General features: G+C 42.8%; 1 pseudogene; it reads left to right on the top strand.

The window, feature by feature from the left end:
• Positions 1-243,711: 243,711 nt before the first annotated feature.
• LOC136137067 (G protein pathway suppressor 2 pseudogene) lies at positions 243,712-244,660 on the top strand (annotated as a pseudogene).
• The last annotated feature ends 43,698 nt before the right edge of the window (positions 244,661-288,358 follow it).

Raw genomic sequence — 288,358 nt, 5'->3', positions numbered from 1 at the left:
TCAGATCTGACTCCTTGAATTTGGCCTCGTTATGCCCTTCAAAGCAACAAACAAAGCTAGGCAATTGGCTTGGCTCAGTAAGTAGCTATGTGCAAAGACATACAGTGTCAATAGTATACAATAATTTGCCATGAGACCTAGGTTTGAGTGTAGGGACTAAGACTGCCTTCTCTTCTCCTAACTGTGTGACTTAGAGTCATTTACATCATCTATTTCTCACCTGAAACATGAGAAGAATATTCTTTGTCCTCTTTGCCTGAAGATGTTGCTATGGTATTCAAGCAAGATCCATTAAATAAAAATGAGTTATAAACTTTAAAGCTTTATACACATATGCAGAGATATTAATCATGATAATAATTTGTGCTGATGATTGTGGTTATTATAATAGCAAAGTCATTTCCTTTTCCTCTAAGCCCGATTTACCACATCCATAAAATGCTTGGGTTTCACCAAATAGTTTCTAGATCCCGCAAAGCACTATTAGCAAAGAATCATGAGAATTTTAAGTACAGAAAGTAAGGGACTGGGGTGTAAGAAGCACGAGGGAGACCCCCTTTGGCTGAGATAATTGCAACGTAAATTGAAAACTGAGAAGGGGTTGTCAACTCAAAGGCTAATTGTCAACTTAAGAACATTGATTAAGACTCAAAGAATAAAACAAACAAACAAAACTTGCATTCTTGAAAATCAATTAGCAAATGCTTTGGAGCCACCTAAATACGGTCATATTTGTGCATGGTCAACCATGAGCATAAAGCTATGTTGACTTGCATGGGGTTCAAGGAGGCGGTGGGTGGAAGACTTTATTGCCTGAAGACACCTCCCTTGACCTGCATCCATGAACACTTCATATTAGGATCATTCTGGAGATGTGTGCATTTTAAAGGATTTAAGGCATTCTCCTTTCACGAAAAACCCATCTTGATATATTTATCCCTCATGTTCCTACATCCCTGGTCCTCTTTCTAAGCACTTTCACATTGATTTTCATGTTTGAACATAACATGATCCTGTGAAGGGTCCTGGCCGGGGAGCATGGAGGGTGTGTTGGGGCCCAGGCCCTGACATCTGCTTGCCATGTTGGACCTTGGACAAGTCTGATTTCAGCCCAGGATTCCTTTCTGTGGGACTTTTCTATGACTTTGGGGACTTTCTCAACCTTAAGAACTATCTGCTCCTTCTGGAATCTTCCCAGCCCTCAGTGAAGAGGGGATAAATCTGAAACCATTCCTTAGTCCATATTAGCTCATCAGGGCACAGAGGAATTCACAGACCATCTCTTCACAGGAATCCCCTCCATTTCCCTAAGCACCAGGCACTCTATTGGTGCTGTGAGTGCTGTAGACTCGAAATTCATATGTTAAATCTTAAACCCAATGTGATAGTATTCGAAGGTGAGGGTCTTTAGGAGGTGCTTATGTCATAATAGTGAAGCCTTCATGAATGCAATTCTTACCATTATAAAAGAGATCCCAGAGAGCTCCCTCACCCTTTCTGCCATGTGAGAACACAGTGAAAAGATGGCCATTTATGAGTCAGAAAGCAGGCACTCACCAAATACCAGATCTGCTGCCGTCTTGAACTTGGACTTCCCAGCCTTCTGACCATGAGAAATAAATTTCTATATTTTATAAGCCACCCAGTCTATGGTATTCTGTTTTAATAGCCTGGACTAATAAAGACAACATGCTGGATTCAAATTCCTAGCATTACCACTTCCTAGGGTCATCTTGGAAGAAGTTACCTAACCAATCTGTGCTTCAGATTCCTCATGTCTTAAAGGGACAATAATTCTATTTACCTTGTTGGACTTTAATGAGGATTAAAAGACATACTTCATTTAAGTGACTTACATTAGGATCTCCCAACTTCCACACTATTAACATCTTGAACCAGATAACTCTTTGTTATGGGGGCTGTCCTGTGTATCGTAGGATGTTTAGCAGCATCCCTGGTCTCTACCTACTAGATGCCATAGCATCCCAAATATGTCTCCAGACATTATCAAATGTTCCCCAGGGGTCAAAATTGCTCCCTGTGAGAACCGCTGCTTTACACAATGCCTAGCAATAGCTTGATGAATGTTATAACTATTCTTATGGTATTTATTATTGTGTTTTGATTATCAGTGTCTTCCTCTGAAGATGAAGTATGGATTTATCTCTGCTCTGGTATCATAGAGGGGAAAGAACTCCATTTTTAAAACTTAGAGAAATGAAAACATTCTGGTATCACAGGTTTTCTGGCTCCAGTTTCCCTGTGTGTTAACTAGAACAATGTCACTGTTTCTTGGGCTGGTGAAGATTCAGTGAGCAAACACAGATCACACATTCTGGTGCTGAGTGAGGGTTCTGTGACTGTCACCTGAATCACACTCTATGGAGAGGGGGTGCTCTGAGCTGAACCCCTGTCATCATCTGGAGGAGGGGACATGGCTGGGTGGTAGGTCACATGCAGTGTTTGTCTCAGCAGAGCAGAGTCACGTTTGGTGGGCGCAGCTGGGGGCAGCTCCTCCTGGGGTTTCCTAGGGGTGAAGCCCTGCTCTGTGAATGAGTCCTTTTGGCACCAGGATGAACACAGCTAAGCCCAGGTGGGTGTCTGCCAGGCACAGAGCAGCCTGGGGCTTGCCCACCCACCTGCAAGCTTCTTCTGCTATAGTCTGATTAAGAAGGAAGTAAATTCACCTCCAGCCCCTCTGCCTGGGAGAAAACTACACTTTCCCTGGCATTCCAAATAACTTGCAGGGAAGCCCAAGTGTGTGTTCGTGTCAGACTGACACATAGCAGGGTTTCAACTTACATTTTCAAAAACCTTCGACTGTGCTAATTTTATGTATACTGCTTCACTTAATCTTCACAATAACCTTTTGGAGTCAATATTATTATTGGATTTTGTAGATGAAGACATGAAGCCTCAGAGAGGTAAAGTGAATTTTCTAAGAAAATATAGTAAACAAGTTGTGGACCTTGGATTTGAACCCATGGCTGTCTCAGGCTGTGCCCTCTTCTCTTTCTAACATTTTGTACCTGTAAAGGACTTAAGGAGAAACATAAATCAGGAGGTGGTTTTCTGGGATATCTAGCAGTCCAAGCCTTGGGAGAAACATATGTTGACTCTCAAACAGATGAAGAGTTTACCCAGTCACACAGGCCAAGAAACAATTAAGTCTCTGCACCTGTATTAGGGGCAATTTCATATCTCAGAGAAGTCAGGGTCTCATTTATTTCTTCTTTTGCCAGGCAGACCCAGTGTTAGGGCTGAGAATTCTGATCTGAAAAGCTTAATTCAAAGACTTGCCTGCATTTGAAATGTCCATAGAGAAAAGAGAGGAGATGGCCCTCTTGATGCTGCCTTGCAAGGTCCTGATTGTGACAACTGTGTATTCCAAGTGATGTGGAAGGAGCTACCCGCTCTGTCTCAGGGAGTTAGATCCTCCCACTGAAGACAGCAGCTAACTGGATCTTAAAGAATGAGTAGGAATAAGTACAAAATGACTTGTCCCTCAGCCTGGGCCTGTATGTGGTTGGATTTTAGGACATGTCTTAGAATGCAGCCCTGGCTAATGGAGCAGACACTTGCTGGTAATTCATGGCCCTCTAGGATATTATATCAAGACATTAATGAGGAAAACTGAAGCCCAGAGAAGGAACCTGGCTTGTTCAGTGTCACTGGAGTAAGAACCCCTCTTGTAATTCCCAGAACAACATTCTCTTCGTCACTGGGCTGCTTCTTGCTTAATCAACCTCAGTTGGAGCCACCGCCTGTTTGTCTCCTGCCTGGCACGGATTCCCAGGTCTGAAACCACAGGAGACCTGGGAGGATGCATTAGTCATTTGTATTACTATCCTACCAGCACAGTTTCCTGGGCACTAGGCCTCCTGGCTTTGGAGATGTGTAACATGTGCTCATTTCCCTGCAGGGTTCAGCTTCATTTAAACTCAAAAAATGAGAAATGCTACAAAAAAAATGCAAAATGTTACAAAAATATGTATGGTCCTTGACCTTTGAGTTTTTCCACTTAGCTGATGGCTTTGGGTGAATTCTTCCCCCATGAATCAAAGTCAGGAGACAAGTTGCATTATTTTAAGGACTTCAGGCTCAATGCCTTTTCCCTGTCTAGAATGTTTATCCATTCCCCCAAAGCCCTACTAAATCTTTGAGGGCCAGTTCAGGTGCCATCTCCTTTAGAAGCTTCTCTGATCCCCACTTCTCCATCACATCCAGCCCATAGTTCTTGTTCCCCTCTCTGAACTCCTAACATACTATCCTTAACACCCAATCCATATTCAGCATATTTTAATTTAAATATGAAAAAGGAAAATACCAATCATGTCTTGTAACCTCCCCAAAGTTATATACCTAAAGTTTTCCTCCCATCCCTTTTGGTATCGTCTGTTTTAAACCAGTGGTGTATTGGCTTCCTTCAACCTTGGTATGTCATTTCTATCTCCCTTCACATTGTTCTCACAGTGTTTGCCTTCTCTCCATTCCTATAGCACTTTTATGGCTTGTCATGGCCTTAGTAGAGGCTGAATACTTAGCCATGGGCCACTAAGTTATCCTGCAAACTAAGCTGCCCCTCGTGAACTGGATGTCATCTGACCCGCCAAGCCATAAAGTTGGGCATGCACGGCTGCACTCCATCATCAAATGGAAATGGTATAGACAAGACTGGGCTCACACAGGCCCTGAAGGCACAGGTAAATCACATGAAGAAGTGACCCAAATGCTCATGTTCCCCATTCCTGCTGTATTAACTTCTCTCCCCAGCCTGCTACTGGCTTCGTGAAGAGATCCCTACAATAAGTTGACACCTTTCCCTGCCTCCTGGATAACTATAGAAACCTCTGAACTGGTCCCCCACCTCCAGTCTCTTCCACTTTCTATTCACTTCTATATGCTTCCACCACGATCTTCAAAAATCAATTCCGCTCTGATCACATTGTTCTTCTCAGAAACCTGTGCCCACAACTGTTGCCTGCATAACTCCTGCTCACTCTTCAAGGCCCTTATCACACCCTACTATCTTCTCTAATCCCTTCCCAGATGTGCAGCTAGACAGCACTTCTCAAATGTCATTCCCAAAGACTCTTAAGGACAGAAGAAAATGATCAGGTGCCCCTAAGAGTCCTAGAAGTACAGCCCAAAGCCACTGCCTCAAGAGTCTTTGAGTACTAATGGCTTATCTAAGAACTTGACCTTCTAGCCCTTATTTCTAGATGTTTTCATGTTACTTAAAAGTTAAGTTACTTATAAGACTTATAAGCTGAGAACAATAAAACATTGATAAAAAAAATCAAGGTTGATTCAAGGAAATGGAAATATGCTCTTGGACTGGTGGAATTAACATAGTTAAAGTGGCCATACTACCCAAAGCAATCTACAGATTTAAAACAATCTCTATCAAATTAGCCATGACATTTTTCACGGGACTAGAACAAATAATCCTAAAATTTATATGGAACCACAAAAGACCCAGAATGGCCAAAGCAATCCTGAGGAAAAAGAACAAAGCTGGAGTCATAACCCTTCCAGACTCTAGACAATACTACAAATCTACAATAATCAAAACAGCATGGCACAAAAAGCAGACCTATGGATCAATGGAACAGAATAGAGAGCCCAGAAATAAACCCTCACACCTACGGGTAATTAATCTTTGACAAGGGAGGCAAGAATATACAATGGAGAAAGGATAGTCTCTTCAGCAAGTGGTGTTGGGAAAGCTGGACAGCTACATGTAAATCAATGAAGTTAGAACACTCCCTCACACCATACACAAAAATAAACTCAAAATGGCTTAAAGACTTAAATATAAGACATGACACTGTAAAACTCCTAGAAGAGAACATACACAAAACATTCTCTGACGTAAATCATAGCAATGTTTTCTTGTGTCAGTCTCCCAAGGCAATAGAAATAAAAGCAAAAATAAACAAATGGGACCTAATCAAACTTATAAGCTTTTCGCACAGCAAAAGAAACCATAAACAAAACAAAAAGACAACATATCAAATGGGAGAAAATATTTGCAGATGATGTGACTAACAAGGGATTAATTTCCAAAATATACAAACAGCTCATACAACTCAATAACAAAAAACTACACAATCCAATCCAAAAATGGGCAGATGACCTAAATAGACATTTCTCCAAACATGGACCCTCTAGCACTGTTTTTGGACTTCTGTCACTTAGGTATGGTTCTGTGCCTGAGAAACTCTGTCTAGAGAAGAAAATTCCACACCAGCCTATGATAAAATGCACATCATAAATAGTACATAGTACATAGTACTGGGCATTTGGAAGGTTTGTGTATTCTCAGTATCAACTGAAGGCTAAATTCCTTAGCCTGAAATTGAAGCTCCTGACTGCACACCAGAATCTTAATACTAACAGTACTATTAACATAAGACCAGTAGCTACAACTTATACAGTACTTAGTCTGACCAAATACTTCTGTAAGTTTTTATTTGTATTAACACATTTAATTTCCAGATCCACATCATGAAATGGGTATTGTTAATATTTTCATTCCAATTTATGATGAGAAAACTGAGCTTGGCTTTGAAGCAGGTAGCCCAGCTTCAATGACTATGACTTTATCCACTCTGTTATGACACATCCTAACTATATTTAGTATTAAATAATAGTAATAGCAGCAGTTATTGTGATAAAAGTAATAGTAGCAGCTGCAATCACAGTAACTACACACATACACAGAGTCCCTTAGACATTAAATGAGATGGCATATAAATCACTATGAAATTCTCCTAGCACAGACTAGTCCATTATGAGGCCTCCCTAAACAACCCCTCTTTTTACCTCCCTTTTCTACCCATGGAAGTTCAGGAAGAGGTTGCTCAAGATCTCTGTGGTTAAGTTTCAGGGAGAACATGTTGAAATCGGATGGCTATGCAAACATATTAAGACAGATCTGTGACTATAAGAGTCAAAGGCAATAAGAAGGTGGAGTTTCAAAGAGGTGAACCCCTCTGATGGACATTCAGGGATATACTTTGTTTCTTTCCCAGAATAAAATTTGTGTTTTAGATCCAGGAAGAGGCTCTATTATCGAAAGAATGCAAAGGAGCCAATGGTGGGAAGCGCTTAACAATGTAGCCTCAGGGCATGATTTCATATATAACTGACCCCATGTACTCCCCACAATGTCCCTGTGATGGAGGTCAGATCATCATTTTACAGATGAGGAAACTGGTGGTCAGAGAGTTTCAGTATCTTACCCAAAGTAATATAGAAATAAACACGCAGTTCTGGTATTTGGAGTCTTATACATGTGACCACAAAGCTTACTTATAAATAACATACATGCTATGAAGGAGCTATGTTTCTGACCAAGGATAAAATGTTATAAAACTCTAAAATGAGATGGCTCCAGAAACACTAGGAACTTTAAATTTGAAGTCTCTGGCCCTTAGTATGATTGCTCTTATAGGACATGGCTTCCTAAAACCTGAAGAAGTCAGAATTCCCTTAATTATTGCATGTCATTAGGTGAGATGGTTACTGGCTTCAGCCAGGTGGTGACAGTGGCCAGATGCATGCTTTCTAGGATGCAGCCATTTCCAGAGCTGAAAGGAAAGAGCAGGGGACAGAGGGTAGACACAGTAAGTGGCAACAGGAGACAGTTTGAGCAGGAGGGATAAACCTCTGAAGGTCCAGTAGTAAGAGAAGGGAACCAAGTAGACCAATAGTTAGCCTTAGCTAAGTCTCTCAATTATTTGGAGGAAGGTCAGTTAAATGGATGAGGGTGGGGAGTGGTTAAGGTTACTACTGGGGGAAGGAACAAACAAGGACATCCAGGTTTGGATTTCACTGGAGTCCCATAAAGTTTGCCAAAACATGGCATCAGGAACAAGGCCTATGTCTAATTATAGGAATGTGAGCAGAGTCCAAATATCCAAACAAGAAATTAATGCAGGAACAGGGTGATCAAAAACGGTAACTTGATGCAGAATCCTAGGAAATATGAAATAAGGACTCCTATGGTTCTGTATCTGGGGACAGCCTGGGTAGGATTTTGCCAAATGCTGACATCATAAAGGATACTAGAGGCAAAGAATAGCACGTGCAAAAACATAAAAGCTGGATGGGCACGGCATTTTGGGGGAATAACAAGTGGTCTATTGGGTCTGAGATTGAGAGACGTGATACTTAGAAAATGTTCATTGTGGACAGATTACAGAGGAACTTGAATGTCAACTTAGAGCCTGGAGCTTATTGTAGGGAATCAACAAGTCTGGATGATGCTAATTTGTGGATGACAAAGAAGAAGACACAAGGCCCATGGTAGGTGCTTAAAAAAAATGGATTGTACATTGACTACTGCTGGGGCATGACACACATAGCAAAGAAATGATTGAAAATATTCAAACTAGAAAGAGATTTTGGAGAATCCCTGTGTAATTTCCTTATTTTACAGCTGGGAAGACAAGCCTGTGAGTGGGACCTCAAAGTGATTCGTGAAGAACTAGAAACCAGTGTTCTTTCCAGTCCATTACTTCACAATTGCAAGGTTAAAAATTCTATTTAAAAATTCTTGGAGGACCTTCAAGATGGCAGAGGAGGAAGACATGGAGATCACCTTCCTCCCCACAAATATCTCAAAAATACATCTACATGTGGAACAACTCCTACAGAGCACCTACTGAACGCTGGCAGAAGACCTCATACTTCCCAAAAGGCAAGAAACGCCCCATGTACCTGGGTAGGACAAAAGAAAAAAGACAAAACAGAGAGCAAAGAATAGGGACGGGACCTGCACCTCTGGGAGGGAGCTGTGAAGGAGGAAAAGGTTCCACACAGTAGGAAGTCCCTTCACTGGCGGAGAGGGGGAGTAGGAGGGCAGAAGCTTCAGAGCCATGGAGGAGAGTGCAGCAACAGGGGTGCAGAGGGAAAAGCGGGAAGATTCCCACACAGAGGATTGGTTCTGACCAGCACTCACCAGCCTTAGAGACTTGTCTGCTCACCTGCCAGGATGGGGGGAAGCTGGGAGCTGAGGCTTGGGCTTCAGAGGTCAGATCCCAGGGAGAGGACGGGTTGGCTGCATGAACACAGCCTGAAGGTGGCTAGTGTGACACAGCTAGCCGGGAGGGAGTCTGGGGAAAAGTCTGGAACTGCCTAAGAGTCAAGAGACCATTGTTTTGGGGTGCGCAAGGAGAGGAGATTCAGAGCACCACCTAAATGGGCTCCAGAGACAGGCGCGAGCCACGGCTATCTGTGCGGATACCAAAGATGGGCATTAAACACTAAGGTTGCAGCTGCAGCCAACAAGAAGCCAGCATGCAAGCACAGGTCACTATCCAGGCTCCTCCAAGTAGTCTGTGCAGCACGCCACTGCCAAGGTCCCGTGATCTAGGGTCAACTTCCCAGGGAGAACACACGGTATGCCTCAGACTGTTGCAATGTCATGCCGGCCTCTGCCGCCACAGGCTCACCCTGCATTCTCTACCCCTCCCTCCCCTGAGCCTGAGTGAGCCACAGCCCCCAAATCAGCTGCTACTTTAACCCCATCCTGTCTGGGTAGGGAACAGACACCCTCAGGCGACCTACATGCAGAGGGGGGTCCAAATCCAAAGCTGAGCCCCGGGAGCTGTGAGAGCAAAGAAGAGAAAGGGAAATCTCTTGCAGCAGCCTCAGGAGCAGAGGATTAAATCTCCACAATCAACTTGATGTACCCGGCATCTGTGAAATATCTGAATATACAACGAATCATTCGAAAATTGAGGAGGTGGACTTTGGGAGCATATGTAGACTTGGGGTTTGCAGTATGTAACTGACTAATTTCTGATTTTCACATTTATCTTAGTATAGTTTTTAATTCTTGTTATCATTGGTGGATTTGTTTATTGGTTTGGTTGCTCTTTTCTTTATTACTTTAAATTTTTTTTTATTTTAATAATATATTTTTTATTTTAATAACTTTAATTTCTATCTTTCTTTTTTTCTCCCTTTTCTTCTGAGCCGTGTGGCTGACAGTGTCTTGGTGCTCTAGCCAGGTGTCAGGCCTGAGCCTCTGAGGTGGGAGAGCTGAGTTTAAGACATTGGTCCACCAGAGAACTCCCACCCCATGTAATCAATCAGAGAGATTGATATCAATCTCTGATATCTAATCTCTAATATCAATCAGCTCTCCCAGAGATCACTGTCTCAATGCCAAGACCCAGCTCCACTCAATGACAGCAAGCTCCAGTGCTGGATATCCCATGCCAAACAACTAGCAAAACAGGAACACAACCCCACCCATTAGCAGAGAGCCTGTCTAAAATCATAATAAGTTCACAGACACCCCCAAAACACACCACCAGATGTGGTATTGCTCACTAGAGAGACAAGATCCAGCCTCATCCACCAGAACACAGGCACCAGTCCCCTCAATCAGGAAGCTTACACAGCCCACTGAACAAACCTTAGCCACTGAGGGCAGACACCAAAACAACGGGAACTACAAACCTGCAGCCTGAGAAAAGGAGACCCCAAACACAGTAAGTTAAGCAAAATTATAAGACAGAGAAACACACAGCAGATGAAGGAGCAACGTAAAAGCCCACCAGACCAAACGAATGAAGAGGAATTAGGCAGTCTACCAGAAAAAGAATTCAGAGTAATGATAGTAAAGATAATCCAAAATCTTGGAAAGAGAATGGAGAAAACACAGGAAATGTTTAACAAGGACCTAGAAGAACTAAAGAGCAAACAAACAATGAGGAACAACACAATAAATGAAATTAAAAATTCTCTAGAAGGAATCAATAGCAGAATAACTGAGGCAGAAGACGGATAAGTGACCTGGAAGATAAAATAGTGGAAGTAACTACCACAGAGCAGAATAAGAAAAAAGAACAAAAAGAATTGAGGGCAGTCTCAGAGACCTCTGGGACAACATTAAACACACCAACATTTGAATCATAGGGATCCTAACAGAAGAAGAGAAAAAGAAAGGGACCAAGAAAATATTTGAAGAGATTATAGTTGAAAACTTCCCTAATATGGGAAAGGAAATAGTCAATCAAATCCAGGAAGCACAGAGAGTCCCATACAGGATAAATCCAAGGAGAAACACACCACAACATAGTAATCAAACTATCAAAAATTAAATACAAAGAAAAAATATTAAAAGCAGTGAGGGAATAGCAACAATAACATACAAGGGAATCTCCATAAGGTTAACAGCTGATTTTTCAGCAGAAACTCTGCAAGCCAGAAGGGAGTTGCAGGACATATTTAAAGTGATGAAACGGAAAAACCTACAGCCAAGATTACTCTACCCAGCAGGGATCTCATTCAGATACAATGGAGAAATCAAAACCTTTACAGACAAGCAAAAGCTAAGAGAATTCATCACCACCACACCAGCTTTACAACAAATGCTAAAGGAACTTCTCTAGGCAGGAAACACAAGAGAAGGAAAAGACCTACAATAACAAATGCAAAACAATTAAGAAAATGGCAGTAGGCACATACATATCGATAATTACCTTAAATGTAAATGGGTGAAATACTCCAACCATAAGACATAGACTGGCTGAATGGATACAAAAAAAACACCCGTATATACGCTGTCTACAACAGACCCACTTCAGATGTAGGGACACATACAGAATGAAGGTGAGGGGATGGAAAAAGCTATTCCATGGAAATCAAAAGAAAGCTGGAGTAGCAATTCTCATATCAGATAAAATACACTTTAAAATAAAGACTATTGAGCTTCCCTGGTGGCACAGTGGTTGAGAGTCTGCCTGCAAATGCAGGGGACACAGGTTCATGCTGCAGTCTGGGAAGATCCCACATGCCATGGAGCAGCTAGGCCCGTGAGCCATGGCGGCTGAGCCTGCGTGTCCAGAGCCTGTGCTCCACAAAGGGAGAGGTCACAACAGTGAGAGGCCCGCGTACCACAAAAAAATAAATAAATAAAATTTAAAAAAATAAAGACTATTACAAGAGACAAAGAAGGACACTACATAAAGATCAAGGGATCACTCCAAGAAGAAGATATAACAATGGTAACTATTTATGCACCGAACATAGGAGCACCTCAATACATGAGGCAAATGATAACAGCCATAAAAGGGGAAATCGACAGTAACACAATCATAGTAGGGGAATTTAACACCCCACTTTCACCAATGGACAGATCATCTGAAATGAAAATAAATAAGGAAACACAAGCTTTAAATGACACATTAAACAAGATGGACTTAATTGATATCTATAGGACATTCCATCCAAAAACAACAAAATACAATTTCTTCTCAGTGCTCATGGAACATTCTCCAGGATAGATCATATCTTGGGTCACAAATCAAGCCTTAGTAAATTTAAGAAATGTGAAATCATATCAAGTATCTTTTCTGAACACAACACTATGAGACTAGATAGCAATTATAGGAAACAATCTGTAAAGAATACAAACACATAGAGGCTAAACAATACACTACTAAATAACCAAGAGATCACTGAAGAAATCAAAGAAGAAATCAGAAAGTACCTGGAAACAAATGACAATGAAAACACGACAACCCAAAACCTATGGGATGTAGCAAAAGCAGTTCTAAGTGGGAAGTTTATAGCAATACAATCCTACCTCAAGAAACAAGAAACATCTCAAATAATCAACCTAACCTTACACCTAAAGCAATTAGAGAAAGAAGAACAAAAAAACCCCAAAGTTAGCAGAAGGAAAGAAATCATTAAAATCCCATCACAAATAAATGAAAAAGAAAGGAAGGAAACAGTAGCAAAGATCAATAAAACTAAAACCTGGTTCTTTGAGAAGATAAACAAAATTGATAAAACATTAGCCAGACTCATCAAGCAAAAAAGGGAGAAGACTCAAATCAACAGAATTAGAAATGAAAAGGGAGAAGTAAACACTGACTCTGCAGAAATACAAAGGATCATGAGAGATTACTACAGGCAACTATGCCAATAAAATGGACAACCTGGAAGAAATGGACAAATTCTTAGAAAAGCACAACCTTCTGAGACTGAACAAGGAATAAATAGAAAATATAAAAAGACCAATCACAAGCACTGAAATTGAAACTGTGATTAAAAATCTTCCAACAAACAAAAGCCCAGGACCAGATGGCTTCACAGGTGTATTCTATCAAACATTCAGAGAAGAGCTAACACCTATCCTTCTCAAACTCTTCAAACATTGAGCAGAGGGAGGAAAAATCTCAAACTCATTCTATGAGACCACCATCACCCTGATACCAAAATCAAACAAAGATAACACAAAAAAGAAAACTACAGGCCAATATCACTGATGAACATATGTGCAAAAATCCTCAACAAAATACTAGCAAACAGAATCCAACAGCACATAAAAAGGATCATACACCATGATCAAGTAGGGTTTATCCCAGGAATGCAAGGATTCTTCAATATACAAACATCAATCAATGTGATACAGCATATTAAAAAATTGAAGGATAGGGGCTTCCCTGGTGGCGCAGTGGTTGACAGTCCGCCTGCCAATGCAGGGGACAAGGGTTCGTGCCCCAGTCTGGGAAGATCCCACATGCCGCGGAGCGGCTGGGCCCGTGAGCCATGGCCGCTGAGCCTGCGTGTCCGGAGCCTGTGCTCCGCAACGGGAGAGGCTACAACAGTGAGAGGCCCGCGTACCGCAAAAAAAAAAAAAAAAAAAAAAAAAAAAATTGAAGGATAAAAACCATATGATAATCTCAGTAGATGCAGAAAAAGCCTTCAAAAAAATTCAACACCCATTTATGATAAAAAAAACTCTCTAGAAAGTAGGCATAGAGGGAAGTTACCTCAACATACTAAAAGCCATATATGACAAACCCAAAGACAAAAATTCTCAACCATGAAAAACTGAACCCATTTCCACTAATACCAGGAAGAAAACAAGATTGCTTACTCTCACCACTATTACTCAACATAGTTTTGGAAGTATTAGGCACAGCAATCAGAGAGAAAAAGAAATAAAGGGAACCCAAATAGGAAAAGAATAAGTAAAACTGTTACTGTTTGCAGATGACATGAATCCTAAAGATGAGAATCCTAAAGATGCTACCAGAAAACTACTAGATCTAATCAATGAACTTGGTAAAGTTGCAGGATACAAAATTAATGCACAGAAATCTCTTGCATTCTTATACACTAATGATGAAAAATCTGAAAGAGAAATTAAGGAAACACTCCCATTTACCACTGCAACCAAAAGAATAAAATACCTGGGAATAAACCTACCTAAGGAGACAAAAGACCTCTATGCAGAAAACTATAAGACACTGATGAAAAATATTAAAGATGATACAAACAGATGGAGAGATATACCATGTTCTTGGATTGGAAGAATCAACATTGTGAAAATGACTCTACTACCCAAAGCAATCTACAGATTCAATGCAATCTCTATCAAACTACCAATAGGATTTTTCACAGAACTAGAACAAAAAATTTCACAATTTGTATGGAAACACAAAAGACCCCTAATAGCCAAAGCAATCTTGAGAAAGAAAAACGGAGCTGGAGGAATCAGGCTACCAGAATTCAGACTATACTGTAATCAAGGCAGTATGGTACTGGCACAAAAACAGAAATACAGATCAATGGAACAGGATAGAAAGCCCAGAGATTAATCCACGCATATGCAGTCACCTTATCTTTGAAAAAGGAGGCAAGAATATACAATGGAGAAAAGACAGCCTCTTCAATAAATGGTGCTGGGAAAACTGAACAGCTACATGTAAAAGAATGAAATTAGAACACTCCCTAACACCATACACAAAAATAAACTCAAGATGAATTAAAGACCTAAATGTAAGGCCAGACACTATAAAACTCTTAGAGGAAACACAGGCAGAACACTCTGTGACATAAATCACAGCAAGATCCTTTTTGACCCACCTCCTAGAGAAATGGAAATAAAAACAAAAATAAACAAATGGGACCTAGTGAAACTTAAAAGCTTTTGCACAGCCAAGGAAACCATAAACATGATGAAAAGACAACCCTCAGAATGGGAGAAAATATTTGCAAATGAAGCAACTGACAAAGGATTAATCTACAAAATATACAAGCACCTCATGCAGCTCAATATCAAAAAAACAAACAACCCAATCCAAAAATAGCAGAAGACCTAAATAGACATTTCTCCAAAGAAGATATACAGATGGCCAACAAACCTATGAAAGATGCTCAACATCACTAATAATTAGAGAAATGTAAATCAAAACTACAATGAGATATCACCTCACACTGGTCAGAATGGCCATTATCAAAAAATCTACAAAAAATAAATGCTGGAGAGGGTGTGGAGAAAAGGGAACCCTTTTGCACCTCGGTGGGAATGTAAATTGATACAGCCACTGTGAAGAACAGTATGGAGGTTCCTTAAAAATCTAAAAATAGAACTACCATATGACCCAGCAATCCCACTGCTGAGCATATACCCTGAGAAAACCATAATTCAAAAAGAGACATGTACCACAATGTTCATTGCAGCACTACTTACAAAGCCAGGACATGGAAACACCCTAAGTGTCCATCGACAGATGAATGGATAAAGAAGATGTGGCACATATATGCAATGGAATATTACTCAGCCATAAAAAGAAAGGAAATTGAGTTATTTTTAGTGAAGTGGATGGACCTAGAGTCTGTCATACAGAGTGAAGTAAGTCAGGAAGAGAAAAACAAATAGCACATGCTAACACATATGTATGGAATCTAAAGAAAAATTACGGTTCTGATGAATATCAGTATTAGGAGCAGGACAGGAATAAAGATGCAGACATAGAGAATGGACTTGAGGACACGGGGAGGGGGAAAGGGTAAGCTGGGATGAAGTGAGAGAGTGGCATGGACTTATATATACTACCAAATGTAAAACAGATAGCTAGTGGGAAGCAGCCGCATAGCACAGGGAGATCGGCTCTGTGCTTTGTGACCACCTAGAGGGGTGGGAGGGAGACACAAGAGGGAGGCGATATGGGGATATATGTATGTGTATAGATGATTCACTTTGTTATACAGCAGAAACTAACACAACATTGTAAAGCTATTATAATGCAATAAAGATGTTAAAAAAATCAGTTTCATAACTTTATAAACAGACATATTTATAAAAAAAAATTCTCCACATTTTGACATTTTTGGTTATAAATGGGAAAAAATAAAAGAAAATCAGAAAATTGTGTCCTGGCAGTGAGACCAATAGTAAAACTCAAAGCCAATTTTCTGTCCTAAAAATCACAACGTCAGAGGACTTGACCATGATTTGTCCTTGGCTCTTCTCCTCACCTGCTGCAGGTCAGCCTCATGTGTATTTAATCCCTTGGTCTGCAAGCCTTTTAACCCATAAATTGCATAAAACATTGTAACGTCAGGCAAATAATTGCAAGAGATTTCCTGTTTTACTGACTTAGCCTGGAAATGAAATCTGATTCCAAGAAAGAGCTAGACATCAAATCTAGGGAAATGCAAGCTCAATATGAAGATAAATCCAGTTAAGTTACTAGCTACTGGCTGATATGTTCCCTTTCCCTTAACATGGGCCTAAAAAGAGAAGTAAAAAAACCAATTTCTAGGGGGGGACCTTGAAGATGGCGGAAGAGTAAGACGCGGAGATCGCCTTCCTCCCCACGGATACACCAGAAATACATCCACACGTGGAACAACTCCTACAGAACTCCTACTGAAGGCTGGCAGAAGACCTCAGACCTCCCAAAAGGCAAGAAACTCCCCACGTAACTGGGTAGGGCAAAAGAAAAAACAGAGACAAAAGAATAAGGACGGCACCTGCACCAGTGGGAGGGAGCTGTGAAGGAGGAAAAGTTTCCACACACTAGGAAGCCCCTCCGCGGGCGGAGACTGCGGGAGGCAGAGGGGGGAGTTTCGGGACCGCGGAGTAGTGCACAGCGACGGGTGCGGAGGGCAAAGCGGGGAGATTCCTGCACAGACGATCGGTGCTGACCGGCACTCACCAGCCCGAGTGGCTTGTCTGCTCACCCGCCGGGGCGGGCGGGGCTGCGAGCTGAGGCTCGGGTTTCGGTTTTGGACGGAGCTCAGGGAGAGGACTGGGGTTGGCGGCTTGAACATAGCCTGAAGGGGTTAGTGCACCACGACTAGCCGGGAGGGAGTTCGGGGAAAAGCCTGCACCGGCCGAAGAGGCAAGAGACTTTTTCTTCCCTCTTTGTTTCCTGGTGCGCGAGGAGAGGGGTTTAAGAGCGCTACTTAAAGGAACTCCAGAGACGGGTGCGAGCCGCGGCTGAAAGCGCAAACCCCAGAGACGGGCGCGAGCCGCGGCTAAAACCGCGGACCCCAGAGACGGGCGGGAGACGCTAAGGCTGCTGCTGCCGCCACCAAGGGGCCTGTGTGCGAGCACAGGTCACTCTCCACACCCCTCTTCCGCGGAGCCTGTGCAGCCCGCCACTGCCAGGTTCCCGGGATCCAGGGACAACTTCCCCGGGACAACGCACGGCGGGCCTCAGGCTGGTGCAACGTCACGCCGGCCTCTGCCGCAACGTCACGCTGCCTCTGCCGCCGCAGGCCCGCCCCGCACGCAGTGCCCCTCCTTCCCCCATCCCCCAACCCCCCGCCTGAGTGAGCCGGAGGCCCCGAATCAGCGGCTCCTTTAACCCCGTCCTGTCTGAGCGAAAAAACAGACGCCCTCCAGCGACCTACACGCAGAGGCAGGGCCAAATCCAAAGCTGAGCTCCTGTGAGCTGTGAGAACAGAGAAGAGAAAGGGAAATCTCTCCCAGCAGCCACAGAAGCAGCGGATTAAAGCTCCACAATCAACTTGATATACCCTGCATCTGTGGAATACCTGAATAGACAAGGAATGATCCCAAATTGAAGAGGTGGAATTTAGGAGCGAGATCTATGACTTTTTTCCCTTTTCCTCTTTTTGTGAATGTGTACGTGTATGCTTCTGTGTGAGATCTGGTCTGTATACTCTTGCTTCCACCATTTGTCCTAGGGCTCTATCCGTCCATGACTTTTTTTTAAAAATTCTTTTTCTTAATAATTAAGTTTAATTGTAATAACTTTATTATACTTTACCTTCGTTCTTTCTTTCTTTCCTTCCTTCCTTCCCTCCTTTAGACAACGAATCACCCCAAATTGAGGAGGTGGTCTCAGGGAGCAGGATTTATGATTTTTCCCCCTTTACCTCTTTTTGTGAAGGTGTATGTGTATGCTTCTGTGTAAGATTTTCTCTGTATAGCTTTGCTTCCAACATTTGTCCTAAGGTTCTATCCATCCCTTTTTTTTTTTTTCTAAATATTTTTTAATTCAATAACTATATTATACTTTATTTTATTTTAACTGTATCATCTTTCTTTCTGTCTATTTTCCTTCTTTCCCTCCTTCCTTCCTTCCTCCCTCCCTCCCTCCCTCCCTCCTTTCTTTCCTTCTTTGCTTCTTCCTTCCTTCCTTTCCTCCTTTCCTTCTTTCTTTACTCATACTTCTACTAATTCTCCCTACTTTTTCTCCCTTTTATTCTGAGCTGTGTGGATGAAAGGCTCTTGGTGCTCCAGCCAGGAGTCAGGGCTCTGCCTCTGAGGTAGGAGAGCCAACTTCAGGACACTGGTCAACAAGAGACCTCCCAGCTCCACATAATATTAAACGGTGGAAATATCCCAGAGACCTCCATCTTAACACCAGCACCCAGCTTCACTCAACGACCAGCAAGCCACAGTGCTGGACAACCTATGCCAAACAACTAGCAAAACAGGAACACAACCCCACCCATTAGCAGAGAGGCTGCCTAAAATCATAATAAGGCCACAGACACCCCAAAACACACCACCAGACGTGAACCTGCCCACTAGAGAGACAAGACCCAGCCTCATCCAGCACAACACAGGCACTAGTCCCCTCCACCAGGAAGCCTACACAACCCACTGAAACAACCTTAGCCACTGGGGACAGACATCAAAAACAACGGGAACTACGAAAGTGCAGCCTGCAAAAAGGAGACCCCAAACACAGTAAGATAAGCAAAATGAGAAGACAGAAAAACACACAGCAGATGAAGGAGCAAGATAAAAACCCACCAGACCTAACAAATGAAGAGGAAATAGGCAATCTACCTGAAAAAGAATTCAGAATAATGATAGTAAGGATGATCCGAAATCTTGGAAGTAGAATGGACAAAATGCAAGAAACAGTTAACGAGGACCTACAAGAACTAAAGATGAAACAAGCAACGATGAACAATGCAATAAATGAAATTAAAATCACTCTAGATAGGATCAATAGCAGAATAACTGAGGCAGAAGAACGGATAAGTGACCTGGAAGATAAAGTAGTGGAAATAACTACTGCAGAGCAGAATAAAGAAAAAAGAATGAAAAGAACTGAGGACAGTCTCAGAGACCTCTGGGACAACATGAAACGCACCAACATTCGAATTATAGGGGTTCCAGAAGAAGAAGAAAGAAAGAAAGGGACTGAGAAAATATTTGAAGAGATTATAGTTGAAAAATTCCCTAATATGGGAAAGGAAATAGTTAATCAAGTCCAGGAAGCACAGAGGGTCCCATACAGGATAAATACAAGGAGAAACACGCCAAGACACATATTAATCAAACTGTCAAAAATTAAATACAAAGAAAGCATATTAAAAGCAGCAAGGGAAAAACAACAAATAACACACAAGGGAATCCCCATAAGGTTAACAGCTGATCTCTCAGCAGAAACCCTACAAGCCAGAAGGGAGTGGCAGGACATGCTGAAAGTGATGAAGGAGAATAGCCTGCAACCAAGACTACTCTACCCAGCAAGGATCTCATTCACATGTGATGGAGAAATTAAAACCTTTACAGACAAGCAAAGGCTGAGAGAGTTCAGCACCACCAAACCAGCTTTACAACAAATGCTAAAGGAACTTCTCTAGACACGAAACACAAGAGAAGGAAATGACCTATAGTAGCGAACCCAAAACAATATATAAAATGGAAATAGGAACATACATATCGATAATTACCTTAAATGTAAATGGACTAAATGCTCCCACCAAGAGACACAGATTGGCTGAATGGATACAAAAACAAGACCCTTATATATGCTGTCTACAAGAGACCCACTTCAGAACTAGAGACACATACAGACTGAAAGTAAGGGGATGGAAAAAGATATTCCATGCAAATGGAAACCAAAAGAAAGCTGGAGTAGCAATTCTCATATCAGACAAAATAGACTTTAAAATAAGGACTATTAAAAGGGACAAAGAAGGACACTACATAATGATCAAGGGATCGATCCAAGAAGAAGATATAACAATTGTAAATATTTATGCACCCAACATAGGAGCACCTCAATACATAAGGCAAATACTAACAGCCATAAAAGGGGAGATCAACAGTAACACATTCATAGTAGGGGACTTTAACACCCCACTTTCACCCATGGACAGATCATCCAAAATGAAAATAAATAAGGAAACACAAGCTTTAAATGATACATTAAACAAGATGGACTTAATTGATATTTATAGGACACTCCATCCAAAAACAACAGAATACACATTTTTCTCAAGTGCTCATGGAACATTCTCCAGGATAGATCATATCTTGGGTCACAAATCAAGCCTTGGTAAATTTAAGAAAACTGAAATTGTATCAAGTATCTTTTCCGACCACAACGCCATGAGACTAGATATCAATTACAGGAAAAGATCTGTAAAAAATACAAACACATGGAGGCTAAACAATACACTACTTAATAATGAAGTGATCACTGAAGAAATCAAAGAGGAAATAAAAAAATATCTAGAAACAAATGACAATGGAGACACAACGACCCAAAACCTATGGGATGCAGCAAAAGCAGTTCTAAGGGGGAAGTTTATAGCAATACAAGCCCACCTTAAGAAGCAGGAAACATCTCGAATAAACAACCTAACCTTGCACCTCAAGCAATTAGAGAAAGAAGAACAAAAAAACCCCAAAGCTAGCAGAAGGAAAGAAATCATAAAAATCAGATCAGAAATAAATGAAAAAGAAATGAAGGAAACAATAGCAAAGATCAATAAAACTAAAAGCTGGTTCTTTGAGAAGATAAACAAAATAGATAAACCACTAGCCAGACTCATCAAGAAAAAAAGGGAGAAGACTCAAATCAATAGAATTAGAAATGAAAAAGGAGAAGTAACAACTGACACTGCAGAAATAAAAAAAATCATGAGAGATTACTACAAGCAACTCTATGCCAATAAAATGGACAATCTGGAAGAAATGGACAAATTCTTAGAAGTGCACAACCTGCCAAGACTGAATCAGGAAGAAATAGAAAATATGAACAGACCAATCACAAGCACTGAAATTGAAACTGTGATTAAAAACCTTCCAACAAACAAAAGCCCAGGACCAGATGGCTTCACAGGTGAATTCTATCAAACGTTTAGAGAAGAGCTAACACCTATCCTTCTCAAACTCTTCCAAAATATAGCAGAGGGAGGAACACTCCCAAATTCCTTCTACGAAGCCACCATCACCTTGATACCAAAACCAGACAAGGATGTCACAAAGAAAGAAAACTACAGGCCAATATCACTGATGAACATAGATGCAAAAATCCTCAACAAAATACTAGCAAACAGAATCCAACAGCACATTAAAAGGATCATACACCATGATCAAGTGGGGTTTATTCCAGGAATGCAAGGATTCTTCAATATACGCAAATCTATCAATGTGATAAACCATATTAACAAATTGAAGGAGAAAAACCATATGATCATCTCAATAGATGCAGAGAAAGCTTTCGACAAAATTCAACACCCATTTATGATAAAAACCCTCCAGAAAGTAGGCATAGAGGGAACTTTCCTAAACATAATAAAAGCCATATATGACAACCCACAGCAAACATCATCCTCAATGGTGAAAAACTGAAAGCATTTCCACTAAGATCAGGAACAAGACAAGGTTGCCCACTCTCACCACTCTTATTCAACATAGTTTTGGAAGTTTTAGCCACAGCAATCAGAGAAGAAAAGGAAATAAAAGGAATCCAAATCGGAAAAGAAGAAGTAAAGCTGTCACTGTTTGCAGATGACATGATACTATACATAGAGAATCCTAAAGATGCTACCAGAAAACTACTAGAGCTAATCAATGAATTTGGTAAAGTAGCAGGATACAAAATTAATGCACAGAAATCTCTGGCATTCCTATATACTAATGATGAAAAATCTGAAAGTGAAATCAAGAAAACACTCCCATTTACCATTGCAACAAAAAGAATAAAATATCTAGGAATAAACCTACCTAAGGATACGAAAGACCTGTATGCAGAAAATTATAAGACACTGATGAAAGAAATTAAAGATGATACAAATAGATGGAGAGATATACCATGTTCTTGGATGGGAAGAATCAACATTGTGAAAATGACTCTACTACCCAAAGCAATCTACAGATTCAATGCAATCCCTATCAAACTACCACTGGCATTTTTCACAGAACTAGAACAAAAAATTTCGCAATTTGTATGGAAACACAAAAGACCCCGAATAGCCAAAGCAATCTTGAGAACGAAAAAAGGAGCTGGAGGAATAAGGCTCCCTGACTTCAGACTATATTACAAAGCAACAGTAATCAAGACAGTATGGTACTGGCACAAAAACAGAAAGATAGATCAGTGGAACAGGATAGAAAGCCCAGAGATAAACCCACGCACATATGGACACCTTATCTTTGATAAAGGAGGCAGGAATGTACAGTGGAGAAAGGACAGCCTCTTCAATAAATGGTGCTGGGAAAACTGGACAGGTACATGTAAAAGTATGAGATTAGATCACTCCCTAACACCATACACAAAAATAAGCTCAAAATGGATTAAAGACCTAAATGTAAGGCCAGAAACTATCAAACTCTTAGAAGAAAACATAGGAAGAACACTCTATGACATAAATCACAGCAAGATCCTTTCTGACCCACCTCCTAGAGTAATGGAAATAAAAACAAAAATAAACAAATGGGACCTAATGAAACTTCAAAGCTTTTGCACAGCAAAGGAAACCATAACCAAGACCAAAAGACAACCCTCAGAATGGGAGAAAACATTTGCCAATGAAGCAACTGACAAAGGATTAATCTCCAAAATTTACAAGCAGCTCATGCAGCTCAATAACAAAAAAACAAACAACCCCATCCAAAAATGGGCAGAAGACCTAAATAGACATTTCTCCAAAGAAGATATACAGAATGCCAACAAACACATGAAAGAATGCTCAACATCATTAATCATTAGAGAAATGCAAATCAAAACTACAATGAGATATCATCTCACACCAGTCAGAATGGCCATCATCAAAAAATCTAGAAACAATAAATGCTGGAGAGGGTGTGGAGAAAAGGGGACACTCTTGCACTGCTGGTGGGAATGTGAATTGGTTCAGCCACTGTGGAGAACAGTATGGAGGTTCCTTAAAAAACTACAAATAGAATTACCATATGACCCAGCAATCCCACTACTTGGCATATACCCTGAGAAAACCAAAATTCAAAAAGAGTCATGTACCAAAATGTTCATTGCAGCTCTATTTACAATAGCCAGGACATGGAAACAACCTAAGCGCCCATCATCGGATGAATGGATAAAGAAGATGTGGCACATATACACAATGGAATATTACTCAGCCTTAAAAAGAAATGAAATTGAGCTATTTGTAATGAGATGGATAGACCTAGAGTCTGTCATACAGAGTGAAGTAAGTCAGAAAGAAAAAGACAAATACCGTATGCTAACACATATATATGGAATTTAAGGGAAAAAAATGTCATGAAGAACCTAGGGGTAAGATAGGAATAAAGACGCAGACCTACTGGAGAACGGACTTGAGGGTATGGGGAGGGGGAGGGGTGAGTTTTGACAGGGCGAGAGAGAGTCATGGACATATACACACTAACAAACGTAGTAAGGTAGATAGCTGGGGGGAAGCAGCCGCAAGGCACAGGGATATTAGCTCGGTGCTTTGTGACAGCCTGGAAGGGTGGGATGGGGAGAGTGGGAGGGAGGGAGACGCAAGAGGGAAGACATATGGGAACATATGTATATGTATAGCTGATTCACTTTGTTATAAAGCAGAAACTAACACACCATTGTAAAGCAATTATACCCCAATAAAGATGTTTAAAAAACAAAACAAAAAAAAAAAAAAACCAATTTCTAATACCTGAGTCTCCCCAGGTGGCAAAGATACATTGCTTACTTGTGTCTGTCTTATTACACATGGGTGCTATAAGTGAGACAAAGACACTCAAAGCATAAATGGAGCCCAGAGGTGGAAGCCATCATCATTGGGGGAACCAGAAGGCTCACCTGGAGGCAGAATCTTAATTCGTTTTTGAAAGATTAGAAGGTACTTTTTCAGACAGACAAAAGACAGGAGGATGGTTATTCCTGGTTATTTATGCATAGACATGAAAGGTACTATTGGGTGGACAGAAAACAGTTCAGTCTGGTGAGAAAATGAGGAGATTGAGGGTGTGGAGAAAAGAAAAACATTTCAGGCTTGTGGGAGGGCATTCAGGTGTGAAAGAACCTGGAGTGTCAGGTCAGTGTCAAATAGTTCCAGGTGGGCTGAGTCCAAGGCCACACAAGCAGGCATGTAGAGGGAGACACGGTTGGAAAGGAGGATGGCTCCGGCCAGGGAGGGCTGTGAGTATCTCTCTAAGAAAGTTGGTTTTATTTTGCAGGTAGTAATGGGACACTAACAGCATCTGAGCAGAGGGGTGACACCATTAGAGCATACATTTGGGAAACTGGATTGGAAAATGAGACTAAATAGAGTGGTTAGAACATGTGCCAGGTAAGAAACTCAAAAGATGCAAACAGGGGCCTGATTAGTGATCTAGACCCAATTCTACCAAGAACATTTCCCCAAGTTTTCCCACCTACACCAGCATTGCCCTGCCCTAACCACCTTACCACTAATGTGAGTCCTGATCACTGGACCTTTAACAGCACTACTAACTAGATTTGCCTCCCTGTGCTGTGACCAACTCAAAGACAAGAATAGGGTCTGAATAACTTCCATCTCCTGGCATCCAGCAGAGTCAGCCCCATTTGTTGAATGAATGCAGGCTGACATGCCCAAATAAATCAGCCAGTGGATGGAAATAGAATACAGCTGTGTGCCCCACTTACCTCGTTCTCTTCCCTACCCCTTCCTATCCCTGCCCAGGTCCTAACACTGGCTGAGTACATAGGGCAAAATTGTTTCTTCATTCATTCATTCATTGACAGTACAATATTAATTACCTTTAAGGGCCACTTGGCTACCACTGGAACAAGGAATGTGGGAACAAATGTAACCAGTTCACTGGGTGACTGGCAGGATGTCCTATTTCCTCTGACCTGGAAGTCATGAATGCATTCCACACTATTCCTCAGGTCTACCTTGGTTCTACCCATACCCTGCAGAGCCAGGACACAGTCCTGATATTGAAGGGGGCTGATTAAAGAATGGGCACAGCTGGGTCCTTAAGCCCTTCATGTACCTGGCTCAAGACCACAGGCAAAGGATCCCTCCAGACAAGTAAGTGCACCAGATGGTCCTAATTGCCCTTTCCCATCTATTATCTACCTCTACTGGATGGCACAACGACACCACAAAGTAGGCCTAACCGTCCCCATTTGGCAGATGAGGGACCCAGAGTCTAAAATGGTTAAATCAGTGGTTCTCAACCCTGGCTGCAGTGGAGAATCAACTGGGCAACTGTTAAGTGATTCTGCCACCAGGCCCCAGCCCACACAGCTCCATCAGATCTTCTGGGGTGAGACTCAGGCAACAGGGTTCAAGGTGACATGGCTGGTGAATAGAAAACTCAGGACTGGAACTCAGTACTCCCGGCCTCAGCACCCTTTGCAAAGCTCCATTTGCAGTAAGTAAAATTCTACGGTGGAACCATCCCTAGAAGCTCTGAGTCAGGTGAGGAGCTGGGTGGGATGCAGGGAGGGCGACAGATGGGAAAAAAATACATCAATTTTTCAGTTTCCTGTGCTGCTTGCTTGTGACCTCAAACCACAGGATTTATTTGTGGCTTCTACTGTGCCTTAACTGTTTAGGTTCCTCAGGCTCGTCCTGCTCAGAACACAGAACAGCCTCTTTCCTGCCAAGTGGGAACTTCTGGGCACAAAGGCTTGCCTCTGCCTGCTCTTTGATTGGGGCAAAACAAAGGGCAGCTTTGGCAGCTTTATGGGCTGCCTCTCAGGCTGCTGACACAGCCGCCTGACTGATGGCCTGCCATGCTGCACGGCTAGGGCCGCGTCCCCAATTCCACCAAAGGAGCTCACTCAGGCATGTGTTTTGGCTTCTTTTTATGAGAAGATCTGTGTTAGCCCATGAATCACAGAGTAGCCATGCTGGAAAAAATATTTAAAGATCACTTAGTTCCCCACCTCTACTATCATCACTCCCTGGACAGTTTTCTGATGGGAAAATGGAGGCTTATTGGATAATGACGTATGAATAATCACAAAATTCAACGTAGCAAAATATTTCCATATCAAGAAGTTATTATAAAATGGATGTTTATTTTGCATCAACTATATGCCAGAGACTTCACACACATTATCTCAATTAATTCTAAGGGCTACTGCATTGCACAAATCCAAGGGTCATCATTAGTTTCAGAGTACACATTATACATGCCAGAATGTTCATGGGTCCCGTAGAACACTGCTATTCATAACTTGTGTGGCCATACCCGGTGGCCTCTTAGGACTAATGTCAACCTTATAAGGAGGCTATCATTCCTGTAGTGGTTCAGGGTTAGAAAGAGCCCTCTTCCTTCTGGCGTGCAAAGATTACCAGCCAAATGGGAAACAAGCATCACTTTTTAAAATTTGTATAATCATCATGTGTTATCTCGTAGCTTTTGCTACACAACAGATCACCCCAAAAGTTAGGGGCTTAAAACAGTAACCATTTGTTATTGCTCACAAATCTACAGGCCAGTTGTGCAGTCTGGGTTGGGCTTGGCTGATCTTGGTTAAGCTCACTAATCTATATGCATCAACTAATGGGCCAACTAGAGGATGGCCAGTCTCTGATGGCTCTGGCTAGGCCGGCTCAGATGACTGAGACCTCTCTCCATTGGTTTCCTTTCATTCAAAAAGTTAGCCTGGGGGTTCCCTGGTGGCACAGTGGTTGAGTCTGCCTGCCGATGCAGGGGACATGGGTTTGTGCCCCGGTCCAGGAAGATCCCACATGCCGTGGAGCGGCTAGGCCCGTGAGCCATGGCCGCTGAGCCTGCGTGTCTGGAGCCTGTGCTCTGCAATGGGAGAGGCCACAGCAGTGAGAGGCCCGAGTACCACAAAAAAAAAAAAAAAAAGTTAGCCTGGCTATGCATGGAGGTAGCAGGGTGTCAAGAAAACAAAGGAGAGCAGGTATCACCTCTTAAGGCCCAGGCTCAGGCCTCATACAATTACTTCTGTTGCTTTGCTTTGGCCAAAGCAAGTCAAAAAGCCAATTATAGGGGTAGAGAAATTGACTCCATGTCTCAAAGGGAGAAGGAACAAAGACCTGTGGCCTGTAACTCAAAATTACAGTTATGGGTTAACTGTTAGCATGGCTTAGGTTTCCATCTGAAAGCCATACAACCTACACGTGCTCTGTGATATGCCCAGTCACAGAGGGATAAGCTAGAACACACAACAGAAAATGGGGATTGTTAGCAAGGGGTTAGAGTTTGCCCTCCACTGGTACTGAGCATATTAGATACTCCCTTTCAGAGAGAAGTATGTAAGGAAGTGGAAAGAGAGTGTATTCCACTCAGCACTAAATGAGAGCAGAGTAGAAGGGACAGTCTCTCTTCTATGGGTCAAGGTGGGAATGTGGGAAGAATGGAGGAGAAGATCCCTTCTTGATCAAAAATCTCCAAATCTAGACAAGGAAATGGAGGCTCAGAGAATTGAAGTTACATGGCCAAAAACACATAGTAAAAAAATTAGGCATACTGCCCAAATTGTGATACCAAGGCCAGCTAGGACCAGCTGTGTTTGGGTGCCCATCCTTAATGGCTTCTAGCCCTTTGCTGAGAGAGCCAAACAAGGCTCTCAATTATATTGAGCAGCAATTTTGGCCCAAGCACCCTTCTAAGCTCCTTCACAGAAAATAGGACCTAAAATCTTTACCCCTCTGAATGACAGCATTATTATTTTCACACTGAATGAAAAACACTAAACTCAGACAGGTGATGAGATGTCTTCAAGATTACAGCTAGTCAATGAGGTAACATGGACCAAATTTGAAATAAGGCTCCACCAAGTCCAAATGCTTTCTCTGTTAAAACATCTACTCATATTTCCTTGTCATGCATTATATGCAGCAGGGAAACTGGGTTATTTTTCTTCCCAAAAGATTCTTCTTTCTTCTTTATTCTTTAGTTCCTGCTTTCTCTTGCACTGGAATGTACTAGCAACCTCTTTTTGAATCATGTGAACTTCCCTACCTGCATCTGCTACCCTAGCTCAATCTATATGACCCCTAGCATCTTTGAAGGACCAGTTCAAATACCACTCTCTTCAGGATCCAAAATTAAGGTCTGCTCTTTCCTCATCCCTCCAGCAAGAAGTCATCTCCCCTTACTTCCTCTGTACTCCTACAACATTTCATTTCACATCACTCTTTGCCATATGCCATTACTTATATTTACTTGTTTACATCTTCTATGCTTTGAAAGCTTGTTGGGTCATAGGGTTCATCATCATAACCCCAATGCCCAAATAGACCCTTGTCATTAACTGAGGGGACAAAAGCAAACAAACAAAAAATAGAGCTACGTGATTCCCATGCTCAGGCAGCAGGCATTGAGTAAATCCTCATTTGCTGCTAGCAAACCTGGGAAGACTGCCTGGAGTAAGCTGTAAGTCTGGAATCATGAGAAACTTCTGAGTTTCCTCATTGTTTTCAGTCCTTCTCAGCCTTTTGGTCTCTGATGCCTAAAAGATGTTGAAAGCACCTTGGTAGAAATCAATAGTTTGTCAAGCTTGGTTGTGGCCATTCTTAGAAGACAGAAGGGGGAAAAGTGTGCACAGAATGGTATGGTAATAATTCTTTTTATCCAAGTAAGATGTGGAAGACTGCTTGAAGTGATGCATTTCTGGCAATTGATTGTCCCCAGGAAAGATAAAAGGAAGGATGCGCAGAGGGCACATTTTGTCGAAGCTCTCACCATTTTGGAACCAAACCACTTTTGTTTCTAATTCTCAGAGAAAGAAGAGAATGGGAGTGGCAATCTTCTAAAGGTAAAAGAGTAGAAGTCTTCACTGGCTCTGAGTGTGGATCAGGTATCCGATAATTCCTAGCATGTGTACAGTGCTTGACAATCTATAAAGTGCTTTCCATCTGGTCCCTCAGACACATAACAAGCCTAGGGAGTAGATGAAACCACTGAAGAGCGAGAAGTGCTTGAAGCTTAAGCTCACAGTATAATTTAAAATTTTCATTGTCTCTTTTAAGACACTTTTAGCATGACACATGTTTTCTTCTCGATGACCTTTGATTCGTCTTCCAAGACATAAAGACTGACTCTTTGAACACAACTCTGCCCCACCAGGCAATCTAATCAAGAGGAAGTGATCTAAGATAGAAGAATAAAAGGACCAAGACAAAGGCTTTAAAGCAAAAGAAACATTTCTGGCCCCAGTTTCTAGACTGGGCTTGCTTGTGACCCACCTCATGACCTTGGGCAAGTTGCTTTAACTGTCTTAAGTTTCTCAGGCAGAGAGTTCATCATTTCCTCCCCTCTGCTCCCAGAATATTTTCAGCACCATATTATCATTTCAATGGTGTAATATATGTACTGTTTGTCTACAAGTTACCTCCTCAGACAGATTCTCCCTGACCCTCCTATGTAGTGTGGCTTCTCCCATAATTATTCTGTCCCTGCCCCTTGCTGGCTACCTTCATAGCACTTATCACAATTTATCAGCATTTTCTTTATTTCTCAGCTAACGGTAGCATTTCTGACTACCAAGCATTTCTGGCTTCCATCTGGCCACCTCCCCAGATGGAATAGAAGCCTAGTGAAGGCAGGGGCCAGGTCTGGTTTGTTCACCAGCTTTGTGCCTCAGGGAAGTCAGGTCTCAAATATTGATGGAGTGGGTGATGCCTCCTTCAGCAGATGGGGGACTCCTCTTTCAGTCCAGGATCTGTCACAGAGTTGGTGCTCAATTAAGGCTGTATTGACAAAAAGGACATGGCTCCACACCTGACCTTACACTTCAGTCTGGCCCACGAAGGAAAAAATGTCTGTCCCCAGCCTTGTAATAGACACCGGTAAAACTAATCAGAGCTCATTAGTTGGAGAGGGAAAGCATTCCATAGCAAAAGTGTTCTCAAACCAAAATCAGAGAGCGCCTGATACCAGATACCAGATACCAGAGGGTGATTTTCTAGTTTAATGCCCTTCTTACAAGTGGAAAAACAGGCCCAGAAAGGGAAAGTGACTAGTCCCAGGTCAGCCATGGAGCCAAAATACAGTTGATCATAGCAAGTCATGCAGGGCCTGGGAATGTTCTAGAAATCCATGCAGAGACCTTCAAAAAAAAATGGGCTCCCTGGTGTGTGTGGGTCCCTCGCTGGGAGAGAAGATGCTGCTCCTTTGCACACAAGGCCTGGATGCTAGTTCTTTCCCTCAGGACCTCACAGAAGCTCCCTTTATTATTGGGGGATGGGGAAGTTTAATAAATTCTTTGTCCAGGAGATCAGTTCCTAGGAAGCCATAAGCCAGGCCTATCAAGTTAGTCCTCACAATTCTCCATTGAGATCATCATCATCATCTCACACTGTGGAGAAGGAAGCTGGTGGCGCAGTGGTTAAGAATCTGCCTGACAATGGGGGGAGACCCGGGTTCGAGCCCTGGTCCAGGAAGATCCCACGTGCTGCAGAGCAACTAAGCCCGTGCGCCACAGCTACTGAGCCGGCACTCTAGAGCCCGTGAGCCACAACTACTGAGCCCACGTGCCACAACTTCTGAAGGCCACGTGCCTAGAGCCCCTGCTGCACAACAAAAGAAGCCCCCACTCACAACTAGAGAAAGCCCAGAGAAAGCCTGCGTGCAGCAATGAAGACCCAACACAGTCAAAAAAAAAAAAAGACATTCCGAATATATATTTAATAGTGGGTGAATGATTATGTGTTATGTGAATTATATCTCAGTAAAGCTGCAAGAGACAGGAGCTGATAATTTTCTAGAACTGAAAAAAATCTTCAGTTCTCAGAGAGAAAGCCCTAGATACACTCTATAGTGAATCTGTAAAATTATAAGGAGTAAGAAAAACTTCAGACTACTACACAGAAATATAAAGTGTATGCACTTGAAGTCCTCCTTCATCCATCCCCTCAATATCACTTCCCTCTCCACCAATCAGCCCTATTAACTCTTTGGTGTATGGGTGTACATCTATATCCATAGCTGTATCAATATCAATACATCTATATCTATAGCTATCTATTCATATTTATACAAGTATATTATATAGTTCAGTGTGTGTTTGTTATCAATTAATAAAGGGGATCTTATAATACATTTGCTGTACAACTTTCTCTTTTCATGTAACAATAAACCATAGGGATCAGATTCAGCTTTTTTACTATAAAGCTTTTCTTCTTTTAAATATTATTTTAAAATAATGTTTGTTATTTTTCTTTCAAATTCAGGGAAAAATAAAGAGGAGCCCATAATCTCACACACACACATACACAAAGGTACCAAGCAGCCCTGACACTCCAAATCCCACAGCTCGAAGCTGCCCCCTCTGATGGGTGTGGAGGTAAGGGGGTGGAAAGCTGTCTAGTTTCTGAAGACCTTCTCTTCCCAAGGTACCCTGCTGCACCTGCTTCTGCTTTCCCTCGGTCTTTCGTTAATCAAAATCATCATGCCTATTTGTTTGTTTGCTGTATTTGTTTCTTAAACAGAAAATATGCTTCATGGAGGGAGGGGATCTTGTCTGCTGTGTTCTTTAGTATTTCTTTATGCTTTGGGCAATGCCAAACACTCAGGAAAGGAGGGAGGAAGGGAAGCAGGGAGGGAAGAGGAAAGGGAAGGGAGGGAGGAAAAAATTCTGTTTCTGCTCTTCTGTCTCTATTTTCTGTTCTAAATCAGATCATCATAATGACAAACCCTCAAATGTGTATAGCCTTTACCTTCTGTAAAATGTTTTTGCTTTCTTTGCATCCTTCCACTAGCCCTGTGAATAAAAAGAAATGGAACTTTATCCCTATTGTATAGATACATTCATAAATCAATCACCTGCTGAGAACCACTGATAACCATGAGAGCCATGGGGTGCCACGATGGGCACAACGTGGTTCTCGCGGGTTCTGTTTTCGCCTATCTCCCCAGATGAGTATTGCAGGCAACGGGGCGGGGGGATGCAGAGGGGTGGGCAGTGGGCTGTAACGGGACTGTGCACAGAGGGAAGGGGTTTGTTCCAAGAGACTTTCCCAAGCTCTGTCCTCCAGGCAGATCAGATGCTTGAGATGAGTTTTGGAAGAGCACGTGTGGAAGGAACAGTACATACAAATGTATGCATGTCTGAGAAAGCGTGCAGCCTTCTGAGACTAATGTGGCTGGAACCTTAAGGCGCATGCAGAAGAGCAAACACAGGTGCTGACACTGGAACCATGAGTGGAGGCCAGACCTTGGGGAGAACTTGAATGCTTGGCATTGGCCTGAGACAAAGGGGCTGTTGACAGTTGTGTGCCAGACAGTGGCCCCATCTGATTTTCATGCTGGGAGAGGCTGGAGTGGAGCGGGGCAAGGCTGAAGGGCAGCAAGAACAGTTAGGAGGCTGGAAGGAGCATCCTGGACAGAGAGGAATACAGACTGCATGGAGACCAGCCTGAGGCACTGCGGTGGAGGGTGGAGAGGGAAGGGAGTCTCAGCACCAGAACCGGCTGGGCTTCAGGGAGGGCAGATCTGCCCAAGGTCTCCACTGCAAGGAGATGGCAAGACTAGGTCTTCCACATCCTAGCCCAGCATTCTTTCCCCACGGGGCGAACTTCGCCTCGTACACTCATGCACCCTAGCCAGCTCCCAGTAGCCCCCAAGCCCCCAGCCATCTACTCTCTGCTCACCCACCAGCTCCTAGGGCTGCCTGCCTCTGTTTGCCACCACAAAATTAAAATTTCTTTACCACTCCTGGAGATTTAGAAATTACAAAGCTTCAAGTAATAGGAGAATGTCCAATTTCATCTACCCTTTCAAGTAAAAGTGGGCCATCACCCCCTGTTGTACCTCCTGTTCACTCGTTCACTCAACCAATATTTATTTTTTGCAGAGCACTGGGACCCACCTGGCCTCTCAGGATCTCTCCTCACTTATACTTTAGAGGGCTTGTTTAGTATTGAGGCTTTTTTACTGTTAATTCAAGCAGCCATTTGAATTCACCTAGGTTCAAGGAAACCATGGGACTCATCCAAGGCCACAGCAAGCAAGTGGGCAGGTTGCGTCCCTGGACGACTCTCAACCCCATAGCATTTCCATGAGCTCTTAGTGGCCTAGAAAAGCAGGACTTGAACTTGGGTCTGATCAAATCAGAATATTTTCCATTAAAGGAAAAGGAGTGTGTTGATGCACCAAGGAACCCACAGGTGAGTGACTGTCACTGGTCCCAGGCGAGGCAAGCAAGGAGCTGGCTCCCTAGCCCCAGGCAGCACCAGCCAGCACTCTGATACATGTGGTGTTTATCCTTCCCTCATTCTGCAGTGATGTGCTCATTGATGAGCTGCGGAGCGCATCCAGAATGTTTTCGGAGCTGTTAGCTATTATGTCCTAAAAAACAATAGATTGCACGCTGTGGCTCTGTTTCTTTCCCCCTTTCTTTCTTTCAAAGCAACTGGAGAGCTAAAAATACCAATCTCCTTCCAGGGCCCACATCACATCAGAGTCACCATCAACAGGAGGCTCCCACTGGCCCCGTAGCCCTTGTTTACTTTGAAAAGCTCACTCAGCACCAGCTGAGAGCCCTCTTGGCCCGGTGCCTCCTGGAGGATGCCCTCCCGGGCTCCTTTGTGCAGACGCAGACAGCGGGCTGCCCATTGTGGTGGGGTTCGGGGCTGTACCCCCGGGCCACAGCCTGCCTGCTCCCTGGGCCACCAGGTCTGAGTTTATTATTCCAGATGATAAAGCATACTGTCCTGAGGAGTTCAAAGCCCCAAATAACTGGCTGCTCAAGAGCAGGAAAGTTGCCATTGTTTATTTCCTAAAGCAGCCGGCCAGCCTCTTGCCCTCCCCCTCCTTTCTCCTCCCATTCTCTCTCCCCACCACCACACCCCTGCTCTCTCTCTTCTCCCTAACCCCTTTTCCTCTTTTTTCATCTTTTCTTTCCCTCTTAGACCCTATTCCCTTTCCTCTTAACCACCATTCTTCTCTTTCTCTTTCCCTGTTCTTTTCTCTTGAGTCCCCAAGACAGCTCTGTAGAAAACAGTATGAAATCCCAGAGTTAGACGCTAAGGGCTTCCTTGGCACTGGTACCTGTGAGCCATTCCTTTCCATTTTGCCCTAGGCCACACATTTGGAGTGAGAGTTTAAATGCAGGCGCTAACTGATAAATGCCCTGCTTTCAGACCCAGGGATAGAAATCCCAGGTCCAGCCTAGCCTGCCTGGAATATAGTATATTAAAAAGCATGAGCAGAAATGGGAAGATCAATGTGCAGTGGAACTGATTAGAAAGACAACTGTGCAACATTCCTAGATTTGTGAGCTGGGGAAAATTATTTCTCTGCGGGCCTCAGTTTCTAATATGTCTAACCCATTGGTGCCCATGCAATGGTATAGTAATGTTTCTATGGGCTACCTACTACCTGTGGTTATTGTAAGAATGAAATGAGAATATGTGTATGTTCTCATGCTGCTGGGCACAAAAAACCTTAGCTGCAATTATCATTTGCTGCTGGATAGTTCTCTAGCAGCAAGCTGGAATGGAGATGTGCACGCATGAACTACATCAGGGAGTGCTCTCAGGATCCCCAAATCCTAAAAGGGAACGAAAGGAAAGGTGGCAGGGTCAGGCGGAGGAAGATGAGCCGCAGCCCAGGTTCACCAGAGGTCTCAACCGACATGACAGGGAGCTCTGAAGTGGGGAGGGCCTTTCAGGGTTACACCAAATTAGGGGAAGGGGGCTAGGCATTTATACCCCACCCTAGAGTTCAGTCATTGGATTGGGGCTGCCCCAGGAAGGCATGTGTGATCTTGGAAAAGATAGCTCTCTTCAGCTGATGTGATCCTCAAAGAGGACTAAGAATTGAGGGCTGTCTGTTGGCAGCCCCCCCAGCAGCTAGAGGAATAATTTCTTAAGTAGAGAGGTGAGATCTGGGCCATGCATCTCAGTGTCCCTACATCATCATTATTATTACATAAATAAAGTGATTTATTTTGTTTTATTTATTTTGTCTCCTCATGTGGCCTGGCTAAAAGAAATTCTGATTTTGGCCAGAGAGTTTGTAATTATAAGAGAAACGTGGAAAACATTATTTCTACCTAGCTAACTAATAAGTGACAACTGATCAGCAGTTCCTCAATGGAACGCATCAGACTGACCCATCCAATGGGTCCACAACAGAGAATCATTATTTGTGAGACCAACTACAATGGCCTCCTAATGATCTCCCAAGTCTGGACTCTCTGTCACCCTCTACTGGACAATTCTGTGTACTGCCTCTGTGGCTCTTTCACCTCTGATTACGTCACCTTATTGCTTAAATGTAACTGATCGCTTCCATCCCCTAAGGAAGCAGTCAAGACTCCTCTTCACAACTGGCCCAACTCCCCCTTAGCAGGCTCATTCCCTGTCCCTCCTTCCATCCCTCCACCTCATGACCCCAGCAGCCATCCAACATCCAGATGCAGCACTGTGTCCATGCCTAGAATCCCTCCCCATATTTTCCTCATGATGCATTTCTACATATTGTTTCAAGCCCAGCCCAAATGCTCTCTCCTTTGTGTCCTGGATGAACCTCTGTTATAAGACTTAGATAAATAAACAACCAGTCAGATTCAAGGTGATGCTTCTGATACTAGAAGCAGGGCACTGCCGTGAGGAATTGGCTTAGCTTTACAGTCAGTTGGCCTTAGTTTGGTTTTATTCTACAGTTTCCTGGCTTGAAGCTGGAAAGTCTCCTAGGTACTCTGAGACTGTTTCCTTACCTATATGATTAGACTAACACCTACTTCAAAGGATTGATGTGGGGATGGATATAAAACACCCAGCTGAGTGCTGAGGGTGGAATCGTTGCTCAGCAAGCTGTAATACCTGCTGGGGACATGGGGAGCAGTGTCCACTTCTGCCTTCCCTTCTCTGAGCACAGATTCAGCACAGCACAGGTAAGTTCCTTGAGCGCAGGGTTTATATCCCCTTGCTCATAACTGCATTCCTAATCATTTGAGGCTCAGTGCCTCAAAAGATTTTTTTAAACAAGTGAAACTTGTTTTTTTTAAACAAGTTAAACTTGTTTCTATTCTGGAAATGTTAAAATAAATGGACTTGGGTTGAATTCCTTAAGGTTTCCCAATGCAGAGGACATCTATGTCATTTTTAGAGAAGAGTGAAATGAAAGCTCCTAAGATGGTGACCAGCCCTGCAGCCTTGGCAGATGGGCTGAGGGGCAAGAACGGGCCTGCCATGATGATTAACACCCCCATCTTTCTTCTCTTTCCGAGGCAGCTGCACTCCACAGTGACGCAGCCATGCTGGACAAGTTCAGACTAAACACATATACATCATCGTCTTCATGTGTGCTTCTAATGTGTCCGCATCAAACTCTGGAGAGGACTCCTGAGGACAGTAAATGGGACTGAGACCACCTTGAAGTAATTTTGAACATGCGTACCTGTCATCCTCCTGTCACTCTTCCTGGAGCAGCGTCAGGGCAAGTCCACGGGGGCAATGATTCCATGTTTCCATCCAACCACTAAATGCATCCTTCATGACCTGGGCCCAGGCCAGCTCACCAGATCCCACTTCTAAGAAGAGGGTATATTGTGTGGCTGACACGAATTCCACTGAGAAGAGCTGGTCACCTCTTGGCTTCTTTAATTGTTCCTTATAAGGAACATTTATGATATAATGATGGGTATTTGGATGAACTCACATTCAGACAGTAATTTACTTGGCGGAAAAAAACCAACCTCATAAACACTGAAAGGAAGGCAAAGAATATCAAAGGTTGTATTTTTCTCTCTCACTCGATATTGAACAAATATTTATTAAATATCCACCATGTGTCAGACATTACTCTGTGCACTAGTGGGCCAAGGACATGAGACTCAACCCTGCCTACATAAAACTCATAGCTAACCAGGCAGGCAGTGTGATAAGTCCTCTGGTCAGCTAAGTACACATGCAGATCAGAGCCCCACTGAGGACGTGGGAAGATTCCCAAGAAAACTGTAATTCAGCTGAGACCTAAGGGACAACTCAGAGTTACTCATGTGAGAACAAGAATATGTGTTCCTGTCAGAGAAAATAGAGGTAAAAAAGAGCAGTGGTCACTGAAAATGACAAATCAGTTGATGGCAGCTAGAACACTGAGTGCGCAGATAAGTGGTCATAAGGAGGCTGCAGAAGGAGGCAGAGACCCCACAATAAAGGGATTTAGAAGCAATGTTGGGACATTCAGACCTTTTCCTAAAAGCACAAAAGAGACAGTAAAGCCCTTTAAGCAAGATCCTAACCACAAATCCCAAATAAGAGTGGTTGGTGGGGCTTCCCTGGTGGTGCAGTGGTTGAGAATCTGCCTGCCAATGCAGGGGACACAGGTTCGAGCCCTCGTCTGGGAGGATCCCACATGCCGCGGAGCAACTGGGCCCGTGAGCCACAACTACTGAGCCTGCATGTATGGAGCCTGCGCTCCGCAACAAGAGAAGCCGCGACAGTGAGAGGCCCGTGCACCGCGATGAAGAGTGGCCCCTGCTTGCTGCAACTAGAGAGAGCCCACGCACAGAAACGAAGACCCAACACAGCCATAAATAAATTAATTAATTAATTTTTTAAAAAAAAGAGTGCTTGGTGAAAGCGTCCTATCTGCCACATTCATTCAATGAGAGTCTCCCAAGTTCCAGATCCTATGCTGGCCCTTGTACGCACACTAAATCATCCACGGAATCGAAGAGAACTCAAGAAAGCTCTCTTTCAGAGCTCGTCAAAGTCTGAGGAAGTATGAGAAACAGAAAGAAGAGTGGCTTAGTACGATGGTTAATTTTATTGGCTAGGCAATGGTGCCCAGCTCTTTGGGCAAAACATTTATAATCAGTGACTTTAAGCAGATTATCCTCCTTAATGTAAGTGGGCTTCATCCAATCAGTTAAAAGCCTTAAGTGCAAAAATCAAGGTTTCCCAGAGAAAAGGGAATTCTGCCCCAAGACCATAATGGAAACTCTGCCTGAAATTCCAATCTGCTGAGCTGCCCTGAGGATTTGAGACTCAAGACTGCAATATCAACTCTTACCTGAATTGCCAGCCTGCCAGCCTGCCCTGCGATTTCTGACTTACCAGCCCCTGTAACCGCTTCCTTAAAATTAATCTCTTGATAGGTGATAGATAAATAGGATGAAAAATTGATAGATAGTTGGATAGACAGATAGATCGATAGGAGGAAATGTACACACACACACACACTAGGGCTCTGTATCTCTGGAGAACCCTGACTAGGAGTCTGAAAACCCACTCCAATCTCCTCTCTCTATCATTTAACTTCCCTGAGCCCTTTGTCTCATCAGCATAATGGAGACTAATTGCCCTCCTTTAGTGCCATGGCTGGCACATAGTAGGTGCTTCAGATCATTTCTTTTCCCCTCTCCTTGACTGATTGATAAGACAGATACATACCCAACAGGGGCACTTTTCTGCTGATACAGGCTGCACTTGTTGAAATCTGATCTAGAAAGGGAAATACTAAACAAATCAAAGAGAATTTACTCTTCAGGTATTATTGCCACCGTGATGGATGGCTGCACCAAAAGCTATTTCTCAAGAGTTCACAGTAGAGAAAAATGTTCAGGCTTGATTTTATATGTGTGCAGAAAATAAATTGTATGACAAGAGTGGCGGCATTTGGACGGGTAGAAAGCTTAGCCAAGGAATTAAACATGTCAGAAGCCTCAGAAGGAAAATAATGTTGAAATGGAAGGTGAAAGGGGCATATTTGGAAATCTTGACAAGTGGCACAATGGGAGGAAAGGTGGCATTCTGGAATGGGATGTCAGCCATTCTCTGCCACTAAAGCCATGATCTGCCCTTAATAACTCAGCAAGGTAGAAAGGAAAACAATATGAGCCCAGGTTCTAATGCTCTATTATCACAACTGGCTTAAATTATTTTTCCTTGCTTCATTGACCACACAGCAAACACAGAGAGAGTAAAACCAGGCAGGACTCTTTTGTATGGAATCTTTGCCTAGGTCACCTTTCAAGTTCCTGTCAACAAAACTCCCAACATTAGAAATGAACGAGATGCAAGGAGAGAAAATATCTGGGACAACAGAACACTAGCAGAAAACCCAAGTCTAAAAGCCAGGCCTGTGAGCCCCCAGCCTCAGAGCTGTGTAAGGAACAAAGAGCATTATCTAGGCAGGGATGGCAAACAGGTTGCACTCAGCTCACCAACTTTAATTGATTGATAGTGCTGGGTGAGGTGTGTGAGAGCAAATGCAGGTTCAGCATGAAAGTGGGGCTTAATTGATTAGTGATGTCTGTCATGGGAGCCAGAGGTTCTGCAGGCAGGCCAAATATTTGTCATTTTTTATCTGGTCCAACATTTTCTTTTTCTTTTTTTTTGTATTATAGCTCAGCAAAATATAGCCTGTGGGCCAAATTAGGGCCACTGCCTGTTTTTATAAATAAAGTTTTATTGGAATGCAGCCAGGTTCATTCATTTGTATATTTTCTGTGGCTACTTTAGCTCTACAATCACAGAACTGAGCAATTACAACAGAGACCATACAGTCCACAAAGCCTAAGATATATACATGCTGTCCCTTTATAGAAAAGTTTGCCAGCCCCTGTTCTAGAGTACACTGGGACCCAGGCTGACTTGATTCCAATCAGATAATGAGGTCATTCATTCATTCATATTCATCACATATTTTATTACATGTCTGATATGTTCCACACACACTATACATATATATAACATATATGTAATATAATAAGATATACCATGTAATATAACATAGTAATCTATACTATGAAGGGAAACAGCCTTAGGATGCCATGTTGTATAGATATAGATTTAGATATATTAGATATATATTTATATCTGGATATATATATTTCCAATCCATGTCATCCTGTTTCCCTTCATAGCCACAGGATGACTGTCAGTGGCAACCTGGTCTCTGTGCTTTCTTGTTTGTATCCAGCAGGGAAGAGGGAGATTCCACCACCCCTCAGCAAGAATTATAAATCTTACCCTTCCTTCCCTTCAATTTAATTAGGCCGCTAAGGTCACAAGCCCAATCCCAGACAAACAACATTTACCAGGGGTGTATCATGCCCAGACGGCTCTGTTAGGATCCATCTCTCAACTGGGGATGGTGGCAGCATCCCCTGAGCCATGTGGGAGAGAGATGAATTCTGGCACAAAGTTTCAAGTAAGGACAAAGAGAGGGACACAGGTGGTGATGACTGGCAACCACCAGGATCCACCAGAGTGACTATTTCAATAGTATAGGAGGAAGATAACGGTGACTTCTTAGTTAGAGGAAAGCAGGAAAGAACAGGGAAGACTGGAGCAGATATTGGAGGTAAAAGGACTTGTTAGATTGGATGTGACAGTAAAGAGAACAAAGTCGACCTTCAAGTTTCTGGCCTGTGCAGTGAGTCAATGATTTTTAGCAATAAGATGCAAGAGTGGAAGGGTCAGGGACCTCTAGACTAGGAAGACTCAAGCCTGCCTGCCCATTAGAATCACTGGCAAGCTTTAAGAAAATATTTATTTCTTGGTCCCTCTCCAGACCAATTAAACCAAAGACTCTAGAAAGGAGCCTGGGCATTGGTGTTTTTGAAAAGTTCTCCCAGGAGATTTGAATGTCTAGCCTGTGTTGAGAACCACTTCTCTAAACCATTCAAATAGGAGTGAAGCCAAGAGATTATCTGACCAAACTCCTCACTTTGAGTGAGAAAACCTGAGTTCTGCCCAACGTCGCACCCTTCACCACATATTCCTTTCATTTCTGTAAGTTGTGTTTGGGTGGCCACGCGGTGGGTGACCATGTGATGAGACACCAAGGTTTGTAGAGGGTCTGACGCACAGGACTGCAGAGACAGTGGGAGGAAGGACCACAACTCCGACCTGTGTGCTGTAGGAGGAAAAGCGTAGTTTCTGGAAACACAAACCAGGCTTCAGTTCTTGACTCTGCCACCATGAGGTCTTGGATGAATTATTTAAACAAGAGTCTTTTACACTCTGAGAGGTGAGGACAATAATGTGTGTCTCATGCAGGAGTGGGTGGGGTTAACTGAGAAAACATACGGGATGCCCACAGAGGACCCAAGAGGCACTTGGAAATTATTAGCACCTTTTTAAGCAGGTTGGGGATGATTAAATCCTTGTTTGTGGACAGGAAAGAGCCCGGGCTGGGAAAAAAAATCTGCAACTGGACTTGAGGCTTCTTCCAGATGATCTCTGTGGGCCGGGACCATATGAATGCACAGCAGGATGAGCTATTATGATTCCAATGTAGGTCTTCATAACGAAATAACATCTCTCCCCGAGACGACTGATCCCAGAAGAGAGCCCCATCTAAATTTAGAGGGTCTCATAGCTCTCTCAAAAGTCCAGAAATGTGGTTTTTCTTCAGGCTCCAGAGCTTCCAAGATCATCGCGGGAGCCAAGCTAACCGTGGTGCTCTTTGGTTCTCTCTCGCTGCTTTCTGAGCAGTGAGTCACTACGACCACAGGGTCACTCTGGGAACTGAGAGATGCACCTGACTGCCACCCTGCTCCCTGGAGCCATCCAGCTTTCCACGGTCATCAGCTTTCATTAGAAGAGGATGTGAATCACTGCAAACTTGCACGTGTACGTGTCAGCGTGTGTGTTTGTCAGCACAAGGGACTCATTCCTTCTATATACTTCACCGAAGGCAACCACAAAGCCACGAGCGGCCTGGAGTGATGAGGTCAAGTGATCGTGGGCCCTGGGATCCTAGGCCTGACACAAGACCATTGACAAACTTGGCACACAAGCACGCATCTCACTTCCCTTGCAACTTTCCTGAGGGGACATCTGGTCTGAAGTGCTCCAGTTAGGAAAAATAATCTTTGGACTCAGGGAGAGGATTCAAGCTCCTTGGGAGAGAAAAATCAGACTAAAGTTGAGAAAAAAGAAAATGCTCTTCAAAAATGATGCCAGGATTGAAAGTGACATTTGCCTGGAGGGGAATAGAACAAATGTACCCGGAACACTTCCTAGTGTCAGGCACTGAGATGGCAAATGTAAAGCAACACAATAAACTAACTCTCTGAGCACTAATTTTTCCATCTCATAGCTCCATTTTTATTATATATCTCCTAAGTTTGTTTTGAGATATAAAAATAGTTAATAATAAAAGGAATGTTTATTAATCACCTTCTCTAAGCCAGGCACTGTACTAAATAGGTTACCAACACCACCTTGTGGATTCCACAACACAGCTGTGACAGGTATAGCCTAGAGCCATTGCCCTGAAGAAACTGAGACCCCCAACTGAGGCTCATCATCAGATTTCACATTAAGAGCAGAGTCAGTACGGTAAGCCCTGGGGGCCTGATTCCAAATCTCATTCCCCTCAACAAAGGAGGACCTTACAACTGTGGGGCACTTTAATTTTTCTGAACTGTAAGGTAGCAAAGCACAGTCTTGAGCCTATTGTTTCCTGGATCCTGTACCACTATTCTTTCAAACTTCTGCCTTAACATGTCCCATAAAATATAAAGCAGGTCAAATGGCCAAAGAGGCTAGGCAAATTCCCTGCAGTTTCAAGGTATTTAGGAGTTTCCTCTGCTAAGTAGCCCATGGAAGAGTGAAGGCCAATAGGCCGGATTACAGCTCATGGTGTAACAGGAGATACTCAACAAATGGTAGACAAGCCAGACATTTTATCACACATCACCTCATGTGGCCATCAATCCAATGCTATGAACAAAGTAGACATCTCTATTTAACAGGAGACTGAGACCCACAGAAGCAAAATGACTTGTCCTAGGTCATTTAGCTGGGATGTGACAGAGTTTGCACTGGAACAATAATTTGTTTTCCCTATTCTACCAAAAGTCCTTGAGGTTAGAACATGTTTTGATAGGTTTCCTTTCCTAGCACTTATCATAGTGCCTGGAAAATATCAAGGCTCAATTAATGAAAGTTACTATGAACAAATACATGCCAGTAAAATGGAAAACCTAGAAGAAATGGGCAAGTTCTTATAAAGGTATAGCATCCCAAGACTGAACCAGGAAGAAAAAAAAAAATACGAACAGACCAATTACCAGTCATGAAATTGAATCAGTAACATAAAAAATCCCAACAAACAAAAGTCCAGGACAAGATGGTTTCACAGGTGAATTCTATCAAACATTTAGTAAAGAGTTAACTATCCTTCTCAAACTATTCTAAAAAATTGCCGAGGAACACTTCCGAACCCTTTCTGTGAGGCTACCATCACCCTGACACCAAAACCAGACAAAGATATCACAAAAAAAGAAAACTACAGTCCAATATCACTGATGAACATAGATGTAAAAATCCTCAACAAAATATTAACAAACTGAATCCAATAATACATTAAAAGGATCTTACACCATGATCAAGTGGGATTTATCCCAGGGATGCAAGGATTTTTCAATAACTGCAAATCCATCATTGTGATACACCACATTAACAAACTGAAGAATAAAAAGTATATGGTTATCTCAGTGGATGTAGAAAATGCTTTTGACAAAATTAAACATCCATTTATGATAAAAACTCTTCATAAAGTGGGCAAAGAGGGAACATACCTCAACATAATAAAGGCCTTATATGATAAACCCACAGCTAACATCATACTCAACAGTGAAAAGCTGAAATCATTTCCTCTAAGATCAGGAACAAGACAAGGATGCCCACACTCACCACTTTTATTCAATGTAGTACTGGAATTCCTAGACACAGTAAACAGACAATTAAAAGAAATAAAATAAATCCAAATTGGAAAGGAAGAAGTAAAACTGTCACTGTTTGCAGATGACATGACTATACATAGAAAATCCTAAAGATGCCACCAGAAAACTACTAGAGCTCATCAATGAATTTGGTAAAGTTGCAAGATACAAAATTAAAATGCAGAAATCTCTTGCATTTCTATACATTAACAATAAATAATCAAAAAGAGAAATTAAGGAAACAATTTCATTCACCATTGCATTAAAAAGAATAAAATATCCAGGAATAAACCTACCTAAGGAAGCAAAAACACTGTACTCAGAAAACTGTAGGATGCTGATGAAAGAAATTGAACATAACACCAACAGATGGAAATACACCATGTTCTGTGATTGGAAGAGTCAATATTGTTAAAATGACCATACTACCCAAGGTAATCTACAGATTTGATGCAATCCTTATCAAAATACAAATGGCATTTTTTACAGAACTAGAACAAATAATTTTAAAATTTGTATGGACCCCAAGTGGCCAAAACAATCTTGAGAAAGCAGAACAGAGCTGGAGGAATCAGACTCCCTGACTTCAGACTATATTACAAAGCTACAGTAATCAAAACAGTGTAGTACTGGGACAAAAACAGACACATAGATCAATGGAACAGGATAGAGATCCAAGAAATAAACCCACGCACTTATGGTCAATTAATCCATGATAAAGGAGGCAAGAATATACAATGAAAAAAAGAGAGTTTCTTCAATAGTGCTGCTGGGAAAACTGGACAGTTACATGTAAAAGAATGAAATTAGAACAATCCCTAACACCATACACAAAAACAAACTCAAAATGGATTAAAAACCCAAATGTAAGGTAGGATACTATAAAACTCCTAAAGTAAAACATAGGCAGAACACTCTGACATAAATTGCAGCAATATTATTTTGGATCTCTCTCCTAAGGCAAAGGAAATAAAAACAAAATAAGCAAATGGGACCTAATTAAACTAAAAAGCTTTTGCACAGCAAAGGAACTGGTCAACAAATGAAAAGACAACATACAGAATGGAAGAATATATTTGCAAATGGTATGACCAATAAGGGATTAATATCCAACATATATAAACACCTCATACAACTCAACATCAAAAATAAAAAACCCAATTAAAAAATGAGCAAAAGAACTAAGTGAACATTTTTCCAAAGAGGAAATGCAGATGGCCAACAGACACATGAAAAGTTGCTCAACATCGCTAATCAACAGAGAAATGCAAATCAAAGCCACAATGAGATATCATATCACACCTGTCAGGATGGCTATCATCAAAAAGAACACAAATAACAAATGTTGGCAAGGATGTGGAGAAAAGAAAAACCTTGTACACTATTGGTGGGGATGTAATTGGTGCAACCACTGTGGAAAACAGTATAGAGACTTCTCATAAAACTAAAAATAGAAATACCATATGACCCAGCAATTCCACTCCTGAGTATATATCTGAAAAACCCAAAAACACAAATTCAAAAAGATACATGCACCTCAATGTTCATAGCAGCATTATTTATAATTGCCAAGATATGGAAGGTATGGAAGCAACCTAAGTGTCCATCAACAGATGAATGGATAAAGAAGATGTGGTATATATATATACAATGGAATACTACTCAACCATAAAAAAGAGGGAAATTTTGCCATTTTCAGTAACATGAATAAACTTGGAGGGCATTATGCTAAGTAAAATAAATCAGACAGAGAAAGACAAATACTGTATTATATCACTTATATGTGGAATCTAAAAAATACAACAAACTAGTGACTATAACAAAAAAGAAGCAGAATCAAAGACATAGAGAACAAACTAGTGGTTACCAGTGGGGAGAGAGAAGTGGGGAGGAGCAATACAGGGGTAGGGGAATAAGAGGTACAAACTATTAGGTATAAAATAAGCTACAAGGATACATAGTACAACACAGAGAATATCGCCAATATCTTATAATAACTATAAATGGAGTAACCTTTAAACATTGTGAATCACTATATTGTACACCTGTAACTGTAAAAAGAAAAAAAAAAGAAATTTTATTATTCCTCTTGGACACTAAAGCTATCCACTCAAGAATGTGCCTGGCATTGTGCTAAATGCTTTATAACACATTATTTTTCCAGTGTTCAAAATAAGCCTATGAAATAGATTTTAGATATACTTTTATAAGGTAAGGAAACATACTCAGAGAGACTAAGTTTCTATAGTTTAAATCTAGGTTTGTGCAACTCAAATATTGTATGTTGTCCAAGTCTATACTTCTGTGCTTGTTTTGAAGGACTTTTGGGCCAAGAGTCTGATTTCTGGAATTGCCCAGCACCCATGTCCTTAGTGCCCTCAACAATCTGCTTCCATTAGCACTGCTGTACTCGCCAAGTGAGAAACTGGAGGCTCAGAGAGGAACTGAGTTAACCAAGATTTTCCAGGCCATCTTGGTATTCCTAGAGTCTTGAAATAAGTTCATAAGGAGCACCAAGATCCAATAATTCTATTTTTATACCTGGAATGTGCTGGGAGCCAGCTGGCTGCTGCCACAGCTCAGATATCACCTGGCGCTTTCTTCTGAGTGGGGTGAATAAATCACATGAACAGCTAAGCCAGACAGTGTCTGTCTGGGTCTGTATCTGATAAGAGGTTCTCAACAACAAGTGAGCTGTGTTCCACTTACTGCAGGGCTGGCTGTGTAAAAGGCGGCAGCCCAGTGGATAAGAATCACAGGACTTCAAAATGGTAAGGCCTATTCAACCCCACTGCTTTGCAGGTAGAGAAACTGAGACCCAGAGCCTTAGGCTGGTATATTGGGTTGCAAGACACAGAAACCCATTCAATTTAATGGACAGTGGTATATTTAAATACAAAAGGGTATTTTATGAATCCCACTTGTAGGAGAGATATCCAGAACACATGAGAACTGGAAAGTCCTCCGCCTTGTGGTAGACCCAGAGATGCATCATACAGATTGCACTTTGAGGAAAAACTTACTGCCCAGCTCAAGGGAGTGCTGTCAGTAGACAGCTTCCAGCTATCAGCTCCTTCAGGGTCTGCCTTAGCTACAGAGGCCAGTCTCACCAAGGTCATGCCCTTGCTAGAGTAGCCCACATTCCATGATTAAGCAAGGCAGCGTATAAAGGTCCAGTCATTTTGACCTGACAAGGGACAAATCTGATAGGCAAAATTTGCTCCAGAACACCCAACTGTAGTACTGGAACTCTATCACAGTTCAGTTTCTCCCTCTGCTTGGTATTGCCTCCTCTTACTTTCTTTCACAGGTATCAGTCCCTAAAAAGCACCGTGCACCCAAATTCTAAATATATCCTTTGAAGAATCCAATCTATAACACCCTGACTCTCTCTGGCCAAATAGGATTGCCTTTCTGCAGTCCTGGGTTTGCTCCATTCAACAGCCCTTTCCCTAAAATCCACCTGTGACTCCTCTTTTTCTTTTTTTCCTACATCTTAAAAACTTTTAATAACAGATCGCAGGGTAAAAGGGACTGACATTTAGAAGCAAACTTAACTGCCGGAAAACTGCACTTCACAATCGTACAAAATATATCCTGGTTTAGATCCTATGTCAAACAGAAGATGTCTACCATACCTGAGAAAGTAAACTAGGGTTTATGACTCTCAGAAATAAAACTTCATGTGAGGAATGAGAAGAAAATCCCATGGGTTTGGAAAATTATTTATAGACACAATTTAAGGGTTTTTTTAACATCTTTATTGGAGTATAATTGCTTTATAGTGTTGTGTTAGTTTCTGCTGTATAACAAAGTGAATCAGCTATATGCATACGTATATCCCCATATCCCCTCCCTCATGTATCTCCCTCCCACCCTCCTTATCCTACCCCTCTAGGTAGTCTCAAAGCACCAAGCTGATGTCCCTGTGCCATGCAGCTGCTTCCCACTAGCTATCTGTTTTACTTTGGGTAGTGTGTATATGTCAATGTTACTCTGTCATTTCGTCCCAGCTTACCCTTACCCCTTCCCATGTCCTCAAGTCCATTCTCTATGTCTCTGTCTTTATTCCTGTCCTGCCCCTAGGTTCATCAGAACCTTTTTCTTTTTTTTTTTTTTAGATTCCATATATATGTGTTAGCATATGGTATTTGTTTTCCTCTTTCTGACTTACTTCACTCTACATGACAGACTCCATATCCATACACCTCACTACAAATAACTCAGTTTTGTTCCTTTTTATGGCTTAGTAATATCCATTGAATATATGGACCACATCTTCTTTATCCATTCATCTGCTGATGGACACTTAGGTTGCTTCCATGTCCTGGCTATTGTAAATAGTGCTGCAATGAACACTGTGGTACAAGATTTTTTGAATTATGGTTTTCTCAGAGTATATGCCCAGTAGTGGGATTGCTGGGTTGTATGGTAGTTCTACTTTTAGTTTTTTAAGGAACCTCCAGACTGTTCTTCATAGTGGCTCTATCACTTTACATTCCCACCAAGGTGCAAGAGGGTTCCCTTTCCTCCACACCCTCTCCAGCATTTATTGTTTGTAGATTTTTTGATGATGGCTATTCTGACCAGTGTGAGGTGATACCTCATTGTAGTTTTGATTTGTATTTCTCCAATGATTAGTGATGTTGAGAATCTTTTCATGGATTTGTTGGCATTCTGTATATCTTCTTTGGACAAATGTCTATTTAGGTCTTCTGCCCATTTTTGTATTGGGTTGTTTGTTTTTTTGATATTGAGCTGCATGAGCTGCTTGTACATTTTGTAGATTAATCCTTCATAAGTTGCTTTGTTTGCAAATATTTTCTCCCATTCTGAGGGTTTTCTTTTTGTCATGTTCATAGTTTCCTTTGCTGTGCAAAAGCTTTTAAGTTTCATTAGGTCCTATTTGTTTATTTTTGTTTTTATTGCCATTTCTCTAGGAGCTGGGTCAAAAAGGATCTTGCTTTGATTTATGTCATAGTGTTCTGCCTATGTTTTCCTCTGAGAGATTTATAGTGTCTGGCCTTACATTTAGGTCTTTAATCCATTTTGAGTTTATTTTTGTGTATGGTGCTAGGAAGTGTTCTAATTTCATTCTTTTACACATAGCTGACCAGTTTTCCCAGCACCTCTTATTGAAGAGGTGGTCTTTTCTCCATCATCCACTCTTGACTCCTTTATCAAAGATAAGGTGACCATATGTGCCTGGGTTTATCTCTGAGCTTTCTATACTGTTCCATTGATCTCTAATTCTGTTTTTGTGCCAGTACTATATTGTCTTGATTACTGTAGCTTTGCGGTATAATTTGAAATCAGGTAGCCTGATTCTTCCAGCTCCATTTTTCTTTCTCAAGATTCTTTTGTCCATTTGGGGTCTTTTGTGTTTCCATACAAATTGTGAAATTTTTTGTTTAGTTCTGTGAAAATGTCATTGGTAGTTTGATAGGGATTGCATTGAATCTGTAGATTGCTTTGGGTAGTACAGTCATTTTCACAATGCTGATTCTTCCAATGCAAGAACATAGTATATATCTACATCTGTTTGTATCATCTTTAATTCCTTTCATGAGTGTCTTATAGATTTCTGCATACAGGTCTTTTGTCTCCTTAGGTAGGTTTATTCCTAGATATTTTATTCTTTTGATTACAGTGGTAAATGGGAGTGTTTCCTTAATTTCTCTTTCAGATTTTACATTGTTAGTGTATAAGAATGGAAGAGATTTCTGTGCATTAATTTTGTATCCTGCTACTTTACCAAATTCATTGATTAGCTCTAGTAGTTTTCTGGTAGCATCTTTAGGATTCTCTATGTATATTATCATGTCATCTGCAAACAGTGATAGTTTTACTTCTTCTTTTCTGATTTGGATTCCTTCTATTTATTTTTCTTCTCTGATTGCTGTGGTTAAAACTTCCAAAACTGTGGAATTATAGTAGTGAGAGTGGGCAACCTTGTCTTGTTCCTGATCTTAGAGGAAATGCTTTCAGTTTTTCACCATTGAGAATGATGTTTGCTGTGGGTTTGTCATATATGGCCTTTATTATGTTGAGATACGTTCCCTCTATGCCTACTTTCTGGAGAGTTTTTATCATAAATGGGTGTTGAATTTTGCCAAAAACTTTTTCTGCATCTATTGAGATTATCATATGGTTTTTATCCTTCAAGTTTTTAATATGCTGTATCACATTGATTGATTTGTGTATATTGAAGAATCCTTGCATTCCTGGGAAAAACCCCACTTGATCATGGTATATTATCTTTTTTATGTGCTGTTGGATTCTATTTGCTAGTATTTTGCTGATGATTTTTGCATGTATGTTCATCAGAGATATTGGCCTGTAGTTTTCTTTTTTTGTGACATCTTTGTGTGGTTTTGGTATCAGGGTGATGTTGGCCTCATAGAATGAGTTTAGGAGTTTTCCTCCCTCTGCTATATTTTGGAAGTGTTTCAGAAGTATAGGTGTTAGCTCTTCTCTAAATGTTTGAAAGAATTCACCTGTGAAGCCATCTGGTCCTGGGCTTTTGTTTGTTGGAAGATTTTTAATCACAGTTTCAATTTCAGTGCTTGTGATTGGTCTGTTTATATTTTCTATTTCTTCCTGGTTCAGTCTCGGAAGTTTGTGCTTTTCTAAGAATTTCTCCATTTCTTCCAGGTTGTCCAACTTATTGGCATATAGTGGCCTGTAGTAATCTCTCATGATCCTTTGTACGTCTGCAGTGTCAGTTGTTACTTCTCCTTTTTCATTTCTAATTCTGTTGATTTGAGTCTTTTCCCTTTTTTTCTTGATGAGTCTGGCTAATGTTTTATTAATTTTGTTTATCTTCTCAAAGAACTAGCTTTTAGTTTTATTGATCTTTGCTACTGTTTCCTTCATTTCTTTTCATTTGTGATGGGATTTTAATGATTTCTTTCCTTCTGCTAACTTTGGGGGTTTTCTGTTCTTCTTTCTCTAATTGCTTTAGGTGTAAGGTTAGGTTGATTATTTGAGATGTTTTTTGTTTCTTGAATTTGTTTCCAGGTACTTTTTGATTTCCTCTTTGATTTCTTCAATGATCTCTTGGTTATTTAGTAATGTATTTCTTAGCCTCCATGTGTTTGTATTTTTTACAGTTTTTTTCCTGTAATTGATATCTAGCCTCATAGTATTGTGGTCAGAAAAGATATTTGATATGATTTCAAGTTTCTTAAATTTACCAAGACTTGATTTGTGACCCAAGATATGATTTATCCTGGAGAATGTTCCTTGAGCACTTGAGAAGAAAGTGTATTCTGTTGTTTTTGGATGGAATGTCCTATAAATATCAATTAAGTCCATCCTGTTTAATGTGTCATTTAAAGCTTGTATTTCCTTATTTATTTTCATTTTGGATGATCTGTCCATTAGTGAAAGTGGGGTGTTAAAGTCCCCTGCTATTTTTGTGTTACTGTCGTTTTCCCCTTTTACGGCTGTTAGTATTTGCCTTATGTATTGAGGTGCTCCTATTTTGGGTGCATAAATATTTACAATTTTTATATCTTCTTCTTAGATTGATCCCTTGATCATTATGTAGTGTCCTTCCTTTTCCCTTGTAATAGTCTTTATTTTAAAGTGCATTTTGTCTCATATGAGAATTGCCACTCCAGCTTTCTTTTGATTCCCATTTACACGGAATATATTTACCATCCCCTCACCTTCATTCTGTATGTGTCCCTACGTCTGAAGTGGGTCTCTTGTAGACAGCATATATATGGGTCTTGTTTTTGTATCCATTCAGCCAGTCTATGTCTTTTGGTTGGACTCTTTAATCTTTTTACATTTAAGGTAATTATTGGTATGTATGTTCCGATTACCATTTTCTCAATTGTTTTGGGTTTGTTATTGTAGGTCTTTTCCTTCTCTTGTGTTTCCTGCCTAGATAAGTTTCTTTAGCATTTGTTGTAAAGCTGGTTTAGTGGTGCTGAATTCTCTTAGCTTTTGCTTGTCTGTAAAGGTTTTAATTTCTCCACTGAATCTGCATGAGATCCTTGCTGGGAAGAGTCATCTTGGTTGTAGGTTTTTCTCCTTCATCACTTTAAATATGTCTTGTCACTCCCTTCTGGCTTACAGAGTTTCTGCTGAAAGATCAGCTGTTAACCTTATGGGGATTCCCTTGTATGTTATTGGTTGCTTTTCTCTTGCTGCTTTTTAATATTTTTTCATTGTATTTAGTTTTTGATAGTTTTACTGATGTGTCTCGGCATGTTTCTCTTTGGGTTTATCCTGTATGGTTCTCTCTGTGTTTCCTGGACTTGATTGACTATTTCCTTTCCCATGTTAGAGAAGTTTTGACTATAATGTCTTCAAATATTTTCTCAGGCTTCCCTGGTTAGGCAGTGGTTGAGACTCCATCTGCCAATGCCAGGGACACGGGTTCGTGCCCTGGTCTGGGAAGATCACACATGCCGTGGAGTGGCTGGGCCCGTGAGCCGTGGCTGCTGAGCCTGCGTGTCTGGATCCTGTGCTCTGCAACGGGAGAGGCCACAACAGTGAGAGGCCCACGTACCGCAAAAAAAAAAAAAAAAAAATATATATATATATATATAAATATATATATATATATTTATATATATATTTTTTTTTCTCAGACTGTTTCTTTTTCTCTTCTTCTTCTGGGACCCCTACAATTTGAATGTTGGTGCATTTAATGTTATCCCAGAGGTCTCTGAGACTGTCCTCAATTTTTTTCATTCTTGTTTCTTTATTCTGTCTGTGGTCCCCCACCGGTGCCTGGTAGGTGCCCTAGTTGTGAGGAGACACAAATTCCTGACTTATCTTCTTGAACATAACCCATCAGGGCTGCCTCCAGACCTGTGGCAGACCGTGTTTTCCAAATTGACAAATGCAACATTTTCAATCCTGCATGTTCTTCCAGAAACTGGACAATCCCTACTAAGAGTAAGAATCTATTTCTCCTCATGTTGAAGTTGGGCTGAACTTTGTGAGTGCCTTGATGAATAGAATGAATGACATTGCATTCATTCTTGGGGCTAAGTCATAAAAGGCAATATGGCTTCCACTTGGCTCTGTCTCTGGGGACATCCACTCTTGGAACCTAATCACCAGGCTGTGAGGGAGCCCAAACTAGCCCATGTAATGAGACGGTATGGAAAAGAACTGAAGCCTGACAGCCAGCATCAACCACCAGACATGTGAATGAATGCAGTTTGAGATAATTCCAGTCCCCCACTTTTGAATCTTCCAAGTGCCAGACATGGTGAAACAGACACAAGTTGTTCTCCCTGTGCCATATCTGAATTCCAGGCTCCTATAATCTATATGCATAATACATGGTTGTCACATACCACTAAGGTAATTTGTCTCACAGTCATAGTAACTGAAACAGCCTCAAAGTTCACAGAACTCTGTAATTTGTCTCTCACAGCCAACTGACTCCATCTCTAAGTCCCAATTCCAAATTCCTTGGAGAAATAATTTGATTGGACCGGATGTGGACACCTGACTCAGATTAGGCCAATTAGCTGTGGCCATTTGGCCAGGAAGGCAGGTCTTCAATGTAAAGGGATTTTTCCATTTGGGATCCTTTCATTCATTAAGCAATTATCAATGTCATGTTCAAGTTATAGGCTGCATGAGCTACTGTGTTTACAGTGGTGAGTAAGATATAACCCAGCTAGCATGAAGTTTATATGTAGAGGAATCAGATAATGAACAAGGTAAAATACACTCTTTTTCTAAGGTAGCATGGTGTAGCAATAGAGACTATCAGGGGAACCTAATGGTTTGGAGAATCAAAGTGTGGCCAGGGAGAAAAGGATTATCATATTTGCTCTATCCAGCCTCAGATTCAACAAGCATTTATTGAACATCTCCGAATCTCAGGGGCTATGCCAGAGGATATTTATGTACGGGTGATCTTGTATGACAGATATTTGAATCTCCCAGTATGCCTTGAACATCATAAGCCCAGAGAGATGACATAACCACTTGAGTTTGAGCTCAGACCTGGAGCATGGTCTACCATTGCTATGACATCCCCCCATACCAGCCTGCCTCATACAGCATCTTTCAACACAGCTCAGAAACAGAAGGAGCTCTGTCTGACTCAGGATAGAGTAGCATTTAAGTACATGGGCTCTGGAGACAGCCTGCTCAGGTTCTAATCCCAGCTCTACCACTTATTAGAAACACCTAATAAGGGACGATAAGGGACAAGTCTAGCCTTTCTGAGCCTCAGTTTGTCAGTCTCCTTGTCTGTAAAGTTGAACAATAATAGTACTGATCTCATTGGCTTGTTGTCAGGACAAGAAGGGCTAAACCATATAAGGAGCTTAGAACGCTCTGTGACACAATCTAAGTGCTCAATACATGTTAGCTTTTACGATCCAGTTTGAGGGCTCAGAGGAAGCTTTCTGGTGGACATGGGCCCTACAAGTGCGTGGACTTTGAAGACAAAGTTAGAAAGAGATATTTCCTGATGGAGGGAGAAGCAGGAGCCAACTTAAAGAAATTATAGGGTGTTTCCAGAAAAATTAAGCAATCCCATTTGAGGAAGCTTTAAGTAGATTCATCTACTAAGTTATTTTGTGTGTCTCCCATTAGTGCATAAGCTTTCCATGCGGTAAAGGGTTTCACTCCACCTAGAGCAGTCCCTGGTACATGGCAGGGCAGGTGTGCAATAAAAGTTTACTGACTAAATTAATGAGGTATGTACTGTGTGGTCTTAGGCAAGCTACCACTCCTCTCTGAGACTTAGCGTCCTGCCTTCCAAGAAAGGGATAATGACATCCTCTTCATGGGTTATTGAGAGGCTTAAATGAGATAAGAATGCAAATCCTGCCCCAGAGCGGGTGTTCAAGACATGCTAATTCCCTTTCCTTGGAGTTATGTACCCAGTAGAAGGTCAAAGCGGGATGGGACAGATAATAAAAAAAGTAAAGAGGGAAATGAAAAGAATTAGTGCTGGAAGAGTTAGGGACATCTTCCCAGAAGAAACAGAACTAAAACTGGGCTTTGAAGAGGGGAGCTGAGCTGTGTTTGCTTCAGAGCCTCCAGGATGGACTCTACGTTCATAATGAGGTAGGGACAATAGTTCTCTGTATCTGCCACCCGCTGGCTCCCCATCAGAACAGAACCATCAAAGCAGAATGGCCTCACCACTGACCTCATTCTCTGGCACATCCTCTACTATGACAAAAGCCTTGGTGCATCCAAAAGGCCTGCCCTGGGTCAGGGGTGTAACTGGAACACATCCCAGCCAGCTTCAACAGAGTTGCCTAAACCTCAGGACTTATTTCCCTAGGAGACCTGCTGGTGCCAGTAATAAGGGTGGATGGATAATAATGACTCACAAAATCTGCCAAGGGCAGCAAAGGGGTTGCAAGGAGCCTTGATTTCAGAGTCAGTAAACCTAGAGATGCACCCCAGGCTCTGTCCCAACCAGCTGTCTGTCCATAGGCAGGGGCTTACCCTTTCCGAGCACCCCTTCCCACATCTCAGGAAGGGGATGGGATCCTGCACACTTCAAGTGGGCTTGTGAAGATCAAATGAGATCATAGATGCAAGTCCTTGGAATATTGTCAACTCACAAGGTTAAGATAATGTTGTTTTTGATGGCTTGCATCTACAGAGTACTTGACAATTTACGAAGTCCGTTACTTGTTAACGCACGTTCACATCAGTTATCTCCCACACACACCCAACAGCCCTATAAGGAGACAGGGTGAACCTTCTTATCCCCTCACCTCTTATCTGCCCCTCTCTTAGGGCACTTAGAACATTAAACCTTCAACTTTGTATTTTAGTTATTTATGCACATGTCTAATCTCCCCACCTTGAACAGAAGCCAGAGCAGGCACGGGGGCCAATCATCCTTGTTCCACCACCACCCCACCCCTTGCCTCAATCCGCTCACTGCCTTCTGCATGGTTGGTGCTCAGCCAGTGACAAAAGTAAGGAAAAGGAGAGGGATAGGAAAGAGACAAAGAAAGTAGTATAAATTGAGTCTCTGTCTTAATTTACACAGTGTAAGTTAAGGTGTCTACTACGGTAGCTACTAGCCATATGAGATTACTTCAACTTAAGCTGATTAAAATTATATAAAGTTAAAAATTGTTCCTGTGTTGAACTGGCCACATTGAAAGTGCTCAATAGCTCAACATTTCCATCACTGGGGAACACTCTGTTGGACAACACTGGCATAGAAAATGGAGCCTGGGCTCTGGAGTCAGACAGAACCGGGTTACAACCCTGCACATGTGATTCATGCAAGCCACTTCACCTCTCTAAGCCTCACTATCCATATTTGTAAAACGAGGATGCTCATGGAGATAATTATAGCAATGTCCCTTGAAGAGCATTGTTGAGAGAATTAAGCGAATAACATTTTACACACTAATGTTAGCAGTCCCTCTGCTCTGATGCCTCCACATGATGGTAAAAAGAAATAGAGCAGAGACTGGTCTTCGCAAGTGATGGGGTAGAGTGGGAAGAACACAGGCAGTTGGGCAGACAGAGTGAAGTTTGAATCTTGGTTCCACTTGCCAAGTGCATGATCTTAGGAAGATCATTCAGCCTCTCCAGCTCTCGTTACCTTCCTTTTCCAGGTGTAAAAAGAAATCATTATCTTATTTAATTCTCATAACATCCCTAGAAGTTAAATAATAAAAACCTCCCTCAGTGCCAGGCATGTAGGGCATGTTCAATAGCTAGAAAATTACTACATTATAGTAATATAAAAATAAAACCCATAGTTGAAATTGCTAGTATCTAATTGCTTTAGGTATGTATGGCCACTGTTTTTGTCATTCTGTTTACTACTACTAACTAGTTGATCAAGGGTAGGTACCCTAAGCATAGTGGGAGGTCTAGAGATCCTGAGAGTTGAAATAATGTACTTTTCACAAAGCAGCCAGAAAGGTATCTTTTGTTAAGAAAATCAGATCATGTCTTTTTCCTGATCAAAAATGTCAGTGCCTTCCCCTCATAGTCACAATACATTGAAATCTCCTCCCCACCTCCAATGCCTTCCCGCATATGACTGCTCCAATCTGTCCCTCTCGGCACCCATGCCCCAGCCACACTACAGTTCCTGCTCTCACCCAAACATGCCAAGCTTGTCCCTCCTGCTCAAGACTCTGCCTGAGCTGCACTTCCCCACAGGAGTCCCTCTCCTGCCTCCTGTGAGCCTCTGCTCAAACGTCACCTCCATGAGGGCTGCCCTTCATCCACTATGCAGCTTTATTGTTCATTATAGAATATCATCTCAGATAGTGATTGGCATTCCTTCCTCCTTCCATCCCTTTATTCACTTACAAATCCAATATTCATTAATGTAGTATTTAGTAACTTGAACGTAATCTCTGTGTGAGAGAGACATCTGTCATCTTCATTGCTCTTACCCTGTGCCTAAAACAAGACATCGCACATGATAGGTTCTCGGTACATTTCAGTGAATTTCAACATTCAAACAAAATCTCTGAGGTCCTTGGAACTGACCTCCCCTTTTCTGATATACACAAATGCAGGCTTGAGCTAAATGGCCCTACTTCCAAATATATTCATTTACCCACTCATTCCCCAATTACTGAGCACGCAGTGTGTCCAGCCCCTGACACAGCACCTGCCCTAACAGGAAGCCGATGTCCTTCCTTTAAGGATCCTTCTCACAGCTCATGGGGGTACCATCTACATGCGTGGACACTGCCAACTGAAGTATATTGGATTGAGTTGAGGAACAAAATTTTGTAGAAACCCAGAGGAGGGCATGCCTTCTTCAGCTGTAGGGCATCAGGAGAAATGTCTCAGTGGAGGTGACCTGAGAGCTGGGACTCATGGTCCCATTGACAATAGTACACCCTCTGGAGCCTGGCTGCCTGTATCCAAAACCTGCCTCCACCACTTCCCAGCTGAGTGACTATGGCAAGTTCCCTCACAGATTGGTTCCCCCAATTCCCCACCTGTAAAATGGAGACTATAATATTATATGCCATATACAGTGGCTGTGAGAATTAAATAGAATTATGCATTAAAAAAACTCTTAGCCTGGTGACTGGTGTATAGTTAATGTCCAGTAAATATTACGTGTACAGCCACTTTCTTGCAACAGTGGAAGCATGCTGGACAGGCACAGAAGGAGGCCAGTGTTCCCTCACGGCTAGAGCTTAGAGCCCATGAAAGGAAGTAGCACATGGAAGGCGAGGCTGTCTGAGGCCATGCTATGGAGGGCTTTGTAAGCAGTCAGAGAGTCTGGCTTTGCTCCGAAGAGAAGAAAAGAGCCATAAAAAGATTATAAGTTGGAAAGTAGAGTACTGGAATGTGCAACTTAAGAAACTGTCTGACTGTAGCATAAAGATGGGAGGGAGCTGGCCAGACTGGAGGCAGGAAGGAAGGAGGCTGTCACACAAATCCAACCCAGAAATGAAGAGAATCACTCATGGAGGAAAGAAGAGAAAGATCCTGGGGAAATACAAATGAAGAGGCTTGGCCACTTTGTCATCCTGGGTCTGGCAGGACACCGGAGGCCCACTCAGATGGATTTAACCCAACAGAGCTTAATAAAAGGCCTTCTTGAGAGAGGTGGGCAGGGTTCAGGGAACCAGGCACAACCAAGACAGGAAGGCACTGCCACCCCTGAGCCTTAGGGACATGGGGAGGGGATGGTATTGCAGGAGCTCAGAGAATCAGGACTCAAGGAAGATGGCTGACCCAGCAGGGGCTACAGACTTAGTGGGGAACATGGCTTCCACAGACATGCCAGACATGGGGAAGAGGGGTCAGGAATAAAGTATCCAGCCTCTCTTCCCTTCCACCCTGATCCCAGGCTAGTGCCTCTCATTGGCCAAAACCAACTGGAAGCCAGAGGTCAGGAGAGCCTGAGTCATGTGACCTGTAAATGTCAACCTTCATGGGTCAACAGAAGGTCAGAGGAAGGTAAAATGGGTGTGGGGGTGGGGTACATAAATGAAGAACTAATATCCTAGTCACTCATTGCAGCGGGGCGTTGATCGGGGGTGGGGAGGGAAAGGAATTTTTCCTAACCCCTGAGGTTCCCTGCTAAGGAGATTTACCCAATTAAATACCTGTCAACTGGAGGACTGAAATGCCTATCCACGTAAATCACATTTGAGTCCTCACATGCCTCTCAGTGTGTGTCCCAAACGTCTGGACCTTCTTCCCCTTCCCTTTCCATCCACAGGTATGGTCTCTCACTGAAGGCTTGGAAAAGTTAGCCAGAAGAGGATTTGCATCAGATTAGTGTAATTTCATTGGTACTTTAGCTAAAAAACAAACTGGCCTGTAACACATGTTCAAAGTCATGAAGATAAATACAAGAATAACCTGGTGGGGGTGGAAGTAGGGGTGCAGGGAGTTCCTTCCTCACTCTGCAAAAAAATTTCCTTTTCCACAAACACTGCTGGGATCCAAAAAACTACATGGAAACTGTCCCAGCCCTCCAGGCCCTGACACTCTCTGCCTGACACATCTAATTCCCTGTATCTCTGATGGGTTGCAGGCCTCGATGGATCTGCCACACCAGAGCACTAGGTTACAGTGATGTGGTTCTCTGAGTGATGCTGAGGCAGGCACACCCCAGAGACGGAGACAGGGAAACTGCCCAAGACCAGGATCCTATTACTACGGGAGCACAGGAACTGCTGACAGCAACAGCCAGGACTTGTTTCTGCAAAGTTCTCCCGGGAAGCCTTTACAGGCCTGAAGAGCAGAATGGTTTTCATCATTAATTAACACATTTTCCACACTGGGGCCAGAAGCAGGACTAGCTCACACACACTTGGAGGCATAGAGGAGATGGACTGGCAGGTATGGGCAAGCCTCAGCTTAGAACTCCACTCTGTGGATTACAGGGAAAAGTCTGAGTTGCTTGGGAGGTCTGCTGAGGCCCTTTAAGATTTGATGCCCACTTGTCCAGGTCATTGCTGAGAGAAAGCAAAGACCTGCCTAAATTAAAAGATATACTATGTTCAAGGATTCAAGAACTCAGTATTGTAATTTTGTCTGTTCTCCCCAGTTGGACCTATACATTCAGTGAAATCCCAATAAAAATCCCAGTGATTTTTTTCTGGTATGTCTTAGTTTGAATCACCCAGAAGTAGACCCCGAGATGAGGATTTGTAGGCAAGTGTCTTATTAAAGAAATGTTATCAGAAGAAACTGATCAGAAAATGAATAAGTAGATCATGGAAGAAGAGGAAAACAAGCAAAGGTCTGATTTCAATCTGATTCTACGAGGAAGTACAGGAGTGCAGCTGACACCCCAAAGATTTTTACTTCAAGGCAAATAAGCTAAGCTTTCACGCTCATGCACCAGTTAGTCACTGTTAAGTTCAGCCCCGGGAGGACATAAGCTTCTAAGCATTTCGAGCTCTCTATGCATTTGGGCAAAATGGCTCCAGTAACTTTCAGAGAGTCCTTCAAAGAGAAGCACAGGTGCAGGCTGTAGGAAGTAAAATATAGAGAGGTTAGAAGAGGAGGGAAGACATAAAGAGTAAAAGGAATCTGAGGGGTTTGGGGTAGAGCACAGATAACACCCACTACATGGAAAATCAACAAGCTGATTCTAAAATGTGTATGGAAGTGCAAAGAGCCAAGCCCAACAAAGATAACCTGGAAAAGGGGAATAAAGTCGGAGTGCTTATGTTACCAGATTTCAAGACTTATTATAAATCTTCATTAATTAAAACAAGTATGGTATTGGCACAGTAATATACAAACAACCAATGGAAAAAAATAAAATTCTAGAAACAGATACACACATATTTAGTCACCTGATTTATATCAAAGATGCCTGCAGTGCAGTGGAGAAAGTATAATGTTTTTAATAATTGGTGCTGAGTTAATTAGATATTAATACAGGGAAAAACAAACCTTGAACTCTAACATACACTGAATTCAATTCCAGATGGATCATAGGCCTAAATGTGACAGGCAAAAAAAAAAATTATAATAAAGCCTCTAAAAACATACCTTCATGACCCTGGGGTAGGCAACTATTTCTTGAGTAGAACACAAAATATACTAACCATAAAGGAAAAGATTCATATATTTGACTTTGTTAATATTAAAGCTTCTGTTCATTAAAAGATACCACTGGGACAGTGAAAAGGCAACAGAGTAGGGAAAGATATTTTCACTACATATACCCAACAAAGGATTCATAATCAAAACATTTAAAGAACTCCCATAAACCAGTAAGAATTGAACAGATAATTTTTTTAACAGTCAAAAGGCTTGTAGAGGTGTTTCATGAAAGAGGATATCCAAACAGCCAATAAGCACACGCTCAACATTAATAGCCATCAAGGAAACTTCAATTAAAACCACAGTGAGATGCCACAGCATATCCACAAGAATTTCTAAAATGAAGAACAAAAACAAAAACAAAAAATCTCGACAATACCAAACATTTCCAAGAATGTGGAACAACTGGAACTTTTATGCATTATTTGTAATGGCGTAAACTGGCTCAACAACTATGAAAACTGGACAGATCTACGAAGACTAAAAAATGCACAGCCTGCAACCAAGTAATTCAACACCTAGACATAAAGCTAACAAAACTTTTGTTAAGTTATGCAGCAAAAGCCATGTCCAAGGATGCTCAGAGCAACTTTATTAAAAACAGCCAAAAGCTAGAAATGGCCCAAATACCAATATATACACAATGGAATGCTCTAAAACAAAGTAAAATAACCAACTACTGCTACACTCAACATGCATAAATCTCACTGGCATAAAAACAAGTGAAGGAAGATCAATGTAAATGAATAAAACCTGTATTATTCCATTTTTATGAATTATGAAAGGCAAAATCAATCAATGGTGATAGAAGCCAGACTAGTTATGACACGTATAGGTATATTGACTTGGAAGGGAAATGAGAAACTCCTAAGGTGTGACAGGGGTTTATATGTTGATCAAGGTGGTGGTTACTTGGATATATATGTTTGTAAAAATTCACTAAACTATAAATTTAATATTTGCATTCTTTATTATATGTAAGTTATACCTTGGTAATAAAAAAGAGAGATTTTAAAACCCTAAAGTCCCTCAAGTTTATTGCAGACATTTTAGAAAGTATAGGAATGCACAATGGGACATCTTAGTGTTAATATTTTTTTAATTACAAAACTGACAGCATACTGTAAATGCTGTTTTGTAGTCTACAATTTTCCTATAAATAATATGTGATGATCATTTTCCCATTTAGTACATTTTGTACTACAACATAAAAAGTATTTGTTGTGTAAAATGTATGCTCCAGGACAGCTGAAGAGAACTTCACTGCACTTCCAAGCACACAGGGTTGAATTGTAGAACAGAGGAGAAAACAGTTCTGAAAGAGTGGCTAGCCTGAAGGGTGACCACAGAAAGATGCAATAACTGTTCATACAATTGTTTGTACAATTTATGAAGCCTTCTCAATATTTCTGTGTTTGCCACACTCTTTTAAGTACTGAATTTTTTACAAGCAATATTAAAGTATTAACATAATGATAAATTCATTCTCTCTTCCTTTTAATTTTTCTTTTACTAATTAATGGTGATAAAATACAGAATTCTTTTTAAAACTTGACACTATGAAGAAAAATCAGATAAACCTTTGGTGAGGAAAAGTTTGAGAATCATTGAACTATATCATCACTAGTAATGCTTCTCCCCAGTGGTACCACTACACACCAGTGTTTGTGATCAGCTATAGGTCTTAGTATATGTCAGCCACTACAAATATTAATGAAAAAACAGCAACTGTAAGTGGTGTGTACATTTTTGTGAATTAAAGCAGATTCAAATATATTTCTATAATATTTTTACTCATTTAAATACTAAGATGTTAACTTGTGTGGGAACAAAGAAAAGGTGTTTCATGACGTTTACAGGGAATTGAACACAGTTCTAAATATGCCCATGGGTGTGTATTTATATTAGCAACAACTGTCACATGTATCTTATTTCAAAGCCTTTGTTTCTTTTTTACATCTTTTCTTCTGGATCTTCTTGAGCCTAATTTTTGTCATCCATAAGAAAGGTATAATAATTCTCACCTGGCTTGTAGGTTGATGTGAGGTTTAAATAATAATACCTATTCAATATATATTATGTACTGGATGCTGTACCAGGAACTTCACATGCACAATGTTTGTTTTTGGTATCTGAAATTCTGAGTGTAATATGTGAGTCCATCTAATGAGCTGAGCCCATGTCAAATTCAGTCCATGGTTGTATGAAAACTTGATTTTGCACATGGAAGGGAGCATGTATCATTAGGCTTTGACTGAGATTAAATTTGTTGGGATTAGCATAGCACTCAAATAGAAACCAACACCCTTTCCAGTAGCAAGAAAGGGAACCACAAGACTTCACCCTCTGGAGAGTTGTGATTTAGTGACCCAAATACTATTAAGAAGTATTTGTTCTGGGGGTTAATTTTTTACACAAAAGTAGGGCCATTCAGCCCTTCTCTCTATTCTCCTCTACTTTATAGCTTATATCCCCTCCTAGGATAATAAATTAGTTAGATAGGTAGATAGATAGATAGATAGATAGATAAATAAATAGATAGATAGATAGATAGGAAGAATTACTGTTTTCTCTAGCTAGAATGTAAACTCCGATCACCCAGCTATTTTGTCAGTTTTATTCATGATCTAATTTCAGAGTTTGAAAGACTGCCTGACACATAGTGGCCATGCAAGAAATATTCACCAAATAGTTGAATAAACATATAAATGAATCAATGAATGAGTGAATAATGGAGTAAGGGCTTTAGAGCTATAGTGCCTAAATAAAGCTACAGAGACCATTAGCCTCTGCTCACATACTTTCCATCACTTAATCAGATGGGTCTGTGTTTTAGGAGAGAGGCTCTGCTTGATCAGCCCGTGTTAATACATAATCTGCAATTATACAGTCCAATGTTCCCTGTATCAGTCAGTGTCCTGGCAAGGAACGGAACACTCAACGTGTTTAACTGAAGAAAACTTAATGGGGAGATTATTTTTAAAGGTGTGGGCAGCATTAAAGGAACCAATGAGGGAGACAGATCAGCCAAGATGGAAGAGTATAAAGACCCTGAGCACACCTCCTCTCATGAGCACACCAAAACCATAACTATCTGCAGAACAGCCATCAATGAAGAAGAGTGTAACCTACCAGAAAAGATCTTCTACAACTAAAGGCATAAAAAAGGAACTACAACAAGATGGGTAGGAGGGGCAGACTCATAATATAATCGTGTCATACCCTTGGGTGGGTGACCCACAAATTGGAGAATAATTACATTGTAGAGGTTCTCCCACGGGACTGAGAATTCTGAGCCCCACATAGGGCTCTGCAACCCAGGGGTCCTGCACCAGGAGGACAAGCCCCCAGAGCATTTGGCTTTGCAGGCCAGCAGGACCTAATTTTGGAAGCCCCAAAGGACTCGGGTAAATAGAGACTTCACTCTTAAAGGGCACACCCAAAACCTCACATGCACTGGGATCCAGGGCAAAAACAGTAATTTCATAGGACCCTGGGCCAGACCTATCTGCTGGTCTTGGACAGTCTCCCAGAGAGGTGGGGGGCAGGTGGGGCTCACCCTGGGGATACAAATACTGGTGGGAGACATATTTTGGAACATTCTACCATGTGAACACTGCTGCTGGTGACTATCATCTTGGGATCCTCCCTCTAGATCATTAGCACAAAGACCTGGTACCACCCAGCAGCCTGTAAGTCCACTGCTGAGATGCCTCAGGCCAAACAACTAACTGGGTGAGGACAGAGCCCCACCCATTGGCAGATAGGCTGCCTAAAGAATTCCTAAGCCTATACAGCCTCTAGACAGGTCCCTAGCCATGGTCCTGCCCACCAGACCCACCAGTGGGCAGGCACAAACCGTTCCCTTGGGGAAGCCTACACTAGCCTCTAGACCAGCCTCACTCACCGAGAGCAGACATCGGATACAAGAAGACCACAATCCTTCAGCCTGCAGACCCAGCTTGCATACAGCAGGTCAAACCCTACCCTGGGACAAGATAGGCCTTGGCCCTGTCCACTAGCAGGCCAACACAAGCTTTGGGACACCCCAGACCACATATCCAATTCTTTCAGGAACTGCCTCCCTCTCCCAATGATCTTAAATGAGCTCTGAGATCTGTGGGCACTGCAGCCAGACTCCAGGAAACAGCTCTGCCTGCCAGTAGTTCAGCACTAACCCAAGGACCTGAATTCAACTGACAGTGGGCAGACAAAAGCTGGGGAGTCTTTGGGACCCTTACTCCACCCACCAGTGAGTCAGCACTAGTCCTAGGACCTCCTAGGGTTCTGAGCCAGCCATCTCATGACTAGGCCCTGCTAAACAGCAGCCAACAGAATACACACAAGGTAGGGTCTTGCTAATAATCAGGCTAGGAGGCAACCAAGCCTATTAGACCACCCACATAGTCAGCCCACCACAATAGAAAGACCAATACAGACTTCCTAGGGGGAAGCCCTAGAGCACATAGCTTGGGTGATGAGAGGGGAGTGCACTGTTGGGACACATAGGAATCTCATGCAGAAGGCCACTTCTCCAAGGTTTAGAAACATAACTAACCTACCACATACTTAAAAATACAAATAGCAACTTAGACAAAATGAGTCTGCAGAGAAATAGGTTCCAGATGAAGGAACAAGATAAAACTCCAGAAGAAGAACTAAGTGAAGGGGTGATAAGCAATCCACCCAAGAAAGAGTTCAGAGTAATGATCGTAAAGATGATCAAAGAACTCAAGGGAAGAAAGGATGCACAGTGAGAAGTTAAAAGTTCTTAACAAAGAGTTAGGAAAAATAAAGAGCAACCAAACAGAGATGAAAAATACAATAACTGAAATTAAAAATATACTAGGAGGAGTCAATAGTAGGCTAAATGATACAGAAGAATGGATCAGTGAGCTGGAAGACAGAGTAGTGGAAATCACTGCCCCTGAACTGAATAAAGAAAAAAAGAAAGAAAAGAAATGTGGGTGGTTTAAGAGACCTCTGGGACCACATCAAGTGCATTAATATTGACATTGTAGGGGTCCCAGAAGGAGAAGAAAGAGAGAAAGTGCCTGAGAAAATATCTGAAGAGATAATAGCTGAAATCTTCCCTAACCTGGGAAAGGAAAGAGTCACCGAAGTCCCAGAAACACAGTCCCATACAGGGTTAACCCAAAGTGGAACACATCAAGACACATTATAATTAAAATGACAAAATTTAAAGATAAAGAGAGAATATTAAAAGCAGCAAGGGAAAAGCAACAAATAACATAAAGGGAACTCCCATAAGGCTATCAGCTGATTTTTCAGGAGAAACTCTGCAGGCCAGAAAGGAATGGCACAATGTATTTAAAGTCATGAAAGAGAAAAACCTACAACCAAGAATACTCTACCCAGCAAGGCACTCATTCAGATTTGACGAAGACATCAAAAACCGTATAGACAAGCAAAACTTAAAGAGTTCAGCACCACAAAACCAGCTTTACAAATGTTAAAGGAACTTCTCTGGGTGAAAAAAAAAGAAAGAAAATGCACAACTAGAAACAAGAATATTATGAAATGAAAAAGCTCACAGATAAAGGCAAACATACAGTAAAGGTCGAAAATCATCCACACACAGAGCTAAAAGGGAAGTTAAAAGGCAAACGTAATAAAATCATCTATATGCTCAATAAGCAATTAAAGGATACACAAAACAATTATATGTAAAATGTGATATCAAAAACAGTAATCAAGAGAGGACAAGAGTACAAGTGCAGTCTTTTTAAAAGGCATTTGAAATTAAGACATTAGCAACTAAAAACAATCACATATAAATATAGACTGTTAATCAAAAATCTCATAGTAGCTGCAAATCAAAAATCTATAATAGATATTCACACAAAAAAGGAAAAGGTATCCAAACATAACACTAAAGATAGTCATTAAATCACAAGAAAAGAGAACAAAAGGAGAAGAAATGGGAAAAAAAAACATACAAAAACAAATCCAAAACAATTAACAAAGTGACAATAAGAACATACATAATGATAATAACCTTAAATGTAAATAGACTAAATTTTCCAACCAGAAGATATAGAGTGGCTGAAAGGATACAAAAGCAAGACCTGTATATATGCTACTTACTAGAGACTAATTTCAGATCTAGAGACATAATACAGCTTGAAAGTGAGGGGATGTAAAAAGGTATTCTGTGCAAATGGAAATCAAAAGAAAGCCTGGGTAGCAATACATATATCAGACAAAATATATGTCTTTAAAATAAAGACTATTACAAGAGACAAAGAAGGACACTACATAATGATCAAGGGATCAATCCAAGAAGATATAACAATTGTAAATATATAAGCTACCAACATAGGAGCACCTAAGTATATAAGGCAAGTATTAATGGACATAAAAGGAGAAATTGACAATAACACAATAATAGTGGGGGACTTTAACATGCCACTTTCATCAATGGACAGATCATTCAGACAGATAATCAATAAGGAAACACTGGCCTTAAATAACACATTAGGTCAGACTGACTTAATTGATATATAAAGAGCATTCCATCTGAAAGCAGCAGAATAAACATTCTTTTCAAGTGCACGTAGAACATTCTCTGGGATAGATCACATGCTAGGCCACAAAACAAGCCTAGGTAATTTTTTTTTAAATTGAAATTATATCAAGCATCTTTTCCAACCACAAAGCTATGAGACTAGAAATCAGCTACAAGGAAAAACCTTCAAAAAACACAAACACGTGGAGGCTAAACAATATGCTACTAAACAACCAACAGATCACTGAAGAAATCAAAGAGAAAATTTAAAAATCCCTAGAGACAAATGACAAAACATGATGATCCAAAACCTATGGGACACAACAAAAGCAGTTCTAAGAGGGAGGTTTATAGCAATACAAGCTTACCTCAGGAAACAAGAAAAATCTCAAATAACAACCTAACTTTACACCTAAAGGAACTAGAGAAAGAAGAACAAACCCAAAGTTACTAGAAGGAAAGAAATCATAAAGATCAGAGCAGAAATAGAGACTAAAAAGACAATAGAAAAGATCAGTGAAACTAAAAGCTAGTTCTTTCAAAAAGATAAAATTGTAAACTTATAGCCAGACTCATCAAGAAAAAGTAGAAAGCCCAAATCAATAAAATCCGAAGTGAAAAAAGAGAAGTTACAACCAACACCACAGAAATACAAAGGGTCATAATAGACTACTATGAAAAACTATATGCCAATAAACTGGAAAACCTAGAAGAAATGGACAAATTCTTAGAAAAGCACAATCTCGCAAGACTAAGCCAGGAAGAAATAAAAAATATGAATAGACCAATTACCAGTAATAAAATTGAATCAGTAACTGAAAAGAAAAAATCCTGATAAACAAAATTCCGGGACCAGATGGCTTCATAGATGAATTCCAACAAACATTTAGAGAAGAGTTAATGCCTATCCTTCTCAAACTGTTCTAAAAATTTGCTCAGGAAGGAAAATTCCAAACTCATTCAATGAGGCCAGCATCACCTTATACCAAAACCAGAGAAAGATATTACAAAAAAAGAAAATTACAGGCCAATATCACTGATGAATATAGATTCAAAAGTGCTCAACAGGGCTTCCCTGGTGGCGCAGTGGTTGAGAGTCTGCCTGCCGATGCAGGGGACACGGGTTTGTGTCCCAGTCTGGGAAGATCCCACATGCCACGGAGTGGCTAGGCCTGTTAGCCATGGCCGCTGAGCCTGCACATCCGGAGCCTGTGCTCCGCAATGGGAGAGGCCACAACAGTAAGAGGCCCACGTACCGCAAAAAAAAAAAAAAAAAAAAAAGTGCTCAACAAAATACTAGCAAACCAAATCCAACAGTACATTAAAAGGATCATACAGCATGATCAAGTGGGATTTATCCCAGTGATGCAAGGATTTTTCAATATCCACAAATCAATCAATGTGATACACCACATTAACAGATTGAAGAATAAAATCCATACGATCATCTCAATAGATGCAGAAAAATCTTTCAATAAAATTCAACATTCATTCATGCTGAAAAGAAATATTTGCAGAAAGTGGACATAGAGGGAACATACCTCAGCATAATAAAGGCCATATATGAGAAACCCACATCTAACATCATACTCAAGGGTGAAATGCTGAATGCATTTCCTCTAAAATCAGGAAGAAGACAGGGATGCCCACTCTGGCCACTTTTACTCAACATAGTTTTGAAAGTCCTAGCCACAGCAATCAGATAAGAAAAAGAAATAAAATGAATGAAAATTGGAAAGGAAGAAGTAAAACGGTCACTGTTTGCAAATAACATGATACTCTACATAGAAAATCCTAAAGATGTAACCAGAAAGTTACTAGAGCTCCTCAATGAATTTTATAAAGTTGCAGGATACAAAATCAATATACAGAAATCTGTTGTACTTCTATACACTAACAACAAAGTATCAGAAAGAGAAATTAGGGAAACAATTCCATTTACCATCACATCAAAAAGAGTAAAATACCTAGGAATAAACCTACCTAAGGAGTTAAAAGGCCTGTACTCAGAAAACTGTAAGATGCTGATGAAAGAAATTGAAGATGACAAAAACAGATGAAAATATACACCATGTTCTGGGATTGGAAGAATGAATATTGTTAAAATGACCATACTACCCAAGACAATCTACAGAGTTGATGTGATCCCTATCAAAACACCAATGACATTTTTCACAGGACTAAAACAAATATTTTTCAAAATTTGTATGGAAATGCAAAAGACCCTGAATAGTCAAAACAATCTTGATAAAGAAGAATGGAGCTGGAGAAATCACACTCCCTGACTTCAGACTATACTACAGAGCTGCAGTAATCAAAACAGTATAGTACTACCACAAAAGCAGACACAAATATCGGTGGAACAGGATAGACATCTCAGAAATAAACTCACGCACTAATGGTCGATTTATCTGCACCAAAGAAGGCAAGAATATACAATGGAGAAAAGACTCTTCAATAAGTGGTGCTTGAAAATCTGAACAGTGGTGTGTAAAAGAATGAAATAGAACATTTTCTAACACCATATACAAAAATAAACTCAAAATGGATTAAAGACCTAATGTAAGACCAGATACTATAAAACTCCTAGAGGAAACCCTAGGCAGAACACTCTTTGACATAAATCATAGCAATTTTTTTTGGATACATCTCCTAAAGTCAAAAGAAATAAAAGCAAAAGTAAATAAATGGGACCTAATTAAACTTAAAAGGTGTTTCACAGCAAAGGAAACCATCAACAAAACAAAAAGACAACCTACTGAATGGGAGAAAATACTTGCAAGTCATATGACCAATAAGGGATTAGTATCCAACATATATAAACAGCTCATAGAACTCAACATGAGAAAAACCCAAACAAAACCATTAAAAATGGGCAGAAGAACTGAATAGACATTTTTCCAAAAAGGAAATACAGGTAGCCAATAGACCCATGAAAAGATGCTCAACATCACTAATCATCAGAGAAATGCAAGTCAAAGCCACAGTGAGATATCACCTCACACCTGTCAGAATGGCTACCATCAAAAAGTACACAAATAACAAATGTTGGCAAGAATGTGGAGAAAAGGGAACCCTCATGCACTGTTGGTGGGAATGTAATTTGGTACATCCACTGTGGAAAACAGTATGGAGGTTTTTCAGAAAACTAAAAATAGACTCCCATATGACCCACAAATTCCACTCCTGGATACATATCCACAAAAACTAAACACACTAATGCAAAAAGATACATGCACACCAATATTCATAGCAGCATTATTTACAATTGTCAAGATATGGAAGCCACCTAAGTATCCATCAACAGATGAATGGATAAAGAAGATGTGGTATGTATATACAATGGAACACTACTCAGCCATAAAAAAGAATGAAATTTTGCCATTTGCAGCAACATGGATGGACTTTGAGGGTATTATGCTAAGTGAAATAAGTCAGACAGAGAAAGACAAATACTGTATGATATCACTTCTACGTGAAATCTAAAAAATACAACAAACTACTGAACCTAACGAAAAAGATGCACTGATACGGAGCACAAACTAGTGGTTACCAGTAGGGAGTGAGGGGAGAGGCAATACAGGGGTGGGGGAGTGGGAGGTACAAACCACTGAGCATCAGATTAGCTACAAGGATGTATTGTACAACACGGGGAATATAGCCAATATTTTATAATAACTGTTAATGGAGTATAGCCTTTAAAAATTGTATAAAAATTTTAAAAAAATAAATATTAATTAAAAATTTTAAAAAGAGAGCAAAGGATAAGTAACATACCCAGAGACTAATAATCACAAAAAGCTGCTGCCACACCAGGGGCTAAAAGAGCAAGGAAAGGGACCAGAATTACCAGAGCCCATGAAACAGAGAGACGAGAGAGGGTCTACTCTTACCAACATGTGCTGCTGTTGCAGAGAGATACAGCCACTGCCCAAACCATGGCAATGCAGGGAGGGAGTAGAAAGACTCCTCCTCTTCCATTTCTGCCCTCCACAATCTTGCCAGCACTTACTGGCCAAACTCAACTGGAAAACAGAGGACAGGGAGCTTGGGTGATACATTCCATAGGGGTCAGACTTCAGGGCACAGAGAGAATCAGGGAAGAGTAGAGAGTAGATCTGGAGGACAAACAGGGAATAACTGGTACAGTCCCTTTCATCCATTTTCTGTCACAATGAAGAAGGTTCTGAAGCCATGACAGATGAGCCCAATATCCACTGGTCCCCTGGCCCTCAGTGTCTTCTCTCATTAACTGTTTGTTCCTGGTTTTAATCTTCTCTTCCCAATTATATTCAATGGTCTGGCGTCTTATGGTCTTGTATGATTATACATGGAAAGCACTAGTTAAATATCAGTTAAGAGTAGTCACGTAGTAGGAAGTACTTAGTATGTAAACATCCACCAGTTGTCTCAGTACTGGATAGAAAATACCAAACGAAGCAGAGATGCTCTCTTTCCTTGAGGAGCTTACAGTCTAGAGTGGGAGACTCAAAAAGTAACATTTTTTTAAAAAACTGAATTTGTGACAGTTTGTTGGGAATAAGTGAATGAAACCATGAAATGCTTTCTCAATGGAAAATGGAAATTTACATTATTGTTTCCTTTATTCAGAGTTTTATCCCCTTTAAATTTTTGTATTCCACAAGAAAAGAAAGACATTAGTGTCAATTTCAGGCAACCAAAACAATAGTTACATAGAAGGAATTTCTGGGCACAGGAGTGGAAAGAGAAATTTTGGAACCAGATACACCAGGAATTAAATCTTGGTTCTGCCACTTCGAAGTCCAAAACTACTGCAATCTCATCTATAAATCACACTAGTGATACTTAGGTTGCAGAGTAGCTGAGAAAATAAACTCATTTAACATTTTTTAGCATAAAACCTGTTCTGAGCACTGTTAAGAATTTGGGGTGTTGTGGTTTCTAGTCAAAATCTTCAACCTGTATGTATTAAGGAGAAGAAGGGAAGGAAGGAGGCCTGATATAGGTGAAATCTCTGTATTTCCCTATAATTATGTCCCCATAATTGTAATTAAGGCCACCTTGGGAATAAAATGCTATGGTAACACTCTCCACATGATTCTAAATTGTGCTCTTAATTTTCTACTCCAAAGAAAAAAAGTACATGATTGCACATCAAAAAAATGTTGGCTCACTGGCTGAAGTTTCAGATTGGAGTCAATTTCAAGGTTGCTTGGAACGTCAGAGTTAATGATTTTGTCCCCCAAAACTTGGAATTTGTAATTATCCTAAAAACTATAAACAGTGTTGGAAAGTGCCTATTTGTCTTCAACTTGTTTTTCCCAGAATTAACCCCCACCCATAATCTCTTTCTGCAAAACTTCAACTGCCTGCAATAGTAGTTAAAATCATGGTGCCTGACACTTTCTCCTGAATTTATAAATTACTGTCTGTTATCAGTGTTATTAAGTCACCAAGACCGTTTAATCAAAAAGTGACCTGATTTTCCTCCCTGCAGTATCTGGAGAGGTGGCTAAATAATAGATGTGAAAATATATACATAAGTTAGATAAGTTGGTTTGGAAATTAGATAATAAATCACATGCATCAAAAAGAGAAGTGAAAGAAGCAAAGTTCTTGAAAAATGAGAAAGTAGTTGTCAGTAGCAAACCAGGACTAAGGGAGGAGAAGGGAGGGGAAAGGAGCCTGGAGAGAAAGAGGAGATGGAGGAGGAGAAGAAAAAGGAGGAGGAAGAGGAGGAGAGAAAGGAAGAAAAATACAAGAAAAAGAAAAGAAAGCAAGCCAGAATTCAATCCTGCAAAAGTTCACAATCGACATTAGAGTTTCTAAGAAGAGTGAGTTTTCTCCTCTATTTTGGCATCCAGTGTCATTGCAGATTTAAAAGATTCCACTATCCAGGGATTATTTATGGACTCCAAGACTGTAAATCTTTTCTGTATGACCTTGGAGCATGGCTTGTGTCCTCTGGGACATATTATATGATACAACTGAGCCTCCTATCCAGCCCATTCCCCACCCTTGATGCCTTTCTCTCCACAATCTCTCGGTCTTCCCACATTAACCTGGAATTCCACACTGGCAGAGCTGGAGGTCATTAGGTCCAACCCAGCCATTCTAAAGAGAAACTGAAGCCCCCAGAAGAAGAGCAGCTATTTGTCCAAAGAACCAAGCCTGGAAAAAAAAAAAACAACCCTTCTTCCACACCAGAGTGCCTTGAAAAGATGAGTTTTATATAGGGCTGCAATCGGGGTGAAGGGATCAGGAAATGCCTACCTGCCTCTCCCCCAATCCCTTATCTGCTGTTCCCTCAGTGATTCCTTTAGCAAGAAACAAAGCTCCTTACTCTTCAGGGAGAGTGAGGAATGTTGGGACTCACATTTATGGAGCACTTTCTATGTGCCAGGCACTGTGTTCACGTCCATGACCTCATTTAATCTTCACAACAATCCAGTAACACAGGTTCTATTAGTCCCCCTATCCTTCTCTGAGCTTCAGTCTCCTCAGCTGTCAGATGACCTTCCCAAGGTCACACAGGGGAAGTTCCAGAAACAGGATCCAACCAGAGGTTTGTTTGCCTCTCAAATAGCAGTAGTGTTACAATGGGGGAAAGAAAGGATTTTGGAATCAACTTACATTGGATAAAAAAGCACAAAGATGAAATTTCTCAATAAGTTCTGAGTAATCGCTTCAGAATCTCTCCTGAGAACAGACAAGTAGGGACTGGAGGCTGGGGGAAGAAGAAAGCAGTGTTCATTCATTTACTTTGCCCATAGTCTGCTGAGTCATATTAACAATTGTATTAGTCAGGATAGGCTATCAGGTGTTTCTAGAACAGACACAGCTTTATTGTTAAGCCACTAAATTTAAAAGTTATTTCTTGCCCACTCCATAGTGTAATCAAATGCTCAGGGGCAGACTTCAGGGTGATTTGGGGCCCAGACTCCTCCCATCTTGGGGCACTGCCATCTCCAACATGTGACCTCCAAGGCTGCACAGAGGGAAAAAGAGAGGGCGGAGTACCTTCAAAGGAGAATATAGCAGTTTTACCCACCTTCCATCGGCTCCATCATAAGTGCAAGGGGGCTGGAATGAGGTGTAGCTATGTATCCAGGAAGAAGAATGGAAACTGGATCCTTCTCAAACACTAGTGTTCTCTGCCACCATGGCTGCCTCAAAAAGGCAAAGAACACTCTCATTATCATCCAGTGAGATTCCCTCCAATAGCCATGTGATTGCAGTGCTCTCAGGATGAGGCTCTGAGAGGAGAGGAGAATTGCATTTGATCAAGATCACACGGACTTAAGCTGCAGAGGCAGAAACCCTCTAGATCCAGAAGTCTTTCCTCCAAGCTGTGTGTAGGTCCTGGCCAATCTCCAGGCTGACAAAGGGAACCAGGTCAGATCTGGCCCCTCCTTACCTAGAAGAGCTCTACAAGGAGTTTCTCATCACTGTACGTACTATGATAGTCATCACACACATTGAGAGCCCCCTCCACTCCTCTGTTTGCTTCCATCAGAATCACCAGATAAATGCAGCCAAAGAAGGAAGAGTCTGGGTTTTTCTGTCTGAATTCTTGGAAGGACTGAGTCAAACTGTCTGGCCTGGGAAATCTCAGGAAACCATGTTGGCGCAGTCTCGGTGGAGGAAGTCAGGCATTCTGACTTCTCACTCAGAACTCTCTAAGCTTCCAAGAGCACTGAGGCCCTCTGGTTTCTGCCCATGAGATAATTGGTCATTTTCCCCCAATGTCTCCCCGTACAAGATAATGGTTTACAGATTGGAAAATTAAAGCTCAATCTTCAAATGCAAAGGGTGGGTTGGCTTCAATATATGGTTGAAATTGTAAAATCAACAGAACTTAAAAAAAAAAAAAAAAACACTGGGAAATAGAACATTAATAGAAACCAAAGCAGAGTCAAGAAATATGAGTTTTGAGGCCTGACCTTGATGCTTCCAATCTGTGAGACCCTGGACAGCCAGGTCCTCTCTGAATCTCGACACCCTTTCCCTTTGAAATCAAATGGGTTTGGTTCAGTGGTCCTAGATGGAGTTAGCTCCGTGCTTTAAGGGGCATTTGTAAAAGGGTGAAGGCATTTTTTTAAAAGAGATTTCAAAGAAATTTTATTTGTGTGATAGGCAGTTTCTGATTGTTCCCCAACCCTCTCTACCTGAATGTTTCATTCTTTGCTATCATTAAGTTTATTTAGATACGAGAATTTGAGAACTACTGCATTTAGAAATTTATCTTTGGTAACTTTTTATTTTATATTGGAATATAGCTGATGAACAATGTTGACAGAAGCATTTTTTTTTTATTGTCATGCTGACTAGAGGTTACAGCTGACATTTATCAGGCAGAGGCCAGGGAAGCTCCATGTCCTGCACTACGTGGGACAGTCTCACCCGGTCAAGAATCTTCCCTCCCATAAATGCCAATGGTGCCCTTGTTACAAATCCCTGGATAATCTCTACTGCTAGGATCAAAGCTTTGTAATGTAAAACTGGCCTAATTTTCTGCTTTGGTAGTTAGGAAACTCAGAGCAAATTAGAGAATTCTCATTCACATCTCCTTGTAGCCTAACTCCTTGTTATAAAGATACTTTCTACCTATACTTCCCCATGTCTCCACTCCACACGTACCAGTTTCATACTTCTAGACTTTTCATCTTTAGTTTAATGGTCAAATTTCAAATTAGTCTTTCTTTGCTATTGTTATAACAGTTTTTAACATTTTTCTACTTTAAAATCAACATTGTTTCATTGTGAGCTCTTTATACATATTCCCCCACTAGACTAAACTCCTTAATGTCAGGGAATGTGTCTTATTCATATTTATTAATTCATTCAATCATTCAAAATGACATTTATAATAACTTACATACATTGAGCACTTACTATGTACCAGAAACAGATGAGGAAACTGAAGCTACAAGAAGTTAAGTAATTTGCACAGAGTCACACAAGTAGGTACTGTGTTAGGAGCTGGAGATTCAGAGATGGAAGCAGGTTCCTGAACTCAAGAAGCTTGCATTCTGACAGGTAAATAAACTGATATATACAACACAGCACAACAGTTTCCAAGTGTTATTGTAGAGATGCCAAATGAGCCCCAAGGAAGGGCACAAAGTCCCATGTCTGGAGAAGAGCCCCAGAGCAGATGATGCCTCACCTGAAACTAGAGGCCCAGGGAGGGTGGTCAGAGAGTCAAACAGAACAAGGACACACCAGTGGGGACCCCAAAAATGAGAGAGTGCCTGTTACAAGAACTGCAAGGGCTCAGCATCATTAATTCGTTGCTCAGAATATAATTGCCCAATAGGAAAACTGAAATCCAGGAAGAAAAGATGCCTTGCTCAAGTCCCAAAATTTGATTCTACTGGAAGTTCGGGTGAATAGATGCTTGTGGCATAGCCTGTGGCCTCGGTGTCAGTTCTCCTCACATCATAAGTGTCCTGGCTTACTTCCCCAGATATTCCCCAGGCCAGGAGGAATGGCAGAACTAAGCTCTTCCTAAAAGGCATACTTGCTGTTAAGCCCTGCTATCTCACTTCACCCTTCCCTTGGCCCAACTGGGAAAGCATTATTATCCCATTTCACTAGTGGGAATGCTGAGACTCAGAGAAGACAAAAATGGTAGTAAGTAGCAAAGTCAGGAATTAAACTCAGATCTGTCTGACTGCAAATTCCAGAATCTTAGGAGGGTACCACGTCATTCCTGGGGGCTCACTGGACATTTGCTCAGCCCAGCCACACTTATCAACTCTGCTTCTCAGGGACTCCAAGAGGCCTGTGAATCTCTCTGTCAGGTCTTCCACTTCTCCTAGACATCAATGTTTACTGGAAAGGTTTTCTCCCCTCTTCTGTGTGGTCTGAAGCAGCAAATCCAATGTCAGTTTTGTGCATGCACCATCTCTTAGATAAACCAGTTAGCAGAATATGTATGATAAAACTCTCTGCCAAGGTATAAACTAAGTAGTCAAACAAACAAACACAAAATCAAATGAAGATCTAATTAGTTTGGTCCAATTACTCTGTCCCGTTGGTCCAATTACTCTGTTCCCTAGTCTAGGATAATCTATAACAAACACCAAGGAAGAAAAATAAACTACCTGGTTTCAAGTCTTTTTATCCCCCCTTCTTTTTAGTATTTCTCATCTTTCCTTACTCTCTCTCTCTCTCTCTCTCTCTCTCTCTAGTTTTACTTCCCCTTCATTTTTTCATTTCTTCTTTTCTCCCTTCCTTTCTCTTTTCCCTCCTTCCTTGCCTACTTTCCTTCCTTCCTTTTTTTCTCCTTGTCTCCAGGGCTCAAGCAGGGAACTTTAGTCCGGGAGAGATGTAAGCACTCATAAAAGCTGAATTCTGCAAGTGATCTGTCAGTTTTTCCCTCTGACACAAACAGCCTTGAACTAAAAATCATCTTAACACCTTTTAGCCATGAAACTAATTGTGGGATGCTGGAACCAGAGTGGGTCTCCTGCCCTGTCAAAGTGTCTCCAATCCAGCTGATGTTGAGGACCGCTCCTTGTTGAAACGCCAACCAGAAGGAGGCAGAGTGGCATGGAATCGCCTGGCGGGCACAGTGGGCACCAGATCCAAAGCCTTCTTTTCATTTCTCAGTCCCTGCCCCAGTTAAAAAAAAAACCCATTCTAAGCAGAGAGAAGATGACAAGTGAGCCAAGCTTTAGCTTTTTAATAAAGTGAAAATTGAAGCAATTGAGGAACAGTTATTAATAAACACAGTTCACACTATGAAAGCATGGAAATTTTTCCTCTGTAACATAGCACAACCATGAGAGTGGAAATATTGACTCATTTGAAATGAAGCTCTGGCCCTAACCTCCAGCAATCGAGAGGAAATGTGCCTAGAGGGAAGAGCATGAACTTGGAGTCAAACTGTCCCCCACATGCGAGTTATATGACCTTGGGCAGGTCACGTACCTTCTTACACCTACCCTCCCACCCGTCTCTTCCCCTGTAAAATAGGGCAAATAAATAAGTGAGCAAACCAATAAATAGACCTTCCCTCACAGAGTTTCTCTTGAGAATTACATAAAATGAATGGTGTTAAATCTCCGGTTAATAAAAGGGGAGCAGGAATGGGAGTTATAGGAGTCTTTCCCACATTTCCTTGTTTGCTTTGTGATCAAAAGGAAATCACTTCCCCTCTCTGGGCCTCACATGTCCTCCATTCAAAACTAAATCACACTTGGGCTTCCCTAGTGGCGCAGTGGTTGAGAGTCCGCCTGCCGATGCAGGGGACGCGGGTTCGTGCTCCAGTCCGGGAGGATCCCACATGCCGCGGAGCGGCTGGGCCCGTGAGCCGTAGCCGCTGAGCCTGTGCGTCCAGAGCCTGTGCTCCGCAACTGGAGAGGCCACGGCAGTGAGAGATCCGTGTACTGAAAAAAAACAAAACAAAACTAAATCACAGTCCTGGGAATGCAAAATGGTATAGCCACTCTGGAAAACAGTTTGGCATGTTTGATAAAATCAATCATATACTTAACCTGCAACTCACCAACCCCACTACCGGGTATTTTCTCTGGGGAAAAAACAAAATAGGTTCACACAAACACCCGAACACCAATAGGTATAGTTGGTCTCTTCATAATCACCAACAAGTGGAAACAGCCCACATATCCTCCAGCAGGTGACCACATAAACAAGCTGTGATACATCCATGCCATGAAATCCTGCTCAGCAATAGGAAGGAATGACCTGTTGACCCATCCAACAACTGCACACATGTCAAGGGCGTAATGCTGAGTGAAAGGAGTCAGTCTCAGAAGGTTATACACTGTACGAGTCCATTTATCTGTCATTTGCCATTTACAAAAAGATAAGCTACAGTGACAGAGAACAGACCAGTTGTTGCCAGGGATGAGGGGTGCAGGGATGATGGGATTATGAGGGAGTTTTAGGCGGGCTGATAGACCTACTCTATATCCTGATCATTGGGGTGCTTACATAAATCTATACATGTGTTAAAATTCCTAGAACTGTACACCAAAAAAAGAGGGCATTTTCCTCTGCTATTAAAAAAATAATACATTGATGGGAAGAATAATAATAAATTACTCTTATGTGCCCATCATTTTTGACCCACAAAGTATTTTCATTTGATTCTCACAGCTCAGAAACCACAACTGACAGACACAAAATGACTTGCCTGGTAAATTTTGATGTGATCCTTGAAACCCATCCTTCCAAGTTTAAATTCTGGGTCCTTTTCAACACACCTCACTAGGTGATACTTGAAGTCCTTTCTTGTCTAAAAGGCTGTGTGAGTGTTTGTAGGAGAACCAATTATATATTGTCTATTATTTTGTCCTGTTTTATTTTTTTTTTCCAAGTTCCTATGTCAACCCGCTCATGCTCCTGGCAATGTTTATATTTTCTTAGAGAAAAACAAAATAGGCCAATGCACAATTCAGTTAAATGACACCTTAGTGGGAAGGCAATTTTTTGACTGGCTCTTGGAACAAATGATTAGGAAAATCAGTTGTTGTAAATGCAAAAGCATTTCTTCACGTATTAATTCCTTTGATACATCTTTACTCAGCTACGTCACAGGGGGTGCTGTGAATTAGCACAAGTCATTTCTACTGCTGTGAACACTCTCCCAATGTCCCCTTCTGGCTAACTCCTACACATCCTTCAGATCTTCCCTGCAACATCACTTTCCTGGTGGCTTTCCCTGTCCTTCTCCAACAAGAAGGAGGGCTTATGTGTTTTCTTGGGACCCCATAGCATCCTGCACACTAGTCTACATTGATGCTAATAATTTCAATACAACAGGGTAGCTGTCTCTCCCACCGGATTGTGAGCACTAAAACGGGAGGGACCAGGTCTGAATCATCTGACACAGGCCTTAATTACCACAAAAAAGGGGCATTCATTCATTTATTCATTGGACAGTCATCTAAGTCCTTTCTTTGCATCAGGCAATGCTCTGTTGCAGATAAAAATGTGCAGCCCATGTCCATATGGAGGTTATCATCTAAAAGAAAAAGGGACAATAAGGAAACAGAGGGCATGCACCAATTCTTGATATTATATTATATATCAATGAAGGAAAATAAAGGAGAGCAAGGGGACAGAATGTAATGGGTTCTTGGGGAAGAAACATTCAAGCAGAGATGTGAATGAGGCAAACCCTTCACTCAGTCCTCACCCAGCAAGCATTTCCTGAAATCCTAGTACTTCATTTTCTTTCTCCCAATCTTCCAGGGCTGGGGTCCTTCTCTGGCCCCTATGGCTCAGTAAACATGGGCCCATTGGCTAACATTGGCCCGTTGGGTGCTGGCCCCGTGGTGACTGGAGCAACTGGGATTCCATCTGCCTGGCCCCAGGGCTCACCTCCCACTCCACTGCTTCTGACAGCCTCAGCAAACTCTCCTGGACAAGGAGTGCTGGGATTAATTTTGTTCTGCAATCCGAGTTGGTGTTTAGATTTCAAACAAGTAACCTGCAGTCTCCAGCCATTTGAGAACCTGGTTTCCTTTGACTCATAAAGTGCCCTTTATGCCTCAGAGGTGACATAAAATATCATTCCAACTTTGCCCTGAAATACTCCTGACTGGTTCATGAAATGGGCCTTTATGGTCTCTTTTCCTGGACCTTTGATATTTTAATATTTGACCCATGGAAGTATTATCTCTTCAATCCACAGAGCACTTATTTATTTTGTTGGTTATATCTTTGTTATTACTTCAGTGGTGAGAGGACTAGGCCAGGAGAATGTCCCAGCCTCCTGGCAGCTCCGGGTCTGAACGTGCTCTGATTTTCATCTCAAAAAGCAAAGGCACTCCGCGTTTGAACTCCTTTGGCCCAGGTCTCGTAAGGGAAATGTCAGACAACATCCCCCTTAATGATTGCCTCTAATTTATGCTTCTTCAGAAGCCACACAAATTCCTTCACTGGCCTCCCATGGGCTCTAGATCTTGAGGAACTGCTACTCAGGTTAAAATAGGAGCCCAAACTTCTTATTAGAAATGTGCCGCTCACATTCAGCTGAGGAGTATTGAATACCTACTACGTGTCTCCTTTTAAATTAGAAACCTGAGAACCATCTGAAATCTCTTACCCATTTATTTTTATATTCAAGAAGTATTTATTCAGGTTCTAGTTGCATCAGGCTCTGGGCGAACACCAGGGATACTAGTTATGAGACAGTCTGACCTCAAAAACCCTTCAGATGAGTTCACTCTCGCATATCTTCATCATAATTTATGACCAAGTCCCGTGGATCCTGCCTCCCAAATAATTCTCAGTTTCATCCTCCCCTCTCCATACCCTCTGCCTCAGATCAGGATCTCGTCATCTCTCAACTGAATTACTGCCACTGTCTCAACAGGGTTCTTGGCCTCCAGAGTTACCCCTTATTTCCCCCCAGGGATTCAGCCATAGGCATCAATCTTAAACTCAGATCTGATTTCATCAGCACTCCGCTCTAAACCTCTCAAGCTCAAAGGCCTACAAGGCCCAGGCAATGAATAAAAATAAGTGAAGGAGCAAAGTAAGGTCAGGGCTAGGAAGACGATAGAACATAGAATTGGAGAGTACACATCCCACCTAAATTAAGGTCCCACATCAGTCAAGCAAAACACATCTTTGGGCTAATCCGCAGGCCACCAACTTGTGTGCTCTGGCTCATGTTGAATTATTCCTCTTGCAGCGTCTCACTGCAGTGGCCTCATGAGGGGTCCCAGACCAAACCCTCTTGCCTCATTTCTCACCCTGACCACCCCTTACCCCCACTTTTCTTCTGTGCTCTAGCTATATTAAATTATTTACTATAGTTTTCCCCAAACCCTACACGTTCACACCTTCATGCATTAACTCATGGTATTACGTTTCCCTAAAATTACCCGGATTCCTCACCTAGAGAGTTCTGTTTCATCTTTCAAAACTTATTCTCCTGTATCACCTCCTCTGGAGGGCCTCCTGTAACTATCTAGAAAGAACTGATCCCTCCATCCCTGTCTTACTTCTTTGTCCTCTATACCCTTCTATCACTGACTTTCTGTCACTGTGCATTTATTGATTAGTGGGTGGAGAAGACAGATGCGTTATCAGGGAGCTCTCTCTTGGTGGTGCTTGCAGGGTGACACTGAGCCATCTTTGCTGCCCTGGTGTCTTGCTCAGAGCAAGCACTTCAGTAGAAGTGTGACAAACTGAATTATCAAATTCAGCAATTGCTGTAAAAATTGTAATTTTTACAAGCAGCAGCTTGACAAGCATGCATTATTTTCACGCCCGTTTCCTAAGTGAGGAAACCAAGGCTCCGAGAGACAGAGCAACAGCCTGAGGTCACACAGGGAGTGAGGAGTTGTGTCAGGGTTTGGCCTTAGGTCTTAAAACACAGAGCCCAGCCCATGTCCAATAACGGGGCCCACCTGCCTCCAAGTCAAATGAAAATATGCCAGTGGAGAGTTCTAGAAGCATCTATTGTGTCTGGAAATGGATGAAAAAGAAAATGCAAAAACAGTCATACACAAAGCATAGGTCTCTCCTTAAGCATGCTTGAGTACCTATCACAGACTGTTAAGTACAGAGACTGCTCTGTGATGCGGGCGTCCTAGGTTCGGGCCCCAGTCTTGCTTCTCATTTGCTGGGTGACCTTGGGCAAGTCACTTCCCTGCTCTGAGCCTTCAAGTCTTCACCTTTAAACGTGGGGGCTGGACTCCCTGGTAATTGAGGTTCCTTCCTGCTGTGTGTCTCTCTCATTTCGTGTCACCAGCATCTGGAGAACTGGCCAGAATTAATTCTTCCCAGTCCACCATTCCTGGGACTCTGCCTACCACCGATCTTTCCTTGTCTATCTTTCCCTTTAGAGCCCCTAGAAACTGGAAGGTCAGGAATGGGTGTAGAAAGAAGCAGCAGTGAACAAGGATGACCCAAATTTTTCACATCAAGTGGGCGGGTTCGCAGGTGAACAGGCCAGTCAAATGCATGGCCTCATGCAATAAGAAGTCCTGCTGTTTTGAAAGACTTGCATTTCTCATCATTTTTGTGTATATCTTTAAAATGCAGGACTAAAGTATTTGCTGATATTTAACAGGAAAGATCTTAACTCTTTTAAAATATACTTGATTCCTATCCCTTCCTCCTTGTGGAAAAAAAAAAAAAAAGCAAAAGAGAAAGAAATGCTTTCAGTGACACATTTACCAACCATTTATTCAGGAAAAATTTACTGGTCTTATGATAATTTCTGGCTTTCACTACGTCTTTTGCCCTCAAATCCATACCTCACACTGGGTGCCAGAGCCTAGAGGTGGGGAGATTCATTAGGAATTGTAGTAGATCGACTTTCATCAACCCTGGCTTGGATTATGACAGTGATTGAGGAAATACAAGAAGAGGTAATGCAGAAGCAGAATCCACAGGACTCAGTTGACAATTGGACCTAGGAGGTGAGACCAAGGAGGAATACTGTAGGACAACTCCTCAGTTCTGGTTTGAATGGTGGGGTGATAGATAGATGGTGGTGCCATTTCTGTATTGAAGACATATAGAAAGAGGGGTCCGTTTGGGAAGCTAAGGTGATAAGTTCGGTTTCAGACACTTTGAGTTTGAGATGGGACACCTAAGCGGAGATGTTCAAGAAATAGTTGGATACACTAAGTTTAACCCCATCTTGGTAGACTGCATTATTGTCAAACATGTTCCTTTAGGACTCTTCTCTACTGGGCCTGTCCTTGAGGAGAATCATAATTTCCGTCTCATTGACATTGGACTTGTCCGTTTGACTTGCTTCAGCCAAATGTAAAAGAAATGATAAGGGTTATTTCCAAGCAATATCTTTAATACACAAACAGTGGTTCTGCTTTGCTTCTTCTCTCTCTGCCATGAGACTGGCATGTGCCAGTGAAGGGCTTCTCCTTCCACTTTGATCCAGGAAAAAAGAAGACCCACAGCAGAGTCACAGCTGGTCCAAGAAAGCAAGAAATAATTCTTTGTTGTCACGAGCTGTTAACATTGGAGGGTTCTTTGTTATGGCAGCCAAACTTAGGCTAAGCTAAGTGATATGCCCGCCCTCTCATTTTATGGAAGAATAAATGGAGACCCAGGAAAAGAATCTGGAAGAGGAATAGGAAAAGAAATTATCTCAAGTCTTGTGAATCTTAGTAAAGCGTATTTTTTCTTATATTCATGCAGAAGTTCTAATGTCAATAATCCTTTGTGTTCCTTGAAATTAATATGTTAGAGTTGAATACCTTGGTAGCATGGCCCAGTTTCCTTTCTTTTGAATAAGTAAAACATTATTTTCCTCTGCAGATTTCATCTGTGGCTTGTTTTTGTTTTTTTTTTTTTTTCCCTCAGTGTAAAGGTTCCTGTCTAGCATCAAAATCCATTAACGTGAGATTTCTTTCCCACCCATTTCTCTCCCAGCTTCATAATACTGACTTTATACACAAAAATATTACTTGGAGTGAAGGCCAGGTGTGGGAAATTCTAAGACCAAAAGCCATTTAAAAATATTTGTAGAGAAAAAGAAAGAGCACAGGACCAAGAGTTTAAAAATCTGAGTTTTACTCCCAGAGGGGCTGTCAAATGGTTGTGTGACCTTGGAAAGTTCACTTCACCTCTCCGGGCCACAGTTCCCTATCTATCATAGAGGAGTAATATATGCCATGCTTATTTCTAAGGTTAATTGGAAGAGTTTGTTGATAAAAGAGTCTATTTGGAAATGTCCTTTGAGAGATGGAACATTGAAAGAGGAGATGTGTGGGAGGTGGGAGACTCCAAGTATTGCCAAACAACCTTGGACAAGCAGACTCTTGGCACTGATTAAAATCCTAGCTGCCTGTGAAAGCATCTGCCCCATGCCAGGCCAGGAGGCAGAAGTTTGGATGGAGGAAAAACATTTTTTAAAGTGTTTCCAGCATTTGCGTTTCCCATAGAGTGGGATTTCTGGCCCAAGTTTCAAGAGGGCAGGATTCTAGGGGCCTATTCTGCGGTGGTGGAGGTGGTGGTGGTAATGATGGTAACCTCTTGTCTTTAGAACCATATAGTACAGATCTCAAAAGACCTTCACAATAATCCAACTGCAGTCTGTTGTCATGAATCCTCTTTCTATGAGAAACTGGGTCTCGGAGATGTTAAAACGTGCAAAATGAAGACCCAAGGATAACTTTTGAGGAAGGGAGAGACACCATTGAAGGCAACCTTTAGAAGCTGGAGGTGGGCTAGAGGGGTGAAGGGAAGGCAGAGAAGCCAGGAGAAGGGAGACTATCCCAACTGTCCAAGGAAGACGATTAAAGCCTGGACCACACAAATGATCTGGGAATTAATTGGAACTATTGTCAAGAGAGGCCATTTGCCCAAGGTCATGTGTTAAATTAGTGAAAAATTAGACCTGGAACTCATGTCTTGGACTCCCAGCCCAGTGCTCTTCCCCTTATTTCTACTTTCTGCCTAGCAAAAAAAAATGGCCCTCATAGGATAAGTGAAAATTTATATTGAACAAATCCTTGAATCTTAAAGAAAAAAAAATTTTTAAGAAGGAGCACATTGATAAATGGACTCAGAAAACAACAATGTCAAATTGTTTCCACACCGCCTAACAAAACTGCTGGGGCTGGACGTATGCCCTGCTGTCTTTCCTTATTCCCTTTCCCACACTGCCCCCTTTGAAAGAAACACTGTGAATGTATCGAGAGAGTTCTAGGAATTAAACTAGTGGGGAAGGGATATATGCATAGATGTACATATATATATTTTTAATAATCTATGCAAAAACAAAGCAAAACCTTTTTACTCATCTAAGATCATTCATTTAGGACAGGAATTGGCAAATGTTTTCTAGGAAAGGCCAGATAATAGAAATACCAGGCTCTGTTGCAATTATTCAACTCTGCCATTACAGGGCAAGAGCAGCCATAGGCAATATTTCAATGGAGTGTTTATGTTTCAATAAACCTGTCTTTACAAAAACAAGGGGTGGACTGGATTTAGCCCAAGTAACGTAGTTTGCAGTCCCCTGCTTTAGAATAAAGTTGTTTGTCTAAACTGGTGAAACATCAGAACGGAAGCTAGGGAAATAATCAGCATTCAGTAATCACGTCAACACACTGGATAAACATTCTAATAGCTATAAGACAGCCACCTTATGGCATATTGTAGAATCATTAAAACAAAGGTTATGGAGTCTGGAGAGGTGCATTGACATTTACCAATTGTCAGGCTCTGTTCTAAGCATTTTACATGAAATAACTCATTTAACCCTCCCAACTATACCTACGAGGTAGGTGCTGTTCCACTTCCCCACTTTTCAAAATGCTTTTACTGTGCTTGCATAGCTTATGTAAAGAATAGGTGGATAGAGAGGGGGCAAAAAGAGAAACTTGCAGGCCTCAGAGAGCTCAGGGACAAAGGTCCCTGACTAAATCCAGGCCTTTGCCACCTGGGTGGCTCATTCCTGGACTCCTGTCCCCTTAGAACAGACTCCTTAGTGAAAAATGCTGCCATCAAATTCTAATAATTGGGGCTTCCCTGGTAGCACAGCGGTTGAGAGTCCGCCTGCCAATGCAGGGGAAACGGGTTCAAGCCCTGGTCCGGGAGGATCCCACATGCCACGGAGCAACTAAGTCCCTGCGCCACAACTACTGAGCCTGCACTCTAGAGCCCACAAGCCACAACTACTGAGCCCGCATGCTGCAGCTACTGAGGCCCACACGCCTAGAGTCCCTGCTCCGCAACAAGAGAAGCCACCACAGTGAGAAGCCCATGCACTGCAGCAGGGAGTGGTCCCCACTCGCCGCAGCTAAAGTCTGTGTACAGCAACGAAGACCCAACGCAGCCAAAAATAAATAAATAAAATAAATAAATTTATTTTTTTAAAAAAGGCTTAGAGAAAAGGCTTAGAGAAATTCTTTTAAAAAAATTCTAATAATTTCCAAAAGCTGAACAATTTGGAATTTTCCAAAGCCAAACTGCCATTTGAATTTACTTTCTAGTTCACTAGGAAAAATTTGAAACCTGAAGGGCTCCCTTATCGCACAGACTTCCAGAGAAAGACCGAATGTGCACACAAGGGTCTATTCTCCATTTTTCATTGTAAATAGCCTGTCTGCCTGGCCCAGGAGGAGACCAGAGTCAGGAAGATTGTGTTCTATCCTGGCCATCATGCCATCTCACTTTGAGCCTCTCACTCAAGCTCTCTGGATAATGTGTTCCTTTTGTGTTAAATGGGAGTATGACAATAGATCACATCCAAGCTAGTTTTTCCCTCTAAAATTTTACGTCTATGTTCAGAGGGAGAGGGGCAGAAACTGTAATTTGAGAGAATGGGATTCTAGTCCAGACTCTGTCACCACATAATTCTATAACCTTAAATAAGTTCTAGGCCTCAGTTTTCCCAAAAGGTAAAAGAATAATCATTGCTAATTCTTACATTTACTGTGTACGAGGCACTAACCTAAGTCTTTTACGTGTATTTCTGCATTTAAGTTCTTACAACCGTACAGGCAGATATATTATCATCAAACCTATACACAGGTAACAGAGGTACAGAGAGTTTAAGAAACACGCCCAAAAGTCACATGGATGCATTTGAACCCAGGTCATCTGGCCCCAGAGGTCATACCTTTAAGCTCGACTTTAGAATTTCCTTGAAATAGCTGAATTGGATGATCTCTAAAGACTCTCCTCGTTTGAACATACTGTGGGGTCTGTGATTTTGAGTCATCTGTACCTTTTTACTTTTCTCTCCCCTGTGCCTGTCTGCCCTCTGCTCCCCTCACCTCCCGTGCACCTCCACCCCATCCAACATTCTGTATGTGGTCGTGAGGACTTTCTCTGTGGCTAGAGAAGAAAAGACAGCCAACTTTGTTGCCCTCAGCTCCTCAGAAGCCCAAGGCTCTGGCGAGAGGCAGCTAATTCACATCCCTGGTGGACAGACATGGGCTCAGGCCTTCCCTATGCCAAGTGGGCCTTAATAACAGAAGGTAACAGTTATAACTTTCTGAGATCTGTACCTGGTCAGGCCTGGGGTAAAGGCTGCTTCTTCATCCTCAATTCAAACCCAGATTTTTAACAAGGACATTATATTTTTATTAAGCAAAACAGTATTACCCACCTACTGTGTGTTGGGCCCCTTGCTAGGAGTTGGGAGAAATAGAAGTGAATCAACAGATCTAGTCTCTGCCCTCCTGGAGCTTCCAGCTACCAGGGAAATAAACAAGCCACGGCATCTGAAGTGTGGGTACACATCAGGTAAGGCTGATGATGAACAGTCACTAGTCAAGGGGGTGGGGGACAAAAAATCAGGAGGAAAAAGAAAAATCCAGGCTGAGGGGACAGTGTGTTGCCCTCAGAGAGTAGGAGCAAAATGTCAGACCTGCCCTTGTCTCTGTGGAGCAGAAAAAGGGCATTTGGGGAGCAAGCAAGCACTGTATGCTCCCATATTTTACCTTGTTTAATCCTCAAAGCCATCCTGAAAGGTTGGCGTTATTTCCCCACTTCAAACTGATGAACCTGAGCACCTAAGACTGAGGGCATCTACGATCAGGCTGCATTGGGGTTTGATCGCAGGCCGGAATACTCCCAAAGGCCAAGCTCTCTTCTCCAAGCCAGGCTGCCTCTCAGGGGTGTTTGGGGGGATGAGGCAAGGCAGAGTAAGAACCAAAGACCCGTGTCACTCACAGTACGGTCCAGGGGCAGGGGTCCAGGCCCTGAATTGAGAACAAGCGCTTAGAAACTTTAGAGCAGTTTAGCAGGATACTTTTCATAAGTCTGTTGGACTTAATAATAAAAAACTCAGATTTGTAGTTGGTGTGTCTGGCTTTTTACTATATTTCTCCATGAATTTATTTTTCTTGCATTTTTTTAAAGTATTGGTCCACAACAGTTTGAAGTTTTTAAATACTAGTTTTGAAATGCTGAGAAATGCTGCTCTCCAGGAAATGCCCTGGATTTGAAATCTGGAGACCTGGACCCTGGTCTCTGTCAGCTCAGCCGGTGACACCCCGCCACCACTACCAAGGGAACTTAGCAGGACATCAAGCCTCCTTTGGATGAGCTACAACTTGCTTTCAATGGTTAGATTGTCAGAGGAGGCCTCATATTAAAAATCAAATCACCATTTGTTGGTATGGGAGAGGGATGGTGCTGGAGGAAGAAGGGAGAGGAAATAAAATCTAGATTATACACTTGGCTCCCTTTTTATTATTTTCATTATTTGATGAAGGACACTGGAAAAGACAGATGAAGCCGATTATTTTCTCTAATTTTAAAGAAAGTCACACACTACAAATAAAGAAGAGGAAGACGAGGCTGCCTTTTGGAGAGCACTCGTAATCAAGGGGTATGATCCAACTTCTCCTAGTGCCAGGAGGGTCCACAGCTGCTATGACCTCATGTCTTGTGCTCTGGGGTCCTCCCCAGCCCAGCCTTCTGCCCTGGCAATGTGAAATAGGTGCTCCCTTTGTCCCCTCAAAAAGGCTATCCCTCAAGGTCGTGTTTCCTCGCCTAGAACTAGAAAGCCCTTCCTACCCCTGCCAGGGTTGGGAATCATCCAATTTCCTGTTGGAGAAACTGGGAAAATTTCAGTTCCTGACTTAATACTCGTGTTTTAACTACGGAGGAACTGAGTGCCCATGGTGGGGAGTGACATACTCAGGATGGGTATGTCAGATCTCTTATCTCTCAAATGCATGTTCCCTTTCCCCTGCTCCAGTGTAGCTCCCTGCCCTGAATTGCCTCTCTTTTCCCCATTAATGTTTGTGTCAGAAGTAACCCTAGCATCGTAGCTGTGAGTTCATTTTTCACTCTGCAATTCCTCAGGCGGGTAATTTTATTGCCATTGCCCTGAGCAAAGGAATTCATGAAGCATGTGGCATGCAGTTCAAAGAGAGGGGCAGAATGAAAGTACAGCCGCCCACCTTTAGGATTCCCTCCCCCGCCCTGCCCAACCATTTCTCATCTTGTCTTACAGCTCAAACCAAATATGAGTCTAAATGAAAGAAGGAACCTTTGCTCGTGTTTTTTAAGTTAAGTGCAGCCAAGGGCAATGGTTGCGCCAGACTCAGAGGTCATCTTTCGGGAACACTCTGAGTGCCAGAAGGTTAGTCTGCCTTGCAGGTCTGTTCTGTAAAACCAGACAGGTGGGTTATGTTTTGTCCCCTGCCTGACAACTGCCAAGAGCTCTTTGTCCCCCTCCTTTTTTGCTTTAAGGCAGAAGGCAACAATCCTGATCCAACCCCAAACATAGGGGTTTTCCTCCCTTCAAACAAGTATTTCCGGGTTTCCTTTGCCCGAACCTGGATATTCCAAGTTCCTCCTTTACCTTCCCCACCAACAATTTTGCACCTGAAGTTTCCTGCTGCTCCCTCCTTAAACAGCTCACCCAGTATCTGAGGGATAAACTCAAATAGTACGAAGCTTTGATGCCTTGCCGATAGAGAGTGCCAGAAGTATTCTCTGGATTTTCCAAACAACTGGCCAAATTCAGCAATCATTATTTTATTTGCTAATTTTAAAATTGATTTTACACACACACACACACACACACACACACACACACACATCTATGCTTCAAAGCCCTTCTCTGTAAAAGGAGGAAATAGAAGAAGTTCAAGCAAAAAATCTTGTTTTAGAAGAAGCAGGGGTTAAAAGCATGGATCAGCCAGACTTAGGGGCTAGCCCTATTTCTGCCACTTAGTAGCTATGTGACCTCAGTCAGTTAACTGGACCTCTTTGGGTCTCAGATTTTGATAGTAACAGCACCAGTATCGTAAGGTGCTTGGAATAACTAGTTATCCATGTAAAACACTTAGCACAGCCCTAGCATAGCTAACATTCACTGCATAGTTATTATAATTATTATTAATATGATAATTAATATGATCTGATATGAAGCCCCATGAGGGCAAGAACCTCAAATGTTTGTTTGCTTCCCTATCTCCATTGCCTGGAACAATGTCTGTCTCAGAGAACATTCTCAATAAATATTTGTTAAATAAATAAGTAAATAATAAATGTTAAAAAAAAAAACCTTAAAGATGACCTGCTCTTAATCAGATGCTTAGAGTTCTACCAAGATATTAGCCATCTTCATTCATTTATTTTTGCATATTTATTTTTCTGATTTATAAGTTTTCCAAATGGACAAGCATTCATTCTTTTCTATTTTTTATTTATACTTTGTGTTTACAAATTACCCTTAATTCCATCACTTAGAGACTTCTAATATTACCATATCCACATACGTTCTTTTTCTCTCAGAGCAAATTTTGATACACAATACAAAGACATTCATTTCCCAGGGAACCCTCCTACACTGTTGGTGGGAAGGTAAATTGGTGCAGCCACTATGGAAAACAGTATGGAGGTTCCTCAGAAAACTAAAAATAGAACTACCATATGATCCAGCAATCCCATAATCCCAATACCCAGACAAAACTATAATTCAAAAAGACACATGCATCCGTATGTTCATAGCAGCACTATTTACAATAGCCAGGACATGGAAACAACCTAAATGTCCATTGACAGATGAATGGATAAAGATGATGTGGTACACACACAAACACACACACACACACACACACACACACACACACACACACACACACACTGGAATACTACTCAGCCATAAAGAAGAATGAAATAATGCCATTTGTGGCAACATGGATAGACATAGAGATTATCATACTAAGTGAAGTAAGTCAGACAGAGAAAGACAAATACTATATGATATCACTTATATGTGGAATCTAAAATATGACACAAATGAACTTATTTAGAAAAACAGAAACAGACTCACAGACATAGAGAACAGACTTGCAGTTGCCAAGGCAGGGGGAGGGGCGGGAGGGGGAGGTGATGGGGGAGGAATGGATTGGGAGTTTGGGATTAGCAGATGTAAACTATTATATATAGAATGGATAAATAACAAGGTCCTAACTTGCACAGGGAACTATATTCAATATCCTGTGATAAACCATAATGGAAAATAATATATATATATATATACCTAATATAAAACAGAATCACTTTGCTATACAGCAGAAATTAACACAACATTGTAAATCAACTATACATCAAAAAAATTAAAAAAAAAAAAAAAAAAAGCATTCCTTTCCCAGAGGTGAAGCCACATAGATGAGTCTTCTTCAGTTGTGGTTGGAAACCTGTCTATTTGGTGGGATCATATTGCTGGATATGAGTTAATCTGTTCTGTGTACCTTTTCTAAGCTATATATAATGTGTTGAGTTTTCCCCCATTTTAAATTTATCAGTTTAAGAAGCAAAATGTTTCAAAACGTAAGCTCCTGTCTGGAATTATAATAGATGAGGTCATTATTGATGAAAAATTAGGGAACCCTTGAATATGTCTAGTACCTTAATTTAACCAGTTGGTTAAGGGAAGGTAATTAATGTTCATAAACATTTATTATATACCTTAATCCAGTTAATCTTCAGAAGAGTCTACAGAGCTAGCTAGGTACCTCAGTTGGGTACTGTGATAGGACAAAAAATATGTATTTGGTCTTTGCCCCAGTTCCTGGGACAGAGTTTTTAAATCCCTGGGACTTTCTTGAGTGACAGAGGTGTCTTTTGATGGTCATAGTGAGTCCCTTTACACTGCACCTGAGTTTATGCAAATGGGGTGATTCAAGTTGGGCCCTTAGATGGTTTCAAGGAAAAGGTAGGCCACACACTTGATCAGAAGGTTGGAACTTTCAGCCCAACCTCCCAACCTCCAGGGAGGAGAATGGAGTTAGAGATCAAGTTCAATCACCAATGACCAATGATTTAATCAACCATACCTACATAGTAAAGCCTACACAGAAACTCTTGAACAGTGAAGTTCGGGGAGCTTCTGGGTTGATGAACACGTCAATGTGTTGGGAGGGTGGTACAGCCTGAGAGGGTTTAGAAGCTCTACGCCACCTCCCACCAGTGCTCTTGTCCTAGGCATCTCTTCCATTTGGCTGTTCCTGAGTTGTATCCTTTATAACAAAATGGTAATTGTAAGTATGGCACTTTCTTGAGTTCTTTAAGTTGTTCCAGTGAATTATTGGATGGAGTGAGGGGGTTGCAGTTATGGGAAACCCTGAATTTGTAGCCAATTTGGACAAAAGTACCAGTAGCCTGAGGACCTGGGACTTGCTACTGGCTTCTGAAATAAGGAAAGACTTGTGAGACTGAACCCTAAAATCTGTGGCATCTAACACTAACTCTGGGTAGTTCATGTGAGAATAGGATTGAATTGTGGGACATCCAGTTGGTGTTTGAGAATTGGTATTGGAAAGATCCAAGTACCTCATCTGTTAAATGGGAAAAATAAGACTCAAAAGGGAAAAAAAGTAACCAATGTCACATTCCCTTTTTTCTCTCCACGTATTTCATAGGGAGACTGGCTGCTTCAGAGTCAACTTCTAGCCCATCTTCTCCACATCATGCTCAGTTGGAGAAGAAATGATTCCTCTCATAGCTGAGCAGTGAGAGCCTGACTCTCACTGGCTCATGTGTCTAAAGCAGGTGGGGTTAAGAGCCTTTATCTCTATTCCTTGCTACTGGAACTAGCTGGCTGAGGGGCAGCAATTCTTCTTGCACCAGGCTGTGGAAGCATTTGTCCATTCTGTGGACTCACACTTTCTTAAATGTGTCATCTAAAATCCTGTTCTTGGGGGAAAAGGATAGGAAGTCTATTTGGCCTCAGATCCAAGCCCTGCCATCCAATGCAATGCTACCAACAGTGAAGCCGGAACTTTTACTTTCATCCTTCTGTCTCTTGTGTTTATTTCTCAATTGGTTCAGAGCTCAGAGAGTGCGAATTATTATCACTCAAACCCCTATTCATGAGGCACTGCTTTCAGCTCTGATTCCAAAGCCTCATTCTCTTCTATTTTTCCACATAGTCTCATACCATTGAGGCAAAAGACTTAGGGAGAAAAGAATGAATATACAAATAAGCATGTTTTTCAATTTGTAGACCAGGACATTAATAATACTGTGTTAAAGAAAGCAGATAGTCTCCATATCCTATCCAAACTGCCTCACGTGGCCTGAAAATTTTGTAATAGTTCCTGGAAATACTTTTTGTCGAAAGAGAACTCACCATGGGTAGTGCCAGCATATGTTTCCATTTGTCATTTTATATATTTTATATTTGCTTCAATTATGGAACCAACCCTTTTAAAGCCAGGAAGTGTGCATTAAATATATATATATATGTGTGTGTGTGTGTGTGTGTGTGTGTAGAACAATAATTTTTCTAAAGGTTTATTTCATTTAAAAATAAAATAAAATAAAACCCACCATGGGTCAAATGAAATGACCCAATTAAAGACAACCCTTCTCTTCCTGCAGGTCTTTTCCTAACTGTGGGACTAAAATTTCCAAGGTATCATTCTGTTTTCCTAAATTGTTAACATATTGAAAACAGCTGTTAGGTAGGTACAATGAGCTAAAGGGAAAATGCCAAAGGTATCCTTTTCTCTCCCACATGAGTCTACCTGATGACCAGTGGGTCATCTCTGTTCCTTTGTGATTTGGGAAAGATGAACATTAGTTGAAATCCATTGTTTCCTAAAGGGCCATGCTTCCTGTCTCAATGGATTTTCTGAAAGTTGCATTTTCTGCCCAGGTGTGTTTAAACAGCTCATTAAGCCTCTCCCACTAAGACTGCCCGTAAAGTAAGGACCAGAAGCAATCATTTACTACCTGTATGTATGCAGCTGCCTTGCCTAATCCTCAGGTCAACCACACAAGACAGGTATTTTTAGTCACACTTTACAAATAAGGAACTAATATTCAGAGATGCCAAAAGATGTAGGGACTTTCCAAGGTCACAGATGCTAGTGGGTGGCTGAGAAGGGACCGAAATGTAGGTGGGGATGGCTCCAGAGCTAGTGGTATTAAATGAAACAGCATGCCTGGGGAGGAAACTCCAGACCAGGAAGCCAAAGGGAGCATGCACAGATGTTGCCGAACTAGTGAGCTGGCAGCTACAGCCTCAGTAAATGTTTAGCAAATGCACAGGGCATAGAATCCTATGTTTTGTTTTAAAGTGAAACCATCTGAAGTGGCCTCATTTCCTCCTGTAAAGCAAGTTTTAAGGAGAAAAAAAAAAAAAAGATCTGAGAGGCTGCAAGGCGTTGATATTGTTGGTGGCTTCTCATGTTATCAGCCGCCTATGAAGAGAAGGAAAAGGAAGCATGCTCCCTTGGAGCTGTGGTCCTGGCTCCGGAAAGCATCTCACTGCCCCTCGGAGTAAGGGAGATGATGAGATTGGAACCCTACCTGCCTCTCCTTCTGTGGCAAGGTGGACTTGCTGTGGAAAAGCGCCAGGAAGTTCAGTGTTCTAGAAGACTCCGGGGTGGGGGGAAAGGGAGGACTGTGACCCCACCCTCCGCTTCCTCCTCAGACACTTTCCAGCAGTGGAGTAATTAGACCAAGGAGAATATGCCTCAGGAAGCTCTGTCCCCAGAGGCCCGTCCAGACTTGTTTAAAGACAGCTGCTCTGATCGTTAAAATGAAATAGGACATGTAACCAGATTATGGGGAAATTATTGCTATTAACAGCAATAATTACCCTCTGTTCAAGTAGCTTCCTGAAATAAAAAAACATCAAAGCAGAAGCTTTCAATTACTTTACTTAGCACCCTGTGTGAACCCTTTGGGTATGTGTGTACTGCCATGCATCAGGGAGAAAGAAAGAGAATTGGGGTGGGAAAGAAGGGGAAGGAGAGTGCAAGTGTGTGCGTGTGTGTGCGTGTGTGTGCGCGTGTTTGCGTTGTGTGTGCTCATAGGCACACTGGAGAATGGAGGAATAGTTTGTGCTTTACTTGATATGTATTGTAAATTGTGTAAATACCTATTTTCTCTAAAACAAATTAGTGAGTACCTGTAGTGTGCCAGGCTCTGTCAGAGGTGCTGTGGATACCAACCCAAATAAGACTGAGTCTTTGCCGCCTCCTCACCCCAAGCTCAAGTCTGGAGCAGGAGGCAGACAAAGAGAGGATAATAGCAGAGTGTGGTAAGTGCTGTGCTAAGGGAACCATGGGTGGCCTCATTTCACCTGGCTGGGGATAAGGGCAGGTAGACTTCCTGGAGGAAGGGATGCCTAAGCCACAGCCTGAAGGGATGTAGAACAGGAGTGAGATAGAAAGGGGAGATTAGGCAGGGCTTCTGAGCAGAGGGTCCAGTACAACTAAAGGTCCATTGTTCAAAACAAACACCTGTAATTATCTCAGTCATGGGGGGATGAGGCTGTGGATAAACGGGTAATAGAATACGGAAATCCACAGAGGATTTAAATAGGGTTAGGAGTGTTTTAGAAAAACAACTCTGTTCACAGTGTGAGGAGACCATGCTGGAGAAGAGATAGCCCCAAACCTAGCAGGGCAAAGATAATAGAAATCTTTAACGATCAAAAACTTCTAAGATGTGGTTTGTTAGTGGTGGATGCAGGGATACAGGGAGGGGATATCCAAAAGGCTCAACAACCAGAACAGCACAGGCACTGAACCATCACAATGAACACCAGCCCAACACAAAGCCAGACTATGCATCCTGGCGGATGGCAGCCCTGGGCAGGGGGTATAAGTACTCTTCCATCCAGGTCACCCTGTGGTGAGGGGGCCAGTATGAAGCATCAATAGTATCTTGTTTTCACCAGGGTTTCCTCTCTCCCCTGCTGTGCTAGATTGATCGCATTGAGGCCCCCTCTATTTTACTCCTCCCTAAGCTTCTGGACTGCAGAGTTTCTCTCTAAAAGGTAGAGTACATCTTCCCACACCCTCACGTGACTCACTTTAGCCACTATCACCAGGTGGATGTGACAGTGTGCCAGTTCCGAGCCTAGGCCACAGAGGCACCACACGTGTCCCTTTGCTCACTTGCACCTCTGCCATTTGTCAGAAGGCCATGCCTGGGCTAGTCTGCTGAAGAATGAGGGACACACAGAGCAGGGCAGGGTGACCCCAGCAAACCCAGTGGAGGCCATGCTGGATCAACCATCAGCCAGCCAATCCCCAACATGGTGAGCAAGCCCAGACGAGACCAGCAGAGCTGCCTTGCTGATCCCCAGTGAGCTCCCGACAGAGAAAGGCTTATTTATTATCATAGGCATTGAAGTTTTATGGTTGTTTGTTAGACACCCTTATGGCAAGAGATAATAGATAACACCTTCCCTTCCGCCCCCTGCCTTTCACAGAGCTCACAGTTTTACAAAACTGTCGGTGCGTCATCCAACTTTCTCATCAGCATTCTTTATACAAAAATATCAAAAATATTTAACAGGGAAAATACTTGAAAAATCAATCTGCAGGTGGCTTACAAGCTGAAAGTCTCCCCAAATCCCCACTCTCTCCAGAAAAAAAACCCTGGCACATGTATACAGGTGACAGGAAATGCACAGGTGGGGAATTAGCCGAGCATCTCCGCCCTCCATTGTCTGAGCGACCCTCACCCACATTAAGCACCTCTTTGTTATTAATCCAGTGCATTCCGACTTTAGGATATAAGCAAATAATGTACCTTTTTTCTTGTAATTCAGACCAACTAAGATAAACCTGGGAGACAGGCAGATATACAGAAAACTGTTAGCTTTTACACTGATAAATGGGGCATATGGTGTGAGATATGGTCAAAGGGCCAGTCAACAACACTGCAGCCCGAAATTAAACTCACCCACCTGGCACAGGGTGGGCGGGGGGAGGAGGGGCGCGCTGGAAGCTTCTGGTTCCCAGCAGGACAGGCTGCCTAGGTATGGCTTAGAACAGACCAGGACACACTCTCCCTGGAGGCAGGCAGCCTCCCACACCCACCATCGCAGAGGCGTTCCTCTCCCCACTAGGAGAAGGAAGGAATGAGGAGAGATGCCATGTGCTTGAGGCTTCCACGTAGAAAGGAAAAAGGTGACCGCTGATGTCCTGGCAATACTCTCTTGTCCCAGATTACAATGGACTTTCCAGTGAAGTTGCTGCTGACTTTGCCTGGGGACGGGGCATCTTCCCTCTTCCCTGACAGCACACATGGCAGGAAGATTTACTTCCAATCCTGCTGTCCACAGAAGCCTCTTCTCATGTAATCCGGCCACAGGGATACACGTGCATGCACACGCGCGCGCAAACACACACACACACACACACACACACACACACACACACCCCTGCAGCAAGTAGAAGGCCTTCACTCTTGACAACTTTCTCACCTAAACTCTGAGGACCCAAGTCTCCCAGTGAGAGGCACCCTGGCCAGAGCCATGTAGATCCCAGAGAGGTATAAACTGCAGTGCTGACAGCCGTACACTAAACTGAGTCTGAGCCCTGCTCTGTTACCTCCTAGTCATTTGTCTTGAGGGAAATTAATTAATCTCTTTGAGCCTCTGTTTCTTCATCTGTAAAATGGGATAATAATAGAACCCCATAAGTTTGTTGTGAAGCTTGAATGAAATAATTCGTATACCCGACCTTTGGTAGTTAGGGTCACAGTCCTCACTGAATTGTATGTTATGTAAAAGCACACGCATAAAATGTGTAACTGCGGGCTTCCCTGGTGGCGCAGTGGTTGAGAGTCCGCCTGCCGATGCAGGGGACACGGGTTCGTGCCCCGGTCCGGGGAGATCCTACATGCCATGGAGTGCTGGGTCCGTGAGCCATGGCTGCTGAGCCTGCGTGTCCGGAGCCTGTGCTCCTCAATGGGAGAGGCCACAGCAGTGAGAGGCCCGCGTACCGCAAAAAAAAAAAAAAAAAAAAAAAAAATGTGTAACTGCATCTTATCTGGGGGCAGTAGGGCCCCCTGGAGGGATTCTCACCCTTAGCCTGGCTTACATGGCCCAGCTTGACCAGTCCCTGACTACCCCTCCGCTTTCATCTCCTCCACCCTCTATGTTCTCTATGCTGTAGTTGTACCGAACACATTTTGTTCCCCATGCTTTCCACATACTGCCCCCTGTGCCTGGAGTAGTCTGCCCATGCCTCTTTCTCCCTTACACATACCCTTAGCCTGGCTAACTGCTACCCATGGATCAGGGCTCAGCTAAGTCTCATTTTCATTCATTCATTCATTCAATAAATATTTGTTGAGAGTATACTTAGTACCTATATTAGTCTGCTCAGGCTGCCATAACAAAGTACCACCAGCTGGGGGGCTTAAAAAATAGAAATTTATTTTCTCCCAGTTCCAGAGGCTAGAAGTTCAAGATCATGGTGTTGACAGGGCTGTGTTTCCCTAGCCCTCTCTCCTTGGCTTGCAGGCAGCCATCTCTCCTCTGACTCCACTTGGTCTTTCCTCTGTGCTTGTGCCTATCTGTGTCCTAATCTCCTCCTCTTAGAAGGACACCAGTCATATTGGACTAGTGCCCACCCACGTGACCTAATTTTACCTTCAGTGCCTTTAAAAAAAACTCTATCTCCAAATACAGTCACATTCTGAGGTACTGGGGTTTAAGTCTTCAACATATGAATGTTGGAGGGACACAGTTCAGCTCCTAACAGCACCAGAGTACAAAGCATTTTCTCCCCGCCAAGTCTGAATGAGAAGACACTTCCAAGCACTCCTCTACATCTCGAGTCATGTCAGGATCTTTCATTATTACCTGCTTCTTCACATAATGAATTGTGTCTCCAGCCGGACTCCAGCCCAGTGAGGAAAGGCTCTGTATCGGTCTTAGTCACCGTGTTAAGCTCTTCGGATATGATAATGAGCAGTATATAGTAGATGACAATGGTTATGTCTTGAATGGATGAATGTCCTTTGCTGCTGTTTCTGCAAGCCAAAACCACATCCTTAATAGAAAACACGGTCAGGAAGAATGTGTGATAATCATCCTCTACACTTAAAGAGCCATTACATTGTCAAGAGCCTTTACATCCCTTATCTTATTTCCCCTCCCAAGTGGCCCTGTGGTGTGGGTACAATTGTCTTCACTTGGCAGAAGGAGCAACTGAAGCCCCACAAAAATAAGGATCTTGGCCAAATTCCCTCTGCAAGCAAGTAGCTCCAATGGACCCATGCTACCTCAGGGGATAACCACAGCTTTTGAAATTACAGTGAAATAAATTAAATTTGTAGTAAAATTTCCTGCCTCCCTTGAGAAGCTTGAAGCTACCCTGGCGATTGGAATAACCGAGAAAAAGCGTCTCGGCTTCCCTTGTGCTACTCTGTGTATCATTCTTTCTTCCCAGGGTGACAAGACTCTATGCACCCCACATATTTAAAGGCTAGTCTCATCCTTTAAAGTTTGAAAGGCTAAAAAATAGCCTGAACTTCAAAAAGCAGTTTAAGAGCTTTGCTCTTTCAAGTTTAACATTGCTTCAAGAACAAAAAATAGGCCGGCGCTTGTTGCTTTTGGAATCCAGCTCTTATTACTCATGTATTTTTGCTCCAAAAGAAAATCATTTCACATTTGGGTAATGCCTCTTGGCAGCATTTGTTGAGAGCAGTCTGCAAGCACCTCCTGGATCCAGCATGACCCGGCTATAGAAAGGGAAGCAGGGCATGGGAAACTATGTGCCCTTTTAGAGCAGCCGTTTGAAAGCAGGAGAGTCATCAGAGAGGCTTACACCAAAGTATGCTGTGACCCATGGGTGAAGAAGACACTAAGTCCGGCTAAAAAGCATGGGCTTTGGCACATCTGCTTTCAGATCCAGTTTCCCCCACTTTCGCTGTGTGGTTTAGAGTAGGCAGCTTAGCCTTCCTGACCTTCAGTTTCCTCATCTGTAAAATGGAAATATAATAAGACATACTTCAAAATATTGTGAGAATTAACAAATTACTACTGCATGTTAAACTCTTGCACCAGTACCTGGCACATTAAATACCAACATTTGTGCAGAGCTTACCCACACCATCCAGCATTGGGGGATAGTCAAGAAGAGGGGTCCCAGAAATGATTCAAGATCCAGCATGGAAGTCCCATCCCAGTCCTTCCTCTCTAATCAGGGTGTGCCTGATGGTGGCTCTCTTGGTCCCAAAAGACCACAACAGTCTTCCTCTCCACTTGTCCTTGGCATCCACCCTCTGCCAAACCATTCCTCCTCAAATTCCCCCTGTTCATCTCAAATGTCCATCCAACTTCAGTTCTGATGCTCCAGCCCCCCTGACTACTAGCCTTCCACCTCACCCCGCATCCCCATCCCCAGGCAGGGCTCTTTGGTTGCAAAGACAATAGGTCATACTTGAACAAGCAAAAACAAAATAAAACAAAAACCAGAATGGCAGGAAAGGAACTACATAGACATTGCCTGGAAACAAAACACAGCTGGACCTCACAGAACATCAACAGGCACCAATAGTATCATGGGGTCTCAGCTTCTATGTGAACCTGTTAGAATCTCCCAACCCTCTCTGCCCTCCAGATTTCTCTGCTTGGCTACCATATGTAACTAACCTCAAATTCAACCACTCACCACTGTTTGACTATGCGCTTTGAGTCTCTCTCAAGGGACAATCTGGTTGTCCCTGCTCTCTCCTATAAACAACTGCCCTTGAATCAGCTCCCCACTTGTACCCCAACTGGTGGTGGGCAGGTAGGGTGTGTGGCATCAACATGGCCAGCTATGTCCCCTCCTTCAGCAGGAACCTCAGAAGAGGTTTAATGCTCAGAGAACAGGTTAGGGACTCTTGTGACATCATCTGTGTTGCCATGAAGTCATTTCTCTGTCTCTGGTTTTCAATTACAGGACTGCAAAGTCTGTTGGGAAGAGGGGAAGAAGAAAGCACAAAGAAAGGGTGGGCTGGAATTGGGGTGCACTGGCAGGGATGTTTGCTAGAGACAACAAGAGGCAGGGTCATCGGCTGGGTTACCAGAATTATTGTCTAGAGGCCCTGGGATCAGCACCAAGGAAGTGGGGTCCAGGATCAAATCAGCCAAGTGAGGCAGGTTGAGCAAGTAGAAGAATCTCATCAAGTCAGAGACAGGCAGGATCAGAAGCAGCTTGGAACTAGGTAGAAGTACAGGTCAAAGAACTTGCTCAGAACTAAGATAGGGAATGGCATCCATGGCTGAATCTCAGGAGGAATTTGGATTGTCTTGCCAGGCTGTGTTGTCCATTTTAAGGTGACCATTACGAGAATGTTATCCATTCACCCCAACAGTCACTACATACAAGGATCCTCCTCTCATCCTGGTGTGGGGAAGTACCCTCCTCCCATGTACATTAAATTTCCAATTTTTCTGGTACCCAGTAGCATCTCCAGTGGCTCCACTCTTTAACCCAATTTCATTTTTCAGTTCTCCACAGTCCCCGTCTCCCTTGGGACAGTACTCAATTCCCTGGGTTCATACTAGAAGAGAATTTGAAAGATCCTGCCCTGAATTTTGCTCAGTCTCTCACTCCTCGCTGACCACCGACCTGTGTCGAAGGCCAACTTGATGCACCAGCTTGGTCCTTTGAAATGAGTTCCTTTTCCATCCAGTATTTACACTTAACTGTGGGATATGAGGTTGCCATTATTCCATTATTTCTCACTAAAAGTGATCCTGGCCCTGGGATCAGCCATTAGACCCAATGGCTCCAGTCATTTTCTCTCCTAAAAGGCACACTAGGAGCTCTTGTAAATAGCACCCCCGTGGACCCTGGACAGTGTGCCTCCCCATTTGTCCAATGCTTCATGGTCAGCTTGGCCTCTCCCCAGCCCTGCTCCTGCATCTTATACAACATCTGAGCTTCCTTCCCCTCACTCCCCTTTGATTAATTAACTCATTTCCTAAGAATATTAACCTAAGACCTACTCTGTACAAGACACTCTGTTACATGCACTGACAGCATTTTTACTTTAGTTTCCAAGAGTTTATAATCTGGTGGGAAGATAAGACCTGTATAAGTCAACAATCACAATAAAATGTGATACAAGTGCTTAAGTAATGGGGCAAGAGGATGTATTGAGAATAAGAAAGAATAGAACTTATCCCAGGCTGGTGGTGGTGGTGGGGGCATCATGGAAGGCTTCCAGGAGGAGGAGAAAAAGACAGAATTTTGAAGAGTCATACGGAGCTGACTACCTGAAGAAGAATGGGGAGGGAGAGGATGCAGGGAAGGAGCATTCCAGGCAGAAGAAAACTATGTTCATAGCTGGGAATGGGAAATGGAATGCTGTGTTTGAAGAACTACACAATTTTCCAGTTGCCTGGCATTTTCCCCTTGAATCCGTCATCTGAGAGGTGAGGTTAGGGAACAAAGCAGAAGCAGGGCCCTGAGGGGTGTCTGCGTAAGTTGAAGAGTTTTGTGGAGCTAGCTGTGGATTTTAAGTAGGAGAGTGATGCCATCAGACCCATGTTGAGGGAGCACGACAGAGGATGGAGGTATAACCCTGTCTCTCCCTGAATGCTTCAGTGGGAGACCACCCTTCTACGCACCCGCATCTACTGCAGGGCCTCCAGAGAGAAGTGTCCAAGGAGGCAGGGGGTGGGAGGACATGAATAGTTGACCTCTCAAATGACTTTGTAGTCTCTCCTTTCTTGAGCACAACAAAGAAAAATAAATCATCCCTCAAATGGCAGAGGCCAGGGCTTGCTGCTTGAGTGTCTAATTAGGTGTAAGATTACACCACAGGTCTGGTTACTGGAGGCCCAAGGGAATCAAATAAAATAGCATCAGACCAGACAAGAATAAGTGAGACCTCTCTCAAAGTGAAAACAGGAAAGATATAAAAGACTGCCACGACCCCCTCCTCAACCTCCAGCTACCAAATTGAATAGCCAGATAATGAGGGATTTAGAAGGAGGAAGATAAATGATCTGCTAAGATTTTCCACACAGTTTCATTTCTGACGTGGATCTCTGATTCCGTACAGATAAGGTATGAAAGAAGCAAGGAAGTGGGAGATGACCATAAGTACAGCTTGCTCTTCTAATAAATATTCCTGAAAAGCAGTTGCCTGCTACGTGTCAGACGCTGCACTGTCCATAGTGTACACGGAAGTGATTAGGATGTGGCCCCTTCCCAAGGTGCTCACAGCCTAATGGTGAAGAATGACTCAATAAATCAGAACAGAAACTTCTGTTTTACTCCTAATTTTGATAGAGACATGGAGAACATTCAGAAAGTTGTCACACAAGACATTGGTTTAAACTGTGTCTTAAAAAGTTCACCAGGCAACAGAGAGGAAACTGCTTACTCAAAAGCATAGATATGAGAAAAATTAAGACTTTGTCACAAATAACAGGGATGATATTTCCTTGGTTCCAAGAGTACATTGTTTTTCATGCATGCCACTCATTATACTTTCCTATGGGGGGATAAAAAAGAAAGATGTGTTACTAAATAAACACATATAAAAATTATACCCATAATAGCATATATGTGTCCCCACCTTTATAGAACACTTTACATCACCATCAATTTCCCTGTGTCTTTTATATATTCAGCATCCAAAAATACTTCTGAATCATTTTTAGACGTTAGAGGTTATGCATAGCGTAAGAGTGACTCACAACTTACGCACGCCTTGACCTCATTTATACCTTTATGACAGTATAACTTTTAGACGTATTTTAGAATAGCAGGATTGCATTTGCTATTTGATAATATTCATAAATTTCCTCCCCTTAATTGAATTATGCAATGCTAAATATTAACCTCTTAGTTTTATTATGTTATATTTTTTAGGGATTCATCTACTTTGTCTGACACAAAAAGAAATGAAAAGCTTAAATACTACCATAACCATTAAAGAAACTGAAGACTTGTTTTAAATCTTCCCATAAAGAAAATTCCAGGCTCAGATGGATGGTTTTACAAGTGAATTCTACCAAACTCTCAAGGAACAGATAATTCCAATACTGTACAAAGTCTTTTAAAGAACAGAAATATTTCCCAACTAGTTTTATGAGGTTAGTATAATCTCAATGCCAAATCTAGTCAAAGATAGAATAAAAAATAAAAATGACAGGCTATTGTCCCTCATAAATCGAGATTCAAAAGTTGAGAGCCAAGATACCTTCCTGAATATGTGGAAACTTAGTTCATAGCAGAAGCAGCTCTGCAGATAGGGGGGAAAGACCAGCAATTTAATAAACAGCAATAGGAATATTCGGTATAAATTATGGGGAAAAATATAAAATTTTAGACTATCTCCCATCATACATAACAATTAATTCCAGTGGATTAAGTACCTCACTGTAAAAAGTAGAACTTTAAAAATTTAATGGAAAGTATAAAAGGTCTTTATAATCTTGGTAAAGGGAAAGATTCTGTAACAAGACAGGAGACACTAACCATAATAAATACATAAATAAAATTGATAAATGTGACTACATTAAAATTAAAAGCTTCTGTTTGTCAAAAGAGCTTGTAAAAAAAAATGAAAATTGGGGCTTCCCTGGTGGCGCAGTGGTTGGGAGTCCGCCTGCCGATGCAGGGGACACGGGTTCGTGCCCTGGTCCGGGAAGATCTCACATGCCGCGGAGCAGCTGGGCCCGTGAGCCATGGCCACTGAGCCTGCGCGTCCGGAGCCTGTGCTCCGCAACGGGAGAGGCCACAGCAGTGAGAGGCCCACATACTGCAAAAAAAAAAAAAAAAAAAAGAAAAGAAAAAGAAAAGAAAATACAAGCCATAAATTAATAGAGAAATGTTCCATATAAATAACAAAGCATTATTTTCCAAATATATGAAAGAATTCCCTCTTAACCATTAAAGATGTTGGAGAGGAGCACACTGGGGGACTTCAAAAGCATCAATAAGCTTTTATTTCTTAAAGAGAGGGGTGGGTACAGGAGTGCTTGTTTTATTATGCTTTATACCTGATATGTGCATAGTATATTCTGTTCAAATGAAATGTATGATAACAAAAAGTACTATCTGAGAACTATACAAAATTTGACTATAGGAGTGTATAAAGAAAACATAACCACCTATAATTCTACTATCCATAAATGACTGTTGCTAACATTTTTTATATTCTTTTACTATTTATTTTATATCCCTGCATTAGAAAGTTCTTTAAAACACACACACACACAAATTGGCTGGAAGCCGTTGACAGGAATTGGTCCTTGCATGATAGCATTTTCAAAGACAGGAGAGGTAAATATAGTAATAGATTTGGAGCCTATGTTCACACACACACACACACACGCACACACACACACACACATACACCCACCCACCCACACACACACACAGAGGCAGGGACCACTCTATCACAACTTACTTCCCTAACTGGCTAATGGAAATTTTATTTTAACAATAAGTACAAAGTGCATCTCAGAAATATTAGAATGTGAAAAAAATACATCTTCAAATCTAGAAAATATGCTTGCTTAGTAAGCAGGATCAGAGAGTACGAATGAAGAGAGAAAAGGCTGGGAGACAACCAGACATGACTCTGGAAAGTGAAACTGGCACCAGAGAGCTTTGCACGGAAAGCAAAGGAACGTTCAGACCTCTGGTCCATACTACAGTGGCCAAACGTTTGGATTGTATCCCCTTCTTTGTGAAGAAAAGAGAAATGAGTCTATGCCTTTAACATGTGTGTATTTATATCTTTATAAATTATATATGTTTATTTCTCTACCAATAGACTAAATATGAGAAGCAATATTTTCCTCTTCACCCCAATCATTGCCTCGAGCACTTCCCAAGAAATATGTACCCCTCTGCAGAGACTCTGCTCTAAACGAGGAGGTCTATGGAAAGGTTTTAAACAAGGGTGGTGGGAGGTAATACGGTCAGATGTGCTGTCTGCTCAATTCATATTAAATAAGATCACAAAGGAGATTATTCTTCAATAATAAGCGCAGAATCCAAGGGATGCACTCTGGCAGCAAAGCAAAAGAGAGAGGGAGAGGGAAAGACAAAAGAGGGTCTGCAGGTATCTAGCTGCCCAGGATATGGGTTTGGAGTAAACTGCATCCCTGCCTCCAAAGTCAACAGCAGGGGAGGAGGGGATGAAAAGGAGAATTTCAAGATTTAGTTCCTAAGTAAATTTGATATAACTAAAAAGCAGATTAGATGTGATAGTTAAGAAAGTGGCAGTTACTGAGGATGGTCGTGATGGGCTGAATCATGACACCCCTAACCCCTAAAGAACACCGAAAGAGGAGCAGGGCTGCAAAGGAAAGTGGGAAGGGCAGTTTTGAACCTGAGAACTTGAGAAGTCTACAGGATATTTAGTGTCTGGACCAGAGCATGAGAGAAGGATGATAGAGAACTCTTGACTGCAACCTATGATAAAATACTTCTACAAGGCAGTCAGGTCACATTCTCAGGCACAACTAAATACATCTATGTATATAGACCTGAAACAGAAGTGTCACAAAACAAGACTTGTCCTTATTGTATGGAACACCTTGTAATATTTTTGCTCTATTCTATTACTTTAAATGTCAACAACAATCCACAAAGTCCATTTCATGACTCCAGACTTCAGAAAACAGTAGTCTAGAGAAATTTGTCTAAACAGAACAATTCATTCTAATCACTCAAGCACCCTGTGGTGAAAAGATATTGGACTATGGAAACTGATGGGCTTCAGTTTAATTCCAGAATTACCACCTAGGAACTGGGTGACCTTGGACAAATCTAAGTCTCGGACTCCTCATCTGTAAAAACTGAAATAATAGTGTTTGCCTCATAGGCTTGATCGGTGATGATTAAATAAAAGAACATAAGCATGGTATCTGACACGTGGCTGACACTGAATCACTGTTAGCCTCTCCTTATCACTCCTCCAATGCTGATAGATGACACAAACTATGAAAGCATTTTTTTCTAAGAAAACCACCAATTTCCTGATGATAAATGTCAAAGCTTAACTACTTACCCCAAAATTTAGAGAAAAAATTAAGACTGAGCTGACCTTGTTTCATCCAGAGATTTAAGGGTGATTTATGCTGATATATGGATGCCTTGAAATCCTGCATAATCTGGGTGTCCTGTGACCCAGTAAGGTAATGCTTGGCCAAAATAAAAATTAAAAAAAAATTGCCCTGTATTGCAAAACACTTGACACACACTCATATTGAAACTATGGCTTGTCGAAAGGTCAGCATGGCCCCCGAGGACAGAATTGAAAAAGAATACTTGTTGTTGGTGGAGGTTTTGAAAACATGATGATTAAACACATAATCCCCAAAAATAATAGTCTGATATCTCCAAAACCTGGACAGGGTTTAAAAGTACATAGCCTGAAAATAAAAAGTAGATGTTCAAGAGAAGCAAAGAAGGAATGTTGTTGTTAATAAAATCAGCTTTGGAGTCAAATGGACCTCCTCAAATTCCTGCCGTGGAATTTAGTAATCCTATGAAATTGAACAAGTACTCGGGCTCTGGTGCCTCAAATTCCTCATCTGTCAAACGAGGACACATAATACCTGGCTTACCAGTATGTCAGACTCTTATCATAGTGCTGTCACATAGTGCTGTCACATAGTTCAGTAGTAGAGCACGGAAAGTGGTAGCTTCAAGCACAAAAGGAAATGGCATACTGAGTTACACACATTAGATACACATTCTCTAGTATCTACTAACATAATCTATATTGTCTGATAACTAGAAAGGGGTCATATTCCTTTGTGCCTATGCTGAAACTGTAATCCTTTTAACCATTTTAATTGTATCTTTGCAACAACTAGAAAAGGGTCATATGCCTTTGTGCCTATGCTGAAACTGTAATCCTTTTAACCATTTTAATTGTACCTTTGCAACTATAGGCATCTGTTTTTAGAAACCATCTCCGCTGTGATTGAATTCAGGTTTCTGAGAAGCGGGCTCACACTTTAACCTGCTATCTAGAGCCTTGTAAGTAAGAACACTCAGACACTTTGAAAAGAGTCAAACATGTTTTACAACCTTGTGAATGTCATCTTTGAAATTTTTGGAAATGTTAACAACAGCTACGTTTAGCTTTGAAACATACAATTTTTTTTTTTTTACTACATCATACTTCCCACATTCAATAATATGAAGTCAAATTGAGATCATTGGAACAAAGGCTTAGGACTATGCCATGTTCTGTCACTTCTTCATGACTACAGGAGTTAAAACACACATACATACACAGCTAACACAAAATAGGCACTTTCATGCCTATGGGCTTTTATTCCAGCTGTGACTTCAATATAGAGTGCACTTTCCCCTTTTCCTCCCCAGAGTGAATTCTTGTTCATTCTTCTAAACTCAGCTCAAATATCATCTCCTTTGTCATACCTCCCCCAGCTTGATCCTAACCCACCCAAGCTGAAAGAATTAAGCATTCCTTTTCTCTGCCACCATAGCTTTTTCTTTTTACATGTGACTAAAATACAGCAATCAACCATGCTATTTAGTTTTAAAGATACATTACATGAGTGTTCCATATATTAGTTAGGGTTAAACAGTTGTAGCAACTAGACCCCCAAAATAGAATGGCACTAACAAGACAGATGTTTATTTCTTTCTCACTAACAGCCAAGAGGGGGTATTCCAGGTCAGTGGGCAGCTCTCCTCCATGTGGTCATTCAAGGACTCAGGCCGACCTTGGATCTGGCATCTGCAACACCTGCCTTCCAAGGCGCCTCTGGTATTTGTCATCCCAGCCCAGGGGAAGGCAGGGAGGAAGGACACATGCAGGAGGTACTCCCTGTGGTGTGACCGGTGCCACTTCTACTCACACTGCACTGGAGAGAACTTAGCTCCATGGCCACACCTTACTCTAAAATGGGGCTGGAAAATACAGAGCCTGGCTTGGCTGCCACATCTGTCCTACCTATAAGCTTATTACCATAGAAGAAGAAAAGAATACATTTTGGTGGGCAGCCCACACCTCCTGCCACACTTCCCTGAGGGCAGTGACAATGTCCAATAGAGCATTTGGTAAATTTCAGTTCTCTCACCACCACCAAGGCCATCCCCAATGCCCACAACAACAGCACCAACAATTTATAACCCCCTCCAGCTTGATTTCTTTCTTTAAAAGTTACTACTATCTAACACACTATATATTTTACTTATTTTGTTTCATTTCTGATTCCCCTTTAGGATGTAAGCTCCATGAGGACAAGAATTTTTGTCTGTTTGTTTCCTATTTTTCTTTAGCACCTAGATGAATGCCTGGCATGTAATAGTTGCTCAATAAGTACTTATCAAACAAAAGACTAAACCAGCAAACTTTTTCCTTTGAAAGCTGACCTGTCTCATTCTCTGAGCACTTGTTCTTGTACTAACCTCTCTGGTTGCCTGTGCTCTCAGTGCTTCAACTGATTTCAATCAACTCCCCAATCTAAATCTTGTGAGTTAATTTGCAAAATCCCTTTTTGGAGGTCCAGATACTTTAACACAGAATTGTGTGTTCCCACTGGGTATTTGTTTAGCAACTATAGATAAGTAGATGTGCTTACACAGATGATAAATGGTGGGAAGGAACTTTTTAAAATATAAAGCCATGCACAAAAGTTAAGAGAGGTGCTTAAAGCTAGTCCTTGCTTTTGTATAGAAAATGGACTTTATTCTTCAAGTGGGCGGCTGTTCAGACCTTCGGCAAAGACTGCAACAGAGTGGGTTCTGTCTCAACAGTCCTGAGACGGGCCAGGGAAACGGGCAGGGGAAGCATATCCAGCTGAGATCACATAGGTTTGCATCCATGAGAAACTGTAGGTGCACGTCACTGAGAAGAGGAGGCAGTTCTGTTGGCAAGGCAGTGCGAACCTTGAAGGGGCTGTTGACAGTGCCTCAGGGAAGTCCTCCCGGGCACCAGAGAACCAAGGAGAGAAGAAAACTCACGCTTCGCTGGACCATGAACCAGAGATGGGGTTGATAAGCCTTGCCTGACATTGGCAACATCCCAGACTCCCTGAGGAAGGTCAAGCAGCCCAATGGGAGGGGAGGACGAATGCAAACTGTTATTTATTAAGAACCTACTACATACCAGACACCAAATACAAATCATCCTAGGCAATTTACATTCCTCATCTCTTTTACTCCTTACCGAAGCCCTATAAAATAATATTAACAACAGTAATAATAATATATATGCTAATATCCACTATTTATTGAAGGTCTAGTGAGAGCTCCACATTATACCAGGATCTGTACAGCACTGACTCATTAATTCTTCAAAAGAACTAAGGTGTAACATATTTTCCCTATTTTATAGACGATAACCTTCATAAATCTCAGAGAGGTAAAGAACTTGCCAAAGGCCACCAAAGGCAGGATACAAATGAGAATCTAGAAGTCTAAACCTGAGTTCCTTCAACCATGCCAAGCTACTAAATAATGTAAACAGCAGGCTTCCTTCTACTTTCCAGTTCCTAAAGCATGAAATACCGTTGTCTGACATCAGTATCCTTGCGGAGTGAGACCAGGTAGGCAACACCAAGGAATTCTTCTCATCTCTCTGTTGACCCTTAGGAGAACTTGGTCATCAGTTGACTGTACCTGTGACAGTGGGATTTGCACCTGGACAGCCACAAAAGCCCCTGCTTTCAGTTTGGGGGCCTCTGAATACATCCAAAAGAGGCTGGCAAGTTAATTGTCCTAAAACCAAGCTCCTATCGCATCAGTGCACTGCTCAACACGTGAGGGGCTCCCAACTGCTTCCAGAGTTAAGCTCAGGTCCTAAACCCAGACTTTGAGAAGGCCAGCAGTGGCGTCTAACACTCCCTGAGCATTTCCCCGGCACCAGGCATCATTCAAAGCACTTTTCACGTGTTAAACCAGGTAAACCCGATGATGAAGTGGCTGTTACTCTCATCCCATTTTCCAGACAGAGAAACGGCACAGAGAGGTTAAATAACTTGCCCAAGGTCACACAGATGACAGTGCCAGGATTCTAACTCAGGGACTGTGAGAGCAGAATCAGTCTTCCGCCTCCTCAACAGGAGCTTCACTGCTGCCTTGTTGTGGGGAGTCCATGGGAAACGCTAAGCACTCTCGTTTGTGCAACACAGAAAGCAGCGGTGGGGGATGAAGCCTATAGGGTCGTTCTTGATCCAGTGTTTAAATGCTTCTGCCTTTCTCCCCCCAGGCAGTTTGGAGATGCAATTCCGAAGTCTCATGGGGTCCAGCGCTAGCCGTCCAAAGTAGCGCTGAGCTCAGTGGTGTCCCTCTGTATTGGTTTTCTCCTTCCCCATCTCCCTCTGCAGTCCTTCACTCCTAAGTGTTCCCCAAGACCATTCCCAAATAGACTACCTGCACACAAGTCTTTGTCTTGTGTTCTGCTTTTCAGGGAACCCTGGTTAAGACAGTGAAGGGTCCCACAACACAGGACACTGAGCAAAGAACCCAGAAAATACTGTCAGGAAACCAGCCCTGGTGGCTCCTACCATGTCATCAAGTCACTTCAAGTATCTGAACCTCAGTCTCCTCATTCATGAAATGGGCTAAATGATAGCTCCCCTGTCTACACTCTCCCTCAAAAGTGTTGTTGAGAAGACAAGAGTCTGCAAAAAATTCTCAAATACATGAAGTACTGTAAAAATGCAAGGATTCATTTAGGAAATGCTTGAAAGCTTAGCTCCTGTCTCAGGCTTTGGCCCAAACATTCCTTTCAGCTTCAGCTTGCCCTTGGGTTTTGACTCTTTTGATATCATTTCTAGTATCCCTGAACTCATGTGTGACCAGTGATTGCACGACTGCGTAAGTCAACATCATACCTGATAACATCAGTAATTCCAACAAGGTAAGTCTTTTGAATTAATTAGTAATATCTGGTTAACCATTTTCAAATATAGATAATCATTCTAGATGTAACTTAGAAGTAAAAAAAAAATCTATTGTGCTTTATGTGATAGACTATCAATATGTCAGTATAATTATTATTGCAAGAGTAAATACTGCAGTATTCAATGTTTATTATACAAGCTATTCATATGTTTTTAAGTTTTCAAATACATGTGAAGGGAAATAGATTGATATTTAATATGAATATTAAGAAAGAGTCCTTTTGCTAGATAGCTTTAGGAAAGGCATGTTATAGTTTTTGAACCTAAAATTTTTCTAGAAGTTTAAGTAAAAATAAGAGTTAGAAGTGCTGAGAAATTACTGTTTCTACCTTTTGTTACCAAACTCTTAAAGTTTAACTATTAGAAATTTTAATAATAAATGGTTAATAATTAATTTTTAATAACATTTAAAATTAGACTTTCAAATTTTCCTCTTCCATGATGGTAATATTAAGCTTTAAGCAGATATTGATTTTGACATTTGGCCATTTGACATTTGGTCCAAATATATTTTGTGAACCTCTGGTATATTTTTTCTTAATGTCTATTCTCCAACAACATCTGGGGATACTATGAGCTCCTTTAAGTAAAAGCTATTTATTCACTCACTCATTCACTTATTCATTCATTCATGTTCATATAACAAATGTTTATTGAACACCTACTATGTGTCAGTAGACAATGTTCATCTCTATATTCCCAATTCCTAAAGCAAAATCCAAAAGAGCTATTACAAACTTCTTTAGCAGAAATTTTTTTCAAATAAAACCTTATTTAACATAAGACAAGTAAAAGTAATAAACTCATTCATTCATACAAAATCTGTGTCGAACACCTGCATGTGCCAGGCACTGTGCTAGGCACTGAGGATACAGCGGTGAACATAACAGGCAGAGTCTCTGCCCTCATGGAGCTTACACTCTAGTCAGGGAGAAGGATGAAGCAAAGAAATATACAAGTGAATATGTCATATATCAGATGGTGGCAAGCGCTACAGAGAAAAGTAAGGCACAGTAAAGAGAGTAAAGAGTACTGAAGCCAGAGGGGTCACTAATTTTATACAGTGTGGTCGGAAGATGCCTCACTGATTAGACAACCCTTGAGCAGAGATATAGCCATCTAGGTTCAACAGAACCCTGCTATGATGGGGGTAAGAAAAATATTACAGGAATTAGGCCTTACACAAATATAGGAGGAGCTGGGGAAGGTGAAGATCTGGCTTGGCAGCTGGGGCTGAGTCCCTAATTAGTACTCCTAAAGGACCAACTTAAACGGACAAATTGCAGCTTGCCTGGACTCTGAGAAGCCAATGGCTTACAGCCACTGAAGTGGACCATGAATAAAGCTCATGGAAAGGTCTATGGAGCGCTATTGTGTCCATGTAACTATTGCCTCTACAAGGTCATAGCCAAAGATCTGAGCATGGACGACAGGAGAGTGAGAACACTTCTGTCTGTCCATCAACACTGCTCATAACAACTTTCCTAGACAAAGGTCCACTGCTCCCTTTCAGCCTTCCAAATCTCATGCATGTTCCTTTTTTGCCAATTCTAACGTAGAAAGATTATAGGAACAGGAATTCTGGGAAATGCAGGTCCTATCTCAACCATGTTGACAGAGCTCAATCCAACAGAAAAGTAGGAAGTGAAGACCTAGATATGGGCTCTCCAGAAGAAGAGACTTCCAAGCAGAGCAAACATCAGGTGCAAAGGCCCACAGGTGCGATTGTACTTGGCATGATATGAGTAATGGCTAACTGCTCAGATAACTTTTCACTGTTTGCAAAACTTTTTAAGGTACCTCTAAGTAATAGTAGTTTACCTCTATTGGTAGGTTGAAATCTATAGCCTGCGTAGTGAGGACTCAATACATGATTGTTGAATGAATGAAAAATATCATAGTGGTCTTATTTTGGGTCCTATTTTTGGTTTTATTTGTCTTGGTTTTCCCTGCCCAACATTTAAGCCCTCTTCCTACTTGTGGGAAATTCTCCATAGTATGGAATATTAGTAAGATCCAATGTCCTTCCCTCTGTAGAAGCTGAAGAGCAGAAATCCTTCCTCTCCCCATATCCTGGAAGCTTAGACAAGGGCCAGTGAAATAAACTCAGCCATTCAGATGATCCCACCTAACTCTGAATCTCAAAGAAATAACCCAAAGATGTGGAGGTGGTTTTGGAAATTATTTTCAGTGGAAATGGCAGCTGTAAGAGTCCAGCACAGCACAGGGCTATTGGCCATAGTGGTGAGCAGTGGGAATGGTGGTGCCATTGAAGTGTCTTAACCAATCCGTGCCCAGGGCATGATCTTGGTTGTGTTCCTTACTACCCCACTTCCTTTGTTCTTACCGACATTCTGAACTTAGTTCTCCAGAATTTCCCATTGATTCTGTGTTTTAACTAATACTCTTCCAATATATTACTTTTCTGTTAGAAGTTAACCAGAGCCATTTTGTTATTTGCAACTAAGTGTCCAGGAACGACTCACAGTCCAGAAAGCCTGAGAGAATGAGGGGGGAGGGGGAGGAGGGGGAGTCTAGGAGGGGCAGGGATTTTGAATTGCCTATTTAATCTAGGGAAGCTAAAGGCAGGCAAATTCCTATTAATTTCTAGGGATGAAAACTTAGAAATTCATGGCATGCAATAACAACAAACAATAATAATAATGACTAAATTATTGCCTGAGGACACATTGAGAAAAAAGTTTGGAGGACTATCACACTAGCCATTAAGCATGCATGTGGCATTTAAGGACCAAATGGTGGAGAGCAATCAATAGCTCAAAGAAAGAGACTGACAAGCACAAATCCCTAAATTCTCTACTCAAGGTAAGGACTGAAACCCAGAAAACCTCCATACCCAGGCAAAAAAGAATCATATTTTACAACTACAAGTCTGAGGCAGAAATAAAGCCTGTTCAACCTGACCCTTGGATTGACAAAGTAAAATATAAAATGAATTCCCAGCATCATCACACCGGTTCTCTCTAGTGTCAAAGTTAGGGTACTGATTAAGAAGGAATGGTTCCCTAGAAATTGCAAAGGACCACAGGAAATGGTTTCAAGGGTACCTTGAAATTTCAGCCCATGCTGAGCATTTGGCAACTGAAACAGCAATTCATCCCTTGTTGGTTGAGGCTGGACCTTCATTACTGGAGAATCTATTATTCCCTTGCCTGAGGGAGATGCCCTGCAAGAGGAAGGCAAGGTAACGCCCCTCCTTCCATCATTGTCTTCAGACTTATAATTAGAATCAAATCCATGAGAGCTTTAGAGGATGAAAAGGAGGCAATTTCAAAGTCAAACCTGAGATGAGAAGCCTTAAAATACTGGAGAACAAGTGTAGGAATTGATTTTAAGAGTGCTTCAGCCAAAAATAGAAGAACATAATACATCTGGCTGAAGTTATCAATAGGGTATCCTTCCAGGGATTCTGGATTCAATGTCTAGCTTGAGCACATGGGAGTTGTTGATGGAAACATGGACATAGCAACGATGTAAATAAAGGAAGTTGAAATTCTAGAAATCCTGTGGTATTAGTAGAGGAAGGAAGCCACAGGCTTTGAGGGCTAGGAACGCTAGAGTGCATTTATCATGTGCGACCCACTCACTCCCTACCAATGATTGTCGTGTTGATCTGAACACACTCTCCTACCAAGACCTCAAGATCTACATTGATGAAGACAGTGCCAGCATCACTGAAAAGTACTTTGATGGCATCTCTCTATGGGTCAGGGGTGCTGATGGGAGAAGTTTCAGGTAAAACGGAACCCCTGATTTCACTGAGAAGAGGGAACTTCAGTGGGACCAAGGGCAATCAGAAGCATTTCACCTGTGGTTTTAAACTAGGTACGGTCATCATAACAGGCAGCAATATTGCAGTGTCTGACTTACAGGGATAAGAGTAGAGAGTGCAATTGGCCCTTGGCTACCCTAGGCCCTAAATAAACACATCTCATGAAGGACCTGCTTGATTGGCATATCTTAGGCTTTATGATACCAAGATATTATGTTACTAAGATATTATGTTACTAATATTGTTGCAGTCCCTGAGACAATATCCATATCTGAATAAATGCAAGTTCTCTTGAATGCAGGGATGACCAAGTACCCTTGAAGAGGATACAGTGAACCATATAAAAACTGTGGAGATATGCACTATAACTCTTCCTCCTGGTCTTTTCCCAAGGTACCTGTGCTTTTTTTAAAAAAAAACAGAGTAAATATACTTCTAAGGAATTACTAGTCACTGGCTGTAATTAAACACTAAATCCTAGCACCAGAACCTACTGCAGCCCAGTAGGCAGAGTGAGCTCAAGTGATAAATGGAATTTGACTCAACTTTGTTTCATGGCAAAATCAGTGGAAACTCCAAATCCATCCTGGGATTTCTGAGTATAGTGTTGGAAACATGTTCTCAGGAACTCACAGAATCCACATCCATACACCAGGGCTTCCTAATCCATGAAAAAGGGGCCAAGTGGTTAAGGCCAAGGGAATACCCCTGCAGTTCCTCCTTCCTAGCAAAATAAATAGTAGATCAAAAGCACTCTCATGTCCCTGGAGACAGAAATCACTGAGATTAGTGTCTTTATCAAAGAAGTGGGAGATGTAGAAATAGAGATTCCCACCACATCAGTAACTGCCAGTTTGCACAGCTCTGGGGCACCATTTACATGTGGAATACACTATGACTGACTCTTCCAGAGCTGTCTGATACCGTGACCTTGCAGAGGCTCTTTCAGTATCTATTTTGGCTTAAGTGGAAGATAGATGACTTTTGGAACCATTCTAGACTGCTAAAACTGCCAGTGACATCTAGAGTAAAAGGTAATACATTACATATGATCAGAACCACTTGTTCTCTGGAAGAAAGCAGCCTCCTTCCCGACTGAATGTGGAGAATCCACAATTTGGACTTTCCACCTTCACCTTACATATGGAGAAAATGAAGACTGAGAGCAAAATGACCCGTCCTGGATCATATCACCATCAAGAAGCAGAGCCAGGGGGCTTCCCTGGTGGCGCAGTGGTTGAGAGTCCGCCTGCTGATGCAGGGGACACGGGTTCGTGCCCCGGTCCGGGAAGATCCCACATGCCGCGGAGCGGCTGGGCCCGTGAGCCATGGCTGCTGAGCCTGCGCGTCCAGAGCCTCTGCTCCACAACGGGAGAGGCTACAACAGTGAGAGGCCCACGTACCGCAAAAAAAAAAAAAAAAAAAAAAAAAGAAGAAGCAGAGCCAGGGCCGAACCTTCTCCAGCCTCTTACCCTGTAGTGAAAGGACCTAGAGTCCACCAACTTCATGCTGAGGTGAAAAGTGCAGGTTCTGTGGACTTTGAGCCATGGCTAGAAGACAATATGCTTCCCTGCGAAAGAAAAGAGAAAGACAAAAAATATATATCAAGAATTGACTGCTGGCCATGCTCAGGATGCAATTTCTTCCCAACTCTGACATCATGTGGGAGCTTATTTTCAACTGAATGCTGTGTGTAGAGTCAGTGAGGGCTAGTACCAAGGGAACACAGTTGGCAGATGCTTTCTCTTTAGTTTCCAAGAAAGCAGGTGGCTGCAGCCAACTCCCCAGGTACCCACGTGTGCAGTCTAAAGGTCTCTGAATTGGGGAACAGCCCCAATCCCACAGACTCATCATTTGGATAGAGAGATGATTCAGTCGACTGACATTGGCCATAACCATTTGAGCGTCTTTTATGATGTGGTCCAACTGCATATCAGGGATTTGGCCAAAATGTAAAGGGGTTTTTTTTAAGACTAGTCCCGCTTGCTTTCAAATATGTAGACCATTTGGAACATGCTCTAAACCACCTGGGCCCTGGGATTGAATTTCATGATGTACTTTATAAGAAACAAGTCTTAGAAATAACATACCACATTAGCAACTAAGGATGTGTTCAGATCCTATTGTCAGATGAACTCTCAGGGCAGAAAGTAGGGTTAATGAGAAGGAAGAGTTTGCAAGGGGCTTGTAGAGGTTACACCTGAATGGAAAGAGAATGGAAAGCTAGGGTTTCTGTGAAGCTTTGAGAAGACTGAAAAAGAGTCTGAGAACATGTTCTAAAGCCACTGGGCTCTGGCTGTTACCTGTTTATGGCTGGTAGGCCAGGGGAGGGGAGGGAATAAATATTAGCACCAGTAAAATCACAACACCCCAGAAAGATGATTGCATCTCTACAAGTTGCCTTTTGGGGAGGAGCTTGCATTAGGTTGTGGAGAACGCTTGGGTGACAAAGAGTAGCTCCCACTAGAATGTCTTCATCTCTAGTCTCAACTGCTTTGTTGTAGTTCCTCACTTGCCCAGCTCACATCCCATCTTCCATTACAAAATTTGTGTCCATGTGGAGCCCACACAAAGCCAGAAAGTCCCACAACCCTGTATCTATTAGGTGCCACACCAAAGAAACAACAGTCCCATTCTGAAAGCTTGAATAACAATGGAGAGATGCCCTGTTGATTTTGTCAAAGGCACAATGCCAGACAACTTGCACCTAACCAGAAATCCTTCTGAAAAATCACCTTTAGACACTTTCTCCTCTCTTCAAAGTTTCATCTTCATGGAAAATTCTGGAAGTCCCTTTCTTTCTCCCTCTCTCTTCCCCTCTTGCTGCACCCAAGCCCTTCTCTAGTTTGCTGTTGTCTTAGTCTCCCACCACTGGTGCCTCTTAACCTGCCATCTTGCCACCACAGGGAGCCCAGTGTAAAACATGGTCTGGATCCCTGCTCTGCTTTTCTCTCCTGGAAGCATCCATGTTTTGTTTTTTGTTTTTTTTTTTTTTAATTTTATTTATTTATTTATTTTGGGGTCTTCGTTTCTGTGCGTGGGCTTTCTCTAGTTGCGGCAAGCAGGGGCCACTCTTCATCGCAGTGGGTGGGCCTCTCACTGTCGCGGCCTCTCTTGCCGCTGGAGCACAAGCTCCAGACGCGCAGGCTCAGTTGTTGTGGCTCACAGGCCTAATTGCTCTGCGACATGTGGGATCTTCCCACACCAGGGCTCGAACCCATGTCCCCTGCATTGACAGGCAGATTCTCAACCACTGCGCCACCAGGGAAGCCCCAGCAGCCATGTTTTTATCCACACCTTATCTCTCTGCCCACCTGTAAGCTCCATGAGGTCAGGACTGTGTCTAACTCTCTGTTCCCCATCATGGCCTATACAGCAACAATGTATAGTAAAATCACCGTGCATGTTTGTTTCTGCCGCAGAGTCATGCAGGGATAGAGGACAGGGGCTTTTTCCACTTGCCTGTCTGGAAACTGACCATTAGTACCTGCCCTCACTCACCCAAGGTATACCATTTATCAGATGTATTAATTTCCTGGGTTTGCTGTCACAAATTACCACAAACTTGGTGGCTACAAATATACAGAAATATATTCTTTCACAGTTCTGGAGGCAAGAAGTATGAAATCAGGGTGTTGGCAGGGCCATGCTCCTTCCCAAGGCTCTAGGGGAGGATCCCCCCTCCCTCTCCCAGCTTCTGATGGCCACAGGCATTTCTGGACTTATTTCCACATCCCTCCAATCTCTGCCTCCATCTTCACATGGCCCTCTGTGTCTCTGTTCTCCACACATAGCCTTCTTATAAGAACACCAGATTCAATTTTTTTTTTTTTTCTTTTTTGGCCATAACACATGGTTTGTGGTATCTTAGTTCTCCAACCAGGGACTGATTGAACTGAGGCCCTTAGCAGTAAAAGCACAGAGTCCTAACCACTGGACCACCAGGTCACCTTAATCCACTATGACCTCATCTTATGCTAACCAATTGGATCTGCAAAGACCCTATTTCCAAATGAGGTCACATTCTGAGATTCCAAGTAGACCTGAATTTAGAGGGGACAACTCAGTATAGTAGGAAATGAAGACACAATATTTTGAGATGGACAGATAAAATGACTTTTTTCTTTAATGCGATACACAGATGATGCCATATAGTAAAACTCTTGCCTTGTTGGTCAAGGATTAGCTAAATTGTTTCAACAAATAAAAAACTTTATATTGTACATTACACAAGGAATTCCTATCCCCTTGGTCTCTAGGCCCTGACGGACAAGTTTGCATCCCATGTTCCTCCATAGTGAGGGCCACAGAAGCCACAGCTACAATTTCCTGCCTGCTAGAGGCTGATTCAAGTTTGGTGTGGCCTAAGGTTCATATGGTTTATTCCTATAGGGGCTCTCTTAAAGAAAAAGGATAAAAAATTATGAATCTAAAAGTAGGTTCAAGATTGAATATTTACTTAGAATGACAAAATAAATGACCATAAGCTATAAATTTTTAAAAGCTGACATATTATAAAATCCCAAATTTTTGTTTTTATTAATTAGCTTTTTTCCTACATTTTTGGCTGCAGACTCTTTGATCACCTCCATACAATAACAATTTTGTAATATTTTCTACAGAGGGAACAGAAAGATCATTGAGCCCTTCTTCCTCTAGCTTGGACCCTTGAAATTTGCTTTTTTTATGGATAGTTTAGAAAAAGTTTTAGCAGTCCAACCAGTTACTGAGAATGTCATGTAAATTTCCAAGATTATCATTAAATTTGGGGAATGTCTATAAAGTTTCTTTCATATGCACACTATAAGGTTTCAGGGCATTTCAAGTCTTATTGTGTATGACTAATGTTAAATATTTTTTGAGTTGACGACATTCAATGACCAGTTTGTCACTGACGTCCTTGTATAGCATATAAAGAGGTTTACGTTATTTTTTTTATTGTCTTTCACCAAATCAAGTTGAATAAAATTACTGCTCCTTTTAACAGGACATAATGAAAAGGCACAATGAATTCATCCAAATAAAGCCACTACTGGCCTCTGACCTTCGTGTGTGCTCTATTGAGGTTACAAATTATCTTATTCTCTACTATTATTTTCATCTCTCTTTGGCTTTGGTGCTTTCTGTTTAGGGGTGCCCTGATTCTCATCATCTTCCCTTCAGCTCTGTTGGCAATTTCATTATCTATATTTTCTTGGCTATCATTATTCTTTTCTCATCTTCATGATTTGACTAGCAGAGATTATAGTTACATTTGTGATATAATAAGAGAGCTTTTGCCATTTAAAATTTCAACTGGCATTCATTTTTTTGGTTTATATTTTTGGCTTCCGCTCATAAGATCTGAATTCAGGTATGATAAATGATTCTGAAAAAATTTAGAGAATTAATCTAAAATTAAGGCATACCAAGAGAAATTCAAATACATTCTTAATTGCCTGTGTATTTTATCCAGCTATATAATTATATAAGTAAATTATTTTTAACCTGCATAGAGTGACTTGTTAATGACTAGGAGCAAGTATGTTGTCACTGAAGTACTTGTCCATATAGCCTATTTTGTGGCATCAGTGATAATTTCAAGTACAATTTCTTCCAGAGCCAACACAAGCTTTGTAAGAACCAGATGTGTCAGACACATTAAGACAGGTCAGGCAAACTAAGATGGGATGCAAAAGCTAGGAGACTTCACACTGACACTGTCACTGTTGGTAGTACTGACACAGGTCTGTGCCCTGTGAACGCAGGAATGCTCCTAAGTCCTACTTGGTGTAGCTAATGTAAGGGACATTGGTAATTGTGCATACTGCCTTGTTGAATATTCTCCTAATAGACAAGAACTTCCATTTTGACTAGGTGCCAAGGAGAACCAAATCTACCACTCACGATTTTAAACATCTGATAATTGTATATACTTTCCACAGACTAGATGCACAGACAAGCTTCTGGCCCCAGGCATTTCAAATACTATTTCTTCTCCCCTGTCCATGTAATTCTGCTGCCATAGACTAGCACATGTGTTCATATCAGGATCCCACCTCTGGCCCTGCCAGAGGGCAGTGAGTAGTAGAAATAGTTGTGGAAGACTTTCCCATGCCAGGATGACCATCACAACTTAACTAGACATGGAGGGGACCGTGATCCACATCAATACATCTCACTAAACCAAAACTAAATGCATCCCAGACCCAACATCCCCTCAACCAGATCCCAGCAATGTCTGCATCCCTCCAACACCAGCCAACACAAGGCAAAGTAAGTGTGACATATTGGAAGCTGACACCAAGAGGCAGTGGCCTGGACTGATTTAAGTGTAATACCTTACTTTTGAATGTTGTACAGATTTACACGACCATGTAAGCAAATTGCTCGATCCCTCTCAGAGCCTTGGAAGGCACATGAACAAGTCAAGAGCCCTAAACCCTAAGTGTTATTAACCTCAGGGTAAATTTATGTCTTCTTGGCAGTCATCAATATTCTTCTTAACTTGGATTCCAGGAGAAAATTAGACGCTCTGGTCCACTCTTTTCCTGGCCTAATATTTATCTATAAAGACCCCTTAGATATTAAAACACAGGGACTTATTTCCAAGGGCAGGAAATAATACCATATGCTGGTAGATAAACATTCTAGTCTTTTTATAAATGACTGAACCCTGTGATTACGCCCAGTCTACTCAGTCTACATCGCTCAGTGACCACACACCTCCCAATCATCAACCACTCCGAGAAGGTGTGGGGAATATAGACGATATTTTGTAATAACTGTAAATAGAAAGTAACCTTTAAAATAGGTACCAAACTTTAAAAACTATTTAATAAAATAAAGTAGGAAGGACCCCGAGTCACCAGGCTTCAATACTGGATGCTGGACAGGGCTACAGCTGTTGGCCCAGAGAGACCTAGGCAGAGTCCCAGACCTACAATTCAGGCCGACTGCAGGAGAGCAAGTCTCAACTCAGAGTTTACTGGGTGGCTGGGCTTGACTGTGACACAGGAATCAAGGGTCCTTTAGCTCTGAAGGAGCCTGAGTCAGAGAGAAACAGAGACAGAGAGCGGGAAAATGCCTTTTAGGTCTTTCCAGCCCAGTGCCCAGGCTGTCTTATCAGCTTGCTCAGATGTGGCTCAAAAGTTGAGGATGGAGAGGTGAGGCCTGAAAGCTGTCAGCTGTCAAACATGAAAAAACAGAGTCAGATTCTTGATTACAATGTCTAACGTCTATTTGACATCTCCCCTTGGATGTCTAGTAAACATTCAAGCTCACCATGGTCAAACAAAGCTTTTGATTTATAATGCTTTCACCCCTCAACTTGACCCTCCCTTAGTCCTCCCCATTTAAGTAAATGGCACCATCATCTGCCCATGTGCTCAGGCCAAACTCCTAGGAATGATGACTTAAACATAAGGTGGTAACAGGGGAGTGGAGGGAAGAGGGTGGATTTAGGATAAGTGCTGACAGTCTAGCTGGATATGCAGGATATGTGATGGAGAGAAATCGAAGGTGACTCCTAGGATCTAGACTATTTTTAGTCTCTGTTTTCACTGTCTACGTAGACCTTCTCATTCTCCCTCTTTCCTTGAAGAAGGATAAAAAGAGGCTCTCAATGGTTTTTAGACAAACGGTAGTGGAGAGGTAGCCTGGTCCACTGGAAAGAACATTGATTTTACAGCCAGAAAAATCTAGGTTGAACGCCTTTCTCCACCATAGCTGGGTGATCTTGGACAATGTATTTGTTGTGTCTAACACTTGCAGCTGTAAAACAGTAAGGCTAGTAGCTACTACACGGAATTATTGAGATATTTTAAATTAATAGATGCAAAGCACCTAGGATTCCATCTTATACATGACAGGTAATAATCATGTAAAGGGAGAAGAATCCTCTTTCTCCCATTAATATGCCCATTATTAATAGTAATAATATTTACTACAGACCCAAGTCATTGCCTTACTACTCAGCCCTGACCCCTGGTTTCTCCAGAAATGAAACTGTCTCTGATAGGAGCATAGGACTTGGAGGTGTCTCTGAAATGGATTCACTGAGGGACCTTGGGAAGTTTTTCAACCTCAGTGAGACTCAGTTCTCAGTATTCATGAGGAATGATAATCATAGGATTTTGATGCACATTTGATGAAATCATCTATGTTTAATATCTGTCTTACCACCAAACTGCAAGTTTCCTGCAGGTAAAACCACATCTGTGGGGTTTGCTTCTGTGTCCCCAGAACCTGGCACTAAAATGTCCCATCCCAGAAGCTGGAATTCTGACATCTGCTGCCAGATTGCTTGCCCACATGCTGTCTACTGACCATCTGCTACCAGACTGTACCCAAACCAAACTGCCTTCCTACACATTCCATTGGATGCCCTAGCCTGGACCACCTGGCGGAACCCACTTGCCTGCAAGCTTCATTGGGCAGAAAAGCCTGTCAATAGCAAATAGACAGGCCCCATCATATACCCCCTCCCCGGACCTGGCCCAGTGGACCTCCCTGACAATAAGCCACGCTTTAAAGGAGGAGCAGAACTACGGAAAGGCTGTTTCGGTGCACAGAACAGCATGAACAAAGACTTCAGGTTTGCAAAGGGAATGGCAAGATGTTCAGGCTGAGTGAGGATGCTACAGAAGTGGTGAGATGCAAAGGCTGGAGGGAGTTTGTGCCAGACCACATGCAGCTTCAATGTCAAGGAGGCTGGGCTTTATTCTTTAGGAGCCACCAAGGCTTTTGAACAGGGAGAGATGTGATCAGGAGTTCACCCAAGAAGATGAGTCTTACAGCATGAGCATCTTCATTAGTCGGGGAGAGCCAGAGACAAGGAGACTAGTGAGAAGGCTAATGCACAACACAGACAAGCAGACTGCCCAAGCTCAGGGAGGTTTCCTAAGAGTTACAGCAAACATTGTCGTACATTTTCTGTAACTCCTGGATGACCTTGAGTCAGTGACCTGGATTGCAGTCCTGGCCACAATCTGCCGCGTGACTCCGGCCAGCCACTTCGCTCCTCTGAGCCTCCCTTTTCTTATCTATATAACGAGGGGTTTGGATCAAAGGATCACTTTCAGCTCTGTATTTATTTGGCCTTCACAGATTTATTTCAACATTCGCAAACCCTTGTAAAATACTGATAAGGCCCTTTGATAGAAACCAGAAAGCCAAGGTGTCCAGGGAGACCCCACCAGGCTTCTCCAGATGTGGACCATTACCATTTAGCTCTAAGGACAGCCAGACAACAAAAACAGAATATTCGGGGAAATTACTCTGTAACTGGCCATTTCTCCTTATAAGCTTAAATCACAGTACTATGAGAATAAACTCTTCCAGTAAGGAGATAATGTTGTTCCTTCCGGTGTGGCGATGCAATGGATGCGGCGCTTCTGCTGATCCTTCTCCAGTTCACCAACCTCAGAGGCCATAATATATTTCTAGAGGGAGCCGGCCAGCTCTCAGGTAACTGGAGAGAAGGAAGAGAAAAACACTATGGGAGCCTGATACTTCCCTCCAGCTGGGTGTCTCCTTGACTCTGAAGAAACCAGCAGCTGGAAAGACAAAGGCAAAAAGCAAACAAACAAACCTAAACAAATCAATAATAGGGAAACAGGAAAAGATGTTGAAAACAGAATACAAGTCTTAGGAAGAAGCAATACAGTGAACTGGGAGCAGTGAAGAGTCAGGGCAAGATTCCCAGCCACCTCTACCTTGGTGCATAGAACCCACTTATCTCCTGGGAGCATTTCAGCTCTCACATTCTGGGGTTTGACCTCCCCAGTGTGGGTCAGATAATTTCCAGCCCTCGTGTTTCCAGGCGAAAAAAGAACACATTTTGGAATCTGTATGTCACACCAGGCCCTGCATACACCAGTGTGTGATGTCAGGCAGCTTGTTTAGCCTCTTGGACTCTCAGTTTTCTCCTCTGGAAAGCAGGCAGAGTAGCATCTACTGTATTTCATCAAATCTAACACACCATAAACTGTAAGATTCACCATTGTTCTATGTACGTTTAGAAAAACACACTAACAATTAAACCACAACATAAGGCTCTCTTATCACATAGATTGTAAGACTAACAATTAAACCACAACATAAGGCTCTCTTATCACATAGATTGTAAGATGCAACTTGATCTTAGAGTTGCTAACATGTGGAAATGTAGAGTCTGAGAATCTACAAAATATGACACTTGCAAGGCTGTTGTGAGCTCTAAAATGAGACCATATGTGGGAAAATGCCTACCTAGTGCCGTGCTAGACACGTTTTAGGAACAGATGTATATTTGTGATTACCATTCATTCTCATAAAAAATTGTCTGGGCCCTCTGCAATTTCCTGGGAAGTGGGATTTGACATCAAATTCTGTAGCCCCTTTCCCTTCTCTCCACCAACCACCTGATCCTTTAGAACATTTAGCAAATATCTACTAGGTGCCATTAAGATGCTAAGAGCTCTGCAAGCATTGATTTATCATATGAGTTAGCATTTCTTCACTGATACACAGAATGACACACTAAGACCAGGATGACCACAGCTTGAACCTTCTGTCCAAGGCTCACATCCCCACCACCTGTTTGACAGAAGTGTTGCCTCTGGTCTGGTGAAGGCAGGGAGGGTTAGGAGCACCATTTGGACTTCTGCCCATCACAGTTCCTGCTGCTCAAACAAGCGATCAGAAGATGCTCAGCCTCACCAATGTTTTTTTTTTTTTTTTCTGATACGCGAGCCTCTCACTGTTGTGGCCTCTCCCATTGCCGAGCACAGGCTCTGGACGCACAGGCTCAGTAGTTGTGGCTCACGGGCCCAGCTGCTGCGCGGCATGTCAGATCTTCCTGGACCAGGGCACGAACCCGTGTCCGCTGCATTGGCAGGCGGACTCTCAACCACTGCACCACCAGGGAAGCCTCTTAGTATGTTTTTATAATGACATATAAGAAGCATAACTCCTGGGTCATATAAAAAAGAGAGTTCATCAGACACAAAAGACATATATACTACGTAATTCCTACAAAAACAGGCAAAATTAATACATGCTGTTAGAAGTCAAGATAATGATTATCCTGGTTGTGGGGGTGAGGATTTATCCACATCACAGATGGTCATTGGATGCCTTAGAGAAGCAGCTGGAGGGGAAACTGCAGGAAGATGTGGAGGGGAACAGCCTTAACTCTATCTGTGCTATTAAGGATTGTTTACTCTCTTGTCCCTCAAACTTTTGAATACTCCAAAACCTCCAGGATAGCCCCTCTCAGGCTCACAGTTCTCACTGTGCAGACAATCCACCTGCCTTACTAACAATCTCACTCATTTATCCATCCCACAATATTATTGTCTGTCTGCAGAACTTTGAACAAGGTGTGGCATCGAGTCAGTAACAGATGTCAACAGACATCATTTCTCTTTTTCTCTCTCCCCACTGGACCATAAGCTCTATAAGGAAATGGGCGTTATCTGAGATGGGAGGAGGATGAAACAGAAGCACATGGAGGGCAATCTAACACTTTAGGTGTGTGGGTGGGGAGAGCATGGGGAAAACCCTCTGGAGAAAGATTCACCTTCAGTTGAAATCTCTAGGATCTAGGCACATGGAGTCCGAAACAAGAGGAGAGTGCTCCAAGCTGAGATGACCACATGGGCAAAGGCCTGCTGGTGAAGAGTGTAGAACTCTTGAGGAACTGAAAGAGACTCAGTCTGTAAGGTTCTCAGCAGTTCACACCACCAGCACTTTAAAATCTATGAGTTTTGCCAAACTGTGCCAACATATACCATATGCCAGGCTGGGTAGATGGGTGGGAGGTCTCAGCTGAGAAGAGCATTGCTTCTGAGCAATGAGGTGGCTCCACCTGGGAGGAGCACAGGGACAGGTCTGAGCCAGGCTTCTGGCACCCTTGTCTGCTGTTACCCTTGTGTTTCCACGTTGTTCCATCAACTGTCCTCGTAGATTTCCAGGGGCTGCCTCTTGATATGTGGCTTCTCCCATAATCTCCTTTGTCTGATGGTCTGAGAGAAGCTGACTAGAGTTTTAAAAACAGGATAAACTGCCCCAGTGACTACAAAATTTACACTGAGTATACCATACTCACCCAAAGCACTGGAACCCAAGGCATCCCTAGCCTTAGGGCCCACTAGAAAAGATCATGGGGCCCAGGGAAGAGAACAAGACTGCCCTTCTCTATTTCTTTTCCAGGTTTCCCAAGGGGAATACTAAGCTTCTCTGTATACTACAAACCTTAAAGTAACCATTAAGATAACAAAACAAAGAGATCTAACTAACAAGTCAAAAAGGAGATAAAACTGAATCATAAAAAAATACCCCATCCAAAAGAAGGCAGAAAATAAGGGAAAAGGAAGTGAAGAACAGATGGGACAAATAGAAAACAGATAGCAAGATGACAGACCTAAACCTAAGTATGTTAGTAATCATATTAAATGTAATTGGCCACATAAACATAAATGCAAAATTATAAACAAAATTTTAGCAAATTGAATTTAAAAATATTTAAAAAGTCAATGTATCATGACCAAGTAGGATCAATCCCAGGAATTCAAGGTTGTTTTTGTATGCAAAAAATTAATTAATGTAATTCACTATATGAACAAACTAAAATATATATAGCCATCTCAATAAATGCCAAAAAATAATAATAATAAGCACTTGACAACAACCAACATCCACCTCTGGTAAAAACTCAGCAAACTAAGAAAAGAATGGAACTTCCTCAATCTGATAAAACGCATCTGTGAAAAACCTACAGCTGGAATCATTCTTAATGGTAAAAGACTGAATGCTTTCCCTCCTAAGATCAGGAACAAGACAATGATGCCTACTCTAACTACATCAATTCAACATTGTACTGGAGGGTCTTGTAAGCATAATCAAGCAAGAAAATGAAATATCATGCATCTAGATTGGAAAAGATGAAATAAAACTGTCTTTACTCACAGATAACATAACCATCTATGTAGAAAATTCTATATACTTTACAAAAACACTACTAAGACTACTAAGTGAGTTTAGCAAAGTGGAAGAATACACCGTCAATATTCAAAAATCAATTGTATTATGGGGAGGGGGAAGGGTAAGCTGTGACAAAGAGAGAGAGTGGCATGGACTTATATATACTACCAAATGTAAAATAGATAGCTAGTGGGAAGCAGCCGCATAGCACAGGGAGATGAGCTCGGTACTTTGTGACCACCTAGAGTGGTGGGATAGGGAGGGTGAGAGGGAGACGCAAGAAGGAGGAGATATGGGGATATATTTATATGTATAGCTGATTCACTTTGTTATAAAGCAGAAACTAACACACCATTGTAAAGCAGTTATACTCCAATAAAGATGTTTAAAAAAAAAGACCAAAAAAATGAACCAATAGAATAAAAATTGTATTTGTTAAATAGAACAACAAAAAAATCAATTGTATTTCTATATACTAGCAATAAACAATCATAAATAGAAAATTTTAAAGATACAATTTACAAAAGCATCAAAAATGTGAAATACAACTAAGTCTGACAAAAGCTGTGAATAACCTATACACTTAAAACTACAAAATATTGCAGAGGTCAAAGAAGACTAAATAAACGGAGAGATAAATTCTATTCAGGGTTTAGATGTTTAAATGTCAATTCTCCCCATTTTGTCTTGTTGATTCAACACATCCCAACCAAAAGCCCAGCCAAAATCCCAGCAGGGTTTTTTGCAGAACTTGACAGGCTGATTCTAGAATTCATGTGGAAATGGAAATGATCTAGAATAGTCAAAACAACTTTGATGAAGAACAAAATTGCAGGGCTATTGCTATCTAATTCCAAGACATTATAAAGCTACAATAATGAAGACATTTGATACTGTCATAGACAAATAAACAAATAGATCAATGGAATCAAATAGAGTTCAGAAATAGACCCACACATATGTAGACAACTGATTTTTTAACAAAGAATGAAATGGCAATTCAATGGAGAAAGAATAGTCTTTTCAAAAAATGGTGCTGAAGCAGACATTCATATGCAAAAAAGTGAACTTTTATCTATACTTCATACAATATAGGAAAAATGAACTCAAATAGATCGTGTGAAAACCTAATGTAAAACCTAAACTGTACACTCACAAAAATTAACTTGAAATGGATTAAAGACTTAAATGTAAGACCTGAGAACCATAAAACTTCTAGAGGAAAAGTCTCCTTCACATTGATCTTGGCAATAATTTTTTGTATATGATATCAAAAACGCAAACAACAAAAGCAAAAATAAACAAATGGGACTACATCAAACTAAAAATCCTCCACACAACAAAAGAAAAAAAAAAATCAAAGGGAAAGGCAACATATGGAATGGGAGAAAATATCTGCAAAATATATATCTGATAAAAGGTTAATACCAAGATGTAAAAGGAACTCATGCAATTCAATAGAAAAAAATACATATGATTTTAAAATGGGCAAAGAAGCTGGATAGACATTTTTCCAAAGAAGAAATACAGGTACATGAAATGGCCACAAGGTACATGAAAATGTGCTCAACATCACTAGCCATCAGGGAAATGTAAATCAAAATCACAATGAGATTATTATTTCATATCTGTTAGAATGGTTATTATCAAAAAGACAAGAAGTAAGTGTTGGTAAGGATTCAGGGAAAAGGGAATCCTCATGCACTGTTAGTGGGGATGTAAACTTGTACAACCACTAAGCTAAACAGTATGGAACTACATCAAAAAATTTAAAATAGAACTACGATATGATCCAACAATCCTACTTCTGGGTATATAGCTGAAAGAAATGAAATCCCTATCTCAAAGAGGTATGTTTCCCCATGTTCATTGTAACATTATTCACAATAGCCAAGACAAGGAAATAGCCTAAGTAAGTGTCTGTTGATGAATAAAAGGATAAAGAAAATGTGAATAAATATTTGTGAAATTTTTAAAAAACCTAAACCATTAAACTTTTAGAAGATAACAGAGGAAAAAATTTTTGTAGCCTTGGGTCAAAGATTTTTTAGCTATGACAATACAACCATGATCCATAAAAGAACAAATTGATAAATTTGTAGACACTGTTAAGAGAATGAAAAGAATGAAAAGAAAGGTCAGACACTGAGAGAAAATATTTATTTACAAAGCAAATATTTTGCTTTATTTTGATAAAGAATTTGTATCTGAAATGCAAAAAGAACTTGTATCTGAAATGCAAAAAGAACTCTCAAAACTCAATAGTAGGAAAACAAAAGACCCAATTTTTAAAAATAGTAGGAAAGCAAAAGACCCAATTTTAAAAAAGATTTGAACATACACTGCAGACAAAAGATATATGTATGTCAAATAAGCACATGAAAAGATGCTCAACAGAACAGTATGGAGGTTCCTTAAAAAACTAAAAATAGAACTACCATATGATCCAGCAATCCCACTCCTGGGCATAATCTGTAGAAAACCATAATTGAAAAAAGATACACGCACTCCAGTGTTCACTGCAGCATTACTTACAATAGCCAAGACATGGAAACCACCTAAATGTCTATCAACAGATGAATGGATAAAGAAGATGTGATACATATATACAATGGAATACTACTCAGCCATAAAGAAGAATGAAATAATGCCATTTGCAGCAACATGGATGAACATAGAGCTTATTATACTAAGTGAAGTAAACCAGACAGAAAAAGACAGATATCATATGATATCAGTTATATGTGGAATCTGAAAAAAAAAAAAGATACCAATGAATTTACATACAAAACAGAAACAGACTCACAGACATAAAAAAGAAACTTATGATTTCCAAAGGGGAAAGGGTGGGGGGGATAAATTGGTAGCCTGGGATTAAAATATACACACTATTATACATAAAAGAGATAACCAAAAAGGACCTACTGTATAGCACAGGGAAATATATTCAATATTTTGTATCAATCTGTAAGGTAAAAGAATCTGGAAAAGAATATATATATAAAAACTGAATCATTTTGCTGTACACCTGAAACACAATATTGTAAATCAACTATACTTCAGGTTTTTTTTAATGGAAATTTAAAAAGATGCTCAACAGCATAGCCATAGGGAAATGCAAATTAAAATCCAATAAGGTACCACTAAACATCGATTAGAATGGCTAAAATTTTAAAAGACTGACTATACCAAGTGTTGACAAATTTGTAAAACTAGAACTCTCATACACTGATGGTGGGAATCTAAAATGCTATAACCACTTTGGAAAGCAGTTCGGCAGCTTCTTAAAATGCTAAACATACAGCTACCACATGACCCAGCCATTCCACTCCAAGGTATTTGCCCAAGAGAAAATGAAACACAAATCCATACAAAGTACATGAATGTTCCTAGCAGTTCTCTTTGCAATAGCCAAAAACTAGAAAAAAATAATACATCCATCAACAAACAGGTCAATGGATATAAAAATTGTGGTATATTCACACAATGGAAAACTACTCAGTGATAAAATATGAAGACACAAAATGGATGAATCCCAAAATAATTATATTGTGTAAAATAAGCTAGCTTTTTCTTAAAGAGCACACTATATGATTGCCTTATGTAAAGTTCTTTTTCAAGTGAAAAGATTTATAGTGACAGCAGATCAGTGGTAGTCTGGGATGGTAGGGGATCGAGATACCAGAAGGAAGAGATTATAAAAGAATACAAGAAAACTTTTGGTGGTGATGGATACATCTACCATCTTGATTGTGGAAACGGTTCTACGGATGCATGCATATGTCAACGCTTATAAAATTGTACTCTTTAAGTTCCTGTAACTTAGTGTATGTCAGTTATACATCATTTTTTTAAAAATGAAAAGAAAAATCCTCTAATGGTTTCACATCATCCCATTGCCATTTGAATTTTATTCCTACCCTTTATGGTGGCCCACAGGCCTTGCATATTCTGGCCCATGCCTACCTCTCTCACCTTATCCTATATGTTCTGTCCTTTACTCTCCTCCACTGCCCAGTCACGTGCCCTCCCTTCTCACCCCTTAAGGCCCTTTCACACACCAAAATCTTTCAATTGCTTTTCCCTCTTCCCCAAGACATTACCTTGGCTGGCTCTTAGCTTCAGTGCTCAGCACACCCATCACCCGTGAAAGAGGTTTTCTGGATGACCCAAACCAAATAAGCACCAGCACTGCTCCTCTCTGCCATACAAGGTTTATTTCCTTCATAATATTTATCACCATCTGAAAGTAGCTATTGTCTACTTGTTTACTCTCTATCTCTCCTTTTTAAAAAGCAAATACTTAAAGGGTAGAGTCCTTGTCTATCTTATCCATTGCTTTATCCCAGTGCCTAAAGCACCTGCTGGCATGTGGTAAAAACTTAGTAAATTTTTTGGAATGAATGACTAAATGTAGTACACTGCTGAAGTCTTGTAAGTAAAAGCTACTGAAGTGTTCACTTTTCATTAACTATAACAGTCTATACATGTGAGAGAGCTTAGTTTTAGAGCATTTATCTTCCTAATTCATACGCTTAATCTATTCATCTTTCTGCCTTTCAGGAATGTTTACTTTTCTGTTTAAAAGCCCAGAGAAACTCCTTTGATAAACTTCAGGCTGCTTTCTGACTGGCTCCCAATACTGCCCCCTGCGATATTGTTATTTATCAAAAACTCAGGTTTAAGATAAAGAATTCAGGAGAGATTTCTTTTCTAAAAATGCCAGGTATATGGAAGCAAAAGCAAGTATTCTGATGTGGCTGAAGTGCTGGGGTGGAGAGAAGAGATGAAATATTTTATGTTGACCTACTGTGGGACAAGAAAACTACTCTGTATGGCAAATATTATTTATCTCCTTCCTCTAAAGGTGAAAACTGAGTAAGTCTTCTGATGTCAAAATCCATGTTCTTCCCAGTAAGGAAAGTAGCTACAGGTAAAGCTATAACAGGAGAGAGAATTCTGTTACCAATCATGACAAGCTAAGTTGTACTGCAATAACAGTCCCAAATGTCAATGATAAAGCACAATAAAAGTGACTTCTAGCTCACAAAAAAATCCCTTGTCAGTCCGAATACCTATCTAGGATAGCTTTTCTCCACATTGGTTCAGCATTCAAGGATTCTTTGGTTTTATGGCACCTCCATTTCGATGCATACTTCCATGATCATTGGAGCAAGGGAAGAAGAACCATGGAGAATGGCTCTCCAACTCTTAAACATTTCCACCTAGAAATGACCTATGTCAATTTTACTCACATTTTATTGGCCAAATCAAACCTCATGGATTTGGCTAATGTCAAGGTGCTGGAAGGACAATCACCCATGTGACTGGAAGGAGAAGATAAGAAGTACTAGTGGGCAGCATCAAGGGCTTCCACAGGTCTCAATCATGGAAGATTTTGATCCTCAACTGAAGAAAGGGGACTTTACTGTTAACCACTGTACAGCCATGGAAGGTTTTGAGCATTGAGTGGCATTATCAAGAATTAAGGCTCAACTGAAACTGAGCCAGGATAGTGCCTTGAGCCCTACCACCCCAAACAGTGCACAGACCACAGCTGGGTCTGCAAGCACCCCAAGCAGTAATTAGCCTTGGCAGGTGCCCTGAGCCTTGCCCACACTGCACAGAGACTGAGCCACAATCAGCATGGGTGAACACCCCGAGTCCCACCTTCCCTGCACAGCAGCAGAGCAGTGACCAAGCCAGGAGACACCCTGAGCTCTGCCCACCCCATACAGAGTCTGACCCACAACTAGGCTGGGCAAGCACCCCAAGCCCCACAACCTCAATTCAGCAGACAAGCTGCAACCAGGCTAGACAAGAATCTGAGCCCCACCCACACTGTGCAGAGACAAAGCCACAAATGGAACAGGCAAGCTAAACAAACCCCACCCTCCCCATGCAGAGGGCAATTGACAACCAGGCCGGGCAAGTACCCTGAGCCCTACCCTCCCCACAAAGCAGCCATGGCCCTATCACAGCCAGTGGGTGTGTGCAGCTCACATGTGAGAAGCCTATAGAGCTCCTGGCTCTGGAGGCCAGGGGGGTTGCACTTCTAGGCCACATGGAACATTTCCTTCCTACCCAAGACTACTCCTTCAAGAATGAAGGAGGTAGCCATTTCACCTAATACATATAGACAAACACAGAGAGACAGGCAAAATGAGGAGACAGTAATATGTTCCAAACCAAAGAACAAGGCAAATTCCCTTAATGAAATGGAGATAAGGCACCTACCTAATAAAGAGTTCAAAGTAATGGTCATTAAGATGCTTACCAATTTCAGGAGAAGAATGGATGAGCCCAGTGTGAATTTCAACAAAAATAGAAAACATAAGAAAGTATTGAACAGAAGTTATAACAACTGAAAAATTAAATAGGGGGGTAAACAGCAGAATGGATAAAATAAAAGCACAAATCAGCAAACTGGAAGACAAAGCAGTGGAAGATACCTAGAGCACTAAAATGAAAAAAGAATTAGAAGAACTGAAGATATCTTAAGGGACCTCTAGGAAAATACCAAACAGTATACCATTCACATTATAGGGGACCCAGAAGGAGAAGAGAGAGAAAGAGAAAGGACTAGAAAAATTATTTGAGAAATAATGTCTGAAAACTTCTTTAATCTGAGGAAGGAAAGAGAAATCAAGGCCCAGGAAGCCCAGAGAGTTCCAAATACGATGAACCTAAAGAAAAACACACTGAGACACATAATTAAGTGGTAAAAGTTAAGGATAAAGAGATCATCTTGAAAGCAGCAAGAAAAAGCAACTTATTATGTACAAAGGGAACCCCATAAAGCTATTAACAAACTTTTCAGCAGAAAATTTACAGGCCAGAAGGCAGTGGCATTACGTATCCAAAGTGCTGAAGGGAAAAAACTGTCAACCAAAAATTCTCTACCTGGAAAGGTTATCATTCAGAATTGAAAGAGATAAGCATTTTAAAGATAAACAAAAGCCACAGGAGTTTATCACCACTAAACCATCTTACAAGAAACTTTAAAGGGACTTCTTTAAGCTGAAAAGAAAAGGCAGTAATTAATATAGCAAGTACCCTAAATACAAATCTTCAAGTTGCAAACTTTCAAAGAAGCAAACATGAGTTTGCATGTCCAATCACATAAGTTAGTTCACATGTCTGGCACACATTGTCACGTGCATACATCCTCTACAACTGGTTGTGCTTTTGTGTACTTTACCATACAGTACTGTTGCTGTGCAACATGAGGAGCTTACTAATGAAGACCTGATGGAATTGGAAGCTCAGAGAAAGGATGAAGAGAGACAAGAGGAAGAAGTAACTGAAGAACTGAAGAGATTCACAACATAGGAAATGGGAAGGGGGTTTTCTTTATTTGAGGAGGCACTGTTAGTTTTTGAAGCACAGGACCCAAATGTAGAACAGAAGATGAAGGTTGCAGCAGCCGTTCAGAATGCAATCCAGTGCTACTGTGTCATCTATGATGAGAAAAAAAGAGCTACTATCCAGACGTCACTGACGTCCAGACGTTTTTCAAGAGGGTAGATAGAATTGAATCCAGCGAGGAACCAGAACCTGTGCCATCAACATCAGGCATGAGTGAAATTGTAGCTTGCCCTCTGTCTACTATTGATGATGATATTTCAGCTCTATCATCTCCCACCTCCTCTCCCTTCTCCAGTCAGTAACTCTTCTTGCCTGTTCACTTGATGCCAACCCCTGTATGCCAGCTATTGTACTGTACTACTGTACTTTTCAAGGTTCTATACTGTAAGATTAAAAATGTTTTATTTGTGTTTGTTTTTTATGTATTATTTGTGTGAAAAGTATTATAAACCTATTACAATACAGTACTATATAGCTGAATGTGTGAGTTGGATACCTAGGCTAACTTGTTGGACTTACAAACAAATTGGACTTACGAATGCACTCTTGGAATGGAACTCATTTGTATGTAGGGGACTTACTGTAATAAGAAAACATATGAAAGTGAAAATCTCACCAAAAAAGTAAATCCATAAAAAAGTTCACTTATAAAGCAAGTATGAAGGGTAAAAGACAAAAGTAGTAAAATTAATTTAAAGTAAAATAAATTAGTTAAGGGATACATAAAATTTTAAAAATGTAAAATGTGTCATCAAAAATATGAAATAGGGAGAAGTAAAACAATAAAGCTTTGGAATGTGTTCAAAATTAAGTTATTATCAACTTAAAAGAGATTGTTATAAACATAGGATGTTATATGTTAACTTTATGGTAACCACAAAGAAAAAATATATAGTAAATACACAAAAGAATATGAGAAAGGAATCTAAACATAACACTAAAGAAAACAATCAAATCATAAGGAAAGAGAGAAAGAAGAAGAAACGAACAAAGAAACAACAAAACACATACAAAACAATTAACAAAAGGACAATAAGTACATTCTTATCGATAATTACTTTAAATGTAAATGGACTAAATTCTCCAATCAAAAGACATAGGGTGGTCGAATGGATAAAAACAAACAAACAAACAAAAAGGACCAATATATATGTTGCCTACAAGAGACTCATTTCAAACCTAAAGAAGACACTCACAGACTGAAAGTGAAGGGATGGAAAAGGGTATTCCTTGCAAATGGAAATGAAAAAAGCTGGGGTAGCAACACTTAATACCAGACAAAATAGACTTTAAAACAAAGACTAACAAAAGTCAAAGAACAGCATTATGTAATGATGAAGGGGTCAATTCAACAAGAGAATATAATATTTGTAAACATTTATGTACCCAACATAGGAGTGCCTAAATATGTAAAGCAAATATTAACAGAATTATAGGGAGAAATAGACAGCAATTCAATAATAGTAGGGGATTTTAATACCCCATTTAAATCAATGGATAGATCATCCAGACAGAAAATCAATCAGGAAACACTTGACGTAAACTACACATTAGATCAGATGGACTTAACAGATATTTATAGAATATTCAATAGTGGCAGAGTTACACATTCTTCTCAAGTACACATGAAACAATCTCTAGGATACATTACATGTTAGTTTACAAAAGAAGTCTCAATAAAATTAAGAAGACTGAAATCATGTCAAGTGTCTTTCCTTATCACAACGGTATGAAATTAGAAATCAGGTTCAGAAGGAAAACAGAAAAATACACAAATAAATGGAATCAAACAACATGCTCCTGAACAACAAATGGGTCAAAGAAGAAGTCAAAAGAGAAATCAAAAAATATCTTTGGACAAATGAAATTGGAAATACAATTTATCAAAACTTATGGGATAGAGCAAAAGCTATTCTAAGAGGAAATTTCATAGAGATAAATGCCTACATTAAGAAAAAAGAAAGATCTCAATCTGACTTTACACCTCAAAGAACTAAAAAAGTAACATGCTAAGCTCATAGTTGGTAGAAAGAAGGAAATAACAAAGACCCAAGTAGAAATAGATGACATAGAGACTGAAAAAGCAATAGAAACTATCAATAAAACTAAGAGCTGATTGTTTGAAAAGATAAACAAAGTAAAAAAAAATAATTTATCCAGACTCATCAAGAAAAAAAGCCCAAATAAACAAAATCAGAAATAAAAGAGGAGAAATCACAACTGACACCACAGAAATGCAAAGATTCATCAGAGAATACTATGAAAAATTACATGCCTACAAAGTAGACAACCTAAAAAAAAGGGATAAAATCCCAGAAACATACAATCATTCAAGACTGAATCAAAGAAATAGGAAATCTGAATGGACTGATCACTAGTAATGAAATTGAATCAGTAATCAAAAACTCCCAACAAACAAAAGTTCAGGACCAGATGGCTTCACAGGTGAATTCTACCAAATATTTAGAGAAGAGTTAACACCTATCTTTCTCAAGCTATGCTTAAAAAAAAAAAAAAAATGCCAAGGAAGGAATACTTCCAAACTCATTTTGCAAAACTACCGTTACACTGATACCAAAACAAGATAAAGATGCTATCAAAAGAGAAAATTACCGCCCATCATCCCTAATGAATATAACTGCAAAAATACTCAACAAAATATCAGTAAACTGAATTCAACAATACATTAAAAGGACCATATACCATGATCAAGTGAGATTAATTCCAGGGATGCAAGGGTGACTTAACAGCCAATCAATGTGACGCACCATATTAACAAACTGAAGAATAAAAATTATATGATCATCTCAATAGATGCAGAAAAAGCATTTGACAAAATTCAACATTCCTTTATAATTAAAAAAAACTATCAACAAAGTGGGTATAGAGGGAACATAACTCAACAAAATAAAAGCCAGGTATTACCAACTCACAACAAATATCCTACTTAATGGTGAAAAGCTGAAAGTTTCTCCTCTAAGATCAGGAACAAGACAAGGATGCCCCCTCTTGTCACTTTTATTCAACATAATATTGGAAGTCCTAGCCATAATAGGCAAGAAAAAGAAATAAAATGCATCCAAACTGGAAAGAAGTAAAACTATCACTATTTGAAGATGACATGATGCTGTATATAGAAAACCCTAAAGACTCCACCAAAAAAATTTTAGAACTAATGAATGAATTCAGTAAAGTTGCAGGATACAAAATATACAGAAATTTGTTGCATTTCTATACACTAATAACAAATTATCAGAAAGAGAATTAAGAAAACAATTCCATTTACAATTGTATCAAAAAGAAAAAAGATTCCTAGGAACAAACTTAACCAAGAAGGTAAAAAACAACTACACTCTGAAAATTATGACATTGATGAAAGAAACTGAAGATGACACAAATAAATTGAAAGATATACTGTGCTTATGGATTGGAAAAATTAATATTGTTAAAATGTCCATACTACCCAAAACAATCTACAGATTCAATGAAATCCCTATCAAAATACTCATGGCATTTTTCACTTTTCACAGAACTAGAACAAATAATCCTAAAATACATATGGAAACTCAAAAGACCCTAAATAGCCAGAGAAATCTTGAGAAAGAAGAACAAAGCAGGAGATATCATGCTCCCTGATTTCAAACTATACTACCAAGCTATAGCAATCAAAAGAGTACTGTTCTTGCATGGAAACAGGTAGCTCAATGGAACAGAGAGTCCAGAAATAAACCCTTGCTTATATGGCAAATTAATCTACAACAAAGGTGGCAAGAGTATACAAGAAAAATATGGTCTCTTCAATAAATGGTCTTAAGAAAACTAGACCACTTTCTAACACCATATACAAAAATAAACTCAAAATGGATTAAAGACTTAAATGTAAGACCTGAAACTATAAAACTTCTAGAAGAAAACATAGGCAGTAAACTCTTTGACATTGGTTTTAGCAACATTTTTTTGGATCTGTCTCCTTTTGTTTTGGGCAACAAAATTAAAAATAAACAAACAGGACTACATCAAACTAAAAAGCTTTTGCTCAGTAAAGGAAACCGTCAACAAATCAAAGTGCAACCTGCTGAACTGGAGAATATATTTGCAAAAAATATATCTAATAATGGGTTGATATCCAAAAAATATAAAGTACTTATAACACTCAATATCAAAAAAAGAAAAACAAAAATTAAAAAGTGGTCAGAGGACCTAATAAACGTTTTTTCAAAGCAGACCTACAGATGGCCAACAAGCAGATAAAAAGATTCTCAGCATAACTCATCATCAGGGAAATGCAAGTCAAAATCTCAAAGAGATACCACCTCACACCTGTCAGAATGGCTATTATCAAAAAGACAAGAAGTAACAAGTTTTGGCAAAGATGTGGAGAGAAGGGAATACTCACACACCGTTGGAGCGTCCAGCCACTGTGGAAAACAATATGGAAGTTCCTCAAAAAGTTAAAAATAGAACCACCCTACAATCCAGCAATTCCACTCCTGAGCATTTATCCAAAGAAAATAAAACACTAATTTGAAAAGACACATGTACTTCTATGTTCATTGCAGCATTATTTATAATAGCAAAGGTATGGAAACAACCTAAGTGTCCATCGATGGGTGAATGAATAAAGAAAATGTGGTGTAAAAAAAAATAAAAAAATAAAAAAAAAAGAAAATGTGGTGTATACATATATACAATGGACTATTACTCAACCATAAAAAGAATGAAATCTTGCCACTTACAACAACACGGATGAACCTAGAGGGTATTATGCTAAGTAAAATTAAGTCTGACAGAGAAAGACAAATACCATATGATGTCACTTACAGGTGGAATCTAAGAAACAAAATAGATAAAACAGAAACAGACTCATAGATACAGAGAACAAACTGGTGATTGCCAGAGGGAAGGTGGTTGGGGAGACAGGCAAAATAGGTGCAGCGGATTAGAGGTCCAAAATTCCAGCTACAAAATAAGTCACAGGGATGTAATGTACCACATAGCAAATATAGCCAAAAATATTGTAATAACTTTGTATGGTGACAGATGCTAACTAGACTTACCATGGTGATCATTTCACAATGTATAAAAATATTAAATCACTATGTTATACACCTGGAACTCATATAATATTGTAAGTCAATTATAACACAATTAAAAAAAAAAAGAATTAGGGCTCTTATGGCCTAAAATAGGGATTAGTTATCCATGAGGCCTGATTCCAACCTGGGAACACTAGAAATGTTCATGGTGTCTATGTCTATGCCTATGAGCACATAGGCCTGTGTGTCTAATCATTTGTATTTAAAGTAAAGGACACTTAAGACCCATCTCATCTTGATGTAAATAAAGATTAGTACATGTCTATTTGTCCAACTCTGCAGGTGGGAAATTTCTAATCACATCCCCACCTCCAGTCAGTTATTACTGCCCCACACCCCCAGCCCTGCCAAAACATCTTTTAAACAGCTGCAAGTTCTACTTGCTGACTTTGCAAAAGCTCCTCTTAAATTCCTCTTTTCTTAGAAAGTAGCTCTGCCAAGTTCTGAGAAGTTCACACCAGATGGGATGCATTTACGCAGAAACAGGGCCAAAGAACGCCCATTTCTTTGTGCATGGCCCACAGGCTAGGCAGAAAACATTGTCTGAACCCCTGCTTTTCACACCTGCCAGATGTAACAACCCTGTGTATGTCTGCTTTTTGGTGAAAGTGACTTCCCTGATTAAGAAAACATCTTTAAACAAATATACAGTTAGACTATTTTCCACTATAATGCCATCCTCTTCGAGTACTCATGATCTTGAATCAAAGCCAAAAAGATGTTCCTTAGTCATGTGTCTTTGAAAGTTGGAGCTTGGATCTGTCCATTCCCTATTTAATTTATGAGAGAAAAATGTTCTGACTACAATCAAACGCCAGTTACAGTCATTTCTTTTTCCAGGGCCTTTCTCTGTGGAGTTGGAATGTTCATCTTCAAGTTCAGGCCTCTTCTATTTGAAAGATATTATGCTGCAGGTTCTTTGGAAGGGGGGCTCCAAGACAGAAATCAGCATGCAGGAAGTTCATGAAGGCATACTCAAGATCTATGGCTGTGGACGGGAAGGAAAGGATGCAGGTCTGGCTAGAAGGAAAAGCCAGGCTTCAGCTGTTCCCACAGCAAGCTCATAATTAAGCCCTTCAGAATTACCCATTCTTCAGAAAAAGCAGTGGGCTTTTTGCATCAAGCACTCATTGAATTCAGGCTACCCCAGAAAGGAGGTTATGGCTTTGGGTGAGGAAACTCTCTCCAAGCCAGGGTAATTTCCAGAGAAAGCCAGAAGCAGTTTCAGCCACTAGGGAGAAAAGTCATTTATTGGTGAAGGGGAATTTAGGTGGCACATTACAGCATCCACTATATATTTTATATCCACAGCCAGAGTTCAAGTTAAGCATCATAATGTCATGGGGTGGCCACTGGACCAAATTAGCACTAGACCAATAAGAGCCTTCAAAATCTGGGTGACCTTTAGTAACGCAGCCATCACAAGGGCTCTGCAACCCAATAAAGGTCCAGCCTCCAGTCAAGCTCTTGGCATATCTGATCCCACCCTCAACTCCATCACACACAGCCCATGGTCAAGTCCCAGGCGGCACCAGCCTGTAGGCGGAAGCTAGCAACAGATTTGTCTCATCCCAACACTTCTGTGGTTTTGTTCCTGAACGACTGATATTGGCTAACAAAGAGCCCACTGCTATCAACCACCCTATGCCTTTCAATCAGACCCACTGGCCCACAGCCACCAACACAAAGGATAGCAGTTGCTCCAGCCCCTTTAACTTTGCTTAGGACCTGACTCTCATTCCCAGATCCGAGCTTTTGCCTTGGCTTGGACATTTCTTTTATACTGTTGGCCTCTAGGAAGAGTTGAAGGGATTATGACTTCTCCCCATGGGGTCCTCACTTTCTGTGATTCCAGGTCTAACTCTTCAGCTCCCAGTAACCTCTGGATGCAAGCTAGGAGATGCTTGATGTTGCAGGTTGATTTATGTCCCCCCAAAATCATAATCCCCAGTACCTAGAATGTGACCTTATATGAAAATTGAGTCTTTACAGAAGTAATTGAGTTAATAAGTGGTGTCTGTGAAAAGGGGAAATTTGGACATAATTACCCACGCAGGGGAAATGTCATGTGAACATGAAAGCAGAGATAGGAGTGATGTGTCTATAAGCCAAGGAACACCAATGATTGCCAGCAACCATCAGAAGGTAGAGGAGATGCATGAAATAGATTCTCCCTCACACCAACCCTACTGATACCTTGACCTTGGACTTCTATCCTGCATAACTATGAGACAATAAATTTCTGTTGTTTAAGCCACCGAATTGTGGTACTTTGTTAGGCAGCCCTAGAAAACCTGGGAACCTTGCCCACTCATAGCCTGCATCCTGGTCATCACTCTAGATAGGCCTATCACAGGCACCCTTGAAACAAGGAGAATAAATATTACACCAGGGTCACAGGGCAATCAAGTAAAGGAGATAGCAGCACATTAGAAGCTAGGTCATCTGCAAATCAAAACCACAGTGAAATATTACCTCAAACCAATTAGGACAGCTACTATTAAAAAAATAAACAAACAAAAAAACAACAAACGAACAAACAAAACAGAAAATAACAAGTGTTGGCGAGGATATGAAGAAATTGTGCATGGTTGGTGGGTATGTAAAATGGTACAATTCGGAAAAGAGTATGAAGTTTCCTCCAAAAACTAAAAAACAATTACCATATGATCAAGCAATACCATTTAATTTCACTTTTGGGTATATACCCAAAAGATCTGAAAGCAGAATCTTGAAGAGATATTTGCACATCTGTGTTCATTACTGCATTATTCACAATAGCCAAGAGGTGGAAGCAGCCCAAATGCCCACTCGCAGATGAATAAAGAAAATGTGGTTTATACATATGATGGAATACTATTCAGCCTTTAAAACAAGCATCCTGTCACATGCTACAACATGAATGAAACCTGAGGACGTTATGCTGAGTGAAATAAGCCGGTCACAAAAAGATAAATACTGTACGATTCCACTTACATGAGTTTTCTAGAGTAGTCAAAATCGTGGAAACAGAAAATAGGATGGTGGTTGCCAGGGGCTGGGGGGAGGGGAAATGGGGAGCAGTCCGATGGGTCTAGGGTTTCAGTTTTGCAAGGTGAAAAAGTTCTAGAGATCTGTTACACAATAATGTGAATATAGTTAACACTACTGAAATGTACACCTAAAAATTAAGAGAGTAAACTTTATATTATGTGGTTTTTTAACCACAATTAAAAAGAAGCTAGAGGCTAGGTCATCTGGCTCCTGGCCCAGCACATTTTTCCCCAGCACACCACCTCTCACTGCCTGCAGCATCCACACCAATGCTTTGCAGAAGGACAAGGGACAGACTGGTCATTCAGCCAAAACACTACCCATCCACTGAAGCCAGTAAATCAGCTTATGAACATCAGGAATGAGGGGCATTCCTTGTGCCTCTATTTCAGGGGCTGAAAGTATACATTGTCTCATGCGATGTTATCAGCAGTGCTGTGAAACAGTCCTCATTCCTCCACTTGTAGATGAAAAACTGCCCCTTGGAAGGGTGAAGAGAACTAACTGTCCAAGTCCCGCTGCTGAGGGCTACCTGGGACTTCCGGCTGCCACCCCAGTTGCCTATTGCATGACTACTTCACTTGCTAAAATCACTTGGTTCACAGAGATTTCAGGAGTTTTCAAAGACGTAACTGAACACTGTCTCTGCCACACGCACTCATCCTGTGTTGGTCTGTTTTTTCTTTTCTTTCTCTTTTTTTCTTGAAAGGAAAACTGATCATCTAGTGAAAAAATATTTTCCTTAGAGATCATTTAAGGTATTTGGCGATTGCCAGATATCGCGAAAGAGAAAGCAGTGAGATGCAGGGCTGAGGAGGAAAGGAAAACATTCAGCCAGTCCTTAAAGCCTTGGGAAACGCTTCAGGCATGCCTCCCTTGTCACTGCCCCAGAAGTTCACACAGCCTTTCAAGTCGGCAAACCCTTGGGAGGCTGAGCAAGGGTGGCCCAGGCCATCTCTTGCCAATCTCAGGAACCCTCTCAAATTCTGCCCACTCAAAACAAACCAACTGCCCCCACCCCCAAGCCTTGGTGTGTTCGAATTTCTTTCCCTCTTGCCAAAACCTGATTTCCTGTTTCTAAGGAAAAAAACTTTTAAAATACCCCTTAAAAAAAAAAAAAAAAGCATCCTTAAGGCAGCTTAAACATCAAAGAGCTCTTAGAAAGTAGGGTTCTGTTTGATTAAGTTCACATGAATCAGAAAAAGATTCCGATTAAATTTCCCCTTTTAAGTGCTAAGGATTTTTACTGGATTTGGGCAAAAGATTTACAAACAACACATAGATTCTTGGGTACTGCAAGGAACATTCATCTAGTCCGGTCTGCTCATTGCACACATGAGGAACCCAAAGCCCAGAAAAAGGAAAGTGACTTACCTAAGAGCTCGCAGCAAGTAAGTGTTGCTGACGTGGTCCTTGGACTCTTTAATCAACTGATTAGAGGCCAGATGAGGAATTCAGGCAAGGCTTTATTGGGACTCATGGTGCTGCAGCACAAGGGAGTGAGAACAAGAGACAGGTGCCCTTGCTTGCTCTCGAGGAGGGCAGGCTGGTCCCTTAAATGGGGTGAAAGTAGGGGCGGACGGGTGGGTCAGACTGTAGGGGTGGCTTAGGTGGTGTGCCCACCCCCTTGGTGGTGCTGTGTGCAGGAATAGGGCACAGTACCCTGCTTTTGCTCCTGACACCACAGAGGTGGCAGTTGGGTTTTGGCCTTCTCGTATCTCATTGTTCATGATTTGCCCCAACTGTTGTGCATGCAATTATTTTTAGTCTCCTATTGTTTCTTTGTATTCTGTTGATTGAGGTGACATTTGTCCAGGTGCAAGCACTCCAGTAAAGGGCCCCAGGTCCCAGCCTGTCTCAGCACCAGAACCAAACCCAAGCCAAGGCTTTTAATTCCCAATCTGGTGTTGCTTCTACGCATCTGTAAATTTCTCCTGAAATTGGAAATTGTGAGATTTTTTTCAAAGTCAAAGGTAATTTGAAGTTTGAAACATTCAGAAGGAAGCTAGTAACATCTCATTTTTTTAAAAAACGTATTAGGGTCTGAAAAGAATAGCCTTAACTACCTTTTACTGAGCCTGTATTATATATGTGCGTTGTTCACTTCATCACCGCAACAATTCTATGAGACAGTAACTATCCTTTCTATTTTACAAAAGAAAAAGGAAAGAGAGGGAGGACAAGGGTTCAAATTCTGGTTCAAACTTTTGCTCTATTTGTTAGGCTCCCTCTAAAACCTGATATCAGTCAGGCCTCAAGGCAATCATAAGAGGTAGGCATTATCATCTCCATCACACAAAGGAGAAAATCAGATCTTAAAGAAATGTCTCACCTTTCCCAAGTTCTCAAGGCCGAGAAGTGGTAGAGCTGGGATTAGAACCCACGACCTGAAACCCCATTCTCTTTCTATTACCCACTTCACAGGGTTGTTTCAAGGGTCAAATCAAATCATGGAAGTCAAGCCCCTTTGTTAAAACTGTAAAGAACTCAGCAGATCCGGGGGATTATAGTTTTTAAGTCTAAGTTGTTGTATTTTCCCCTGACTTTTAGCAACAGAATCCTAGAGCCTAGCAATGACATGGGGCCCAGGTCTCTCAGCTGAAAAACATTTTCCAAATAAAAGATTTGATTGAGCATACTCTTGTTTTCCTTGGGTGGGTCCCAACCACCCAAATGTTTAATTAGGTTGGAAAATTTTGATCCCAATTGCTGTTGTTACAGGCAAATGAGAAACGGGGAGCTTTGGTCTCTGACCTTGCTGTGGAGAAGAGGACCCAAAATAACCACAAAGAGCAGTCACCCTGCTGGCAGTTACGCTATCCAAATAGCGGCGCTATTAGATCAAATGCTAGCTCCTTCCTGTACTTGCTTGTGTATTCCTGGCTGTCTTAAGAGCATCTTCTATAAACTGTATCCCACTCTGGGCATGTGGGATACAGAAAGAAATGAGCCACAATCTCTCTCTCAAGGAGCCCACAGTCCCCAGACTTCTGCTTACAGCCCCCACGAATGTCACCCTGTCCTTTCTGGTCACAATTTATTCTTCTTTCTTCTCTGCTACACAACAGTTTATGCCAGTGTTATCAGCTGAATCGTGTCCCCCCAGATTCCTATGTTGACATCCTAACCTCCAGGACCACAGAACATGACTGTATTTGGAGACAGGCTCTTTAAAGAGGTGATTAAGGTAAAACGAGGTCCTGTGAGTGAGCCCTCATCCAATAGGACGTGTCATCATAAGAAGAGATTAGGACACAGACACAAACAGAAGGAAGACCATGTGAAGACACACAGAGAAGACAGCTGTCTGCAAGCCAAGGAGAGAGGCCTCAGAAGAAACAACCATGCCACACTTTGATCTTGAACTTCTAGCCTCCAGAATTCTGAGAAAATAAATTCCTGTTGTTTAAGCCACCCAGTCTGTGATAATTTGTTATGGCAGCCAGAGCAAACTAATATAACCAGCTAAAACATTGACTCTGATGTGCAGATTATGAGTTATTTTTTGTATTACTGAATTAAAGAAACGATAAATTTTTTAAAAAATGGACCAGTCCTCAAGAAATTTGCAGTCTTAAGAGGAGTCTAGTCCTTCTTCTTCCTTGCCCTGTACTAGGTGCTGGAGGCACTGGGATGGAAAAGCTGTGGGCCTTCTCCATGGAGCACATATTCTAGCAGAAGAGTCAAACTTACAAGTATCTTCTGTGTAGTCATTTTCTAAGTCTGGTTATAAGGGAATGCAATCACAGCGCATTCCTTTGCGTATCCCCGAACCCAGCTAGGGGAAGAATGGGGTCAGGGGGTGTTTTCAGGAGAAGACCCTCCCCCATGAACAGGACATACAAAGAGCTGTTGTCCAGGAGGAGGTGGGGACAGAGCATTCTAGGTGTGGGCACGTGGTAAGACCATGCAAGTGAAGGATTGGTAAGAGAGAGGCTCAGGCCAAGGCAGGGCCAGGCTACAGAGGGCCTGCGGGTCCAGAGAGGCAGTTGGGTGGTGGCTGATGGGGACTCAGACACAGATTTTGTCACTGAATCTTCCTCCAAACTCAGCCTTTCACAGAAGCAGCACTGGAGGAATGGTTGTTGATTTGAAGTGACTAAACCAAAAGTTGGCTTAGAGACCAACTACTGAGGAGAAATCACATTTCCCTTTCCCCCCTCCTCCATGTAGCCAGGCCCCAGCTTCCCTCCTTCAAGCCCTTCTTCATTTGCAAACCCTCCCAGAAAGTTCAGGCCCACATGATCTTTCTCTGGGTTATAGCTCTTATTACTAGTCACACCTGTGCTGTTCATTGAGAGGCCCTGTGGGGTAAGAGAAACTCAAGTTAGACATGGGAGCCAATCCTGACATGTTCTGGGACCTTAGGCCAGGTCACTTCAGCTCTCTAGGCCTCAGCACCCCATCTTTAAAATGGGGGCAAGAGTACCTAACAGTATCCGTTCTCCTTTTCTTCCTTTTATGATAGAATCCCCATCCCTTTTTAGCGGGGCACCCATGGTCATGAGCTGGAGGCCCCATTTCCCAGCCTCCTTTGCAGCCAAATGCGGTCACATGGTCATGTGACTCCGCTCAGAATGATGGGACCTGAGCAGAAGTGAGATGTGCTCCTTTCAATTCTATAGGCTCAGCTTTTTGCCCAGGACCTCTCTCAGCCTTTCTGCAGGTTGGGGAATGGAAGCAACCAGAGCGGTCACAAAGCCACACCGCACAGGTGACTGACCTACCAGCCAGGTTTCCTCCACAGAAGAGGGATAAACATCAACTCTATTTACACCACTGAATTCCTGGGTCCCTTTGTGCACCAGTTTCGTCTGTACCCTAAGCAACCCACAGCCTTATTTCGCCGATTGTAGAAAATATATCTTACATGTGGTGGGTCTGTGATTAACCAATACTATCAATAGCTATTATCAGGATGAATGATTGAGTGTGGTGACTCACTAGGTGTGAGTGGCAAAGGGAAAGGAAAAGCACCAGACTCTGAGCTTTCACCCTTCAGAGTCTGGGAAAATGGTGGGACATCTGATAGGAATAAGGGCTGCGGTGGGGAGGGCAACGTGGGAAGGAAACATCAAGGCAGGCTTTAACTGAGTTGAATTTGAGTTGCTGGCAGAGCTCACGGAAAGAGTTGCCAACAGGCAGTTTGAAACCCAAGCTGAAGTTGAGGCTTATAAACAAAGAATTGGGCTGGGTGGGGGAAGAGCTGAAGCCATGGGACCAGATGAGGTTTCTAAGGGACAGGACCGCACACACAGATATCTGAAGGCTAATGAAGGGCCAAGTCTGGCTGAGCAAAGTCTTCTTAGGGTACGAGAGGCAGAAAGGACTGGAAATGCCCCAGTGAGAAGATCAAATCTCACTGTACAGGCGGCAGCGGCGGAGGAAGCCTGGTTCTGGGTGGGGAGAGGGAGGGGAGGGGTCTCCCTGCTCTACCAGAGGATCCCTGCGGGGACAGAGGAGGAAACTTCCTCTGGCAGACGAGCAGCCAGCAGGTACGACCATTTCCCCGGAGTTTTAACAAACAACAGACGCATGCCAAATACAAGGAACAACTTCAATAAACATCTAGCCTCTAGGAGGTGGGTTGTGGGATTATAGAATGTTTTTAGTATAAAAAGTTAGACGAAATCAAATGTTTTAAAAGAGCTCTGAGTGTGTGTTAGGAATTTGGTCCATCAAAGCACTTTAAGGGCAGGTATTTTGAGGCAATTCTTGTAGAGTCACTGAAACTAAAGATTTGGCCAGAATGATCCCGAGGAAGGGAAAATAATGTCTTGAAAGAGGAGGAAAGAAACTTGTCTCCCGTGCATCCTGTCAGTCAACAGATAGGCATGGGTGGGGCGGGTCTCCTCTGCGTGTGCGTGCATGTGCTGAATGCTGTTAGTTCACACTGAATGGAGGGGAGAGACAATAAACAAACAGGTCAGGAGTTCTGAGGGCTGTGGTGGAAAATAAAGCCAGAGGAGGGGATAGAAATGAACAGCCCAATATACCCTGAGAAAACCATAATTCAAAAAGAGTCATGTACCACAATGTTCATTGCAGCTCTACTTACAACAGCCAGGACATAGAAGCAACCTAAGTGTCCATCAACAGAAGAATGGAGAGAGAAGATGTGGCACGTATGTACGATGGAATATTACTCAGCCATAAAAAGAAAGAAAATTGAGTTATTTGTAGTGAGGTAGATGGACCTAGAGTCCGTTGTACAGAGTGAAGTAAGTCAGAAAGAGAAAAACAAATACCGTATGCTAACACATATATATGGAATCTAAAGAAAAAAATAAAAGGTCATGAAGAACCTAGGGGCAAGATGGGAATAAAGACGCAGACCTACTAGAGAAAAGACTTGAGGATACAGGGAGGGGGAAGGGTAAGCTGTGACAAAGTGAGAGAGTGGCATGGACATATATACACTACCAAACGTAAGGTAGACAGCTAGTGGGAAGCTGCTGCATAGCACAGGGAGATCAGCTTGGTGGTTTGTGACCACCTAGAGGGGTGGGTTAGGGAGGGTGGGAGGGAGGGAGACGCAAGAGGGAAGAGATATGGGGATATATGTATATGTATAACTGATTCACTTTGTTATAAAGCAGAAACTAACACACCATTGTAAAGCAATTATACTCCAATAAAGATGTTAAAATAAATAAATAAATAAAAGTAGAAAATATTTACTAAAAAAATGAACATCCCAGCTGCCTTACCTCAGGGAAGCTCCCTCTGAAGTGACTTTGGAGCCCAGAAAGGGCAGTGAGGGGAGCCACGCAGGGGCAGCAGGAACAGCAAAGTCTCCAGGGTAGGAGAGGGCACAGCACGTTTGAGGACCAGCCAAGAGGTCAAGGCCAACATTGAGGTGAGGCAAGGGAAGAACCTAGGTGCGAAAAGGAACCTACCTACACTGTTGGTGGGAATGTAAATTGGTGCAGCCACTATGGAGAATAGTATGGAGGCTCCTTAAAAAACTGAAAACAGAGCTACGTATGATCCTGCAATCCCACTCCTGGGCATATATCTGGAGAAAACCGTAATTTGAAAAGATACGTGCACACCAATGCACACCAATGTTCATAGCAGCACTATTTACAATAGCCAAGACACGGAAGCAACCTAAATGTCCATCAATGGATGAATGGATAAAGAAGATGTGGTTTGTATATATATACAATGGACCTAGAGATTATCATACTAAGTGAAGTAAGTCAGAGAAAGATAAATATCATACGATATCACTCATATGTGGAATCTAAAGAAAAATGATACAAATGAACTTATTTATAAACAGAAATAGACTCACAGACATAGAAAAATTTATGGCTACCACAAAGGAAAGGAGGGGGTGGGTAAATTAGGAGTTTGAGATGAACAGATACACACTGCTATGCGTAAAATAGGTAAGCAACAGGGACCTACTGTACAGCACAGGGAACTATACTCAATATCTTATAATAACCTATAATGGAAAAGAATCTGAGAAAAGAATATGTATATAACTGAATCACTTTGCTGTACACCTGAAACTAACACAACATTGTAAATCAACTACATTTCAATTAATTTTTTTTTAATCAAAAAAAAGAAAAGAAGGCACTCACTCTCAGGGCCATGCAAATGCCAGCCCAGGAGGAAGTTACATTTTGTGTCCTGGCCACATTTCACCCCAGCTTGCCTCACCTTAGCCTAAGTCCCAGAGCTGGGTAGGAGCTGGGGAGAGTGGCAGAGGCCCCAGAGTGGCCACCAGACTCAGAAGATGTGGGTATCAGGAAGCCCCAGGCTGTAAAAGGCTCACTTGCCCATTCTTCCTAAGAAACTTGATGTAAAGGTGCCCCCTACAAGCCTGGAGGGGTTATCTAAAGCATAAGAGGAGGGCTTGGATCCACTCCTTGGTATGTTACAAGATCTTCACTAAGAAGCAGGAGAGAAGAAGAGTCCCAGCCTTGTCTCCCAACAGGACACGACTGTGCAACCTCAGGCTAGACTCCAGACTCAAATTTCTTTACCATACCCTGAAAGAATTGCATTGCATGACCTCAAAGTCCTTCCACCACCACCCAGGTCCAAAATTCTATGATTCTATGAACTCACAACAAACCTCTGTTTCAAAAGGAGCAGAAGGGTTACATAGAGGCTATCAAAAGCTCAAAGTAAACAGACCTTTTTCATTTCTTCCCCAGGTATTTCTAAGACCCTTGAGAGCTAGTTTCAGAGCTCCAGTTGGCCCAAACTTGACCAAAGTCTGGGATCAATTTCTCTCCATGGGACAGAAGAACCCCTCTTGGTTGGTGACAGCCTGGCTGTCATTAACAGTCTGATAATCTGCCATCCTAGTGAATGTCTACATGCTGGTGCTTCTGCAGATCACAACCGCAGTGGACAACCATGGGAGGGACCACTTTAAGAATAAGCTAATAAAGAGGAATGTTCTGTTTTGAACAAAGAGGTCCACTTGCAGCCAAATTTTCCATTCACAATCCTGAGCCAACACAGATATAACTGCCCCATGACTCCTTTCTCTTAGGCTTTTCACAGCTACTTTTGCTCCTTCTACGTGACTAACAATCGCCAAGGGGATTAGAGTTTTTGAAGAATTTTACATCTTGACATCCAACCTGACTTCTGCACCCAGGATCTGAGGCAAGAGCTATCATCATTCCTCCTTTACAAACGAGGAAGTGGAGGCTCTCAGAGAAGAGCTTGGAACCATCTCCCAAGTAGGTGTCAGACCCAAAACGCTGACAGCGAGACCCTATAAAATCGGCGCCATGAAAGCTCATGATAACTGAGGGCAAACGGCAAGAAATACCCCTACCTGTTGCATCAGTGAATCAAGTCTCACTTTCACATTTTACAAATATCCACTGTAGACCTATCCTGTCCCAGTTTTGCAGACAGCAGGGACACAGACACCAACTCTACCTTCCACCCTCTTCACACTGTCGGCTTCTCCATCAAAGCCTCGAACACATTTTGACTACTTCCCCCTTCCACCCCTCCTCTAATAGTCCATGCATATCAGCTCGAGGAAACAGAGGCCTGGGAGGATCACCATGCCACTGGTTTTGCCACCAGCCTGCCTCCAGGGCAGGTTTGACCTCCGTTGGAGCCTTCCTGCTCTATGCTGCTGTAAGGAAGATCTTGGCAAAGCATCAGGGAGCCTCCGCCCTCTACAGGTGGAGGGATGGGGACACTTAGATCCAAGACACCAGCGACTCTCATTTTCCACTTTTGACTCACAGCGCCCTGCCCAGAAAGGCCATTGGGCCCCAGACTACCCACAAGTCAGCATGCCAGGATTTAGTAGACATGTTTGTCTGTGTAAGATGAGCCAAAGTATGGAAACTCTGGGCCCATCTAGGGAGAAAGTCTATGAGAGATGTGCTTTCTCTGACTTGACCTGATAGAAAAAGTTGGGAGAGGTCAGAGCTAGGAGAGGAAAGATCATGATCTCTTCAGTCAGAGAAAGCAGTTGTACTTATGCAGAGAAAGCCAGCTGCACCATCACCAAGAGGAGGGTGGACCCATGGCAAGGGAAAGCAGGCTGCAGAAGTTACCTTCATAAATTCCTTTGTTTTCACTCGGGGTTTTAGCAGCCAATGAGTTTTATAGAAAATGGGAAGATCCAAGTTCAAAGACTCTAGTCCTCCTACAGCCTGCTTCAGACAATTCTAATCAGTAATAAGTGAAAGAATTAACCTCAAATAGGGCTAGGAAGTTCAGAATGGATTCCAGGTTGACCTGGAAAAACCTTCTGCTTCCCTTGGACTTCATATAGTACTTTCACTTGCTACTCTTAGCTCTGAACCATCCTAACAGTCTTTCAAGAAATGCCCTATTATGTCCATTTTGCAGATGAGGAAACTGAGGCTCAAAGAAGTGAAGTGACTTACTCAATGTTACATTTTATTAAGCATCATAACTGAAATTCTATTCCTGGTCTGCCTAAACCTAAGGCTTCTGGTCACCATGCCACATACCTCAAAAGAAACCAGAGGGATTTATCATACGTCTGATTCAAAGAGGTTAGGTAATTTGCCCAAGGTTGCACAGAAAATAAATTCCAATACTAGGAAGTGAACCCAGGTCTCTTAGCACCAGAACTAGGGCTCTTTGTGTCATGCCACACTGTCCTTGTCACCTCTCTCTGTTCTGATCCATCCCTCCCAGCTACCAAATCAGCATCTGGTATGTAATAGGTGCTAAGTAAATATTCGATGGATAAACAAGTCCTTCTTTGTAGTGAGATTTTATTAGGAAATCAGATAATGGTCTTAACTAAGTGAGATAGTGATTCATTTTGCTCAAAGCTTAAATCTGAATTTGGAGAAAAGCTCTTGACTTAGCTGTAAAATATGTCCCTCGGCTCCTCCCCAGTTAAGGATGGGAATGACTGGAGAAAGAACCCACTGTTCCTCTCTAGTATGAGAATAAAACTGTAAATGAGGCTTTTAAGTTTTTCTTTTCCAGGACAATCAGGGAATAAAGACAGTTCTTGACTCCACTGTAACGTCCAAGAGAACAGGCCTCTAAGCGTCCAAACACTAATTTTCTTCCCATTATCTGTCATTTTGTTAAGGTGTAGTGATTCACCAACTGAAAACTGTAGAGCAAGAAACTGCAACGCTTACCTCTAGGGAATATTCCTCGTACATCTATCTTACACATTCTCTCAAGTACTTGGAAGTACATCCAGGGGAGGCAGGGGAGGGAAAGGGGCTGCCATGTGCAGCCTCTCCTCCAGACAGGATCCCGGGCATCCTCCCAGTGAGTCTGCAGACAGGGATCCCCAGTCTACAGGGGAGGAAACTAAGGATCAAAGTAAGTGGCAGAGGCAGGATTTGAACCCAAGATTTCCCCAATTCAGAGCCTGTGTTCTTTCCGACTTACCACAATTCGAGTTCTCTAATGAAAAGTATGACCGCAGAGGAAACTGCTCTACGAAGAGGTCTCACTTGCTTTATCTCGCAGTATGTGAGGATCAAACGAGAGGGACAGAGCATGATGAAGCCCATTTTATAGATGAGGAAACTGAGGCCTAATCTACGTTGAAAATGATACATGTATATACTATATACTACATATAATTCTTATTTTACAGAAGAGGAAGCTGAAGCTCAGAGACAACCAAGTTGCATACATATTTACATATAATAATATTATGCTTCTATGATGTACAGGTTCCAGCCTAACATTTACATCTCTCCAAACCTCAATTTCCTCTTTTCTAAAATGGGGATGAGTGACTGAACTAAAAGTGATCATCTGGAGAGCTTTGCATTTGGAATTAGAATCTGGTCTTTCTGATTTTAGAACTTATTAAACTGTTGCCTGTTACAAGGATCTCCAAGTCTTTACCTGATTATTTTCTTCTAACTTGATGTCATAAAATATGTGGCTCTAAAAAGCATCTAAATGTAGAACATTTTATCAATTGCTAGCCAGGGTAGATACTTAGACAAATACCTCACTGAATCTGTGCAAAAAGTCATCTCTGACATTTATGTGAATAATTAATTTATGGAGACAAAACTATACATTCTACCTGTGTAGGAAGACTGCATCCAAATAAATCCTGTCTGGCGTGTCATCCATGAAATGGTGGGAGGGAAAGAATTTGTTATTAACTTCCACCAAGAGTTGGACCAGGAGGCCCTTCATCAGTGCTCTATACCAAGTGCTTAAAATTAAAATGGCCTTTGTCCTCTTGAGGTGCAAGAAATGCTATATCAGACAGAATCATGGAAGATATAGAACACTTGGCCAATCTCTGCAGAAAGGTTTCTTTTCAGCCAAGATTGTGGAGCACCAACCCCGTGCTTAGGGAAGGTCAGTAGAATGCCTGGGTGAGCACCATGCTTCATGCCGGGGGCCAAGAACAGAAGAGGGCAGGGCTACTTGGTTGGGCCTTGAAGAGGAGCTGCATTTCAGAAGTTTCAGAGAAGCCCAGGCAGAAAGTCTGGTCTGAGAAAAGACTTGAGTTTGGAAACTGAAACTGGAGGCTAGGGCCACATTGGGAAAGATCATAAATGTCTGCATCAGAAATTTGGACTTAACCCACTAGACAATGCTGAAGGTTTTAGTAGCAAAGAAATACAATCAGAAAAGTTTTCGGAAAACCAGTCTTTTATTCATTCATCAGACATCTATGGGTCACATTGCTAGCCATGGCGTCTTTTGGTTACTGCTTCACAGGGACTGGCATGCTGGAAGACTAGTGCACAAACAGGCACGTGATGGTTTTAAATGTGGGAATGCTGCAGTGGAGATGCATGCCAGCTGCAACAGGAACCAAGGACGTGTCTCAGGCTGTGCTCTCCCAGAAGCAGACCCAGAGACAAGGGCTTGAGTGCAGGTAGTTATTTAGGAGATGATCTCAGGATGCATTCATGGGGAACTGGGGAAATGAGACAGGAAAAGGAAGCTTATACCACGGGGGCGACTAGGGCTTAATCTCACTGGATGCTCCTGGGACACTGTGTAGGACACCTTTCAGAGTTGTTCCACCTAAAGAATGAGCAAGTTGGGGTATTTACCTACCAGTTCCTATATTTCTTAGCTGAGGGCTGCTCCCTAGAGACAGGACCACCCAGGCTACCCACAGGCTATGTTCTGTGGCCAGAGCAAGCCCTGAGGCAGATGGTCCCAGAGGCAGTGTGTATGGGATTGGGAGTCCTGAGGGGATCTGAGCAGGAAAGGGGATAAGCCCCTCCATGGTTCCCAGGGCATCACTGCACAGGTGGTGCTTGAGCTGAGGTCAGGAGCACCAGCACAGCAGGGTCCCCAAAGGGCAGTAGAGTAGATAGTCCCCTGTGTCCAGTAGGTGAAATGAGGGAGACAAGGAGGAAGAGTGATGAGTGATGTAACAGAACAAGCAGGCAAGAGCCAGATCACGCAGGACCTTGGGTTCCCTATAAGAGTTGTAGATTTTCTGCTGTGCCCAACAGGGAGCTTTTGACAAAGTTTAACTAGGATGTGATAACATCCTAACAGCATGCTTCTTGGAGGAAGCATGGGGAGGCCAGATCTAGAGGTAGAGACCATTTAAGAGGGGGCAGTGGGAAGGGTTCTACTGAAAAACCCACATGAGAAATTACAGGCTTGAGCTAAAGCAGGGCCTGAGGGATTTGAAACAAGGGAACTGACAAGAGAGAGATCTAGGAAGAAGATGCTATAGGTTGCCCTCCTTGAGTCAACCTGTAACTATCCCAGAAGGATAAGTAGAGTTTTCTGCTGGACAAGTTAGGGAGGGGAAACAAATTCCAAGTAAAGAGATATTTGGTAAGAGTAAAACAAATAAGGAAAGGAGCAGAGGCTCCACCACAGCCACACCCAGGGCCTGGAGGCACAGGAGCCAGCCACAGAGCCAGTGAGTTTTGAGGACATCCCAGATGTGTCCTTACCCAGAAGCCAAGGGAGGAATGCAGCTCAACCAACACCGTGAGTCAGCAGAGCCCAGGGGCAGAGCTCAGGAAGCAAGAGGCCATGACAAGACTGCAGGTGGTAGTCATTGGGAGGGAGCTCACAGATGACTCTTTTCCTTCTTCAGTGAAAGGTCAGTCAGTCAGGTGACAGCCTGGTAGCAGTGAAGATTGGTGATATAAGGAAGCCATTGCAAGCAACCAGATGGCAAGAAGTGTGGCGGTGAATAGACGAAGAGAGGCAGGTAGCTTTGGGGGATGATGCTGTAGGGTGGGCAGGACAGGGGAGGTATGGCAAGTACCACAACATCACATGAGGCATCTTCAGGCCAAGGAGTGCAGACCACGCTGTGACCTGAGGAAGAGACCAGAAGCAGAAGAGATTGAAGATGATGAAAAGGGAAGGACTTCTTGAAGGAGGAATCAGTATTTTAATAGACAGAATTAGGACTCTTTTAGTAAAGCCATTACTGTCATTTACTCTCTGGGGGACCATGGTAACCAGCCTCCAAGATGACCACCAATGATCCCTACCTCCTGGTACTCACACCCTTGTGTGGTCCTCTCCCACACTGTCCCAGTGGTGGTCTACGTGACCAACAGAATATGGCAGAAATGATAGTATAGCATTTCCAAGATCAGGTTATAAAAGATGCTGTAGCTTCCCTTTAGTGCTCTCTCGCTCTCTCTCTCATTCTCTTGTTCTCTCATTCTTACTTTTTCTCTCATCACTCACTCTGGGGGAAGCCAGCAGTTATGTCAAGAGCAGCCCTACAGGGATGCCCACATGGGAGGAATGAAACCTTCCCACCAACAGCCTGGTGAGTAAGCTTGAGCTTGGAAGTGGCCCACCCCTCCCCCACCGATGGCTTAACTACAGCCTCATGAGAGACTCTGAGCCAGAATGACCTAGTTATGCCCCTCCCAGCCTCCATAGCCTCAGATGCTGGGGGAAATAATACCTGCTTGTTCTTTTAACAAACACTGCATCTTGGGATAATTTGTTACACAGTGGTAGGTAACAATACAATGATCACCCGGGCCTGGTTAATGGGAGGGTAATATGAAGTAAAGAATGGCCTGGCATAGAGATTCATGAAAATACAGAGGAGAGAGGCAGAGGCAGACTCAGAAGCCTAAGCGGGTGGAAGGGCCACCTCTCCTTCTGACCTAGGAATGAAGAGCAGAAGCTCTCCTGAGCGCTGTCCTGGCCGGGCCCAATGACACCTTATACAGAGCACCTCACTGCACCCCGGGTCCTCCCTGCAGGATGGACACATCACACGGCTTTTCCCAGAAAGAGACCACGGTTGATAGAAGTCTGTTTACTACCTGCATGACAGACACAGAACTGAGAGGGGAGAAGGGGAGAAACGGAGGTACTCGGGGCTTGCTCTGGACAGGGAGGGCGTAGGGGGCCTTGAGGAGAGGTGTGAAGTGTGGAGGAGCTGGGGGAGGGCATGAGGAAAGTGAGCATGGATCAGCCAGCCCGGGCAGGAGGCCTCTCCGCCCTCTGGGGCAGCTGGCTCCCTGAGCGCAGGAGACTTCCCACATGTCTGATTGAAGGTCTGGCTCACTTTTTATCCTTTTAAAGTAAAAACTCAGGGATGTACCCAGGCCATCTGTGTTTCCCAGAAAAGGCCTTTTTTTTTTTCCATCCCCCTGACGGCCAGGAAGGCGTTCTAAGGAGGACCAGAGCGTGCCTCCCCCTTCGCCTCCCCCCTTGGTGGCAGGCCCAGCCTGGATCAATGTGCCTCCATCCAGAGACTATCAGTGCCCTTTGTAAAGGGCTGACATAGGTCTCCTGCGGCATTTCACCTAGTCCTGGAAACCCCAGAGATGGTGGCTGCAGTCTGAGACATTTCCCTTTTTAAGTAAAAATGACGTTCCCCAAGACTAACTGGACATGTTAGCGCATGTCTTCTCCAGAAAGCAACCAACCACATGAGAAACTTTTAGTTAACAAACACATAATAAGAGTGAAAAATAAAAAAATCAGCTGTTAAATTATTGCCTCATTTCCAAATTGTCTTCGTTTTTTTAATGTTATAGAAATACAAAGGTACCTGTGGCTTAGGCATTTAAGTAAATAAAACCAAAAACCCTAAGGATTTTATTTTTATAAAAATAAAGCAGGATTCAATTATTGATACTCTTTTTCTATCTGGAATCATTATTTTTCTCAATGATAATCACACCTGACAAGTGTGCATTTGTATGCGTTTTGCAGTTTGCAAAACCATGCCTTACTTAAGCTTTACACCACCCATGTACACACAGCAGGGCAAGGTCGTCCATCACTCCCTGACCAAGGAAGGAACTGGCACTCTGGGAGTCCAGATGGTAGTAAGGTAGTATGGTATGGAGCTGGACAAGCCTGGGCTTGAATCTGGTCTCTTCTAAACGCTGGCCCAGGTGAGTTTCTTAGGCATGTTCAACTTCAGTCTCCTCATCTGTAAAATGGACGTGGTCATAGTACTGACTTCAACAAGTTAAAATTCTTCTCACAGTGCTTAGAACGTAATAATTGGTGACATTTGTTTATGAGTTGTTTTTAATCTAGTCTGTCAGCCTACAAGGATTAGAGTCAATGTTTATTAAAATTCTGAACACAGTGCCCAGAACAGAGATGGCATTAATTTTGAAGAGGTAAAGCTGGGATTGTGAGTAGTTTCCAGTTGCTTAATAATTAATTTTTTCTCTGTATCCCAGGTACCTGACCATGGGGTCAATGAGACACATCTCTTAGCTTTGAGAATAAATTGACTAAATCTGTGTTGTAAAATAAATAAATAAATAAAAGGAAGGAAGGAAACATTTTACTGTCAGCCCTAACATAATACCTGGCTACACCCATGTTCTTGAAGATTCAACACATTTCCCCATAGGAGCCCTGAGTGAAGCAGGGATCATAAATCTGCAATATGTCAGCATCTCCCCATCCCCTTAAGGACAGAGCCATCTACTTATCCTACTCAAGCTCTCCCTAAGTGGCTCCAGCCACAGTCCCTCTGGGGAAATCTCCCCCCACCCCGTCTCACCCTCCACCTTCTCAAACCTCCACACCTTTGCCCAGGTTGTTGCCTCTGCCTAAAATGCCTTCCGTTTTTCACCCAGTGAAAATCTACCCACTCTTCAAGCTCTGCCTTTTCCCGGGGACCTCCAGATGGGGCTACCTTTGAGGACAGGGCCAGCACCTCCTCCTCTCTGTCCCTTTAGCACCCAGCCCTGGTCTTGCACTAAGGAGATGCTCCGTGTGTTTGCTAAAACACACCACCGGGAATGAAGCCATTGACTGGAGTTCTTTTCTGGCACCGGGGGTGGGAGGGGCCAGTCCTGCAGCGCTGGAGGGAACGCTCGCCTGGAAGAAGGTACTGGAGACAGCACGGAACACTCTGTTCCTCTCTTTGCTCATCTCCCAGATGTCAGGAGGATGGAAACAGTGGATCTCATCCTCGTCATCACAAATCAGTCGGGTGTTGCTCTGGTTTTTCTTCAAAAGGATTATGAAAAGGGAGGGACCCTCCAATTTCAGCCATGTGGGGAGAGCATCACACATTTCAAGAGAAGAGAAAAAGTGCTCTGGTAACTGGCCTGGCTTTGGTCCACAGCCTATCTCCCTCCAGGTCCTAGAAATGCTGCCACATGGGGAGCAAGGTCAGGCAAGTGATGCGCATTGGCTCTGATGGCACACGATGCAGCTGCAGGCGCCGACATGAAAGCATCGTGGAGAAGCTGCTCCCAGGACGCCTGCCTCCTTGCTTGCAGACCTGGTGGCCTTCCCCACTCAGAGTCTCTCTCTTTCCTGTTTGGCAAACACTGAGTTAGTAAAAACAAACTTTCTCCATTGCGGTGCAGATTAAAGGAGACCATCAGCTCCATGAGGACAGGTAGTTTGTGACAGCTGACAAATTGCCTCCTTCCTGGTCCTCAAGGAACAGTTGTTGGATGCGTGAGTAAAGAAATCATGGTCGCCTTAGGCCCATAACCATAAGTTACACTGTTGCTAATTTCCCCTTTCTCTGCCAGGAAAAAGTGGAGTCCAATAAATACGTATGAAGTATTTGTCCTGAATGTGCTCAGTGTGGTGGAGAATACAAAAGAGATACAATGTGAGCCCTCCTCCAGATGCTAAGATGATGTCAACACCAGTAAAACACAAGATAGAATGAGGTAAGCGGACAAAGAAAAGAAGGCTATGGGAATTTGGCTTGAGTCGGGGGTCAGATCTGGTTGATCCAGCTGGAAAAAAAGAAGTAAGGAAAGGCTTTCTGGACAAGGCTGAATGCCAGTGCACACACAAAAGATGGCATTAAGAATGATTGTGGGGTTCACTTGTTTTTTATCAGACTAAGGGATGTAGGATTGCCTAGGCTCTCTTACGCGTGAAAAACCAAAGCCGATATTAATAGCTGGACTTGGACGCAAACCCTCCAAGGGGAGTTTGCTGGAGTTTTTTCTGAATGCCTTGGGTCCAAATTCAGATCTTGGGATCATACCACCAGCCAGCTAACTGCGGGGGACAAGAGGCCAGAGTTGAAAGTCCTCGAGCATATGCCTGAAGGAAAGGGGAAGAGGCTGGGTCTCCTCCCTGCAGGCTGGGCCCTGGCTTCCCTCCTGCTCCTGGATCTAGGAGGGCAAAGCAGAGAGCCACACTCCCATGCATGGCCTTTTCGTATACAGTGATCCCCCCAGCACTGTTCCTCAGTTTACCTCCCTGTCCTGGGATCTGAGGAGTGGATGAACAATTTACCCACAATGCTGGGAGATGGGGAGGAGAGGAGGTAAGGAGGAGGAGAAGAGAAGAAAGGTCTCCTGGATGAGCCTCACCCCCACTTGGGGTCTACAGGTGGGTGGGATACATCTTACTGTTTTCTGGCTCTGTGTTTTTGTACCTACTGTGTCGTCTGTCTGGAATTTCCTTCCCCTTTGTTCTGCTAACACCTACTCATCCTTCAAGACTCAGCCAGGATCACTTCCTCCAGGATGGCCTCCCAGGTGCCCTATCTGAGTCAGCTGCTCTCTCAGAGAGGAGCACGGGGCACCACCATGCCCAAGCAGAGCACTTACTGCATTGGCTTGTCATCTTCTGTTTACTTATCTGAGACACTCAAACATCAGTGAGCTCCTTAAGGACAGGGGACCCACCTTCTTTTTCTTTTCTAATGGGGCACATGTTGGTTGCTCAGAGGATGAATGTGGAAAGCGGAGGGGAGGGAGGAGGGTTTTCCAACAATGGAAAGTGCTCTTCTGGATAACAGTGAGGTCTCTACCACTTTCAGTGGGCAGATATCCTGTGCATCTTGTGGAAGAGGAACCTCAATGGGGGTTCCTGCAACACTAACACCAGCCAAGACTCGAACCAAAAACTTCTAGGAAAGGCAAGGTCTAGAGTTAGGGACCCACACAGCAGCTTATGTGCTTGCTCCTCTCTCTCTCTCTCTCTCTCTGTCATACACATACACACACACACACACACACACACACACACACACACACACACACACACACTGGCATCACAATATATCCAGATGGCCCCTGATAATGAGAACTACTTTTCCTTGCTAATATTTTACCCCTTATTATGTATCTTCCCAGCTATTACTTTGTTCAAGTAGCATAACCGTACTGCTCTGAGCAGAGGCAGGTCTCATCCTTGCTTCCTACATGGACCAGTTTGATAAGATGGGAAAGATTCTTGAACAAAAGTCAGAAGACTGAATTTGTATATTTGGAATCTATTGAGATGTGCAATAGACTGAATGTTTATGTCCCCCCCCCCCAAATCCATAGGTTGAAACCTAATCCCCAATGTGATGGTATTTGGAGGTGGGGCCTTTGGAAGGTAATTAGGTCATGAGGGTGGAGCCCTCATGAACAAGATTAGTGCCTTTGTAACAGAGACCCCAGAGAGCTCCCTTCCCCTTTCAACATATGAGGACACAGTGAGAAGATGGCCATCTATGGACCAAAAAGTTGGTGCTCACCAGACACCTAATCAGGACAACACCTTGATCTTGGACTTTGCAGCCTCCAGAACTGTGAGATAAGTTTTCTTGTTTATAAAACACCCAGGCTGTGGTATTCTGTTATAGCAGGCCAAGCAGACTAAGAAAATATTCAAGGCTGAGAACCTTAAAAAAATTACCTGTCCTTTAAGGCCAAAGCAGGAGTTCCTGGGAACGTCAGAACTTGCCCCTTGTGGAATGTCTGTGTCTTCTGTAGACTGTAAGCTCCCTGGAGAAGGGCCTGTACCTGCTCTGTTCAGCACTGTATCTCCAGGACCTAGCCCTGTGCCTGGTACATGATCAGGGCTCGAATTAATGAACAAGTAAATGAAAAGTGAACGTTCTTCTCTGAATTTCAAGTGGCTGTGCTTAGCAATGTCGGAGGCCCAATGGAGGAGCAGTGGTGTGGTCACAAGTCCTTCCAGGCCTGAACTCCATGAGTTACCTTCACCGCAGACATGCACACAGCAGGTTACATGAACCACAGAGAGCCTTGATCCTCGTGGGACCTCATGGGTGAGTGATTTATCCCTCACTAGATGCCAGGTTCATTGAGGACATAATCTTAATTATTTCTGTGTCCCAGGACCGCACCCCATTCTGGCACATGACAAATGCTCAGTAAGTTCATTCAAATAGGACTAAGTAAGTAATGACCTGATGCTCAGAGAAGTAGCTTGTTCTGGTCACACAGCTTTTTGGTGATGGAGCCAATGCGATGTCCAGGCCTCTGTACTTTCTACCATATTACAACAAGTGCTGTGCAATTTCATGCACGAGGCTGTGAGGGACACTCAGAAGCAGGACCTCAACCCCCTGCCCTACTGGCCACTTTGCTCTTCAAAGGCCAAGAGGACAGGATTCTGCCCTGTTCTGGCAGGGATCCATTGGGACTGATGCAATGGCTTGCTGCAGGTGTCCTTGGGAATATCTGAGCTTGGAACACATCTGCCTCCAGGTGCAAAGAACATTAACTATGGGGACAGTTGTGGGATGAGTCACGTCCGCAAAAGATAGGTTGTAGATCTAATCTCTAGTACCTGTGAACATGACCTTATTGGGAAACAGGGTGTTTACAGATGTAACCAAGTAGAAATGTGGTCATATTGAATTATATCCAACTGGTATCCTTATTAGAAAGTCACGTGAAGACAGGAGAGAGCGAGAAGGCCACATGACAACAAAGGCAGAGATTGGAGTGATGTACCTATAAGCCAAGGGTGGCCAGAAACCACCAGAAGCTAGCAAGAGGCAAGGAAGGATTCTTCCTTAGGGCCTTAAGAGGGAGTACAGCCCTGATGATACTTTGATTTCAGATGTCTAGTTTCCAGAACTGTAAGATAACAAATTTCCATTGTTTTAAGCCACTCAATTTGTGGTACTTAGTTACAGAAGCCATAGGAAACTAATACCGTAACAAATGCCTGAAGTAAGAGGTGTTTCTCTGCAGTACAAGCAAGAGGAAAGGACATGAGAAGAGGGTTATTGGAGAAAATAAAATGAGATGGAGATATAATTCATAGTTAACATTTGAAGAACCAAAGATAGATTCCTGTTACATACAGTTTTAGAAGGTTTATCAACACCATCAGATATCGGCAGAGAACTCTGTGTGTGTGTGTGTGTGTGTGTGTGTGTGTGTTTGTGTTTGTGTGTATACTTTATATTTACACAATTAGGGAACAGTGTTCTTTTCAGATCAGAACAGTCATCTGATTTGTTTGTTCACAATTTGGAGAAAGGTCCATCCAGTCAAATGGTCAACAAGTGTTCACTGAGGCTGCTCCCTGGGGCTAGTACATAGAGACTCAGTATAAATGAGGGCCCTGCCCAAGGGGGCTCACAATTTACTTTGGGAGACATTACATTGGATCGGGCACACACACAAGCATTTGACAGAACTCCTTAGGGCACACAGAGGAGGCAGGGCAGGAGAGTTTAACAGAGGAAGTGTTCATGTGAGCTGAGTCATTGAGGAGAAATGCACTGTGGGGTTGCTTAAAATACAATCAAAGTGATAAAAGAAAGAGCGTTCACGAAACAAGGAAGCACACATGCAAAAGCCAGAGCACGCCCCATTAAATGGTATCCTTTGATTTGGCTGGATCCAGCAAAAAGGAAGGAGGCAGATAAGACTTATTGATTACCTATTTAGTATATGTGAATTTCTCACTTTACATATTCAAGTGTATAAGAAATGCAACTTATTTTTCTACAACGTACCCTATTTTCTCTTCTAAGCCCATATTCTGCCCAAGAGCAGAAATCCTAGTATAATTAAATTGAGGTTTTTCTTAAATTAACTCGGTTTTTCTCAAGTCAAAGTTTCTTCCCTACCAGACCAACCCCAAGATGGCAACTTAGTCCTGATGCAGTGAGGAACGTTGGAATGGAGGGGCTGGTACGTGGTGTCAAGGCACTGGGGAGAGGGCCGGGGAGGCAGATATCTCATCCTCAGCACCATCCTCCATAGAGACAAGTGTTGCCCACGTGACCCATGCAGACCCTGCTGCCCTTCATCCCTCGCCCAGCCTTGCAATCCCCAGACCTGCTCCATGTCAATGTCATACCCACCTCCACTGCTCCGGACAACATGAATGTTGTGGTCTGTAACTGTGTCAACTTGACTAAGCTACAACTACATTTCCCAGAATAGCTTTCCTATACAATTTCAGGTTGGAATTGGTCAAAAGAGAAAAGTATGCAAGATTTAGAAGTGGAAGTAAAGCAGCAGCCGTCACTCTCTTAAGGTTGTCGTATTTAGATGAGGTGAGAGACAGATGAGAGGTCCTGAAGATCTAGCACATTCTCCCTCACTGGTCTGCCTCCACTCGTCTCAGAAGTGTTGGTTAGAGACTTTCCTCTAATCCTCCAACTTCCCAGTTCAGACCTTTATTTCCCCAGCTTCTCCCCCAATTGTGCAAGGTCTTGTTTCTAAAATAAATCCTTTATTTCATAACAGTTATAATGGTTCTACTTCCTTGATTGAACCCCACCTGATTCAATGGAGAAATATCTGCTGTTCTATGTGGGTTCTCTGTAGCAGGATTACTAATTGTCCCCAATATCCATTCTACCCTGATTCCCATTAATTATAAGTTCCCACACCTATAAGTTTCAGCCTGTCTAATAACCATGCAGCTAGGGAATCCATTTCCAAGCCTTTCTTGCAGCTGGGGATGACTATGTGACAAAGTTCCAGCCAATAGGATGTGAAAAGAAGCGACATATAAAACTGGTCATGCCCTGAAAAAGAAGCAGCTTGCTTCCCTTTCCCCTCTTCTTTTTTCTCCCCTTCCAGCTCACTGAAGTGCAGATGTGGTAGAGGAGAGCTAACCACAGCTCTCGTGGCTGAGATGGTTCGAGAAGACCGAACCATCACCCTAAGGACGTAGCAGAGTAACGAGAAGGAAGGACTCATGCAACAGAGCTGCCTTTCCTTCCTGGACCAATTAGTCTAAACTTCAGGTGACAGAAATAACCTTTTATCTCATTTAAGTTACTGTTATTTACCTGTTGCTCAGTTAAAGAAGCAAGCAAATATCCCATTACATCTTCACTCCACTCATCCAGGACAAAGTGAAGGAAGATCCTTGTAGGGCTCACGACGTCCCAGAATGAGGAGTCAGATGCTGGCCAGAAGCTCCCAGGTACCCCTTGTTTGGGATTCATCAAACACATCTGGGGATACATTCACTCTCTGTCTTATATCTTCAAGAGGGACAAGATAACACTTGGACCAGAGACTCATTCTATGGCCCCCTCCTCTCCAGCTCTTCCATCTTTCTACACACTCAGAAAGGTTTGAGCTCTTTTTATGTAAGATAACAGCACCACCCCTGGATCCTCAGTTGTTTAATAAGTAAACTGCAGGCCCTGAGTTGATCCAGGTTTTGTCCTCTGTATAGACAGTTTGCTGCTAGGAGCTTCAAATGCCTACTTAGAAATCCTAATGGTGACTTTTTAAAATCAGTGTTTCTTCCCTAACAACCATGCTTCAGTGAGTCTACAACATGCTGGCTGCTCTCTGAAAAGAAGAGGGGACAGCAATTAATACTTGACAGCATCATCTCCAACACCTGTGATGTGCAGAACATCATGCTAGACTTGATTCATTTCTTCTACAACCCAGCCCTGAGGACTAATTTCTTCATTTGTGAAACGGACATAATATGACACAGACCAATGAAGTAATTTGCTTGAACTCACACAGATTGGAAGTTGCGGAACACAACCTAATCTGAAATTCACTCTTTTGCAGCTACACAACTTTGCATAGCTTGTGTGAGCCAGCTGGTGGGAGACGTGGAAGGCACTCTGGGCAAAATCTAAGTGACAAGTAACCTTGAAAATCAAGGAAAATGGACTTTGGTTTCTCTTTCCATTTTTTTTTCTTTTTAGTTCTAGTTTATTTGTGATGATTGCTTTTCATTCATTTTTGTAACTAAAGGGGGCTTATACCAAATTCATGTTTAAACCAATCTGTTAATGTTTAACTACTTTTTATGTACTAGTCAGAAATCTGACCATTAACTAACACAAATATTAAAATCGTATTCCCTTTCAGAATAATGAAAGATTAAAACAAGCATGGAGAGATTTTTCAAAGACACACTCCTTAATATTCTTTGGACTTCTAAACTATTTATTGTTTTGCATTGATAATTTTCATGATTTAACTGTAAATATTGAGATCTTTTTTCTTGCATATTAAATGAACCTCAGGAAAAGGAATTTGAAAATCTTTGAAAACCTTTGAAAATTTGTGAATTCTACAATTATATAGAAATGTTATGTAAATGTTTTGAATGTTTTTCTGTTGAACTAGAGTTCTATTACTCTTCCCTAAAACCTCCAGAATGATTCCTTTTTCTTCTGCAGATTTAAAGGTGAGGGTAGGAGGGAGTCTTCAAAGCAGGGTGTACTAGTTTCCTTTTGTTGCTATAACAAATTACCAAAAAATTAGTGCCTTTAAAAACAAAATTATTCTTTTACAATTCTGGAGGTTGGAACTCCAAACTCAGTTCGACTGAGCTAGAGTGAGGGCGTCCGCAGGGCTGGCTCCTTCTGGAGGCTCTGATGGTAAAATCTCCTTGCCTTTTTCAGCTCCTAGAAGCCATTTGTATTTCTTGGTTAGCAGCCCCTTTCTCCATCTTCAAAGTGCATCACTCCCATCTCTGCTCTGTCATCGTATTGCTTTCTCCTTGGACTCTTAACTCCTCTGTCCCTCGTATAAGAACTGTTAACGATTACCTCTGGCCCACCAAATCTTCCAGCACAATCTCCACATCTTGGGATTCTTAATTTAATCATGTCTGCAAAGTCCCTTTACTATATCACATAACATATTCACAGGTCCTGGGGGTTAGGACAAGGACATCTTTGGGGGCCTTAACTTTTACCACAATGGGGACACTGGTTGGGAATGAGGCTGTGGGGACCGACAGAGACCGAGGATGTACGTGGCTGTGACCCTGCAGATGGTAAAGGAAAGAGCAGACATTTGAGGACCAGAGAGACCCGGTCAGGAACGGCTGCATAATTTGAAGGGCCCAGTGCAAAATAAAAACGCAAGGCCCCTTGTTCAAAAATTAAGAATTTCAAGAAAACACAACAGAGCATTAATCTGCACAGGTGGCATGTCCGAGAAGCCAGCCCTGAAATGAGTTAGAAACCAGTCTGGGGCATTTTCTAATTCTGTAACCTTGGACAAAGTCATAACCTCTTTCTCAGCCTCAGTTTTCATATCTATAAAATTAACAATCATTCCTGTATTACAGGTATAAAAAAATTACCAAAAACTTGCTGGCTTAAAGCAATAGAAACTTGTTCTCTCACAGTTCATGAGGCTAAATAAAAGTCCGAATTCAGGGTGTTGGCAGGGTTGGTTCCCTCTGGAGATGCTGAGGTAGAATCCATTCCACACCTCTCTCCGGAATTCTGGTAACCGTTGGCAATCTTTGGCGTTCCTCAGCTTGTAGACTCATCACTCCAATCTCTGTCCCCGTCTTCACATGGTCTTCTTTCTGTGTCCCCATATCAAATCTCTATCTCCTTTCTCTTATAAAGATAGCAGTCATTGGATGGAAGGCCCACTCTAAATCCAGAATGATCCCAGCCCAAGATCTTTAACTTAATTACATCTGCAGATGCTATTTCCACATGAGGTCACGTTCACAGTTACTGGGGGTTAGAGTTTGGACATTTCTTTTGGGGGGAACAGTATTCAACCCACTACAATGGGGTTGTTGTGAGTATTCAAGATATTGTATATGAAATGCTCAACAGAGCACCTGGGACATAGGAAAAAATTACATATTATTATTAAATGTATTAAAACTAAAGCTTGGGCATATATTTAATAATTATTAACATCTTAGAATGGAAGTCCAGAGAATAAAAATGACTTGTCCCATGAATATCATAGGGGACCCGAAGAGCTTGCTTATTCCTAAAACAGACCAAGCACAAGAGGGGGAAGCCCTGGGCTCCAGACTTGCCACAAAGCAAGAAAGTTCCCAGGGGAGCAGACCCAGACACAATGGGAGGGAGCTTGAAGTGGAGGCAAAAATGGGCACAGGGAGGTCCCATGGGAAGAAAGGAGGACTCTGGCAGGCCCATTTGTCCCTTCAATCACCAATCATTTATGGCCCACCTACTAGAGTCAGGCATGGTGCCAGGCTCCAGGGATACCGAGTATAGCAAGAACACTAAATCTTAGAAAGATTTCTATTTGGGGGGTTGGGGGTACAACCTTTTAAAATTTGTTTGCTTTTGTCAAAAAATTAATTTAAGGTTATTAGAAAATATTAGAGGAAACAGAAGGCCTGAGTGGATAGTTGTGGTATAGAGAAGACTGTAGGCTTTAGACCTGCTCACTTAGCTGTTGGGCCTTGGTCATGTCATGCAAACTCTCTGAGCCTCAGTTTCTTCTTCTGTAAAATGGGATAATAATATTGCTCACATCCCCGTCAGGGAGATTCTACATGAGATGAGATAACACATGTGAAGCACTTGGCACCAGGACTGAAACAAGGAAGGTTTGCAACAAATACTCCCTTTCCCTTTCAGGTCAGTGTTTCAGAAAGAAGGCCCTGAACATCCTCACACTCAGTCACTATATTATATGACACTCATATTCCCTAAGTCAACTTTCACCAGAGGCTAACAGGCTGTTTTCTTTCAGTTCAAGCAAGATATTTTCCTGGCTGGGTTGTAGGTGGAAAGAAAAGCAAGAAATATAGGATACAGTGAACTTGGGAAATCTTTCCTGTAAAAACCCTGGCAGATTTATCACAGATGTCTGGCCCACTCATGGCCTCCTCCTGAATTCTATTAAGAATAATAACAAACAATCAGGAAACTGAACCCCGAAGCCCAGAAAACAGTGTTCTGGGTCTCTGGCAAAGTGGGGTCATGTACACACACAAGAGACCTGAGGCCCTCCAGGCACTCCTTGGTTGCCGGGACCGGGAAGTCTGCAATTACAGAGCACCCCTGACGGACACTGTGCTGGGCCCTTTCACATGCATACGCTCTTTTGGGTCCTTGAAAAGAGCTCTGGGTCCCCTGTTTTTCAGATAAGAAAACCTAGGGCTGAGAGAATGTGAGTTTTTTATGCCAAGGTGTTCAAGCATGCAAGCACATCGGAATCACTTAGGGAGCAGAACTTACACAGAGGTTCTGATTTGGCAGGTCTGAAGTGGGGCTCTGGCATGAGTAATTTTTATAATTATGGGATTATAAAAGAGGGGATTCCAATGTATACAGTCTGCTGACTAATAACCTCTATAGCACAGGCTCTGAGTCTGCAAGACTTGGATTGTCATCCGAGCTCTGTCAATATCTAACAAGGTAGCCCTGAGCAAGTTACTTAATCTCTCTGAGCCTCAGTTTCTACCTCTGTCAAATGGGGATAATTAAACCCAATCCATAAGGTTATTTTAACCAACAACCTTATCATAATAATATTAGTGGCTAATTCACAGGAAGTGCTCAATAAATCATAGCAAGTAGTATAATTATTGATTAGTCGTGTGGCCTTGAGCAAGTTTCTTAACTCTTAGACTTAAAGTTCTCTTCTGTAAAATGAGGACTTTAGGGTAGAATCTTTTTTTAAAATATTTTTTTTAATGTTTATTTTTTGGTTGCGTCGGGTCTTAGTTGTGGCACAAGGGATCTTTCGTTGCAGCTCATGGGTTCTTTGTTGCAGTGCACGGGCATCTCTTTAGATGTGGCACACAGGCTCACCAGTTGTGGTGAACTGGCTTAGTTGCCCCACAGCATGTGGGATTCTAGTTCCCCGACCAGGGATGGAACCAAAGTCCCCTGCATTGCAAGATGGATTCTTAACCACTGGACCACCAGGAAGCCCCAGGATAGAATCCTTAGGAAACATTTTGCCCCACATAACCTTGATGGGTTCCTATTAATATATGTCCCTCCTCCAATGAGGACGAACCCCACTGGCCGTTTAAGAGATGAACCAATTCTGGACAAAGAGAGTAAGTTGAGCAAGAAAACGATGATTTCTCCAGACCATTGTGTTTTTGTTCTGTCTTCTGAAGAGCTGGCTCATCTACCCCAGGCTGTATCTGTAGCCGATGCTTGCTGCACAGTCTCCCCGTGACTCCCAACTTGCCCTTCCCATAACACTTTCCTCATGCTGCCTGGAGTTACCTAATGCAATCTCATGAAGCAGGAAGGAGCACGACTGAGCCTGCGATCACGACAGTGAGCTCTGGTGCCTGTTTTTTTTCTTCCAATTTGCAGCCATGGGTGCATGAAATGTAGGACCAGCCATTCAGTCATCGCTTCACTAGGAATGGAGCACCCACTGTGGACCAGACAAAGTGCTGGGAGCTGAAGATGCTGAGACAAGACACCAGGCCTGTACCAGTGCTCACAATCAAAGGAGGGAGGAACAATCACGATGTGGGGCCAGTGCTGTCACTGAGGGAAGGACGGGTGCCTGAGGGTGCACCAGGGGGGTCCTGGAAGCCAGAGCCCAGGGCTGCTTTACTCACTGATTCCTTCATGCATAAACACTGCTGTGTGCCAGGCTCTGGGCTAGTCACTGGTTCTCTTAGGTCATCATCACATCTGCTCTCCGGGTTTGAGCTGCTTCCAGCTCCGGTCGCCGGCTCCCACGTCCAGGACACAGCACTATCCCAGGAGTATATCTCTGTACTCCTACGCCCCTACAGCTCTAGGCCTCTGTAGGTAGAGCTTTATACCAAAAGCTGAGAACACATGGTGGGTGCGGGGGTGTGCGGGGTGGGGTGGTGATTGCACCACAGACACAGCGATCTTTATCCTGAACCTGAACCAGGCACAGAAGAAAATGGTGAGATGTGGTCAGCCAGTTGATGACATAAAGCAGGGAGCTCGGAGATTCCAGGCATCCTACGAGAAGGAGGGAAGGTCAATTTCTTTCTGTCTGACAGATTCTCGAACTTGCTATGCCAGACACGCTGAGGAACAGAGACACAGCCCCGCCTAAGGAGGTCAGTCTAGGCCTGGCTGGGGGCAGCAGCTGATCTAACCCATGACGTGTCTCAGAGGGGTCAGGAAGGACCTTGGCCCCAAGCCCCAGGCCCAAAGGGCCACCTTAGATGTTCCATGTAGGCTCCAAAGAGGTGATACCTACAGCCCCTGACATGCTCCAGCAGGATTAGAAACAGGGGATGATCATTGTCTGACTTTAAGCACATCCTATATTATAATGCTGTTTGTCTTTTTATTTTTTTTCCATTTTTTTATTGTAGAAACATCTCAAAGAATGACAATAACTGAGGCCCCTTGGAATCTCTGCAAAACTGCATCTATGAGCAGCTCTCCATGTCAGAGACCCCTTGAGCTGCCCAGCCAACCATGAGGATGTGAAGATGGTAATGGCAGAGGGAAACGAAACTTGAGGAAGTGATGGGACTCGCCTACGGCCACACAGCTGCCAATCCAAGACAGGAGGCAAGCCATGGGGTCTGACAGCAGTCTGTGTACATGGGGCGATTTCATCCAGCCACGAACGCTGGCCTTGGAGATGGGGTGGTGGACTCCAAGCTTGTCTTAGCGCACTGGGTGCCCATAAGGCAGCCTTCTCACTGATCTCTTCACACTCTCAATCAACGGGGACAAGTGGGGAACATTTCAAGAAAGAGATTTCAGATGGAGACTGAAAGAATTTGAGAGTAAGCCTGGCCCAGGAGAAAGCACAAAGTCTCTGGAGTTAGGTTATCAGGGTCCACACCTAAGACCACTGCTCTCTGTGGGAGAATGAGTTGCGAGGATTTAATAAGAGATTGATGCATGTAAAGCACCTGATACACAGTAAGTACTAAATTATAGCAATAATTATAACAACATTTATCTAGGGCTTGTTATGTGCCAGGCACCGTGCCGAGCATTTCCTGTATAGGCCTCGCATCAACTCTGTGAAGCCAGTGATAGCAATATTCTTCCATCTGACAAATGAGGAAAGAGGCACAAAAACAATTAAGAGAATTGCTGAGGGTCACACAGGTAGTAGGGAGAAGAGTGGCTAAACTGTGAACCCTGGCTCAACAGACAGGGCCCTAAACCAGTGTGCTATATCATGCCCTTTTGTAAGCTGCATCCCTGGTAAAATAGAACTAACTCCCTTTTACTTCCCCTAAAACCGACTTTAGCAAATTTCAGAAAGGATCCTGGACCCAATACCGCAGGCCTTGGTGGCTGCTCCCTAAGCGAGAGTCTTCTTGACTTCCCCTCCCAGCCTCACCCCTCTGGGCCGAGGCCATCCTGGTGCCCCCAGCCCACCCACCGCCTACCTTTCCCAGGCTGGTACAGAACCCCTCTCAAGCCAGCCTGCCTGGATTCTATTTAGACATTCTTCTCGGAAGCAGATAGCACAGATGCTTTGCTGAGTGAGAAGCAGGTACAAGTTTACCCCAAATGTCAAAGGACAAGACAGATGGGTGCCCCTCAATGTATTCTCGTCCCACCCAGCAGCAGGCCACCCACCAGCCTCCCATCCAGCCCTAACCCCCTGGGGGCCCCACCAAGCTGGTGATTCTCTCTCTCTCCTGGTCATCATTTCTCATTTCTCACTCTGGGAGGGAAGAAAGGTCAGTGGGAGATAAATTTCCACACAGACATCTCCATTAGTCACTACACCCACCCAGAGGACTGAGGGAATTAAAATGTATTGAGCATCTTCTGAGAGCAGGCCTCCAGGTGTGGTATATACGCATGTATATTTCCCATCCATAAAATGAAGATACCTATTGTACAGTGCTGTTTGGGGATGAGATCAAATAAAGAGATATTTTTATGAAGAAGGATAGCCTTTGTCACTCATTCTCCTCAGATAATATGCTTTTTTAAAATTTTATTATTTATTTATTTTTGGCTGCGTTGGGTCTTCATTGCTGCGTGCGGGCTTTCTCTAGTTGCAGCGAGAATGGGGGCTGCTTTTCGTTGTGGTGAGCGGACTTCTCATTGCGGTGGCTTCTCTTGTTGCAGAGCACAGGCTCTAGGCGTGCAGGCTTCAGTAGCTGTGGCACGAGAGCTCAGTAGTTGTGGCTCGCAGGCTCTAGAGTGCAGGCTCGGTAGTCGTGGTGCACGGGTTTAGTTGCTCCACGGCATGTGGGATCTTCCCAAACCAGGGTTCGAACCCGTGTCCCCTGCATCGGCAGGCGGATTCTTAACCACTGCACCACCAGGAAGCCCAATAATAAGCTTTCTATTGTGTCTTAGAACTGATCCTAAATCAGAGCTCAAAACATCAGTCACTGCATAGAAAGAAAGCCCTCAGAGCCCTCCCCAGGGCAGCAAGATGCCTTGGAAAGAGACCTGGCCTGGACCCATCCCAGTTCAGCCTGTCACTGGCCATGTAACTGGGCAAGTCCCCTCCCTGCCTATAAATATGACAGCACTAATAACAACAATAGCAAAGGCTCGCCCGGCACTTGCTATGTGCTCAGACCTCTTCCAAGGGCTCACATGTTAACTCATTTAAATAAAATAAATAAGATAGGATGAAGCCGGGATCTCCGCGTTTCCTCCCAGCTCTGCCTGCCGGGGACTAACAGGCTGCTTTGGCGTTCTGTAATTAAGAAAGGTGTTAATGGCCTTTATCTGTCCCCCAATCATCAGAGCAGATGGAGTCCAGCTCTGCGTTGTCAGCACCGGGCACCAGGGGTCCCTGCAGCAGTGTGGTGGGCCTTCCTCCTAGAGCCCAGGCTATTTGACGAGGCATGGGGGCAGCGACTGGACAAGGAACCAATGAGAGAGCAGATGGGGCGGGTGATTTCACAGGCAAGGAGGGGCGGGCCACACTCAGCCTCCTCAGAAGACCCCTCTTTGGAGGCCGTCCAGATGGGATACATGATCCTCCCTGAGCCACCTGCCAGCTGGGTCCTTTCAACGGCAAAGCTGGTTCAAATGGGAAAACACTTTTCAGTGGCCTCTCTCTTCTGATTTTTAGATTAGAGGGAGACAATGGACTTGCCCAGGGAAAAGATAAAGTTTGTTTCGTATATGAAATCAGGTCTAGTTGCTAACGGTCTGCCTGCCCTCTCCCTCACACTCTCTCCTGCTGCCATCCTAGACCCCTTACGTTCGACATGAGCCACAGACCTCTGTCCCTCCCAGCTCTTGTCCATGCTGGTCCTTCTACCTGGAGCACCTTCTGTCTCCTCTCCACCTGGACAGCTCCTTCTTATTCTTCAGGACTCCAACTAAAGGACACCTCATCATCCTTCTAGAAGGTTCCAGGACCCTCCTCTGCAGGCTTACTGAACCAAAGACTTAGGTTGAATCATAGCTCTCTTCATACTGTGCCCTAATTACCTGGTTTTATGTTAGAATACAAAAAACTTGTCATCCATCAGAGACCAGGGTTCAAGCCTGGTCTAACGCTTATACCTGCATGACCTTGGGCAAGCTAACCTTCAGCCTCTGCTTCCTTGTCTGTCATATGGGGATAAGGACTCATACCTGGGCCAGCTGCAGCAAGGAGCAGCTGAGACCACGTGGGGATGAAGCCTGCAGGGTGCTTGGCAGGACGCCAGCACTCATGGCAACTCTGCTCAGCATCACTGCTATTAAATGACCTTCCCCAGGCTGTGAAAAGAGAGGGGGTTGAGAATCTTATACTTAGGAGATCTGGGTTTAGTAAGGCTCCCCGGCTCGTTTCTTTAGAATAATTGTTTTTACTCTCGTAGTAAAGAATTTCAACTGCCTATTTTGAGTTCTATTTTCTCTCTGATTCAGCCCTTTCCAGCAGGCTGTCCTGAGTGGTTAGAGTGATCTGCCTGGACTCGGGGTGGTGGAGGGCGGGACCAATTAGCAGTAGGTGAGATTAGGGGCATCTCTGTAATGTGTCAGGCTCTGAGCCATGTGATTCCCATGCCTTTCGTCTCATCATTTAACAGATGACAAAACAGAGGAGCAGGCGGTCTGGATTACCATCCACCACTCAGTGGTTGCATGACCCAAGGAAGGATACTGAAATTTCAGAGCTTCTGTTTCTCACCTGGAAAGTAGGGATGAGCATGTGAGTACTGGATGAGAGGATGCAGGTGGTGGGTCAGGTAAGTTGCCTGGTGTGTAGGAAGCCCATGGCACGTGTTGTTGAGGGTAAACCTAAAGTTCGCCCTTAATAAACATCAGCCCTCTCCACCAACATTAATGTCAAGCCTTCAAGTTTCCCTTCAGCCATGACAGATTTAGGTTCCTTGACTGCCCACACTCTCTCCCCTTAAGCTCTTCACCTGCGCTGTTCCCTTTGCCTGAAGCCTTCCTCCCCTCCCCACTGCCGACCAACTCCAACTGATCAGATTAAATGTCACCTCCTCCAGGGGGCCTTCCCTGTTACCTCACACTGGGTTATATGCTCCTCCTACAGGTAGCCTACACTTCCCGTATCATTTCACTTCACAGATAATTGGTAATTTTTCTAAATTCAAAGTTCAAAACAACATAAAATGGTGAAAACCTGGCTTCTAGCCCCACCCCATTCACCCACATTCCCTCACCTCAAGAGGTCATCACATTCATTTGTTCCTTGGGCATCCTTCTAGAGTTACTTCAGGCAAACAAAAATGTGTGTTCTTACTTTCCCCCCTTTCTAACATGAAAAGTAACACACTCCATACTCATTTCTCACCTGGCTCTGGCCACGTCACACCCCGCCTTGGACATTATTTCTTATCAGTGTGTACAGCACTTCCTTATTCTTTCCCACCATAGCCTAGCATTCTATTGTATGGAATTTACGTAATCAGTCCCCACTGATGAACATGCAGATTGTATATCTTCTGTGTTGCAGGTGTGCAGTACATCTAGAAGATAAATTCCCAGAAATGAGGAAAAGGCAGTTATAATACAGTGTAATATCTTCCCCCGATTCCAATGTAAGCCTCATGAGGGCTAGGACATCTGTCTTCACCAAGCACAGAGCACAGGGCTGAGCCCTCTGCTGGGGCTTTGCATCCTCCAACCACACAGCCCCACTTGGAAAGGGACACCGATGCCAGTGCTTTCCTCTTTCTGACCCCTCTCCCGCTAAGCAGTACTCAAGGTACTTCCTTAAAAACTACTCCTGCAATACCCAAAGGCACCTCAAAACTCCAGGAAATGATCTATTTGAATGCTCACGTCAGGTTGCCAAATACTAACCTATCCAGATTAGTATTTGAATTTCCAACAAGACAGTGAGGATGAGGAGACTTAGAGGTTGGCCTGGTTCTTTGTCATTTGCCCATCGCCTCCCAGATGCATTGCCAACCATGTAACTTTCCAAGGCTTCTGAGACTAGTCAGCAATGGTATTCCCAGCTCTGTGAAGGGCACTGCCATTAACGTTGCCACATCAAGCTAGCCTTGGGAACCATTCGTTCTCTCTCCCCTTTTTCACTCTTTCATATCAAGTCCTACCACTGATGCCTCTTAAAAATCCCTAACATCTCTGTATTCTCTGTATCTTTTCTGGACTACAGCCTTATCCTGAATCTCTCCTCTGTTAAAGTGCAGTAAAGTTTTCAGAAAGTTAAAATAAAAATGATTGTCAGGCGTCCCTGGCAGCACAGTGGTTAAGAATCCACCTGCCAGTTCAGGAGACACAGGTTTGAGCCCTGGTCCAGGAAGGTCCCACATGCTGTGGAGCAACAAAGCCCGTGCACCACAGCTACTGAGCCCGCGTACCACAACTACTGAAGCCCGCACGCCTAGAGCCAGCGCTCTGCAACAAGAGAAGCCACCGCAATGAGGAGTACCCCCCGCTCGCCACAACTAGAGAAAGACCGTGCCCAGCAATGAAGACCCAACGCAGCCAAAAATAATTTTAAAAAATATTAAAAATGACTGTCATACTAACATAAAGTTAACATGTGTTCAAGATTTATTGAACTCATTAATGAGGGAACCTGATAGTAAAGCTGGTTTGGAGAATATTTGAAGAGCTGAGTATTGATATTACATAAGTGCTGCAGAGAGAATATTGGAATAAGATTTCTTGTAGATACAAAACTAATTAATGTCCTTCAGGACAATGAAAGTGGAAACTTTGGAATTATTTTTTCTATCAGACATAAATTATTTTATCTCTGGCAGACAAAAATCCACAAATCAACAAAGAATTGCACAGAACCTGGCTCTAATCAGTAGTAAATAATATGTCCAACAAGAGTACATTCCCACAGAGCAAGATGGCGGCCACTTTTTGTTTTTGTAAATAAAGTTTTATCATTCATGCTCATTCACTTACATATTGTCTTCTGCTGCTGCCCTGCTTCAATAGTATTGTTGAATACCTGTGATGGAGATCATATGGACCACAAAGATTCTCACTTCCCTCCCAGCCATTCCCCAGACTGTTACCAGAGCTTTCCTTCAAAATCATACAACTCACATTGTCAATTCTCTGCCTAAAATCTTTCTGAGTCCCCATTGCTCACTACTTATCTTGACCTTGTACGAATCCCTGAACCTTCCAACCCCCCGTCACCTTTACCTGTGATGAGCTCTACCAGGAGATGTGTGTGAAAGCTCTGTGGACCTGAAAGGCCGTGCACAAGGTCTGTAATTGCATCTGTGATCAGCAGGGTTTGTTTTTCCCCACATCGCGGGGTACTGGGAAGACTTTGGGCATTTCTGGTTTGAGGGAACTGGGGCTGAAAAAAGATTAATACCAACCACCCCTGAAGCTTCTGGGGAGAATTAAAAGGGAAACTTGTTTATAGAGCTTGGCACCTGGTAAAGAGCTCTATAAATGTGAGCTTATTCTCCTAGAGTCCGCTTACCTCATGTTGATCTGAAATGAGGATTATGCTTCTAAGCGGGAGAAGAGGCAGGAGAGGGAAGCTGAGGGTGGAAGGGAAAATCACAGTGAGGACAACATCTGCTTTCTATTCCCCAGACTCAGGGCCCCCGGCCGCCCTCCTGGTGTAACATTTCTCCATTCCGTATAAACAGAAAGGATGATTCTCGTAATCTCGGCAACAAAATACGCAGGCATAAAAATGGGTCATATTTTACTTTAATGAGAGAAATGAGGGCCTGTTTCCTTCACACAGAGAAGCCTGGGTTGCTGTAATTAACACCAAATGGGCCTGAGACTGATTTCTCAAATGTGAAGAGGTTGTTGGGATTGGAAGAAACCTAGGGCCTCCAGAGGTGCTAAACATTGCCAGCCCTCCACTCCTCCCATCTCTAACCCCCTCCAGCCAGCTGCCAAATCCCAAAAAGCAAGGGAGGATTAACTTTCATTAAGCACTTACTAGGTGCTTCATAAGCATACACACACGGGAGTGCATGAACACACACACACACACACACACACACACACACACACACACACACACACAGATGCAATCAGAAAAGGCATTTCCAGATCAGAAGACTAAATCTCAGAGAGGTGAAGAAATTTGCCTAATCTCTCCCAGCTTGGAAGCGATGGGATCCTTCACCATCTGGCATTAACCTCTCTTTCAAATCTTGCCTCTCCCACAACAACCCTCCTGTAGTTTATAATCCAATCACATGGGACCCTTTCCCATTTCCCATTCACACCTGACTCCTGCTTGTTTGTGCTCTGGTGTCTCAAACTGATCACCCTCCCTTTCCTTCTTCGCTCTTGAAATCTTGGTTCATCTTTCAAAAGTCAACTCAAAATTGAGTACACAGCATGGATTAGTGGCATAGAGCATGCATATGGACGTTGGGATCACCCTGACCATATTCACGTACCAATTCTGCCATCTCATTTACCTCTTCTCTTTGAGTCCCACTTGCCCATTTGTAAAATGAGGATAACAACACAGAGGTGTGGTAGGAGTGAATGAGTCAACATATATAAAATAGCTTTCACAGAGCTTGCCACGTGATTCTTGCCTTCTATGCCTCTTGGTTGGAAACACAGGCAACATTGCCAGTCATCAGGAAAGAAACTTAAACAACAAAGGCATTTCAAAGGTATCCTCTCATGATGAGACTACTACTATCACAAACAACTACAAAATGTCCCAACTCACTCCCCTCACCAGAGATACATTCTCCCACTATGCTTACCTGCCCATCTTTGTTTCGGGGGCTACTCCAATGATAGGAGACTTGGTACCAACTCCCTTAGCTAGCCCTCGAATGCTAACCCTAGACTTACAACAGAAAATTGTCAACACCAGATAGGATATCTGACCTGTAGGAAAGTAAAAGTATGGTAACAGTGACAAATTCAAACTATTGTTCCCCCTTTTGTAAGACTTCTTTGGGGGGAACAGGTTGACATGCCAATATAAATAAAGAAGAGAGGCTTGGGAAGATAAGAAGATGGGAGGGAAGATTTGAGGGAAAATTCTAATGACCTGAATATGTGCTCAGGATCGCTTCACTGTTCCAACTCCCTGGGATAAATCAATCACGAAAATAAACTTGGCTGGTTGTAGTAGCCTAGAGGAGAAGCCAGATATGGCTGACACCTCAAATACTAGGAAAGAAGACTTAGGATGAGGAATTCATTTATTGTAATATCAAGAGAAGGACCCAAAACCCCACCTGAAAAGAGGCCTGTCTTCCTAGAATAATCTTCAGTGAAGACTTCAATTATGAGGTCATAGGAAGAAAGCCTGATGAATCCTCTAGGATCAGGGAGAGGTACCATTCCTCTAGCTACCTCTATGTAGCTCTAGGGGAGGTCACCTATTCTCAGAGGTGGCTGTGTCAGAGGGGAGTATGGGATGAGGACATCCCATTTCCACTGGGACATTAGATCAAAGAGGCCTCCCTTCCTTACCCCATCTTAATAAACCTGTCATTAACAACCTACTGGAAAAGAAACTTCTCCCTATCTTCCACTGCCTATCAACCCCCCTTGGCCCAAAAGACCCCCCCCCCCGTGCTTTGTGTGCATACCCTCCAAAACAAGCATTTACAGACCAGATATTATTAAAGGGATCAAAAGCCAGTGAAGGAGGGAGACCATTCCCAACAGGTGGTTTTTAAGGAGGCAAGGTACAGTTAGGATTCTTAACGAGATATTGTGAGAGTACAAAAATACCCTTTGGTACTAGACACATGATTTCTAAATTTTAAAATTCAATAGAAAAAATTTAAAACTAAGTGTTAATTTTTTAAAAATATAGCATTTTGGAAAATTAAACATAAGAAACAATCCACAATACAGAGCAAAAACTACATAAATTGAAGACCATAAGTGAGAAGGTAAGAGACATGAAAGACATAAGCAGGAGATATATTATGTAAGAATAGAGGTCCAAAAGGGGAGCAAGAAAGGGAGGGAGAATTAATAATGGGAGACAGTATTAAAGAAAATGTCACTGAGAGGAGGAAAGATAGGAAACTTCATATGGAATTTGTCTTGAGCAGGAGTAATCTTAAGTGACATGCACCTAGACACACCCTGGACTGAACTCCAGAAAAAGAAGGAAAAATATTTATAATCTTCTTGTGGCAGCCATGAAGATGTGCCTCTCAGATCTCCAACTGCAGGGAACCTAATTAACTGATGGCCCCATCTGCAGCCCCTCTGAAACTACCACCAAGTTCATGCCGAGGCCTTGCTTCCTGCAGACAGTTCCCAGCCAGTGACTAAGCATGCAGGGCTCCTAGGGCAGGCCCATGCCTGAGAGAGGCGAGACGCCTCCCAGGGACAACTTTGGTGTAAAGACTCCTGAGAGGCCTGGCCAAACCTTTCTTAGAGCTGTGCTGCTATCAGAGAAAACTCTTGCCTTACTTAACCTTCCTTCTTTGCCATTCTGCTTTCACAGGTTTCAGACCTCCACTGTGGTCAAAGTTTCTCCTGGCTTTCACCTCCTCCTGTCCCAATAAATCTCTTATTTAACTAATCCTATCTTTGCATCATCTCAGCTGAGCTCAACTAGCACAGATATACAGGTAGATTGGTAGGTAGATAGGTGAATGGTAGATAGATATATAGATGGATAGATAGATGATAGATAGATAGAAAGTTAAATACACAAAAATAAAAATCTAACTTTCTATATGCCTCACTGGTAATAGAAGACAATGAACCATAATTTTTAGATCATTGAGAGGAAAAAAATTGCACTTCAATTCTATATTCTGCCAAAACACCAATTTTAAGTGGAGGCTGAGTTAGATACTGATGGTGCTCACAAGTATTTCCAGTTCTCTGCCTTCCAGGCACATAGAGGTCTTGGCATGACTCTGTTCCATTTGCAGTTTGGCATGGTGACATTCTTCAGCCAATGAAAATGAGTGTGTCCCTTCTGGGCAGAAGCATTTAATGGTGGTATGAGACTTTCCAGCACTCTCTCCCTTGCTGCTGGGATCTGAGCAGCTTCTATTTATATAGACTTAAAACACAGAGCCTTCACGTGGTAGACAAGCTCCCTAGCAAGTTCCCTGGGACCAGCAGCAAACTTTGCATGAGCAAAAAGGAGACAGGTTTTTTTTAAGCCTTTGAGGTTGGAGGAGGGAGGCAGGGGTGTTAATTCCTGCAGCATAAACGGGTCTATTCCACTGGTGCAAAGGCCAGAGAAAAAAATGTAAGCTCCATGAAGACAAGGCCCTTGACTATTCTCTGTCATACCTGCTTCGCCCGGGAACAGCATGAACTACTACCAATATAGTATTCCTCTTGTTGCTATTGTTATTGAAAGAAATTATCAAACATTAAAGAAGTCAAAGAGTTATGTGCCTAAAAAAAAAAAAATTATGTCCCTAGCTAAGAAAATCACTTGAGAAAGATTCTAACCCTAATCAAATGAAAATTAAATTAAAACGAAAGTCTCAAGATGGAGAGGATGACAAGTATAAGAAAGAGTATTGAGCAATGAATCTTAGAGTATCTTAGAGTTAAATCTGAAAAAAAATGATGAATGCTTGACTGGGAATTGCCATACGAGTTAAGTGAGGATTATTGAAACAGAAGAGGCATATTGTAAGAAAGTATGGGATAATAGAATGAAAGTGCTGAATTTACTCAGCAGAACTCAAGAGGTAGGGGTTGGCAGTATAGGGGGAAAGGTTTCATGAGGGACTAGGAAAATAAATAAGTTAAAACATTTAAAGGTTTCATCACTGTGGAGAGCACAGGGCCAAGTAAAACATTGAGGGGTGGAAAGAATTAGGAAGAGTTATTGAATTTTTACATAGCAATGGAGAAATATTTAACTGTAAAGATGGTTAACAATTACTATGATTAAGATGCCTATATTTTGATCATTTATTCAACAAATAGGTATTAAGCATTTAGAATATGCCAGATATTTTTCTAAGTGTTGGGGATACATCAGTAAGTAAAAACAGACAAGGTTCCTACTCATTCTCAAGAAGAAAGGCAAGCAATGGACAGGTTATCAAACAAACAACAAGAAAATTTCAGATGGTGAAGACTACCATTTCTTTTCCTTGGCTGACACCTTAGGAAAGAATAGAAAGTATCCATGTTTAGCTGAGGAGAGCATGATGTTCTAGGCAGAGAAGTTAAGACAGTGATAAGCTTGATATGGCCAATCATTAAAAGGAAGGTCAGAGCAGCTGGAGCTCGCGTGCTTGTCCAGGGGTCAGGGTGGGTGGTGCAATACCAGTTCACAAAAGGGACAGATCTGGTAAGACTTCAAGAGGCTGAGTGAAAAGGTACAGTTATTCCAAATGTGTTGGGAAGCCACTGGGGAGTTTTAGGAAGGGGAGTGTCATGATCTGATTTGCTTTAAGAAGATCACTGGCTGATGCTTGGAGAAAGAATTGTAGAGGGCAGGGCAAGAATGAAAGCAGGGACAGCAAGTTGGACATGATGGTGGCTTGACCAAGTGGTGGCAGTGGTCCCAGGTGAAGGGAAGGGGGGAATCTACGTTGACTCAAAATTTCTGACTTGTGCACTTGAGTAGAAGAATCAGAGACAACATATGGTGAACTAGGGGTAGGTAGGTTATAAATAAAGCTATGTTTAGGTGAGTTCTGTTTGAGCTGAACTTAACCAGCTTACTAAACTTCCAGAGGAGAGACATATCGAAGCTCATGCTTGGATATGTGAGCTCAGTGAGAACTCAGGGATGGAGAACACTCATCAGAGAGGAGGCCACTAAAGCCAAAGGAATACTCAGGCTACTGTATTTACGTAGCCACAATACAAAGCACCTACTGTGGGACTTAGCATGTGGTGGGTGCTCAGTAAATGGTTCCCTCTCCTTTTCTTCTGAGGATGATTGATGATAGTCTTCTAAAATGAATACTGGGCCAAGTGTCAGGAGACTGGATATTAACCCTGACACAGGCAGGACATATCACCGTCTGGTCTTCAGTTTTCTCAGTGATTATAAAAAAGGAAACAGATCAATAGTGATCATTTGGGCATGGGATGGGGTGGGGGATGGGAATGGATTACAATGAAGCATGAGGAAACTTTGGGGGGGATGGCTATGTTCCTTATATTGACTGTGATGTGTGTTCTTTATATTCACATGTAGGTGCATATATCAAAATTGTACGCTTAAATAGGTGTAGATTCTTGTATGTCAACTATACCTTAACACTGCTAAAGTAAAAAGGAAGGGAACAGTTTCTGCTTTATTTATCTCCCCAGGTCATTGTGTCCCTATGATTAAATAAAGTATAAAAACTCTTGAAATAATAAAAGTGGACACAACATAAGACACATGGAATGCATTCTATTGCTGTGACATTATGCTCTCTGCAAATAGCCACTGTCTTATTTGGGAGTGGATAGTAAGAACTAAAAGATGTATGAAAGAAAATTACGAGGATTTCCCTGAAAAACTGACAAGGCAGATGGGAAGGAAACCGTCTTAGTCAGGGTTCTCTAGAGAAAGAGAACCAACAGGATGTGTGTGTGTTTGTGGGTGTGGATACGGGTGTGGGTGTGTGATTTATTTTAAGGAATTGGCTCACACGTTCCGAAGGCTGACAAGTCCCAAGGTCTGCAGTTGGCCAGCTGGAGGCCCAGGAGAGCTAATGGTGTAGTTCTAGTCTGAGTCTAAAGGCCTGAGACCCAGGAGTGCTCAGGGTCTGGATTCAGTCCAAACATGCAGGCTCAAGACCCCGGTAGAGGTGATATTTCAGTCCTGAGCTTAAAGGTACAAAGAAAACAATGTCCCAACTCAAAGGCTGCCAGGCAGGAGAAGTTCTCTCTTACCCAGGCTTTTTGTTTCACTCAGGCCTTCAACTGATTGGACGAGCCCCCTCTCATTAGGGAGGGCAATCTGCTTTGCTAAGTCCACCAATTTAAATGTTAATCTCATCCAAAACCCCCTCACAGACAGCATAATGTTTCACTAAATATTCAATATCTTGGCATCCTGTGGCCCAATCATGTTGCCACATAAAATTAACCATCACAGGGACTAGTACTTACTGCAAACCTCTATTACCCACCAAGCACAGATAAAACCCAAAGGGACAAAAAGTGATAATCATTTTCCCAAGAAAACAGGGCTTCCAAAATGATAGACATGGATTTTTAAATTTCAGTTCATCTGAGTCTACTGACCAAGCCCCAGTTCTTAGAATCCCAAAATTCAGATTTGAATGAGCCCTTACAGATTCTCTAGTCCTATCTCTTGTTTTACTGAAATCCAGAGATCAGTGACAAGCTGAGGTCACATAGCTAGTGATCGGGAGAGCTGGGGGTCCAGCTTCTGTCTAATGCTCCTCTCTCTGCCCACATCACGCCTGCTGTTTTACTGTTAGTCAGAATCCGACTCCATCTTTGGCCCCTTGTCCCAGCCTAGCCTGCAGGGAGAAAGAGCCTGCTCTGGGATCATGTTCTGCCCTCCAGCCCTCAACAGTACTGGAGAAGTTTTCACAGGCAAGCCCCATTCCAGCCCCTCACCATGTGCAGCCCCCCTTCCCAGGCTGCCATGGTCAAGAAGCCCAGATTATTTCATAAGGAGCCCAATTACATGTCTTTTCCTCCTCTGGTGGAAAAAATGACACTCAGACTTCCTGACTTCAGAAGTGTGGGGCTGCCTAGGGGGGTAGTCTCCCTTGTAGGAGGCCAGTTGCCCTTTGAGGAAACTCATTCTTTAAGGCCATAAATGATTGGATCCCAGGATGCTAGTGAGCTCCAGAGAAGAGATAAAGAAAAGAAATCCGAGTGGGGAAAGGGAAGGAAAGGAATGCTTTACCAGAAAGAGGCTACCCCAGGGAAAATTCTTTATAACACTGCTAGCCTTTGAGAACTTACTGAGTGTCAGCTGCTAGTCTAAGTGACTCAGAGTATCTCAGTTATCCCAATCACCCAGCAAGGTAGGTACATTTTTTTACCCCATTTTACTAAGACAAAAAAAAAAAAAAAAACTAAGGCACAAAGGTGTTAAGTAATGTCCCCCAGATCACACAGAATAGCTGTGGAGATCATTTTTTACCTCTGTCAGTCCAACTTCAGAAGCTTGGTACTAACTCTTATGAAGAAGTTTACAGTTTACAAAGCGTCTTGGCACCAGGTAGCTCATCGGATTTACACAGTACGCCTGTGAATTAGAGTTTGCTATTTGCCTTGGTTTCCTTTCTTGTAAAATGAGGTCCACAGAGCAGAGAGACTTTCCCAAGTCCACCCAACAAATCAATGGTAAACCAGGAAGATATTGGTCTACCATTTTGATTCTGTCAAAAACTGTTAACTGAATACCCACTCTGGGCCAGGCAGAGTCTCTGCCCTCAGGGAGCTACAGACTATAGCAGGAGGCACAGGCAATTTCATTAGAGTCTTTTTTATTATTTTATATTTTATTGTTTTTACTGAAGCAAAACAATGCAGTAAAGTACACAAATCAAAGTGTACAGTTCAATTAATGTTAAATACAAACATATATATATACATAGATATGTATAAATGTGTATCTATGTATAACCACCTTCTGAATCAAGATATAGACTATTTCCAGTACCACACAAGGGTACCTAATACCAGGGGTCACCATTATTCTGACCTCTTTCACCATGAATTTATTTTGCTGTTTTTCACTTTTATTCAAATGGAATTCTATAGTGTATACCCTTTCATACCTGGCTTCTCCCATCCGACATTTATGTGTTGCCTGTGTTATAGTTTGTTCTTTTTATTGCTGTACCGTATTCTACTGTATGAATTCACCATACATTGCAGGTTCGTTCTCTGTGACACCAAATCTGAGACAGAGATTAGCACGCAGTATAGTTACTAGAAAGTGCCCTTGGGATGACAGCTGTGGAACTGAGGGTCAGGGAAGAGGACCAGCAATAGGGAGAAGTCCAGAGCTCTGTGCACAGCCAAGCACTGTCTCAGCCAACCCCACAGGGAGCCCTGAAGCTAAAATGGTCTTAGCTGTATGGATATGTGGATGTGTGTGTCGGCTGCCCCAGGAAGGGCAGCCTTGGGAAAGGCGACTTTTGGCAATCGGGGCAATGCTGGAAGCGGTTGACAGCCTGAAGGTTCTCTGCCAGCAACACTCCCAAAAGCAACAAGTCCCGCTTTGAAGGGGAATCTGGGCAGCACATGACCCTGTCCATCATTCTTCAACGTATTTCTCCATTCTTTTGTTGATGGACATTAGGGTGGATTCCAGACTGCACTATTATGAATAATGCTGCTATGAACATTCTTATAGATGTCTTTTGATGGACATAACCACTTGTTTCTGTTAGAAAAATAACCCGAAACAAAATGCTGGATCAGTCGTAGGGTATATATCAATTTATACTCTCACCAGCAATGTATGAGTGTTTCAGCTGTCCCAAATCCTAAAATTAAAGTGTCTTTAATTTTAGTCATTCTTGTGGGTGGGTATTCAGGGGTATCTCATTATGGTTTTGATTTGCATTCCCTTGACTGACTTAACCACAGATCCATCAAATATCTGCCCAAGCTCTCATGTCTGGTCCAGGTGGAGCCAAATTTGAGCCCAGGGTAAGTTGGGTCTAAAGACGCCACACTGCTCCCTGTATACAATGTTGCCTATACAAAGGCAGGAAGTATTTACGCAAAGGCTGAACTACTTCTGAAATAGTCATGACCTTGAGTCAACCCACCCTCCTGCTGGATGTGTGGTACGTATGGGTTCCTTTCTGGGGCAGACACTGCTGGATATCTGCCCATAGCCAGTGCCCACTCCTTCCTTGCTCTCATACACTTTCTGATCAGGTATCTCATGGCTCTGTGTTTAGGGGAGAAGACAATGAAACAGGAGAGTATGCTATTGGGACCACTGAGACTCAGCTCGGGGTCTTTGACAATATCATCAAACAATTCAACCCACTAAGCCCAGAACCGCCCATAGTTCTAATGTCCCAAAATATGAAATGACAAATTTTCTTGTCATTTCTTGTCATTTGAGTCAGGTCTTCTTTACTTACAGCCAAAAACATCCTAAGTCTCCCTTTCCCACACCTCAACTTAAGTAGATTAGAACTTTTCTTCCCAGTTTCTCCTTACAATGTGGTTTGATGGAAAACGCAGAAGCCTCATCCTTATAATATTTACAACAACACGGATTATGTTCATCCTTACGCAGAGCAACTCTGAGAGGTAGGTGTTAGTATGAACTCCATCTTATAGATGAGGAAATGACAGAATCAAGTCTCTGCTTCCTGAAGCTTGAACATCTCCAAAAGCCCTTCCAAGCAACGACCTCATTTTCTTTCAGAAACTACAGACAAGACGAAGAGAGAGGAAGTATTTTGCTTGTGGCCACACATCCAGTAAGTAGAACAGCTGAAACAGAATGGACTGAAGTTCACGCTCTTTTCTTTAGATCTCTACACAAAACAATTCTTCCCTCAAAAGAAATTAGCAAATGAGCATTAAAACCAGCACTTTGGAAAGTCCAAGTACACAGCGTCCCCAGGTTGTAACTGCTCTATAAACCGTCCTCAGCATCAGAGGATGCAAAGCTGAACCTCTCCCACGGATCTCACAGAGGACACATGTTCTTGACACCGAGGAGAAAACACAAGCAACTCTGTGTCCAGGACTCATAAAGTTAGAACCTTTGCATAGATGGATGGCCTTCCCTGAGGCTGGAAACTCACTGAAAGCCAGCCCTGCCGTGCAGATAAAAGGAGAGCAGAGCTGAGCTGGAGGTCCCTCTCCTCGGCCTCAAGGCCGGGGCAGGGGAGAGGGGACAGCTCCTTTCCACACTGCACACATCACAGGGCTCAGAATCGCCACAGAGAGAGAACTGCAGGCCTTTCTCCTACTCTAAGGTCTCTGACTCGCCTCTAATTCTGCCCTTTCTTGCCACGGTCCTACTTCCCTTTCTTCTCTGGAGCTGCGAGCCTCCTCTTTTCCCTATGTAGGGCTCCGATGGCCTCATCCCCACACTGGATGCTGGAGAAAGCACCATCTCCCAGCTCCACTAACACACTGTCACCTGCTGCCCCAAAGTTAAGTCCTTGGCCTTTTTGTTTTATAGGTCTTGCTGTGGGCTTTTTTTTTTTTTTTTTTTTTTTTTGGCTGTGTTGGGTCTTCGTTGCTGCACACGGGCTTTCTCTAGTTGTGGCGAGTGGGGGCTCCTCTTCGTTGTGGTGCGCGGGCTTCTCATTACGGTGGCTTCTCTTGTTGTGGAGCACGGGCTCTAGGCGCGCGGGCTTCAGTAGTTCTGGCACGTGGGCTTCGGTAGTTGTGGCTCGCGGGCTCTAGATTGCAGGCTCAGTAGTTGTGACGCACTGGCTTAGTTGCTCTGCGGCATGTGGGATCTTCCCGGACCAGGGCTCAAACCCATGTCCCTGCATTGGCAGGTGGATTCTTAACCACTGTGGCACCAGGGAAGCCCTTGCTGTGGGCTTTTAATGCAAGGGGATAACTGAAAGTCACTTGGCTTTGCTGAGAGAAGGAACGGGGCCACTGCAGATGAAGACAGATGAGAGGACAGGCACCACCCCAGGCAGGAACTTGCAGGCTTTGTTACAGAGTTGGGACTTATCTCAAAAGCACAGGGAAGACATGGAGGGATTTTAAGCAGGAGCACAAGATCAGATATGAATTTTAGGAAAATCACTCTTATGGCCAAGGGGAAGGTTGGGGAGGATAAAAAAGAGAAAAGACTAGAGACCAAAGACAATAGTCTGTGCTGCTGTGTCAGGTAAGGAGCTCTCTGTCACTGGAGTATGCAAACAGAGAGAGAGAAGTTGTAGGAGGACTCCTATGATGGATACACAGTTGGACTATCTCATGCCTGAGGCCCTTCCAGCTCTGAGACACCAAGATTCTCTGCAAGAAAGCTTACCTGATGAGGTCCAACCTCCACTTCCCCAAGTTCATGGGCCATGAAACTGAGGAGTGCCATGGACTGGAGGTGGGTCTGGGATGGCAGTGTCCCAGTCCAAGCCTGAGTAGGTTTCTGTCTCCATGGCCTATTTGAGGTCCCATAGCCAGTGCCCACCAGGGGGACGAGGGATGGTTCCATTTTGTTGTGCAACAGCTCATAAATCCAGGAACTACAAACAGAGGGGATTCTGTTACAGGTAAATACCATTTGAAATACTATCTCTGTAAGGGCTTTCTGTTTGTGTGAATTTTATAAATTGTTGCAGTAATTAACAGGGCATAAAACAGGCTTCCTACCCCATCCAGGAAGGCCTTCCTGAATGCTACATTCAAGAAGTGCCACTCAGCCTCTTAGAGTGGCAGTGACTTGGGTGATGCTGGGTGTGGGAGGAGGGCAGGGGCTCATAACCATGGGAAAATCGCCTCCATTCATTAGCTGGTAGTTTAGTTAATTTTAGTAGTTTAGTTTAGTTAATTTTAGTTAATTTTAGGTTGCTTAGAGGAGGACATCGAGATTTACCTCCTGGGTCCTTCCCTCAATAAATTAGAACGGACCCTGGGGCCTGGTAGACAATCAGGACCTTCCTCTGCATTTCAGGCAGAAGTTGGGCAATGAGAACCATTTTCTCCTTTGCTGTGACTGCACGTGTTTGGGGAATTTTCCCACTTTTTTCCACTTGTTTTCTTTCTCCCTTAGAAAACCATCAAACGCCGTATGGAAAAGAAAGACCCCAATTCATGAACACAGTTTTGATTTCTTTCTGGAAAATTGTGTGTTCTTAAAGTCTCAAATGACCTGAAAAATTGATTCAGGGCCCTCCTGTTCCTGCCACCCTGGAGGATGCTGTGTCTCCTTCCAGACAGCTTGCAGGATGTCAGGACACAATCAATGAGCACGGTGGCCTTGGTACTCCCTCCTCATGCATTTTTAATTAAAGAAAATATATTTTAGGCAGACACAAAGTATAACTGGTATAAATAATATTTATGAACCTACTACCTAGCTGAAAATATAAAACATTATAGATCAAACTGAAGCCCCTGGCCCTTCTCCTATAGTCCAATTACGTGTCCTATGGGATTTTAGCAGGAAATGACATGGTCAGATGAGATTTGGGGAGCTCACTCTGACTACTGCATGGATTGGAAGAATCACACTGGACTCAGAGAGACCACCAGACCAAAGACTAGTGTGCCAAAGGCCCTGCCCTGCACCCCTTAACGCTAAGCATGGAAAATCAATAGGCAAACAAAATTTGTAATAATGGCAACTCGTACTGGTTTCTCACCTTCAATTCATCCAGTATTTTTCAAACTGACTAAATCACCAAATTCTATCCATAACTCTTTATTTAATCCCAATTTTACATATATGCAAGTGAAACTAAAGGGGATTAAATAATTTTCCCAAGATCACCCTGCTAGTTTTTAGTTCCGGCTAGTGCCCCGGAACTTGAAGAGGAAGGAAGGAATGTTGAAGAAAGAGGAAGGAATGTTTCTTAGCTCCTGGCACAAAGTAGGAATTTATCATTATAATTATGTAGCAGGCACATAGACTTCTATAACCAGAGGAAATATTTGAGGACATCTAGTTAAATTCCTTTATTTTACAGATGAGAAAACTGAGACTTGAAGAGGAAAAAAATGCCTGGCCAGGGTCCATAGAGGGAGGCAAGAGAACTGTATGTGTGTGTGTGTGTGTGTGTGTGTGTGTGTGTGTGTGTGTGTGTATGTAGTTTGGCCGCTTTCTCCCAGATTCTTTGGCAAAGTCATATTTAGAAACTCTCTGCTCTGCCAGGCTCCAGGATGGACACTGGGATACCACAGGCAACAAGGCACAGTTCTTGCCCTGCAGGTCACAGGGGCTCGTGGACAGCCCCACTGTTTGAAGCCATATCACAGAAGAAAACAGAGAGAGGGAGAGCCCATGGAGAAAGGGAGAGCCTGTGGCCAAAGAAAGACATTCAAATTCTATTTTTACACACTGTGTCAACAAAACACGACACATTTGGAAGCACAATTTGACCATTTGGACATTGAGGCCCCAGCTGTGTGCCCCTGGTCTGCCTAAAGAGTACAAGTCCATCATTCCGCACTGCTCAGGGTGATTCAGAGTCAAGGGGCGTGATGGCTAATTATGCTGTAGATGCATCCACAGGGCCCTATATGGCATTAAATTATTCATTCATGGGATTATCCTGCCTTGATACTGACCACAGAGCTCACACTCCACCTGGGATCAGTTATTGAATGGTCACCTTCCAAACGTGAATCTAGAGTCATAAATGTCTAACCCAGTCATTGTGCTTCTGGGAATCTGTTCTGAAGAAATCATCCCCAGTCTTGGAAAAGCCCACATGATGTTCACTGAACCATGGTTTATAATGGAGAAGATCTGCCTGCAGTAATAATAATAATAAGCAAGTGTTAAATACTTAGCATTTAGGTAACATATCAAGCACTGTGCTAAAGTACTCATAAATATGATTTCCATCTCATTCGTTTTCACTATCAACTCTATGAAAAGGCTATGATTGTCCCCATTTTACAATTGAGGAGACTGAGACTCCGAGAGGTAATTAGCTAATCTAAGGTTGTAAAGCTAGAAGTGATGGAGATATAAGACTCATCCCAGGCCCAGTGATCTTACACATTAGGCTTAAGATCAAACAGCAGAACAGTAAATAAAGTTCTGCATTCAAGGACGAGGGGAAGATGGCAGAAGAGTAAGACGCGGAGATCACCTTCCTCCCCACAGATACACCAGAAATACATCTATACGTGGAACAACTCCTACAGAACACCTACTGAACGCTGGCAGAAGACCTCAGACCTCCCAAAAGGTAAGAAAGTCCCCACGTACCTGGGTAGGGCAAAAGAAAAAAGAATAAACAGAGATAAAAGGATAGGTACGGGACCTGAACCAGTGGGAGGGAGCTGTGAAGGAGGAAAGGTTCCCACACACTAGAAGCCCCTTCACGGGCGGAGACTGCAGGTGGCGGAGGGGGAAAGCTTCGGAGCCGCGGTGGAGAGTACAGCAAAAGGGGTGCGGGGGGAAAAGCAGAGACATTCCCGCACAGAGGATCGGTGCCGACCTGCACTCACCAGCCCAAGAGGCTTGTCTGCTCACCCGCTGGGGCGAGCGGGGCTGTGAGCTGAGGCTCGGGCTTCGGTTGGAGCGCAGGGAGAGGACTGTGGATGGCGGCGTGAACACAGCCTGCAGGGGGCTAGTGCACCACGGCTAGCCAGGAGGGAGTCCGAGAAAACTCTGGAGTTGCCGAAGAGGCAAGAGACTTTTTCTTCCCTCTTTGTTTCCTGGTGCGTGAGGAGAGGGGATTAAGAGTGCTGCTTAAAGGAGCTCAGAGAAGGGCGCAAGCCGCGTCTAACAGCGCAGACCCCAGAGACGGGCATGAGACGCTAAGGCTGCTGCTGCCACGAACAAGAAGCCTGTGTGCGAGCACAAGTCACTATCCTCACCTCCCTTCCGGGGAGCCTGTGCAGCCCGCCACCGCCAGGGTCCCGGGATCCAGGGACAAGATCCCCGGGAGAACGCACGGCGCGCCTCAGGCTGGTGCAACGTCATGCTGGCCTCTGCTGCCGCAGGCCCGCCCCGCACTCCGTACCCCTACCTCCCCCCGGCCTGAGTGAGACAGAGCCCCCGAATCAGCTGCTCCTTTAACCCCATCCTTTCTGAGCGAAGAACAGAAGCCCTCCGGCGACCTACACGCAGAGGCGGGGCCAAATCCAAAGCTGAGCCCCGGGAGCTGTAAGAACAAAGAAGAGAAAGGGAAATTCCTCCCAGCAGCCTCAGGAGCAGCGGATTAAAGCTCCGCAATCAACTTGATGTACCCTGCATCTGTGGAATAACTGAATAGACAACGAATCATCCCAAATTGAAGAGGTGGACACTGAGACCAAGATTTATGATTTTTTCCCCTTTTCCTCTTTTTGTGAGTGTATATGTGTATGCTTCTGTGTGAGATTTTGTCTGTATACCTTTGCTTCCACCATTTGTCCTAGGGTTCTATCCGTCTGGGGTGTTTTTGTTTTGTTTTGTTTTGTTTTTTGGGGGTTGTTTTTTTTTTTTTTTTTTTTGGTTTTTTGTTTGTTTTTTGTTGGTTTTTTTGTGTGTGTGTGTTCTTTCCATTTAAAAAAATCTTTTTTTCTTAATAATTTTTTTATTTTAATAACTTTATTTTATTTTATCTTACTTTATGTTATTTTATTTCTTTCCTTCGTTCCCTCCTTCCTTCCCTCCTTCCTTCCTTCCTCCCTTCCTCCCTTCCTGCCTCCCTCCTTTCCTTCTTCCTTCCTTCCTTCCTTCCTTCCTTCCTTTCTTTCTTTCTTTCTTTCTTTCTTTCTTTCTTTCTTTCTTTCTTTCTTTCTTTCTTTCTTTCTTTCTACTTTTTTCCCGTGGATGAAAGCCGTGTGGATGAAAGGCTCTTGGTGTTGCAACCAGGAGTCAGGGCTGTGCCTCTGAGGTGGGAGAGCCAACTTCAGGACACTGGTCCACAAAAGACCTCCCAGCTCCACATAATATCAAATGGCGAAAATCTCCGAGATATCTCCATATCAACACCAGCACCCAACTTCACTCAACGACCAGCAAGCTACAGTGCTTGACACCCTATGCCAAACAACTAGCAAGACAGGAATACAACCCCACCCATTAGCAGAGAGGCTGCCTAAAATCATAATAAGTCCACAGACACCCCAAAACACACCACCAGACGTGGACCTGCCCACCAGAAAGACAAGATCCAGCCTCATCCACCAGAACACAGGTACTAGTCCCCTCTACCAGGAAGCCTACACAACCCACTGAAACAACCTTAGCCACTGGGGACAGACACCAAAAACAACGGGAACTACAAACCTGCAGCCTGCAAAAAGGAGACCCCAAACACAGTAAGATAAGCAAAATGAGAAGACAGAAAAACACACAGCAGATGAAGGAGCAAGATAAAAACCCACCACCTAACAAATGAAGAGGAAATAGGCAGACTACCTGACAAAGAATTCAGAATAATGATAGTAAAGATGATCCAAAATCTTGGAAACAGAATACACAAAATACAAGAAATATTAAACAAGGACCAAGATGAACTAAAGATGAAACAAACAACAATGAACAACATAATAAATGAAATTAAAAATACTCTAGATGGGATCAATAGCAGAATAACTGAGGCAGAAGAACAGATAAGTGACCTGGAAGATAAAATACTGGAAATAACTACTGAAGAGAAGAATAAGGAAAAAAGAATGAAAAGAACTGAGGACAGTCTCAGAGACCTCTGGGACAACATTAAACACACCAACATTCGAATTATAGGGGTTCCAGAAGAAGAAGAGAAAAAGAAAGGGACTGAGAAAATATTTGAAGACATTATAGTTGAAAACTTCCCTAATATGGGAAAAGGAAATAGTTAATCAAGTCCAGGAAGCACAGAGAGTCCCATACAGGATAAATCCAAGGAGAAATACACCAAGACACATATTAATCAAACTATCAAAAATTAAATACAAAGAAAATATATTAAAAGCAACAAGGGAAAAACAACACACAAGGGAATCCCCATAAGGTTAACAGCTGATCTTTCAGCAGGAACTCTGCAACCCAGAAGGGACTGGCAGGACCTATTTAAAGTGGTGAAAGAGAAAAACCTATAACCAAGATTACTCTACCAAGCAAGGATCTCATTCAGATTTGATGGAGAAATTAAAATCTTTACAGACAAGCAAAAGCTGAGAGAGTTCAGCACCACCAAACCAGCTTTACAACAAATGCTAAAGGAACTTCTCTAGGTAAGAAACACAAGAGAAGGAAAAGACCTACAATAAGGAACCCAAAACAATTAAGAAAATGGGAATAGGAACATACATATCAATACTTACCTTAAATGTAAATGGACTAAATGCTCCCACCAAAAGACACAGATTGGCTGAATGGATACAAAAACAAGACCCATATATATGCTGTCTACGAGAGACCCACTTCAGACCTAGAGACACATACAGACTGAAAGTAAGGTGAAGGAAAAAGATATTCCATGCAAATGAAAACCAAAAGAAAGCTGGAGTAGCAATTCTCATATCAGACAAAATAGACTTTAAAATAAAGAATATTAGAAGAGACAAAGAAGGACACTACATAATGATCAAGGGATCAATCCAAGAAGAAGATATAACAATTGTAAATATTTATGCACCCAACATAGGAGCACCTCAATACATAAGGCAAATACTAACAGCCATAAAAAGGGAAATTGACAGTAACACATTCATAGTAGGGGACTTTAACACCCCACTTTCACCAATAGACAGATCATCCAAAATGAAAATAAATAAGGAAACACAAGCTTTAAATGATACATTAAACAAGATAGACTTAATTGATATTTATAGGACACTCCATCCAAAAACAACAGAATGCACATTTTTCGCAAGTGCCCATGGAAAATTCTCCAGGATAGATCATATCTTGGGTCACAAATCAAGCCTTGGTAAATTTAAGAAAATTGAAATTGTATCAAGTATCTTTTCCGACCACAGCACCATTAGACTAGATATAAATTACAGGAAAAGATCTGTAAAAAATACAAACACATGGAGGCTAAACAATACACTACTTAATAACGAAGTGATCACTGAAGAAATCAAAGAGGAAATCAAAAAATACCTAGAAACAAATGAGAATGGAGACACGACGACCCAAAACCTATGGGATGCAGCAAAAGCAGTTCTAAGACGGAAGTTTATAGCAATAAAATCCTACCTTAAGAAACAGGAAACATCTCGAATAAACAACCTAACCTTGCACCTAAAGCAATTAGAGAAAGAAGAACAAAAAAACCCCATACTTAGCAGAAGGAAAAAATCATAAAGATCAGATCAGAAATAAATGAAGGAAACGATAGCAAAGATCAGTAAAACTAAAAGCTGGTTCTTTGAGACGATAAACAAAATTGATAAACCATTAGCCAGGTTCATCAAGAAAAAAAGGGAAAAGACTCAAATCAATAGAATTAGAAATGAAAAAGGTGAAGTAATAACAAACACTGCAGAAATACAAAAGATCATGAGAGATTACTACAAGCAACTCTATGCCAATAAAATGGACAACCTGGAAGACATGGACAAATTCTTAGAAATGCACAACCTGCCAAGACTGAATCAGGAAGAAATAGAAAATATGAACAGACCAATCACAAGCACTGAAATTGAAATTGTGATTAAATTTCTTGCAACAAACAAAAGCCCAGGACCAGGTGGCTTCACAGGCGAATTCTATCAAACATTTAGAGAAGAGCTAACACCTATCCTTCTCAAACTCTTCCAAAATATAGCAGGGGGAGGAACACTCCCAAACTCATTCTACGAGGCCCCCATCACCTTGATACCAAAACCAGACAAGCATGTCACAAAGAAAGAAAACTATAGGCCAATACCACTAATGAACATAGATGCAAAAATCCTCAATGAAATACTAGCAAACAGAATCCAACAGCACAAGAAAAGGATCATACACCGTGATCAAGTAGGGTTTATTCCAGGAACGCAAGGATTCTTCAATATACGCAAATCAATCAATGTGATACACCATATTAACAAACTGAAGGAGAAAAACCATTTCTCTGCATCTCAATAAATGCAGAGAAAGCTTTTGACAAAATTCAACACGGATTTATGATAAAACCCTGCAGAAAGTAGGCATAGAGGGAACTTTCCTCAACATAATAAAGGCCATATATGACAAACCCACAGCCAACATCGTCCTCAATGGTGAAAAACTAAAAGCATTTCCACTAAGATCAGGTACAAGACAAGGTCGCCCACTCTCACCACTCTTATTCAACATAGTTTTGGAAGTTTTAGCCACAGCAATCAGAGAAGAAAAGGAAATAAAAGGAATCCAAATCGGAAAAGAAGATGTAAAGCTGTCACTGTTTGCAGATGACATGACACTATACATAGAGAATCCTAAAGATGCTACCAGAAAACTACTAGAGCTAATCAATGAATTTGGTAAAGTAGCAGGATACAAAATTAATGCACAGAAATCTCTGGCATTCCTATACACTAATGATGAAAAAATCTGAAAGTGAAATCAAGAAAACACTCCCATTTACCATTGCAACAAAAAGAATAAAATATCTAGGAATAAACCTACCTAAGGAGACAAAAGACCTGTATGCAGAAAATTATAAGACACTGATGAAAGAAATTAAAGATGATACAAAGAGATGGAGAGATATACCATGTTCTTGGATTGGAAGAATCAACATTGTGAAAATGACTCTACTACCCAAAGCAATCTACAGATTCAATGCAATCCCTATCCAACTACCACTGGCATTTTTCACAGAACTAGAACAAAAAATTTCACAATTTGTATGGAAACACATAAGACCCCGAATAGCCAAAGCAATCTTGAGAATGAAAAACGGAGCTGGAGGAATCAGGCTCCCTGACTTCAGACTATACTACAAACTACAGTAATCTAGACAGTGTGGTACTGGCACAAAAACAGAAAGATAGATCAATCGAACAGTATAGAAAGCCCAGAGATAAACCCACGCACATATGGACACCTTTTCTTTGATAAAGGAGGCTGGAATGTACAGTGGAGAAAGGACAGCCTCCTCAATAAGTGGTGCTGGGAAAACTGGACAGGTACACGTAAAAGTATGAGATTAGATCACTCCCTAACACCATACATAAAAATAAGCTCAAAATGGATTAAAGACCTAAATGTAAGGCCAGAAACTATCAAACTCTTAGAGGAAAACATAGGCAGAACACTCTATGACATAAATCACAGCAAGATCCTTTTTGACCCACCTCCGAGAGAAATGGGAATAAAAACAAAAATAAACAAATGGGACCTAATGAAACTTCAAAGCTTTTGCACAGCAAAGGAAACCATAAACAAGACCAAAAGACAACCCTCAGAATGGGAGAAAATATTTGCAAATGAAGCAACTGACAAAGGATTAATCTCGAAAATTTACAAGCAGCTCATGCAGCTCAATAACAAAAAAACAAACAACCCAATCCAAAAATGGGCAGAAGACCTAAATAGACATTTCTCCAAAGAAGATATACAGACTGCCAACAAACACGTGAAAGAATGCTCAGCATCATTAATCATTAGAGAAATGCAAATCAAAACTACAATGAGACATCATTTCACACCAGTCAGAACAGCCATCATGAAAAAATCTAGAAACAATAAATGCTGGAGATGGTGTGGAGAAAAGGGAACACTCTTGCACTGCTGGTGGGAATGTGAATTGGTACAGCCACTATGGAGAACAGTATGGAAGTTCCTTAGAAATCTACAAATAGAACTACCATATGACCCAGCAATCCCACTACTGGGCATATACCCTGAGAAAACCATAATTCAAAAAGAGTCATGTACCACAATGTTCATTGCGGCTCTATTTACAATAGCCCGGAGATGGAAACAACCTAAGTGTCCATCATCGGATGAATGGATAAAGAAGATGTGGCACATATATACAATGGAATATTACTCAGCCATAAAAAGAAACGAAATTGAAATATTTGTAATGAGGTGGATGGACCTAGAGTCTGTCATACAGAGTGAAGTAAGTCAGGAAGAAAAAGACAAATACCGTATGCTAACACATATATATGGAATTTAAGAAAAAAAAAATGTCATGAAGAACCTAGGGGTAAGACAGGAATAAAGACGCAGACCTACTGGAGAACAGACTTGAGGATATGGGGAGGGGGAAGGGTGAGCTTTGACAGGGCAAGAGAGAGTCATGGACATATACACACTAACAAACGTAGTAAGGTAGATAGCTAGTGGGAAGCAGCCGCATGGCACAGGGATATTAGCTCGGTGCTTTGTAACAGCCTGGAGGGGTGGGATAGGGAGAGTGGGAGGGAGGGAGATGCAAGAGGGAAGACATATGGGAACACATGTATATGTATAACTGATTCACTTTGTTATAAAGCAGAAACTAACACACCATTGTAAAGCAATTATACCCCAATAAAGATGTTAAAAAAAAAGACACAGACCTACTAGAGAATGGACTTGAGGATATGGGGAGGGGGAAGGGTAAGCTGTGACAAAGTGAGAGAGTGGCATGGACATATATACACTACCAAACGTAAAATAGATAGCTAGTGGGAAGCAGCCGCATAGCACAGGGAGATTAGCTCGTTGCTTTGTGACCACCTAGAGGGGTGGGATAAGGAGGGTGGGAGGGAGGGAGATGCAAGAGGGAAGAGATATGGGAACATTATATGTATAACTGATTCACTTTGCTATAAAGCAGAAACTAACACACCATTGTAAAGCGATTATACTCCAATAAAGATGTAAAAAAAAGAAAACGTTCTGCATTCAAAGTAATATTATCCAATTTTTGAAAATTATGTTTATGAAAACAGCCTACAGTATCCATAGCAATGAAAAAAAAAGGAGTTTGAAATTTGTATGTTTACAATAACAACTATGATTATATGTATGTAAACATACTCACACACCCTGGAAAGAATATAAACTAAAATTTTACCAGAGGTTTCCATGAGGTAACATTAGGGTGATTATTTTACTCTGTGTCTTGATTTTTCAAATATTTTAGTATCATCATGGTAAATTATTTTGAGAGTAGGAAAAGTATATTTACTATATTTATGAATAATAATTCTAATAAGTGTCCACCCTCCTCATATCAATTATTTGTGGAATCTTCTGACAGAAAACATCCATCCATGAGCCATGCAGAGTATTAATGTTCCAATCCTTTGCCCAAAGAGAGAGAAAAGAAACAAATGGAAGAAGAATAATTGTGTACTTCCCTGTCATTTATTCTCATCATTTTCCCTGTCTTGACCTCAGTCTTTTCAAAAACCAGAGGAAGAGAACCAGAATCTCATGGAATCCCTGATTTGGTAGGAAGCCTACAAGTCATCTGCCCATTCCCCACTGGGTACAGAAATCCCAGCCAAGGCACCACAGAGACTTCTGAGGCTTGGTACTCACTGTTGTTGGGAACAGTTCTCCATGAGTCCCTGATATTTCTGCATATCTTGTAAGCAGAGGCACCAGCTATCTTTTCAAAGACGTTTGTAGAGCAGTCTTGGAAGCTAGAGAAAGCGGCTCCCTCAGAAGCAGAGGGCAGATTTGTTTGCTGTCCCACAGAATAAAGACAATGTCTTCCCCCAGGGCAAAGGTCAAGTGGATTTGCATGCAGCCATTATAAAAGGTTTGTCTCCCTAAACTCAAGATTCCTCAGCCCTGAAGCAAACTCACTCTGGGCAACACCCGTCTGGGCCACTCCGCACCATCCCAATGGGACTTGAGGGACAAGAGGAAATCAGCACAAACATGAAGTGTGTGCCGCTTGCTGTGCCATGACTAATAAAGTTCTTTGTCTCTAACCCAGGAGTCACCTGTCTTCTTCCAGCATACATGGTTTCACATGTTTGTGTTACTCCCAGATGACATGTAAAGCTCCTCCTTTTAATTTTTTGTTCTTAGAGTAGATTTAAGCTAGAGTTCAAGCCAGATTTCAAGTGTATGGTGGTCATAAGACCTGGTTTGTCCCACATTGTCATTCCATTTATGCCTATTGTCCCAGCGTAACTTTTAATAATGCTCCTTTTCAGTCCCAAAAATGTCCTAGTTTGGATGATAAGTTATATGTGCACTCTGATTAAAGGGAGCTAGGACGGCCATGTTAGCAATGAGAGGAAAAGCCCAAGGGCTGCAGACCCATACCCCTGCAGCATCTTTCTGACAAAACAATAGGATACGAAGTAAGTCTTTATGCTCCAATATTAAAAATCTTATGGCTTTGGGAAGCTGTTGAACCTCTTTTTGCCTTGATTTCTTTATCTGTAAAATGGGAATAATAATAGTATCTACTTTGTAAGGTTATTGTAAAGATTAAATCAGTTAACACATGTAAATATAAAATACCTAGAGCAATGCCTAGCTCGTAGTAAAATATCATGCATTAGCTATTACTATCATTTTTGTTAATATCCTCATCTTCATTTAACCTCAAGAGCCAATGACTTCTTTGGCCATTTGTCAGCACCCACTGGTCTATTTCAAGCATTCACAGATACAGATAGAGCCCTAAGTAGTTATGTATGTCATACCCTTGACTCCAAGCAAGATTGTACTCCACCAAATTCAAGATGGCAGCTCATTTGGCTTTTTATGAGACTCACTGGAGGGCTCTCTATACCAGCATCACAGAAACATGCAATAAATATTTACAAATAAATGAAAGCAGTCTCATTCCTATAAATTTGTATCTGGTTCATGATTACAAACCTTCACCATTTTATATGTAGATGGTGGAGGGCTGGGTGGATATGTGTGCCTATGTTTTCTTAAAGACTCTACTCCATATCTAAGAGGGAAAGAGGGTGCTATTAATATTTACACTGGATCAATAGACATAAATAAGGACAATGCCAGGCAAATCAGGTCAGATGGTCAGATGGGAATAACACATACAAAGGAACAAAATGGGTTGTCTTAGGAGCTAGTAGGCTCCCCAATGTCAAGGTTTCTCAGTAAACTTCACTGGGTTGTGGGCAGTAATCAGGGGTCCCTCTTGTTAACACGCTGGTGCCCAGGCCAGACAACTTAATAGCAAAGTAGCATTTCAGTTACAAAGCAAGAACTTTCCAATTCTGGTGGATTGGACAGGGTGTCAGAGGGGGTCTCTGAATCTGTACACTCTATAAAATGCAGGACATTTTTATGGCCCTGGGGGACAATAAATGTGAAAACACCAAAGGTGGCAATATAACCAGTTTGCAAAATATCCTGAAGGGTCTTAAATCTCAGAGAAGCACAGCTTGTGTTTGATTGTCTTCGAGTCCTAACAAGTATAATGAATTGTCCAAGACACCCTCCAGCAGGGCATAAGGGAGGAAGTGTTGAGCATGTCAGGTATGAAATGTTCTTCGTTTTAAAATTCATTTGTTTCCTCACGAAACCTGAGCTGCCTTTCGTACTCCAAGTGTGTTCCTGAACCCTTTGTGAACAGAGCAATTGAGATGGATACCAGCATTTGTAAAACAAATATCTTTGAGATTCAGCCCCCCAGGGCTGTGATCTGCAGTACACAGCCAGCCGTGCAGAGGATTTGTTTCTTCTGAAAATTGCTGGCCAGACTAAGGGCTAACATCCTGTGTACTTGTCACTCTGGGTTCCCCTGACCAGATGGGCTGCAGGTTTTTCATAATCATGAGAAATAGTAATAATAATAACAGTTGTGAAAGCTCTTACAATTATGTCTACCATATCCTGTACCCTTACTATGTAGGTATGTGTGTCTGCTGGTTCCTCTGGGAAGCAAATGCTGAGACTCGTTAGGGATACAAGTGGTATATTGGGGGTAATGTCTCTAAAAGTCCCAAGGGGGAGGAGGCAGGCTTGGAAGGGGAAAGCCCAATGGACAGCTAGGGATCTGACAGCTGGAAACAGAAGGCAGGGAGGAAGCAGGATTGGCAGGAAGTGACCCCAACAGCAGCATGGAACTGACAACTGACTCCCGACACCACAGGGCCCTTGGCAGCAAAGATGGCCCACTGGAGGACTCCCACACTGGGCAGAAAGGGTGAGACCATCGGAGCCCCAAGAGCTCAGTCACTGGCTTTGGGTCAAAGGCTGAGGCAGACCCTGGAAGGGTGGCAGCTGGGGATCGTCACACCTCTATGGCTGCCACTGTATTATTCTACCTGCTTTATCACCAACTGGAAAAGTGAGGCCCAGAGAGAAAGTTGCCCAAGCACACACAGCCCGGAAGATATGGGGCACAAAGTGAGCTCATACAGACCTGCGTTCAAAGGCCCGCCTTCTTATAACCATCAAGGAAGACCACGAGGAAGAGGCAGCATCTCATGAGGTCCCTGAAGGATGGCCAGGACTTCGGTCCCTGGGGATAAAGGATGACAAACGTTTCAGGAGGAGGGCGCTGTCTGGTCACCCACACAACCATCCGCTTCTTGGGAGAGGAGCGGAGGCCTTCCGGCAGTACGGCTCTGTCCAGTGTTGGAGTCTGACTTACACCCACCACGTGAAAGCCATGCCCACCGGGGCACTGTTACAAAGGGCTGCTAACAAATTCCACGACTCCGTAGAATCACACAGTGTGGATTCAGCAAGCTGCCCTGAGAACAGCTCTGGCTCTGCCACTCTCCAGAGCCAATCACACTACCTCTCTCAGTCTCCCTTGTCTTGCTGTATTCACGTGTTTGGTAACAAAACTTCACAGAGGGCCCTTGGTGTTGTGTTCCCGGAACCCTGCTGCGGCTGCAGGTACGCAAGGAGGAGACACAGCCTCTGTCCCTGGAGAGATGGTTTCAGGCTAGTGTGACAAGTGCTCTGAGGATGGAGGCATGTACAGACTTAGGGAGGGTAAATCTTCTAAGCTCCACAAGCTTACGTCAAGGGCTTAGCATGGCCAGCAGATAGAGGTGCCCAGGAAGTGTGCAGTTGGCAGAGTATACAGAAGAGCTGTGAATGAAGGGCCCAACACCAGCTTCCTCCCAGCTCCATGTTTCTACACTGTACTTGTCTTCCCCTTGAACTTCTGGAAACCCAGTGCTTGCCTGGCCCCAGCCTTCCCCATTTGGCTCCAACACAACCCCCAGCCTGGAACCTATGTTTCAGTTCTCTCCTTTAACACCTAGACCTGCAAGGACAGCTGAGAGCCTCAACACTCTAAAACCGTCCCTGTGAGGCCAAGGGATGCATATTGGACTCAACCTCCCACTGGAATGCAGCCTGGTCATCTACACCACACGAGCCCAGCCCTTGTCCAATACGCTCAACTAGAAAACGCTTCAAGGCAGAAGAGATGGTTGGCTGAACTGAAATGAATTGGATTCAGCATTTCATGGGCTCTGTAGTGTTCAGCGGTCAGAACTAAAATGTCTGCTCTGGAGCTGCTCTCAGGGAACTTACCTTCACACCCAGAACGGTGGAATCTGACCACTGAGCGAGATTCTCATGAGGGATGCAGACTGATGGAAAGAGTGTCAGCTTGGAGTCAGAAGGACTTGGCTTTCAATCCCATCTCAGCCACATCCTCATGGGCCTTGGGCAGACCACTTAGTCTCTCTGAGCCTCAGTTTTCCCATCTGTATAATAAGAATAACAATGTTTTAAAGACTTAAGAGCTAATGTACAGAAGTTCTTAGTCACCTTGAGTCACAGGATTGCTCTAAGGTTTAGTGAGAAAAAAATACAGTATGTCTAATAAAATACCTAGAACCTGGGAGGTGCAAAATAAAGTATGCAAAACAACCTTAAAATTAGGGTTATTTACTCTTTGCCCACAGCAACCTTTCTCATCGATAACACCACAGAACGATGTCTGTTTCATAAAACATTTACAAATCCATTATCTTGTTTGATCCTTTTAACCCAGTTGAGAAAACACTCCACACCTCCATTTCACAGAACTGTAAACTGGGATTTAAGTAACTGGCCCCTGGTACCTTGTTCAGGGTCACACTGCCCCATAGCAAAGGAGCTGACTCACCAGATCGTCTGTCCCACAAACCTGGAAACGTTCCCTGGGTTCCTCTGGCCCCAATCACTCCATAGCTCTCTAAATTCCATAAGACCAGAAATTCCATTTCTCATTGCATTTGGAAACTCGGAGAACTAGGTGGCTAAAGGCAGGCCTCTGGTCACACACAAGCCAGAGTAAGAGAAGAAACCTGGTTTCTGTCCGGGTTCTGAGCCAGTCTCCTGGACGATGCTGTGAGGGGACCTTGACAGCATCTCCGACAGCCAGGCTGAATCTCACACACATCTGAGAGGCAACCTTGGGAATAAACCCATTTTACAGATGAGGACAATACAACGCTGAGGAGAAAAGGGGATGCACTGTGGGAATGTACAAAGAGCCCTGGCAGGGAATCAGGAGCCCTGGATCGAAGTCTCAACTCAGGTGCTGACTGACTCACTGTGAGTTACTGCTAGTCACAAGGAACAGGTATCTGAGCTAATCATTTTAGTGCTCTCTATGTCTGGGAAGGTGCAAGGATCTGGGTTCATAAAATTTTTTCCTAAGATATATTTAACTACCTAAGGGGCCAGTTTTTCCAAAGCTCAGACAGCCTCATCCTGTTCTTTGTCCTGAATTCCTCCCAGGGTGCACTGTCGGTCAGTGACTGCAGGGGCTAGTGACTTAATGGTTGTAGAACCAGAATGTGGGCCACATGCTTGGTTTTACACCCCCGTCTGCCTGAGCCCCAGCCCCTGCACGCCCTCAGTCCTATTCCTGCCACCCCAGCCTGGGGAACCCCGGAAGGGCCCATAGGGGCCATCCTAGGGGGTGGCTTGCTATAAGATCTTGCCAGAGAAGCAGGATTCATTGCACCCTTCTTCCCTAAATCTTACTTCACTCGGGAGGTCTTGAAGCTCAGAGACACTTGATAAAGGCAAATGTGCCTCAGGATTTCTCCATAGTTTACTCAGAAGAGACCAGCCCTCACAAGCACACAGACCTGTATAACTTACAAAGCTCTGGTTATTAATATTTCTGTTTATAAAAGGGTAAACTGGGGCTTGCTGGCTCCGGAATTCATGCTTTTACTCTTTATACTGTATTGTCCTCTGTATCAATCAGCATCAGCAAGGAGACAGAAACCTGATGGGAACAGGGACAGATTAATATAATAATTAACTAGGAAACAATAAAATAAAATAGGGAATGTCCTGGCAGTCCAGCGCTTAAGATGCCACCTTTTCATTGCCAAGGGTGCAGGTTCAATCCCCGGTCAGGGAACTAAGATCCCACAGGCCGTGCACTGTGGCCAAAAATAAAAATAAAATACAATACAATAAAATACAATAAAATAACTAGGAACAGTGCTATCAGGAAATAAAATAAAATAAAATACAATAAAATAACTAGGAACAGTGCTATCAGGAAATAAAATAAAATACAATAAAATAACTAGGAACAGTGCTATCAGGAAAGGTAGACCCGTTTCATATTCTGAGTTCTCTCTGCCATGTAACACTGCAGAGGCAAGCATTAACAAGACAGCCAAGCTTGCATCCATCCTCCAACGTTAGGGAGAACCTCCTCTATGCTGGGCCTGTGCTGAGGTGTTGTGGCAATTCAGCAGTGCACGACACAGATGCGGCTCCCACTTTCACAGAGTTCAGACTCTAGAAAAAATGCCTCATATCTTATGGGCAAGGATTGAGAAACACCATCTTAGACAATGAAACTAATTGGGACCCATTGGAAACACCTAGAATGCCTACAGAAAAGGGACTGACATATCTGAATCCTACTCCAAAATTAATTAATCAGAATTTTGATAAGTGCTTGGAGAACACACAGCACAAACAGTTGAATCTGACTGTCTGAGTTGATGGGGAAGGGGGGGCATCAAGGAACGCCTTCTAAAAGGCTAGCAGGAGAAGAGCTCACCATTAGTGCTGACTAACCAGCTGCAAGAGACTGTGCTAAGCATTCTGTGTGCACCACCTTCTCTTGTCCTCCAGCAACTAATTACCATTCACTTTATTAATCACGTCAATCTTTTGAGTTATTATGATTATGATCCCTATTTTACAAATGATTAAAATGAGTCAAAGAGAAGTTAAGTAGCTTGTCCAAGGTCATACAGCTAATAAGTAACAAACCTTTTAGTTGTTTTATATATATATATATATATATAGTTATCCAACCTGGCACCTTAAAAGTCAGTGGGAATTTTCCCAAAACAACATTCACTTCTCTCTGCCCCCCGCCCATTCTGCAGCCTCTTCCTCTGACCAGCTGAAGGAATAGCATGTGCGAAGGCCCAGAGGTAGGTAAGAACATAGACCAGACCATTTAAGGTGGTGAGGAACAGAGCGTGCTATTGATGAGGCTAAAGTAGAAATGCTTAAGTTAAAAAGCATGCTACAAAATCTAGACCCAACAGGTGGAGGCTTTTAACCTCGGTTTAGCCCTTTCATCTGCCTAAAAATGGGCTCGTCTAAGTCCTGAGTGCCCCTGTCCTTGCCTCCACCACAGCCATGGCATAAAGACACCTAAGAACCCAAAGTCAGGAAACTGGCAAAGTCCACACTTCAAACTCCCCTCTGACCCTGGGAACACCCAGCTCAGAACCACTGATGTCCAGCCCCTCTTCATCACCCCTCTGCTGGGGTCTACCTGGTGAGACAACAGCCGGCAGTCCAAGCCCAGCTTGTACCTTTCCCTCCTGTCACCAGCTTGTCTTGTGTTCTTCTTTTGTTCACTGAACTACTAATGTGATTAATAAATAATATAATTAATTCACTTCTTAAGAGTGAAAAACACTAGGAAGAATCAGAACAAGCTTGTGTTTGGATCAGAAAAAATGGATTCAAATTTTGGCTTAGCTGTTGGCTAGCTCTCTGAGCCTTACTTGCTCCAACTGAAAAATAGGGTAATACTGACTCCCCAGAGTTACTGAGAGGTGCAAGTAAGATAATGTCAGTGAAAATCCATTTGAAAACTCTTTACAAAAATTATTTCAATAAACTTGAATTTGGCCACCTAATGCCTGTCTGGTCCATTAAACCTCCTACTAAGACTAAATGAGGGTAGGGGTCGTGTCTGAGACCTTTTCTTAAGTTTATCCAAGTCAGTGGCCCTATTTGAGGCTCTGGGATCAGAAATCCCTGCACCCAATTCAGGCTCTGCCATTTACTACCTGTGAGACCTCAGACAATTTGCTTAACTTTACTGTATCTCAGTCTTCCCATCTGTACAATGGAGATAATGATAGTACCTTGCTTATGGGATCGTTGTGAGAATTAAATGCAGTAACACAAAAAAGTCCTTTTTGTAGTGCCATACATACAGTAACTGCTAAAAAAAATAGTTACGTTTTAAAAAATCTTCACAATATATTTATAAGGGCTGATTATTATCTCCAATTTACAGATGAATAAACTGAGGCCCAGGGAGATTGAAATCTCAACCAAGAAAGTTCAGTGAGTGGATGACATTGCTGAACTTTGAACCCAAGTCTGCGAAGTGCCAAATTCTGCTCATATCCTATCTGCCCCATTGTCTCTTGTTGGGGAGCTTGGCCGACAGCTTCTCAGATTGGATTGTGAGTTCCTATGTGAGCTCATTGGTAACACTATCTCTTAGTTAGGCTCCAGTTTAAATGCTCTCCTCCAGAGAAAGGGTAAGATGGGGACATGATTCTTCTGAGCAGCAGAGATGCGGATGAGGGCAGCAAGGAGATGGGGAGGGCTGTGAAAACCTTAGAAAGTGTGGCGAGGGCAGTCTGAGCCAGGACAGTGGCAGGGAAAGGGGAAGCCGGACATGGAAGGGGCATGGAAGGCAGAGGAGCAGGGGGACCCTGCCAAAGCCTGGGAGGCCTGGGGCCCACCTCCCTTTTCATCTCCCTCCATGTTTAAAGGGGACCTGTCTTTTTTTTTTTTTTTTTTACAAGCCTTCACCCCAGAAGAAAGAAAAACTGTATTAGGAGACTCATTTCCTCTCATCTGGTGGAACGCTCAGTCCCCATGGCAAAGGATAAAACACACCACCCATAAGCAGCCCTGACTTCTCCAAAAACCCAGGAGCTGGCACACAGCAGCTGCCGCGCATCAGTGCCACTGATCCTGCCCCTCAGGACAGAAAATTCTGCCCCTCTCCTAGGGGTACCAAGGGTCAGATTCGGAAGGGTCCTTAGAAATCATCAGCTGGAACCTTGGTGGGGAAACTAAGGCCAAGGGTGGAAAACTATGTGAAGAGGAATACACAGCCACCTCTGTGGGCCTTGGGGAAATATTCATATCTTCTCCCACCTCATTCATTCACTCATTCATTTATTCATTCAATACCCACTTAAGAAGATACAGGCACTGTGCTCAGAATTAGAAGCAGGAAGCCACCAACTGACGGCCCCAAAATCATGATTTGGGCTAGAGTACTGATGGCATGATCCATAAAGCATGATCCACTAGTGTATTTTTCATTTTTAAATTGATTGATAACATTTTAAAAACAACTGAGACCTTGGTGAAGCAGAGCATGTGGAAAGAAGCAGAATTGGATTCAAATCCTTACTCACCAGCTGGGAAAGAAAACTTACCCTGGTGTCTCAGCTCTCTGAACTTGATTTCTTTTGTCTGTAAAATGAGTATCGAAGGAAGTACTTCTCATGTTTCCTCCCAGTATGAAATTAAATCACACATCTAGCCCAATGCCTGGCACACAGTAGGCAGTGAATAAGCGCTCATTACAATTCACCTCCTTGCCTGGCCTTAGGTGCTGCAAAGCTCTGAAAAAAAGCACAGGCCCATTGGAGCAATCCTTTGATCTGATAGACTAGAGTGATTTCAGATTTACTCAGCCTTTCTGGGGATGGCTACAGCCCAGGGGCCTGTCGTGGTCCTACAGATGCGTCAGCTCCTCTGATCACAGATAGAACCAGGGCAGCAGGAGAGTAACTGCAGCCCTGGAGCAGTGAGAACAGACCGGTGTGGCCTTTGGCCTCTTTATTATTTCCACCTGTCTGCTTGATCTGTGGCTTCAGCTGTATCTTTCAGCCTCTCCCCAACTGGTTATTAACAGTCTTCTTTCTCTCTCTTTCCACGCTTCCTCCTGCATTCTTCACTGCAATCTCCTATATGCAAAGCTAATCTGGCTCAGGTAGCAGGTTGTGCTAAAAAGGGCACTGATCTGATCGGGGAGCCAGAAATTCAAGAATCCAGTTCTGAACCTGCACTCACAATCTGTGTGCCCTTAACTTTTTCAAGCCTTGTGGATTAGTTATCAATGGCTGAGTAAATAATTACCCCAAAATTTAGCAGCTTAAAACAACAAACATTTATTACGTCACCTAGATTCTGAGCGTCTGGAATCCAGGAGCAGTGAGGTTGGGTGATTCTGGCTCAGGACCGCTCATGAGGTTGTAACCATCCAAAAGTTAAACTGCAGCTGGAAGACCTGTTTTCACAAGAGTTCACTCATGTGGCTGTCGGCAGGAGGCCTCAGTTCCTCACCACATCAGCCTCACGACATGGCAGCTGGCTTCCCCCAGGGCAGGTGATCCAAAAGAAGTCAAGAGCAACCAACATGGAAACTTTTAGAACTGCCTATCACAAGTGATGCCATCACTTCTGGCGTGTATTACTGGCCAACCACATACACAGGCCAACCTTGGAAGAGCGTGGGAAGGGACTACACCATGGTGTGAAACAAGGAGGTAGGATCATGGGGACAGTCTTGGGGGCTGCTACCTCTTATGGCTGAATGGTGACCCCCCCCCCACCAACAAATTCATATGTCCAAGTCCCAACCCCCAGTACCTCAGAATGTGACTGTTTGGAGATAAGGTCTTTAAGGTAATTAAGGTAAATGAGGTCATTAGGGAGGGCTCTCATCCCATATGACTAGTGTCCTTAGAAGAAGAGGAAATTTGGACACAGATGGTTACAGAGGGAAGACCTGTGAAGACACAGGGAGAAGCCAGCCATCTACAAGCCAAAGAAAGAAGCCTCAGAAGAAAGCAACCCTGCTGATCTCAGACCTCTGGCCTCCAAAACTGTGAGAAAATAAATTTCTGTTGTTGAAGCCACCCAGTCTGTGCTACTTTGTAGGGCAGCGCTAGGGAACCCACACACACGACCATACTTGAGTTGCTTTCTCACGCGTCCCTCAAGGGCTGCTGTAACGCTGACGTCTGCTTCAAATGGCCAGCATGGAGAAGACCCTCAATGATGGTGGTCTCCATGGATAGGATTCCACGTCCTCAGGGGTCCCAGTGGGCCTCAGTTCATCCCAGTGCGGGCTGTGATCCTCCTGGAAAGCTCATGGAATAATTCTAGCTGTGGGCTTTGGAGATGAGAAACAGGTGGGGGCTGGCAGAGTAAAGCTTTACCTTCAGGGGCTGCTAGTGCCTTTGAGCAGATTACAGGGTGAGAGCTTTAGAGCCCCCTCTTTCCCCAGTGCCAGGAAGGGACCAGGCTCACATGTCAAGAGCCCCTTCCCTCTGCCCCCACTTTGCCAATACTGTCTCTTTCCCTCCTCCCAACAGGCCTCAGATCTGGGGATTTTCAGCCCCATTTCATAGACAAAGCTCAGGCACATGCCATAACGTGTGCAAGCTCACACCGCCAGGGCAAGGTCAAGAGGGGCTTTGATTCTAGGTAAGCCAACTCCAAAGCCCCGGCACCTGGTCCTCCTGCCCTGCTGCCTCACAGCATAGTCCTGCCTTCCAGAAGGAGGCTTATGTCCTCCTTCTCCTCTGTGTCCCCAGCACTGTGTCTGACACTGATGAGCTGCTCGATTCATACTTGTTGTATACGTGAAAGAATGAGTGAAAGAAAAATCCTATGAAAAAATGGAAAAAAGGTATAGAAAACAGCAAGCTGGCGGCTATATTGAAAGGGACGTCCAAGTTTCACCTCCTCCAGGAAGCCCTCCCTGACCACGCTGCTGACAGAGACCTGGCCTGGTGTGTGCCCTTCCAGTGCTACTTAACAGATTCTGTCAGCAATGGCCATCAGAGCTCAGGGGGCAGGGAAGATCAGGCAGGCAGGGAGAGGCCCTGGGGACTATACAGAGATGCCCTGAGGACTTGCCATGGGGCAGCCACATTGCTGCATGGCCTCCATACAGTTCATTTAGCCTTCCCAGCTCCAGGACAAGGAGAGAATTCTTAACATTGTCATGTTCAGTTTCCATACACATGAGGGAGGTAAGTTACTTGCCCAAAGTCACAAATTCACAAACAGAGAGCACTCTGCCTGACACCTGGGCTCTTCTCTAGGGCAGCCTTCCCCTCAGAGGGAAGGCCATCCAGGCCAGCAGGCCGAGCACTACAACCGGAGGTCAAGGCAACAGGGAAGAGGGCAGAGCTCTGAGTGCCTTGCTAAGGAGGTGGGCTTTTTCTTGAGGGCACTAGGCAACCACTGAAAGGTTTGAAGCAGGGGGAGCAACGTGGACTGATTAGTGTTTTGGAAAATTCATTGTGGCAGAAGCAGGGAAATGAATGGAAGGGGAGAAACTATATCAGTGGTTGTCAGAACATGGTCCCCAGACCAGCGGCATCTGCTTTACCTGGAAGCTTGTTAGACACACCAAGGCTGAAGCAGCCCCTCCCCACACTGTATCTACTGAATCAGAAACTCTGGGAGTGGGTGGGTCCAGCAATCAGTTTTAATAAGCCCTGCAGGGGATCCGTCAACAGGTGAGTGGATAAAGAAGATGTGGTATATGTATATGTGTACACACACACACACACGCACACACACACACACACACACACACACACACACACAATGGAATATTACTCAGCCATAAAAAATAATGAAATCATGCCATATGCAGCAACATGGATGGACCTAGAGACTAGCATACTAAGTGCAGTAAGTCAGAGAGAAAAACATCATGTGACATCACTTATATGCGGAATCTAAACAAATGACACAAATGAACTTACTGGCAAAACAGAAATAGACTCACAGACATAGAAAACAAACTTATGGCTACCAAAGGGGAAAGCTGGGAGGGATAAATTTGGAATTTGGGATTAACAGATACACACTACTGTATATAAAATTGATAAACCACAAGGACCTACTGTATAGTACAGGGAACTATAGTCAATATCGTTTAGTAACCTATAATGGAACAGAATCTGAAAAAAGAATATATTTTTATATATGTATAACTGAATTGCTTCGCTGTATACCCAAAACATTGTAAATCAGCTATACTTCAACTAAATAAATAAATAAGCCCTGAAGGGGATTCTGATGGTCCCTAAAGTTTGAGGACAGCTGGACCAGAGCTCACATGATCAGCTAGAATTTTATTTAAATACTTTGGAGAAGAGAAGGTGGGAACATAAACCAAAGCAATGTATTACAAGTCTTAAATTACTGGTATTAAATTACTAGTCTTTATATTTTATTTAATTGCCATTATCTAAATCACGTAGAATTATCCACAATAATCCTATGGTATGTAAAGGACAATTTCTATTCTTCAGATGTGGAAAGGAAGGTTCCAAAAAGTTGAAGCAAAGGTCAGAAATCCGCAGGATGACCTTGCAATTTCTCACCCAAACAGGGACACCTTTGACAAAAGAAGGAGGTGCTAACAGTCATTACACAGGGTCAACAGGCCTGAACTGGACTCGCCAAGGCAAACCAGAACGTGTGATCAGCCTGGAATTCAAACCCAGGACCATAGATGCTAGTGTCTATGCCCCTGAGAGTCTGCCACTGAGAATCCACTTCCTTCTGTGAGCCTGGGGAAATCAGGGATCTGGGACACACAGTCTGGATGCTGCCTGCCACAGTTTCTCCTGCAGGATTGGGAGAGATGGGGGCGAGTGATGTGATTCCTCCTTGTTAAGGTCTGGGCAACCTGACCCTTTTGTACTTTATCTCTAGTCTAGAGCATAAGCAGAATTTCCCCATTTTATTGTGAAATATTGCAAAGGTCAGAACTAAGAGAAGCATGTGAGGCTGCCCCGGGCCCTTCTGGAACACTCTCTCAGCAGCAGCTCTGGGCCGTAATCTGCTGCCACCACACTCGAGGCCGTGAACAGCTCAGCTTCACAGGAGCGCCCAGTCCTCAGGGCTACACAGGCCACTGCCTGAGCACTTTCGAATACTCCATGGTTGGCAAAACACTCTCGTACCTGCTGTCCAGCGCTGTTTCCCTCAGGCCCCACGCCTGCCCTACACTTCCCCATGTAGCAGGTGAAGCATTGAGATGCAGGGGAGCAGAGCAACTTACATGAAAGACACCAGCCAGGGCCTGCCTGGTCCTGCTTGTCTGTCTTTTGTAATTGTCCACTCTACCATTTATTTACTTGGAAAGAGAAAAACTCAGCAATTTGCTTGGAAGACAGTAAATCCGAATTCACACAATCTTTTCTTCCATTTTTAAGAGAATGAAAATTAGGAGTTGGTCTTTAATGGTTAGTTTAAGTCTATCATTATCTCTGGTTTAGAGGTGCAAAAGTGGAAAACTCTTCAGACTCCAAGGTCATTGCGCTGTCCACTGGGCTAATGCAGTGATAACACCAGGGAAACAGCAATGGTTTTGTCGCAGCATCTACTATGTGCCAGGCACCATCTGGGCACATACCACGGGTAACCTCATTTAGCCCCCTCTTTCCAGATGAGAGACCGGAAGCGAAGAGGGGACAATGACATCCTTGAGGCCACACATCTTGGGAGGAGTGTAGCCAAGATTGAAACCCCATCAGATGTCAAAACCAGTGCACAGAGAGGGCAATGTTCCAGAAATCCAGTTCATTTCTATGCTTTGAGTCTTTTTAACATTTCCCCTGCGCTGATCCCTATACAAGGGAAAAGGGAAAAAAAACTAGAGGTTACAGTCATCCCTCAGTATCTGTGGGAGGAATCGGTTCCAGGCACCCCTTGGATACCAAAATCCACCAGTGCTCAAGTACCTTATATAAAATGGTGTATAACCTACACACATCCTCCAGTATACTTTAAATTATCTCTAGAGTTCTTATAATACCTAATACAATGTAAATGCTGTGTAAATTGTTGCTGGAGCTCAGTAAATTTGTTTCGCTTTTTGGAACTTTCTGGAATTTTTTCCCAACTATTTTTGATCCATGATTGGTTGAAACTACGGATGTGGAACCCACAGATACAGAGGGTCAACTATACTCCACACTTTTCCCTTTTTCCTCAAATTTCCACACCTCTTCCCTCTTCCTCCCTCTCCGCTAATGACCTTGCCATCTCTTGTCACTGAGAAAACAGATATACTCTGAAGATAACTTCCACACACTCACACCCCCATGTCTACCCACCCTGTACCCATGCTTGTGGGTTCTGCCATCCTTCCTGTCACTGGAGATGGTCTGTCCTGTGGAGAAATTGCCTTCTTTCTCTCCTACGCTATCAAATGTTCCCTGTGCTTTTCCCATCAGCATGCAAACACCTGCATTCTTCCCATCTCTGTTACAAAACCCTGACTTGACGCTTCATACTCCTCCAGCCACTTCCCCATTTCTCTGCCCCCCTTTACAAAATAACTTCTCAGAAGAGATTCAGTACTCTCCCTGGCTCAGTGTCCTTCCTGCAATTTCACCTGGACCCTCTCCAGTCATGCTTCCACCCCACATCCCATGGAAGACTCTGTCGAGGTCATGGATGACCAGCATGGGCTAAATCTAATGATCCAATCCCTTGAGCCAACAGCAGCTTTTGACACAGTTGATTCTTTCTTCCACCGTGATGCTCTTTCTTAATTTGGCTTCCAACATTTTCTTTATTCCCCTCCTATCTCATTGATGGGTCCTGTTCAGTCTCTTCCTCAGGTTCCTTCTCTTCTCCCTGCCTCCTAAAGTTGGAAGGCTATAGGGCGCCATTCATAGTTTCTTCTTATTTCTTCTCTGGATAGATAGATAAATGATTGATACATACATACACACATAGATACATACATAGATACATAGACAGACACATAGACACACAGTTAGATACTTGATGATCTCATCCAGTTATATGGTTTTATAGACCCTATGCTGACAACTCCTAAATATGCATCCTCATGCCACACTTCTTCCCTAAGTCCCTGACTCACATATCTGCCTACTCAATGTCTCCTCTTAGATATCTAACAGATATTTTAGACTCAGCATCTCCAAATTTGAACTCCTGGTCTTCGTCCCAAACCCTGCTTCATCTCCACTCTTCTCCATCTAAGTTGAGGGAAACTCAGCCCTTCTGGTCAGACAGGACAGTAGCTTGGAGTCATTCTTGACCTCTTCCGCTTTCTCCTATCCCACATCCAATCTGTCAGAAAACCAGGCTGGGCTTACCTTCCAAGGATAGCCAGTGTTTGACCACTTCCCACCACCTTTGTTACCACCCTGGTCTGAAGCATCATCCTCTCTGGCTTGGATTTACGCAGCAGCCTCCTACCTATGGCCCCTGCTGCCACCAACCCTGTCCCCTACCATCCGTTCTCAACCAAGCTGCTAGAATGATCCATTTAATTAAAAAGATGGGTAAAGTTATTTCTCTACTCAGAACCCTCAGTTGGCTCCTCACCTCACTCTTCAGAGTGCCCACCAACCCTGAAGAGTGCACTCCAGTCCCTGTGGTCCAGGTATCTGTCACTGCTCTGACCTTAACTCCTGGTGGTCTCTACCCCACTCACTGCTCTCCAGCCATGCTGGCCTCCTTGGCATATTTGTCTCTCTGCCTAGAACACATTTTCCAGATACATGTGTAGCTTCCTCCTTCAAGTCTCTGGTCTACAGTTAACTTCTCTTAAAATTTTAACTGTCCTACCCCCAGCATTCTCAGGGCCGATATGTACTATATTTATTGAAAAAAAAACCCATGTGTAAGTGGACCTGTGTAGTTTAAACCCATGTTGTTCAAGAATCAAATGTATACAGAGAGAGAGAGGGAGATTTTAAGGAACTGGCTCACACAATTGCGGAGACTGGCAAGTACAAAATATGCAGGGCAGACCAGCAGGCCAGACCCAGGGAGGAGATGAGCTGCAATAGCTCAAATACAAAGACAGTCTGGATACAGAATCCCCTCTTCTTTGGAGGAGATCAGCCTGTTTTTTCTTAAGGTCTTCGACTGATTGCACTAGACCCACACACATTATAGAGGGTAATCTGCTTTACTGAAAGTCTGCTGATTTAAATGTTAATCTCATCTAAAAAAATACCTTGACAGTAACATTCAGACTGGGCTTTGACCAAATATCTGGGGACAACCCAGTTGATGCATAAAATTAACTACCACAGGGAATAATACCAATACCTCCCAGCAGGGCTTATGGTAAGTAACAAAGGAGACCGGGCATAGGAAAGTCTTTTTGAAAGCTGTAAAACTCACCTCACTATGGGGAATTACTACTCTTGAAAAATGCCAGAATTCACTTTTTTTATACATGATGACACCAGAGTAGGAGAAAGCAAAGAGGCCCAGCCCTGGGTAGACCTCCTATCATTCGCACACCCTGCAGGTCTGACACATTTGCTTTCTCTTCCTCCCTTTTTGGATGGGCAAAGTTTTCTAGACTCCTGACATATGTACTTAGTCACCCAAGCCATGCGGCAATAGAGAGAAGTTTTTAGTTTTGAGTTAAACCTAAAGCCTTAAAATATTCCACGAGCCTGAATCCTGATAGAACAATATTGAAGACAGACATCCAGTCGTGAAACAGAGTGACAGAGATAGTTCTTGAAAAGCTGCCTTTTCCGAGCTTCAATTTCCCTTCGCATACAACAGGAGCTAACACCGACTCCTGCCCAGCTCACTCAAGAGTCACTGAGACTCAGTGGAACCGTGGAGCTGACCGTACTCTAAATTGTAACATTTCCAAATGCCAGGGATTTAAAAAAATCATTTAAGAACCTGCACGCTAATAGTAACAGCAAACCATGCCCTTTTCATGATCCTATAGGAGGTCTAACAGTATGTATCACAGAGACAAGATTAAGAGATAAAACTATGGGCTCGGGCTTCCCTGGTGGCGCAGTGGTTGGGAGTCCGCCTGCCGATGCAGGGGACACAGGTTCGTGCCCCAGTCCGGGAGGATCCCACATGCCGCGGAGCGGCTGGGCCCATGAGCCATGGCCGCTGAGCCTGCGCATCCAGAGCCTGTGCTCCGCAACGGGAGAGGCCACAACAGTGAGAGGCCCGCGTACCGCCAAAAAAAAAAAAAAAAAAACTATGGGCTTCCTATTAAAAACAGAGGTTACCTGGCATGCATGCTACCACCCTCCCTCTTACTTACATTCATGGCAGACATATCTAATTGATCACAGAGCTCTCTCAGGGACACAAGGACCAATGTGGTTGTCATGGTGGAAGAGACAGGGGTGGGGAAACCTGTTACTGGAACGAGCTCAGAGAGGGAACAGCAGTCAATATTCACAATTCCAAGTCATCAGTCTGCTGGCCTAGACAGAGCCACTTATATTTCCTGGTCCACAGACAGAAGTATTTCCCAAATCTGGATCTATGCTAAACCTGGGAGTGGAAGCTAAGAGGCCCCAGATTCTGCCTTTTGAAATCCTTTCTGGACCAACAATTTACATCTATCATTCAATCAATCCCCAGGCAGGACACTTATAGTGACACGGGGGCAGGGTTACTCCACCACCACCATCACTAACAGTAGCAACCACCACTACTGTATTAGTTCCCTATTGCCGTGTAACACATTATCCCAAAGCCTAGCAGCTTAAAACAACAAATATTTATTATCTCACACAGTTTCAGAAAGTCAGGAAACCAGGAGCAACTTAGCTGGGTGGTCCTGGTGGGGTCTTTCATGGGTTGCAGTCAAGAGGTCAGCTGGGGCTACAGTCACCTGAAATTTTGGTTGAGTCAGGAGAATCTGCTTTCAAGGTAGCTCACTCACATAGCTTTTGACAGGGGGCCTCAATTCCTCACCAAACAGACCTCTTCTTATGGTTACTTGAGTATCCTCACAACATGGAGGCTGGCTTCCCCCAGGTGAGCAATTCAACAACAAGAGCAGGGATGAATCTGTGATGCCTTTTATGATCTAATTTTGGAAGTCACACAGGGTAGGGGAATCAGGCTGCACTTATTGGAGGGATGAGTGTCAAAGAATTTGTAAATCTATTTTATTTTATTTTATTTTATTGGCTGTGCCACATGGCTTGTGGGATTTTAATTCCCCGACCAGGGATTGAACTCGGACCCTCGGCAGTGAAAGCACAGAGTTCTAACCACTGGACTGCTAGAGAATTCCCTGTAGATCTATTTTCAAACTACCACCAAAAATACCTGTGAAACATAGTAGAGAATTGGAGGGAGGTGGGGAAGTGTTATGTCAGGTAAAATGCTCTACTTCAGTTCAAGCTTCTGTGGTCTAGATTTAATGCATCAACATTCTAGATTTAACACGTTCAATAACAGAGCACGCTTCATTCATGACTGAAAGTAGATGGGTACTACACTGTAAGTATTCAAGCCAGAAGGAAACTTCCAGATCATCGACCCAACTTCCTCATTTTACAGAAGGGAAAACTAAGGCCCACAGAGGAGCGGTGACTTTCCCAGGACAACCCAGTGAGTCAGTGGCCCAGCCCTGCCCAGAAGTCTGATTCCCCGACTCCTGAGCAGAACTTTTCCCAACATTCCATACAGGGCCATATGTAACAGGGCCTTTCCCAAAATCATGCTGAGGTATCCTAAGAAGAAACTGAGCTCTAGAGACGGTGATGTCAGGGAAGATAGAAACAAAATGAATTATAGGAATTTTCAGGAACTGCTGGGACCCTGAGGCCCTTCTGGTTCTGAGATGAGCTGCCCTCCTTCCAGGAATTGGCCAAGAATGAGGCTGGCAAGGAGAGGAAATGGAGATGCGCTCGCAGCTGCCTCACACGCCCCCACCCACTGCAGCTGGGGCAGCATCGCTGCTCGTCGATCGAGAACACTGATCAGAAAACCCCTGGCATGTGGACGGTAACTCAGGGATCAGCAACTCAGGAACACAGGCATCAGCTCAAGTCATGAGCATAAAATGACAAAGAAACAGACCAAGGTAACTGAGAGAATATTTTACACGAAGTTTTCCGGGTTGCTTACTATATATTTTACGCATCTTATGCTCCCTAACAATTTGACATTGTTTATACATTTTATGCATCCTTTTGTTCATAACTGTGACATAACAGCACTTTATAGTTTTTAACTGCATAGGTTATATAGGATCTTTTCATCTCCCAGGTCTTCTGTAGTGTTCCTAAGAGCTCTGGAATAGTAATGACGGAGGTAGCCGTTCTTGTCCTTGTTACAGAGAGGTAAGGAGACATGGTGGAGGAACACCTGTTCTTGGGTCAGAATGCCCAGGTTGAAATCCTGCCTCTGCCATGTACCAACTAGGACTTTGAGAAGGTCATTCAACTTCTCTATACCTCAGTGTCTTCACTGGTATAATGGAAATGATCATAGTTGCTGCCTCATGAGATTATTGGAACAGATGAACAAGTCAACATTTGGAAAGAACGACAGGGCTTGGTGCACTGTGGAATCTCAGTGTTTTTAGTACTTGGTATTCGGTATTCAGTATTGCTAGATGCTTTAGTCACACGTTCCCTCTTAGGCACTAGGGCCCAGGTGTTACAGTTCAGTCCCCTGCCCAAGCTCACGCCGTGATCTGGCCAATTTTCCAAACCAGGGAAGTTGGACTAAACGATCTCTGAGGTCCCATTCAAATAATTATTCCACGTGCCTCAGAAGGTTGAGAATAAACTGTAATCAGATATCCAAATTCAGTCATGTTTGGATTCCATTAAGTTCAAAAAGACCTAGAGAGGGAGACTGTATCACTTAATACAACCACAAAATGGTCAAGTTTAATCCACAACAGTCCTGGAATATTGGTACTATTGTCATCCCCATTTTACAGGCAAGGCAAGTGAGACACATAGAGCTTATTAGGTGATACAACTAGTAAGCAAAGAGCCAGGTTCAGAGCGGGGCATTCTGGCTCCAGAGTCTGCTGTGCTTAGCCCCCTCACTGCATCCTGACAGCTCTCCTGCGGTGGCATGGCTGGGGTGTTGGGTGAGATGAAGTGCTGGATGGAATCAGCTGGCAGCACAGTGCTGATGCTCCATTATATATTAGGCCATCTGCACTCACTTACCTCATTGGGTGAGGTCTGTGCTCGGTGTTCCAAGCACAGGGGTGGGAGACACAGGCATTAAAGAGCCAGAACAGCCACATTATTTATTTTTTTCAGGCACTTAATGTATGGCTGCCCACTCTTCCCTGAATCTGCCATGCCCAGGCTTTTGTGCCTTTGCCACGCTCTTCCTTCTGTCAGTAACGCGCTCTTCCCACATCTCCATTTGGAGAATGCCTACTCCACCTTTAGGGTCCTGCTGACATCACCTCCTCTATGAAGCCTTCTCTGATTTCTCCAGGCAACGTTGCTCCATCCTTTATGACCCCTCCGATTTTGCACTTTCCAAAATCGTAGAACTTATCAGTCTGTACACAGCTCACCATGGTAACATGTGTCCTTTCTCCCCATTACCTTTCAAAACTGTGCAGCCCGAGGGCAAGAACTGAGTTTTATTCAACCTCAAACCTGCTGTGCCCGGAATAGGATTCACTCATGGTAGAGAACTGATGGGCATGAACTGACCAATTAAATGAATGAAAGACCCTTTTCTTCAAAGAGCTTCTGTGATTCGATATGATATTTTCCTCCAGAACTTGTGGTTTTCAGGCCAGAGAGTGACTTTCCCACCACATTCTTTGCAAACAGCTCTACAAGAGTTTGACTTTCCGGAATGTTTCCTACATTTTCCTTTCGATTGTATCCCAATTGTTTCCTGTTTGTTCACACCTCATAACCCCTTCCTTCTCCCTCGTCTAATTGTCGCAGGCTATTTCCACTTCATCCCTGCCTGTCAGACAGTTCTGACCTGGACTGACATCCCCTCATCAGACAGGCCCTGTGGGCAGCAAGTCTGGTTTGGGGCAGTTTCCTGAAATTGCAGCAGGGACCAAATTATGGGCTTTGGATTCTATCACTTATTCCCTGGATGAAGCTATTACTCCACTTTGCTAAACTTTGGTTTCCTCACCTGTAAGATGAGATCACCTGTCCCTTCCTCCATAGGATGTTGTGAGGATTCAACAAATCATAAGTGTGTGAAGTTGTAGCACATAGTAGGCACTCAATGAGTGCTCTGGTACCTTTCCCTTTCCCTGTGCGGACAAGATCTGCTCTTCGCCGTAATGCAATGCATTATCCATAAATCAGGAATAAGAATACATACTGCACGCAGTTATGAGAAGTAAAATACCTAGAAGATACCCAGTTCTTGCTGGATCCCTATCCAGCCCTCTCCCTTGACACCATGTAGCTAAGCAGAAACCCACAATATAGATCATCCTTCCCTGTGGCTCAAACCACATTGCACCGCACCTACTTGGTGCACATAATCACGCCAGATGAACAGGGCAGAGGAGGAGTCATGAGCTCTATCTGGGGAGGTGGGCAGGATGGGCTGCAGGGGCTGAGACCAACAGCAGAGGAGAGAGAGCGATGCATAAAGCACCCCTCCCTCCTCAGGCCTCCAGACTGTGGGAGGAGGAGGGATAAGAATAGGGACTCAGGACTCAGCCTGACTGGAGGAAGTAAATGTAGGACAAAAAGAGGGCTTTGAGTCCAGAAAACCAAGGTTAAGTATTGGCAGTGCCACTAACGGTCAACCTTGGGCAAATCTCTGAGCCCCCTTCCTCCCCTGTAAATGAGTTGGATAATCCCAGCTCGTTCAGTGTCAGAGTTTTGCACAAAGATCACACGAGGTAATCTATGTGGACACACAGCTTAACTACAACATGGTTTACCATTGGGAAAAGATCTTTTAATAATCTTGTAGCCTGTTTTTAATCTCCAAGGCTTGGTGTCCCCTGTCAGCCCACTTTGCCAAGAATTTCTTCAGATACCATCACAAGTGCTTTGCCAAATCCAAAACTCTAGGAGGCTTTGGTAAGAAGACTGGCAACTAGGGAAATCTCTCATGCTCATTTAGGAGAGTTTGATCCTTAGCCATCTTTGCTGTTCCCTACAAAAAGATGAACCTATAAGGACAGAGGGATGAAGAATAGTAGAAGAATTAGTAAGCTACACAATTGTCATTCCCTTTACACCTTTGCCATAAAGGCTAATCATGTGTATTTTTTGAATTGGACATGGGCTCTTGACAGGTGGGTCATGAGTAAATGAAATTGTGTTTGAACATCCACATATGTTACATACAGAACCTTGGATTCACGCCCAGGCAATTCTTTCATGTGCTGCCATGCAAGAGAAGGTCTCATTTGAAAACTAAGAATTGATATTCCTTCCCTTCCAAGTGTAAACAGAACCCTGATCCAGGAATTTACTATTGTGCCTCTCGGGTGGGCATTAGCCAGTATTGAATAATTTAGCATGACTGATGGTCACTGCGTTAGAAATAAATTTTCTTCTGTCCCAAAAACCTCATAATAAGAGTAGGCACTCAAGAAATTAAATCCGTAATTATGGGCTATACATTTCACTGATTTGTCTCTGATTCTTACAACGACACTGCAACATAGGTACTTCTGTGCCAATTTTACAGATGAGAATGGTGGTAAAGTTACGATTGAAGTGACCTCCAGTATCAACAGTGGCAGAACCCAGATCGGGACTAAAGTCTGTCATCACAACACAGCACATATGTATATATTTTTTTTTTGAGTGTCCATCAAGTAAGAAAGTACTTTGCCAAGCATTAGGGATAGAATGCTCACAGCTTGGAAGTGAAAACAGATTCATTGGATTTACAATCATTTCTAAATTTTCCCAGAGGAAGTTATTCGATACATATAAACTGAGTCTTAAATGATGAGTAGCAATAAGCAAAGGGGGAGAGGAGATTTTGGAGGAGAGAGAGCCTTCCAGGCAGAGGAAGCAGAGAAGGGCATGTGCAAGGCAAAGGAGAGAGTAAAGGGAGAAGAACCTGGAGAGGCAGCCCCGGGTGGTGGGGAGGTGGCAGGACTGCTCAGGAGCTCAGACTTTATCCTGAGGGCACTGGGGGCCTCTGAAGGTCTTATACAGGGAAAAATATGCACTGATTTGTGTCCCCTACCTTGCTTCTCCACTCTCATCCATCCTCCAGGCTGCGGCCTGCAAGGTCATGGAACAATTCATTGCAAGGTGGTCTGTGGTCCAGGACAGGGATGCTGGTGACCGGGATGCAGGCTGTGGCAGTGAAGATGGAGAGGAGAGGGTGACCTGAGGGATCTCAAGGAGGCAGCCAGACCCTGAAGGTCCTCAAAACCCCAGCCCATTACAGTGCGGGCGCCAGATCCAGGATGTTATGAAGATGAAGAATGGAGATAAAGAAAAGGGACCTAAGGGACTAATAAGCAGGAGTGTTGGTTTGAATTATGCTCTTTGCCAATGTGTTCTTTTTTCTTTTCTTGTTCCTCCTTTTTTTCCCTAATCATATGCATGAAGATATAAACTAAAGTATTCTCTTTTAAAAGTTTATATGGGATCATAACCCTGTTTTATATATGGGAAAAGGCTGACTCCCGGTGGGTTCTCTGTATTTTCATATTGCCATAATTCAAACAATGTGATGAATCAACTCGCTGTAATTTCTGAAGCTGGGCCCAGAAAAGCTGAATTTTATGGGGATTTTATTGAGCCGTGCCCTGGGGCTGGGTGGCAGTCCTTAGGCGGAGAAGGTATTTCTACTGGGATGAAGGAGGGAACTACCATTTACAGAGTGTTTCCTGTGTGCCAGGTCATTTACCCCTCAGGAAAGCTACATGAATGTTGTTTCACATAGGAGGAAAGCTGAGGGGTTAAGTGACTTGCCTGTGGACACCCAGCTGCAAAAGGGAGACCCCGGCTAACTCCAAAGTCAGGTTCTTTCCCTGACAGCACATGCCTCCCAGGCACAAGAGACACAGCCCAGTGGACCTGGCTGGGAGAAAGAAGGAGGTTTTACAGATATTCTCCCTGTCTCGCCAGCTTTAACAGACCTGGGTGAACCTGAGCAGGGTCTCCTCACTGTGCCCTGAGCCCCCCTCCCAGGGACACAAGGGAGGAAGTGGGGGCTATGTCCCTTGCAATTAATTTTCTCATCTGACCCCAAATCTTCCCAAGCTGGCACAGAGCCTCTGGCTCCTAGTCCTAACTCAAGGTCCAGGGCTCATGGGGAGACCATTCAACTGATAGCCAAGGAATTATCTGTTCAGTCTAAGAGTCTCCTACAAACCCAAGCAGATCAATGAGAATATTCAAATCTGAGCCCCTCAACGCCGCTGAGCAATCTGATCTGCCCTCTCTGGAGTAATTGGTACTATTATCCCATTTTATGTGTAAGAAAACTGAGACTTGGAAAATTTGAGTAAATTATCCAAAGTATTTAGTAACACTGTCAGGCTGTGAATCTCGATTTCAGATATAAAAGTAGCCAGCATGATCTTTGGCAGTAGCATGTGTTCAAAATGTGTTTGCCTGCCTGCTTCCGGCTCTTGGCTTGACCCCTGTCCCTCACTCTGGGAAGCAGACATCTACTGACATTTCCCCAGAGTGAAAGCAGTTGTTACCCTGTAGATCTGAGCCTCCATCCCCAAGATGTGCCACACGTGAACACTCGAAGGAATTAACAAGCCCACATAGGGCGCAGGGTAGACTGGGAGCCTGTACTAAGGAGTCATAAAAGATTTTTAAGAGAACTTTATGGGGGTGAGCTGTCCAGCAGGGTGAGCAGTGGGGTAGAGGGGGCCGGCAGAGAACTGGCAGATCCAGAGGTGGGAAGTCAGGTCTGATGGAGGAAGAGAAGCCCAGAAAAGACCACATCCTCCAAGGGAGAGCAGCGAGCCCAGAGCCGGGGCTGGGGCCCAAAGACCAGGACTGTGACTAATTCACCATGCGATGCAGGGCCAGTTCCTTCCCTCAGGAAGTTTATCTGTGCACCAAAGAATCTGCATGTACTAAAATGTTCTAAAATGAAAATGAGAAAGGGAACAAGGATGGGAAGAAGGAAGAAAGGATTGGTTCAGACAGGATGGTCCACGGAGCCATCACACCCCTCCCTCTGACTTGTGCCCTGTGATCAGGATACAAACGTGTGTCCTCATGCTCCACACCGGCTGTGCACACTGAATACATGTGCAGATGCTGTTCCTGCTAAGGCGAATGTTCTCTCCTCTCTTCTCTGCCTGGAAAATTTATAATCTGTTTTTCAGTTCTCAGGTCGTGTCACCTCCTCCACGAAGCCTTCCCTGACTCCTCTCCCACTTCCACCCACTCTCAAACACAAGCAGTCACACCTCTGAGTTTTTACAGTATTGTATATACCCCAAGGACAGCATTTGTCACATTGTGTTTTTATTGTACTAGTACTAGTTCTAGTAATAGAAAGCTTTTATTTAAGGAACTCTTTTTTTTTTTTTTTTTTTGCCAGAGAGTATTACAGTCTTTTTATAAGTGATAGCGTTTTAAATTTCATCTCTATGCCATAAATTAGGTATTATTTTCCCGACTTTAAAAATAAAGAAACTAAGACCCCCCCACCACCCATGAGGTCAGGAATCTTCCCATGTGTATCCTTGGGCAAAAGTACCGTGCCTGTGTCTGGAGCAGGGTCTGATTCAGTTATACTTCCAGACTACTCATTCTGAACAAAGAAGTAATAATGGGCAATGACTGAAACAATAAATGAATGTCACCATTGAGTGAAGAGGGCTTACATGTGACGCATGGCTTTAAACATGCATTTTATTTTGCTGTAACCATCCTAGAGCACCCCAACTCAGGGACAAAAGCTGGCCATAAGGACCACATAATTTAACCACAGGGACATGAAGGCCCGGGCAGGCAAGGGGCTGGCCCAGGTCACAGGGCTGCCTTTGGTACCTGCTCAGTAGTATTTCTCAACTTCTGGTGGGTAACACTTTCCAAACCACTCTTTCCCAGAGCTCTGCATTGGCGACGGGCCTGTTTTCCTTCCCTGCAGCAGAAGCTTTCCTGTGCCTGTCCTTAGAGACAGAAGGAGCACCAAACCTCTGTATTTCTTAGTTGCATTCTCCCAATTAAGCAAAGAAGCCAACCGAAGACTCCACAAGTCAAACTCATTGCATCTTAGCAGGCTCTGTTCCTGCCAGCTTTAGCCTGGGGAGTCAGGTTTTACAGGTCACTTAGCCCCACATGCAGGGCCTACGATGGAAATCCTGACAAAGCCACACAGATAAGGCTGCAGAGGACCCAGGAGACCAGAAAAACTAGTAATTTTCCAGTGTCTAAACCCAGCTTCCATTCCGAGGGCTCCTCGCCAGCTGAGACACTGAAGTGTCAGCCAAGAGGGCCCTGGCAGAAAGCTGTTTGTTTCCACTCCAATGCACTCTGGAAATTCAGTGTGATACCTTGCTGGGATTTTTAACGACAAGTTTCTCCTTCCGCATCACCTGCTATGCAATTAGTTTTCCCTTCTTTGCACTGCCCAACCATTTGTTCATTTGTGCGTTCATTCATCAAATTTAAACTCTATTTGAGTTGCCGTATGATCCAGCAATCCCACTCCCGGGCATATGTCCAAAAACAACTCTAATTCAAAATGATACATGCACCCCTGTGTTCACAGCAGCACAATTCACAATAGCCAAGACATGGAAACAACCTAAAGGTCCATAGACAGATCAATGGATAAAGAAGATGTGGTGTGTGTATATACATACATGATGGAATATGACTCAGCCATAAAAAAGAATGAAATAATGGCATCTGCAGTAACATGGATGGACCTAGAGATTGTCATACTAAGTGAAGTAAGTCAGACAGAGAAAGACAAATACCATATGATATCACTTATATGTGGACTCGAAAATATGACACAAGTGGATTTATCCACAAAACAGACTTGCAGACAGAGAGGACAGACTTGTAGCTGCTGGGGTGAGGGAGGAGAGGGGTGAACTGGGAGTCTGGGGCTGGCAGATGCAAACAATTATGTACAGACTGGATAAACAACAACGTCCCTGTACTGCATAGCACAGGGAACTACATTCAATCTCCTGAGATAAACCATAATGGAAAAAGAATGTCTCTATGTATAATTGAATCACTTGGCTGTACAGCAGAAATTAACACAACATTGTAAATCAACTATACTTGAATTAAAAAAAAAACCTGCAAAAATATTTAAACTCTATTCCTTCAGGTACAGTTTGTGCATGCACAACTCTAGGGGACTATGAGCTCAGAGAGTACCTTCTGATAATTGTGGAATAGGGAGAGTAAGAATAAAACAGAAAGTGCAAATACCGCATATTCAGTCTATTACAGAAGAAAGAACATTCAAAATAAGGTAGCTGGGTCACATAGCAATTCCCAAGCTCTTATAGCAATTTCCGTTGTTTCTCTAACACAAAAAAATCAGAAATATCATTCCCTTGTTTAAAACAGGTTTCTTGGGGCTTCCCTGGTGGCGCAGTGGATAAGAATCCTCCTGCCAATGCAAGAGACACAAGTTTGAGCCCTGGTCCAGGAAGTCCCACATGCCGCGGAGCAACTAAGTCCGTGTGCCACAACTACTGAGCCAACGTGCCACAAACACTGAAGCCCGCGTGCCTAGAGCCCGTGCTCCACAACACGAGAAGCCACCGCAATGAAAAGCCCATGCACCACAACGAAGAATAGCCCCCGCTCGCTGCAACTAGAGAAAGCCTGTGCGCAGCAATGAAGACCCAACACAGCCATAAATAGATAAATAAATAAATGAATAAATAAATAAATAAACTTACATTAAAAAAAAACAGGGTTTCCCAACCTTGGCATTATTGTTATTTTTAGCTGGATAACTCTGTTGAGGGAGAATGTCCTGTACATGGTAGAATATTTAGTAGCATAACTGGCCTCTACCCACAAGATGCCAGTAGCAACTTCCTACTCATCATGATGATAATCAAAACTGTCCCCAGATACGCCCAAATATCCAGGATGGGGAGGAGGAGGGAAGGGGGCAAATTGTCTCCAGCTGAGAGCCACTGGTTAAAAATAACCTCTTCTCCTCCCCATTTCCTGTCCATTCCCTTCTATTGCCCTCTAAATGAAGTCTAAGACATGTGGATTTTCATTCAAGACCCTCACGATGGGACCCTGCTTACCTGTACAGACCCATCATTTGCCATTCCTCCACGCCACCCACCCCGCATTTCCCCCACAGGCAGACATTCATTATTCCCACCTCCCACCCTGCCTGTTTTACTCTCCTTGTTCCCCAGGGTTCAGCGTGGGTCCCCTAACTTGTGAACCCTATGCGGACCCATCCTCTCCCCCACGAGCAGGTGGATTTGCCCCTCCATGGGATCCTTGGCACCAGGGCACCGTCTATCACGACACTTCGATTGGTGGGAATATCAGTTCTAATGAAACTATTGGTTTCTATGTCTGTGAATTACTTGGGGGCACTAACGATGTATCCCTAGCACTTAGAAAAGTTCTGGCTCAAAGAGATTGATTTAGCAATTGCTCTATCAAATTCAAGTTCAATGAAGAATTAAAAAGTAAAATAAAGAAGAACCCACACCCTCCACTAGCACGTCCTGCAGAATTATTTGGAACTTTTGTCCAGAGAGGCAGGGCTCTCAACTCCATGGTCAGCTGACTAGTCGTCTGATCCTGGACAAATCAATTCATCTCTCTGGTTTGCCTCAATTCCCTTGTATGTAAAACAGTGTCTCTCACAATAGTTTAAGGCACAGCTAAGTTACTACATGAAATCACTTAGTGAACTGCCATTAATTGTATGAAATTGAAAGGTTATTATTTCTATTTAATAATAAGACCTTTGAAGACATAAATATTGAACTGAAATAAATATATTTGTAGGATCTCTCTTTCCTTTATGGACGCTTGGCCATATCCTAGATGTGAAGGCCATTTTATTTATTTGGGTTTTTTTTTTCTTCCTCCTGAAAAATAAGCCTTTTCATTTGATAATTCCTACCCTACCTGGACTCTTCGTATTTCAGTTCAGGAATGTTTTATTTCCTCCTGGGTGAGAGTTCAAAGAGTTCCTTTGATTTCTTTGAAGCAGGCCACATCCATAACTGGAGACCATTTTTCTAATAGACCTGCAGCCTGTAGAATCTTAAATTTTAAAAATTGTGCAGAATGATAATAATTAGAATAGAAAACTTGAGAAGAGAAACTGCTTCTAAAACGTACTCTTCATTTCAAAGACAAAAAAAATTGCATTAGGTTTAAGGAAATGTAATTGAAAGAAATCTCTGAAGAATTTAGCACTATTATGGGTTGAACTGTGTCCCACACAAAGGTCCTAAAGCCCTGTATCTGTGATTATGAGCTTATTTGGAAGTAGGGTCTTTGTGGATGTGACCAAGTTGAGATGAGGTCATACTAGGTTGGGCTGGGCCCTGATCTAAGATGACTGGCATCCTTATAAGAAGAAGAGAAGAGATACAGACGTGGGGGAAAGTCACGTGAAGACGGAGGCAGAGACTGGTGTGATGCAGCTACAGGCCAAGGAACATCAGGGATCTCCGGGAGCCACCAGAAGCTGGAGAGAGGCATGGAGCGGATTCACCCTCGGAACTTCTGGAGGAACCAACCCAGCCCAAAGCTGGACTTCAGACTTCTAGCTTCCAGAACTATGAAAGAATAAACTTCTGTTGCTTCGAGCCCCCCAGCTTGTGGTACTTTATTAGGGCAGCCCTAGGAACACGAACACCCTATAGCCAACATCATGAAACCGTTCCCTTCCATGAAGTCTTCCTTTACCCCCAGTCTGAGCTGCTCTATCATAACATTAAGATGCCCAAATAGAGAATAATGACAGTTATTCTCCCCTCAGGAGCGGAAGTACTGAAAGGGTAGGGACTGCTTTTCCTCTACCCTGTGTCTTCAGCGCTGGCAACTATGCGAACACGGAACAAACGGTCAGTCAGCATTGGATATTCTGAACCACACGAGTCCTGATGAGATCCACAGAGCCCCAGGCGAAGGCAGGAGGGCAAGGAGAATTACCATTTTTCTGCAGTTACAGGGAGACGACTGTCACAACGTATGTCCTGAAGGAGAGCTCTGAAACCTAGTCCAGAGCACAGAGCCAGGCAATGGGGCTGGTGATAAGCAGGCCAGGAGCTAAAGGAGTAGAAATGGTGAGGACAGTGGGTTGGAATCTACTAACCAGAAGTTGCTTTTGTTACCCTCATCTGGAGTGTACGGACATGGGCACATCTGGGAGTAGAGTGCCAATTATTCAGTTTTTTGGTTGTTTAATATCCCATCCCCAGTCGTATTGGGGAGGAATCTCCCACAGTACATAGTACTGGTGGACACGAGGCCCTGCTTTTTAATCCCCACTCTTGAAGATGGGAGACGCTCCATCAGTACATGCCCTGGAAGCCAAAGCACACGCCAGTAACCTAGGCCACCTGTGAGGCTTGCTGGCAAGCGATGCAGAGCGGAAGGTATACTTAGGCTGATCCACAGAAGGCGCCATTGGAGCCAGCTGTGCAGAGTCACGGTGAGAGGAAGGGAGGTGGGCACAGCTTCCACCTCCCCAGACTCAGGTCTTTGTCTGGAGGCCTTTCAACTAGAGCAGCACTGCTGGCCTCTTCTTCCATTCCTCACTTGATTTTTCTCCAGGGGAGGAGAAAAAGTCACCACCTTCTACGGTATGTAATTGGTAAGTCTAGGAAAAGGAATTCAACACGCTCAACGAGGCTCCATCCTCCTTCTCATTTTCTAAACCAGTTTGCCTAAAGGAATGCATAGTTTTTGCTTCTCTGTGCCTTATGTTTACTGTGGCAAGTTGTAGCCCTAGGATAAGGCCCATGGTGGTTCCACCGTGCCAATGACTGGGAGAGAGTCAAAATTCAGAGGTGAAATGTAAGCAAACCCACTTGGCCTCAGACCGACAGCCACATTCCCCAATCACCTTTATCAATAATAAATTGTGATTGTTGTATCCATCTCTGAGTCGGCTTTAAACTCAAAAGGGGAAGAAAAAGGTCATCTATTGGGCCCAGGGAACACAGAGTGGGTGATGCCAGAGGCTTATGGCATCATCACCAGTGATTGACAGTTGAAGGGCAATGCTGATTTTGAATAAAAAGAATTAGGTGATATCTCAAAAATACCTGTTGTTCTAGACTTGCTCGGTACTGGAGTGAATCATTAACATCCAACACTTTGTATGCAGTGACCGACTTTTTACTATAAGGAGTATCAGGAAATGCAAGAAGTTTGCTTTCACCTGGCAGAAAGAGCAGTAGACTTGGTCTGTCTCGAGACAATATCAAAACCCCTCGTCTGTGCCACAACTTAAGCCACAAAGACCTTCACCATCTTTCCATCCAGGTGGCAAAATGTTAGTCCACCGCATTTTTCTTTATACGTAATTTCTACACAGTGGAATTCACCCTTTTCCTTTTCCACTACATTACTAGCATTATTTTATTAGGACCAGGAAAATAGGAAATAGCAAGTACTGTAGATGTTTTGGTAAAGTACAGCAGGCCAGGGGATGAGAGAGAAATCCCACAAAAATGGGAGACTTTCCTTCTGTGAGTTCCATGAATACCAGTGGTTGAAGGCATGTCATGATAGTCTCCCAAAAGTGAATGTTAAGATTTTGTACCTTGCACTTCCTACCACTTAAAAAGAAGCACAATAATTTGTGGGCCTCTGAATTATGGAGGCAACACACACTCCATTTGTGTTACCACTTTCACCCATCTGGGAGGTAAACTACCAGCTTTGAGTGGAATACGTAATAGGAGAAGCCTCTCTGCCTGGTCCAGACTGCAATGCAATCAGTTCTTAGACTTACCTGTCATGACTCAGCAGATCCAACAGTACTTAGTGTGTCTGTGCCAGATCGGAATGCTCTATGGCACTTATAGCAAGCCTCAGTACAAGACTCAGGGTAAAAAGCCTTGAAGCCTAACGACAAATCCAGGCACAACTCAGCAAATAATTACTCTCGTCTTAAAAAGCATTGTGTGTATTGTTATTAGGCCCTGTTGGAGACTAAATGACTGAAAATGGGACAGGAAATAAGCACTCAGACCTAGCTGAGCACTGTGAACAGGGTGTTATATAATCCACCGCCCATAAAGTGCATGGCCAGCAGCTTTCCATCATCAGATGAAAGTGGTGTACGTGGGACCAGGCACAATAGGTTCTTAAGGCACCAGTAAATGCTTCCACTCCCAGAAGGCACACTCCTGCCATAATTCGTCTCCTCCACCAGCCCATCCCTATAGCTCCATGGGAAGGTACCTCTGATTAGTGCACTGACTCACAAGCGCTGCAGTTTTTTATCGCTCCACCCAGGGACCGTAGAGAAGGGACATCTACCCAGGAAGCATTTTAATTTTTATTGGAGTATAGTTGATTGACAATGTTGTGTTACTTTCTGCTGTACAGCACAGTGAATCAGTTATACGCATACATATATCCACTCTTTTTTAGATTATTTTCCCATATAGGTCATTAGAGAACATTGAGTGGAGTTCCCTGTGCTATACAGTAGGTCCTTATTAGTTATCTATTTTAGATATAGTAGTGTGAGGCAATGGTTTTATGCCCAGAGGATTCATTTATTTTAGGATGTGCGCTTTACCAGGAGCTGCTGCACTCACAGAATGGTGTCCTGGTCACGTGAAGAATCGGTCACCACACCAGCAGAGTAACACCTCACAAGGTGGGGCACCATCCTGTAAAAATGATAATACGTGAACAAGTGAACAACTTATGGTAATGCTGCTGCCAGAATAAAGTGTCCAGGATCCAGGGACTGAAGAAGGTTGCACTCCTCACACTGGCTCACAAGCTTGCTTCCCGTTCCCACGACTTTGGGCCTTACTGACTCAGTGATCTGGGGGAAGTTATTCTTCAGGGAAGAACGCTTCCATGAGAGGACATGACAATGGTCACTCTGAACTGAATTTACCACGAACCTCTGTTCATTTCAGTGTCCTTATGCCACTGAGAATATAGACTGAAAAGAATGACAGTCAACACACTGGCCAGGGTGTTTGCCCCTGATTGTCAAGGAAAAATACGATTGTAGTGATAGGAACACAGGAGTAGTAAGAGTGGAACTTGGGGACCCCCTGATTCTGCCATATCTAATAGCAAAGTTTAGTAGAAAACTCTGCAGCCTGAAACCAAGGGCTCATATCCCTCAAAACTAAATCTTTGGGCTACCCACCAGTGTGACCAGGGAAGGGCTGGATGAAGGCAAAAACCATTGGAATGAAATAGTAGAAAGAAAAAAAAAAGCTACAAACGTCAGTTATGTAGAAACAAGGACCAGAGCCTCTATCTGTATTACCTTCCTTGCAGTGTCAGGTATTCCTATATTTTACTGAAGTTTCCTCTTCTTTCCTCCCCATTTTCCCCACTATTATATATGTGGCACACAGTAACAGTGGACTTTACAATTGAATCCATAAGTTTCAGAAAGAACTGGAAGCACAGTCTGGATGCAATAACCAGTAAGGCTTTTGTTTTTTTTCCTTTGTGGAGAAGCTAAATACATTCTCAGTAGTAAGAAGGACGTGTGTGTGTGTATGTGTTAGAAGCATATGTTTTGAGTGGAGGTTGGGCAGCCAAAGAGGTAGGACATAGGGGGTCATGTGTTAATTCTTATTAACCACCCAGCAAAGGGTCTTCTTATGTGACAGGAAACCCCATGGAAAGAAGCAGCCCACACTCACGATGAAAGCCGCAGTGGCTGTGGGGAGTCCTCACTCTCTCCTGCTCACAGCACCCAGCAAAGTTGCCTGGATGAATGAGGCTTAGACTTCACTCGCAGTCACTGTGCTGTCCAGCGTTGGTGGTGAGGGTACTGATGGGTGGTGCCATCTGGCTGTCTTCCAAAAGATGAATGCTTGCCTTCTGCTATTTGTCTCCTGGACAATCAAAGAGTTCCTTGATTCCTGTCTATCTTCCAAGGCCGATCCTCTAGTGTCTACTGATTCTGGAGCCTCCAACACCCTCTCATGGGGGTGCCAGAGTTCATTTTCATTGCTTACAACTGAGAACGCTTGCTGATAGGAGAGTGTTTCTGATTACAAGGCTGAGCTAGGTTCACTTAAAGGGTCCTGGACCAAACAGGTGACCACAAGAAACTTTTAATGGATATTATTAGTTGGCATTCTGTTCTAGCACCATGGGGAGAGGTTCCTGCCTTCACACGCACACAAGATTTCAGTTGATCTTTGCGATCAGTTTAACCCTATGAAGTCTGGATTACTCTTATGTCCATTTTACAGATGAGAAAACTGTTGCACAGAGAAGTTAAGTAACTTTTCCAAGTCACACGCCTAAAACGTAGAGGATTGGAAGTCAGGCACAACTATGTGAGTAAGAACGCATGCTTCGGAGAAGACCTGACTCAGTGAAGGGTTCCATGATCTGCAACGCCTAGAATCTCATCTGACCTATGCTTTCCTTCGTCTTGGGAGAACACCTTCCCCACACAGCAGTTTTGAGGGGAACCAGAGGTTACCGACCAGCATCAAGGTTCCACTAGATGGTCTTAACCAATAGAAGATGTGAGTCCTTTCGTCCAACCAGGTCCAGACTCACTGTATTCCTGGACATCTGACCTGATGTATTATTTCCCACTGTTCACTCCAAGACATAAGAACTGCCTTCACCACCTAGGTTCTGTACCCCCAAAGCCAGAGCATTCCATCCCACCACCCTCTCCCCAGCAACACGAGTGAGGTGACCTGTTTACAGCATTCCCAGGAGCCCACGGGGTGGGATAATCTGAGGGCGATGAGGAGACAGGCCACAGGACCAGCTCCATTGGCCAAGGCAGGGACACGTGCAAGCCATTAGGCCTATCAGCAATGGTTCTCAGGTGCAAGCAACGAGGGTGGCAGTTGGCTGACCCCTGTTTTTAAGGAAGCCTAGCGAGGGTTTTATGGCCCACAGTTCTCTGAGATCCTCAAGGCTTCCCTTACTCTTGGCTCCCCAAAAAAACTCCAAGGGAAGAACTTCAAAGTTCTTTTCTCATTATAAATCTCACAGCCCACTCACGTGAAACCACCAGATCTGTGACTCATTTGGAGGTTTGCAAGGCTTCCTTGCCTTATTAGATGCTCCTGCCCACCCCAGGACCCCTCAGTGTTCTTGCTAAGTCAGCTTACTCGACCAGGTAGCAGGTTTTATCCAGATCCTACTTATCCTTTGAGACTCTCCCTGAGACATCCCATCTCCAGGAAGCCTTCTTCAGGCTGGTTTGGTTCCCAGCAGTACTTTTGCCCTAACCTCTTCCAGAGCACAGGAACCTGCCTTGAGTGGCTATGATCTTCTAGGCCATTGCTTCCTAACCAGGGGTGATTCTGTCCCCCCAGGAGGCATTTGGCAATATCTGGAAACATTATCGGTCGTTCCCCCGACTCTCCCCAGCTGGGGAAGAGTGCTACTGGCATCTAACGGGTAGAGGCCAAGGATGCTGCTAAACATTTACAGTACACAGGACAATTCCCCACAGCAACTGTCTGACCCCAGATGTCAACAGTAGGTGTGGCTTCTTGGGCAAGCAATGTGTGCCATCAATAAGGCTCAGCCCTCAGAAGGGCCCGCACTCGGCTTAATACTCTGCCATTGCCATGTTGAAATTCTTGGTAAATTTTGAACCTAGGGGCTCTGTATTTTCATTTTGCACTAGGTTAGACAAGCTATGCAGCCAGTCATAGTCAGTTTGTAGATGTTGAGAAACCCAGTTCTAGGCTCTGAATAGGAATGTAGGAATGAAGATGCCATTCCTGCCCACAAGGAAGGTGGGGGAGGGGACCGTGTGCTTCCTTGTCTTTGTGCCATGATGGGGAAGCCTGAGGAGGGACCACCTGACCGGCTTGAAGGGTCAGGGAAGGCAAAGTCTCACCTCAGCTCATTTCTAAGGGATGAGTAGGAGATAACCACCTGGACAGGAGAAGAAGGAAAGGGTCCAAATAAAGAAACAGCATGTTCACAGGTGCCAGGGTCTGGGAAGACAGGGCTGTGTCAGGGACTCTAGGCAGCCCTGTGGGTCCAGGCTACGGGCTGTGATGAGGCAGAGAGGTTAAGAGATGAGGCTGGAATGCTAGGAAGAGCCAGGTTCCAATCACATTAAGGAACTCTTGAAGGATTTCAAGTAAGGTAGGAACATGATTAGATTTAATTCTAGAAAGACAGTCACAGGTGTTGTGGCAAACAGATTGGAGGGACAAGACATTGAGTTGGGGGACTAGTTACGGGGCGGTGACTGTAAAAGAGCTGAGAAATGATATGAGGGGAATGAAGCTGGGCAGAAACAATAACAGGGAGGGAGAGAGAGAGGCTGAGAGATAATGAGGTAGAACAGGCTTTGATGATTACTGAATGGATACCAATGTAAGATACTTACGTTTATTATCTTTTTATTAATTCTTTTCATCCCAGCAACAGACTTAGAGGGACACCACATTTTTTTATCATTTTACTCTTGAGGAATTTAAGGCTAAAGAGATTTAAATAACTTGTCCAAGGTCACATAACTGGTAAGTGTCAGAGCCCACATTTGAAGATAGACATATCTGATGCCAAAGTCATTGTCTTTCCGAAGTGCCACATATCACCCTCTCCAGTGTACTGAGGATCCACCAGGGTGACGAAGAACAAGTCCAAACTGGGCTCAGGACAGGTGCTTTCCTTACCTCTTGGTACCAACTCTGTTCCTCAAGCCACATGGTCCACTCTCAGGGTTATATACCGAATTCTTCACTTCCTTGGGTCAAGCTGATTTCTTGGCACATAGTAGATAATTAATAATGTCTAAAGAAGAAGAAAAATTACAGCAGAAATGTGGAAGAGTAAAAAATATCTTTCAGTTAATATTTTTCTCATTATTATTCTCATTTCTGCCTATCAAATTGACTGGCGGTGGGTAACTTGGTACACTCTTTCTGAAAAATGGTTTGACATTATGCATCATTTTCAAAAAATCATACCCTCTGCTGAGTACTCAATTATTTCCTTAAGATGAGAAACTGAGTAAAGATTTATGGACAAAGATATTCATCTCAGCCTTTTTTACAATGTAAGCAAAAAAGAGGTGGGGGCAATTTTCCAAAAACAGGTGAATGACTAATGATATAAATTCAGAATATTAATCCTGCAGAATTTTTAATGACATTAGAAAGTTACCACAATACAACACTAAGTGAAAAAAGAATTTAATAAATACAATTGTGTATACAGTAAACTCCTCATCTGTGTACAGAGTTCCCAGCTAGAGCTTAAGCAATATTATACCCCTGGGATTGAGGCATTTCTGGAAATGGCAGGTGGAATGATGGGATGAGTCCAGCGGGATTGTCCTGGGAGAGTAGTCAGCATCAGGAGGGAAGGGCTGGGCAGACATGTTTAACCAAGACACAAAGCCTCATACATAGGCTGGGTGGGGGCTGTTCTGGGGAAGGCAGGGTGTCTGTCACGCAGTTCCTGGGGAACTCAGAATATATCTGAGCTAAGAGAGAAGCTAAAATCTGCTGTTTAGCTTATGTGACTGTGTAGCAAACTACCCTGAAATTTAGTGACTTAAAACAGCAATTTATCATTTTCCTTCATGGTTCCTTGAGGTAACTGGGCAGTTCTCCCTCAGGGTCTCCTATGTGGTTGTGGTAAAATGGTGGGTTTAGCTAGAGTCACCTGAAGGCTGGACTCCTTGGGAATCCAAGATGGCACACTCACATGCCTGGGGGTTGGTGCAGACTGTGCCCTCAGATGGGTCTGTCAACTGGAGCACCTACATGTGGACCCTCTATATGGCTTCTCATCATATGGTGGTGGGTTCTGGGAAGAAGTAACCCAAGAATGAGCATTCCAAGAGACTCAGGTAGTGTCAAGCCTTGTTATCATCTAGTCCCAGAAGTCCCAGAACATGCTTTTGGACGCATCCTGTTGGTAGTAAGTCACGAGGACCAGACCAGATTCAAAGGGTTGGGGACTAGATTTCACTTCTTGATGTGAGGAGCAGCAGGTGCTTGCAGGGAGGGAAGGAGTTGATGGTGGCCATCTTTCAAGCCTATTTATCACAACCATTTTCAATAAAAAGCTCTGGCAGACATTGCTACATAGGACCTAAAGCAGGGCTGTTTGCACCCCCAAAGTATAAGCCAAAAGGGTCAGAGACTCCCACCTCTATAGGGATCTCATCTTAGCTTTGGTTTCCTACAGGCTCCGGAGAGCTCAGCTGTGCTCTGTACCTGGAGGATGGCTCCGGGGCACCAGGAGGGGCCAAAGTACATGGCAGCTATAAGATTTATAACAGCGCCCATTAGAAAAAGCTTTGAAGGTGGGCCCTGGCAGCAAAAGCGAGGCAGAGTCAGAGGCCTGGAGACCTCCAGAGTGAATATCTTTGTAAGGACCACAATTCTGAAAGTAAAGAAAACAGAGGAGTAGTTCCTGAGTTCATATGAGAAATTCCTTAGAATTTCCCAGAAATAATTCAGGAGATCTTTACAAAAGAGGGTTTGGGAGAGCCAGTAAAATACAAGTTATGACTACTAATACCACCCCATTTTTTTATGCCAGCTTGATGTAAAGCAGGTTGTATGACTTAAACATACGAACATGTATGTTTCTATGCATGTACATGTAAATGTACACATACAAAGAAAAAAAATACATTGGAAGAAGTTACACCAAAATGTTAAGTGTCTCTGCAATCTCTAACATCAGATCTCTTTGATATCAGGACATTGTTTTTAACTCCCTTCTTTGTATATTTTTCTGTATGTTCCCAATTTTCTAGGATGAACCTATTGCTTATATAACTAGTAATAAGTACATTTCTTAAGAAAAGCATACATTAATGATGGTGCTTGCTCAAGTGAGGTAATGAGGAGAGGAGGTCTACCCGACTCAGGCCCTGGCTCTGACACAACAAACATGGCAGTCAACATCTACAACAGATTTGGCCTCCAGAACAGCCCAGGGGAACAATGAGCATAGCAGGTCTGGAGCCACTGGGTAAGGATGTCCAGACTGATCCAGGTGGACCCCCACCAGCTTGTCATACTCCCAGATTATCCTACCCAGGCCCCCAGAAGTTGTGCTTGGTTTACATGCACACCCATAGGCATTTCACTCCCAGGCACATCGGGGCATTTCATCACACTCACCTCCTTCAACGCAGTCCCCGTGAGTCCTCTTTATTTAACCTCAAGACATCTTCCCTAAACTCCTGGAAGTCTGAGAGCATCACTTCTGCTTCCGACTCAAGGGCAGTTTCTCACCTTCTTGTAATTCTCTCTGCTGGAATGTCCTGTCCTCCACTCATTCTGATCAGTTTCCCATACCTCTGGGGAGTGGGGAAAATAAAAGAAAACCCCAGGGAGGCTGCAGAGGAAGCAAAAACAAGGTGGGCCCATCCTAAGTCTGGTGATCAGTGACCAAGCGGGGTGCCCACTGCCCAAACACCCCAGGCAGCACCCTGCCCATTCTCCTGGAGCACCCCAAGCTTTCCAATGTCATGGCCAGGGCATTGCACCAGCCCATTGTGCCCCTTGTGCAGGGGCACAAGCAGCAAGAGGAAGAAGAGGTGGACAAGATGATGCAACAGAAGATAAAGGAAGAACAGGAGAGAAGGGAGAAGGAGATGGAAGAGAGAATGTCATGGGAAGAGACCAAGGGACAAATCTTGACATTTCAGGAGAAGCTTTTGGCCCAACAGGAAGAAAAACACTGTTTTCCTGCAGCTCAAGAACGTTCTACATGAAGAAGAAAAACAAAGGCAAAAGGAGCAGAATGACCTGACCACTCTGACATCAGCTGTGCACCAGCAGAGCCTGACTGTCACCCAGGAACTCACACCCTCAGCAAGTGGGGGACAGCTGGAGGACACAATCACCCAGGCATCCTCATGACAGCTGACAGAGCCAAACCGATGTTTGGGCCCCAGATGCTTATGACCCAGCACTACATGGGCTCAGCCGCTGCTTCCAAAGGGAGCCCAGAGCATGGACAATTCCAAGGCAGCCCCCACCTCACCATGGACCCAAACAGCTAACCCGTAGTCCTACTCAGCAGCTCAGAGCACGATGTTAAGCCTTTCCTGCAGTGCAGTACCTATCTCAGCCACAGTCACAGCCCCGCGCCATGCACGGCCACTTTCAGCCCACCCAGACAGGGTTCCCCTAGCTTGGTGGTGCCCTGTCCTTGCAAAAGAATATGGGAGATGCTAACAGAAGACTGCTTCTCTGATTCACCCTCCCCATGCCCCACACATCCCCAAGCTCTGCATCCAGCCCTGGACTCCCTGCCTCTCCCCGCAGACCCTTGTGTGGATGCAACAGCCCGAAAAGTTGGGCTTTTCAGCTATCAGCCATCCCTGCCCTTGGCTCACCACTATCTAGCACAGCCAGGACCCAATATTCTACCACAAGTGACCATCAGATTATATCTTCAACCCTTACCACTCACCATGGAGGAGGGTCCCCAGTGTGTCCGAGTCCCAGGCCAATAAAGTCTACTGTCACTTGAAAAAAAAAGGGGGAGCCTCACCTTCTGCAGAAAGCCTCCCCAGACACTCTAGCCCTCCTGTTTCAAAAACCATCCATGCCCAAACTGGTTCCTATGTGCGTTCCCTCCCTCACCACACTGTCCTCACCACATCGCCATGGTTTCTCATCCATTTTCCAAAGCCATGCCGGGGTTCCCTGGGGGTGAGGACCTTGCCTGATTCATCCCTGGGACCCCAGCACCAGGTCAGCATGCCCACTTCCTTCCACACACCTGTTACACCTGCCTCTAGAAGCCGAGGTGTCTAGAGTTAGGCTTACAGTTATAAGGTACGCTTATTGGTAGGGAAGGAGTTGTGGGCTGTCAGGAAAAAAAGCAAATTATTAAGAAGTAACAACGAATTACACACTGTCTGAAAAATGGCAGTTGGAAGAGATCCTTTTAAGTTTCTTCCCAAAATGTCCTCAGAGGGGTAGAAGTTTGCTCACAGCTTCCATACGCCTTAAGTCATTTAATTAACAACCCAGTCAAGTGAGGAAATAGGGACTCAGAGAAGGGAAGCAGTTGACCTGATTGCATCTCATGTAAATGCAGAGCTAGGACTATCTGGCTTGAAGCCCATGCCTTACCCTCTAGACCTCAGAAGGATGGAAAGTTGGCCCTGGGGGAGATCTGTGGGCTTTGATAAAGTTAGAGTCATCTTTCCTCACGGAAAGAGGGAGAAAGAAGGCATTTCTCTGCCTAAAGTGTCTGAGTTTGTGTGTCTGCTTCTTCATGCTTTCCATCATTGCCTGTTATGGGCTGAACTGTGTCCTCCCAAAATTCATATGTTGAAGCCCTAACCCTCAATATGACTCTTTTGGGAGATAGAGCATTGAAGGAGGTAATTAAGGTTAAATAAGGCTATAAAGTTGGGGTCCTAATCCGATTAGACTGGTGTCCTTATAAGAGGAAGAGACACCAGGAGGACGTGCAACAGAGAAAAGACCACGTGAGGACACAGCAAAAAGGCAGCCATCTGCAAGCCAAGGACAGAGTCCTCAGGAGAAACCAAAACAATTGATACCTTGAATGATACCTTGATCTTAGATTTCCAGCCTCCCAAACTGTGACAAGTAAATTTCTGTGCTTTAAACCATCCAGTCTGTGACATTCTGTTATGGCTGCCCTAGCAGACTAAGGCACGGCCCAAAGAGGAAAGAGGACACACGTTTGCATTTCTCTTTGGCCTTGATCACCCCTAAGGAGCCAGATGGCAGGAAGATCAGAATTGGGGTTAGGGGGGTATGGTGGAAAACCTCTAGAAAGAGGGGCCGTACTTCTACCAGCTGGGGCAGCCCTGGGAACATTCCTTTACCACAGAGGTCAGGACCATCAGTATGTGTGAGACACCTGCACGGACCACCCATCAGGCTGGAGAAATGGCTACTGGAGAGTAGGAGGGCTTTGGCTTAAGCTGGCCACAGACTCTCAGCCAGTCTGACTGAAGTAGGAGGAAAAGAATAAAACTCAAGTGACCACTAGCAACCACACACAACAGCCCTATTGAGAAAACTGTATCCATCGGGGAAGCCAAGTTCACCACAGATGGTCTAGAAAAGAACAAAAAAGACTTTAGTAAAAGGACTGTTGAAGAGATAAGGGGCAGAGATAAGGGAACAGATGAGAATCCTCAGACACTGGCAACAGCAGAGAGCTGTTAGCACCACAAGGGCCAGAGGGACAGGGAGGCACAGAGACAGTGTTAGTGAAGCTATGAAAACCAGCTCCCATGCAGGACGTCAACCACAAAATACGGCCAGGAATGTGGTGCTGGGGCAGCAAAGAAATACCCCAGGCCTCTCTCTTCCTATTGCTCCACCTCCTGCCAGGGCCTCCCATGAGCCAAGCCTGTCAAGGGAGACCAGGTAATGCAGTCCATAAGGGTCAACCTTATCCCAGAGCAAGACAAAGAGAATCAAAAATGGATCTGGGAATAGAACTACCATATGACCCAGCAATCCCACTACTGGGCATATACCCTGAGAAAACCATAATTCAAAAAGAGTCATGTACCACAATGTTCATTGCAGCTCTATTTACAATAGCCCGGAGATGGAAACAACCTAAGTGTCCATCATCGGATGAATGGATAAAGAAGTTGTGGCACATATATACAATGGAATATTACTCAGCTATAAAAAGAAACGAAATTGAGCTATTTGTAATGAGGTGGATAGATCTAGAGTCTGTCATACAGAGTGAAGTAAGTCAGAAAGAGAAAGATAAATACCGTATGCTAACACATATATATGGAACTTAAGAAAAAAAAATGTCATGAAGAACCTAGGGGTAAGACAGGAATAAAGACACAGACCTACTAGAGAATGGACTTGAGGATATAGGGAGCGGGAAGGGTAAGCTGTGACAAAGTGAGAGAGAGGCATGGACATATATATACTACCAAACGTAGGGTAGGTAGCTAGTGGGAAGCAGCCACATAGCACAGGGAGATCAGCTCGGTGCTTTGTGACCGCCTGGAGGGGTGGGATAGGGAGGGTGGAAGGGAGAGAGACGCAAGAGGGAAGAGATACAGGAAAATATGTATATGTATAACTGATTCACTTTGTTATAAAGCAGAAACTAACACACCATTGTAAAGCAATTATACTCCAATAAAGATGTAAAAAAAAATGGATCTGGGAGCAAATAGAAAAGATCATAGTAATACTGATAATTTTATAGGTAGGTAGATAGATAAATAGATAGAAACCATTGTTATCCCAGGTTTTCAAATAAGGAAAGTGAGCCTGGGAAATTAGGTATTTGCCCAACCTCTTCCAAACACCATATTGTACTTCCCGGAACTCATCTAGATGGAGCAAGTCTGTTTATTGTAATGGGCAAGTAAACAGCCTGGTAAACACCAGGAGGCAAGTATTACACACTATGACAGCACATGGCTGGGAACCCGAACAGTGGCTAGGGGAGGAGGAGACGTCAGAAAGGCTTCTCAGAAAAGGTGACTCCTGAGCAGTCTTTTTTTTTTGGAAGATAGGCAGAATTTTGTTTGCTTTTTTTTTTTTTTTTTAATACAATGTTTAAAGGTTTCACTCCACTGACAGTTATTACAAAATATTGGCTATTTTCCCTGTGTTGTACAATACATTCTTGAGCTTATCTTACACCCAATAGTTTGTCCCACCCTCCCCCACCCCTATAATACCTTCCCCCTTCCCCCTCCCCACTGGTAACCACTAGTTTGTCCTCCATATCGGTGAGTCTACTTCTTTTGTGTTATATTCGTTAGTTTGTTGTATTTTTTAGAGTCCGCAAATAAATGATATCATATAGTATTTTTCTTTCTCAGTCTAACTTATTTCACCTAGCATAATGCCCTCCAAGTCCATCCATGTTGCTGCAGATGGCAAAATTTTGTTCTTTTTTACGGCCTTTCACAAGCATCTTACCCTACAGCACCACCACCTTCTCTGAATCTCCATAGTCCCTGATTTTGAACTGTACAATGCAGTATTTAATTTTTTAAGATAGTATTATTCTTAAGGTTCTTCTGTGTAATATTTTTTCTCTCTAGTTTTCTAATTTTCATATATTACCCCTGACAAACAGCACCCAGTAAGTCTTTAGAAGACCTTTGTTGATTGGTTGATAACTCTTGGTTGTTTAGAGTCTTTTCTCTGTGCTGAGTAAAATATGTTCTCCCGCTCAGCCCATAGTGAATGATAGGGTCTTGCCAGAGCATTTCAAAATGTCCCCTGCAGCTCCAGGGCCCTGGAGGCCAGGCTGGGGACATGACCTTGGCTGAGTCCTTCTCTATCCTCCATTCAGCACTGCCCCCTGTCTTTTCTTCACTTCCTTAGACAGGGACAGAGATGGCCTGTCACCTCACCAGGCTGACACATGGTAGACACCATCAACAGGAGCCAGTATTATTTTTATTAGCAAAGCTGTACTTGTAGATCCTCAAGACATCTACCAATCTATCCCAGAGCATTTCTTGATTTTATCATTTCTAATCACCATGATGGAGGTGTGTTAAAGCTGTGGGTTCATCTTCCTCTGGAGATTTGCAAAAGTAGAAGAGTGTTCTCTGCTGGGGATTGATTTCTGGGTGGCCTGTCCGAAACACCAGGGCCGAGTGACTAAAACTGTCTATCTTTCCCAGTCATTTCCACAATTTCTGAGCAAAGCCAATCCTCCATCAACAATTATTTTCATAGGGCTCACATAAGCCTTCAGGTCAATTAAATGGCCTGGAGGAGAAGCTGGCTTCTTCAACCGAAGAAAGGGCCCCTACATCCAAAGTTCAAATGCCTTGCTTTAAATACTTATTACAGTCAGATGAGAAGAAACATACAGTTCTTCCCCAGAAAAGTACGGATGTTAGAAAAGAACAGACTGGAATTATAGCATTTCACTATTTACAAAATCCCCTGACAGTGGGCAGCTGGTTACTGGAGGCTGATGCTTTCTGGAAAGCAAGAGTTCAAAGATAGATGACTATAAATATTGTTAATAGGCTGGAAAAAACATTTATTCATTCAATCATTCATTTGTTCATTCATACATTCATAAGTATAGCAGATTCCGATAGAAATACTCTGATTTTCTATTCATAAAACAACAGACTATAGTAGTCAACATGGATTAACCTGGAAAGCTCAGTTTCTGCTTAGTCACCCACTCCAGGAAGCAATCTCCAGCCCCCTGTGTATAGATTATGCCCCTTCCCTCAAAATGCATTTGTAGTGTGATCACCTATTATCAGATCTGTATCTCTAACCAGCAATAAGCTCTATGAGCTCCATTTAGTTCATTATTGTGGCCTGAGCACCAGCACATTGCCTTGCACATAGCAGTTGCTTAATAAATATATGTCATGGTTGGTTGAAAGAGATCTGGAGTGGGTATTCATTCATGTATTCATTTATTGATTCATTTATTCAATCCCTAACAATACCTGGAAAGGATCTTTATCTGGAGACTTTACAAAGAGAACAAAAATAATAAACTCAGAATGATTGGTCTTACACATAGGGATGGAAGCTAGCTCTGCCAAGGTGGATGGGCCACACACAGACCAGTGAATGGGTAGATTCCAGTGTGGGAGGTGATTAGAAACTAAATGAATGGATAGATGTGTGGACAAAACAACTACAAAGACTTGCAACAGAATTCCAAGACCAATTTTCAGCTTCAGACAGGTGTGGCTGAGGGAATTCTCTCATCTGGCTCTGGTTTACAGTCTCTTTTTGCATTTTCGTGGGACGAAAAGACATCCATCAGGCCAATGTCACCTCCGTCCACTGCAATCTACCTGCCACCCATAAGTTTCTTTATGTCTGCTTTCCATCTTCTGTCTTCAGCCTCTTTCTCTCGACTCACTGTGATTTCATAAGTGTGGTCAAGATTCTCTATTAAGTTTAACCACCCCCACTTGATTCCATATTCCTAGAGAGTTACTTCCTAACTTCTTTCCTTTCCTTCACACCCAAGATTCCCATAATAGCATCTTCACTCACTGCCTGCACTTCTTCACCTCTGAATCACACCTCAAGTCACTGAATCTTGGTTTCTACACCCACCATTTCATAGAAACTGCCCTTCCCATATTGTTTGCTAAAACCAGTAGATACCTCTTAGTCCTTTTTCCTGACCTTTGCATCTTTTGCCACTGTTAACCCAACCTTCCTAAAGGATTTCCCCCCGGGATTCAATGATGTAATTGTCCTAGAGATCTCTCCCACCCTTTCAGATCTTGATCCTTTATGGCTGAGGCTCCTCCTCCAAGTCTCAGTTCTTCTTTCCTCAAACACTAATCCTGCTTGAACTCATTCCAATCCATGTCTCTAAAGACCATCCATATGCTTATACCTCCAAAAATCTGTCTCTCCAACCCAGAGCCTTCTCTAAGCACCAAACACGTGCATGGAGCTGCCTGCTGGACATCTTCACCCGGATGTACCAGAGGCAGTTCACAGCATGTTTAAAATTGTATTTGTCATTTTCCTCCAAACTCCACTCCTCCCTTCCATGTTCTCCACCCCCGTGAATGTCACCTCCATCCATTTAGGCCCTCGAACCAGAAACCTGGGAATCATCATCAGTTCCTTCATCTCTAACAGTCAACAAGATCTATCAATTCTACTTCCTTAAAATGTGTTTAAATCTTAAAATCCATCCAATTCTCCCCACCTCATATCTGCTGCCTTAATTCAGGCCACCATCATCTCTTGTCTGGATTAATATAGTCTTCAAACTGTTCTTATCCCCAGTTTTTTATTTTCTACTTTGCAACCAACGTGATCTTTCTAAAAGACAAAACAGACCATAAAAGAATCCCTTCTTTCTCTCACCTCCAACTCACTTAAAACCTTTCATGGACTCTCCTGAAGACCTCACAGCTAGTCCAACAGCCCTCAGGATGCCATTCATGGCCCACGTCTCCAGCGCCACCTCCAGTCTTCCGTTACATCTCTCCATCCCAATCTGTTTGTAGACTCCAGACCTTGTCACTTCTTTTTCTGGGCCTTTGCTTATGCTGACTCCTCGCCTAGACTACCTTTCTCTCTCACTTCTACACTTAGCAAATTTCAACTCATTTTTAAACCCAGCTCAGGTATCACCTTCTCAGAGAAGTCCTCCTTGCCTCCAAGACTGAATGAAGGGCGGTCTATGGGTTCTCATGATTTAAACCCATGGTGGTCTTTCCTCCATAGTTGCCAGAAACAATGAGAAATTTGAAGGGTTTAACCCCTATGTCCCTAGCCTAGTACACTGTACATCTGAGGCATTTCATAATTTTTTTGTGAACAAGTTAATGATCTATACATAGAAGAAAGGAAGGATGGATGGAAGAGGATTTAGCTGAGTAATTAAATCATCTGTAACTCAATTTCACTCCACATTGCATATCCATCATGCCCTCTAGTGACTGATGGAGTCATTGTAGGTTTAGAAGATACTGGGCCAATCAGCAAATACAGATTGAGAACTTAATGTGTGAAATGCCCAGTGCTGGGCACTGAACAGGCTTATAGTTTAGTAGAGCAATAACACAGGTATCAAAGGATCACTCTTCTTGGTGTTGTGTAAAGCAAACAGCCAGGTAAAGTAGCAATGACAAGAGTTTGGGAGTAAACAATCTAAAACTCTGTCAGTACGAGCTGGACAAATTTTCTAAGCCTCTCTAGGCCTCAGATGTCTCATCTATAAACACTGAGTTCACAATACCTACATCTCAGGATTGTTGGGAGGATTGAAGGAGAAGACGTTCATTCCAGGCATGTGCAAGGTTCCTCATAGAGCTTCACAAACTTGACAGACCTCAACAAAAGCTACCTTCTTTCCTCTCCATCTGCTTGCTCACTCATGAATCTGCAGCTCCCCCTGGGACCTATTAGACCTGAATTGAATTGAGGGGAAGGAAGCTCCATCCATGCCTGGGGCACTGGCACATCTTTAAAACCCTTGGTTTTAAAAGGTTGGTGACTCCCGCGGGTCCATGTGGAACCCAGACCGATCTCTGCAGACACTGAGCAGGGTTGGATGTAGTTGAAGCATTCACTGCTCCCCTTCCTGTCTAACATGACCATGACCCCTGCTGCTGGCCCAGATTGCCCTCTTATGACATCTGGAGATGACCACGGAATTCTCTTCTCCCCAAAATGTCAATTGCTGCTCCTAAGCTACAGGGCACACTCGAACTCCTTAGCATGACACGCAAAGTCCTCTGAGGCCTGGGATCCTCTGTGTCTGCACCCAGCTGCACTCTGTACTCTAACCACACTGGACCCTGGTGAGCTGTGGTCCCAAAACACCTTGTTCTCCAGCTTCTCTGGGCTTTCTTCATGCTTTTCCCTCTTCCTGGAATATTCTGTCTCAGTTTGGCACCTGGCAAAGTCCTCTCGATTTTCTAAGAACCAGGCATCCACTCCTTTGAGCAGCCTCCCCAAGTCTGGGTCAGCTGCCCCTTTGGTTGAACTATGCCCTCTCTGAGGCCAGGAATGCTGAGAAAGGCAGAGTCAAAGCCACAGTGTGTGGCTAGAGGAAGCAGAGCCAGAGCCAAGGCCCAAGTTAAAGTCACGTTAGAGGACATGCATATTCACCAAGAAAACACTAACCTTTAAACATTTTACATGGTACCTCCCATGAGCCAGGAGTGCCCTCATACACTGACTCATTTAATCTGCACAACCACCAGGTGCAGCTAGTCTACTGTTACAGCCATGTTGCGTATGAGGGAAACTGAGGCCCAGGGAGGTCAATTAACTTGCCCAAGGTCACACAAAACTAGTGATGGAGATTTTATAAGGGCAAGGTGGTTCCAGAAATAGGTGAAGACATTCTTTTGGAAGCAGAAATAACCAAAAGGAGGATGATGAGCAGGGTGAGGAATGGGGTGGGCAGGCAGCTTTATTCCCCTAGACATTCATTCAATTAAAAAATGTTGTGCATCTGTGCCTGGATCTGTATTAGGCTCTGGAATTACAGCGATAAACAGATGCAGTCCCTGGCCTTACGGTGATCATAATGTGGTAGGGGAAGTAAGCAAATAATCACACAAATAGATAAATGAGTATACATTATGGAAAGTGCTAGAAGGGAAATGTACACGGTACCATGAGACTGAATAGAAAGGGATATCTAATAAATTTCAGGGGTCATACGGTGACATTCGTGCTGAGATGAGATAGACGGTGCCCAAACGAAGGATGGAGGGGAAAGAGCTCCAGGTAGAGGGAGAAGCACATGCAAAGTTCCTGCTGCGCGAAGGAGTCAGGACATTCAAGGAACTGGAAGAAGGCCGGGGTGGCAGTGGGACAAGAAATGAGGCTGGTGAGGCAGGCACCGGCCAGATTGTTTGGGACTTCGGGGCCGAGCATGTGGGAAGAGGCATATAGTAATGGGAGGCTGGAAAGGGAAGCTGGAGGCAGGTCTTGAAAGCCATGCTTAAAATTTGGTACTTCATCTTTGATGTACACGGTGCCTCGTGGAGTCAAGAGTCTTGTACGTGTCATTTTAGAGATGAAAAATAAAAACAACAAAACGGTAGGTGTTCGGTTGGGTGGTGGGGGGAGATTTGAAATGTTCAGAAGGAGAGTGAAATGGCCAGCCAAATGGTCCCAGCCTGGAAGGAGTTAACCCCTTCCTACCCTTGAGATCTTCAACAACCTCGGCACTCCACAAAATGATCAGCTATCATTTATCAGCGTTCTGCAAGGTAGCATTTAAAACTGAGGCCAGGCAATAAATCAGGCACATATAATTTGAGCCCTGAAGTATAGTAATTCTTCTTTTAATGCAACATCTGGTACCGATAATACAGTTTGCAGGGGGAGGGAGCCAGGAATGCGATGTAGGGCCCTCATTATTGGGCAAGCAGTGCTGGAAAGCCCAATTTCCCTCCCATCCTTCCAGCAACACCGTGGACTTAAAAAGGAGCTTTATTATGATTCCCTCGGCTGGCCAAAAGGGAAATCGAGTTAATTATAGACTTGTTTGCCGGTTATTAATTAAACCCCAGCTAAACATAAAAACACAGGGGAAGTGCCACTTCCCGCTCCGTGCTTCCAGCCTCTCAGAGCTAAGGAATGACGTTCCTGCCTTTGCAGTCCACTCTGTGTCCTGTTTCCTCTGTGGATTTTCTCAGGAGGGTCCCAGGTCCTTCCCCCTATGTGCAAACAAAACCTTATTTTTAGCTGAGAAGGAACACAAAATTGAAAGCTCCGAAACAGCAGGGGGACAATAGGAGGAAGCTTGCAGACACTGACTGGTCGTGACACCCAGAGTTCCTGGGCTGCCACACCACCCTGCATCCTGCAGTCTTCCAGGTTCTTCAGCATCCCTGGTCCTCAGTCGGGTACCTCAGCTTCTCCTGTACACTTGCTGTGGGGCAGCTCTACATAGCGACTAGAAGGACAAGCTTTGTCGCACACGACCAGAGCTGCAAACTTGCCCCCACTCGCTAGCTCCTTGACAATGGGCAAGTTCCTTCACCACTCGGCTTCAGGTTCCCCTCTCTAAAATGGAGACACTAACAGTGCCGCCTCCTAGGTGTGCTGTGAACTTTCAACACAATGAAGTTTGTCAAACACTCAGCAGGTGTGCAGCACATGTTTGCTAAGAAACACTAGTTTCCTTCCCTCACTCTTCCAGGAGGACAGTTTTCATCTCTGGATCTTCCACATAACTGTCCAACGCTAGAAGGTGCATGTGAGACCTTGACACCTCTTGAAACATTTCTAAGCCTCTATTTTCCCATCTTCAAAATGGCAGCAAGAGCAGCGCCCACCGGTAGGATCATCGGGAGCATTAGAGAATGGGAGCAACCTAGTACCTGGCTCTGATCAGGCGCTTAATACATGTTAGTGGCTAAACTATCTGCAAACAATCCCCAGAATGCTTAAAGGGGAGATTCTCATGCCAGTACCTGTGGCATAAAAAGGAAGACGATCCAACAAAGGGAATCACACCAAACTAGCCTCATTTCCTACTGGAGCTGAGATGCTAAATTACCAGATCAAGAGCATCCCACAGATGTTGTACAGACATCCTAAGAGAATTTGCCAGATTCCTTGGCAAAATCTAGCTAGACCGTCAACCTAGCCTCCTCAGAATCATCCAGTGGGCATTTTCTCTGCTTGTCCGTAGAGAGATGTGGCCATCACAGCCTGATTAAAGCTAATCAGACAATTTTTTTGGATGGGAAGGGCCAAGGACAAAGCCCTCTGACCGCCAGGGATTTCCTTCAGAGCAAGGTTTCTCAATGTTTCTAGTCACATGGAGAAAATAGAAAGCATTCCAGTGAAATGTGCCAATGAGACAAAACTTGAGGGAATGGCTCATGTGACTTCCAGGCTCCAAGCACCATGCTATTTACACTCCCCTGCACTACCAGCCACACTAAAGACGGTTGAGTCAGCATCAAATCTTCCCAACCCTGCCCACTAGAACAGGCGTGGGCAGCCTGCCCGGGCATCGGCTTTGCAACCTGGGTTCACAGACCTTCATTAGCATCATACAGTTGAATTCAAACAATGTATACTTTTCAGTTTTTTATTCATTTGAGAGTACTGTTTCCATTTTCCACCCACCTCCTGGCAGCAATCCTTACACACAGATTCAAGTCCTACTTGCGCAGCTAAGTTCCCTATAAAATAAAAGCTGGAGACGGAGTGGTAAGCAAGACCTAGGAGATCTCCACAGGAGAGACAGATGAATAACTACTTGTGTAACTGTGTGTTATTAATTAAAACTTACTAAACTGCAGGTGCCAAAAGAGCACATAAAAAAGGGACCAGAGCTAATGTGGTACTGGCTCTCCTAAACACCTTCTCACGCGTAGTGCACAAGTCATTATGCCCATTTTAAAGGTAAAACTGGAGCCAGACAGCTCATGGGATAGAAACAGCATGGAGCTGCTGTCAAAGAAAGGAGGAAAGAGGGAAAGGGAGGAGAGGGACAAATCTTTGTAAATGGTAAAGTGCTCTATATTTGAAAAGATGACAACTGTCATTCCTGTACTCTGGGATACCAAGCTTGAGATTCCATCCAAATTTTTTTAACTAGCTTACATCCGAGTTTCCATATTTCTCTCCTTTTTCTAGCCTTCTGGGGAAGGGGATGGGGTGGGATATTTGGAGAGAGCATCTCAAGGTATATGACTAGCCTAATATTGTAGCACCCGCCAAATAAAATTCTTCATATATCAGCTGTTGTAACTTGGAAAAATTATTCAACTCCTCAAACTGTTCACGCAGTCCGCAAGAAGTGGATGATAATATCTACCCCACAGGATGACTGTCAGTGTTAAATGAAACAGCATCTATACAGCCTGACTCACACTAAGTGCTTATAAGCGAGAGCTCTCCTTCGCTTCCCTTCCCTCCCTTTCCTTTTTCTCTGGAGAGGTCTTCATTGCACAAGAAGATGAATCAGTATTCTAGAAGCCTGGCAGGCAGTTGCTGTCAGAGATGTGCCCTACCCTTGTCAATACATGGCTTTGGTCTTGGCTCTAGGAACTTAATATTTAAAAAGCAATGTAACTGGAACACTCTTCACTCCCAATTTCCCACTTGCTGTTCATGCCTTACCAATTGCATAAAGGGCAGAATGGTTCTGAGGGAAAGGCAGTGTGTGTGTGTGTGTGTGTGTGTGTGTGTGTGTGTGTGTGTGTGGTGTGTGTAGTGCCATGGGAAATTTCCAAGGTTTTTATTTACAGCTCTGGGAGCTTGTGAATAGTTTAGTAAGAGACTTCTTTCTCCTTTTTCGCTAAGTGTTGAGCAGTGATACATTTGTACTTCTTCTTAAACAGAAAACCTTGGGGAGGGTGTTGGAGGTAGAGCTTGACTGTTGCATTCCAAAAACTTGAAGAGCCAAAGTCTACAGAATTGCTACACGTCCCAAGACCGTCACATGCAAACCTGGTTGTAGAACTTACACAAGGAGAAACTTCACTTCCCCTGAGGAGCTGGCATTCTTCTTTGTGGTGAAGAGAAAGACATGTCCCAACCCCTACACTGTGTCCAACTTTGTGCTAGGCCCTTGAAGCTCATAGGTGACCCTCTGTAGTCTAGACATAGCACGTTGAGATGGTAAGAAAATTGTAGAGCAAGAAGCAAACCCACTCCTTGGGAAGTAATGTTTATTATTAAGCAGCTACAACGTGTTAGGCGCTTTCACAGCATTGGGCCTTCCCTTTTGTTGTGTATTCGACCCTCACCATGACACTGAGGGGTAGAAATTTCTAGAAACATGATCAGAGCCCAGGTAGTTATACCTGTATTGCATATGAGGACGCTGGAGCACAGAGACCATAAACAGCAGAGCTAAACTTGAAACTCAGCTCTGACTCCAGAACCCTTTCTTATCTATCTTGTCATACAGCCCCTAAAAATGAATAAAATGATTACAGTAGACAGAATAAATCAAAATTCACAACAAGGATGGGGAAACTTACCATTGGGCAAATAGCCCCTTATTTTTCCTAAACTACAACCTGGTAAATTAACGGTCCCGATGCCCCCAAGAAAAGGTTATCAAATGCACATGATCCTCCACTGAAATAGGCAGAGAAGCCCGAAATTGGTTTAGAAAGACTTCCATTCAAAATTATTAAATCAAAATTTGGCTCATGAAAGGGTTATTTGAAAATTGACTTAGGTGACACAGCTCATTTCCTGATGAAGCCAGATTAATGAGACATTACTGAACCTAATTCCTCAAGAAATAAATGACTCATCTCTCTTCCTGTTGAGCCGCCTAGAGCTTTCCTTCTGCTTGGCCTTCTGCCTTTTCTGAAAACCCAAGTGCTAGGATGGAAAACTCAACTGGTAGGGAGAAGGATAAGAATCAATCCTTTCTGTTCTTTACCTCCAGGTCCTCCATTAATTAGATCCTAAACTAAGTGGCATCCAAATAGCTAAAGTCGATGCTCCTCCCACCAAGTTGCAGAGCTTACCCTATGTTATCAGGGACTTACTGAGGCAGCCCAGGGTGATTAAGATGGCCAGGTAGGCGAGGTCTTGGAAAGAACAAGATTAGAGGATAGTACCAAGGAGCTCTGAGGGTGGATCTCTCAGAATGAGCACAGAACAGGAGGCTATTTTGGTCTGTGTAGATGTTCACAAAAAATATATTATCTATAGCAAAGGAATACTCAATAATCAGATGGTCAAGGTATCCTATTCTGCGGACAGGTAGCTTCTTTCCCTAGCCACCTTGATGTTTGCTCAGTGGGCTCATGAACATGGTGGTCACAGTTGCAGGAATGGAGGTGAGTAGTGCTGTAGCCAGATCAACTTTGGTCAAAGAACGCACGCGTGTGTCCAACCCATCAACAGCAGAGACCATTGCTGAGCCTCAGATATGGCACTATTTCCAGGGAGAGCATTCAGCCACCTGGTCTGATCATGTGGGGGGTAGTGATTTATCCTCACCAGAACAGATACCAACATGAATATATGGATTTGACTCCCCTGCCCACAGTGTTTCTGACAACACCTCTGTCTATAGGCATAAGAATGCCTTATTCTCCATATCATGGAAACCCACACAACATTGCTTCTCACCAAGGAACTCATTTTAAAGAAAAGAGGAAGACAATGGGCTCATGACCATGAGTTTTATCATGAACTTAATCACTCAAAGCAGAGAGTCTGATAGAATGGTTGAATGGCCTATTAAAGACTCATTTATGGTGCTTGCCAAATGACAACACTTGAAGGGTTGGGGTACCATTCTGAACTTCCAGTTCATGTCTGATACCATTTTCCCATAGCTGGAACACTTGGGTGTGAGAACCAAGAAGTGGGAGGAGCTTCTTTCACCATTAACTCGAATGACCCATTCACAAAAATTTTATTCCCATTCCTACAGATGTGGGGTTCTGCTGGTTTAGAGGTCTTAGTTCCCAGGGAAGGAAAGTTTCTACCAGGGAACACAACAATGGCTCATTGAACTGGAAACCAACACTACCACCTGGCTGGTTGGTGCTCCTGCAACATGAATTAACAGGACTAGTGGTAAAGTTAATGGAAGACCATAGCAACCCAACACATCCAGATCTACTGCAGGTTCAGACCTTCTAGCAATGAAGGTTAGGGTCACACAGTCAGGTAAAGATCCATGACCAAGTAAGGTACTGAATGAGGCAAAGGGAACATGAATTTAGCAGTGGAATAAGGAAGCTCTTACTACAACTATGCGCTTATAATCCGTTGCAGAAATGAGGAAGCTTGCAACTACACAACCAGTCATCCTCAGTATCCCCAATTCCTCCCTAGCTTCTGAATAAAGTCTAGGTGATTTTGTCCAGCTGGCAAAAACTAGATGCAAGGAACTGTGGAAGAGATTGTCTTATCTTTTCAGCTCCTCTAGTGGGAGACAACTCTGCCTTTTAAAGAGATTGATAAGACAGAGAAGGAAGAAGAGGATTAAAACGAAGAAAAATAACAAATATCTCCTACAAAAAGAAATACATTAAACACCTACCATGAACCAGGCAATGTCTGAACTGAGATTTGAAGATTTGGTTAAAGTGAATCAAGTGGCCAGAAGGGAAACTCCATAGAGAACCACATACGCAATGGTTCGGGCCATCATAAGAGTGCCAATCATTCCGTGGAACTGGGATGTAGACCAGGTGGGGAAGAAGACCACTGTCTACAGGGGAGAAGTTAAGCTACTTGGCCAACATCACAGAATTTGATGTGTGGTAGGATGGGAACTCAAATTCGGGTCACTCTGAAGACATGCCCAGTTCCACCACCACCGACATCCACCCCCCAACTCTCCACTTTGCTCTTAGCCGGTGAAGGAGTTAAATGCACAACCAGAGGACAAAAGGACTCAACATTCTGGGCCAGGATCATCATAAGCCTAGATAAGTAGTGCTGATCAATCCAGAGTTGAACGCTAAGGTTTTTCTCTGAGATGCAGGTATGGGGCCCAAGAAGATCCCAGCATGCTCACCAGAAGGAAACTCTTGGTTCTGCAAAGGCAAGTCTGGCAAAATATTTAGTCCCACTCTAGATGTGGGCAAGCGCTTGCCACATCCCTATGCTAAGTCCAGAACCAAAATTTTAATCTCCTTTGTGGGAATAAGGAGTGGTCCGTGTGAGAATAAAATATACTACTGACCAAAGGGAAGGGGAGGAAAAGGGATTCTAATTTGATCATTGCTAAAATAAAACCGGGGAGCAAGGCCAACAGCTGCCTCCCCAGGAAGTCCTATTACTGTGGACAATGGCCCAATTGTTCTCCCCTGCGGAAAGAAACCTTGCAGTCTCCAACCTGAGGGGGGCCACTCACTGTCTTTTTCTATTTCTTTCCTTGAAACACAATTTATTGGAAATACTGCCAGATCTCCAGGGGGAAAACAAAAGGCTGGCGTAAAATGAAACACCTAATTAACAGAGAGAACTGCTCCAATGTTGCCAGAGAACTTTCCGCAAGACTCCTGGCTCCTTGAAGAAAGAAGTTAGGGGAGGGGGACACAAGGAGCACTGAGCACCTCTTATTGTGTACACCATGGTGCCAGAAGGTAGCATAGAGTAGTGGCGATGAGCATTGGCTCTGGAGTCAGACTACCTATGTTCAAATCCCACCTTTGTCGCTGACTAGGACAAATGGTATAACCTCCCTGGGCCTATGAAGTGAGGATAACTGTTGTCCTTCATAAGGTTATTGCAAAAGTCAAGTGAGTTAATTCACTGAAGTGCTCAGAAAAGCATGCCTAATAATGTTAGCTAAGTATTAGCTCTTATGGTTATATGTTAGGTTAAGTCCATTGTTACATCAACTCCGTTTATTCCTGCAACAACTCTGGGTGAGGGATCATTACACCCAACTCACAGGGTTGGTAGTGAAATTGAGCACGAAAAGTTAAGTTCTCTACCTACGTTGTAGAGCTAGGATTAAAATCCATCGTTGCAAAATATTAAAGCCCGAGATATTTCCAGAATATCACGCTGCCCACTTCCCCTATGAGAGGGCTTTCTCATCATTGTGTCCATTTGCAGCCTGAGAAGTTTCACCATTGGCTCCAGAGTCCCCTGCCTCTGTGCTGGTGGACAAATACCCACCAGGGGGACCGTGGGGAGAGGTCCCGGGACAAGCAAACCTCTGCAGACAGTGTCTGGACTGTTGGCATCAAAAGAGGAGATTAAAGAGGGGTGGAAGGGCTTCCCTGGTGGCGCAGTGGTTGAGAGACCGCCTGCCGATGGAGGGGACCCGGGTTTGTGCCCCGGTCCGGGAGGATCCCACATGCCACGGAGTGGCTGGGCCCGTGAGCCATGGCCGCTGAGCCTGTGCGTCTGGAGCCTGTGCTCCGCAACGCGAGAGGCCACAACAATGAGAGGCCCACGTACCGCAAAAAAAAGAGGGGTGGAAAAGAGAAAAGCAAGAGGGAAAGAAACGGGAGAAACAATCAGTTCCATTTGCATTTATGTTTGTTTCTACGTTTGTGTCCAGCCTTGATTTTCAGGGATTATACAGCAGGATAAAACTATGTCTCACTTGGGGCAGCAAGTTTCCAAGGAGTCTCCTTGAAGTCTCAACCTAGTGACTTTTTCAACTTTCATTTATCATTTTTCAAAACAACATAAGGCCTTGGCAACCAGCCTACTTCTTCCTCCAGCATTCCCCCCACCTGCCTTCTGCAGAAAACCCTCAAGCAAAGCATCTGACGAAACGCTTAGTGCACAGTAAGTGTTCAACATTGTGAGATGGCTCCAGGACCAGCAGGGCACTCCCGATGGGTCCCAATGGATCGAACATCCAAAAGCAGCTGCTCCCCTGGGGCTTGAGAAGAATGCATTTGTATAACCCTTTCCCTTCCTTCCTCTCCTATCCCCTAGGAAGTCTCTCCTCAGCCAAGCTGGCCAGGACTGCAGGCCTGTTGCATTTGCGTGTGTGTTTGTGTGTATATGAGTGTCTTCCTGCTGGGAAGCTGGCACATGGAGTCCCACCCCAATCCTCCAGCCCCAAATTAAGACAAGCTGGTTGCGATTGTGAGCAAGCCCAGCTCGCACCAGCTGCGCCCGGCTCGCAGCTTCAGAAAGTGCTGTTTCATGTTCATATGCAAATAACTATTTCCTCTCTAGAGCGTGCCCGGACTGTGTTCCAATCTGAACAGGGAGCAGAGAGGAACAGAGGCTCTGGAAGAACACGTGGCCAGGGCTGTCGGGATGGATTATGCTGCCCTGAAGTGTTCCCTGAATTCAGAGTGGTCAGTGCGCCACAGGAGGTGCTGAGGGCAGAAGGGAGATGTTCCCAGAGTCTCCTGCAGCTGTTCCTTCACCCTTCACACTGCCAACCCCTTTGGACGAGCGCTTGTGGCCTCTGACCGGGTTCTCCTGCCTCTGGGCCCTCCCCAATCTACCCCAAACGCCTGCTACCAGAGTGATTCCATCACTTATTCACTCAAATATCAGCTATTGGACACTTAACTGTGCCAGATACTGTTGTAGGCAGAGGGGTTAGAGCAGGAATCACATGGGGTACGGGAGGATCTGTCCCCAGGAAGCTTATATTCTAAGGATCTTTTTCACTTGTAGTCCTCACCTCACTCCTCTGTGCTCCAAAGTCTTCAACAGCTCCTTACGGCCAACGGAATAAAAATCAAACTTCTTAACATAGACTAGGTCCTCCAGGCTCACACTCAGATGCGTGTGTCCAGTCCTAAATTTCATTGTTCATCACTCATGAATGTTGGGCTGCACCCCACAGGTCTGCAAGCCCTGTACTTGCCCATCCTTGAGACCGAAGAAAGAGCCTGGAGTCGGAGACAGAGACATCAGTGGTTTAATGGATGGGGGAGCTTACCTGTCTGAAGCAAGGTCCTGGAGCGACACCCTACAGAGCGCGGTGGATGGTGGGCAGGACATGGCAGCAGTCTTCATTCGGGTGTTGGGGGGGGGCGGGTTACCAGTTATAGGGGAATTGATATCAGGTGGGCTCATTAGTTACCAGGGAAACTACTGGTTTCTACTGGTGCCCCAGAGGGGCACGCCCCTCAGGGTGGAAATGTTCTGATCTAAAGATTAGAAGAATCACCAGCTGGGGCGGGGACAAGTATGTAGGAAGGTCAGTCAGGTGAGTAGGGTGTCGGTGAGGCAGGCACTGGTGAAGTAGAGAGAAAGAGAACAGCCATCCTGTGTGGCCTGACCATACAATGAGCCTGTTGAACATTTACCCACGCTGCAAAATCCAGCTCCAGTGTCATCTCCTTGGAACCATCCAAGATTCCCCAGTAGGAATGAACCCCTCCTTCCTCTGTATCCTCACAGCAAGATCCCAGCAATTTACAGTGAGGGTAAATGGCAGAGATTATCCCAAAATCCAAATCGACCCTTCAGTAGTCCAATTCTCCCCAGGCTAACTGTGTGTTAAGACGAATTAATTCATACTGTGGTAAACATGACTCAGGTTCTTTGATGTGGGGATTTAACTAAAATCTACTGAGGGCCTAATGTGTGTCAAGGACTGTGCTACACGCTTTCATTTATTTTATTTCTTCCTGTCCTCTATTTTCTCCTACATACATATGAGGAAACCAAACTCAGAAAGGTGAGCTTATTTACCCGGGGTCACACAGCTGGTCCAATGGGCTTCTGCTCATTCCCACAGCCATTTCTTCTACCTGTAACACACACATCCTCCAGGACACAGTGGTGTACTTTGGAGCGGTTGGTGGGGGCGGGGCGGGGGCGTCTGTGCAAAGTTACAGGATAAACACTGGACATCTACCCGGCATCCTTTTCACTCACTGGTAACTAAGTTAAATACTATTTGATTGCACACACTTTAAAGATGAAATGCAAGTCTTCAAATCCATTTTGCACCAGAGGAAGGGCTTTTGGGGCTGTGCTCCCAGCCCCCCAGCTGGCACCCATTCAGAACCCTGTGACGTGAGGGCTACTTGGATGGAAAAGCTTTCTTTAATACTGCATTTTCCATAAGGCAGAAACACTGACACCAATGGATGAAGGCAAGTAGAAAGTGAGGAAAAGGCAGGAGAAAGAAGAGTTTAAAAATACAGATATTCAAAGAAGTACTGAGGCCTGGGAGCATCAGTGCTGACACCATGAGCCCTCCATACATCTGGAAGAAGGACACGGTAAAAATAATATTCCTGGGCTTCCCTGGTGGCGCAGTGGTTGAGAGTCCGACTGCCGATGCAGGGGATACGGGTTCGTGCCCCGGTCCGGGAAGATCCCACATGCCACGGAGCGGCTGGGCCTGTGAGCCACGGCCGCTGAGCCTGCACGTCCGGAGCCTATGCTCCGCAACGGGAGAGGCCACAACAGTGAGAGGCCCATGTACCGCAAAAAATAAAAATAAAAGATAAAAAAATATATAATATTCTTGATAGTGGGCCATCCAAAAACAAAAAGGAGGGGCAGTTAAAGATTAATTATCTTCTGTATACTATTTTCAAAGGACAATGACATCAAATATTTGAGGAAACTTTCCATTTAAAACGGTTGAAACTATTAAAACATGGGTACTGAAAAAATATATTGCATTTTCTTAATTAACAGTGTATGTCCTTCCCCTCATAAGTTATGGGTCCTGCATGTGTCAGGTAATTGACTGATGTCGTTAGTTGAATGATGTGTTCTTTTTTTTCTTACAAAAAATACAATCTTTATTGGAGTATAATTGCTTCACAATGCTATCTTAGTTTCTGTTGTACAGCAAAGTGAATCAGCTATATGCATACATATGTCCCCATATCCCCACCCTCTTGAGCCTACCTCCCACCCTCCCTATCCCATCCCTCTATGTCATCGCAAAGCACCAAGCTGATCTCCCTGTGCTATGCTGCTGCTTCCCACGAGCTATCTATTTTACATTTGTAGTGTATATATGTCGATGCTACTCTCACTTCGCCCCAGCTTTCCCCTCCCCTCCAATGTCCTCAAGTCCATTCTCTATGTCTACGTTTTTATTCCTGCCATGCCACTAAGTTCATCAGTACCATTTTTTTTTAGATTCCATATATATGCCTTAGTATATGGTATTTGTTTTTCCCTTTCTGACTTACTTCACTCTGTATGACAGACTCTAGGTCCATCCACCTCACTACAAATAACTGAACTTTATTTTTTTATATGGCTGAGTAATATTCCATTGTATATATGTGCCACATCTTCTTTAACCATTCATCTGTCGATGGACATTTAGGCTGCTTCCATGTCCTGGCTATTGTAAATAGTGCTGCAATGAACATTGTGGTACATGTCTCCTTTTGAGTTACGGTTTTCTCAGGGTATATGCCAGTAGTGGGATTGCTGGGTCATATGGTAGTTCTATTTTCAGTTTTTTAAGGAACCTCCATACTGTTCTCCATAGTGGCTGTATCAATTTACATTCCCACCAACAGTGCAAGAGGGTTCCCTTTCCTCCACACCCTCTCCAGCATTTGTTGTTTGTAGATTTTCTGATGATGCCCATTCTAACTGGTATGAGGTGATACTCATTGTACTTTTGATTTACATTTCTCTAATAATTAGTGATGTTGAGCAGCTTTTCATGTGCCTCTTGGCCATCTGTATGTCTTCTTTGGTGAAATGTCTATTTAGGTCTTCCACCTATTTTTTATTTTATTTTTTTTATGCGGTGAAGAAAAAGTATATTTTACAACTGAAAAGATGACAATTCAAGTCCAGATTTCAAACAAGTGGAAGCAAGGTAAGTATACTGTCTAAAATGTAAAATTGAATTAATATTTTTAAGTACAAGTTTGCTATGAGATAATATATAAGAAGGTACTAGAACAGAAATAAATTTGAATTCGTTTTTTTCAAGGATTAACAAATATATCTGATATTTTAAATTTTAAATATATACTTATTAAATCATTGTGTATTTCATTGTAATAGATCTTATAAGGGGGTCATATATGGAATATTAGGTTTATTACAGTTAAATCTTGATGCCATCTTTCTTAAGAAGTTAGAAACAAATATCTTATTCATTCTCAACACCACCAATAAATCAGAAAACAAATTTCTGTTTTCCAGTAGATAAAGCAAGGAAACTCCCATTTCTAGAAATATGTAGTTTTCAAACATTTACACTTTAGGATATCATTTAGGAAATAAAAAATAATAATTGAAATTAGCTTCCAAATGCAGTCTATGACATTAAGATACTACAAAATCTGATGATATAAATATACAGCATCTACATGCAGCTGCCTATATGAAATATTTTTCAAAAGCACTGATAAAATCTCTTGGGCAAGTACTGAACTCCCTTTAAATAGCAGGCATTGTAAAAGATGCTGAGTATTCACACATAAGAAAGAAACCATTGCAATATTCAAATACCTACAATTTGCTGAAAGGTTCATTTAAAAAGCATCATCATCAACAACAACAGAAACAAGGAAGGCAATAACAACTTAAGTCCAGACCATAGATTATTCAATGAAAGTAACTTGATGGTAGTCACTATAAGAGATTATTACATTATTAAATCTGCATTCAAAATAAATATTTATATTCTTTAATCAGATAAATACCCATTAATCTTCACTTTTTGAAACTGGTTAACGAAGCTATAGTTGTGCATTAAATCAAAAGGAAGAGGGAAGATACTAGTTATTCTTTCAGAAGAGAATTTGAAGGTTGAAGAAGATGATAGCAATGGCTTATTGAAATTGTATTTCAAATATAATTCCAATTTAGAAAGGTAAGATTAACTGATCTGGTAACTATATAGCATAGACAAAGGAGTTGCTCACAGTCTATTTTTCTATGCATAGAATGAGATTTGATGTGACAGCTCATATATTATGATTTTGTTAGATATAATAAGTAGGAAAAATTTGAAAATTGACATTTGTTAATAAAAAGTAGGGTAGATAAGATGACTGTAAAACAAAGTCAATCAAACTATGTTGGGCTTTTATACTAGGTAAGCTCTGCAAAAGTTGGACATGGTCTAAGATCTAATATTTAAAATGTTGTCTTTCAGTGTCATGTCATTTTAAGTTAGAAGCTATATTATTATGAAATACATCCCTAAGCACACATTTTCTTGAAAGCTAGACTATAAGATAAATTTAATGTAGCTAACACTACAGTTCTTTTTTTTTTCTCTAACATCTTTATTGGAGTACAATTGCTTTACAATGGTGTGTTAGTTTCTGCTGTATAACAAAGTGAATCAGCTACACATGTACATATATCCCCATATCTCCTCCCTCTTGCGTCTCCCTCCCACCCTCCCTATCCCACCCCTGTAGGTGGTCACAAAGCACCGAGCTGATCTCCCTGTGCTATGCGGCTGCTTCCCACTAGCTATCTATTTTACATTTGGTAGTGTGTATAGGAACATGCCACTCTCTCACTTCGTCCCAGCTTACCCTTCCCAGTCCCCGTGTCCCCAAGTCCATTCTCTATGTCTTCGTCTTTATTCCTGTCCTGCCCCTAGGTTCTGAATTCTCTCCCCTGAATTCTCTTAGCTTTTGCTTCTCTGTAAAAGTTTTTATTTCTCCGTTGAATCTGAATGAGATCCTTGCTGGGTAGAGTAATCTCGTTTGTAGGTTTTTCCCTTTCATCACTTTCAATATGTCCTGCCACTCCCTTCTGGCTTGCAGAGTTTCTGCTGAAAGTTCAGCTGTTAACCTTATGGGGATTCTCTTTTATGTTATTTGTTGCTTTTCCCTTGCCTCTTTCAATAGTTTGTCTTTGTATTTAATTTTTGATAGGTTGATTAAAATGTGTCTTGGTATGTTTCTCCTTGGATTTATCCTGTATGGGACTCTCTGTGCTTCCTGGACTTGATTGACTATTTCCTTTCCCATATTAGGGAAGTTTTCAACTATAATCTCTTCAAATATTTTCTCAGTCCCTTTCAACTATAATCTCTTCAAATATTTTCTCAGTCCCTTTCTTTTTCTCTTCTTCTTCTGGGACCCCTATAATTTGAATGTTGGCGTGTTTAATGTTGTCCCAGAGGTCTCTGACAGTGTCCTCAATTCTTTTCATTCTTTTTTCTTTATTCTGCTCTGCAGTAGTTATTTCCACTATTTTATCCTCCACGTCACTTATCCATTCTTCTGTCTCAGTTATTCTGCTATTGATTCCTTCCAGAGAATTTTTAATTTCATTTATTGTGTTGTTCCTCATTGTTTGTTTGCTCTTTAGCTCTTCTAGGTCCTTGTTAAACGTTTCTTGTATTTTCTCCATTCTATTTGCAAGATTTTGGATCATCTTTACTATCATTACTCTGAATTCTTTTTCAGGTAGTCTGCCTATTTCCTCTTCATTTGTTTGGTCTGGTGGGTTTTTACCCTGCTCCTTCATCTGCTGTCTGTTTATCTGTCTTCTCATTTTGCTTAACTTACTGTGTTTGGGGTCTCCTTTTCTCAGGCTGCAGGGTCGTAGTTCCTATTGTTTTGGTGTCTGCCCCCAGTGGCTAAGGTTTGTTCAGTGGGTTGTGCAGGCTTTCTGGTGGAGAGGACTGGTGCCTGTGTTCTGGTGGATGAGGCTGGATCTTGTCTTTCTGGTGGGCAGGACTGTGTCCGGTGGTGTGTTTTGGGGTGTCTGTGGACTTATTATGATTTTAGGCAGCCTCTCTGCTAATGGGTGGGGTTGTGTTCCTGTCTTGCTAGATGTTTGGCATAGGGTGTCCAGCACTGTAGCTTGCTGGTTGTTGAGTGGAGCTGGGTCTTAGCACTGAGATGGAGATCTCTGGGAGAGCTTTGGCCGTTTGATATTACATGGAGCCAGGAGGTCTCTGGTGGACCGATGTCCTGAACTCTGCTCTCCCACCTCAGAGACTCAGGCCTGACACCTGTCCAGAGCACCAAGACCATTTCAGTCATTCAGTTGAGAAGAAAAGGGAGGAAAAAAAAAAGAAAGAAAGAAAAAAATAAATTAAAGTTATTAAAATAAAAAAATTTTTAATATTTTTAAAAATAAAAAAAAAAATGAAGAGAGCAACCAAACCAAAAAACAAATCCACTAATGTTAACAAGTGCTAAAAACTATACAAAAAAAAAAAAATGGACAGACAGACCCCTAGGACAAATGGCAAGTCAAAGCTGTACAGACAAAATCACACAAAGTAGCATATACATACACACTCACAAAAAGAGAAAAAGGGGTCATTTGGGGGGGGACCTTGAAGATGGCGGAAGAGTAAGACGTGGAGATCGCCTTCCTCCCCACGGATACACCAGAAATACATCCACACGTGGAACAACTCCTACAGAACTCCTACTGAAGGCTGGCAGAAGACCTCAGACCTCCCAAAAGGCAAGAAACTCCCCACGTAACTGGGTAGGGCAAAAGAAAAAACAGAGACAAAATAAGGACGGCACCTGCACCAGTGGGAGGGAGCTGTGAAGGAGGAAAAGTTTCCACACACTAGGAAGCCCCTCCGCGGGCGGAGACTGCGGGAGGCAGAGGGGGGAGTTTCGGGACCGCGGAGTAGTGCACAGCGACGGGTGCGGAGGGCAAAGCGGGGAGATTCCTGCACAGACGATCGGTGCCGACCAGCACTCACCAACCCGAGAGGCTTGTCTGCTCACCCGCCGGGGCGGGCAGGGCTGCGAGCTGAGGCTCGGGTTTTGGTTTTGGACGGAGCTCAGGGAGAGGACTGGGGTTGGCGGCTTGAACATAGCCTGAAGGGGTTAGTGCACCACGACTAGCCGGGAGGGAGTTCGGGGAAAAGCCTGCACCGGCCGAAGAGGCAAGAGACTTTTTCTTCCCTCTTTGTTTCCTGGTGCGCGAGGAGAGGGGTTTAAGAGCGCTGCTTAAAGGAACTCCAGAGACGGGCGCGAGCCGCGGCTAAAACCGCGGACCCAAGAGCCGGGCGGGAGACGCTAAGGCTGCTGCTGCCGCCACCAAGGGGCCTGTGTGCGAGCACAGGTCACTCTCCACACCCCTCTTCCGCGGAGCCTGTGCAGCCCGCCACTGCCAGGTTCCCGGGATCCAGGGACAACTTCCCCGGGACAACGCACGGCGGGCCTCAGGCTGGTGCAACGTCACGCCGGCCTCTGCCGCAACGTCACGCTGCCTCTGCCGCCGCAGGCCGGCCCCGCACGCAGGGCCCCTCCTTCCCCCATCCCCCAACCCCCGGCCTGAGTGAGCCGGAGGCCCCGAATCAGCGGCTCCTTTAACCCAGTCCTGTCTGAGCGAAAAAACAGACGCCCTCCAGCGACCTACACGCAGAGGCAGGGCCAAATCCAAAGCTGAGCTCCTGTGAGCTGTGAGAACAAAGAAGAGAAAGGGAAATCTCTCCCAGCAGCCACAGAAGCAGCGGATTAAAGCTCCACAATCAAAAAGGACCCTGCATCTGTGGAATACCTGAATAGACAAGGAATGATCCCAAATTGAAGAGGTGGAATTTAGGAGCGAGATCTATGATTTTTTTCCCTTTTCCTCTTTTTGTGAATGTGTACGTGTATGCTTCTGTGTGAGATCTTGTCTGTATACTCTTGCTTCCACCATTTGTCCTAGGGCTCTATCCGTCCATGACTTTTTTTTAAAAATTCTTTTTCTTAATAATTAAGTTTAATTGTAATAACTTTATTATACTTTACCTTCGTTCTTTCTTTCTTTCCTTCCTTCCTTCCCTCCTTTAGACAACGAATCACCCCAAATTGAGGAGGTGGTCTCAGGGAGCAGGATTTATGATTTTTCCCCCTTTACCTCTTTTTGTGAAGGTGTATGTGTATGCTTCTGTGTAAGATTTTCTCTGTATAGCTTTGCTTCCAACATTTGTCCTAAGGTTCTATCCGTCCCTTTTTTTTTCTAAATATTTTTTAATTCAATAACTATATTATACTTTATTTTATTTTTACTGTATCATCTTTCTTTGTTTTTTTTCCTTCTTTCCCTCCTTCCTTCCTTCCTCCCTCCCTCCCTCCCTCCTTTCTTTTCTTCTTTGCTTCTTTCTTCCTTCCTTCCTTTCCTCCTTTCCTTCTTTCTTTACTCATACTTCTACTAATTCTCCCTACTTTTTCTCCCTTTTATTCTGAGCTGTGTGGATGAAAGGCTCTTGGTGCTCCAGCCAGGAGTCAGGGCTCTGCCTCTGAGGTAGGAGAGCCAACTTCAGGACACTGGTCAACAAGAGACCTCCCAGCTCCACATAATATTAAACGGTGGAAATATCCCAGAGACCTCCATCTTAACACCAGCGCCCAGCTTCACTCAACGACCAGCAAGCCACAGTGCTGGACAACCTATGCCAAACAACTAGCAAAACAGGAACACAACCCCACCCATTAGCAGAGAGGCTGCCTAAAATCATAATAAGGCCACAGACACCCCAAAACACACCACCAGACGTGAACCTGCCCACTAGAGAGACAAGACCCAGCCTCATCCAGCACAACACAGGCACTAGTCCCCTCCACCAGGAAGCCTACACAACCCACTGAAACAACCTTAGCCACTGGAGACAGACATCAAAAACAATGGGAACTACGAAAGTGCAGCCTGCAAAAAGGAGACCCCAAACACAGTAAGATAAGCAAAATGAGAAGACAGAAAAACACACAGCAAATGAAGGAGCAAGATAAAAACCCACCAGACCTAACAAATGAAGAGGAAATAGGCAATCTACCTGAAAAAGAATTAAGAATAATGATAGTAAGGATGATCCGAAATCTTGGAAGTAGAATGGACAAAATGCAAGAAACAGTTAACAAGGACCTACAAGAACTAAAGATGAAACAAGCAACGATGAACAATGCAATAAATGAAATTAAAATCACTCTAGATAGGATCAATAGCAGAATAACTGAGGCAGAAGAACGGATAAGTGACCTGGAAGATAAAGTAGTGGAAATAACTACTGCAGAGCAGAATAAAGAAAAAAGAATGAAAAGAACTGAGGACAGTCTCAGAGACCTCTGGGACAACATGAAACGCACCAACATTCGAATTATAGGGGTTCCAGAAGAAGAAGAAAGAAAGAAAGGGACTGAGAAAATATTTGAAGAGATTATAGTAGAAAACTTCCCTAATATGGGAAAGGAAATAGTTAATCAAGTCCAGGAAGCACAGAGGGTCCCATACAGGATAAATACAAGGAGAAACACGCCAAGACACATATTAATCAAACTGTCAAAAATTAAATACAAAGAAAGCATATTAAAAGCAGCAAGGGAAAAACAACAAATAACACACAAGGGAATCCCCATAAGGTTAACAGCTGATCTCTCAGCAGAAACCCTACAAGCCAGAAGGGAGTGGCAGGACATACTGAAAGTGATGAAGGAGAATAGCCTGCAACCAAGACTACTCTACCCAGCAAGGATCTCATTCACATTTGATGGAGAAATTAAAATCTTTACAGACAAGCAAAAGCTGAGAGAGTTTAGCACCACCAAACCAGCTTTACAACAAATGCTAAAGGAACTTCTCTAGACACGAAACACAAGAGAAGGAAATGACCTATAGTAGCGAACCCAAAACAATATATAAAATGGAAATAGGAACATACATATCGATAATTACCTTAAATGTAAATGGACTAAATGCTCCCACCAAAAGACACAGACTGGCTGAATGGATACAAAAACAAGACCCTTATATATGCTGTCTACAAGAGACCCACTTCAGAACTAGAGACACATACAGACTGAAAGTAAGGGGATGGAAAAAGATATTCCATGCAAATGGAAACCAAAAGAAAGCTGGAGTAGCAATTCTCATATCAGACAAAATAGACTTTAAAATAAGGACTATTAAAAGGGACAAAGAAGGACACTACATAATGATCAAGGGATCGATCCAAGAAGAAGATATAACAATTGTAAATATTTATGCACCCAACATAGGAGCACCTCAATACATAAGGCAAATACTAACAACCATAAAAGGGGAGATCAACAGTAACACATTCATAGTAGGGGACTTTAACACCCCACTTTCACCCATGGACAGATCATCCAAAATGAAAATAAATAAGGAAACACAAGCTTTAAATGATACATTAAACAAGATGGACTTAATTGATATTTATAGGACACTCCATCCAAAAACAACAGAATACACATTTTTCTCAAGTGCTCATGGAACATTCTCCAGGATAGATCATATCTTGGGTCACAAATCAAGCCTTGGTAAATTTAAGAAAACTGAAATTGTATCAAGTATCTTTTCCGACCACAACGCCATGAGACTAGATATCAATTACAGGAAAAGATCTGTAAAAAATACAAACACATGGAGGCTAAACAATACACTACTTAATAATGAAGTGATCACTGAAGAAATCAAAGAGGAAATAAAAAAATACCTAGAAACAAATGACAATGGAGACACAACGACCCAAAACCTATGGGATGCAGCAAAAGCAGTTCTAAGGGGGAAGTTTATAGCAATACAAGCCCACCTTAAGAAGCAGGAAACATCTCGAATAAACAACCTAACCTTGCACCTCAAGCAATTAGAGAAAGAAGAACAAAAAAACCCCAAAGCTAGCAGAAGGAAAGAAATCATAAAAATCAGATCAGAAATAAATGAAAAAGAAATGAAGGAAACAATAGCAAAGATCAATAAAACTAAAAGCTGGTTCTTTGAGAAGATAAACAAAATAGATAAACCACTAGCCAGACTCATCAAGAAAAAAAGGGAGAAGACTCAAATCAATAGAATTAGAAATGAAAAAGGAGAAGTAACAACTGACACTGCAGAAATAAAAAAAAATCATGAGAGATTACTACAAGCAACTCTATGCCAATAAAATGGACAATCTGGAAGAAATGGACAAATTCTTAGAAATGCACAACCTGCCAAGACTGAATCAGGAAGAAATAGAAAATATGAACAGACCAATCACAAGCACTGAAATTGAAACTGTGATTAAAAACCTTCCAACAAACAAAAGCCCAGGACCAGATGGCTTCACAGGTGAATTCTATCAAACGTTTAGAGAAGAGCTAACACCTATCCTTCTCAAACTCTTCCAAAATATAGCAGAGGGAGGAACACTCCCAAATTCCTTCTACGAAGCCACCATCACCTTGATACCAAAACCAGACAAGGATGTCACAAAGAAAGAAAACTACAGGCCAATATCACTGATGAACATAGATGCAAAAATCCTCAACAAAATACTAGCAAACAGAATCCAAAAGCACATTAAAAGGATCATATACCATGATCAAGTGGGGTTTATTCCAGGAATGCAAGGATTCTTCAATATACGCAAATCTATCAATGTGATAAACCATATTAACAAATTGAAGGAGAAAAACCATATGATCATCTCAATAGATGCAGAGAAAGCTTTCGACAAAATTCAACACCCACTTATGATAAAACCCTGCAGAAAGTAGGCATAGAGGGAACTTTCCTCAACATAATAAAGGCCATATATGACAAACCCACAGCCAACATCGTCCTCAATGGTGAAAAACTAAAAGCATTTCCACTAAGATCAGGTACAAGACAAGGTCGCCCACTCTCACCACTCTTATTCAACATAGTTTTGGAAGTTTTAGCCACAGCAATCAGAGAAGAAAAGGAAATAAAAGGAATCCAAATCGGAAAAGAAGATGTAAAGCTGTCACTGTTTGCAGATGACATGACACTATACATAGAGAATCCTAAAGATGCTACCAGAAAACTACTAGAGCTAATCAATGAATTTGGTAAAGTAGCAGGATACAAAATTAATGCACAGAAATCTCTGGCATTCCTATACACTAATGATGAAAAAATCTGAAAGTGAAATCAAGAAAACACTCCCATTTACCATTGCAACAAAAAGAATAAAATATCTAGGAATAAACCTACCTAAGGATACGAAAGACCTGTATGCAGAAAATTATAAGACACTGATGAAAGAAATTAAAGATGATACAAATAGATGGAGAGATATACCATGTTCTTGGATGGGAAGAATCAACATTGTGAAAATGACTCTACTACCCAAAGCAATCTACAGATTCAATGCAATCCCTATCAAACTACCACTGGCATTTTTCACAGAACTAGAACAAAAAATTTCGCAATTTGTATGGAAACACAAAAGACCCCGAATAGCCAAAGTAATCTTGAGAACGAAAAAAGGAGCTGGAGGAATAAGGCTCCCTGACTTTAGACTATATTACAAAGCAACAGTAATCAAGACAGTATGGTACTGGCACAAAAACAGAAAGATAGATCAGTGGAACAGAATAGAAAGCCCAGAGATAAACCCACGCACATATGGACACCTTATCTTTGATAAAGGAGGCAGGAATGTACAGTGGAGAAAGGACAGCCTCTTCAATAAATGGTGCTGGGAAAACTGGACAGGTACATGTAAAAGTATGAGATTAGATCACTCCCTAACACCATACACAAAAATAAGCTTAAAATGGATTAAAGACCTAAGTGTAAGGCCAGAAACTATCAAACTCTTAGAAGAAAACATAGGAAGAACACTCTATGACATAAATCACAGCAAGATCCTTTCTGACCCACCTCCTAGAGTAATGGAAATAAAAACAAAAATAAACAAATGGGACCTAATGAAACTTCAAAGCTTTTGCACAGCAAAGGAAACCATAACCAAGACCAAAAGACAACCCTCAGAATGGGAGAAAACATTTGCAAATGAAGCAACTGACAAAGGATTAATCTCCAAAATTTACAAGCAGCTCATGCAGCTCAATAACAAAAAAACAAACAACCCCATCCAAAAATGGGCAGAAGACCTAAATAGACATTTCTCCAAAGAAGATATACAGAATGCCAACAAACACATGAAAGAATGCTCAACATCATTAATCATTAGAGAAATGCAAATCAAAACTACAATGAGATATCATCTCACACCAGTCAGAATGGCCATCATCAAAAAATCTAGAAACAATAAATGCTGGAGAGGGTGTGGAGAAAAGGGGACACTCTTGCACTGCTGGTGGGAATGTGAATTGGTTCAGCCACTGTGGAGAACAGTATGGAGGTTCCTTAAAAAACTACAAATAGAATTACCATATGACCCAGCAATCCCACTACTTGGCATATACCCTGAGAAAACCAAAATTCAAAAAGAGTCATGTACCAAAATGTTTATTGCAGCTCTATTTACAATAGCCAGGACATGGAAACAACCTAAGCGCCCATCATCGGATGAATGGATAAAGAAGATGTGGCGGGCTTCCCTGGTGGCGCAGTGGTTGGGAGTCCGCCTGCCGATGCAGGGGACACAGTTTCGTGCCCCAGTCCGGGAAGATCCCACATGCCGCGGAGCGGCTGGGCCCGTGAGCCATGGCCACTGAGCCTGTGCTCCGCAACGGGACAGGCCACGACAGTGAGAGGCCCGCGTACCGCATTAAAAAAAAAAAAAAAAAAAAAAGAAGATGTGGCACATATACACAATGGAATATTACTCAGCCTTAAAAAGAAATGAAATTGAGCTATTTGTAATGAGATGGATAGACCTAGAGTCTGTCATACAGAGTGAAGTAAGTCAGAAAGAAAAAGACAAATACCGTATGCTAACACATATATATGGAATTTAAGGGAAAAAAATGTCATGAAGAACCTAGGGGTAAGATAGGAATAAAGACGCAGACCTACTGGAGAACGGACTTGAGGATATGGGGAGGGGGAAGGGTGAGTTTTGACAGGGCGAGAGAGAGTCATGGACATATACACACTAACAAACGTAGTAAGGTAGATAGCTGGGGGGAAGCAGCCGCAAGGCACAGGGATATTAGCTCGGTGCTTTGTGACAGCCTGGAAGTGTGGGATGGGGAGAGTGGGAGGGAGGGAGACGCAAGAGGGAAGACATATGGGAACATATGTATATGTATAGCTGATTCACTTTGTTATAAAGCAGAAACTAACACACCATTGTAAAGCAATTATACCCCAATAAAGATGTTTAAAAAAAAAAAAAAAAAAAAAGAAGAGAAAGGATTAGGAGATGATCTTTAACTGAGGTATGATTGAACTAAACTTAAAAGATTAATGTAAGCATTTCTCTTCAGTAATTGTTATTAAACATGAAAATGAGCTAAAAAAATAATAATAATAATAATACGTCATTTGATGTCCAGCTCTCTGCCTCAAAAAACTTATATGACTGTGCCTTGATTTCTAGCTGGTGGAACAATCTCAGAGCTCTCTGAGATGCTTTTCCTGGGCATGCTCTTCGAGCCAAATTCTCAAATTTGGCTTGAATAAAATTTTCCTATTCTTTCTTAAAAAAAAAAAAAAAAAAAGAGAGAAAAAGGAAAAAATATATATATATAAAAAGGAAGAAAGCAACCAAATCAATAAACAAATCTACCCATGATAATAAGCTCTAAATACTAAACTAAGATAAACATAAAACCAAAAACAAATTAGATGCAGAAAGCAAACCTCCAAGTCTACAGTTGCTCCCAAAGTCCACTACCTCAATTTGGGGATTATTGTCTACTCATGTATTCCACAGATTCATGGTGCATGAAGTTGATTATGGAGATTTAATCCGCTGCTCCTGAGGCTGCTGGGAGAAATTTCCCTTTCTCTTCTTTGTTCGCACAGCTCTTGGGGTTGAGCTTTGTATTTGGCCCCGCCTCTGCGTGTAGGTTGCCTGAGGGCATCTTTTGGGAAGTCTGAGGTCTTCTGCCAGCATTCAGTAAGTGCTCTATAGGAGTTGCTCCACATGTAGATGTATTTTTGATGTATTTGTGGGAAGTACGGTGATCTCCACGTCTTACTCCTCTGCCATCGTGAAGGTCCCCCTCTTCATTTATTTGGCCTTGTAGGTTTTTACCTTGCTCCTTCATCTGTGACATATTTTTTTGCCATCTATTTTTTTTTTTTTTTGATGGGTGAGATGTGTTCCTGTCTTACTGGCTCTTTGGCCTGTGGGTAGAGCTGGGTCTTGGTGCTGAGACGAGGACCTCTGGGAGACCTCACTCCAATGAATATTCCCTAGGGTCTGAGGTTCTCTGTTAGTCCAGTGGTTCAGACTCAGAGCTCCCACCACAGGAGCTTCAGCCCGACCCCTGGCTCATGAACCAAGATACCACAAGCTGCATGGGGTGGCAAAAAAAGGAAAAAAAAAAGAACAACAATAACAAAGAGTAAAAATAAAATTAGACTAGCAAACTAACAGATATGTTAGAAAGAATATAAAAATATAGATGAAACAACAGGCGGAGGGTAAAACAAAACTACAATAGTAAAAAAGAGGAGAAGAAAAGAAAAAAAGGGTAGGAGGTGGTGTAAAAAAGAAAAAAAAACGGTGGAAAAGGCCTTGGCTGTAGAGGGCAGGGCCTAGGCAGGAGCGGGGTTTGAGTGGTGGAGCAGGGCCTATGCTTAGGACCCACAGGGCTGGAAAAGGCCCTTGGGGGTGTGAGGGGTGGGGCTTAGGCTCAACAGAACAGAAAGGGCCCAGGTGTGCCTCTGGTCTCAGAGGGCAGGGTACCCCACCTGGGAGCCCAGCAGGCTTCCTGCGACCAAGTGGGCGGGGCAAACGCCCTCCACTCCTCTTCCAATCCTCTGGTCCTGGAGGGCCCCTCCCGCCTGCCTCTCCTGTTCTCCCCCCAGCCTCATTCCTACACCCCCAGGACCCACGCAGCCTGGAGGGGGCCTCTGAGGGCGTAGGACCTGGCCCAAGAACCCAGCAGACTTCCCGGGCCGATTGGGCAGGGGAAACGCTTGGTGCACTCCCCCCGATCCTAGCCCCTGAGGGTCCCTCCTGGCATGGGAACCCCTCCCCCTTCTGAGCCAGACCTCAGGGGCACTGGTCCTGTCTGGCCTTCATTTCTCCTCTCCCCTCAGTCCCCCCATGTCCTACCGGTTCGTTTGGGTGTTCCTTCCGTCTCCTTGGGTGTCGAGGTCCCCCCCACCAGCATCTGACAGGTGCCCTAATCGTGGGGAGACATGAACTCCACATCTTCCCGTACTGCCATCTTGGCTCTGCCTTGAATGATGTGTTCCTGATGAACTGATTCCTCCTCTCCTGCAGCATCTTCGGTTCTATAGGGACCTGAGCTGCCTGACTCTGAAGAAAAGCATAACGGTAGAAATTCAGTCATTGTGTCATGAAACAGGAGAAGTTTACATTGTGGAGGGTATGAAGAGGAGAGGATTCCATGTCCCTCAGTGACTCTACTCCCCATAATTTAGAATTGATTCTAGCTGCTAATGACTGGGAGCAAGGCTGGGTTTCCTGAGTACAAATGAGTTCTGGAAAACATGTGTTTTTATTTTCATTGTGTTAATTATCTGGCAAGAGCAATTCAAATTTAATATGGAGCATATGAGCCAACAAATCCTCACCCCCTACAACTCATGTCCATGGCAACCTTGGCTACTTAGTCACAAACTTCATTCCTCTACATCCCAGACTTGACTCAGGATCCTTCTTAATACAGCACTCGGGCAGCTGCAACCGATGGACCAGAGCTGGCATGAGAGATGAGTCTTTGTTTGCCCTCCCTGATCTGGAGCACAGGCGTCATCAGATGAAGGGGACAATTCTAGCTCTTCCCGGGTCCAATCAACAGATGCTGAGGGAGTGCCTGCTTTACATATGCCCAGCTCACACTGACTCCACAGAGAAATCTGACCATGCCTACCTCCTCTTGAGCTGTCTGTGTGGCTTCCCATCCCTACAGTCTACATCCCTCCATTGTCTGTCTGAGTCAGACTTCCAGGCTCTTCTGCGGTACATCCACACAGTGACCCTGCCCTCCAGCCCCTGAATGATGTTCCCACCCAGCCATCTGCAGTCTCAATGCTTTTGCACACCTGCTCCTTTGGCCTGAGGCAACTTCCTCCCTCCCTTACCTAGAGCAGTGGTTCTCAAACTTCAGCAGACATCAATAGACTGGTTAAAACACAGATGGCTGGGTCCCCATACCCAGAGTTTCTGATTCTGTCAGTCTGGGATGGGCCCCAAGAATTTGCATTTCTCACGATTTCCTAGGTGATGCTGGTGCTTCTAGGCTAAGGATCACACTTGGAAAACTATGGCTCTACATAACTCTGGCCTGCCATTCAAACAGCTAAAGCTTCAGTTCTTCCAGGAAGCCCACCATGACTGGCCTCCTCCCATACTGTTAGTTTCCTTCCCTGAGCCACCACATCCCCCTGTTATTTCCTCTATCCTTGCACATAAAGGGTTATGAAGAAATTACCTGTCAATGTGTCGATGTGTCTATATCTCCTCTCAATTGTAAGCTCCTCGAGACTCCAGCTTAATAATGTCTTAGTCATTTCCATACCCCCAACACCTCACAAAGTGAGTACATAGTTCAGGTTCATTAACATTTTTTAATGAATACAAACCCTCATGTAAGCAGAGTAGATGGAACCAAATTTTAGGGTAAAGCATGATGTAATGAGAAGGAATATTATCACCATGGCCCATCCTCTTTTACCTGGAGCACTGCCTCAATCTCCCCCCTGCTCTCCAGGCCTCTAGTCTGAACACCTGCCTGCCATCTACCACACTAACTCTGCCACACTCCTGCTTAAAACTCTCCCAAGACCCCACACGGCCATCAGGAAAAAGACCAAATTCCTCATTCTAGCATTCAAAGCCCACAGGTTTGGGTCCTAACATAATTTTCCAGCCTCATCCTCTTACACACTGTGTTCTCAATCTCCCAGACTGCTTTATCCTTCTGTGCCATTTCCTCTACAAAGAATGCTCTTCACCCTTTTCTTCCTGGAAAACTCCTATTCATGCTTCAAGGCCCAGATCAAATATTATCATCTCTGTGAAACCCTCCTTGATTACTCTGGGCCTAGTGACTTATTTTCATAGCATGTAGTATTTAAAGATAGGGCAGATCTCCTTACAACCTGAAAAAAAATCTGGCCCCTGCTTGTCTAATGCACAACCCCAATGAGATCCAAAGCTCCTCTTCAGTGGGATCAAAATGTGTTTACAGAACCAAATAATCAGAAGAGGAAATCTTGTGAAATCTGTTTAACAAATTGGGTGGCTTCAGTGTTCTCCCATGGACTTGGGTAAAGAGCAGAAATTCAAGAGGCCTTTGCAGCCTCCCACTTTGTGCACAAGTGCACACGCAGTCTGTAAAGAGAATCTGAGAGGAGACAGACATGGCAGCACACAGATGCAGGAAGAGACAAAGGAGAAACAAACAGAGAAGGAAGCAAAAGATAATGGAAAAGTGAGAGAAGCTAAATAGAAAAAGAAAGAGAGCAAATGCAGTGAGAAATAAGGGAATAAAAATAGAGAAATGTAGAGCGATACAAGACAAGGAGGAGGAGGAGGGAAAGGAGAAGGAAGGAAGGAAGGAAGGAAGGAAGAAGAAAAGAGAGAGAAGGGAGATATTGACCAAAAATAACCAGAGAGATGCACACACATATGCAAATGAGAGACACAATGAAAAACAAAGAAACAAAGACAGAGAAGTAGGTTAAAGAAAGACAAAGGCCAACCGTGTCCCTGAGCTGCTATACTGTGATAACTGGTCCACAGCAGGTACTAATAAATATTTTGAATGAATATGGAATGAAGATGGAGAGGAAGACACCCACAGATGAACAGGAAGGGAATAGGATAGAACTCAAACTTGGTGCCTGCTGTTTTCTCAACACATACTCTATAAGCAATGGAAAAATTACAAGTCGGCCAAGAGCGCATATGAGCATGAGATCTCTGATTTCAGCAATGGCCTCCAAAACCTAAGGGTGGGACACAATGTCTTTTAGCTTGCTAAGGGCCAGGCCAACTCTGGGAAGAGACTGAACAGATCATAAAATTCTTCTCTGAGATCAACACAATAATATGCTGTTTATCCCATCCTTGATTGATTCCATGGGGCAGGAAGAAGCGGAACATGCAGGGAGTCTGGACACCTGGCTTCTGGTCTGGACCTTGAAGCTCACTGGAGAGTCAACTTGGACAGTCACTGTCCTTCTCTGGCCTCAGTCTTCCCAATTAGAAAGGGAGTGTGGGATGGTAACTGGACCAGATCACTTTGCCTATCTTTTTTTTTTTTTTTTTTTTTTTAGTATAAGAAATTTTTGTTTCCTAACAAAATCATGGGCAAAAATCCAATATAGAAAACTGATTAAAAATGAAAAATGAAATTTCTCTGGTTCAAGTTAGATGAGAACTCAACGGAGCAAAGACAGTTCTGCTGAGCACCGAGGTACCAAAGAACTCAGAACTCATCTCATCGGGGATTTTTTAAGGTGCCCTACTGCTCTCTGTATTTCTATACACTTCCGTTCTGCAGAGCCCACATGCATACTCCTCAAGAGGCCTCGATGGCTGGCTTGCCCAGGACCACCTTTAGTCCTCAGTGAGAGGGATGCAGTCATGGGTCTATAGGTTAGAGGGCCCCACACATCACTCACACACACACACACACACACACACACGCATGCACGCACACACACTGTGGACTGGGGCTTAGAACCGGCACAGGGCCACCTATCACACAGCCAGTCCCTGGACCAGCGCTGTACTGGATCCAGGAAAAGCCACCCTCTCTTTCCCTCTGTCCCTGAATCAATGAGCAACCGGGCCCAAGTGCTGTGAGAATTTGTGCTGCCAATATCAGAAACAACCCTGCTTCTGAGAGCAGAGAGAATTGAGGGGTGGAAGTGCCTAGATAGGAGAAAAGACACATAACTGTCAAATCCTTCCATTCAGATAGCACAAATGCAATCGATTCTTGCATAGCAAAGTATTGTTTCCAGTAGTGCCGAGTGTTCGTTCTCTTCTTTTTTAACATTCCAATTCATAATTTCAAAGGCATTTACAAATTAACACAATAGTTACAGTAGCTAAGGAACACTCTGTAATATTAAACAATTCAATTGCTCAGAAAAGTATATACTATATGAAGGTCTAGAAGAAACATGAGTGAAGTGATAACACCTTATAAAACGGTATCTAGATGGCCAATGACTGTTAGATTTTTTAATAGTTTTATTTTCATTAAAATATATAAATATTTCTAACTAAAACTTCAAAAAAATAAATGAAATTTTACCTTTAAATATTTTATAATTTTGATATTCATCAAATACAATTTGTAGTTCACCTTTTGATTTAAATATCTTACAAAAGATAACTTTTTAAAAAAAATTTATTTATTTATAGCTGTGTTGGGTCTTCATTTCTGTGCGAGGGCTTTCTCTAGTTGTGGCAAACGGGGGCCACTCTTCATTGCGGTGCGTGGGCCTCTCACTATCGCGGCCTCTCTTGTTGCGGAGCACAGGCTCCAGACGTGCAGGCTCAGTAATTGTGGCTCATGGGCCCAGTTGCTCCACGGCATGTGGCATCTTCCCAGACCAGGGCTCGAACCCGTGTCCCCTGCACTGGCAGGCAGATTCTCAACCACTGCACCACCAGGGAAGCCCACAAAAGATAACTTTTTAAAACAACACATGAAGAATATGTTTTTACTTTTACATTGATTAATGAGAATATTCAAATTATATATACATTAAATACAATTACATTTTATTTTCAATCCTTTAGATCATTGAGAATGAATAAAAGTTGTGATCATGATAGAAATAGAAAGTGAAATTCAGAAAAGAAAAAAGCTAAAAGGAATAAAGAAATAGAAAAACTTAAAGAGAAAGTCTGCCAAATTTTTTTATTGAAAACAGTGGGGAAAAAAATTTGAAATTCCTAGAACTAAAAACAAAACTTAAAAAAATGGCAAGATTTCCATAGTATCCAAAAAATCAAGTGATATTGAATATTGGCTTGATGTTCTGAAGAATAGTGTTGTATGTCTAATATTTATTCAAATATAATGAATGATACTTTAAATGGGACTAAAAGCACAATAGTTATAGACCACAATGGAAAATATTTAGATTTAGTTAAAATGATTTTGACATTTGCTGCTATAATAGCAGAACTTGCAAAATTATTTTTTAAATAATGGGACAAATGATAGCTCTGCAGGATGAAGAATTCAACATGAAATTTTGAACTTAATGAGGAATAAAGAGGGAAGACATTTTATTTTTTAAATTTTAAATAACATAAATATTATAATATTAAATAATATTGTTCAATACAACTACTTTGTAGCAGGTATAAAAGTCATGTGGAACAACTGGAAAACAAATTGAAATTAATGATATTAGATTCATGTCACAGCTCTTCTAAAACATACAGATTTTGATTTAATAAAGAACTGGAAAAAAATCACCTTAAGTTTTAGGCATTGATTTTAAAAATTGTTGAGGGTAAGCCTATGATAAAGATGCTAACATGGTGAGTGAAGGAAAGGGTATACAGCCAGAATCCACAAGTATTCTTGGTACACAATTTAATTTATTACTAGAAGATTCGGGCTCAACTGGCTGATACCGGTATCATTCTTTAGAGCAATTCAAAGATTATACTCAGTATTTTCAAGACCTGCTCAAAGTAGTAAGATTTTTTTTTTTTTTTTTGCAGTATGCGGGCCTCTCACTGCTGTGGCCTCTCCCGTTGTGGAGCACAGGCTCCGGACACGCAAGCTCAGTGGCCGTTGCTCACGGGCCCAGCCGTTCCGCGGATTATGGGATCCTCCCGGACCGGGGCACGAACCCGTGTCCCCTGCATCGGCAGGCGGACTCTCAACCACTGCGCCACCAGGGAAGCCCGTAAGATTTTTTTAATTAAGATATAATTGACATATAACATTGTATAAGTTTAAGATGTACAACAGATTTGATACATTTACATACTGCAATATAATTACCACGGTAGTGTTAGCTAACACCCCTGTCACTTCATATAAGTATCATTTCCTTTTTATGGTGAGAACATTTAAGATCTAGCCTATTAGCAATCAGAGTTGTAAGATCCTGATGAAACACATATTATATTTGACCTACCAATTCTCTCTCTAACACAAGTCAGGAATGCAAACTAATGGCATTCAAGTGCTTAGATATAATTTCTTGTAATTTTAAAGCAATTTTATCAAGACACAACTTACCTTAAAATGCACCTATTTTAAATAAACAGATGAGTTGTGACAAATGCATACACAGGTGTAACCACCAACACAATCAAGATAGAAAACATTTCCATCACCCCAGAAAGTTCCCTCAGGTGCCTTTCCTGTCAATCTTAACTCCCACGCACTAGCCCTGGCCCTAGACAACTACTGATTGATCTACTCTGTGTCATTATAGACTAGTGATGCCTGCTCTAGACTTGCATATAAGTGGAATTATATAGTACGTAGTCTTTGGCATCTGCCTTCTTTTCACTCAGTATTTCTACTCTCACTCACCTTTTGAGGTGCATCCATTTGCTGCATGTATCAGTAATTCGTTTCCTTTTATGCTGACAAGTATTTCATTGCATGGATATACAATTTGCTTATCCATTCACCTGTTGATGAACATTTGCCTTGTTTCTGGTTCGGAACTGTTGTGAATAAAAATGTTGTGAACATTGGTTCATGTGTACGTTTTCATTCCTCTCAGATAAATGCCTAAGAGAAGAATAGCTGGGTTGTATGGTTAGAGTATGATTAACTTAATAAGAAATTGCTGAACCGTCTATACCACTATACCATTTATATGCCCACCAGCAATCTATGAGACTTCTGGTAGCTCCACACCTCCCCAACTCTAAGTATGATCAGTCTTTTTAATTTTAACCATTCTGATGGGTATATAATGGAACTGCATTGTAATTTAAATTTTTCTAATTTCCTACTGATGATATCAAACATATTTTCATGTGATTATTGGTTGTTCACTTATCTTTGCTCATACAGTGTCTGTTCAAATCTTTTGCCTGATTTTTGCTGCATTGTTTGTCTTCTTATTATTGACTGTAGAAGTTCTCTAGGTATTCTTGGGAATTCCCTGGTGGTCCAGTGGTTAGGACTCCTCACTTTCACTGCTGACGGCCTGGGTTGAACCCCTGGTCTGGGAACAAGATCCTGCAAGCTGCTCAGCATGGTCCCCAAAAAAAAAGAATTTCTCTATATATTCTTGATACTAATTTTTATGATATATCTCCCAGCCTGTGGCTTAAGTTTTCATTTTAATATTTTACCTTGAAGAGCAGAATTTTTACTTTTGATGAAGAAAAATATATCAATTATTTTCTTTTATGATTTGTAATCTTATGTCCTAAGAAATTTTGTTCTGTTCCCAAGATCACCATTTTTTCTATAGTTTTAGTTTTCACATTTAGATCTATGATCAGTTTCTAGTTAATTTTTGTACATGGTGTGGGAGTTAAGAATCAGAGTTCATGTTTTTCAAACGGATATCCAGTTTTAGCACCATTTGTTGTGAACACTATCTTTTCCCAGATTGTCTTGGCACCTTGGTCAAAAAGCAATTGCCCCTCTGTTTGTGTTTCTCATTCTGGACTCTACTGTGTTTCATTAACCTACATATCTATCTTTGCACCAATACCACCCTGTCGTGATTACTGTAGTTATATAGTAAATCGCGGTATCAAGTTATGGCAACTCCACCAACTTTGTTCTTTTCAAGTGTTTTGGCTATTTTAGGTCTTTTGCATTTCCATGTAAGTTTTAGAATAATCTTGTCAATCTCTACAAAAAGCCTTCTGGAATTTTTTTTGGGGGGAGGGGGGTGTTTCATTACATCTATAGATTAATTTGGGAGAGAACTGGCATCTTGAAAATAATGTTTCTGATTCTTGAGTATAGTATATCACACTACTGATTTAGGTCTTAATTTCTCTCACCAGTGTTTTGCAGTTTTCACATATCTAAATAAACTTACCCTACTTCATAGTTTTCAATGCTACTTTAAATTACATTGTTTTTTTATTTCATTTTCAATTGTTTCTTGCTCTGTACAGAAGTACAATTGATTTTTGGTATATTGAACTTGTATCCAATGACCTTGCTAAATTCACTTAGTTCTAGTATCTTTTTTGTAGTTTTCATGGGATTTTCTACATGTATGATCATGTCATCCAGAAATGAAATCAGTTTTACTTCTTCCTTTCCAATCTAAGAGCCTTTTTTCCCCTTATTTTATGCACTTTCCAGGATCTCTAGTACAATACTGAATACAACTGGTGAAAATGGACATCCTTGACAGTAAGGGGAAAGTATTCATTCTCAGCCTCAAGTATGAGGGGTCAGCTGGAAGTTTTATTGTTAATGACCTTTATCAGGTTAGGAAAGTTTCCTTCTGTTCCTAGTTTGCTGAGAAGTTTTATCATGAATAGATGTTGAATGTTGTCAAATGCTTTTTCCGTGTCTATTGAAATGATCATATTCTTTTCTCCTTTATTTTATTAATATCCTGTATTACATTAACTAAATTCAGATGTTAAACCAAATTTGTATTCCTGGGATAAACACAGGATATATGCTGGACATGATTTGCTAATTTTTCACTAGTATTTTGCATCTATATTCATAAGGGAAGTTAGTACTGGATTTTCCTTTCTTGTAATATCTATGGCTGGTTTTACTGTCAGGGTAACGTTAGGCTCATAAAGTGGGTTGGAGAGTATTCCCTCTTCCTCTAAAAAGACTTTGTGTAAGACTGATATTATTTCTTTCTTAAATGTTTGGTAGAATTTACCAGTGAAGCCATCTGGGCATTAAGATGTTTTTGCTGTTATTGTTGTTCTGTGGGGAAATTTATTTTTAACTTTTTATTTTGAGATAATTTTAGATTTACAGAATAATTGCAGAAAATACTACAGAGAGTTCCCGTATATTCTTTACCCAGCATGTCCTAAGGTTAATACCTCATGGGTCACAGAGGCTCTGTCTTTTCCTTTTAAGTATTTTCTTCTCTCTGTGTTTCAGTTTGGATACTGTTGTAGACTGAATTGTGTCCCCTTAAAATGTATATGAAGAAGGCCTAACACCTAATATGACTTATTTGGAGACAAGGCTTTTAGTGAGGTAATTAAGTTAAATCAGGTCATAAGGAGTGGTACTAATCCAACAGTACTGGTATTCTTACAAGAAGAGGAAGAGACACCAAAGATCTCTCTCTCTCGCTCCCCCCACCCCCTGTATGTACACACGGAGAAGAGGACATGCAAGGATACAGTAAGAAAGCAGCTATCTACAAACCAGGAAGAGCAGTCTTAGCCAAAACCAACCCTGAAGTCACCTTGATCTTGGACTTCTAGCCTCCAGAACCATGAGAAAATAAATTTCTGTTGTTTAAGCCACTCAGTCTGTGGTATTTTGTTATGGC

This window comes from Phocoena phocoena, chromosome 1, assembly GCF_963924675.1.
Source record: "Phocoena phocoena chromosome 1, mPhoPho1.1, whole genome shotgun sequence".
NCBI lineage: Eukaryota > Metazoa > Chordata > Mammalia > Artiodactyla > Phocoenidae > Phocoena > Phocoena phocoena.
The sequence above is the reverse complement of the archived record's forward strand: the minus strand, read 5'-3'. Positions and strand labels throughout refer to the sequence as shown.